This window comes from Prinia subflava, chromosome 5 (assembly GCF_021018805.1).
Source record: "Prinia subflava isolate CZ2003 ecotype Zambia chromosome 5, Cam_Psub_1.2, whole genome shotgun sequence".
NCBI classification, from domain to species: Eukaryota; Metazoa; Chordata; class Aves; order Passeriformes; family Cisticolidae; genus Prinia; species Prinia subflava.
In genome coordinates, this window is record NC_086251.1 from 25,862,645 (window position 1) to 26,135,669 (window position 273,025).

Here is a 273,025-nt window from a genome sequence, read left to right on the forward strand (position 1 = left end):
CTAGTCCAACAGATGAAACTATCTCTGTAAAAACACATATCAGGTATTTTCATTGCTCCTCAGCCTCTTCTTTCATTAATTTATGCTAAAATGAGAAAGGCACCGTAGGTCACTAACAAACCTTCACTGCAGCAGCTTAAGCAACAGTTAAGTATCTGTGTTTGCCTGTCATTCCCTTATCTCCCATACCTGACCCATAAATACACATTGGTTTTACACAGCAAATATGACACTCCCAGCACATTTTGCTCTCAATCCAAACTCCACTTGCAGAGAATTGACATCACTCAGTGGCCCTCTGCCATGCTTCACTGTTTTCACAACTTCAGTTTTACGTCCTCTCCATCAAGATTTTCTGTCCTCCTTGTGCCTCTCCATCCCTAAGCCCTGCTCTCTCTTACTAAGTTTTGCCAGCTCAGCTCCCAGAGCTGGCAGGTTGGCCAGTAACACTCAAAGCAGTGAGATTTCTCCTTGATCACTTTTGCATCTGCTCTAAACCATCCTATTCTGCTCTCAGACCTGCTCTGAAGGGGCAACGGTATGACCCAGCACATAAAGCTACCCTTTCTCTTTCTCCTGCCTCTGCTGGGCATTACCATTGCCATCCTACCTCTTCTTCCCCTGTACAGTTCTGGGGCATATTTCTTCAGCACATTGGTCTATCATGCTGCAGGAGTAGGATGAAACTCTGGTCCATCAGGTAATTGATTGTGTACACAGCACAGATTTCAGATGCCAAAGCAACTGTTCACTCACAGCATTTGATTCCAAGGACCTTTGTACGTGGAATGCACCTTTGTTTCCTCCCCTTTAAATCTTGATGACAGACCATCACCTTCCCAGAGGTGCTCCATTCTCAGATACATCAGCTGTCCCCTCCAAAGCACTTTTCAGCCCTCGGGAGATGCAAAGGGAAAGAGACAGAACATTGATCTGCTTACAAAGCTCACCCGGCAGTCACTGTCACCCAGAGGTGTTCACGGCCTTCCAGCAGCACTCCACACGTGTCCCTGAGGAACTCGGTGGTGACAGGTTCTGTGCAGCTCCCCACACTGCAGGAGTGCTCCCCTGGAGAGGAAGAGTAGGTCAAGTTTAAACGTGCAGGGCATGGAATGGACTGGAAAATAACTCCTGCTGCCCAAGATGCCATCTCACCGTCCTCCCCTCTGCCTGGGTCACTTCTGGCTGACATGTCATGTGAGAGGGGACACCTACAGCTAAGGCACCTAGAGGGGTCTACAGCTGGAGTAACACAGCCCTGGGTGTTGTGTGACCTGTGAACACACATGATCCCATCATTGCTTCATCTCTTCCACAGACTGTGGAATAGTGATGGACTTGCCTCTCACAGAGACAGCAGAATAGTACAAAACCACCATGGAAGGGCTTAATCCCTCTGCATTTCCTCTGCAAGCATTCTGTCTGCCCTCTTGCCAACCAAGCCAGAGACAGTGCTCAGACTCCATTTATCCCTGCAGCCAACCCACCCTGACTGCCGCTCAGCATGAACATCAGGTCATCCCCAGGGAGAGTCCCAAGGTTCAAAAGCAGCACCTTGCTCACAGTCATGTTTTGCAAACACACATTTAATGGAGGAAAACATGCAGTTTGAGGAGAGAATGTTTGGTGATGACATCTTTTAGCTGTACTTTATAGCTTATTTGTTGAATTGTTGCTGGCTTCACAGTGGATTTGGTGATTATATTTTTATCTAACTGCCTAGAAGGTCAGAGAGGCACCACATTTGTTTTTATAAATGAAATTGAAATAAGTTGTATTTAACATCCAAACAGATCTGCTGAGAGTTAAGTTTATAGCTGGAGAGGCCTTCACCAGTCAGAACAGGATCTGGCCATTCCTGGCACCATGCAAGAGCTCTGATGATCCCTCTACTGGGGCACATGCCTCCTCCATGGCGGTTTGTGAGCAGGGTTGAGATTCCTGGTTCAAAATTCCTGATATGAATCACTGTGCATTTGAAATTACTTCTCTATTAACACTATTTAATATTTGCCTTACAATTTCTGCTTTGGCAGCAAATGCCAAAGCATTGCCAAAGCATTTTGTTCTTGATAATAAACTCATTTGTTCTCTGGAAGATTGTCAACAAAGAAACAAAAGACAACCTGAACAAAATGTATCTGGGGGGTAAAAACCCACATGAGATAAAAGCATGGTAATTAAAAAGTAAATGGCCCTGTTCTAATCCTCTCTTTCAATTCAGCCCACCAGGTCCCAGTGTTAGTTTCTTCATCAATAACTTTCCCATCCTCATGTGTCCCCTTATAGCACAGAGGCTCTTTTCTTCCTCCCAACCCTCTCCCTTCATGAAGATTACACTGATTTTCACACTATTAATGGTATTTATGTTTGTCATAAGTTGCTTAGGAGGAGGTTTTTGAAGTTCTTCAAAACTCTAGATACAATTCATAATGCCTGTCCAGGTTTCTGGGGAGAGAGTTCACTTATATCCCAGGAAGAGGTAGAAATGCTTGTATACTTTTAATTCCAAAAATCTCCTTTTTCATGGAGACAGCAATGTTAAGGAACCCTTGCATCAGATACACATTTTTCAACCATGAGGAGGAAGAATTTCCTTGCCTTTTTGGCAGTTGCTGCACAATCTGTTCTCAGTCATCTCCAGCAGATGCAGATTCATCTCACCTCACTGCAGCCATCCAAGCGTGAAGCGTCTTGTTTAAGCCAACCGTGTGACTTATCCAGCGTTCATGGAGAAAGGTGGATCCTTCCAGGTTTGCTCCTGGAGAGGCACCTGAAATAACCGGGGTGACGGATGACGCCTGGAAGGGTCAGCGTCATTACCTGAAACCTGACAACTACTTTTAAGATGGTTTGAGCTATGCAAGAGGCATCCTCAAGCATGAATTTGAGGAGCAGGCAATGCCTCTCTGAAGGGAGTGGGATGCAGACGCTTAACCCCTACATGCCCGTGAGGAGGTCTCCGTTTCTCTCTCCTGACACAGGAGGTGGAATTGTTAATGCCGATGTGACTGAAGGCTGTTGTGAGGGCTCGTTCATATCCTTCAGTCTCCTCATGGCTGCGGAAGTGCAAATAAGCCTTTACCGGTTTGTCTCATTGTTTAAGTGGCTGCTAATGCTAAGCAGCCGATACCGATGAGCCCCTGGGCACAGCAGGCCGTGGTGCAGGCCCTGCTGGCACCGCCTCCCTCCCGGCGCTCTGCTCCAGCCTCAGCCCGAGGGCCGCGCTGTGCTGCCATCCTCGCTTCCTGCGTGTTACCTCAGCGCCATTTCCCGCTTCCTGCCCGGTTGTGACCGTGCCAGCTGCTTCTCCCGGGCCTGAACGAGCTTCCCAGCACACCCGCTTCGACTCACCCGCAAACACCGGCATGGCCCTGTCCTGGTGGCACAGGGTGCTCCTGGCTGCCGGCTGAAGTACAGCCAGCCCCCTCCCCTCCTGCCACCTGCCTCTCCCTGCCCACCGGTGTACTCAGTCCCGAGGTCAAGAAGAGTCTCACACATTCCATAAACTGGGAGAGACCAAAGTGAGGTGCTGATAATTCCCAGGGTTTTATTGCAAACCAGCAGAAGGCAGCACGGTGCCCTGCAGACCACAGAGAAGGCTGAGGGGCTCACGGGGCCCATCTCTACAGAAACCCTCTGTGCCACCGGGCTTCTGCTTACCCAGAGACCTGGCACCGAGCTGCCAAAGCAAACACTCTGGGAAATCGCTGGAAGGCATCAGAGCACAAGGGATTAATGCGCTCTCCAGCAGCTAGTCCCAGCTAGTGTTGTGTCACCACTTTTTAGATGTGAAGAAAAATAAATACCCTTTGCAGATATACACCAGAGTATAGTACTTTTAAGCTGGTACTTTTATTTCCATATATTTCACCTACAGTAGGCAAAACAAAACAAAACAACCAACCAAACAAAAAAACAACCCAAAAAACCAACAACAAAAAATGACAAGCCTGTTCCTTCACCTTTTGCCTGTCCAGTCTGTTTAAACTGTGAAGTATTTGAGGAAGGACGTGTGCTTTGCTGCAGCTTTCATAATATTCAGGTGTTCCACAGATGCAACACAGGAAAGACCCTGGGCATTCTAAACTGCAGAGTGAAGACATGGAAGTGGCAATAACTGATCTATAACATAAAACCCAAAAGCTGATTTCCACAGCTAAATGAATGTGTACCCTGAATGAACACAATGTGCATGTTTGTACTAGGTGTTTTCTTACTAAAACAGCTGGTAATAAGACTGTACCAGTATGAGTGGTCGCCTTGCAGTACAAAGCTTTCTGACCATTCCATTCGAGTGTTCTCATGAGAATCTGAGCAGGGAACGGTAGCAGGGCACTTTCTGTACATTCTGTTTAGTGTACACTCTCCCACAGCAAGTACCTGTGGGGCACACTGCTGGAGAGGGATGGATCATGCCAGCTGAATCCAAACTGGCAGCATATGAGAGTGGAGACAGTGCAGTTTGGAAGGAGTTCTTCACCATGTACGAGCTGCTGCACTCAGATTTTCTGTCTGGAAAGCTGACTGTGTTCATCTGTACCAGAGAGCGGGGACAGCAGCAGGAAAAGGGAGTGTTTGCACCAGCTCCACAAGGCTTGCAGTCCCTCAGGAGGCGGTACAACATCCCTGAGCGGCCCCGTTCAGCCAGCAGAGGTCTGTAGAGACGGCACAGCCTGAGCCTGCAGCTGCGGGCTGAGAGGGCGCAGGGTAGGTGGCAGACTACGCCTTCCTGTCACAAGGCACCTCAGCTGAGCAGAACTGTGGGGCTCCTGGAACTGAGGGCACACCAGAGCTCTGTCCCTGTGCACTGTGGTTAATGGGGAACAGAACAGTGGGGCTAACAGAGGGTAAATATTGCCAGCAAGATTTGAGGCTGTGAGGATCCCTTACTAATATTGGGAGTACAGATACATCACTGCATGGTCACAGTTTGCAGATGCCTGTCCAAAATGGGTCTTTTAACATAGTTAAAAGGCTTTGCACAGCTCTGGAACCCCAATTGCACGGTCACAAGTGACCATGGAAAGTGCACTGAGGCACTGCAAAATCCTGCCTTCAAGGGTCGGGTTGGAGTCATGGGAGGAGGGCGTGTGGCACCTGAGACAACATCACAGTACAAAGTATCAGAACGTTCTGCAACAGCCAAGGGAAGGCAACTCGGCATTTTCAATGAGACTCAATGTTAACACCCTCTCTAAGCTGTAAGAGACAAACCAAGCTCTACCCTTTGAGAAACCCACAGGGACCAGGGAGGTTTTATACCCCGGCCTGCAGTGACTGATTTCTGTGTGGTGTATGATGCAGCACGTCAGGTAACACACATTAATTCAGTGCCAGCATGCAGAGCCACGAAGGGCATCTCTCTGAAAGTCACTGCTCATGTTTCAGCTTCAGCCTGCAGCTCCAAACAAGGACCATTACTGCAGAGCAGCAGGCCAGGAAGAAAACAAACAGCATGCTTTCCCCTCAGTACCAGATCCCACCCCAGGACCCTCCTCTGGTGGGCTCCCTGGCCACGAGCTGGATTGGTGGGCTGCAGCTGTAGCACAGGAGGAGTTCCTGCTGGTGACAAAAGACAGGCTAACACTGTGTGGGAGACAACAAGTTGCATCTCTCCCCAGCCCACTATCACAAAACTGACTGAAAATAGCTGAACCAGAGCGCTGCAGAGCAGCCACCCTCCAGCTGGTTCTTTGAAGGTACAGAAAAGCTTTCTGCTCTTCTCAGTTACCCCTTTGCTTTAGGGGACACCTGTACACCTGCTTCAGCAGCAGGAGGGTCCTTGGCAGCACTGGAGCCAAGGAAGGGAGGGTGGGACACAGCTCCAGACATCCAAACAGCAGGCTGCACATGCAGCATTGTTCCTTGTCAGAGGCTCATTAGTATACAGATATTGAATCAGTGCCTCTAAGGCAAACTGGCAGAGAGGCCATGGAGTATAGACATGTATATAAATATGTATATGGTATAGCCACGGCTTCTGAAGGGCTGCAGGAGAGGCAGCACTCCTGTCAGTGGGACTGCAGGCTCAGAAAGCCTGACCCCCACAGCAGTCTGGAGGCATGTGGGAAGAGCAGACCGTGTGCTTCTTTACCTGTCGTAAAAGATGTCACCAGAACCCCCCAGGGTCCAGCACAGTCAGTCACTTCTGCAGCACTGATGTTTTGGGTGGGGCTGGTTAGCTTTTGTTTTCCTTTTCTCAGGCTCACACACATGCTGGAATTATACTAGTGAAACTAGAACAGTCTAAGGGGTATTTCTAAGCCTACATCAGAATTAGATAACAATACCCGATGAGGAATGTGAGAGAGAGAGAAAGAGGGTGAACTCTGCAATTGGCAGTTGCAGAGCCTGACCAAAAATGGGTGCCCTATCTCTGGAAGCATTCAGGGCCAGGCTGGATGGGGCTTTGGGCTACCTGGTCCAGTGGAAGGTGTCCCTATCCATAGCAGGATAATTGGAACTAGATGGTCTTTAGGGTCCCTTCCAACCCAAATGTTCTAAGATTATATGAAAAGGCACCAGAATGTCATAACAAATAGCTGCACTGTGTACATTTACTTTGAAAAGGATTTCTGTCTACCTCTAGTTCTCTTTCACTTTTGTTTCATTGCTTCAGACCCTGTTCCCTCCTTCTTGAGTAACTAACTGCAGCTCTCCAGCCTTTTTGAGTCATGTTCCGGAGAGGCAGAGGCATTCAAGGCACTGCTAGGCAGCCACAGAGGATGAATGCCTTGGGAGAAGACACCACCTCAGACCTGCAGAGATCAGCCACTTCCCAGAAGGTGGATGCCATTCTCTGTATCTAAGTGCAGTTGTTCACTTCCATAAACACCACCTTTGTTTTAATGCTGTTAGTTCAGCCATCCCTGTGTGTCCTGAGGCAGCTAATGAGGGTTGCAGTTGCCAAATGAATGAGAACCCCTCTTCATGCAGGCACACATCTGCCTTCAGCGTGCTGAGCAGCCTCACCTGTAATTTTGCAGTGCTGAATGATTAGATCCAAAATGCCTTTGCATTAACCTGTGCAATATTTGATGCACACTTCTTGGTTGTCCTTTTGTCCTCCGCTTTAGTTTTATATAAAAAGCATTGCTAAACTGTTGCAGCATGTAATTTCCTGTAAGCTGGATGGAGTGTGTTCTGGAGTGTGAAGAAAGCTTTGCTAGTACAAAGAACAACCGGTGAAGAGACATGGAGGTTTTTTTTTATTTCTCAGCTGGCTTTCTTACTAATGTAATCGCACTGACTCCAACAGTTACATTTGTGTAAATCAGGATGAGAGGGATTCAGGGTTAGGGATCCATCCCTCTCTTCTCTCCCAGCTCCTACTGTGCAGTCTCTGCATCTGCCCTCTGCAGAATCCCCCGTTTCTCCATCAGGTATCGTTTACCCACTGCAGGTTCCAGCAGGTTTGTACGGTGCTTGGGGATGCTCTGTCGATGGAGGCAGTGCTAATATAAGATCATACACCTCCCTGCAGTGCTGCCCTCCACCTCGCTGTCCCTCAGCACCCGAGATGTGCCCGAGACAATGGCACAGCTCCCGCGGTGACACCGGGTGAATCCCGAGGCGGCGCTGCCGAAGAGGCTGCCCTTGGCTGCAAGCCCGGCCTGCCGGGGCTGCTGCTGTCCGGACAGAGGTGCCACAGCAGGGCGCTCTGGGTCCCCGGGCACGCCCGTCCCGCCGCTCTGAGCCGGACAGGCCTTGTACTGAGGAGACTGAGGAATCAGGAGAAAATAACAAGGGTCGGTCCTTACCTGGTCTTCACTGGCTTCAGATGCTTTCGGCATGAGTTCATTCTTTGCCCCTTCTTCCGTGTCTCAACAAAAGGACTGAGGATCCCCACACTGATAGTTTCACATGAAATCTTTATTAAAAAACCCAGAAATCTTTATAAAAAAAAAAAAAGATACCAGCTCTGCCTCTGAGGACTCTCTCAGGGCACAGACTTCTTGTTTGCCTGATGTGAGACACACACATTTCCCACTCTCAACTGTTCCTTTAGGGAACAGTTAAGGGATGCTTTTTCTAATATTTTCCTGTGGGACCACGCAGACTGCTCAGGGGATAGGAGTGTTGTTAACAGTCACATAAGTCTTTTGAATAAGCCCATAAGGGATTTACCCTTTAGGTCATAATTAAGTGTATTATATCTTTATTACTGCTGTACTGTGGGGATTTCAACAGGTCACTGCCACTGCCAGAGGACTTGTTCTCCAAATTGTTAGGAATGCCATAAAGAGAAGATTTTATTGCATGGCTTCTGCTGGAATTCTCTAAGCTCAAGTAACTGCTCAGTATATGATCAGCTATCTAATTCTAATGTTCAGTTAAAAATTCATCCACCATAAAGGATGTTTATAAAGGGGGATATTATCTTTGTCAGCTATGATTTACCATAGATACAGTGCAATAAATAGGTACTTAGCTTCAAGGCTGGACTGAGAAAAGCAGAAGGGGTGGGGTTTTAGTCCTATTTTGGTTGGTTGGTTTGGGGGTTTTCTGGGTTTTGGGGTCTTTGTTTGTGTTTTTTTTGTATTTTTTGGTTTTAATGAATACCTCATTACTTCCACACTTTGTCTTCATATTCCAGGTCAGCAGACGGTGGTGAAGCTTGAGAACAACCTTGAAGGATGAACCTTTATGCTCTTTGGACCACAGAGGAACTCACTTTTGATCTCTCTAAACCTACTTGCTCACAATTTCTTGCAGAAAAATTCCTACTAGTTCCAGGATGACATTCCTGCCAGACTCTGAATGTCATCATATGGAGATCTGCTCCCACACAGAAGGGTGCAGAAAAGATGATGTGCTAATGAGCTACCTTCTTATCCCTGCTGTCAGTTCAGTGACTCTCCCTCCTCCTCTTCCCTTCCCCTGAGCTGCAAATGTAATTGCTTTCCAGCAACACTGCGAACAGCCCAGTCCATCTGCAACCCTGGAATCCCTCCAGAGGGCAAAGTCTTGGCTTTTTACTTCAAATTATCTTGTCTTTTCTTTGGAGGAGAAGGAAGGAAATACCAACCAGGGCACTGATGCAGCCAGACTGAGCAGCTGAAATGAGGCCAGCATCCCTTTTGCCATCAGAGTGCCCAGGCTGTCCTCCTGCCAGTGCTCAGCAGGCCACTGCAAGCCTGTTGCCTGACTACCATGTCAGCAGCACTGTTATTCTGCTTGGCAATGCAGCTTGTGCCCCTGAGCCCCCTCCCCTTGTGCATTTCTCAACACATTACCTAGCACCCAACAAGCAATATAATACCTAACACAGAATGTTAGCCCAAAACTTAACTCCTCTCCCGTGTTCTGCAAGGAACCTCACTGTTTCTGCATGCACAGGGCTCGGCTGCAGGCAAACAGGGTATTTGACATTGCTCACACTGGCTGCCAATTAAACTTGGGTCAAGCCACTTTCCCCTCCCACTCTTCCTAGGTGTAAAGTGGGGTTGGTACTCACTCATCTGCCAAGAGGGATAGTTAGACTCAATTAACTGGTGCAAAAAGAGTTCTGCGCGTTACTAGAGGACACTGATGCAACATCTGAGCCTGCTCAGGCAAGAGGTATGCTCAGGCTACAGCACTGAATAGAGCGAGATCAGCAGAAACTTTGATGATACTTGTGGTCTACTGAAGCCATAAAATAATTTCAGATGTCATGGTCATCAGCATCTTCCTTTCACATCACCTCTCCATATGCAGATTAGAGCTTGCTAAGAGGCACATGATGTGATTTTTGAGGCTGCCCTGTGCAGGGCCAGGAGTTTAACTTGGATGATCCTTTCAAACCAGGATATTCTGTGATTCTGAGTGGTCCTGCATAGGGCCCTTGGAAATGAGGAGAATGAGAGATCAGCAGAGGAAAAAGAGATTCTTCTTGCATGGGAAGAGGAATTTGCCTGCTCAGTTTTCTTAAGAGGATCCATTGGTACAATATTTGTCAAATAACAGTATCTAAGCGGTTGCTTTAATTTGTTTCATACAGAGGCAACATACCAGGAAAAAGATTTGTCAATAAAAAATTGACAAAAAACAATGATGCTTTCAAACTGTGTTGTTCTCCAACTCACTTGTTTATGAAATCTATGCCAGCCTTTTATAGCTTTTTCAATTTAAAGGGTCATATTGAGAGCTCAGCTCTGTTTCCTGCCCTGCCTTTGTTTTTCAGTTTCCCATTTGTAACTGTTTTTTGACTAGCCTGGTCACAAAGCATGAAATCAATTGTTTTCAAATCCAGTGCACTATGTTCCCAACAAACACACAGAAAAACTGGAGGATTCAGCTTGTAACTATTTTGATCTGATATCTTCTGGGAAAAGCCACATGTAGCCACCAGCTGGCCTTCCCACATGGATTTCTCCCACTTAAAGGCTCTTCAGATGCTCTTTAATGCTAATGCTCAGCCTTATGATGCAATCTCTGCTACATATATCATGGATGTTGTAATATGCCACAATGACCCTTCTACTCAGGTACTGAGTCCTCTCACCACCATGAGCAACACCTAAAACGTGAGGCTATTGCACAATCATATCATGACGCCTTCTTTCCATTACCTCCAGCACAGCACCTTGAAATTCCTCTTTAATTGCTCTCATTATCTTCCTCTACCACATACATCTCTAAAGAACAGCCAAAAATAGCTCAAAGAAAATAGGCCAGCTCTGTCACAGGAAAGTGGCTGAAATTTGTCTGAGGGGTTACCTCTCAGGCTCCAGGCTCCACAGAGGATGCTGTGGAGTCTAGCTTTGACTCTTCTTTGGTGCATAACGCAATGTTATGACAGAACTAGAAGACCTCACACCTGCTGATGTTTGAAAGAAGACACATGGCAATGCTGTGTTTATGTTCAACATACATCAAGTCCCCCTGGCTTGAAGGGAGGAAGATAAGAGACAGTTCTTGGCTTAGGTTTGGTCTCCCATATTTGTGTTGCTTGCCTGCAAAGAAGTGCAGCACATGGGCTTTGTTAGATGAATGGAGCCTGCTTCAGCTACACCATCACAGCTTGGTGCCATTCCATCACCTTGCAGTAAAACCTAAATCCTTTCTGCTGCTGCATTTAACCTGCCCATCCATTTGTCCATCAACAACTGCTCTTTCACAGCCAAGCCCCTGACACACAACAGTCATCTGCTCCCCTTCCCTTTGTCTGCTCACCCATGGAAATCCAAGGGCTAGGGAATCCTAAGGCTCTACTGTGATGCTTTGCAGTAGAGGGAAAATTTTGTAAAGTCAGTTAAATGAGGTAGTTAAGGGAAAAGAGGGATGCTTGGAGGTGCACTCCAAGCTACTGTGCCATCAGAGGTAATCTTAAACTGCTGAAGAGCAGATTGCTTGTCCTGCTAATTTAGGATAAAAAATATACACACAGCTCTGCCAGCAGCTCTGGAGAAGCAATAAGAGAAGCTGGAGTTTTCTCACCATCTGGCTCTAGAACAGAACAGCCATCCACAGCCTTCGTTTGAGGAAACTTTGTGCTAGAGGCTCCCATTTCAGCACAGAAGGTAATGGAGTGGGGGACAGGAGAAGAATAGTTGATGATGATTCAGCTGGAGATGCAGCATGAAACAGTCCATGGGCAATAGTGTGATTCCCACAGCCATCTTCAGCACTGGAGAGAAAAGGCACTGGCAGATTTGGATGGATTCTTTCTACCTCTGACTCTGAAGACCTCTCTTGTGCACAGGCACAGACTCAAAGAAATCACTAATTATGTCACTAATTAATCTTAAGCACATTATTAAGTTCAGCATCAAGTGATTTAAACACAGTCTTATCAATATTCAATCAGGAACCTCTGATCCTTCTTTTCTTGTCTAAGCTTTAAGACATAACAGGGTCTGATCATAACATTATACATGCAGCCTGTGAGAGGGCAGCATTTTGACTGCCCATTCCACAGGTTTAGGCAGTGTGACATGGAATGAAGCTGAAGGCTTCGCATTAGCCTGCAGTGACAGACTTTAGGAATAAGCTTCTGCCAACCAAGATCCTAGAGAGGAGAACACTACTGTCCTTCCACCCTGCATCCACCTGTGCATGAAGCCTCTCTCCTCCAGACAGTGCCCAGGTGCTCCAGCTGAAGCTGCAAGCTATCTGCTGCTAGGCTGGGGCCTTGGCAGATAGCCAAGTGCTGTGGGACTGGAGGCTGACATTAGGGGGTGATTTGAAAAAGAGAATATTATTCTGAAGAATCATTAACCTCTTAAAGCCTATAAAGCAACAGCCTTCCTGTCTTAGCTGGCACAGATTTCCTAAAATGGGAACACAGCTAGAACAGATTAAAATATATTGGAAACCACTCACTGTTCCACAACATGACATGTATGTGTAAAATTAAGAATAGGCTGTACATGTCTCAGCACTGCTGATAGCGATGCCACATTCATCAGAAACTGGAACACAAGCAGCTGTACAGCCACTTTGTTACAATGGTCTGGAGGCTCTGGGGTAAGACCTGATTTATTTTCTTACTGAAAAGATGTACTGAAGGAACTGCTTCTATCCAAAACACACAGACAACAGGACAGAATCTTCCTCAACAGTGCAATCTGTACCAAGGTGGGATTCACTCATCTCTGAGGATCTGAAATAAATGTGTTAGCCAAGAGTCCTGAAATCTTATACTGAGGATACCATCAAGGGAACATTTCGAGGCTTTTCCTTGAAATGAGGGGAGGGAAATACCTCTCAAAAAGAGCTGACATTGTCAGCTGTTGTCCTGGCACCAGTCTAGTGTTCCCACCTCACGAGAATCTGTGTGCTCTTTAGCCTGATGTAACCTCAGGCTACGTGCAACATCAGAGTTAGTAAACAGGTGGTGACGGTGCCTCTGCTTGTGTACAACATTCCATCCAACCATTACGTAACATAGCAGCCACTCCAGCTATGGGTTTGATATCCCACTGGCACACCAGTCATCAGCTTCCAGTGCCCATGTGACCAGAGTGTCTGCAGGTTCCGTCTGTCTCAGGGGAAGATTCCCCATGGTCAGCACTGTATCGATCACTGCCAGATTTCACACTGGCCACTGAACAGGGAGGGTGCCCTGGAAAAATCTGGATCCAGATTCAACCAAACGATATCTCCTTTATTTACTGTGTTGTTAAAATTGGCTTTGGAGGATTGAGTGCTACAAATGTTGCTACACAGATGCAGGTAGAATTTAGATTGGATTAATTTAAGTAGAATACTTCTAAAAAAGCACATAAGCCAAGTCAATCTCACTTCTCCCTCTTTTACACATCCTCTCAAAAAAGTCCCATTTTTTAAAAGAGCTAAATGGACCCAGATGCATGTAGTACTGCACCCTACACTATCCTTTACTCCAGACAAGGCAGATAAACTGCACTTACATTCTGCTTTGGTGGCATTGTATTGTCTCCACATACAGACAGACATAACGAGGCAGGGTATTTGGCATTGGGAAGATACCACAGCACCCCAAACTACTGAAGAGCTGCTGAGAGATGACATTAGAATGGGAAGAATGACAAGGAAATCTCTGGCCTTGACATAAAGACATGAATTTACTGAATTCAGCATGGCTCACCTGAGCTTCTGCTCTCACATCAGTTCCAAAAAACCCAGCATGTAGCAAGTTTTCAGATAAGACAAGTTGAGGAACATGAGAAGAATTAAGACCTGCAATGGAGACGTGTCATGGCAGAGCTGGAAAAGGTCAATGCCAGAACAGGATCAATAGCAGAATCAGACCAGACAGAGAAAAGCAATCTCACAGGGAATATTAATAGGTCAGGGTAAGCCAAAAGAGCAGCAACATCAGGACATGATGAGCGCAGGAAAAAGTTCAGACTGACACTGCAGTTACATGCACAGAGATTATGCAAGCAGACAGTAACAGTAAATACCTTGTTCTGTCAACACTGGATGCTGTTTTTGGCCATAGCTGCTGAAACCCTGGCAAAGTATGACAGCTCTGGACGGAGCAGAACTCTATCTGCTGGTGCCCACAGGTCACTGATAGCTGAGGAACTCCTAAGAGGAGCTCAGATGACTTCAGTCGTGATCTTAACCAGCCAAGAGCTTGGTCACTCTCGGCCTGTATCATTTTGCTGTCAATCCCACAGCTTCTGTGCGGTCCAGTGCCTGTTCTTCAAGTCACCATGTTGCCCTCACAGAAGAGGATGGAATGTCTCATGAGTCACTTTCCTGTTGCCTCCCAATTAGGAGCACGGCCCAAGGAACTGCACTGTCAACACTTCCCACACACTGCTTACACGGCGAGAAGGTGCAGCAGAAACATCTCTGCACCTAGGAAAGCTCTTGAGTTACCTTTCCTTGCCACGCATTCCACCAAAAAGCTGGCAGAAACCTTCTCACACATGCACTGGGAGCAGGGAAATTATAATTAGTTCATGGAGAGCTGCTCAGGGCTGCAGGAGCCCTGCTTGCTCAGGCATTCAACACAGGACGGCAACAGAGCTACCATTGCACACAGTGTGCACCCATGACTTATGCCCAGAGAACAAAAGCAAAGGCACGGCTTCTGGGTAGGGACTTCTGGTTTCTGCCCAGAGGAGTCAGTGCCTGCAGGCACAGGCATGTCTAGGTGACACAAAGCTGGGGCAGAAACAGCAGTGGTCACTGTAAGCCTGGCTGTCAGAGCCGTGCAGGCCAGGGCTCTGCACCAACAGTGCCGTGTGTCACCAGCAGCGCAGGTGAATCAGCCCAGCAGCTCCCAGTCTTATACGTGCCTGGAGTCAGCTTCCCCCAAACACACCCCCTTACACACAGTGCAGCCACAGGGAATTCACCTCAATTTATGCTAATGCTCTGACTCACCTTGTTGATCAGCTTCTCTCTTCGCAGCCACTACAGCAGCAGTCTTGGCCGGGCAGTCAAATGCCTGAAGCCTGGACACTGGTCCTCCTCCTACCTACCTTCTGTTACCACCACAGCCTGTGACTTCACAGGAATATGTTCTCAGAAGCCTTCTGTTTCCATCGTAGTGCAGGACAGCACAACCCATCTGCTACATGCCCCCAGTGTTCCATAGGGGGCAGAAAGGAAACCTTCCCTCCCCAAAAGGAGCACAGTAAGACACACATATCACTGGAGGCTTTGTAAAGCCAAATTAGTTTACAAAGAGGCTGTGACCAGAGCCATTGCCTGTCTGGTAACAAGACCACAAAAATAATGACTTTTCTTCAAGACACTATTCATCTTATTTTACTAGAAAAATTCTGTTCCCACAGGGCTACAGCTGCACTTTCTGACCTCTCATTCCAGAGGGCCTGGAAGCATCCTATCTGCTAAAAACTCAACTGAAAGAGGTTTAATGTTGAAATAGTTTTGTCTTCATAATCTGCAATGGTTTTAAAGTATTTGAGGGTCAGGATATCCCCATGATGGAAATGATAACACAGAGCTTTCAAATGCTTCTACAGCAAACTGCCACAAAGGTTACAGAGCATGGAACGCACCAGGACAACCCAGGACTGGCCACAACCAACAGGCACGACAGCTGTGTCCAGGCAGATGCTTTTCCTGTTTTGATCTTGCATGTAGCTGAGTGTTGGAGGACAATGCCCATCATTGGCCATACAGGAAAATCCAACAGCTACTGAGCATTACTGAGCATTACTTTTGAGCATTCTCAGCTGTCCAACCACCCACATTTTTGCTGTTCCCACAGACACTTGACTTCAGAGAGCAGCATGACTGGTTGCAGGCAGGAGCCTATCCAGCTTTGCAGAGATGCTCCAGAACTGACTGCTGGCCCACAGGATGGGGAGGATGGTGTGGGCCAACTGCTGGGCAGCACATGCCACTTATGCATTTGTGCTCCAGGCGGAATGAGAAGTGTTCCTGTGGAACCTGCGTGTCTCCACACAAGTCCTCAAGCCTGTTATCCTGGCACTCATTTTTGTCTTCTGGGGCAGAGACAGCACGAGCTGATACACAGATGCTCTCTCTGAATTAAAGAGCTGGCAGATCCTGCTTATCATATTTGCCAGGGCACCACAAGGAAGACAGGCAACACTTAGCAGGTGTGTGAGTCATTTCTTGGCTTATTAAGTCCTTTTTTTTCATAGCATTTTGTTCTAAATAAATAGCATTGGGCTTTAAGGAAGGTGGTGATCATTGGCATGTTCTGTTCCTCATCTTTGGGAAGAGGACCTGTAATTAGGAAGGACAGGTCTTTGGATCTGCTGGGCTAATCACAGGAAGCTTCACAAAAGGAAACTGCAGACCTAGGTTACCAAATAAAAGTGCAAAGAAAGCAGGGTTTTATTTTGAGACAGCTGAGAACTAAGTGCCCAAAACCTAAGTGGACATGACTTAGGAAATCACAAAAGGAATGGAGCTACTGTTGAGATAGAATCTGTCCTGTTAATTCTGCCACAAAACCAAACATGCTGGATCACATCTACAGCTATTTTTCAAACCACAAACAGTTTTCAATGTATGTGGCAGAAATACTAAAATAGAAAAACAAATATTTTCAGCAGGACTGCAAATTTCCTTCAGACAGAGATGTAGTCTTTATATCAGAACACAAAATTCTGCCCAGCATGGCCACATTTAAAGCAAAATCTTTCAGTACTCATCACTAACAGTAATCTGCTTGCTATGATCCACAATCTCAGGACTATTTGGGGTTTTTGGTCCCAGCAATGAGACTTTTAGTCATTCTAGAAATAAACAAATCTCATTTATTGATACAACAGCATAAAGCATCTGTCTTCCTCTGCATTAAGCATCACATTAGGTAGGTCATTTGCTTGCAAATCAAATGCACAGGAGAGTGAAATACAAAATAAGTGAGTCATACTTACACATTAAAAACTGTAAAGGAGAAGGGATGCAGTGAAGGAGGAAGTTCTTATTGAGATAGCTGCTTATCACTCTTTCTCCACACTGATCCACAAGTCCCACACATTGAGTGGCTGGGTTATTGCTTTGATTGTACAGTCAACTCTCACATCTTCCTGCCCTGGAGCAGTCAAGAGTCTAAACAAATCCTACTCTCCCTTTTGCCTCGATAAGGCCTTGTATGAGTGGGTAGCAGGTGGGTTTTCTTCCTCTCTCAGATGAAGACTGTTAGTGACTCTTCCAGGTGCAAGTCCATCCCTCTGGCCATTGCAAAGAGGGCAGGGCTGCTGGGAGCCGGCTCTCTCCTTACAGTGGGGTATGTCAGCATTACCAGGTGCCGGCAGAGGGAGGACTGAGTTCCTCTTTGTGCTGTTTAGTCTTGTTGCTGACTTTGCTCTTAATCTCTTTATAGGCCTCTCTCTCATCTCTTTAGTGGTGTGTTTTATGGGCTTTGTTGCCAAGAAGAAATCTCTTGTGCCTTTATTACACTTGGCAGCCTGCTGCTTCCTCTATTCGAAAAGCATGCTGGCTACTCGTGGTCCTCTCTTAAAGCTTGGTGGCTGACTTTACAGCTCACTTCTCTGCTGCTAAGCAGAACATGAATTTCAACTTCCTTCTACCCTTCAGAACTCCAGATGGTACTGTAACGTTGCTGTATCTGGAGTTTCTCAGTAGTCAAGGGATGAGACGGTGGTTCAGGGTTTGCATATGTTCTGCAGCCCTTGCTTTGCCATTAGTATATCTGTCAGATATTTCAGAACTCTGTTTGTGCTCGTTTAGGGCTTTGTGGTCATACTCCAGCTAGCTGTGTTGTAGAAAATTAATGCATAGCATGTAAGCCACAGAGAAGCAATGCTTGTTATGAAGACACTGTGACAATCTGGGTGAGAACAGCTGCAAGCGCGTCAGGACAAAACCTTACCACTGCAAACTGAGGAAGCCTCTCCAAGACTACAAATCTGTGCAAATTCTGGTGCTTGGCTACACTCCAGCTACTTCCTGTGATACTCCTGAAATGAAAACTTTCTGCTCATCAAACAAGAGCACTGGATGGGAAGGCAGTAGGTCACAGAGGTAATGACATCACATAATCTCTGTTGCAGTTAAATCTACATAAAGAACTTATTTTTCTGTTACTGGCTCTTCATATGGAAGAGTGGGGGGGTGCAGATTTAAAAACTTGCTGCTCTGCAGGTTAGGGTATTCTTAATCTTCAAGCTAAACAACTCATGTCCAGTTAATGCTCATATCCCTTTGTGTGAATTCAGTTTCAATAACAGGGCTTTAGTTTGCTCAACTGTGATTTGTTTTTCACGTCTGAAATACAGGAACCACTTGCTATTTTCCAGTTGTAGTACCTGCCCCTCTTATATATTTACATTCTCAAAAGCTAATAAACTTTTGATTTGTGTCTCTTTTTTTCACCTCCCTTGACACAAGCAGCAGGAGTTCTAAGAACAGTGCTTTTCCATCAGATGTGGTGATTTTTGTAAAGGACTCACAAATCACCATCCTGCCTTTTAATGGCTTGCATCTAAGGTATCTTTGGTGTTGACAGTCATATCCCTGCCTGTAATTTCAGTTCTATCTTGATCCTTGTTTTATTTGACTAGAAAGCTTCTTACTGGTTTTTAAACTCTTTGCAAATATGCAAATTGGCCCAAACTTCTACAGCTCTTACTTCATTACATAGCTAAGTGCCAAAAGAGAAGTTTCTCTGTTGCATTATTCCTTTTCCATCCTGTATGAGTTTCCTATTATTTGTTAAACTGTTCTTGAAATGAGCTGGTTACTTCCCTAAATAGTTATCCTTCCCTACTTAGGATGCAAATCAGAGATTTGCTTTCTACCTTTGAATTAGAATTTCTTTTGTTCTTCCACACTTCTGTCTTTGGACTCTTCAGTCTACCTGTTTGTATCAACCAGTTCCTTCAGGTTTTTCCTCAGACCTGTTTAAAATTTCAGTTATAAACCCATTTTTCTTCTCTTTATACTGGAACTGAAATGAAATCACTTCCTGAAGAGAAACAAAATGAAATTACCTCAGCCCAGATCAGATGCTGACTTTTACAGCCAGGCCTGGGGTTCCCAACCCTGCCCTTGTGAGCCCATGCCTCCTCCATCTGTGTCTCGCCTTAAAGCTGCCAGTGTGGACATCCACATCCTCCTCAAAATGCCCCTCTAGTGTTTGGGCAGCAGAATGAAGCCATGGGAAGCAAAGAGCAGGGAGTTCTACTGTACAGAAAGATGAGCCAATCTAGTTCATGACTCACAGCCTGGCACCCAGATGGACTCCTAGGTTTGGGATGCTGTGGGCTCAAGCAAAAGGAGTTCCTACAAGTCTGTACTCAGATTTTAAGTTCAGTGTCCAATTTGTTCATCCCTCAAGCTAAGCTATAATCTTGTAGTAAGCTACTTCCTAAGCTAGTAGGAAGTAGTTTTCCTACCCTGAAGGGAGGGAAAACAGTATTCCCTAAGCTTCTGCTACAACTCAACACAGTTTCCTCAGTCTCTGCTCACTGTATCTACCTTTAACCAGTAAAAAACCAAATCTGAAATTGTAGTTCTAATTCTTTAAAGATAATTTTTTTAGGTGCGAGGACTGGGAGGGACTTTGTCAGCAACATGGAGTATAAGACAGGGACAGGATGACCAGAGCAATCAAGTCCAGCTCCTGCCAGAGTAGTCAAAACTGCCCACCAGCTTGAAGTGGGAACAGTGTGGGGGAAATCAGCAAAACCCATTGTGCAGCAGATCACTCTGGTGTACAACACAAAAGCCAAAATTGTAGTGCTGGGTTTTCTCAAAGGACCCCTCAGCCAACCACCAGGCCACTGGCAGGGTATTGATGGCATGTTAAAACACTCATGAGATAGATGGATTTGTTTTTTCCTCTCATAAAACTAATTCAAACACAAATCAAGTTTGTAATGTTACCAAGTTTGTCGTTCTTATCTGTGGGTTGGGCACACTGCAAAATCTCCCAACACAGCTGACAACAGCCAGAGCTGCAGCGGTCCTGGGGTAAACAGACTAAATGAGGAGTAGGTCAGCATCAGCTTAAGTTCTGTCCTGCAGAAGAATTGCCCAAACTACCACCTTGTCCTAGACTTGTTTTTCAGTCTGATGTCCTTATGGGACCTTTTCCCCTGGATTTTACAGTTGCTCTCTTTAACTTAATGGTATGTCCTTTGCCATTTTTAGTTCTCTTTGCTCAGGACTGTATTTAACCCCGAGTTAATGCATTTAACAATGCAAGTGTGTTTCCTTTGGATGCAGCAAACAAATTCAAATACACCTGTTTCCTACTTTCTGTATGTCTTTCCTGATCCCCAAGTTTTAATACAGAAGCTTTGGCCATGTGGCTTCTGCACTTCCATGTTTGAAACAAGGCTGACTGCATGTTTCTGTGGTAAGTGTTCACATCTGGAGGGGATTTGTAAATGCCATAAGAATTGGATTCCTCAAACAGAAGTGAGTAAGGCCCCTGGTGATGCACGTGGATGTGGCTTTGTGAATATCAGGTGAATAGCACTGATTTACACTGCTTTATAAAGTCTGTGGCATTGTTTGAACTTCATCTCCGATTCCAGTATCTTTAATCTTTACTGAAGCCTTCAGGAAAAGAGGACAATTAGTTTTTAGATTCTCCTGTCTGCTCGTTGTAGAGAGGAAAGCAGTGCCATGCTGTTGGAAGATGTGGGGAATTGGGAAATGATCTGGCAAGTCTATCCCCAGCTGATATTTTTTGAACAGAACACCTTTTGGTAAGACCCAGTATGTGCTCTCAGTTTATGGAAGTAAATTAGAGCCTGACACACGAGCCACTGCCATGTGTCATACCAGCCCTGTTGTTGGTTCCTCTGGCTCTCAGGTGATTCACCACTACCCTGAAAAACAGGCAGCCCTGGCACTGCTGGTCACCCCACACTAACATGGGGATGCCTGCTCTGGGGAAGCACAGCACACATTGCTAGAGAAACTAGCTCCTCCTTTTCCTGCAACATCGAAAAACTTGCTTCAGGAGTAACAAATAAAGCTATGATTGCCTTTTTCTCTTTCCCAAAGGTTCCAGGACAAAGCAAACATTCTTACTGCTGTTAAAGGTTTTTCAAATGATTATTATTATATTAACAGAGTATGACCATTGTATTCCATTTCTTTTTCCTTTAAGCACTTCTAAACAGTTGAAATTCTATGGGTTTTTCTCCATCTGCTTTTGTTGTGCTACAAAATCAACATCATATTCCCTAAAAGTTAATGCCACTGCTGCTCCACATCCTCCCTCCCACCTGTTTGAATATTCCCATGGTTCAGTTTGGCAGGCTGCTCCCCTGGCCTTTTGAACACAAGCTCCAACCATACCAAGAGACACTAAGCCCTCTCCTTTATATCCACCAGCTTCGCTTACAGAGCTGCACCTACACTGCCTCAAGACACCTTTTCTGTTCAGGCATTTGCCCCTAGTGATCCTCATGCCCTTAGTTTATTTAACCAAAGTACAGTGAAGGTACAAGCAAGATAAGAAATGAATGAAAGAAAGCTTGAAATAACAACAAGAAATTCTTAACATCCTGCTGCATATGCTACAACTTCAGTTACAGTCTTCCCTCAGGCTGTACTCCTAATGATGGAGCAATATCCCAATTTACACAAGAAAATCAGGGACTTCAAAAGGAGTTCCTAACCTCATACCTCACTGATCTGGTTGTACAGCACTGCAGGGAGCAGAGACCTGTAGTGTTTAACTGGTGTGGGATCTGAAGTTGGTCCCCTGAGGCTTTTTCTGCACACATTGGCTCTCCATTGCAAAGCTGGCTTAGCCATGCAGCAGAGCCTTTTGGCAAAGGCAGACACACAATTGAGACAGATCTGCAAAGGAAAGGAGCAATTTTTCCCCCTCACCAGTAAGCATGCAGTCACTTCCCTGTGGTGTAATTTTGAATTTCTTGGTCCAGTTTTCCTCAGCTTAGTACCAGCAGATAAGATATCTAGAGCTTCGTTTGTCACACGTAATTCAGTGCATATCTCAGATCGCAGAATCACAGAAGATGCTGAGTTCAAAGGGATCCATCAGGATCAGCGAGTGCAACTCCTGGCCCTGACCCCAAGAATTACACCATGTGCCTGAGAGCATTATTCAAACACTTCTTGAACCCAGACAGGTTTGGTGCTGTGACCACTTCCTTGGGAAGCCTGTTTAAGTTCTCAGCCACTTTTGGATGAAAAAGTTTTTCCTGATATCCAACCTAAATCTCCCCTGACTCAGCTTCATGATGTTTCCTCAAGTCCTGTCCCTGGTCATGAAAGTGAAGAAATCGGCACTTGCCCCTTTGCTTCCCCTCATGAGGATGTTGAAGACCACAGTGAGGTCTCCTCTCAGTTTCCCCTTCTCCAAACTGAACAAATCAAGAAAATGGATAAAATTCACATCCTGGAGAAAGCTGAAGAAAGAGGTCAGATTTTTTTTTTACTGTTGTGACTAAGACCAGAACCTAGCAAGGCCTTCTTCATCTTATGTTTAAAACTGATTGTAAACTCTTTCTGTGCTCTTAATAATGAGGATGCACCTACAGACAAGTGTTTCAATGCTTTTGTTAACTACATATTCAGAGTTAGCTCAAATTTCCTTGATTTTAGCAGGAAATAAAAAATAAAGAACTAAATATGAAAAATATACACTTGCTCTACATATACAATGGGACACAGAAGACTGGTTTAATTCCCAGAGGACACTGGTTTAATTTGATTGAAAGGCCACATAATTTTAGCATTGACAAACTCCTCCTAAGGCAGGAGTCTTGAATGTTAGGGGACAGGAACCACAAGACTGAAAAAATATAAGACTAGAGATTCATTTCTTATTTTGCCAAGTGGAGCTTTGATACAGAGAGCTGATAAAAACAGTTTCTGGAGCATTTTGTGGTCTGACTATGGACTCTGAATAGAGTAGCTGTACAAACAGGCAACAGATTCACCTTCTGCCTATGGAAAGGGACCATCAGAAAAGGATTACGAGGCTGCAAGCCTGTGCCAGCTTGGGTGTGTGATGTGAAGGACTGGGAGCATGCCATGCCAGCCCCATACCTTTGAGCCTGAGTAAGACAGAGAAGGTGACTGGGAAAAGCGCAAGTGGAGAGGAAGATGAAGGAGCTTTGGGCTCCGTTACCAGGCTGACCTTGTGCAGGGTCACGCACGGTGACAGGTCAGTCAGTCGTGCAGGGCGGGAGGAAAGGACGTGCTGTGTAAGGCATGGAGCAGCAGGGCAGATGTGAGACTCCTGGCACCCGCGGTGAAGGCACCACAGTGCAGGGAGCACCCACCACAGGCTGTGGGTGTTGTGCTGCAACGCCCTGCCAAGTGGAATGGAAAGGTGGGTGCCACTTGGATGGGGACCAACAGGAAACTAAATAAAGGACTAAACAGGCTGCTTAGATTGATTAAGTGCAAAGGACAAGAACAATAATGAGAAACACTTTGGTGCTTTTTCTTCTTGTTCTTTCTCCTCTCTCACCAAAATGAGTAACTTTATAATGTAAAAGCTCACCTCTTTAGTTGTCACAGCCTGCCTAAAGCTGGTTGACAGCTGGATGTCTATCCCATACACAGACAGCACTTGCACCCCTCCACGTAACAAATGTTATGTATTACAAGTTGACACTCCAGCTTGGATACAGTACTAGGGAAAATGCACTCAAGCAGCTGGATTCAGCACCATGTGCTTGCATTAATGCGGATGTCATTATTCTGTTTTGCCTATGTGCCTTATGCCTTGGTCCTGTTGACGTCAGGAGCTGTCGCTTCACCCTGTTAAATATTAACTGCTTGGTTTTCCAACGCAGCACCTCCGGTTCTGGGACAAAGCCAAAGCCGGGAGCGCGGGGCAGGTTCCCGAGGGCGGGCTGCCCGCTCATTGCACCCCAGCTCCTCCCTTTGGGCACGGAGCTCTTCTCCGGCGCCCTCCGGGTTCTGGCGGCGGCCGCTGTCCCGGCACCCGCAGGCGGGGCTCTGGCACCCCGCGCCGCCGGACAGGCGACCCCGGCCGGGCAGCCCCGCCTGACGCAACCCGGGCCGCGCTTTGCCCCACGCGGGCCCGCGAAACCTCCCGCCCTCGTTGCATCACCCGGGCGGGGCGGGGCGGGCGGCCCGGCCGCCTTTAAAGCGCCGCGGCGGCCGAGCCGCCCCAGCAGCGCCCGAGCCGCAGCCCGGACATGAAGCGCGACCCGCAGTGCCCCGAGGAGCGCCCGGAGCCGCCACGCCCGCCCCTCTCCTCCTCCCCTTCCTCGGGGCAGGCGGAGGGCGCGGAGCTGGCGGCGCCCGTGTGGATCTTCGGGTACGGCTCGCTGGTGTGGAGGCCGGGCTTCGAGTTCACGTCGCGCAAGGTGGGCTTCATCCGCGGCTACAGCCGCCGCTTCTGGCAGGGGGACACCTTCCACCGCGGCAGCGAGAAGATGGTAAGGGGGCGGCGGGGCGGGGGGCGCGGGGCGCCGGGGCTCGGCTCGGCTCGGCTCTAACAGCGCTGCCTCTGCTCTGCCCACAGCCCGGCCGGGTGGTGACGCTGCTGGAGGACTGCGGGGTGAGTACCGGGGCCGCGGGGAGCCGGCCTGGGCGGGGGATGCCCGCGGTACCGCCTGGAAAGGTGTGGCGGCAGCCGAGTGCTCTGAGCCCCGCCGGGGTGGTGGGGCTTGTGCGTTACCCTGCTCTGCCCTCTCAGCAGCTGTGCGGGGAGCCCCGGGACAAGGGAGCCTTGGTTTGAAACACGGGCGGGCGGCTGGATGGGCCCTGCAGCCACAGCATCCCGTAACCACCTCGCTCTTCCGCTCTAGGCGTGCACATGGGGTGTAGCCTATGAAGTCCGGGGGGAACAAATTGCTGCATCGCTCGACTATCTCAACATGCGAGAAGCCGTCCTGGGAGGATATGACACCAAGCTGGTGAAGTTCCACCCTCAGGAGAAGGATGCAGAGGAACCCATCCTGGCTCTTGTCTACATTGCAACACCCCAGAACCCTTCTTACCTTGGCCCAGCATCTGAAGAAGACATTGCAGCTCAAATAATTGTCTCAAGTGGTTGTGCTGGCCACAACATTGAGTACTTGCTGAGACTGGCAGACTTTATGCGTTACTTCTGTCCTCAAGCAGAGGATAAACATCTCTTCTCCATCGAAGAGGCTCTTATTTCCATCCTTCCGTGTCTATACTACACAGAGGAGTCTCTAGAAGAAACTGCAAGTGTTCCTCAGAAGTCTAAGGGTTGAAATAGGAAAATTTTTTTTGCAGGGTTCAATAGAAGGGACATGAGGGAGAAGAAAGCAGTGGGGACAATCATGACTCTCATAAAATATGGACTGAGTGAATAAAGGGAGAATTAGCAAGCTGGGAGGGAGGAAGTGGAGAGGAAAACACTTGCTATAGGACTTGCAGTTAGTACCTGTTACACTCCTTATCTGTAGCATCACGATACCCATCACTGCTTTCCATATGGAGAGCTGGGATCTTCACAGGAACTCTGCTCTGTAAGAGTTGCTTCTGGGAGCCAAACCTGAAGCACTCATTTGCTTTAGAGAAAAAGGCTCATCTATTCTGTGTACTTTTTCTCTTTTTTTTTTTTTTTCTTTTTTTTTTATTTAAGACTAGTTGAGCAGGACTTGACTAGGTTTAAGCAGTACATATGTAATTCTACCTCAGATTAGCAAAAAGCTGCTTGTGTAGTGGTGGAGACTTTGGCAGATTCTGCCAAATAAAACCTTTTTGCCCCCTGCCTTGTCCCACCTCCAGTACAATAACCTGACACTAAATTTTAGAACGTTTGTGCAATATGAAGTGAACAGGCCTCTTTATGCTCTTGTGGATCCTACTTCCTTATGTTGTGAAGGATCATGGTAATGCACTTATTTTCTAAAATGTCATACTGTATTTATTATGTGTTATATTTCATCTTAGGAGGGGTATCTAAACTACTCACATGCCACAGTGGTATGCTGCCCACGTTCAACCTTGCATTTGTGCCTTCTAGTTTTAAATCTGTTTTCTGAGGAGCTAAGCCTGCTTTAATGACAAGCTTTTTTCCAAGCTTCACTGTCCTTGTGCTGCTCCAGATACAACTGACTCTGTAAGGAATGGTCCTGCCTGTGTGGGAAGCCTGTGCTGCCTGCAGGAAAGCTGCAAGGATGCAGGAGAGTTTTAACTAGTCCTGTACTGGATAAATGTCTGGTGCTTCAGGATGACAGGGTTTCTGTAGAAGTATTTGAGGGTTCTAGTTCCATACAGGGGTTTCTGTCTGGCACACTTTCATTTGACTGCAGAGGACCATGACTGAGCATCCTTGTAAGCCTGTGAGCTGCTGAAAAGCCTGCCTTGATCCAGCTAAGCAGAGGCACTGCTGCGAGATCAGACTTTTCAGCTTCACATATTAACAGCATGAAAACCCACAGTATTTTGTGACAAAACTGCTGCTACTGCAACTGCAGCAAAATAGCTCTTGAGAGCTGACCCCTGGGACTATTGGCTCCTTCCAAATACCATGTGTTTTTTTAATTATAAAAAAGGCTAGAGACTGTTTGTATTACTGTGGCTTGTATGCATATGAAGTGGTACGGTGCTGTGCCCAGTAATAAAACAAACTGACAAAGTCAGTCTCATGTACTTTGGTGTTGGTCTTTTTCATTATGGACTTAAGAGTTCAAACTAAGAAGTCCTGGGTGGTTTTTTGGTTTTTTTTTTTGTTTTGGTGTTTGTTTGGGTTTTTTTTGTTGTTTTGATTTTTGTTTTTGCTATGTTTTTAAATTTTGTTTTTGTTTGGTTTTGTGGTTTAATGGTGATGTTTGTTTGTTTTGCGGGTTTTTTTAATGGTGTGGGTTTTTTAAAAACAAAGCTGGAACTGCTGACGTTGCTGAAGTTCCTGTGGCTTTTTTTTGTGGTTTTGTTTTGGCTTTTTTAATCATCTTGCTGCTGAGCAGCATGCCTCTGCCAGATCTAGTGGAAGAACCTGATTGACTCTTTCCCTTTGAGAAAAGGGGATTCAGTGACTTTCTCTTCCCAGCTCTTGTTATAGTGGAGTGCTGGTACTGACAACAGCCATAGGCCAGCCTTCCAAACTCTGCAGGGCAGGCACAGAAATGTAATTCTTCCCTGGCACGTCAGAGGATTTTCATTCTGAGTATGATTTGACATTGCTGTTTCCAAGAAGTAATTGTGGACAGGCAAGAAGCTGCAGCTGCAGCCAGATCTGCTGGCTGCAGTAGGGGAGTCAGATGTTTTTCTTCTGCCTTGTGCCCCACGTGGTGTGTACAGGGGTAATGTGCACATTCCCACTCCTCTGGTTATCAGCACCAGCAGATCACTGTACCTAGCTCTATAACCTGCCTCAAGACTTGAGAGATGGGGTCAAAACTAATTGAAACAACTGAATATACCACTAATTAAAGGCAGTTTAGTTTCAGGAATGACAGACTAGAGAAAAGTACACTTTCACTGTCCTGTGGAGGCTCTCACTTCAGCTAAGCAGCTGCACCATGGGGGCTGGGGTATCCTCCAGCTGGAAAATCAAAGGGTTAAAGAGTGAACTTACCTGCAGAGATACACTCCCTCACTGCTACAAGGCTGGGCTTAGATTCTGGAGTAACCCCAGATAAAACAAAACCATCTTCACAGCCCCAAAGATGCCACTGACAGGAATTAATATCAGATGTGCACTGAGCAACCCACATTGCCATTGCACAGGGAGAGCCCCTTGCCTTGTCCTGCCTAGCCTGGGTTGAGCCCATGATCTCCCACATCTGGTAAAAGACAAGCAGTGAATGCTTGTGAACAATGCAGCTGCACTAGGAATATTCCTTTGGTGGCTGTTTCTTCTTCCCCGAAAAACTTCCATGTTTTAAGCACAGGTGCACTACTCCACTGAATGACCATTTCCTTCCCAAGGAATTCTTTGTAGTGGACTTCCAAAAAAAGGACCCCATTTTCTCATCAGAAGTGGTGAATATGGCAGTTTGCTGCTCTCACCCTGTCACTGCATCTTCAGGTCAGTAAGACACTGAGGGTACGCAGGTAACTTTTTTCTCCCAAAGCTTTTACTGTATCCTGAGTCTGGGAAACTGGTCATGTTTTGGTCAGTTGGTGAATTGAAAAGGTTAACATCCCAGATTTGAACTTTGGCCATGCGAGTGAGGGGAAATGGCAGCCTGCAACATTTGCTGTATGCCCAGACTTTGTACTGCTGCACAAAAGCGGGGGTTGCTCGCCTCTGATGAACCAAGTGGAGGAATATAATTGCTGCCTGGAGGCAGGCAGTCTCACAGCCATGGCACTTGGCAGTGCTGGGTTGCTGGTGACACACCAAGACAGTGTCCTACCCCAGATCTTTTTCACTATTGGTTTCCTCTCCCCATGCCATGACTTGCAAGCGAAGCAGCTGGCTGTGGGTGCAGCTCCAGCTTCTGGCAGCTCTGTCACTGACAACTGGCCTGGGAAAAAACACTCACCATTGTCACAGGGTGGGACAACCAGTGTTGCCAGGCGCTTCTGGAGATGCTTCCCTATCCAGTGGCTCCCTCCTGCATGTGCAGTTTTCTCTGACTTCCCTATGACAAGCTTGTGCCTATCAGGTCACCTCCCATTAGAAACCAATTGCAATGGAAACATTTACAAGCGCTATCAGTTGCATATCTCCCAAGTCTAAAACCAGCACAGTTCATATGATTTCAGTTCCTTCTTCAGCCTTTTCCATTTTCCTGCCCAGCAGTTCTCACACAGTCTTGGAACATGGGCCTGAGTCACCATTTCCTTGAGTACATTAAGACAGGACCTATCCAGCTGCTTTGCAGTGGCACAAGCCAACTAAACAAAATAGATGACAACAGTTAATCCAGTTAATAACTTTGCCTTTGTAAGTTAAAGCACTCCTGAGGGCAAACAGTCCTTAAAAGGCAGGGGAAAGGATAAGCAAACTCAACAATGTTAAAAGGATTCAGAGAAGACCAACCCAAGAGGAAAAATCTCTGGTTTTTAGATGCTAGAGTATCATCACAGTTTCAAGGTGGAGTGTCCAGAACTGAGGCCACACAAGTAAATCTACCAAAGTGATTCCAGCTTTAGTAAAAATTAGTTTAAATATCACATCTCCAAGGTGTGAACTTACCTGTGCTTCATGTACTTCTCCAGGTCAGAAAATGAATGAGACCAAACTTGTATTTGTGGCTGATGACAATAAATGCATGCAACTTGGCAAGGGAAGGAGGTGGCAGGAGAGGGGAGAAAGAGAGGGAACAGACCAGATTTCCTCAAATGAATGTGAAAGCAACCAATGGCTTGGTCAAGTCTACCTGAGGAAAATGTACGTTTGAGCATCCCAAGAGTGGAGCCAGCACAAACTTTGAAGGCTACTGTAGAGCCAGCCCAGGATCTCAGCCCCAGGAGGAGATGAAGGGGGAAGGTGCAGCTCTGCATGGATACCCACAGGCTTTAGAGGCTCCCTGGGGCTCTGCCATATGTGGCAGGGAGAGCCGTGCAGGTGGCCTGCGAGTCACAGGGAATGGCACATGCTGGATTAGCATCTGTTACAGGAACAGCTGGTTGTATGTAGCACAGGTTATTCCATACGTGTCAGCTTGCTGCTCAAGAGGCAGGCTGAAATATGGATTCAATTACCTACAGATGTTTCACAGGCGGAGGAATAGCAAAAGGTAAAAGCCCAAAGAATGTTTTTCACTGCTCCAGGTCAGCCCCTGAAGCCAGAGCTCCTGTGTATGGAACCTGCAGAGGCTGTGCTGGCCAGCACTGCCCTGGAGCAGAGGCGCTTTGGGAGCACTGGACACAGGGTGGATGTGTCCAGAAACCACATCTGGCTGGCTCACAGCCTGCTCTTCTGCTCCTGCCACCAGGGAAGCTTGGAGGGAAAAAAGGCAAGGGAAGGAAGGAGGGTCCGCTGGGTGCACACTGCACCAGGACAAGGGAGATAGACCTGGCAGAGTATCCAGACATTGTCACCTGTGTGCTTTGACTCCTCTCCACGTAACACATTCCAGACAGCTCAGCACCAGAACGGGGCACAGCTGACACGTCCCAAAACCTGGCAGTCAGTCTAGGGCTGAAACTTTAAATCAGGTTTTAATCACATTTAGTGCAGTAATTTCAGCCCAAAGGCAGAAGGGAAAAAAAATGAGCAGAATTTGGATGGGAGATGTTCCCCAGGTCAGACTTCTTTCTCACTTTGATGCTGCTAGTTTTCAGGACAGGGCACAGACTTCAATAGCACCAAATCCAAATGTTTTTTAGAGCTTAAGGACTGATGCAGCATAAAAAAGTGCAGTCCCAGTGCACGATTGAGCAGTGATGTGCCACAAGCACTCAGCCCAGCTCAGTATAGGATCAGTCCCTGTGCATGGGAGGAACAGGAAGGGATTAACAAAATTGATTTACAGTCAGGCTGTGGAAAAACCACACTTGCAGCAAAACTAGCTGCTGCTCAAAGGACATAGGAATTTCCTACTAACTAGTTGCCTTGTCTTAGGTGAAATCCTCCCTTTATATGCTGTATTAAAATTATGAGAGAAGCCCCTTGTGGCTTTGAAGGAGCCTTGAGCCCTGGAGGGGAGGGAGCGCGGAAGGAAGTGGGCATTCTGGGCAGCACTGGGGAAGCTCTACATGCTTTGTTTACAAACCCTGTACACTTTTTGTTTGGCTTTTGGATGTGTTTTATCCTTTCTCAACTCCCTTTTCATCTCATCGTAGTGCCAGCCACTCTGATGAGTGTTTATGCTTGTGAATTCCTGAAGCACAGCCAGTACCTTGAACTCTAGAGAATGAGACTGAAATAATGTAAAAGGTCAGGGAAGTTCAAAGACAGAGGTGCTGTTTTCCTAGCTGAGGACACCACACTGTTCCCAGACCACGCTGGGCTGCTCTGGGAACACAAGAACAAAGACTTCTCTCTTATGTCCTCCTGTTTACGCTGCTTTTTGCCTCCCTCACCTCACTGTTTTAAAAGGACTCATTTCCATGAAGCTTCAATTAAAACCACCAGGGATCAATTTGGCCTAAGCCTGACAGCTGAAGAGATACTTGATAGCTACCAGCACTTAAAACTCCTGTCACCAAAGGAAAGGGGAAGTTTTTATCCCACTACCCAAATCCTGCTGTGGCTCACATAGCAGGAGCAAGCCCCAGAGTGCTCCTTTGTCCAGAAGCAGGTATCAGCTATTGAGGCACCTGGAAATCTGTACGAGTTTCACTCACAGAAAGGCAAGTCAGAGGGTGACTTTTGGAGAGTTTGGAGAGGAGAGGTTTCATGTACCTGTGCTGGTTAGCAAGGCTGACCTTCAGAAACATGATGAACCCACACCTGAGCTGGCTGGGCACCTGCTGGGTACGTGCAGCTCACCTGCAGAGAGCCCTGGCACACCAGGCACCTGCCCACACTCTGCACTTCCAGCATCTCTGCAGATGGGGGCTTCCCTGCCACCTGCACACAGCACCGCACCGTGCGCTCACTGGCACGGCACCAGTGCCCTCATCCACGGGCGAAGGGCGGCTGGGGAATGGTCCAGCATGGCCTGAGCACTGGGTTTCACTACGTTCTGGCCTCAGCTCTCTGCTTTGCATTAAAGTGAGGCTGTGGACTGAGAGACACCACCAGCACAGCCAGTATGGAAGTCATGTCACAGACGCACATCCAGCCCACTTACCGCAACTACAACCTCGTCTACAGACAAACCGCCTGGGGGTCAGCCACAGCCAGCTTGCTGGTATTAAACTCTACACAAAGCATATGTGACATTTGAAAACACTTCGAAAAGAAACTTTTAAAAGCAGCTTCTCATCCCCTCCTTGTCTAGACGGTGTACCAGTCTTTCCAAACTCTGAGTCCGCACCGAGGAAGCGTGTGATGCCATGGGAGGGAGGCAGGGAGGGAGCAGGCGCTGCCCTGGCCCCCGGGGCTGGCCAGGAAAGGCAGGGGCTGCCCACCTCTGCCCAGCCTGCCTGACGAGGGGCAGTGCTGGCACGTGTGCTTCCACGTGTCACAGCACCAGGCGACAGCCAGCGCCGCAAGTGACCTCCCGGGACTGCGGCTGGCACGCTGTTGGAGGTGCTGAAGTGCACAGGAGTGGGAGATCCTGTTACAGTCAGCTGGGGTCAGCAGCTCTCTCCTCAGGGTGCTTCTACTGGCATCACAGGCTGAAATCTCTCTTATTCTTGTTTTCTTCAAGTAAAATTGAGCCACAAGTATGTTTCAAACAGCTAGCAGGTTCTTTGATTGTACATAAAATCATTTTAGATATACACACATTCATTCTTTGCTCTGCTTTATAGGAGTGTGTTTTACTTCAAGTTGTTTCTCGTCACAAACACACAATCCCATTTTTAGAGAGAGAAAAGTGCAGGAGTGCCCAGCTCACCACAGCTATGATAGATGCTGCTTTTCATCTTTCCTTTGACAGCAACTGTTTAGAGACTCAATTACCTCTGGACATGTTAGGCAGGAGCCAGAACAAAGTGTCTCTTGCTGGTGCACAGCACAGTTGATTCTGGCAGCATTTCTGTCTCTAAACTACATATATATTGAATCTATTCCTGGGAATACATCCTATAATTTGAGGGCAGATGAGTTCAGGACCAAGGAAAAATAGTAACTGTGGGACTAGGCTCACTCAGAATAAATATCCACTATTTTTTCCCCAGAGAATTGCTGCCTCATTTCATTTGATGGGAGGATGTTAAAAATGAGCAGCAGTTTGATTTCTTTCTCTCTTGTATGGTCCTGCATTTGTTTATGTCTTTATGCACACAAATGCAGGGGCACTCTTCCCCACTTTGACTTTTCTCTGGCAAATCCCAGTAGAAACATCTGCACATCACTGTGGCACCTTGGCAAGCTTAAATTCCTCTTCATGAGATCTTGGTGAAGAAGTGTAATTTCTATTGTACAGATGGGGAGCTGAGACATCAAGAATATGATTTCAAAAGAGTACTGTGACTTTCAAAGCACATTATGAAATATTAAGGGATGATGTTTTTCAGAGTACTCAGAACTGTACACTGGGTGTTCAGTGATACCACACTGGAAAAGAGACAGTGTGTGCTCCTGTAATCAGCACTATATCCTGATGCAAACATGCAAGAATCATCTCGTATTTTCATGAATACTCTTACATTTGTGGTTTTTTCTGTGAGGAACTGGGTGGTTGCAAGTTTAGTGATTTGCTCTCAGTATTCTTAGATTTTCACATACCAAAGCAACTAAAATTTAACCTTGGAAGAGAAACATTTTTATATAGCTTGGGGTGTTTTTGCTTTAAAGGCATCACTCAAATTTCTTGCAGTATTTCAAGCTCTTTTACCTGCTGATAGTTGCAAACTTCTCACTTGTGTTAATTCCTGTAATATCTCAAGCATGAAATCTGGTCTAAATTAAAAAATTTAAACAACATTACTTTTCCCATATGCTATCAATTATATCACTGTAAGGCAGATCTGGGCTTCTCTTATCTGTCTGTGAATATTCTACCAAACCAGTTCTCACTCTTGGTATTTAGTTACTTGATTCCAGACAGTCACATATCTGTCAATGATAGAAAGAACAGCAAACCGCAGTGAAACCAAATTAAATTAATTATACAATATATACCCCTCATTGCACATGCTAACAGCAAGTTATCAAAGCCAGGGAAGCTGCAAAGATCATGATTGGTTGTTTCTAAATCATATAAAGAACTTCAAAACATTGAAAAAATTCTCAGAACTTTCAATCCTAAGTCAACACTGTTTTAGAAACCTCCTTGTGCAGTACAGATTCAGCATCACAATGTCAGTAAGTGTCCAATTAGTCAACTGGAATTGATCTGAGTGTCAAATTACTAAAATACTAAGAAAAAAAATTGTGCTAACCAGATAAAATAAATATCTCAGTAAAATTATGACTGCAAGTTATTTACAGTAATTTCTTCCAAACTCTGAATATGCAGAGAATGATGAAAGACTGCAGTCATCTGGACAAACAGACATTATGAAGCTGAATTACTGTGTCAGGGGCCCTTGAAATCCAGAGACTGGAATGTCCCATTATGCACCTTTAGGGCTATTTTGAGATCCACTTCAACAAAAACAGTGTCCCTGCCCATGGCAGGGGGTTTGGAACTGGGTGATATTCAAGGTCCCTTCCAATCAAAACCATTCTATAGTTCTACAAAATACCATAGTACTATGATTGTAAATAAGATTAAATCAAAGAAAAATATAGATTAAATAACAAGAAGAGGCAGGTCTGCAGGAATGCAGATACTGTTCAAAAAAGTGTTCACGTCAACTCTATGGAAAAACCAGAGGCAGCAAGAAAAACAAGATTGAGAAGGGCCCTCCCATTAGAACTCACCAGCTGCATGGAGTAACCCCCCAAAACAGGTTTTTGGCTGTTAGTTTTCAAAATTCTCTGAAGGTTCATATGGCCTGAACCTCTCTTCTGTTTCCCCTGCTTGCAAAGGAGAACCTGGGAGCTTTGACAATGAGGTGTCACTCAAGGGTGTGTCGGGCCACGTGCCATTGCATTTACTGTGCAGCAGCACGCTCCGCTGATCAGCACGTAGCTAATTGCAGTCACACGCCAAAAGCTTAATGTAGTTTAAAAAAACCCAAAGCAACATTCAGCCAACAGCGTGTGAAATTTGCTGACTCTCCCATTCTTAAAACAATCCCATCAGCCTTCCGCAGGCCGAGTGAAATACAGACCAGCACTCTGCACCGCCGCTTCCGACTGGCCGCGGGGAGGGCAAGGGCTGCCAAAGGCGACTGCTTGGGAAGCACTTCTGTGAGGAACTCAGATGGGTTTAGACCAATCCTGATACAAGTTGTGACCTGTCTGTGGAGGAAAGCTACTTGAATTACAGAAGGCTGTGAATTAGAGAATAGCTGTTCCCAGCAAACACAAATGTTCTTCCTCAGCAAAGAGCTTACCTGGGAGGGGAGTTCTTCGGGAACATTCTTGAAGAACAAGCATCATAAAACCACTTGTCTATGCAGCAGCTGCTAAACTCTAAAATGTACTCCCTAAACTGAATTAAAATTAGAATTTATGTGTTTGAATGCTACTGTAACATCAAGGGAAACTGTAACACAAGACTTGAAAAGAAACCTGAAGGACAGTCACATCTGCTTACAGAAAAAAGTTGCCGAGCTGCCAAGGGATACTGTAGTGCTTGGATGTTTAGAAGCTCTCATGGTGGCCTGTTAAATACAGCAGACCTTACAGAACCAGCAATACTGACAAAGAAGGAAGAGACAGTCCACGGGAAACTCAAGAAGACAAAGTGGTGTTCCAATGTTTTCATCCCTCATTCTATCAGGGATGCTCATCAGCTGAGGAAGGAAGGAGTCATTGTTTCATACCCGAGTACTGAAACACTTCCTCATGCTTAGGATGCAAAAGAATTCCCTCATATGCCCCTAGAAGAACATTCTATAAATAGAGTACAGTACAAAATGCCTGGAAGGCCCATTAGCTTTGGAGTAGCTTCACTTTTCTGAAGGGGTAGGCAGGAGCGAAGAGGAGGCTGAAGCTGGAGGAAACCCAACTCATCTTATCGTGCATTCCTCCATTTCAAGAGGCATTTGCTGGATGCTTTTCAGAGGAGCACACGCTAATGTGAGTGCTACAAGAACATCTTGTTTACTCTACAATCTGCTGGTTGAATATGAGAGCTGGGCCATCTGTATTGTCCTAATAGATGGTCCTGAGAAAAGGCTGAATCATCCCTTCCCCTCTCATTCACTGCTATGCAATTGGTGCAGGCTGCAAATAAAAAATAAATCCTTCACAATTCTAAGAGCATAAGATATTACCTTTATTTTAGTAGGTATGTCTCAGGTATAGTTCACATGCAAGCAGCATCTCTTTGGGTAGAGAGCTACAAATGGTTTTCCAGCCACTCCAACAGAAATTTCCAGAGGACAGGAGGGTGCACACCACCATCCCTCCTTGAGCAGGAAGGGGAGCACAAGATATGCCTGTAAGGCTCCCTGAGAGTTATCATGTGTGTTTCAGACTGGAGAGTCAACAAAAAAAGAAAGATGGAGGCAGAAGTGAGAAGCTGAGGAGCCTGTAAGTCTATCTGGGAGCAGAAGCAGGCCAGCTTGCTCCACTGAGACCAGGACAGGACACGCAGTGCAGTGGTCACAGGGCAGCACTTCCCAAATTACCCTGCTCCACATCCTGCCCCAGAGTGATTTCATCAATTGTGCTCTTCCTCCTTTCAGCTGCACCTTGGCTGTTCCTGAGCTACAATCAAAGTGCAGATCCCTATTGCCGCTGCATGGAGCTTTTCCCACTGAGCTTTCCGTGCCTCCCCCTCTGGGAAATGCTGCTGACAGAAATACTTTGGGGATATGGAAATAAAGCAAGATACAGCTCTAGGCAGACAGGCAGCTTTCTACAAAGGGGACACAGGACAGCGAAGAGCAGGGACACTGTGGCGGGGGGAAAGCATGCGACAGAGAGGGGAGAAGGCACAGAAATAACACTACATTTGGACAGTGCAGCAGTAATATCCTGAAGTGAAGAATTAAAACAGTTCCCAGTTCAAATCATCCTGCAGTAACCTGTTCATCTCTTTGCAGAATAAGGAAAGGAAATTTAGTGGCTAAATGAAAAGGACAGCAGACTTGAGCCATAACAGAAAAGAGAAAATGCAGGCTAGGGGACAAAGGGTGTTCTGGGGACCCTTTTGAACTAGACAACCCTTGCAGGCTAAACTACAAAAATGTATGCAAGGCTGGGACACTGCAGCACTTTTAATACAGCTCCTAATTTCTCAGGGCCTAAGAAAATGATCACCTTTAAGTGTCTTCAATAGTAGCATTTATCAGTGAACTGTATTTAACAGTCTTGTAGTAATCAGTGAGTAAAATGCTATAATCAACTATCATGATGAATACACAGCACTCCCAACACCCCCCAAAGCATAGTAACAGCTATTTCATCATTCCACTTCAATACACAAACTCAGTTCACTCAACCAGTGTGTCCACCTTTAGCAAATACCTGGATCTCTTGGAGTAAAGTGACTTTCTCTGCCATTAATCCATATGAGTACATAACACACAGTTGGAGTGAAAAGATGCTCAGAAGAAATCATAAAGAACAAAGCTTCAGTGTGCACACCCATTTGCTCACTTCAACTGAAGTGTTCCCCAGGTATTGATTACACAACTACCTCCACCTTCTAAAAAATATTTCCCAGTCTCTGTCTTTACAGCACTACCTGCTTCCCCAAACCAAGAAATCAGACTACGACAGCCATCACATGATTTTCCCCAATTCCTTGATTACTATCACAGAATCTTTTCTCCTATGGTGCATAATACCAAGAATGTTGACATTTAATCTCGTATAGAAACTGAACTGAATATGATCTAGCAGTTCAATTACTTTACAACTATGTTAAATCTTCCCGACTTCTCGGCCTGACACAAACTGTGCAAGCAGATGGGCTACCACGGCTTTTGCCACACCTTGTGATGTCATTTGGTGTTTCTCTTACAGATTAAATTACTTTACATATTTTTATTTCTATTTATTATATTTTTAATATATTTAATAATTTATTTTATAAATATATTCTAAATATATTTATAATCTTAAATACTTATTTTAATTTTTATATTTATCTATGTTTTAAATAGAAATAATTTAATCTTCCAAAAGTAAAGCATGTGACAGTACATATTACATTTTTGCAAGCTTTTCAAATTATAATTTTTTTTTCCTCTTCACTTTGGATTATAAATTAATGCAACTGTCTAGCAGTTTGGAGGTCAAGACTGTGCATAAAAAAGTCCTATAACTCCCACTGGAAAGAAAAAAAAAAGAAAAAAAGAAATAACTATAAGAAAATGATGTATCAACAATCAACTGTATTGAATTCAACCACTGAAGTTCAGGTACTGCGTAATTATGTATATTATAGTTGCTTCTGTTTTCTTGTGACCTGCTGCACACTTACTCCAAAATAGATTCTGAGGTAATCAGTGGATACAAACATGGGATAAGGGTACAGTTGTAACTGAAGGCGTTACAAACATGATACTTGGCAGAGCACAGACACTCTAGAGCTCCACATTGAGCAGCGTTTGTCTCCAGAAGCACTTCCAGATGCACACCCCTCCATGCTCTCTTCCCTAATCTTCTCATTCATACAGCTACATGCATAAAAACCACAAAGACACTGATTTACATAAAATTATCTCACTCCATTTTATTTAAGATTTTCTCCTCCAGTTAGTAAAAGAAAGATGTGTCTCTCTTTATACATATGTACAGGTTCAGTTACAAAAATAGACAGCACATTCAAAGAGAAAAAAAGGCTTGGCATTTGTCTGATTCCCTCTAAATATCATATATACATGTGAATAGAAGGGGAAGGGGGAAGTCTTCATGAGTTAATTAAACATTACCTCCCCCTCAATTATCCCCTGCAAATCTGTTCAAAAATCAATCTAACTAAACTCAGTTCTGCTATTTTCAGGTGTGCAAATTAGAGGCAGAACCAACAGGAAGCACTCGCTCTACACTGTAGGACGCCAGGCAAAGGATTTGGGGTCAGAAAAAAATTATAATAATAATAATAAAAAAAAATCATCTTCCACTGTCACAGCCCAGACCTGCAACTCAACTTGCTTCTCTCAAGGGATGAAAGTGCCCTGGCAGGATAGCCTCTTAATTCCACGTGTGAGACAGAACAACTGTCCCACACCTAAATCTCAGTGCAATGCAGACAACGCTTACAGCAAAGCAAGGGGCTACGGGCAGGGTTTGTGCATCAAGAATGGGGAAGGAGCAACCAGGGAACAAGAACATGGATGGGTGCTGGCAGCACTGCCTTCTATCAGCCTCACAGGACACAGCTACCGCCCGCACACTGCGGTCAACTCAACCACGCCGGTATGTGTGATGAGCACAAGGATGAAGGGAAAACACACCGCAAGAACAGTCAATGGGATGGCTGGGATACGAGACAACTTTTTTCCCAGGATTTGGCTGGAAGAGGGAATGGCACAGTTCTCTCTCTCAGGATTGTTTTTCATTGCTCCTCTCACAGCACTGCAAGCTGCAGATCCATGCTCTGCTACAGCACAGTGAGAGAAGCAGCACAAACTCCTCCTCAGCACTTCGGTTTTCCTCCTTCTCAAGATTTGTACAAATAGGGCATTATTTTGTTTCTAAGCTTTTAAGAGTTCTGTGCACCTCAAAAATGAGAATCATTCTGAACATGGTGAGTTGTGCTGATGAGAACTCTGAAATGCAAACCAATCACTGGCCTGTGGTTTCTTCCACTGTGTGAAGCAGAGGCTGTGCTGCTGCTCTCACGAGGCCTGACAAGCACTCCCTGTATTCTGCAGCTCTAACATCTTCCTGACAAATGGTGAAAAGAGTCTGCACCCTGGAAACCACCTGAGACATCTTCCTCCAAATTTCAAGTCTTTAAAGAACCCAGAGACCCACACCAGAAGAACCTAAGAATTTTTTTGATCACACATCATCTTCAGCATAGCCCCCCATTACTGCTGCATGTTCACTGACCAGCTACCAGGACAGAAACGTCTTGTGACTCTATAGGATTCTCCTGGGGTTCAGATACTGATTTCATAGGACAAAATTAATGCTGGGCTCTGCCTCAGGCTACAAGAGAGGAAGTATATTGGTTTGACTTCAAGCACACACAGCTGCAGGATATTGCATGGAGTAGTTGGATGCTTTCTTACCCCAGACTCCCTTCCCTCCTTCTTGCAATGTCTGCAAAGATAGTTTTTTGGAATACACATAATCAAAGTGCTCACATCAACCACCCACTCCCATTGTGCTTTGATTTTCTTTCCACACATGTGCTGGACAGCAACAAGGCATTTGTTAGCATGCCTTCGACTGGCAGGGTGGTCTGCTCTGAAAGCCAACACAGTTCAGACAAGCTTTGGGGGTTCAAAATTACTACCGACCACCTGAGGTGTGGGCACCTTTGCTTTGCTTCCGAATTGAAGTTTCTGATATGAGACTGCTGGTCAGGTTTAAACTTTTGGGGGTCCCACAAACACTGTTTCCTTTGCTCAAAGGGGAGCTCAAGGGAGAAGAGGCGCTTGAAGGTCCAAAATCTGCAAGTCCGGAAGGCCGAATGATTGCTGTTTGTAGAGGGCTACTTGCAGACATGCCTAGCAACAGAAAAGAGAATCAAATTCTACATGAACATATTATTCCACTTGTGGTTCTTCAACAGCAGACAATGTATTAACAATCAGTCCTAAGACCACTCTGTATTCATGACTTATGACAGTTTAATGAAGAGGGATGTCCTTAAGATACAAAACATCTTACAGTTATACCCTGGGCTATCTTCAGCTGGTGTAAAGCTGCAGCTCAATCACCATCAGTTTAGCAAGTTTTGGAATGCAATATTGTAACTTCAACATGATGCAATGCAGCAAAAGCACAGCCATAGTCATGGCATGAACAACACTATCTGATCTGTCTAAACACCACATTAAAAAAACCCCAAAACCAACATAAAAAAGAGAAAAATATTTGGTATGAGACAATTCAAAGGGCAGATGAAACTCAAGGTCATCTGAGGTAAAACTGGCCATCCTCTCACACCCTTACCACGTCACACTTTGTATTGCCTGGACAAGCAATACCAACCACACAGCACTCTGAACCTCTCTCCTGACGGGCTGTAAGCAGCCGTCACGCAAGCTCACGCTGGCCGCGCCCCGGGCAGCCCGGTGCCCCCGTACCTTTGGAGACGTTGTACCCGTAGGCTGCGTACGCTGCCGCTGAGGCCGCCGCCGCGCCCGCCTTGGCGCCTGCCATGGCCGCTGCGCTCCCCGCTATCGACTTCCGGCTCCTGCCCTTCCCCGTGCCGCCCTTGGCGCCGCCTTTGGGGCGACCCCGGCTTCGGCTGGACTGGCCTCTTGCAGCGAGAGATGCATCTTGCATGGAGACGCCTGAACAAGGATGGAAGGTTAAACAGTGACTCGCATGCCTCACAAGGGAGTGCAGCACCAAAGCTGCCCACCAGTTACTGTAATCCTGTTCCTATGTGACATTTACAGTAACACAAGCAGCGGCCTCATGAAAAGAAATTATGTATACAAAACTCCACTCTTCAGCAACAGTATCTTATAACTGCAACTACTTGTATTATGAATCCAGCTACAAAGAGGTGAAGGATTGGAGTTCTACTTCAGGATGATGCATTTTCTGATTTGAAGATGGAGATGTAGTTATCTTCCATCTGCTGTCTCTGAAGAAACTCGTCAAGAACTATGATTCAACTTATTTCACTGTGGAAAACTACAATAATTAAAACCACTTGACATTATTTAAAATTACACTGCATTTGAAAAAATTTGCTCCAACCAGCCACTGGAGATAGAGAACTCATTATTAGCCCAACAGCAAATTCAAGGAAAAGCTTAGAGATTAATGGTTCTGTGGTTGTCTGTAATTTGGTAAAAAACTAAAGGGAAGGAGAGCCCTCCATAACATAGGAACAAAGGACACAACGTTTTGAAGTAACTAACAGAAAAGAGCTAAGTGTGGTGAATGACAGACTATAAACAGATTTCCTACCAAATCAGAAGTAACTTTGGCAATTATTTTTCCCCCAAATCTTGCCAACCCTTCATATATCCTGGGTAAAACGCAGAAAACCTATCACTTAGCCATGCAAAGTCAAGGTTAAATAAATGTTTGTAATAAATCAAGGCATGAGTACTGACCATTCACGGTGTCTGAAACTGAGCCAGTAATGGAAGCAGGAGAGTTTGTTGCCCTTGACTGAGGTGCTGAAGAAGCTGGATCATCCACAATCACAAGCATATCATTACTGCTCTCATCGGGAGGGATAGAGCCCATATGTAATTCACTGCTGATGGATATCTAAATGTGACAGAGTACAAAGCCATTAACATCTAAGGTTAGGAAAGGGTACAAAAATAGTAAGATCTTCAAAACCTGTACAATCACAAGTAACTGGTACTTGCTCTTTCCCATTTTCTCTACAATAGCAGCATAATCATGATACATCATCTGCCTGATCACACCACACTTCATTTACACACTGAGCAGCAGTAGATCTCCACCCACTATTTAATTCCAACTCATGAAAATACATGTTAAATCACGAAGTAAAAGACTAATGGGCTCAGCAGAGATTTAAGTAAATTGCTGTTCAGCTGTGCATTTTCAACTGCAAAAGAGAAAATAGGATTCTTAACCCACTATTACTGCTAATAAAGATCTTGATCAATAAAGTAACAGTACAATACAGAAATCTTAATCGACATGGCACAGAACAAAATACATTTGTTGCTAAAACCAATTTGCAGTTCTTTACAGATGAAGGAAAATAAGATGTGTGTCACTGAGAACTTTTTTTTAAATTCCAGAGGAGAAAAACCACAATAATTCAGAACCTGATGCAAGTGAGGAAGCAGAGACAGAGACACAGATGAGGATAGTGAGGGGTACTTACCAAGAATGTCAAGGAGCTATTTAAGGGATACTGTTTGGCTCAGGAGCAGTGTTTTTGCTGAGGAGGATATGGTATGGGAGAGGGCACATGGTTATAAATGTGAGCATAAGGCAGGAAAAAGGGACAGGAAAGTAGCAGAAAGTAAGTAGGACTCCAGTTAAGAGTGGAAAAATTTCATGGACTGGAAGGGAGGAAAGTCAGGGCATAAATTCACTGTAAGAAAAGGGAGGTAGAGAGTGAAGGAAGAGGGGAATAATGGTATGTCAAATAACATGAGGAGCTGTAAGGCAGCTTAGTAGCAGCTGTTGCATTTTCAATAAACTATTTTCATTTGCATGGTTCACCTTTAGGGCACATCACTTCCCCACACACTCAATGCTCTACAAGAGCTGAAGTAACAGACAGGAAGAATCTCACAAGATCTAGGGCCACAGCTGAAACAGTATGTGGGTTAAAGCAGCGATGAGTCTTACCTCACTGAAAGGACTGGGCATGGCAGAGTCTACACTAACGAAAGAGTCATCCCCATCAGCAGACAGGTTGGAGTTATCAGCTGAGGGAACAAATGGCATCACAAGGTTCATGTGCTCTTTCTTTCTCTTTCCATCCAATTCATCTTCCTTCTTCTTCTGGAATGAATGAAATAACACCAGGAATGAAAAGGCAATAAAACAGAAGAATGGGAACATGCAACCCAAAATCTCAAAATCTAGTGCTGTATTTTAACTCAAGGAATGCCACATGAAGAATTTTCCAAAACAAATTTCTGAAGGATATGGTAACAGATCCCTTAAATGTTCCTTCTTTACATTTCAGAAGGGTTTTGTTTGTTTTTCTTCATAAAATAACTGGAATGATGGAGTATTACTCTTACAAAATTACTTTTATTTCTAGTACCTTTTGGAGTGAGCTTGAAATTCTTTACCATTACACAAAATTCCTATTAATTAATGCAAGGCCTCCCTGTCTTAAAAACTCAGAATTTTCATAAACTGGTTTTAGGGATACTCTTTCAACGAAGTGATCTTCCAGTTCCACAGAAGGCTCATCGCCATATGGGTTTAATCTTTGTTTGGTGCTTCCTTTACATTCCCCTTTTGTCCTTGCAGAACAAAATCTTGATAAAGTCACCAATTAAATGATCAGTTGATTGTCAGGTTTGCTTGGACAGGCAGTACATCCCTATTTTTGAAGTTGCTAATGACTAAAATACAGGTAACTGTGTTGCTTATTTTGTAATATCCCTCTTCTGTGTAAGGAATTGCCACAGATTGACTTTCAACAGCAAAGGCAAGAAGGTTTAGTCATTAAGACTGCCTTGGCATAAAATGTTTCCACATTCCCTCACAGTGATCCTGAAGCTCTTCTAGCTCTGTTACTGACACAGGCAACCTCTCTGTATCAAAGTACCTTCTCAGCATATTTTTCCCTTTTACGTTTACGTTCCTTCACACGATTTGTTTCTTCCTGCTGTCGCTTCTCTTCTTGACGCTGACGCACTGTTGGAAAAGAAATACAAAGCTGTCACCACTGAAATGATATTTCCTATGCTTTTTTGAATCTTACTAGAAGCTCTAATTTTAACAGAGCTGGGAAGAAAAGTCAGTTGTACTGAAACTAAAACACATTGAAAACATTACTCTATTAAAACTATTGGTTTCCAAGTCACTAAAGAGTCTAATGGAAATTCTTTCAAGCAACATGAAAGACTATGCCTCTAACTTCAAAAATATGATGAAATACAGCACTTTCCCTAATACTTTTCTTGTCATGACCTACATAATTCTTGTCAAAGCTCTGTCATTCAGGAACAATGTAATGATCCTGAATGAGTGCCAATAAAAACTTAATCACATTGCCATGTCTCATTCTGCACAACCTCATTCAGCTCAGCAGTGATATCAAACTAGCTTGTACTAACAAGAGCTGGCACTACAAAAAAAGACAGGAAACAGAAGTTGTTATCAGCAATACATGTGTTTGTAGAGATAAAAACACAGATTTCATAAGGTAATTGCTTATGGGGGAATTGCTGAAACAACAATTTCGCATACATTTCTTTTCTAGTTCCTCATCATCCAGCAGAAGGCTGACCACTTCTTTTGGCTTCAAGGTGTCAGGTTTGAAATTGCCACCTGAAATCACCATTCGTTGAATCTAGAAGGAAAAAATCAAGTGAAGAAAAGGAAAAATTAGTCAAAGTAGCCATGAAACATTTCTCATTGCCCATCACTGAAAACCAGCTGCAAAAATCATGCAAGTACATCTCTCTAAGTCAGACTAGATCCAATTCCCCTATCATACCAAAGTTAGTAGCAAAATTTCAGGGTATAAATCCTGAGATATAAAGCAGAAAATTACCATCCTTAATGGAAAGTTACATTTTTTTTTAAGCATTATGTAATACACTACAAATGATAATAGTATTAATTAATATACTGCTGAACAAAACAAAACAACAACACAGCAACAGCCCTCTCAAGTATAATTCACCCATTCAAATTTTCAAGTAATTGCACAGAGGATTATGAAGATCACATTCTTAAAGGATGCAACATTTGTAGTTTCCTTGACTGAAAATTTCATCTCCATCCTGAGTCAGTGTTGCATTTTAAGCAATTCACTCAGCCTCTATTACTACAAATATATTAAAAAACCCAAAAACTAAGAAGAATTGTAACTTAACAGAAGAGAACAAGCTTTAACGTAAGGCAATGTTTCAATGATTTGGATCACCACCAAAAGACTGCACCTCATTTTCAGGCTGATATCAGGTAACTCTAGTGCAGTATCTCAGAAAAAATGGCTTCAACAAGGGAAATGTGAATATATTCAGTTGCTGCAACATCATGAGCAGCATCTGAGTAAGACAAAAGCTAGAAGAAACTCCAAGTCCACAAAACATCTGAATGTTGTATACAGCATACCTATTGCTACCAAAAACATGAATCTCCTTAGTTATTTTCTTGCCAATAAAGTATCACGAGGTTTAAAGTTCCTAGTACATTTACTGCTTGATGCTGCAGGACACTGAGGTTTTCTGGCAACCCTCACACCTCAAATAATTTCCACTTGATTACCTTCCAAATGTCTTTTTAAAAAAATCAGCTGTTGTGTAACATGAGAGGAATCAGTAACTCTGACACAGCAAAGACAGAAACCCTAAAGAAGCCTGAGTAGTTTCACTGCAACATAAGAACTAGTTTTCATGAAGTCATACTGTAAATAATTAGCTTTGTTCCAGTTCATATAATGTCACTGGACTGCTGCTGTTAGAGACACATATTTGAACAAAGACACTTCCTTTTGCTTTCTGTGCTGTCTCCCTGCAGACATTTTCCTGTCTCTTTACTGACATTGATACCCTTCCTGTAACCCCTTGTCCCAGGTGAGTTCCTCATTCCCACCTCGCTCTTCTCCTTTGCCCGCTGCAGGATGCGCTCCTCAATGGTGCCTTTGCAAATCAAGCGGTACACGGTGACTTGTTTGGTCTGACCCAGCCTGTGGGCCCGGTCCATGGCCTGCTGGTCTACTGTTGGGTTCCAGTCACTGTCATAGAAAATTACCTGCAGGGCAACACCAGAAGGGTTAAATAGGAACATACATTTAGAGCACCTCGTGATTAAACAAACAGAAATCTGTAACAATAAAAATTCAGTCGTGTTTCACAGAATTACAGCCCCTCTGTAGGCTGTGTTAAACTAGCCTTGCCCGGTCCTTCCATTGTATTTCAAGTGAATTCAAACTAACTGACACTATGAATGTTTCAACATCCACAGAAGGTCTTTAATATCTTCTTAAACAGACCTGATTGGGAGGCACAAAATTCCTAAGTTTGTTATCACATTAATTCACTATCAGGCAATTAATTATAGACTAATCACATCATGGACACACTTTAGTGTTACTTGCCATCATATCAGAATTTCATGCAAAAAACTAATACTACAATTTTTATTCAAAACCTAGATAAAGTCTAACATTTCTAGTACTTTAACTATAAAAACCCGAAATGCCACATAAAATTAATATTGCACTATCACTCTAATAGTACTTTATGCACAATAAGCATCAAAACCAAGAGCATTTTAAAAAATTTTAGACAGCAAAATAAAGTATTACACAGAAAAACACAGACGTAAAAGTGCTCGTGCAAGGAGCCTGCCTGAGCTTCCATCTGTTTATTTCTTCTTTTAAACTCTGGAAATCTACAGATACTTGTTTTCTTCTGATTTCTTGTGACTGACAGCAAGACATGATAGGATTTTTTTGATTCAGAGATTTTTGGTTTTGTGTGACTACAGACTTGAGGTCAAATCTGCAAGCACACCAGGTGCAGGTTAGAAGTACAAGAATAGCTGTTAATGAAAAGATGAATGGCTCATCATTATTCCTTCCCTAGTGATTAGTGGCAGCTGCTCCAGAGAGCAAATCCTTGTAATTCACCTAAATCAGTCTGTCTTTACACCTCAGGGGAAGAAATTTATCCTTCCTGAGTAGCTGATCCTCAACTACAAATGGTTTCCTACTTTTGAAGGCATTGTTTCATTCCTCTGGGCACAGAAAAAGGGATAACTGATAACTACTCCACGGGTTCCTTTGCAACTGAACCTTAGGAGCAAAGGGTCATTCACAGAGTGAATGCTGTTTCATCTGAGTGTCATTTGCACCTGTAAACCCCTTCAGTAATCCAGCTCCTTTCTGGACTCTGGTACTGAAGTATGCGTGGAGTGGGAAGGAATTTTGAATGGTAACCAAAACCTGTGTACCAAAATGTCCAATATTCTACAACTCTATCATCAAGATAGTATCACATTGCGAGTAACAAAGTGAACGGGCTACGCAATTTCAAATTGTGAATGGCAGTACTAAAAACATTGATCAGTATGGGCAAGAGAGTGCCAACCTTCACACAGAATGACCGACTTTCCCACGTAAATTGTTACCAAATTTCACCTACCGTATCTGCAGCTGTAAGGTTAATGCCCAAGCCTCCAGCTCTTGTACTTAACAAGAACACAAAAATATCATTCCTGTAGAAGAAAGAGATTAAACCCCCTTATTTTGTGCATGAACAAGGAATAACCACAGAAGCAATTTTTTGACCCATCTGAAGCAATCAGGGCTATTTCTATTACTTGAACAGTCAAAATGCTTTGTGCAGTTCATTCGTGGTCAAAGGAAAAAACCATGAGAGAATGAAAGAAGGTAATCTACAAATGAGGACTATAATATTGAACATGTAACCATGTAAGCATTCAATTTGCAATAGCAGTTTATTAATCTGTATCAAAGCAAACAAGGGCTTCTTTATCTTGCCCACACCGGAAATAAGGTTTCATATAGACAAAGAACAATCTGTTTCACAGAACTGACCCAATGTTAAAGACATCTTACTTTAACGATGTTCAACTGATAAAAAATAAAAATAAAAGTCAAAACTCTGTAGATGCAAGTTTTGTTCTACATTTGGTGCTTTGAACAGAACAAACAAGGAGACAAGTCTATATGTAGCATGACCAAGTACTAATGAAAACTCAAGTGATAACAGCAAAATCAAAGTTTCTGCTGAGGTTGTGAACTGCAGTAGTGTCTCTGTAGGGTCAGCAGTATTTAGAAGTGTTCAACACCTTATGGATCTGTGAAGGCTGACACAAACCAAGCAGACAGTACACTAGTAAGGACTCCAAAGACACCGACACATTGTCCCTCTCGGCTTAAGAGAATATACAGGTTGCAATGCCACATCCTTTTGGTACCACACTGTCTGAACAACTTGGCAAATGTAAAATCAGTAAAGTACCAAAAACTCTTGCTGAATGAATGGGAAAGAACTAAAACCAAGCTGTCAATCTTCAGACTTCATCTGCAGGTAACAAAGCCAAAGGAGTCAACAGGTGCACTGAAGGTAATCCTTGGCCAGGTAACCCCTTCTCTTGTGACAATAGTGGGATGTGTGTACAGACACCTGAACATCCAGCTGTGAAATGCTTCTGCATGTGCCATGTGGGAAAGTGGACAGAGCCACAGACTACGTGAACAAATTATCATCCCACAGCCATATATTTTCAGCACCTTGCAAGGATATCCTGCAGAACAGTTTAGTCTCAGTCATGCTTTTTTTCCTGGAAATATTTCTCATACGTAAATCATATATAGGAGGAACTCAACTAATGTTTTAATAGGAATTCTTGTTTAGACTGGCTGACCTACATTTCAAAGGGATTTCCTGCTGAAATTTTTATTTTTCTTCAGTTGTTTTATTTGTTATTAAAAACAAATTCTGTTCATTAATAAAACCATTTTTTTAACTTCTTTTGGTTAAAGGACCTTACAACGGGAGGAAGCATCAGGATTCCAGGAGGACATCATAACCTGCAAGGAACTTATTTCTGACACCTGGAAAAAGGCAGAAGGAAAGGTACTCCATGGTCCTTCTCACTTACTTCTGTGCATGTTCAAGATCACTGGAAGATTCATCATTCCACACAGTCCTTCAGGACTGTCAGCCTCGTGAACCAGTGACCTGAAAGGCCTTGACTCCTATCTTCAGCTACAATACTTTGGGACCACTAACATAAGGAATTTTCTCAAATTTAGAATGTTGCTTTCCCCCTGCAATAAACAACTATCTATGAGCCTAACTCCACTGAAATAGGAGAGTGACCTTCTTACAAGCTCACATAAACATACAGGAAGGATAACCTTACTGTGAACTACCGTACCAAAATGACATCATATCAACCCATGCCTCATTATTAAAAGGAAACTTAATAACCATAAACTCAATTATTATAAGTAATGCACCCTGATTTGCTTATTAAAATTGTGAGGATCCATTTTGGTTTACTAAATAAGAAGAGTTACCCTACCTTTCTAGCTAATAAAATCCCCATTTTATTTTTTGTTATGTAGTTTAAAGTTTCTTAGTAAAATATGGTTATGTGGTTTGTTTTGCAGAAAACTATGTCACTTTCAATACTCTAGCATATGTAAGATTTTCAGTCTCATCTTTTTAGTGCCAATTGTCAAAACATTTAAGAACCACTGGACATCTGCTGCTTTTCTATTGAGCTCCTTTTTAAGCAACAGCCTATTTCCATTGGCAAGAAAGTACAATAAGTAGCTACACTAGAACTGCTTCCAGTACTCTTTCGCAGATTCATATCAACACCACTGACTACTGGTCAGCAAACCACCAAGAAACTGTTTCAGATAAATGAGGTCAATTTGATACAAGGAATGAAAAGTGCAGATTTCATTTATTTCCATTACATCTTACACCAATTTTCTAGGTACCTGTATTTTAGCACAAATACACCTTGCAAAATACATTACCTGTTCTGAAAATCTGCTACCATATCCCTTCGTTCAGAAATCTTTGAAGAGCCATCCAATCTCATGTAGGTATGCTTCCTATAAACCATGTATTCCTGCAAAGAACATGCACCAAAATAATACAGTTGTTCTTAAAACTGTTCAATCTTGATACTTTCAGAATCCCCCCTACACACAACAAAAGCAGGATTGCTAATTACAACAAGGTTCCATAAACATCATCAACAAATGTTCTGTAAGCAATACTTAGTAATAATACAATCCAGAAATTAAAGCTACTCAATCATGTCAGCTTCTGCATTTTATGTAAGAGATAAATGACAATGTCAGTTCAGAGTTGGGGATACATCTGTTGCACTGCAGATGTGGTATATGTCTTCTCCTATAAATAAAGAGGTAAACAAAAATCTCTAAAATTCGAAGTTTATTTCCACAGAGTCTAAATTTTTACTAAATCCCAAGTTTTTACTGTCCAAGCAAACCTTTCCAAACAAAATAACTGTACTTGCTCCTTGTTGATTTTATACCATTTGACTGGTGGTTTTAAAAACCTGGTGCTGTATAACGTCTGTCCAGGCTTTATCTCAGCAGTGAAGAGCCTGTGAATCTCTAGCATATGAGAACACTGAACATTACACCGGTGTGTCAGCCCACAGCTCCTGCCAAGCAGCGGAACTGAAACCACTGCCTGAGACACAAATCAAATGGCATCAGCTAGAAATGTTGTAAGGAAAGGCTTTTTCCACTGAGACACATTTTTCATGCTCTAAGGTTCTCAGCATTTTTGATACCTGTGCAATTATCAATAAAATCTGAATTACATACAAAGCTCAAATAACCACAGAGTTTCTCTGGAAAGATATCCTCTGGGATGCTTAAACAATGGGATCTTGGCTTGGCTGACAAGATGCAACACCTACTGGCTGCGTGAATTAGGTTTAACCATGCTGGTGCATGAGTCTTTTTGAGTTGCTGTGAGTGCAAATGAAGACAGAAAGGAACAGATAGTGCTTTAGCAGCAAGAAGTGTTGTATTCATCTTGCTCCAAGACACAGTGCTAAGCAGACACAGAACTGATGTGCTGTGAAAAGACATGGCAGTGCTTGCACTCTAATGAACTTTCTGATAGTTATCACATCCTGTTCTCCTTTTCACCTATCCTTCAGGGCTCCTGATCCCTTTGTGTTCTGCAGAAATGGTGAAAGAGCTGCCATATTATAAGGAAACTAAGAAAAAGACTGAATGTCCTAGAGTGACTTTATGATGCTTGTATCCCCAACTGTCTGTTCTGTTTATGCTGGATATTAAGTTCTGCACCTTTAAGACTGGTTCTGAGAGCAAACAGGAAGAAAAATGATGCTTCCTGATGCAGAAGAAGCAAGCTTCAACATGAGGCAGACGAAAGAGAAAATCAGGTAAATGAAACAGTGTGGAAATGGCCAAATCCACACTTGGACTACCCCTATGAAACAGAGCTCATGGCTAGTAGGATTTCTGGAGTACAACAGCAGTTCAAAGTAGAGAACAGCTCCTTCGCCACACAGATGAACAAATCCTAATTAACTATTAATTTATTCAATTTCTATGATGGGTTTCTGTCACCAACTAAAACCAGAGAGATAGAGTTGTCAGTTAGGTACTATACCACCTTTTCTCCAGATTAGATCAATTCTTTTACTATTATCTCAAGAACCTTTTCCTTTCACTTTTTTGTTACTGCCTTTATCTGCCTTTATGATGATTCAACCTTTTGACCTTAATTTAGTCTTCCCTCATCTGTTAACCATCTTTTCATTATCTGTCTTCTAAACAAACTTCAGTACAAAGAGAGAACAACTTCTTTCATTCCATCAGGTGCATTTATCCTTATTCAAGACTTCAGACATTTTCACAAAGGCACAAAGTGCAAAAGAACAAGTTACTGTACTCCTGCAGTACTGGCATTTATTCCCCCAGGTCTGCAAAATAGCTCTGTACATTAGCCCTTAGCTAACCATCTAACATGTTCTGGTCTGCCTCCATCCACCTTCCTCTGATCAAGGTGGATATTCACAGTAGAGTAACAGTGTCCATATGAAACACTCTTTTGCCACAAATTGGTTTTGTGCAGGACTTGCCCAAATATTAACAGTACACTCTCTCAATTCAGAAAAAAAAAGTTTAAAAAAATTCCACATTGCAATTCATACTACACTGCTCAGCAGTTCAGTGTTCTGACCACTCATAGAAATGGCATTTTTAGCTAAAGAGAGAAACCTGATGGAAAAGAAGATATTTAGAAGTAAATATACCTGGCCTCTACTGCAACTGTGGAAGGCACTTGATGCCTGCTCGTTTTTCTAGTTCCCCACAAGGAATGATAGAGTGGAGTGGGGGAAGCCTCACAGGGAGGCTTCAGGTCTCATAGAGAGATCTTTGTATTAGACCAGCTTGAAAAATCTACCTGCCAGTCTTGTTTAGTGTAAGGGGTCACCAAGCCAGCAGAAGGATCAGTCTAAGACAAACAATGAAACTCTTGGAACAGAGCACCTACACAGGAAACAAACAACACACAGTGACCTGAGTACGGTAAGAATGCAGCAGAATGCAGCTGCTAAAGCCAGTGCTCTTCTGGGCTTCCACACTGATACTTTCTCACGAAAATGTTTTCTCTTCATATTATTTCACAGACTAAATTGAGTACTCCTATGTTTTCACACAACTCATTAACTTTTGGTAGAGTGTAAGCAAGATGTTTTACTTCATGCAGAACATAATTCAGCTCCTCATCTCATGAATACAATCTGATCCCCACTGAAACCATAAACAATTACTCTTACAGAAGAAAGAAATCACATGGAGAAAAACAAACAAAATCTTAAAAAGTGTAAGAGACACATCTGCATGAAAAAAAATACTGAAATTATAATTTCTCCTATTCTGTTGAAAGAAAATAATTTTCCTCTTTGTATTTATATCTGCCATTTTATAATGGCTGAACTACGCAGCAGCTCTTCAGCTGAAGCTACATAAAACAAACATGGTTTTACAACTTTGTAAACAATGTGCTTTGTGCTCTCTGCCCTGCACAGATTAAGTTAGCACAATATATTCCAAATACTGCTAAAAAGGACATCCTGTGATTTTTCATATTCAAGCAGGCAGATATATGTTGACAGATAAAAAAAAAAGTATCTACAGATATATAGCTTTTGTAAGCATTTTCTTATTAATTGAGTTCTTGATTTTTAGCTTGCTTAACTTCAGCTTCTGTTATTTGAGTGGGGAGAAAGAAAAACAGATGACTTAGTAGGTGGCTTATTTGGATAATAAAACACAAGTGAAGTTGACCATTCAAGAGATGGAATAGCAAAATGGTGTGCTCACAAGCCTTTCAAATGGAACGCTAAGAGAAAAGACAGAAGCACTAAACAGCTTTATGAGCTTCATGGTGTAATGCAGGGTATCAACAAACCTACACCATGTCCAATGTTTGCCAAAAAAAGAGGCATATAAAGCAATGCTAGGCAAAGTGCCAACACACAGAATTGCAGCCGTGCAAGTTCTGTTTTTCCTCACAGCAGCAAAAACAAAATTCAGCTTGTGATTTGTTATTGAACTATTAACTGCTGACATTAAAATACTCTCCTGTTCATACAGAACTCATGACTTAGGCAGCTATTGATTCAGAATTCTCACTTTTTCTCTTCAGTTTATTGTGGAGAAGACAGTATCCTACCCTTTGATATCATGGCTACTCATCAAAAAAGATTTATTTTTCCTCTTCAGAGGCAGAATGTTTGTTTTTGAATTATAAGTTATGACTTCATTCCTTACTTCTTTCCTATCCCATATGTCAGAGAACCTCTTAATGTTTACAAAACTTCTGCAGAGGAATCAGGTATTAGAGGGAAATGGTAAGAGTCTATGAAATTACAAGCAACATACTGTAAAATCTACCACTGTTCTCATCCTTCCTTCAAATAAAAGGGCATGTTGGCACCAAATGAAAAAAGAAGGAAGAAGTTCAAACCAGAAAAAGAGGATAATTAAGCCACACAACCCCTTGCCACAGAGCAGTGCAAGTGCCAACACCTAACAAGTGTCTTGGGTTATGTAACCAAAAATATGTGTATTCTATTTCATCTGTTGAAACCAGCTGGGGAGATGGTTGTTGGTTTTTTTTCCCTTTATCTCTTGTAACTCCAGGGGGGAGGAGGGCAGATGCCTTCTGATAATAGGCCAGGTGTTAAAACCAGGTGGGGCAGTGTTTCTTATCTCTTCCACCACTGTCCACCCTCTGGGGAGGATATCTTCTGTTAATGGGCCATTAAGGCTCACCACTGACATGACACATTACACCATCCCACTGTAAGATGCTCTACCCCCTTGGGGAAGCCAGCTGTTCCTACCAAGATAAAAACTGAGCTGTAGGAACACCAAGCATCCACTTTCCCACTGTATTCTCAGAGGAAGACTGGACTCACCTCACCGCCACTACAGGACCATCTCTACTCCAACAGAACCACATCTGTCACTCCAGGAGGACTTGACTGGACTGCCTCCAACACCCTGACAACAGGGTGCCAGGCCATATTCCTGACTCCATCAGGGTTTTCTAGGACTCTTGTTGGTTTGCTTGCTTATTTTTTTTTGTATTACTGCATTTGCATTTTTAATATTCCTAGTAAGGAACTGCTACTCCTATTCTTTTTTTTTTTTTTTTGCCTGAAAGCTCCTAATTGCAAAACTATTAATTTGGAGGGAGGGGGCTTTACATTCTCCATTCCAAGGGAAACTCCAGTTTTCCCTGACAGATACCTGTCTTTCCAAACCAAGACACAAGGTGTCAGGATGCAAATGAACAACTTCATGGAAGAAGAATCCACATTGGACTACTGTTTATATAGGAAGCATACTTTGTTCAGAAATCCCTTGAACTGCAAACTGCTGGAAATTAAGGGAGTAAGGGTGAAGTACCACTACTCTTGTGCATTTTCCCCATACCATCTCCTGTTATACACTGCTATCAGTAGAACACTAGGTTGGACCTTTGGTCTAACTTTCTATGGCAGTTCATATAATTCATATTAATGCACTAGCTGGGTATCCTCTGATATAGTAATTTTATGTCAGGTTTCCTGGATCCAAATCATTGTACTTTCTCCAAAACAGTGTTGCTGAATCTCCACCTTCATAATTTGTCAGCTATAGCTCTCCTACCTCCAGTAAGTCAATCATCCGTGTCATCTGCGAGTAAATGAGAACTCTGTGTCCTTGAGATTTCAGCCGTGTCAACAGAAGATCAAGAGCATGAAGTTTTCCACTGTCAGTGATCAGACTCTCTTTATCTAAAAAGAAATGGAAGAAAAGCAGGTAACTAATAAAGCAAACCTGGATACATGCAACAAATTATCTTTTAAGTTTTCCTAGCACTTCACTGCATTACAATAGCTGAAGTAAGGAAGTGTGATGGAATAAACTGTAACATCCCTTCTGGCTGATACTTAAAATCACAATGGTAACAATATCTTTTGTTTGCTGTGATGGGATCATATGTATATGCTCTACCTGGCAAAATCTCATTATAGACTGATCTCAAGTACATGCTCAATCCTTTTTTTGGACAGCCATATCCCTCATCTAAGGTTTTATTCTGAGCAGATCAACAAGCGCTGTATGCCCTGACACTCGAAGAATTATTTTCCAGTTCACACATGAAAATGCTGTCCTTTGCACATTGGCTGCTACCTGCTGCTGAGCTTTAGACTTATCCTCTGCAGATCAAACCCGTCACTGTCCCAGAAAACAACAGTTGTCTAAGTCACTGTAAGCAACAATCTCCTCACAGCACTGCCTTGTTCTTCTCTGCCCTCTCCTTTTTTTTTTTTTTTTTCCTTTGTTTTGTTTAAGAAATGTTTCCAGATGGCAATCTTTTCAGTCACTTCAGATTTTATACTTCATGTCCTCTTTATTTCAGCACTGCTCATGAAGTATTTTTCAGGAAGGAGATCTTCCTGTTTGTACATTCTGTACATAAACTTCAGTAAACAATACTGTTGAAAGAGGATGAAGAGAAATTTTCTTCCAAAAAATTATCTGTTGGAAAGGCCATTGATGATGCTCTATTCCTCTGGATGTCTTAGGTTTACAGCCAAAACGGAAAGCTGACAACTGCAGATGGTGCAGGCTAGTACATAACCCAAACATTTTCAACATGTCTAGCAGGTAATGTTCTCTAATGTCTAGCAGGTAATACTTTTGCACACTTCCTGCTTCATAGAACGAATTAACGCTTGGGCTGAAGAAAATTCAGCTTTCTGTAAGGTAGTTAAATGTCTTGCCCAATATCCCAATTAAAAAAAAAAAAAAGTTATATAGAAAATTAATTCTTTCATCTGAGCACCATGCATTTTAATGCAGGTTCATACTAGTAGAAGAGAGGATCACAGATCATATAACAGCACTCCTAAAAAGATCTTAGAAGCACAGCAGGCAACACAGTCCATGAGTACCAAAGTGATGTGGTACGTGTGCAGTGATGTGGCAGGGCAGTAAGCAATTCCTGCAAGTACAGCTACAGGCTTGCTGAGAAAAGCAGGAATGCAGTTGCTCTCTTTCAAAAACATCTTTAGCTTAAATATAAATAATGGATCTGATGTTGGAATCTACATCAGAACATCAAAAAATGCAACCAACCATCTCCTTTCTGAAATTCAAAAAATTGGGAATTTCCATATGGGTTAAAATAATTAGCTGTTCCACTTTCTCCATAAATCAATGCTGTGAATGCTCTCTCCTATGGTAACTTTAGAGCCATGCACCTGCAATTCACTAGCTGAGAACCCCAAACAAGAAAGGTCTGCTCATTCTTGCATGTCTGCCTATCTAGATAGTGACTGTTTTCCCCCTTTTTGCTCTTCCTTTTGGCAGTGAGGATCTTGCTCTGCCTGGGGCAAGTACCACATCATCGCTTGAACTGTTAGCAACTACCTTAGGGAATCCATAAACTGGAGAGCTGAGCCAAGGAAATACTGTATGGAAAACTCAAGCCAACACATCAGGCTGGCTCTTAAATGTAATATAATGTATAATGATGCACTCATCCCTAGGACAGCATTCAGTCTCAATTACATATAAATCATTAATAGCATCATGCATTCTTCTAAGGAAAAGCAAATTTTCAACTTAGGCAATTAAGCAAAATAAAAATGACTTATAGTTAGTTGATTTTAAGATACACCTATGGAAGCCAAAACCTCTGTACAACAGCAGTGTTTACTCTTTATACAAAATATTATTATCTCCTTTAATTATAAATACAGCCATGACATTCTGCTTTCATTCCAGTTGGTCAGCTTGCTTTTTCAGAACAAGTTCTATTGAGTGAAGCTACATGGAAAGTCTAGATAGACATGACAAACCAACGTGATTATTAACCAAAAATTATCTAAATGGAAGAAAACTCAGAACCAACAGGGTCTGTTCAAAAGTCAGTGGTGACAGGATCAGATTAACATATTAGCAAGTTTACAAAAGCAAAATCCTACTTTTTTTAAATAAAGGCATGAATAGGTAGAATTAAGCTTTGCTAACTGGAAATGATGCATGTCCTTTGCTGCTGGCTCCTGAAGTCTCCATTGTGTAAGTTACTATTTTTAAATTGCAATGAAATGCAAATTACAAGTAAAGAATTTATTTGCAGATGATCTGAAAAGTTAGCAACTTGTTAACAGTTCATAAGTCATCCAATATCTTAGCAGCAGAGCAGACTGCACTGGTGACAAAGTTTTTGAGGGTTTTTTTAGTAGAGCAAAACAGTACTAACAAAAAAGAGATTTATTATCTATGGAAAAGAAAATAATTTGTCCTTAACCTGGCACGTTTAAGCATGATATCCTAATGCCATTGTGTTTTCCAGAATCGAGTATTTTTCCATGCTGAAAGCCTGCCATCTAGTGCTTCAAACAACAAATTTTGGAAAATGGTAACAGCAAATGTACTTTACTCATGCCATCTTCAGAAAACACCAAATTATTCAAAAGAGAAAAAAATTCCGTGTCTTCCACCTCTAGATTATCTCACTTTTATTTCTAATTTTCTCTTACCTAGGAGAAGAAAAATACAAACTATTACTTTTCTAAAGGAGATTTACAAAATTTGCAGTTCTATGTGTTTTTACTTTCAATGATCAGCAGCAACTTCAAATGAAAAATTCTTTGGTATTTTTTGTTGTGGGTTTATTTTGTTTTGTTTTGTTTAAAAGGAACTTTTAAAACTTGAAGTCAGGAGAGAGAGGTCCTGTATCGCATTGTCAAAGAGCTCTCTCTACGACACAATTTTTGGGTTCTCCAGCACGGCATAAAATAAACAAGAAAAATTAACCAGACCAAATGGCTTTCAGTCTGAAAAAAAACCAAACCAAACTGCCTCCAGCCATGCTAGGATATGGACATAAATTATCTACAAGGGGATACAGTGGGCCTGGGAAGAATAGTTACAAATGATTATGACTCAGAATAACCTTTGTCAGGAGCTCTGGCTGATGACTGTAGCTGGGCTCAGTGCTCTCTGGAGAATGAGAAAAAGTGCCTCTGGACATGCAAAAAGCAGAGGAAAGAGAGATAAAGCCTGGGTTCCAGTTGACACCCCTGGTTCCCCTCCTGACTGCACAATGGGGTCAGTGAGGAGCTAGCTGGCTCTCACAGTAAACAGCCAGTGAGGCCGGTGCTTTTTATCGATACTAAAAGGACTCAGACACTTCCTGCCATTTAATCCAGGACCATTTTTCTTTCAAAGAACAGGAAAAACCTCAAGAGATTCCCACAGTGATCACAGCTGAGCCTGCTGCCAGGGTACTGGGAACACCGAGTCTGGGAGAGGAAAGATCAGGGTTTAGGAGAGAGAGAGGTGTCCCCCTTTTCTTCTTGCCACCTATTTTACCACAGACCTTCACAGCAACTGCTTGACATTTGCTAAACTTTAGCCTTGCAAACTGCTCCTTCAGCAGCACATCACTCACTTTCTGTAAGGTACCGTGCCTGTTTCTGCACCTATGAACATGGCTGTCCTGTTGTGGTGTGTGCCCTCTCCTCTTAGAGTATGTTTAGGTTTGAATGCTACTTTCCTCTTTATTAAAACACAGCTGTACAAAACGACTTTTTTACCCCACTTCTAGGTAAAATTTTTTACCCCACCTTCCCCAAAAAATTCTGTTGTGCTTTGACAGCAATTTGCCTAACCTTGCATCTATTCTTTCACTTCTGAAAGCTTCTTGTACCCTACCTTTATTCCTCTAAATTTTTTTTCTGATAACAAAGTCCCCATCTTAAAATGGAAGTCTTTCAAGAGAATGCAGCCTTGTCTCTTTTCTGCATTTCGCTATCCATGTCCTCCATCTTAATTTATCTCTTCAATACTTTCCACTTTTCTACTAGAGATTCACCTTATTTTTCCAAATAACTGGCAAACAATGAAGAGAATTCCAGAAGAGATTATAAAATCATCAGCTATGACTGAGTATTAATCCAGTGCAAGCTCATGAAAAATGGCTTTTCTGTTACTTAGGTACAAATGTGCATGTTCTTCAAATGACTCCAAACACTGAAGAAGGTACCTTCTTAAACTGGACTGTAGCAAGCAAAAGGCCATCTTCCTTTTACTGTACTAACTTCCCCTGCCAAACATCCTTGACCCATAAAGGTCTGGGAATAACTTTGCATCTGGCAGTGTAAGCAGTTTTTCCTCTTGGCTATCTATCAGATCTCTAGTACTTTCTGCAAAATCCTGCTTGCTGCTCAGGACCATCTTCTGACAGCTAGAGTATGTCTGGCCCATGAAAGTCACCACGGCACTGGCAACCAAACCCTATGAGATCTTGGATTACTTTAGTCTTTCTAAGAAAAAACAAAGTACATTTATTTTACTGCTACACTGGTACCTTTTTCCCACTTTACAAGGAAATATGAATAAGTCTTCTTTATCTTAATCAAAATTCAGTAAATCCTTCATGCCTTATTTTCCAAGCCAAGTTCCTCTGAACTTGGTCCTCAAACCCATCTGTCTCATGCTACAAGCAATTTTAACCTTTTCACTAGGTAGACCAATAAAAGATTATTTAGGACAATATGAACCTCATCCAACACCTCAGGAGACAAGATTTGTCTCTAACTTATTGTGCAGTCCTCCTATCTCCAGGCTCAAAACAGTATCTGGTTGTGAGAGCAGCCTCTCGTAAGCAAGTCTGTCTCTTTACAGTCACTTGGAGGATTGACATGCAAAGAAGGGTTTGTAAGCATTAGAAAAACCTGTATTAGATTTTTTTTTGGTATCCACTTCAACCAGAGGATGCAAAATCACAGTGTATTTCACGATACCGGGGTTAACTTTCACTCAGGAGGAAAAAACAAACACACAACCATCCCCAATCCCTGAAAAAGCCCACAACCAAGCATAAATTACCACCAAATAACAGATGCCCTTATTTATCTCATCTCCATTCCACTACAACCTCCAAACTCACCTGGTATCCTGATAAAAGACCAGCCGTTCTGAGGCCTGATCCCTAAAAGCCCTCCTGGATGCTCTGGGAAGAACTGGGAGCTCTGCTTCAGCCAGTCAGCTGCCAGCTCAGGGGATCCATGCACTACACACTGCTTTGCTTCCAGACTTCCTCCTTCCCGGAGTGCCCTGCGCTCGTACTCTGCACTTCGGTCATTGCAGTAGAACTCCAGTGGCACCGCTGTTACCTACAAGTAAAACAATAATAATCAATATTCTTGTTCACATTTCTCCCTGTCCCCAAATCCCCAGCTCAAGTACCCTACCACGGGATCAAATTTTAAAAGTCAAGTCATTATGAAATGTAGAAACAGAAAACAACGTTTGGTTGGGCTTAAACCAAGTAAAGATGAAACATTTCTCCAGACCACAAAAAACACCATATGAATGATCAGGCACAGAAACCTGCCTTTTGATAAACTATGCCTTGTGCCAACTGCTACACAACTGATAGCAAAGCTAGAAGAGTAATATCCTTGCTCTACCTCTTCTTTTGCCAAGATTTATTTACTTATTTTCAGTTCCACTCTTCACAATCAAGTATTTATCTCCTTAGCAGAAATGACACATTGTCCTTAACAGAAATTCATGTGATAATTCAAAATTAGGGAGATCCATAAATTGGAAACGGGGGGAAAAAAGGAATAGCATATTTCTTTGGTTTCACAGCTGCTTTGAACAAAGTGGGCCACAGAAATAGTGCTCTTTTTCTTGTGGCATTCTATAACTCCTATGCCCTACTACCTGTTTCAGTATGTACAACCCAGCTGGACAGAGCAGTGTTGCAAACACGGGAAGTGTGATTTCATGCCATGTGAGCTGCTCTGGAACAGCTCCATCAGTTTAACTCCCCCTTTTTTGCCCCATCCACCCAAATCTGTACAGAGTGGAAGGTGACAAGAGCCAAACAGCTGAATGCCAATGGCTGCAAGGTGCTCAAAAAAAACCCTCTGCTCCAGCAGATAAGGATGGATTTTGTAAAATCTGCAGCTTTCCCTTATCTCTCCCTTACCACGGTAAAGGACATCAACCAAAAGTGAAACTGAGCCATGATACGCAGCAGGACAGACTGCCCTGCTGGATTTAACTTCAGATACTTCACCAGGAGTTAAACACCATGATCCAAAGTAAACACAATGACAACACTTCAACGCAAATATAAATGCAAAATAATTCACTGTCTAGTGCAAGAATTAAAAAAAAAACCAAAAAACCAAAACAAACCAAAAACAACCAACCAAACAAATAAAAAAAAAATTAAACAAACAAACACACACAAAAAAAAAAAAAAAAAAAAAGAAAGAAAGAAACAAAAAACACAAAAACCAAAAAACCCCAAACACCACGACAAAAAAAACCTACAAAAAAACCCCAAGCAGATTACCAACTACTTTCTACCTTTTTGAATGCAAGTATATTTTGGGAAATCGTTCTAGGGTGTTTACAAAAAATATTTATAACCAAGTTTACAAAAGCTAGTAAAAGCTTTTACATACTATCTACAGACTTAACGTGTTATAAACTCACACAGAAATGGAAATAAATTTTACTATGAAGACAACCTTACAGTATGGGCTAGTAACAGAGAAATTTGAAATGCCATGACAATTTCTTCACCAATATAAGAAGCAAATGTATCATTAATTTAGAAGCCATTGCTGCTTTTATTTCAGAAGTACAATGAAAAAATCCCCCATGTACAGTCACGTGAGTTAAAAACATTGTCATGAATCCTAACAGTGTGCAAAATGACATTCCCTCCAGGACTATGGAAAGCAATGTAACAAATGAACAGAGAAAATCAAGCTTGTGAGAGTTTTCACATTTTAAATAGGTAAGCGGGGCTGCACAGGAAGAATCAGTACAGGAGCCTATAGGTTTTCATGGTGAACAGTAAGCAGCAGACTTCCTGCAGAATTGAGATGGGATGGGAATTAGGGTGATAATGAGACAGTTGAAACACTAAACACAATAAAAGAACTATCTTTCCATTGTGGATGGAAAGCTTCTGTATTTGAAGGGGGTTTAAATTTTTGTTCCATCTTACTATGCTGTGATGAAACTGCTACATATTGAGAATAATACATACAATGTACCATGCAGATGAAAATACTTTAACAGCTTATCTAAATGATAAGCAATGGATAGTTTAGTTATCACCAGTTTAAAACACTGCACTTTAGAACTGTAAGGTAAAGAGAGCAACCCATACCTGAAGACTGCCTGGTACCTTAGATGTTGGCTCTACCTCTGTGAACATTTGACAGCTAACTCAAAGTAACAGGTATTAAGCAAGGTTTCCTAGCTGGAACTGTGGCCCATACCAGTTTTATAGGAGCTGTTCTCATAGGAACAAATAAATCTCATAGAGACTTCTCTTTACAAGGGCCAAACAATTGTTTAAACAGATTAATGAGCACAGTTGTAGTACGTAATTAAAAAAAAAAACCCAAACCAAACCAACAAAAAAGCACACACAACCTTTGCAATAATGGTAAAGCCATTGCTTTCCAAGATACCAAGAGCTATTTTAAAACCTGTCTATGGGTCTTACACAGCTGCACAAAACACTGCAAAGTGAAAGGGGCTGTGTTAAGACTTTGAACACATTTCCACTGCCTAAAAGGTACTCTTCGAGTTGCTGTTGTCCTGTACTGCCACCTGCAGTCAAAGCATAAACATATACTTCTTATGACCCTTTGCGAGAAAGGGCAAAACCTCTTTCAAAATACAAAGAATTCAAAATGCAAGCAAGTTCTGCCACCTGAACACTGCTATAAAGCACAAATGACGGTACAGACTTAGACTGTTTAAGAGACACTATTCATCATCACATTTCAGTTCATGTTTCTATACCCAACAGACTGGAACAAATATTCTTCAAGCACAGGCAACTTGCCATACTGATTTCCAGGACCTAGATTTTCCACCCCTAGGACAGGCAGCCACTACACACAAAACAGAGCAGATCAGCTTCTGACACATATGCATATCTTACCTACTGAAAAGAATACACAGATTTGTGCACTAGGATTTTTACAAGACAAAAAAAGTCAGAAGATTCTACAAGCCATGTTACAGTAACATCTCAACCTAAGGAAAAGCTAGTAGGAAACAATCTTGAGACAAACTCTGTGTGCCTCAGTGCTATTTCTACATTAACAAGAACTAATCTTCCTACATATCCTGGGCAAAACTGACTGACCTCAGAGGACCTAAGAATATCTTTACCATCAGTTCCTTTTTTTAGAATGCAGGCACATATTTTTAGGGTAGACTCCTATATCTTTTACATGCCCTTACAAGAGAAAACAACACTTTTCTGAAACAGACAAGAAAATTCTTTCACTGAAGTTTGTTCACTCTCCTCTTCATTTTGTCATGGCACATTTTCTTCAAATTGTTTTTCCCTACAGGTTTGTTTTTGTGGTTTTACTCATAACAAAAGGTAGAGCAGTCCTTAGTACTAAACCCTCTGTCACACATTATTGTCAAACTGATTGATTCTAAGGGTCATGGTTCAGAAGTACATCAAAAATACAGTGATTGGGATGTATAAATGCATTTCCACCCTAAATTAAAAAACTTAGTTTAGCCATGGCAATTGTAAAATGCATCCTGCATTTATCTCCATGCAAAGTTAACCTTTCAGACATTGTGAGATGACCAAAATTGTTTCATACCATATTCCAGTGTGTAAGAAATCTACTGAAATTAAACCAAACAGTATTACTCAAAAATTAATTAATTAGCTTCTTAATGACAGTGCAAGATCCATCCATCCCCCAAGTTATGTTTTTTATGATTGAGACATGTCTGTACTCATGCAAACTGACTGCACTGATAGAAGACTGACCCCCTCCCCCAGCTGCTACACAAACATAGGCTCCTATTTTTATCATTTGCTCCATTAACTTCCCAAAATTCAGCACAGGTCAAACAACAACAGAAGGCTATAGTTTCTGGGAACATATGTGCTCTTTCTGCTCTTTCAGGTCTTCTACACTCCTGCCAAAATTTTCTAACAAGCATAAAATTAAGTCTTTGTACTCCTAGAAACAAAAAGCCACGTGTGCACTTAGTAATTTTTATATATCAGCCAAACCAAAACAGATAACTTTTATTCACTAGAATAAACGTCAGATACGATTTCTTCTTGCATTTCCCTTCATTTGTAGCCTTCTAAGGCCCTCTCCACCTTTTCTGCTGGAGAGGAGCAATTCAGCATATTCTTCATCCATGATGCAAATTTCAGTACAAAGAGGGACAAATCAAAGGAATGTGAAGGCGAAGTGATTTTCACAATTTACTCTCCAGTGAGGCAGTACATTGCAACAGGGAGGTGACGTGACTGAGCAGTTCCCAGCTCCTAGAGCTGCTGACACTGATGAATTCAGCTTGAGCAGCGGCAGGTAGGTAATGAGCTTGTATTTGTGAGGCCTTGCTTGCCATTCACCCTTCTCCAGATGCAAAAGTATAATTGCACATCATTTGATGAGGCCTACAGCAATAATGTCAACAGTGACTAAAGAATATGTATCTGGATGGTGTGATAATAAAATTGTAAGTTGTCCACTATGTCAAGACCCAACAACATGGAATGCAATAGCCATAGAGCTAAGAAGGTCTCTTGTGCCAGCCCAGGACACTTCAACTAAATTAATTTCAAAATTCATTTAATAAATGATGGACAACCTGATGCAGTAGCATTTAACATCCAAAAGACCTAGAAAATGCCAACTTGAGTAATCCTTATATACTGCAATTTGATGTTTTCTCTCTGAAGCATAACAGAGAAAACAAACATCCTTTTCAAAAAAGCATTGCTTCCCACTCTTCTTTTGTCATTAGAGTTGACCAAACAATCACCTCATTCTGTTCATATTATATCTAAATGTCCCCCTTGGATTATCAATTAGTAAGTTACTTTAATATCTCTTCTATAATTGCTTTAGGTATTAGGAGAGAAAGTGAAATCTCAGAACAATTCCTATTGGGTGCATCTTACAACTTTACTTTTCCCCTCAGCACACATTATAGTCACTTCCCCTACGAAAACCCCACTATTGAATACCGTAGAAAAAGGGCATCCTCGTAACAGTTCTACCCAACCAAAAGAGAGTCATATCTCATTGTGTTCCTAAGATACAATTCTACCAAGGCTTAAAGCACGATCAAAAATACATAATATCCAACACAACTTGGACTTACCCGTGGACTGGCTATGCACAGGAAGGACGGCAGCTCAGTCACCTGGCAGCATCGAACACATGAGGTAGCTGATCTCCTTCTGTATATGACATGGTCTGAATAGCCAGTAACTGCTTTACAGTGGCTGCTGAACACAAGGTTCTGAAAACAAAATCAAAACTCACAAGTTACTATGTCTGTGAAGAAATACTCTCAAATCTTGTATCCACCCATGACAAAGACAGATAAAGCACATTCTGTAAGTATTTGTCTTTGAACAGGGAAAACTCTACACATTTTCTGCAGCAAATATGTGAAGAATCTTTGTGTAATTATCAGAACATTCCAATCTGGAAACGTTTGCAATCCAAATAGATCATATCAATACTTGTCTTGATACTCAGCTGGAACCAGAAACAAGTTTTTCCACCTTTGAACCTTTTGACCTTAGCTTTTCTAATGAAGGAAGTCCAGGAATATTCTAGTAGGTCTGACCCCCAAGGTGTTTTCTAGGTACTCATTTATCTATTCTGAATTAAAATGAAATTTTGCAGAGAGAAAAAGTTTAAGAACTGAAATAAGGCTGGATTGGTACCTTTAGATTTGCATTTTTCCAACCTTTTCCTTCTTTTCTGTACAAAAGGGTTCTAAATTTTATCCTGAAGATTTAAAAAGTGCTAGCAGGGTTACACACATGAACAAACCCATGTTTAAAACCTGGAATTTGCCAAAATGTCCTTCTGATACAGAAAAATACACTGACTCAGAAGTGGGGACAGTACAGTTTAAAAGAAGGAAAGCTCTTTGAAGATGCTCAGCTCTACACAGAGAAAACCATAAGAATTAAATTTTCTTTGCTTGCATCAGTTATAGTTCCTTTTTTATTGTAAATATCTGCATCAATGAAATAAATGAAATAAACTGGTTACAGACTAAGCCATTTCTGCCACTTGACTTTTATTCTGACTCTTCTACATTCATAGAGATCTTTAGTTCTGTATTAGATTTGTTTCCTATAGTATGCAGAGCATTATTCTGCACTCAATAGGAAACTAGTAACAATTTTAGAAGCATTAAGAGGTGTACCTCTCACTGCCATAGGACCACAGGATGTAGCAATTCCAGCCCTTAAGTTCACTTAAGTAAAAGGTAAACAGGATCTCAAGTTTTGGTATTTTTCTGCCCCTGGTTCCTAATGCACCAAAAGTAATGGCATGCTACCTTCACTTTACAGAGCCTCCCAATTTTATGAAATCTCAGTGTTTGAAGTTGTAAACATTCAGATACATGACAGAACCAGACACCCTGTATAGTATGTCATACACTGGATATATGCATTTCCTCCTCTATATATAGAAGGTGAGAGCCAAAAGCTGACAACAGTCTTTCACTGTCACTCAGCAGAGCTAAAAAGCACAAGTCAAAGCTTGGCCCACACTGGATAATGTGATCCCAAAAACAGGCTCTTACTCAGCTGACAATTCTAATCAGTAATGCTGGCTTAAGCAACAACTGCTTCACGTGTTCACTCCAGTCTCCACAGAACCCCTTCTTGTTGGCCCAGCTGTCTGTATTCATTAAGATGCTGATCAAGATGAAAATAAACCCTTGCCCCTCCACTTCCAGTGAGTTTTGTGACATGCTTCACCACCAGGTACAACAGGCCATGTGCTGAAACAGGAGTGTGGGAATCACAGGACTGGGAATACATGCCTGTGGACAATGGATATGAATGCTGGTTTACTCATCTGAGAACCAGAAACAGTGGCAACAGAACACCAACACTGCTGCTGAAAATGGCAAGTCCCTTCCCATGAGATATTTGTGTCACTTTCTGTGCTAGTTTTGTGTCCTCTCCAGAAGCCTATCTAGCTACACATCTGATCAAACAAGAAGTTCAACAGTCATGAAAATACAAGGTTTTCTACAGTTGGCTCATCCAAGGATGTGTTGGGGTATGCCTGCATCAGCAGATGCACGGTTCTGCAGCTGAGAGTAAAGAAAGGAGGAGGAAGAGTGAACAACAGCTTTAGCTCAAAGCCCCTCTCTTCCCCAACCCACACTGAGAGTACAGCTGATTTTATGAAGAAGAATCATCATTGCAGGCAGCCACAAGAGCTTTCCAATAAGTCTTATCACAGCAAGCACTGACATACTGAGTGTGGCCCTGGTCAATAGAGAGATTTAGTAATTATTTCCTGGAAAGTCAGAATACAAGAAATGGATAGAGATGAAGTTAACAAACTGTAATTCCAAACCTATGCAAGTTTGTTACTTAATTCTCTTTTGAAAAACAATATCAAAGACCCATTCAAGATGACTTTAGGGCAACTGAAATACCTAAGAGGAAACATAAATAAAGCTTCAAGAAGGTATCCAAATTAAGAGAAAAATATTTGTACCCAAGCAATAATCTGGCTTTGAGTGCTAAATTCCTGTGTACAAACTATGCGCAGGTCACATAAGAAACATCCCTCTGAATTCTGACATATGCAGCTGTTAAGTATTCATGAATGGAGCAGTCACCAGATATAACAGGGACAGTGGAAACCCATCAACCCATCAGCTCCCCATCAACCACACACATGGAAAAGACTGGGTAAAGTTACAGAAATGAACACAGCCACAGCTCTGAAATGGCTCACATACTTCAGTACAACAAAGCCAAAAACCAAAGAGGAAGATTGCTAAAACCCACGAATGTACACATCTACTACAATTATGCAATCCAAAATAAGTCTAGAATTAGACTCTCCTATACTGCAATTTCAACTCCACATAAATATGGGCAATTGCTACCAGCATCTTAAGGTCATTACCACTCCTAAATTTTTTAGTAGAAATAAAGTTAGGAAAGGAAAGGAGAGAAGGGTTCATGTAAACAGAGCAGATTTTACACTAATTTAATGCATACAAATTAATACATATCCTGTGGTGGCACTGAACAGAGGCAATGAAGAGAACTCACATTCTGCAAGCAATTTTTGTATTTACATGATGAAATAAACGATTTTTAGACAAATGTTACTTCAATTTCAAATATATTAGAAATACATAGGTTTCTTTTTCTACTGACGTACTTTCATACTTTGTCTCTTCCATCAGAAATGCTGATCTGAGCAGTTAAGAAAAGCCTTTCCAGATTTTTACCATTTCCTTTTTCCTCTTTTCTCACCCTCCTCATTCCCTACATGTTAGCACCTTGTGAAGCCCAAGAGGAAGCCTTGGGGAATGTTATATTGAAAGCTTCTCCTGTTTGGCCTAAGGAAAAAGTTAGTTAATTTTCACTCACAGTAATGTGCAGTGCTAAAAGACAGGCATGTAAAGGGCAGTTTGTTTTTCAACTCTCCTTTAGGTTTTGCACTCCCTAACCACCCTTTTTTTTTTTTTGAAGGTGTTCTAAACGTAAGCTTTGCAAACAAAATTCGGTAAATAGAGCTTATTTTAAAGTGACTTCAGGTGATAATCTGTCTAACAGGCAGGTTAGAAAACAGCTTTAAAGTATCTGTCATAACTGCAGGGTTAGTCTTCCTTTAGATTTACTGGGGTTATCACAAATGCACTGTATCACACACTGATGAACTCTGCTCCTCAGCTGGCTGTTTTCTATGTTGAATGTAGTATTAGTTGAAACAGTCATTAATTACACCCAGCCAACAGCCCTGGGAACCCCTAGGACACAAAGACATCCTCAAAGAATAGAAATTATTTGGAGAAACCAAATTAATGTTTAAATCTTGGTAGACTGTGGTGTAAGTGGGTCTGTAGCCTATCCAAACGCTTTACATTTAATTGTTAATATTAAACCTACACATGCATATTCCACATCTTATATTTAAAGTAAATAATCTTAATCCATCTTCTATCCTTCAGAAAATGTAATGTTTTTAATTTTGATATTCATACACATCAAACCAAGGGGCTATGTAAGCACTTAGATCATCTTTCTATATACGTAAAAATGAATGCTACCTTCTCTAAATGCACACAATTTCTGATACCATCTTCTTTACTGCTACACTTACAACACCACACAAATTCTCCTTAACCACACCAACAAGAGGACAGAGCTACACTACAGTCTCAGAGATAAGCACTACAGGCACTAGAGAAACAGCTGACTGTAATCTCAAAAAAACTAACTGAAAGCAAATTCATATAGCATAGACATTTTATCAAGCTAGACACAGAAACAGAGACTACTGAAACACCAGCAGTGCCAGAGTTAACAGGCACACATTCACTTGGCTGGCTCTTTGTTTGATAACTAGGAGGACTCATTTTGTTGGCTTTGCTATTAACACTGCAAAACATGACACCAAGTCCAAGGTTGGTTTCCTACTGCTTATGCGTCTTCAATTTCAACTTCCTCTACACAATATTCAATTGAATTCTGGCTATCTCCTTTCCCCTTCCAGACTCATGAGCAGAAGCAATATTCCCTTGAGAAATTTGGCACGATGTCACTGTTTCAGAAAAGATTTTTTTTACTGCATATCTGCTAACTGCCCTAGATGCTTTCCTGACTCCACGCTAGCACTTTTGTGAACTTATTTCCCAGTGAACTGAATCAATGGAGCCTTAATCTAACTCAGGAAATCAACCGCATTTTAGTCACAAAAAGGCAAAATCTTCACACATATGCTAGGCCAAAGATTAACACAAATGATCTTGCGTTACACAGTAATTTGAGTACATCTGGATCTACCAGACAGCAGCAGAAGCAAACTTCAGAGTAGAAATACATCACTGAAAATGCTTGTCCAGCAACTATAAAACACTGTCAGGCTGGTCTCTGTTTTCTCCAGCTGCTGCAACAATGTATTTATTGAATTTGACAAGAAAAGAGTGGTTTCAGCCAGAAAATGAGCATTTTGCACATAAAAAATATTATGAAGCTTTTAAGCTTACATATAGGGTCTATCCCTGACAAATCATGAGTCTAGTTCTGTTGCTCCTGTATCTACTTCTCGTGCTCCAGTAATATTTTGAAGTCTCCCAAGTCAACTGACTTATTCATTATAGCAAGTTTTGAAATGCAATGCCACATGGGAAGGAGATAAGGTTTAAACTATTTTTCTGTTCAGCAGTCTAAAGTCTATTAACCGTATCTAAAAAAGCAGACATTATCATCCCATCATCATTTCCAAGTTTGTTTTCCCTGTTTCTTAAGGACAGAATGGTTTTCACCATTTCTCATTCATGAGGATTTGCTACTGTCTCCAGATTACAGAAACTTTGCTTACCTGCAGCAAAGTGCAGCTGTGCAAGTTAGGGAAAGAGAGTGGGAAATTTACATCAAGTAAGAAATCCCTGTTCCTCAGAAAACATGATCCCTGCTCTTTGTCCTCTTCAGTCTCCATCCAGGAGCGCATGTGATGGAGCCTGTACGATGCTTTCAGAGACAGGAAAAGAGCTAACCATCTGAAACAAAACACAGGAGGTGCATTTATTCACTGCTTTGGGAAAGAAAGGCTTGAATATATTTACAGCGTAACTCTATTTGACAGAAATGTGGGGGTTTTTTCCGAATATCGGGTGTACAGTGTCCTGCCTTAAAGAAAGTAATTTCTGCTAGACATCTTCAAATTATTCTTACTTCAATTTTTTCTAGGGTAGCTTAACTGAATGTAAGTGATTAAATCGGGATATACTTTGAAGCACTCAAACTAAAGTGGTCAGTTAGCCACTACTATTTAAAATTGCCCCAACTTCTCTGTAAATTATTCTCCATAGAAATTATTCATAACAACCTGTGTAACGAATGCAGAATTTATCATAAATACCACTGACACACATCAAGAGAAATATGAATTATGTTACTGAAGTGCAGTCAAGAAACAGTAATTCAAAATAACCAGAACAAAAAACAGTATTACTTACAAAGTCCTAAAGCAGAACATTTCTATTTCTTAATAAAGACTTACTGCTAGTCTCAAATTTCTTACAGCCACTATTAACTTGACTCAGAGTCCTTTACAGAGAACACTACAACTTAAAGGACCACCTCTCCTTACAAGACAATACAGTTGATGCTAAAAATCCACAGTTCTAAGCCTACACCTCAGAATTCCATTCCACATTAAGACAATATGGCTCAGGGCTGAAGAACAACTACCACAGCACAAGCTTATTCCACGTGTGTTTAAAACATATGCTCAAGTGCAACCAGTAAGAACTGCACTGAACTGGCCTTCCAAAGACTGGATTTTGCACTTGATAATGCCAGCAACCTGCAGCGTGACCCTAAGCGAACTCTCCTTCTGCCCTTTGACCATCATGTGTAATTACAATGTCAATTCTTTGTAACACAGAGTTTCTTGTGATAGGGGCATAAAAATTGCATTGCATAATGGTGCTCTATACCTGGAGGAACACTCTAGAAGTTGTTCTTGTATTAGATAATGATAGAGAGATGATAATATTAGGAGGCATAGAAAATGCAGGTTTAGAGAGGAATGACTGACATCATCTGTATTTCTCCTGTAATTACTAAGAGAAAAAAAAAACTTGTCCTCACCTGGCTAAATGTCCCTGATTCATAAGGTTTGCCATTTCTGCTGGAGAGACATCAATAAACCGGAGGAAAGAAAAACAGCTTTCTTCATTGATGCCTAGGTCACAGAAATACTGAAGTTAGGCCAACACATTTCACAGACACTCGTAGCTGAAAACTAAATTTATTTCATCAATTCAGGATACACATTCTATGACACATGCCAAATCTAGGTGAGTAAACAGGAGATCCTAATTTAACCTAGATTTTTTAGAAATACTGAAAATTCAAGTTGAATGTCTGTTGCCTGACTCCACATTGCAGTTCATTTTCCAGTGTGAGCAAGAGAAGGGCACTTGCCAAAAAAGACAAATACTTTCTAGGCCCAAGGGCAGCCAGTAAGAACGTTTGTTTCACTGATTAAGAATCAATAGGCAGTGTGCATATCTGCAAATTTGAACAAATATCTTCCAGACAGCCAACCAGAAAGAACATGCATACCGCATGTCTCACATGCTCCCTCTCACCCAGGAAGGCAAATGGGTTAGAAGGAGAAGCAGGTATTGGTAGGGAAAAGCCTTGCAGACCCACCCATGTGCATTGCACAGCCCCAACACCAACTGAAGAGGTCCACACTAACAGATTTCTGCACAGTAATGCAGCCAGTATCTCTCTTGCTTTATACTTCTCGAGATTTTCCCATCTCAGTAGCTAAGTGATCTAACAAGCTCTTGTAGGAAAAATATTCAATCACCTACAATAACCTGTATCTGTCAAGACTAGCAGGTTTTCTGGGGTTTTTGCTCATTGATGAATTCTGGGTCACCTGCATCTCATCTAGTTTCTAGTTGAAAGTAAGTTGGCAGTTTAAGATATGACACAGAATGAACTGAAATGAATCCAAGATTTCTTAGAATTGAATCTGTGAAAGACTCATATTAGACTAAAAAGGCAGCACTAATTTCTTGAAGCAAGTTAAAACAAGACAGACTGAATTAAGATACTGCACTAGGATTAACCAGTAAGTAAATGACAAGTTATTCACAGATTCCTCCAGCTGCTTTCCATCCTTTCCTCTCTGAGCAAATGAAATGTATGTACAAACACTAAAAAAATCCTAGTAAGTTCTGATCATATTATCTCAGAGAATTAATTAATCTGGTATCTCAGTCCTTCCTTTAAGAAGTCATATTAAAGTCCAAGGGGCTTCCCAAGCCTGTAAACCTACCCTTCCTGTGGAAGAGAGACTGCTGGATGTGGTCTGGTGCAAATGGCGAAAGTAAAACCCGTAACCACCTGAAAATGAAAGGAACAAAACCAAACAACATCACTAAGAAGGTGTTAAGACATAACACCTTCAATCACACAATCGGCAGAAGATACAGTGTAGCCATTCACTTCTTCATTGTAAGTATTTTAGCTCTCTGAATATCTGGAACTGCACAGCAGTGAAGGGAAAGCATCACCAGTCTACAAGCATTGCTTGCTAATTTGACACTGAGACACACACTGTTGTGGAACTGCATTATTTGTTCTAGAAAAGCTGGTCTTGCTCTTCACATGTCTCTCTTGTCTCTTCCCTCAGCACTTCTCATAACCGAATGCAGACAAAATTAATCAAGAATTGCTATGGTTGGAGAAAACAGCAAACTGCACATGGGCAGATTCTCCTCATCCAAGGTGAGCTTTAAAAGCTGTCAAGGCACTAGCAGATGCTCATGTTATACCATGTTGCTGATAGATACTGACTGCTTCCTTGAATGTGAAAACTCACTGAAGGGAAATCAGGTGGGGTTTTTGTTGTTTTCAGAATCTTTTAAAGCTTAATTCTACTATACATCATCAGCAACAACTCTAAATCCTTTTCCTGGCTTTCTTACTCAATCAAATGGATATTCTGTGATTAGGATTCCCCCATGAAAGAGCACCTATATCAGATACTTAACAGCTGAATAACTAAAAGGAAATGGACTGCTCAGCCAACATCATTTAAGTACAACAGGAAAGGGAGCTAATTAGCAAATACAAAAATAAAGTAAGTAATAATACTAAATACGCTAAAGTGGATAGGAAGTGGAATAGGCTTGCCTGTCCCGTGAGTGGTTAAAGACCCTGATCTGTCCGTGACGGTAAAGGAACTTGGAAATCTGGTATGGCTTTAGGGAGATGTGAAACGGAGACCAAGTTTCTTGTCGCTCAAACAGCTCTGGGTGATTGCACACCTGTAAGACACAGAGTATGTGAAAAGCTGGGAGGAATTAACTCAGTCTGATGCAGCATCTACATCCCAAATCAACCACGACCAATGATCACTAAAACTTTACTATTGCTTAGTATTGCATGGCTATTTTAGTGTATCTGCTCAAATTTGAATATGGCATCACACCTTTTGATATTCACATAACAGCTCTTCTTTCCAAATAAACGGCTTCCTTCAACCAAACTTTTGTAACCAAACCAACCTTTGTAACCAAACCAGGCAGCAGATGCATGCATCACATGGCTAAAGCTCTTCTTCAACCAACATCATGCTACACTGCATCCGAAACACAACTTAACTGCATGCAAACTTTCATGTCCATCCCAGATTTTTTTTAATATGGTGTTTTCTAGAAGCCATATTTTAGTTCTGTGCTAATGAATGATCATACGTTTCAAAAATTATTATTTAAAATAGCCTTACCTTCCTAAACTGCATGACTAGATTCATGAGACTACTAGTGGTGGTCTGTGCTTGCTGAGTAGTGCCCATTGATGACTGCAGGAGGTCATCAATGGAGATTTTGTTTTTCAGAGCTTGGTACAAGAGCTTCTGTCGACTTGTCTGCTGGCAGTACATGAGAATTTCAATCTGCAAAATGATAATGAAGATTTACCCATTTCTACTTCTAAAACTAAGCATGATGACATCAGTGTACGTAAAGCTGAAACACACCTTGAGGAAAACAACTTTCTCAAAAAATACATTTATAGGCAATTGCATTCAGATCTGCATTTCAGAATCTAACCTGGAAAGGACTTAACTGATAGGTGTGTTTAGGAAGAAGTAATGATGTAGGAGACAGACCTTTAAGAGTACGTGAGCACAACTAAGTAAACAGATTCTTAAGAAGCTGACATCACACCTGCAGCTGATCAGTTTAAAATCTGACTCCAATTCCACCACCCTACAGTTCCCCACTCAGAGCCACAATAAGGAACATCAGGAGCCCACAACAGTGATGATGCATCACGCAACAACAGTGTCTGTGAGAAGTCCACTGAAATTAATAAGCACATCAGAACAAACCAGATGTCTCTAAGCCAATGGCGCCAAAAGCTGGGGACTGTTGACCACAAAATCTGCTAGTATTGCTAACATCCATGTAAAATTAAGAGACTGGCAAGAGAGAAGACCATGATATTGCCACTTTGTATTTCTCTGCACAGGCAAGCAAAAAAAAAAAAAAAAAAAAAAAAAAAAAAAAAAAAAAAAATCCTGAACCCATGCCAAATTCTTCACAAAGGCAACTGGAAGTGTTTATGACCCAGTCACTGCTGTATCAATCTCCTTGATGCTATTAGGGATACTTCTGTCAACTTAACCAAGACTAAAGATATTTCATTTTTAGCTGGTAACAAAATGCGTTCTCAAGAAAACAAGTTTGTTAATTAGAGGTTTTTCAGTTACATTTACATCTAATGACATTGCTGGTGAAGTGAAGGTCCAATAGAAGTCTACAGTCAAATTTCAGGTATGCAGACTGACAAACAAAAGAGCTTGCAAAAACCAGATCAGAGAACAGAGCTGTGACAATACAGCTGTAATACTTATTCTAGAGAAATACTTCTTCTCACCTTATCTGACAGTTCATTTTCCACATCCTTCTTGATTCTTCTCAACATGAAAGGCTTCAGGATCATGTGCAAGCGGGATAGCTGGTCTGAATAACGGGAAAGAAAGAACTATTACTTCATCAAGGAAGAAAATTATATGGTGTTTTATGACAAATTAAGTCCCTTACAGCTCAGCCATTTCCCCCCATGTGAATTCTTACAGCATAGAGTTGATATTTCTCTGTTGATTTTTGTTTTTTTAAAATGAGTGCTGTGCCACACTGCTTTTCTATTCATTACACATAATATATTACAGTCAAATAGAAACTTTAACATAAACTATCGACAACAATCCAATAATGTTCCAATCCCATTATTCATCCTCTGCTTTAGATGCCACATCTTATGGAAAGTTTAGCCACTATTAGTTCAAAAAGGCAATAGATTCTTAATATAAAAATTATAGTAGTTACACACTGCACTCACTCTCATCAATAGCAGATTTGTTCTCTGCATGGCTCTCTATGTCCTTAGAAAACCACTCATTGAACTCTTCATGGGAATCAAACAGTGTTGGCATGATAAAATGCAGCAGGGCCCACAGCTAAAAGGAGAAAACACTGGATTAGCAAAAGTTATCCTACTGTGAACAAAGAAATTTGGGATCCCAAAATTGTGCAGCTCTTTATAAGCAAAATCACTTTACTAGTTCATGAGACATGGCAAAATTAAACAAAACCCCAGCTGCATTTTCTTCCTGCATCCCCTCAAAATGCCACAGATATCAACTTAACAAAATCCCATTAGAAAGCAGTGAAAACCAGCATTATTACTTCAGTCAACAAAAGGAAAAGTCACTAGAATTAGACTTCATCCTGTAATCCAAGTATTACTTCAAATATCTTTACTTTTACTTGGATGTGTGGCAAGTTTCCATATTTTTCCCTCCCAGGGCTCATCCACATTTGTTTGCCAGTGGTTTGCTACAAGCATGATCTCACAATCACACAAACGCGACAGGTTTCTCAACTGTTCACACATATTTAGCATATATTCTTGTTATAAAGAAAAATCCACTCTTGTGAGCTCCAAATACCTCAGCCATCGTGTTCTGGATTGGGGTCCCAGTCAACAACAATCTGTTTCGACACTGGAACTGTAGCAGGATCTTCCAACGAACACTGGCAAATAAAAGCAAGAAAAATCATCTCTACAGAAAACTGCAGAATGATATGAAACATAAGGTATTTTAAAGCCAATTGCTTCCAGTGAGTTTGCCAAATGATCTTTGGAAGTCACTGGACAAAACTATTACAGCTGTTCCTCAGTCTTTCAAAAGACAATTACAGGAAAAAATAGCCTTTTTCCAATTAAAAAGAAAAAAACGTGAAATTTATTTTATTTTTCTAAGTATTTTTTTTACTCACTCTTAAAACAAATGCTTACTAATAAAATCTCATTATCAGAATAATTAACTTTCCAAACGAAACAGGTACTTTGAATCAGAATGTCAAGTATTTTTCAGACTTTACAAGAGGAAGTGTATAGGCTACTGTGGCAGGAGGCTGAGCTATATATTAAAATGCTCTTAGAGGGGTGGTTTCCCAAGAATGCACTAGAGACAAACTTTGGTCAGAATAAGCCTGCATATAAAGCAGTCCTCAACTTACTGTGTACAGTGGCAAATTGGACAAAGGTTATGGGAAAGCAATTACAGAAATAAAGACAGACAAATCCATTACTCAAAAAAAAAAAAAATCCCAAAAAAAAACAAACCAAAAAAATTTCTGGCACAGAGTTTCACGACACATATTGTGCTTTACTGCAGCCAACAGTACTCATGAGGTTCTGACCTTCATTCTTGTCTGGAAGTGCCAGTGAATAAGGAATCAAAATAATGCATTTAATGGAGCCAATATAAGCAATATAAGCTAAAGACTACAGACCATTCACCAGGCAGAATTTGGTGAACAGTCAGAAACGAAAGTGAACAGCATTTCACACTGTTTTGTTTAACTGTCCTGTGCTCCATACAAGTTTCTGCCCCAGAGCTACCTTTTAATTACATTTTACATATTTGGAAAATCTAAATGTAAAAAACCGTAATGCATCAATCCAGTGTCAGAGAGTTATACAGGCATTTAACTAGGTTAGATACTTAAGGTGTGTTATGTGGGTCAATTTTAACTTCTATCAATTTATATTCTCTTGATGTTCGCTTGATATTCCTCCAAGAGGCTGATCCACAGACAAGATTCTGTTTCCAGTTCATTTATTACCTGGAGCTACTCTTGAGTGCTTGTGCTTCATCCAGCACCATATACTGCCACTTCACTCGCTGGAAATACTTCACATCCTGCACTACCAGCTGGTAACTGGTAATTACCACATGGAAAGGAGCATCCTGAGTATACAACGTCTTCTGTAACCACAAACGGAGAAACAAATGTCCACATAATGTACATACATTGTCACGAATTCACTGTCATTTCAGACTTCTGTTCTACAATCTTCTCATTACTATTGCATTTTGCCCAGCTGACTTTAAAATTAATTATATCACAGTTACCCAACTAGTGGACCTGGACTTCAGCTCTTGAACAATTTCAGACACTTCTTAACCTGCAAGACAAGACCTGGGTACTGAACCCTACAAAATGCTATTGTTAAATAAGGACCATTCTTGACAGAATGGCAGGGATTCAGGATTGGGGCATCCTGAGTTAGGTCACTCAAACAGAATAAAGAGTCCTTGACACTGAAAATTCCTGCTTTCTTCACAGTGCTTTAGTTCCTCATCTGACCTTCATACTGCATTGAATTGCCCTGTATGGTATTGCTCTTCAGCATAAGAGAAGCCTTCCACCTCATTATCTTAATAAAAATGTTACTACAGGAATGAAGAAACTCTGCATCCACACATTAGTTTAGTTTGGTGATGTGTAGCAACAGTTTCTAGTTTACTCTGCACAAAGAAAGTCAAAGCACACATTCATGCTGGTATTACCTGACTCCAGAACTTTCTGATCACTTTTCTATCATGGGGATTTCCCCAGTAAGGTAGCACCTGAAACAGTAAAAGAAAAAAATAGACATTATTTTCAAATAATGATATCAGCTCTGGAATTTTATAGTCTGTAGTCTACAAAATGACATACCTCTTTCTCCAAAACAACAAAAAGGAAAATTATCTTTTTTACCATCAAGAAAAATCAGAAAGCATTTAAAAATACTTTGAAAAAGAGCATTCCAGGAAAAGGTATCAAGCAACTTGGCCTGATCAAACTATGTTAGGAATCTAAAAAAGTCCATTAGCAAATCTTCTAGTCGTGTTTCTCTAAAAATTAAAAATGATACTCTGCTTATGGCAGAAAGAGGTCTGCACTCAACTGCTATAGTTAAATCTAAAGGACTAGAGGGCTTGTTGCCTGTTTAACAACCCCCACAGTCCTATTGCTTTTGTATTTCAGAACTGAGCCCAGAAACCTGACATGAAGTTAAAATGTCTGGCCTGGATATATTTAATACAAGATTTTTAAAAGCAAGCACTACTGCCATAGAAATCTGTTGAACTGTATCTACAGTTCAAAATTGCACGGGTTGAATTACTCAGACCTTTGCAGAGCACTGACTTCTGTCACTGGTTAATAACATTCTACTGCCATCTCCTGCCTGGTGGAAGAACCTACAATCAGCAAAGACTGGGAGGTGTGGGAGAGAGGAAAAATGCTGCTTTCTGAGGTGGTGAAAAGTCTTACAACTTCAACTGACAGACTTCAAAAGCCTTTAACTGAATACTCCTCCTACCGTTCTGAAATAAGGACACTTGTAAAACAACCAGGCTGATCAAAAAGTCATTGGTCTTTTAGTTTACATATTCTGCCATGGACATAAATTCACTGTGATTTACTGCAAGCAGAACTGACTGCACACTTCTGTATGATTAGAGGCAGAAACAAAACCGGTCGAAAAAGATGATTGAAGTTGTAAACATATGAAGTTTTTAAGTTTAGAAAACTTCTTTTTAAAATATATTTTCTTCCATGGATGAGGTAAACATCAGCATGCAATAAGATCAGCATGCCAAAGAATAGCTATACAATGACATAAACAGTTTGGGGTTTAAGTCAAAAAAGAGAAAACTATCTTTTCAAAAGCATCCTGACTGCATTTTTCAAACACTTGCTGTATTTAACTCCTAAGAAGGAGAGATGATACACAGTTGCTTGCTTATTCTATACAATGGACTGATCAAAGGAAGTGAGACAAAGCAGATACAATGGCCAGCAGCTCTCAATTTTTCTAATCAAGAGTCCCTATTATTTTGGGCTATGAAAAGACATGACTAGATTATTTTTAGGTTGTCTTGGCTTTTTTTTTTCTTTTGAGTACCTTTTCAATAACACAAGTGTTTGTATTTCTTCATTAGTTGCTTTAAAGGCTCGGTAATGCAAGTTTATTCCAAAATACAAGTCATTTGAATCATGCAGTATTGAACAATGCTCTAGCACAGCCTCTCCTCATACAGATACCTCAAACTACACATCATCACAACCAACGTACAGTCTCATCAGGGATCTCCAAAGCAAGCTATTTGGTAAAAGCTAAGTCCTTTAATTTTGCCCTGCTCCAGATCAAAAAATCAAGTAGCACTCATAGTAATACATTCAATTTTTTCCCTGCACTTCTTAAAAGTAGCCAAGACATTCAGACAATTAGCCTGATGTTACTGGCATATTGGTTACTCATAACTAGGTGCCTTCTACTGTCTTCTGTAAAAAGGAAAATCTGATGTTTTGAACAACCCAATCAAGACTTCTTTATATCAAAGGTTACTATGTTAACAACTCAAATACTTAAATTATTATCTGTTCCTCCTTGCAGATGTAACTGCAAGCTTCTGACACTGTTGTCTATCCTGAATTCTGAAATCACAGCACTGTTTTAGCAGTACACATTTCTTTTCAAATTTTCCTTTACAACATTTCATTTTTCACTGGGGGACAGGTAAGCAGCTTGTTTTTCAGTAACTGATAGCTCCGTGCTTTCTAATTTACTATTTACTATTTCTATTTACTAGGTTTTCACATTCACAACATACCTGAAAAACTCCATTTGTTTTCCTCCAATCTTATCTATTTGTGCTTCACTTCTCTACTTTTTCTTATTAATTGTATGTCCATGGTTCTTCTATTTTTCTGTAATAACTGCATTTTGCATGCCTCTTATCTATCTAGTACTTATTCACGTGCAATCTTTGTCTGACTCAAATTCATATGAATGACTGAAAACACAGCTCTAACCCTAAGACATTTATATAAAACTTGGTATATAATTCTTGTTCTGCTGCCAGGCCCATTAAAATTATATGTCCACTTGCTGACCTGCTGCAGCTCCTTACTGAGAAGGTATCTTTAAGTCGATGCAAAACGAAAGTCAGGTGATTAAAGTAAGAATATTTTTAAGCCCTAGATAACTAAACACTCCAAAATAAAACAGGGTTATAGAAAAAATACCAGGCTCATTACAGAGTTTCATATTCCAAGCTCAGTAAGCACCCAGATGTTATACAGAACTCAGGAGAACAAAATGGTTTGCTCTTGAGAAAACAGAAAGAACTTCCTTGGACATGCTCATTACCTTAAATTTAGGTACAAATCTGGCAAACTCCTGGTGCCAGTTGTTCAGAGTAGAGGCAGGTGAAATTATTAAAAAAGGTCCCCAGATGTTCTCTCTCTGGAAAATACACATGAAAAATTAAATTAGGAAAAAAAATTGAAGGGAAGTGATACAGAGATGGTTTGAAATGACTTTACATTTACTAAACGACAGCAGCTGCATGAGAGGGAACTATGCAACACAGCAAAACTCTCCCAGCACAGTAGGGTGAAACAAAACCAAACAGAACAGACCTAATGTTTAACCAAGACTTATTGCATAACAGCAAAGTTTTTCCCAGAACAAACTCCTTTGTTTCTGAGAGTTGCCACCTTCATCTTACAAAGAGCCCCTGTCATTTTGATAAGGAAAAGAACTTCAGGTGGCATTGAAAACTTTGCTCTGCCACATCACAAATTACAGGACTCTCTGGTGAATAACTGAGTTGATCCATTAATACATTAGCATTTACAAGCTGACCCTCATAAGGGAGAGGGAGAAGAATAGAGCTCTATTCAACCTTCAAAAAACTTCAAGGTGCAGTGTAACAGGAAAACAAGTTTATCTTGTTATTCCTTCCATAGAGATGAGCTCAAGAACCTTCAGCTCTGCACACCTTTACAGTATTTTGGCCAACAGTACCAGTAACATAAAGAAATGCACACTGTCACTTGGTCACTAGTGCAGCTAATTTTGCTTCTAGTATCACTTTCTGGATATCTCCTATTTAGGGGAAGTGACTGGATTGTAATCAAGACCTTTATTTTTTAAAATAAATGTATCTATTTCCTGTTGTTTATTCTGTTTTGTCTGCCCTGGCACAGAATAATCACTCTGCTTCCTTAAAAACCCCACTAGAATATGGAAATTCATGCTAATTGCAATGAAGCTCAGAATTTGAGCACTTTGATCTGTAAAACTCAGTGAACCATCAAGTGTACAATTTGTTCTCTACTGAGGCTTTTACATGCAGTGCAAGTGAGAAAATACTACTCTTTGAATAAATGGAAACTCTATATAAATAAAAATTGACATACATAACTACTTTGAGCCAAGTGATGGCTCCACATGAAAACAATGTATAAAATACCTTTTAAGACATTTAAGCTTTATAATCCAAAATGCATTTCCAACGTGTGAAAAGCATGCATCTTCTATCAATCATACTACCCAGGAACATGCTCTAATCCACCTACCTCAGCCAGATGTGCAAGAAGAGCAATACTTTGTACTGTTTTACCCAGACCCATTTCATCTGCCAGGATTCCATTGATGCCCTGCAAAAGATCCATAAATGAACACCTTCAGGTTACTCCTTTTTTAACCTACAAAGAACTGCCAGAACAGTTGCTACTGAACTGAGTGGGAAGAGCCCCACTGTAACAACTCTGACACTCTGAAACTTTATCATCTCTTACATCTGCTCCTGAGAAGTAATTGATCTCAACTGTATTTCATTGATGCCTCAGTCTTATTTTTCCTCTAAGCCTCTCTGCACTTCATGATCCCACTGTGACCTGGGCACACTCACAAGGACAAGTCTGCCTGCAGTTTATCAGCTGATCCAAGCCTGAAACAGTATGCAACTCCAAGCAGGAAAGGTCTCCTCCATGTATGATCTAAGTGATGAACAGCTTATAAACCATGCAAAGAATACTGAACTCAATGCCCCATTCAAAGCTGTTACATCCTAAATAACCAAGAACACTAGTACGTGGCCTACTTAATACATTCTTTCTTCTAAACACATTAAAGATCAAATATAGTCTATTTTTAAAAACAGTAGATTCTTTTGGCCAACTTTAATGACTTAAATAATCCCAGAAGTTATAAAAACTTGCAAGATGTACTAATATACCTGCTCATATAGGTTGGCCAGCCAATTCATGCCTTTCAGTTGATAACCTTTCAGTTTTCCATTGAAAATGGTAGGCTGTGGAATATCTTCTCCTGCTCGGATGGATGGGTTTGCCAAACTGTAGCTCTCTCCAAACCCAGTACCGGATTTGTTAGCAGCCCGTAGAGCAGCTGCCCGGCTCTCCTTTGCATCTTCATCAAATGATCTGGTCTGAACAGGAAAAGGAAGGTATGCATAAGATGGTGAATATATTAGCTTATCATGAAACTGTAGTGTAAAAGGCTTTACAATTCACATTAAGACACGATACTCGCCAGAAACTAAGAGAAAATGAGCCTGTCCCTATAGCCCAAATCTTTAGACTCTGGTTTTCTACTTGTTTAGCACAAAATGTGTCAATGGAAATAAATTCAAATCCAGCTCTGGATTAACCTATTTGACTTGGCTGCTATGAAAGATCCTGGTACTGTGGTCTCTGCCAATTACTTTACTTGCTCTTCTACTTCATGGATCCAAAAAATACATACCCGGGCCTGATGAATCTGGTAAGCATCCTCAGCATTCTTCAGAGCTTGTGCCTTGTAATAGTTGCTATCTGAAAATACCATACCCATGTTAGAGCTCTGCACAGTAACCACCAAACATACAGATAAATTCCAGTAATTGCAGTAGTCCTTCTTGCAGAGAAGGATGCAGTGCTTGGAATTGTTACACTTGTATGATAACACACAGTACATTTCAGAAGAGTGCAATGAAAAGACTGTAGATGACCCACTTACCATAATCTTCTTGGGTGATGTTGACCACTACTCCTCCACCAATATCAATCTGCCTTTGGGTAGAGCTGTCTTCCAGTTTACGCAGGATTTCCTCCTGTATCCCATCATGTCCAATATCTCGTTTACGACTCATAAAATGGGCGTACAGTTCAGTTTGTGTGATCAGGAAGTTGAGTTTGCGCTGCTGTCTCTTAGCCTAAGAGAAGAGCATTTACCAAAAACAGAAGAAGGGGAAAAAGAGACAGGAAAAGAATTCAGTGTTAAAAATATAATTAAACAAAAAAAAAAATCATCTAATAATGTATCAACAACAAATCTATCTAGATTATGTTATGCACATCACTTTGCTAAGTGCTACATTATTAGCTGCACATAAGAACACTGACTAACTCCATAAATATCTATATTAAAATATAGATACTGTTGTAAATGAAAAGGTTTTTTTTAATTCAGTAATCAGGACAAAAACCACCATAATCTAATAAAAGGAAGTTTAAAAGCCTTGTTTATACTGAAAAATTAAAATATCAACAAAAAATAGCACGACTTTAGTGGTCTGTAGTAAATGAACTCAGCAATTAAGAGATGCTCTCATGGCAACCTCACTCCCACATTCTGTCACTTACTAGAAGAGGGGATTATGGTAGTACACAAGAAACATATCAATAGGTAATATGGCTGAGATATTATCATTACTCAGCATTCAGCAAGGCCTTGCAGAAGCTCTGTTCACCCTTAGGCTCTGGCAAAAAATGCAACAGTTAAAATCTGCCTATTAACCTAAGTGAGCAGAAAACTTCATAAAATCCTTATGAATTTGCAAGAAAGAGAGGAACACAAAAATGCAAGCGTGATTTAAACATAAAACTAAATATAAGGCATTCTAGAGATTCAACCGTTCCTCATATAAGATATACACACCTTAAGTAACAACCACAGATTCACTAGAGAGCTTTTACAAGGAAACTTTCCCAAATTCAATCCCTTTTACTCTGTCATGGAGCTCAGGAAGTTGCTAGATGGCCAAAAGAAAAGCACAGAAAAAAACCTGTGCCCCTTACATAAATTACAGTATCAGCTTACAGCAGGAGAAAAAAAGGACAGGAAAAAATTCAATGTCAATGAAAGTATTTTCCCTTCTGGACCCAAAAAGATGTACAAAGCATCACAAACCATTGGTCCTTACCAACATTGAGCTGTGTGTGTCTGTGAGACATGTACTCCTTCTCTAATTTCTTCCTCAATTTCACTCAATTATAAAGAATTTATGCAGTTTGAAGGGTTTTTTTTAATCACCTCTTGCAAAAATTAGAATAATTATGTAAACATAAATAAGATAGCAGAAGAAATGTGTGGAATAGTGCTGAAACAGAACAAATAACTGAATTTCATGGCTTGGATTTAGACACTCAAATTATCCAGTCACTTCTGTGTCTCCTCAGCATATTTAGTATCAGCAATCTGTGATTTTGCTGTACCTCTCTCATCTCCTCATCCAGCTTGCGCTGCTCCAGGGCCTCCTTCTCAGCTCGTTTCCGATGCTCTTTTTCCACCTTTTCATACTTTTTCCAATAGAGAAGCATCTCCTTGGTGAGACGACGTGCCCGTGGCAGAGTTTCCTTACAGTTTTTCTGTGCCTGGATAGCAGCTCTGCGTACCTCTCTCATGCACTGGTGGGCAAGCTAGAGGGAAACAAGATTTGGGAACAGGGGTAAAATGGGCAGATTGTAAAGAAAGCCAGCAATGAACAGTATCAGATTTCACTACAACCAAGTCTGTTACTTCAAAAGAGAAAAAACTTTGATACTTCACTCAGCAGCAATGCTTCTGAAATGGCATGAGAATGCAATCTTCCAAAATAATTCTGAGATGGTGGACAAGAAAAAATCTGAAGACAGTTTCAGCATGGCATAATACTTAAAAGACTGATCTGATGGATAGGTCCTTCAAAGAGACTCAGAAGAAAAAAAATTTAAGGCTTGCCTACAGCTCTGACTCACGTATTTCTCAACATTTTTCTGGGGATTTTTCTTACTTTTCAGTAAGAATATACTTCAAAATACTGCAAAAGCAGTATTGGTGGAACACAATCCTGCTCACACTAATACACAGAAAAGTGAGGGAGCATTCTACAGTTTTGCTACTATTTCATGAAGCATAAGAAAATGTAATTTTTTGTTCTAGTAGAAATAATTTGATGTCATTGTAATAAAGATCAAAATTGCTGGGGTTTTTGGTTTGTGACAGTTTTTTCTTCCACTAAAATTTGCATGTCAACAATACTAACATACAGATTTCAAATGATAAAACAAAATAAAGGCGAAAAAAAGTGGAACTTTAAAAAAGGTAAATCCTATTGGCCAAGTTTCTTAAACACACAAGCAAGTCCCATTTTCTGCACCCCTTGCATAGAAAATGCTCCCTTTCTCAATAATGTATATACAGAACAGGAAATTTCCTACCTTGTCTCTAACAATTCTCAGTCAAATACCTGACTACCTTTTCATCATTAGCCATATAAATGAAGCAGACAATTGAGCATAACCCTTGAAAGTCCTCAGAAAGCTGTTACCCAGTGTTTGTAAGTAAAGTTCTCCAGGTAGAAACAACACTGACTCTCAGAGAAGACTCTGAAGAGAAGCTGGACTGCTTTTGCAATCACTTAAGCTGAAAACTGCTCTATTTTTTATCTCAGGTCCTCTACATATTTATCTAAATTAAAGCCCTTCATATTCCAAGAGTCCCTTTGATTTCAACCAGAACACTTAAAACCAGCAAGCTTTAAGTACTGGATAGATGGGCAACTCACAAGTCGAAGTGCATCAAAGCCACCAGATCAATACGTTTAAAATGTACAAACTAAATCGTTCAAAAGCCAGAAAGATCTCACAAAAGGAACTCATGTTGCTTGTTTCATCTGGTGCTTATGAAACAAAACAAAGCAACACAACTAAAAAATGAAAAACCTTACATAATAAATCACCATCACTTGTATACAGTGCTTTGTCCTATACTGCCCTGCTAGTATAGTCAGTATTCTAAGAAACAGAAGAAACAGAGATTACAGTTTGCTTATTACATCCAGTAGGAGGAACAGTATGAAACTAAATACCACTTACCTTTTTGCTGTTGGTTAGAAAGAGGTTACGGGCTGAAGCTTTCTGTTTGTATGCCTGTAAAAGAACACGACCTTTAAATTAGTAAAAGGGTAATGGCTTCATAGTATTTTAAAAAATCACTGTCTAGTCTGCAGCAGGTACATGTGCCAACTTAAGTCATGCATACTACTGTATCACTGAGAATAAGTACTGTAAGTATTCCTCATTTTGACTAAAACAGCTTTTCATCCTTAAACCACTGAAGGCATACATAAATATATTCCAAATCCTGAAGGAAGCATGCAAAACACCTACTTTTTCACAACTGTTTCTTAAATACTACTGTTGCAAAGCAGGGTTCTCCTATTCCATTTTTTATCACTAAAGCAAACAGTATTTTCCACTGTTTCCCAAAGATGTTAAGAATTTATGTAGATCCTATGTTCTTCACATGACCAAAATTAATATTTTGAAAACATATGGTCTCTCTCACTGCACATACCCTTTCTTTGGCTTTTAAGTTCATAAAGGATGATACAGTCATGACTTATTGTAACTTCCTAGAATTCAAAGTCTGTTAACTGGGAACTTCAAAAAGCAGGTTTCTAACGTCCACTCTGACCATCTCTGAAAACTATCAACAGAAAACCCAGTCTTCTGTTTCAACTGTGCTGGAAGCTTGTCCTGTAAATGATATAAACACTTTTCCCTAGTCTGTTTCTGAGGTAAGGCTTGAAAAATACAGGTGCTGTGACTGAAACATCCCTTTTCTGAACTTTATTTTAAATCTGGATACTGGTTGACTCTATACTGCCATCCTGTAAATCAGTGTGAGTACCTGCTAGAGCTTACTGCAGTTTTCATTGCCAAGGGTTGAACAGCCAGGGCAAAGCACTGCATGATCCATTTAGGTACCACTGGTGATATTGCAGCTACACGTTGCTTATGGATTACAGAATTCCAGTTAGGTCAATAATGACCACCAGAAAAATCAGGCCTTACTTTACTCTGTTTTTCTAAGTGTCAAGTCCTCACTAAGTTAATTTTCTATTTCATTTTCTTCTATCATCACTGATCTATTGCCATTAGCCAAGCTCACCTTTGGCAACTCCTTCTTAACAATGCTAAGCCACACTTTCCGCCGACGTGCATTGAGTTGCTCAATAGACAAATGCTTTTTCTTGGACCCAGGTGGTGGTGTGTCGTGGGAAAACTTGGCAAAAACTTTGGTCTGGTGATGGTGACGTCGTGGTGACTCCTCTGAAGAGAGTTCTTCATCCCGTCTCCTCTTTTTCTTTACTTTTTTCAACTTGCCTGCATGGCAACAAGAATCATAAAAACACATTCCTATTTTTGGGGCACATTTAGTCAGGTATCTTTCCTAAGTAAATTCTCCTAGTCAATTTATATGTAGAACGAACAAAAATGCCAAACTTATCCATGTTTGCCAATTTTGGAACAATTAATTTATACTATTAAGTATTTCCTCATTACTTTATAATGGAAAGACTTGTTTAACAGAGAGGCAAAATGCAATTACTTCCACCCAGGGAAACATGCCTCATAAAATGTCTAGGACTTGGTGCAATGTTGCTTGCTTTGCGGCAAAATACTACTTAAAGATAAGTAAAGGTAAGACATTTAAAGGTGACAACATTATCATTTGGTACAATAAGTCTCAAAGCAAACTTCTTAGCAAAGAGAAGATTGCATTGAAAGAGATTGGCATGTTGTCATATCATACCAGCTTTCAGAGGAAACTGATACTGGTATCAGATATTAAAAATGTTCACGGTGTGTATGCAAAATTATAGATGCTGCAAGGTTAGTGGAAAAAAGAAACATCACAGTTAAAGCAACTTGCAAAAAGAAAGGAAGACAGCCTGAAATAACCCCTTTACAACACAGCTCAAACTTAAGTACTTGCACTAAGAGTTCACCTTACACCAACAGTTCATAGCCTTTCCTGCTTCCTAACAGATTTACAACTACTGCCAGCCCAAAGAAGAAAGGAAATATTAGTATTGCTGTACTTTCTAGCAAATGTGCATCTTAGAAACTCCAGCTGTTATATCAGAGATATAACTCTATTCTAACTGACATCAAACATCAACTCTGAGTTCCCCCTATTTTCCAGAAAACACTCTCACTCCCTGTAACTTCCTGATTACTAAAACTATTTATTCAGGAAATCCTGCAGCAGGTACTGGATAAGTTCTTACACTTTTCAAGGACTTACCATGTTTTCAAAATACTCTTGAGTAAATGGACCATGATATGAAACAATGTTTATGGATACCAAACTACTGAATAAGGTCCACAAAGAACATCTTAAGCCATGAACCCCCCAGTCACACACTTCTTTTCCACCCTAGCTTTCTAGAAGCCAGATGATAAGGCACAATATTTTCTGAAGACGTTTTTCTTTGTCAGAACTTGGTACTTCCCTGAAAGACCCACAGGTTTTGAATATTTATGTTTAGTCAAAGGAAACAATGTAGGAAAGAAGTTAAACAACAACAGCCATCTAAAGGCATGAGGTTAGTGACTTTACCTTTTATTTTCTTCTCTTCTTTAAACTTCTTTTTCTTGGGCCCTAGCAGGTGGCGCTGCTGCTCGTAGTAGGGGTCGTAGGTAGAGAGCAGCCCCGCGCTGTAGTACTGGTACTGCTGCAACTGAAGGGTGACAGTGAGCAGCTAACACAGACAGCCCCGAAACAAGCTCAGATCAGAACATAAAGAAGAGATCAGGAAGCATGCACTTCTCCAAACTTTGCACTTGTTATCAAATATCAGAGAGTGTGTGAAAGGAAACCACTGCTCCCAGGGGTGGCCTCCAGGTTCTGCACTGGGAACTGAGCCCAACTGGTTAAGTAAGAGGGAAGAGCAGGCAGTGAAGGTTGCACTTCCAAAACATACTGCTCTGTCTTTTCCATACAGGTGCTGCCCAGCAAGAGAACACATTACATGAAGAGGTCTAATTATGGACCTAATATTTGTTTTGCTTGCATTCCCAAATCACATACATGTTTTACTTTATCATTCCAAAGGATGTAAAAGGACAGGTTTAAAGAAAAGGCATTTAAAAGACTTCCACAAAGACAAATAACTTGAACACTCAGATTGTCAAATAAAAATATAGCTGCCTCAGCATTTTTTCCCCTGAATGATGAAAAATGCCAGTATATTCCCAGCATTATTCAAACAAAGGACTGAAGATGAAATAATTAAGTAATCCACACAGGTTACACATAAACAGACAAATTAAAGGCAGTACCACTCAGAAATTAACTGTTTAAAACCTAAGCATACTTTTAAGTTAGTAGAAGATTTTCGAAAAGTGAGACCATGAGCATGAACAAACTTTTCTGATATATGTTCCCCTCCCCCCATAACTGTGTACTGCTGATCTGACAATACACTCAACTGCTTACTTTGACTGGGTATTATTTCTTACTAGTCTAGAAATAAGTATTTGTGTAAAATCAAACAAAATGATGACCTGTGTAAAAATGTGGTGTATGAATATTTGTGTAGCTATGCAATATTTCAAGAAGCTAACATAATATTGGTTCAGAGCTTCACAAGAAAACAAAGGAAAGAAATAGAGAGAAGCAAAGATCTGCGTGGGAAAATATTTCTTCACTCTTTTGGAGGAATTTGAAAAGAATATGAAACAGGAAGACAAATTTTAACTTCAGACACATTCTCTGATAACAGAATAGGATAACCTCCTTCATCTAAGACTTTCTGCTGCAATTCAAATCAGCAGTGAACATTTCTGCGAAAGCCCTTATAATTTGAAAAAAAATTACTATTAGAATCAAAGCAGAATTTGGCTTAATATTAAGAAAAATGCAAAAATGCAGCAGACTATCTTTTTCTAAGGAGAAGAAAGAGAATATTGAAAGAAAATCCCAAACAAACAAAAAAAAGGGTAAAAAGAAAGAAAAAGAGTCAAGTAAAACCTCAAATCATGACAAAAAATGACAAGGTCGTAAACTAGGCACTCCCTTTCAAGACTTTCAAACATCACCTTACTATTCATCACTTCAGTGATGATACAAATATACTTGAATAGCAGCTACTACCAGTATTAGAATTCAACTCGCAGCATCTCCATTCTCAATATACATTGCACATGTCATCCAAATCTTGCATTCTAACACCCAGTATTTGCTCTAGTGACTTTGACAAACACGTGCCAGTACTACTTACACACATCACTGACAGATTCACAGCATCTTTAATTTTATGCATGTAATAGATTAAATAACTCTTGTCTAGAGTGATGTTAGACAGTTACTGTCTATCAAATTGTGTATTTTCCGGTCCACAAAATTATGAGTTTTGATGAATGCGTAAGAGCAATTAAAATAATGCAGTTAAAGGAAACAATAAAAATCAAGAAAATGTAAAAATTCTGACTTTTTACCTCTTTGTCTTTGCTATATTTACTTTGATGCAATTTTTTATACTTGTGTAATCGCAGCATATCATGAAGTTCCTCCCTTGAAAGAGAAAATTCTTCTTCCTCGTCTCCATCCTCATCACTTGGTGATTCTGTGTCACTGGAATCATCACTCAGAAGGATACTCTAACAAGAATAAATGGTAGCTAATTTAACAACCCCAAGTCCCAATGTTGAACTGTTTGTTTATGCAAAGCATACTCGAGCCTTTACCTAATAAAATGGTGTGGGTCTGGCCCAACAATGATACTTAGTACTTACAAAGTGCCCATCTAAAATAACTCATAGAAAATAGCTTCCTGAGGAGCAGACCTGTGTAGCAGTGAATTCAACACACATTTTCTGATTTGAAGGGAAGTAGTTTGCTGTTAGTTTGCAACAGTTAAATCATTTTAGTCCACTTTGTCTGTTTGTGGTCTCAGAAAAGCCAGGATAAAAGCAGGAGTATTTTTTGTTGTGTGGTTTGCAGGTGCTTTCCTATCCCATTTGGAGTTTGTCCCACTATTCTACCACTCCTACCAGCATCAGTTTCTGCAAGTTTGGCTCTTGTTCAACGTCTTGGCAACATGTTTTTGCTAACCTGAGATGGCTGCAATACAGTGAAAATGCAAAGATGGCATAAAGCCACTATTCCACTCTCTTCTGCCATCCTCACTGAGACCTTGTACTGAGTTCAACTTAAAAACAAATTTTCAGTCGAGTCACAAATCTCCATTTAATACATTTTATAATAGATCCGTTTCATTTGGACCGTGTACTAAAATTAATTCAGATTCTGAATGTAAACTAACTGCCAAGTCCACCACTAAACTGCATTCCCATGTACCATATCCACATGCCTGTTGGACATCTCCAGGGATAGTGATTCCAACACTTCCCTGGGGAGCCTGTTCTAATGCCTGACCATCCTTCCCAGTGAAGAAAATTCTACTAATATACAATCTAAATCTCCCCTGGCAAAATTTGAGGACATTTCTTCTGCCCTATTGTTCATTACTTGGGAGAAAAGACTCATCCTCACCTCACTACAGTCTCTCTTCAGAGAGCTGTAGAGAGCAATAAAGTTCCTCCCAAACCTCCTTTTCTCCAGGCTTAATACCTTCAGCTCCCTCAGCTGCTCCCCCTAAGACCTGTGCTGCAGAGCCTTCCCCAGCTCCACTGCCCTTCTCTGGACACACTCCAGCATATCAGCATATCTTTCTCACAGTGAGAGACTCAAACTGGACACAGGGTTCAAGGCGTGGCCTCACCAGGACACCAAGTACAGGGAGACAATCATTGCCCTGGTCCTGCTGGCCACACCATTGCTGATACAGGCCAGGATGCCATTGGCCTTCTTGGCCACTTGGCCACTGCTAGATCATGTTCAGCTGCTGTTGACCAGCACCCCCACGTCCTTTTCTGCTGGGCAGCTTTACAGCCTCCCTTCCTCCAGCCTGCAGCACTGCACAGGGCAGTTGTGACCCAAGGGCAGGACATTCACTTTTCTGAACCTCATGCAATTGGCTTTGGCCCATGATCCAGCCTGTCCAGATCCCTCTGCAGCACCTTCCTGCCCCCCAGCAGATCAACACTCCCATCTAACTTGTATGCAAGTGACTGAGGGTGCATTTGATCCCTTCATTCAGATCATTCATAAAGACAATAAACAGGACCAGGCCCGATCCTGAGCCCTGGGGATCACCACTGGAGCTGGCCACCAGCTGGATGTAACTCCAGGCACCACCACTGGCTGGGCCCAGCCACCCAGACAGTTTTTCACTTGGTAAATCATGCACCCCTCCATACGTGAGCAGGCATCTCGTCAAGGAAAATGCTGTGGGAGATGATATCAAAGGCTTTACTGATGTCTAGACAGACATCCACGGCCCTTCCTTCATCCATTACTCAGGTCACCTTGTCACAGAATATGATCAGGTTGGTCAAGCAGAACCCGACTTTCATAAACCCATGCTGGCTGGGCCTGATCCCCTGGTTATCCTGCATGTGTGTGATGCTAATCAAGATGATCTGCTCCATAACCCTTCACAGAGCACCAAGGACAGGCTGACAGTTCTGCAGTTCCCTAGGTCCTCTTACCAGGTTTTCTTGTAAATGATTGTCATGTTTGCAAACTCCCAGTGACTTGGGACCTCCCTGGTTAGCCAGGACTGCTGGTAAATGACTGGGAATGGCTAGGTGGGTAACTCTACTCACAGATTCCACAATAGCTGCATTTCTTTCACATATTCTTACCTTCAGCCACTTTCTGCTTTTCTTCAGTTTGGAAAAATTATACAAGCTCCCTTTTTCAGACTTTGGTTCTGTTTAGAGAAAAAATAAAAAAATAAAGTTCTTAAGAAATAATGTTTTTCCAGACTAACCCAAAGAAAGCAGAGATTCAATCTAGTACATGCCTACCTGGCTGGAGTACTCCATTCAGGGAATGTGTGTTCAGCATCCCAGAATTCCCTGATCCAGAAGGCTCTCCAAGCAATGAGTCTGGAGGCTCTTCCTTAACTTGCATCAGGGGATCCCCAGACTGAGGCAGCAAAGGATTGTCATCCAATCCATCTTCACTTTCATCACTGCAAGAAGATCCATAATACAGTGGCAATGACAGGAAAACACTCAAAAGAGAAAATGCCCATCCAACTTTCTTACATATGAGCACTTGTCTAAAGGTTTGAGAACTGAGACAGCTTCAGATGTAATTTTACACATTAGAAATATTTGTGTTGACAATCCCCCATTAACCTCTCACCAATAGTTAATCATCAGACCAGCCTGGCTATGCTATCAACCTGCATCTCCAGTCGTGAACTAGGTATCTAATTTTAGAAGCATGAACTACACAAGTCAAACCAAAGCACAATATTGTCATATTCATTGGGACATGTAAGAAATGTAGATATACCTTTTCTAATCCTTTTGTGGGTCTTATTACATGCTTGTAAATCTATCTGTTACCTGCTGCCCATTCAGTTACCAGTTCTGTGACTCCACAATTCCAAAACACTGATGAGATTAAATATGTAATTGTTTTGGGACAGAAACACACATTGATGATGCCTCTTTGTTACAACTTACACAAATTCTGCATCTGACAATAGTCTTTGCATTTTCTTTATGACTAAAGGCTGTAGTGTCCCTGAAAATCTACTTAGGGCTTTGTCATCCTACTTTTTGCAGACAAAGAAAGCCTTGGCCACTCAGCTACAAAAAAGAGCTTTAAAACATTGTACTAATTCATACATGAGCTGGTAAGACACTGTATTATCACTATGAACTGAGAGCAGCACAGCCCCCAATCTTTCATACAATCATAGAATACCCCGAGTTAGAAGGGAGGCACAAAAAATCTTTAAGTCCAACTGCTAACCCTGCACAGGAGACTCCCCAAGATTCACATCATGGGCCTGAGAGTTTTTTCGAAATGTTTCTTGAATTCTGTCAGGCTGGTGCTGTGACCACTTACCTGAGGAACCTGTTCCAGTGCCTAATCACCCTCTGGACAGAGAAACTTTCCCTAATATCCCACCTGAATCTCCCCTGACAAAAGTTTGTCCCATTCCCTCAGGTCCTGTTAGTGGTCACCAGAGAGAAGAAATCAGAAAGGTTTTATTTCAGAACTCAAAGCTCATGCTAGATTTATTATTAAATTTAATAGTATTTTTTAGATTTCTTCTTCTCTAGGCTGAGCAGTCAAAGTGATCTCTCCTCCTTTAAAGCAGAAGAGTTTCTAATGAACAAGTCACTGATAAATTCTGAATATGGTGTTGGCTGGGAACAATATAATAAAAATGCCTGTACTTCCTTGGCACTCCCAAGGGAAAGTAGAAAAGCTTTTGGTACCTGGATATACTCCTGTTAAAGATGGCAGACGTCTGTCGTAAGAACTGATCCAGTTGCAGAGCCTTTTCCAGGTATTGCAGATAGAGGGGTTTTGCCAGCTCTGAGCAGCTGCCATCCTCCCTGGCACCCAGCTCTGAGGCCATAGAACAAACTTCTCCTCATGCACAGGTGCCTCTGAACACACAGCTGTAAAAGGAAACAGTGGCTATCACACCACAACTCCTCTGAAAGGAGCAGACCTGGGGAGCAGACAGATCTACCAAGGCAATTCTGGGCAAAAGCTTAGGTTGCAGTGAATAGATACAGTAAACCAAAATTGCCATTCAACTTTCCACCACAGCCAAAAACTAGATTCTTAGTTCTCTGGTTTATGATTTTGTGGTTGTTGTTTGATAGGAACAAGCGCTGTTTTAACCTAGTATGATAATCCAAGCGGTGACATAGAAATTCAAAGTATTATAAAGACAGTCCTTAAGAATGTAAAGTAAGCTTTCATCATTATTCAAGATAACATGTATAACCCTGAACAGAGGGCATATATATATATAATAATTAACTCCAAAAAGGAAGAACTACTAAAAATATTGTTCCTCTGATGTTTTTACCCATTCACTTCACAACTGTAGCCTACTGAAGCCTTGTAATATTTCTCCCTTACCTTAAACCAATGCTACTCTTTCAGCACTGAAAATATAGCTGTTACCTGTTGGCAAATACTTGGCCAAACCCCCTTCCATTCTAAAGTGCAATTGTTATTTTATTAAAGAAAAATAATCAATATAAAGCAATTTGCAACATACTTTTTAATATTTACAAATTTAGAATGTATTCCAGCATTATGTTTTTCAACTAGCAAAAACTGTCCATTTGATTTTTTTTTATTTGTTCTCTGGATTTAAGATTCTTAATAAAGCCAAATGCAGTCCCCTGCAATATTTGCATACTATATACTCTAGAAACAAGGTATCAAAACATTTTATTGCTCTGTCAACTGCAGTTTTCTCTTCCTTCAGCTACAAAGGACTTCATAACAACTGTTACAGTAATAGCTCTGTCAACTTAAATTTTACTTTTCTTTGACTACAAAAGATGCCATCACTGTTACACTAGCAAGAAAGGTATATGATTTCCAGAGTCGTTACTGTATAAAGCATGTGCTGAAAGTGCTGCAAAGATATTAAATATCAACAAACAAACAAACAAACATCTTAAGCTTTTGCTTCTGGTGGAGGACAAAAATCATGGGACGGTTTAGGTTGGAAAGGCCCTTAGAGAATATCTAGTTCCAACCCCTGCCATAGGCAGGGATACCTCTCACTAGTACCTCTCACTAGAACAGGTTGCTCAAATTCAAACCAGTAAGACTTAGTTCTTCTAAAGGATTCTTCTGTTTCTATCACTTCTTAAAAATACTACAAAACCTGAAGCAAACTTTGCATTAATTTATTGAAAGACATTTTATATTTGTTCAATTGTTAAATCAGTGACTAAATTATTTTATGCTTATGTAAGTGACCATACAGATTGAGTATCCAATCTTCAAGTTGTTCTCTCTTTGTATATACAGATCCAAAACCCAGCATCAAACCTTCTTTAAGTCTTTCATCCTCCAAAATTACAGAACAGATTCAGAACTTCAAAGTTACAATAAACTATCATAAGTGATTCTCTTAAGACTAATGAGATCTTAAGACTAATGGCTGTGTTTGAACAAAAGCAAATTGTATTATTTCTTAATAAATATTGGGTCTTGAGTTAACAACCTTACCCACAGAGAATAACCAATAACACACCAGAATTTAAGGTAACAGCTCTGTGATAAAAAATATTTTTATACTGAAGCTTTCTACATATTAGGTCTTTGCATACCTGACAGCAATTAAATGACTGACCTCTGTCACCAAATACTCATTTCCAGCAGAACTTAGCAACACCTGAAAGCTTTCCCAATGATAAGGGTAGTAAGATCTACATTTTCCAAGCAACTTTCATCTACGTATGTCGTAATGCTTAACAGGCATTTGAAACCAAACCAACCAACCAGCACAATTAAAATCAAGAACTGTCTTCCAAGAGAGAAGGCTATGAACCACCAAATCATCTAGGCTGGGAAAGACCTCTAGAATCATCAAGTCCAGCTGCTAATCCAGCACTGCCAAATCCACCACTAAACCGTGTCCCCAAGTACCAGATCCACACCTTTTAAATACCTCCAGGGACAGTGACTCAACCTCTTGCCTGGGCAGCCTGTTCCAATGCTTGACAACCCTTTCTGTGAGGAAATTAAGTAAAAGGGTTAAAAAATGAAAGGAAACATGAAACTTGTGCCTCTAATGGAAGAGATCATTCATCAGGTGGTAGAAAAGAACACCTTGAAGGTGAAAGGGTTTTTCCTTTCCTTATGAGCACCAATAAAAATTACATTTATTACAAGAGCAAAAATCCCTCCCTAATATCATAGCAAAAAAAGTATGGTGATTCTTTTTCTCGTTCCATTTCAAAATGTATCCATCAACAAGGGCCTGTATTATATTAACACAGTTAACTCGGAACACGGCATCTTTCACCTGTCTGCTCTTTGCAGAAAACCACATTCCCAAAACTCAACCCTGCATTTCCACATTTAATAAAAGTCCTCCTTGACCTGACATAGTACAACTACTCTGCATTTCACCCATACAAAAAGACACGCTTTTGCTTGTCTTCCAATTTTAATTGCTCCACAAGGCTCCTGCACATACAACATTAATTGCTCCTCAAAACAGTCACTAGTCTGTATCATGCCTACCAAATAAACAAATAAGCACGGGAGAGCTTAACAATACCCTTAAAACATATTTACAATGCCCAAAATAAATATAGTAAGTGTTACACAAGCATACTGAATAGTGAGTAACTCAGACATTTAATTCAGCCTTTCATTTATTTATATGCTGACAGTCACAGAGTGCTTCTCTGCTGATCAAAGTAATAATACACAGGCTAAATGATAGATAATTTACTCTCCATTCTTTCATTTCCACTCTAAGTTTTAACAAAGATTTCCAATGGCAAAAACTGATTGAACACGGAAGTGAGAGAAGCCAGGAATAAACAAATGAGAGGCACACAGCCTGATCTACTACTGTATGTAACTGTAAATGACATCACCAACATACTGCTTCAGTGGATTTACATGGTGATGACATTCATTACACCTTTCTTTGACATTTTTGAAACAAATCTATCCTTTTCACTACCCTGTTTAAGGACAAAACAAAGATTTTCTAAAAGATTTCATTACTGATGGTAACATTTAGGTAAATACTCATATGTTACAGGGGTAAAATGAGAAGGAGCTGCAGAGTAATCCTTGTGCCATCCTGACTTTCTTACTAGTATATACCAATTTGATGTTAAGTTTCAGTATCAAATTCAATAGCTCTTTGCTTTCTACCTTCCTCTCCCCTAGAGTTCTAACAGTTTAGAAAACCAGCACTTGGAAATAAATAGCTTCTGCACTGCCAGGCTGGCATTTTGAATCTTCCAGCATTCTTAACCAGAAGTTCAAATTTAAACTATTTAATTGTATCATATGGACCACTAAATTATTAAAAGTACAGGTAAAATATCAGCAGGATTGTAACAACTTCATGCAAGTTACTTTCATAATAATGGTATTTTTTTTAACATCTAGGTTCAGTTCTGACAGAGCCTTCCTTATCCTGTTTTAAATCACATTGCTTAGTTCAATATTAATGTAGGTGTGGGGTTTCTTCCCTCACTCTTGTTTTTTCAAGTCTGCCCATTTATAGCATCCAGTCAGTAAGTAACACCCTGCACTGGAGTAAGAATCCTCCAAGGACATCTTCTGAGAGCAGTTACGTTTTATAACAAGGTTTCTAAATTTTACACCCCTGACCTGCACCAACCAAACAGCATAACTGCATCTCCTGAAGTAGCTTAGCTTTAAAAGTAGATTCTCCCAATTTAAACCAATATCCACTGCATATTTCTGAATGGAAGTTGAGCAAGCTTTTCTTACTGGTATCAAACAGGAATCCCATAAGTGCTAAGTGTAAATCTGGCTCTTGCACCTAGCTGCAAGTGGATGGGGTTTGCTCTGCAGAGCTGTTTGAAGCAGTACATTCTCATCCACAAGTTTCTTGTGCTTTTTCCCTTCAGCTGCTGCCACCTCTATTCCTCAGATAAAGCCCAGAGGATCAGTTTTTCTGCTCTTTATGACTAACATCAACCATCATAGTAAATAATGATAACTCCACTCCTAGCTGAGGGCATGTACACAAACACAAGCTGCCATGCAAGTAGAAGGTACTGGATTGCAGTTAATGCACAGCACCTCCTCTTAACAAGGCAAATCAGGGAGGTAAAAGTAATCCAGTCTCGCCAGCCACACACGAAGTGCATGGATATGAAGTGTGACCAGCTGGCAGCTGAGCACAAATACTTGTGTAAGTATTTCAGCCCACAGAAGTAGCTTCTTTCCTCTACTCCATCCCATCACTGTAAGCACACTGACAAAACATCCATGTAGACAAAAACCTGAAATCACAGAAAGTGTGTATTCCTCATTTATTTATAGCATTGAAGGTTTTATGCACAGCAGGATTAAAAACTGGGCAAAAAGACAATCTTCTATGCCACCTTAGTTGCCTTGCAATTTCAGCCGTTTTCTGGGTTTTTTGTGCTTTGCAATTTGACACCAACTTATTAAGACTGATTTTCTAAACTTATGCAAACCCCTAAAATACTTTCCTTTTTTGAAGAAATTTAGAATTGTGACATACAGGTCTCATTGGAGCAGCAAAATAGTTAATACTGTGAGATTTTCCAGTAGTAATATCTCCAGAATAAATCCTGACACAAACATACATAAATATATATATCCAAACAGAAGATTCACTCAGTCAAGGTCTGTGTAGAAAACATAGACTAGCACAGTAATAGCAACTAGGCATATTTTTGTCAGTCTTTTTTATATGCATATAATCTCCAAGAGAGAAAATTGTGGGGGTATAAAAGACATGAAGAACTATTTTGCTTGAAGGAGAATTACAAGCTCGCTCTCCTTTCCCCACTCACATTTTAGCTTGCTTTGGTAAATGTATAGTAACACTAATAACGATTTCCCAGAGCTATAGACCACATTTTAAAGCAAAACATAGCACCCATATGGGGTTTTTTAATGGCAGTGTCTTAAATATAACTGGGATATGTAAAACACTATAGCTTTTCAAAAAGCAAATACGACATTTCATATCTGGTCTCTTTCTTCAGGTAGCAGCTAACAGAACAAGAAGATACTGTCTTAAGCTCCCTTATTTTAAGATAATATAGGTTGGATATTAGGAAAAATTTTTTTACAGAAAGAGTAATAAAGTATTGGAATGGTCTACCTGGGTAGGTGGTGGATTCACCATCTCTGGATGTGTTTAAGGAAAGACTAGATGTGGCACTTGGTGCCATGGTTTAGTTGAGCTTAGGGTTGGGTTGGACTTGATCCTGGAGGTCTCCTCCAACCTGGTGATTCTGTGATTCTGTGATATGAACCTAAAGCCCTCCACTAACCTCAAGCTGAACACATAAAATTCATGTATATAGAACTAAACTCTGAGTTCACAACATTTGAGTTTGAAATTAAAAAAAGCCATTTTAATTGCTTTTCTGATTAACAAAATCTAGGTAAACTAGATGCTTTACTTTGCTGTTCTGCTTTTGTGATAAGGTTTCATATTGTTTTCCAAGGAATGAGACAGCATTTCAGTGATCTGTGTTCCATCTTTTAATCACTTTTAAATACAGAGAAGAGCCAGTGGGGCACTGGCCCTGGATTTCCCAGTTCCCAAAAAAACCCAGTTACAGATAGGGCCTGATTTATTATTTAAAAGAAGAACTGTACAGCAGTGTATCAGAAGCATATACATAGTAAACAGCAGAATACCTTCAAACATACTGAACACAAAAGTTGGCATGTCAGAGCTCTGCTTCCAAGTTTAAACCAGCAGAAAAACAAACCTAACTATTTAATTGCTCAATTAGAGTAATTCTTGTCCCAAAAGAGCAATTAATAGTATTCATGCAGGCCTCTGACAATGCATTTATACTCTCTGCTCTACACACCAGCACTAACAATCGCCCTCACACTTTGCCATTCTGTGCACACAAACTAACAACCACGTGGATATTTTCAGGTTTTTTGGGCTCCACCTCAGCCCACGAAAGGGGAACTATGTCCAAAAAAAGCTCTAAGAGGACTTACCATCTAAACCAATCTCTAGCATGTAGTCTAGCCTGTCAAAGAGCATGCTTATTACAGAATTTACACCTTATTACATTATATCCAAAGAGAACAAAACTTGCTCATTTGAACCATCAAGAATTGAGAGGCAGTATTTTCAGCAATTTCAACAATATGCATGTGAAAAGTAAACAAGAGAAGAATTTCAAGCAATATCCTTTAGCCATGGAAAAAGGTTCAAGCTACAGTTCTGCTCCTTGTACTTCTCCCTCACTATCTCACCAACCTCTCAGTGCCACTCTTATACATACACACTAAAGGAGTGACAACACAAATGATTCCTGTAAGCTAAAAACTGTGTTGGGGACATACATACAGGCGTATCAGATGTGCTGTACGAATCCATGCAGTAGATTCGTCTGTAAGAGAGGAAACTAAAATCCGAATTATACACATTTCACTATAAACAACTAACTTGACTTGCCTCATTTTCTTAATGAAAAGGCGAAAATAAACGAAAGGAATTTATTATTATCTGCAACACCGCAGAGGGGGAAATCTTCCACAGAACACCGGCAACAGCGTATAACGCTAAATCATGAAGACAAATCGTATTGAGCCACACAGAGAAACTGCACTAGGCTACCTGTTTGCAGTCAAACAGGAGCAGACTTTACAGCGCAGCTTCAGCGAAGTGCGCATTCACCAGCGCGAACACGGCACTGAGCCGCGCTCATGGGCACCAGGGAGACACTTTCCATCAACAACGCCACGAGTCTGGCAGGCGGCCGCTTCCTGCAGGTGCCGGTGGCTATTCCGGCAGCGCGGGGGCAGCGCCGGCCCCCGCCCCGCGGGGCTCTGCGGGCAGCACCGCGCCACGCGGCCTCACGCACACGGGCGGCCCGGCCCGGCCCGGCCCGGCCCGGCCGGGCCCGGCGCGGCCCCGCCGCGGCTCCCGGGGCGGAGGCCGCGCTCGGACGGCACCGGGGAGGGGGAGGCGGGCGCGTCCCCGCGGGCGCGCCCCCACAAGCGGCGGCGGGCGCGCGCTCCCGCCGGTGACGCGGCGCTCCGGGCCCGGCCGCGCCACCGCCCTCGCCGCGCGCCCCCCCGCACCCCCCCGCCCGCACCGGCGCACGCGCCACCGCCCGCACGTGCGCCCGCAGGTGCGCGGCGGCGCCCCCGCCCCCCCCGCACAGCTCCCCCCGCGCCTGGCGGGGCCCGGCCGCTGCCCTGGACGGGGGCTGGGGGGGATCGGCGGCTCCGTGGGCGCCGGTACCGCGGGGTGCATCCGGCGGGCAGGGCGGGGAAGGGGCCTGTCTCTTTAAGAAGAGGCCCGGCTGCTGCGGCCGCCGGTCGGCGCGGGGGGTGAAGCCGCGGCCTGCCCGGCCGGCGCCCCCACGGCCGCCTCCAGTAGCCCCGGCCCGGCGTGCCCTTGCGCAGTGGTCGCGGTGGCTCACCTGGGTAGCGGGCCCGGCGGCGACGCGGCGGCGGCGGCGGGGGGCTGGGGGTGTCTCCCGGGCTCGTTCCCCCACTTGCTCCACCCGGCCTCTCGCCCCGCTTTGCCGGGGCTGGCGTTGCCTGTCTCCTGCCGCGGGGCGCTCTCGACTCCTGCCTCGCCAAGATGGCGCCCGCGCTGGTGCTGAGGAGGAGGCGGCGGCTGCGGGCGCTGGGACGGCGGCGGCGGCCACTTTCGCTCACTGAGAGGAGAGGAGCAGGGACACGGGGAGCCATGGCGGGGGGGAGGAGAGGCGCCATGCCCAGGCCTGATCAATCGAACTCCGCACGCCTCCCCGCCGCCCCGGCCCCGCGCTTGGGCCCCGCCGCCCCGCCTGCGCTGCGGCGGCCGCCGCACGAACCCCACGCCCGCACTGCGGGGCTCAGCCCCGCAGGGACCCCGCGGGGGGCCCTCGCTTATCGATGCGCTCCTGCCGCCGATTGGTAGGGTCTGGCGGTGACGGAAATTGCCGAAGGGACTCGGCCAAGCAGCCGAGTGAGCCAGCGAGTCTCGCGCGAGGCGGGGCGGGGTCTCGCGATGCTGGCCTGGGGAGGCGGGTGCGTCCCGGAAGTGACGCGCGCTCGCCCTTGAGGCGCCGCGGGGGCGCGGGGTGGGCTCGGGTCCCCGGGGCGCGCTCGCTGTCGCTCCCGGGCCCGGGCCAGGCGGGCAGCCGGTGCCCTGCGTGTGTGGGTGCCGCGGAGGCCGCCCACGGCAGGCAGGCAGCTTGTGCCAGTCTGCAGCCCACTCAGCTGACGAGAGCCGTGAGGGGCTGGCGGCGCTGGAACCGGGGCACCGTCAGGGTTAACACGTGGGGGCATTTGCCGAGGCTACGTGCCTTCTACCGCTTTCGCTTTGTCATGCGCTAGGAGTTGCACAGAGGGGCACTGGACGAAATAGGCCTGAAGGTTACTTGCAAAGATGCTTTGCACTGTAAACACGGTGTGGCCATTAGCTGTTCAGCACCGCTGCCTCCCCAAACCCATTAACTTGCACACTTAGAGCAAATCCTTAAATGGATGATTAATACAGATCACCTAGTGCATAGCGATGAAAATCTGTATTCCCGACTAAGCCGTGTCACTCCAGCGCTCAGCAGGTACCAGTGTCCTGGTTTTGGCTGGGACGGAGTTAATTCCTCAGTAGCTGGGACAGTGCTGAGTTTTGCATTCTGAATAAAAAACTGATGTTTTGAGTTTTGCTAAGTCAGGTTTATTCTAAGTCAAAGACTTTTTTTTTTTTTTTTTTTTTTTTTTTTTTTTTTTTTTTTTTTTTGTCTCATTCTCTGCCATTGAGGAGGAAAAAAAAGTCTTGGGAGGGTGCACAGCCAGGATGGCTGACCTGAACCGAGCAGAGGGATATTCCATACCATAGGACATCATGCCAGTTTAACTGAGAGCAGCTACTTGGAAATGCAGCCGATCTGGATTCTGAAAGGGAATCTGGCCTTGGTCAGTGTGTGGTGAGCAATTGCATTGTGCTTCACTTGTTTCTCTTTCCCTTTTTATCATTCTTATTATCTACTCTTACTGTATTTTACTTTGTTTTCAATTATTAAACTGTTCTTACCTTAAACTACAAGTTTGACTTTTGATTCTCTGCCCCATTCCACTAGGGCAGGGTGGGAGGGAGCAGCTTCATGGTGCTTAGTTACCAGCTGAGCTTAAACCACCACACATAGTTGCTTGGATGTAAAAATAACACCACTGCTACTGCTCCAGTAAAACTTCACTAGAGCTGTCCTTAACTAGTGATGCTAATTGTACCCCTGAGTACAGCCAGGAATTGCATTGTTTAGGAAGTGTGCATGATCTGGTTACATGTTAGTACCATGCTCAGACAAACAGAGCTGGCACTGAGCAGCATCACTAGGGCTGATGGACCATTAAAAAAAAATCCCCTTTTTTCTTCTTTAAGAAAACAGTCATTTTCAATCTTGTGCATCAGTGAGTGATGACTCCATTCAAATGTATTTCTTTTCTTTATGCCAGTCTCAAACAAGAACCAAAAGGAAAATGGTACTTACATTTACCCTAGAAAGTTTTGCTGCTTGCATCATTATAGTGGCACTGATGCAATTACACTGTGAAGACTTTCTGTGGAAATCCTCATTCTGTGATAATGCTGTTCCAGACAGAGATTTAGTCCTTGGAAGAGGCTGAGAAAGCAGCTGGGTCTCTTACCAAGAAGGGTGGCCTCAGCAATTACTTTGTATCCTGCAGAGATATTCTATACCACTCTTCTATATGCCAGCCTTTATGGCTTCATCTCTCAGCTCCTCTTCTCTCCCTCCTTCCCTTATTGATGTATCACCATTTTCTGTCTCATAATAGGACTGGATGGACCCAGATGATTTTGGCTGTGGGAATATAACCTAGGTGCTCTTGATCTCTCTAACAGAAGAGCCTGCATGTTCCCCACTGATCTGTGATAAGCCAGGACTGCTTGGAAAAATCTTCTTTCAGTTACGTGAGTTGGCAGTTTTTCTGTCACTCTGTGAAGTGAGCAAGTCTGACTTACAGTTTCAAATAAAGACCTATTTAAATATTGCTGATCTAGTACTTTGTGGGAGAGGTAAAAAATCCCAACACATCAGAAAACCAACATTTTTCCACCAGAAATATTTTTTAAATGTGCAGGTTCATCATAAAACTGTCCCAACAATTTACATCCAAAGAAAACCAACTCAAACAGGTGGTGGTATGTACTCACATGCAGGTGTCATATCCCTTCCAAGCTGGTGTCATTATTATCCCCACCTTTGCAGCCTGATGCCCAGATTGTTCTTGGACTGCAATCTGGTTGGCACAGTGCCCTTTGACCCTTTCCATTCTTCCCTAGTCTACATTCATCCGTGTTCACCAATAGGTCAGAAAACTTGTTCCGAGACTGAGGCACGGCCTACACTGATTTCATCCTGTGGTAGAGCAGTAGTTTTGCCTTAGTACCTTGTTTTGCTTGAGGAGGGACTGCTCTACACCTAAACTGCTTTCTACACACAGCACAGGGGTGTTACAGCCTTACCTACATTAGCTGGATGTGCAGCACTGGCAAACAATGGTGGCGATGGTCTGCAACTTCCATCAGGAAGCTGCTCTAATGAGAATTTTACATACCTGCACCAGGTAACAAAAGAACCAATACAGTTTAAGAAAGTGGTCTGTTAACAATGCAAAAAAAAATAAAAGTCACTCTTTTAAAATCAAAAATAGCTCTTGGAGTAAATGGAAATCGAAAATAGACCTAGAGAAGGACAGTCAGACACAGCAGGAATTTCCTCCAAAAGACAGACCATCATTATTTCCATTCAACAATGGAATGCTGAATTACCCATCATTGCAAAGTCAGGAGCTTCTGTTTGACACCTCTGCAAGGTGAATAGCCCCTTTTTCACTTGGCTCTCTCCAAACACCCAATCTAAGCTCATCAAATCACCTGTGTCAGAAATTAAATTCATACAGTTCGCCTGACGTCAGTTTAAGGTCCTCCCACAGATTTTACCACATGAATTTGATTTTCAAGCTTTGCTTTTATAAAGTACATCCTTGATTGTTGAAGGATGGGGTTTGAGACCCTGCCTTTTTTTTTTTTTTTTTTGTGGGAAAGCTCATCATCTCTGTAGTTTTTATCCTTCCGTGGATTGTTTCTCTCTATTAAATTCCATGGCTGGTTTGATCAAAAGACCATCCTCTTTCATTCAGTAGTCTTCTATTGCTTTCTCCCTTCTCAGTTTCTGCATGTCTGCCAGCTGACAGCTTCTCTGGCAGCTCCATGTAAGTGGGCTAATAAGGAAAAAGAAACAGAAAAGAAATCAAATAAATACATATGCAAAACCATGTTCTAGTTTTGTTAGAACCGGGGACAAACTCCCTCTGTAATTAGCCAAAGGAAGACCACAATCCTGCTATCACACACAGCACAGCCCCTTACCTACTGCAGCTTTACCGTGAGTGCACTGGGATATCAATTGTGCTGCACATGGGTGTGGTACACGGCTCTGTGGCACCAGAGCTCTGCATGTGGACTGGCACCTCTTAAAACAAGAGCACTCTGTGCCTCTAGGAAAATATTTGCCTCTGTACTCCGATGGGTTCCCAGGCTCTGCTTCTTTGAAGTTAAGTTCTAAACATGAGCATGCATCTGCATTTCCAAGTACCTAACAAATATCAATATCCACAAGGAGGGTTAAAAATGTAGCACATGTAGCTCCTTTACTAGCTCTTCTCTAGTGACAGCACTGCAGAGAAACAGAAACACATTTTCCTCGGTGTCTGCATCCACAAGAAGAACAATTACTGCTGACAGACAGTTACACTGAAAATGCAGGAACTGCCAGGACTTTCAGGGTGGGAAGTTTGTGTTCACTCCTCCCCCTCAGCAGTGAGGAAGTTTATCAGTTTCTGAAAGACACGGAAGAGGGAAGCTGAGAGTTTCGATAATGAAGCACTGAGGATCAGAGGTCACTGCTTTGCATCTGCTTTGTGGGGAAAAAGTCAGGGAGCGTCCTGTTGCTTAGGAGGGAGCATGCACCATTCAGAAGACTCAACTACCACTTGCAATAACACAGGAAACCACAGAAAGTATAACATACCTTTCCAAAAACATCAGGATCAATGAGATGCCTTTCTTTTTACTTCCTTCCATTTTATTATTTTTTTCTCAATTTTCTTCTTCATCCTCTTCTGGCGGTACTACATCAACAAGAATGTTGCATTATCTCTTTTGGCTGCTGTGAACCACTGGCAATACTTCACTGTTGCTAGTAAATCAGACACGGGTACATGCAATCATGCATAAGTCTGAAATCAAGCACTCCTGAATATGTTGAAGACCACAAGGATGATCTGACCCTAGTAGGAGCTGCACATTTAGTCAGAAAGTGATTCCAGTATTTTGCCACTCCACGTTTGGAGTTTACGTATGTATTGCAAGCTGTGATAAACGCCAATCACTCGCTTTTTGAAATTTATGAAAAATTTAATAAAGAATAAAAATTGGTTACAAAAATTAATACAATAATAAAAGTTTAAAAAGGTTTTCAGAGATAGGACAAATAATGAGACAAATAAGAGCAAAGAAGGTAGCCCGGGTCTACCGTCCCCCCTCCCTCTCAGACAAAGGCTGTGAAGGAGAAGGGCCTCCTTCGGGAGGAATGTCCCCCTTTTGAAGACCAAAATTTCAAAATTATGCAATCTTTATCTTAAGACAGACCCGTTTGCCCAGAGTCCCCCTTCTAATCCTGGGCGTCCAGGAGTTGGGCTTGACCAGGTGGTTCGTGTGGATTCAGTCTGGGTTGACCAGGTGGCTTCGGTGGATGCAGGGAGATATGCCTCTTGTCTTCTGAAAGTCCTAAGGGGGGGTTCTCTTCTTCTTGTTGTAACTGTTATCTCTGTTGAGAAACGCCTCTGGGCCTCTCCCTTTTTTTTTTTTTTTCTCTCTTTTCTTTTCTGAGCTAAAGAAAATATCTTACACACAATTCTTTTATTACTAAAACTTAATGCTAAAAACTACATTTACTATATTATTCAAATGTCAATACAGCATAACTTTTCTACCTAGCATTATTGTATATAGTAAATATCTGCATAGAGCCACACACACAACAAGCCTTTTTCACAAAGCAGATTTCAAATGAAGTAGAAGAAACCTTCATATCGTGTGATCTACTCACAAGATACAGAAACAACAGAAAATTATGAACAGTGAAATGACAGTGAAAATGGCTACTTTTACTACCCATACTAGATTTCTAAAGCAGCTGCTTTAGAAGGCAACTGCTTTAGAATGCAGGAAGTATGACGACCAGATGAGATATCAAATTGATCTTCAAAATACCATTTGAAATACCTAGGATCAAATTAATTCCTTGGCTAATCCTATGGAATAGGTGGATTTACAAAAGGATTGTCTTCAGCAAGCTGAGAAACACTTTAAAAATTCTACAAGTAGCCCAATACAAAGCAGAATTTGTACTCTCTTCCCTTTAATGAACTGTTCTTTTCTCTTGTGTCATGCCTACTTTCGCATGCATTTCACATTGCAAATTCACATGTCAAGCTCAGGGTTTTTTCTGTGAACTAGGAACAACCTTATTTTTTTTGGCAGCTTTCCTCCAAGAGAAAAGATTTTCAAATATGACCTCCTCTCTTATATCTGTAAAGCAACTATGACCTCTTGTGGTTATCTAATCTGCTTCCAAATCCTCAATAATGGGATTTACGGGTCTAAGCCGTTAAGTAATTCCCAAAGGATTCAAGTCTGTGCTTCAGTGCTTTGTTAAACTAGGGCAAAAAATTTACTTTTTTTTCATGAAGATAGGGCTGCATTCTCTTTTCCTAATGAACATATCAAGACATTTACAACTGCAAAAATGAGGCACTAAAAGGATTTAATCATGTTAGTTCGATCTCTTTCTGATGAATGAGGATGTTTGACCCTGCACTTTTCACCCAAATTTAATACCAACAATATCTTACACTGTTAGTGCAAGCCCTCACAAGATTATTTCATTGAGCAGACAGAAAAAGACCACACCAATACCACTGCTTGTTTGGTTTGCATGGACCTGTTCTTTCCAGTAGTGCAATAAGTCAAGCTCTTTCACCAAAAATGTAATTTCCTCCACTTTCTGCTTTAAAAATCAACAAGCAATTACAGAAGTGTCCACCATCTGGCCAGTCCAATGTACTTGAGCATACACTGCTACTGGTTCTATGTAACCAAAGATGAAAAATGTTACTTTATTAGATTTTTCACTTTTGTTTCAAGATAACAATTGTGAGAATAAATGAGGATGACCAGATAACTCAGTCATGCTTTTACAGAAATAATAATCTTTGGTCAACAAACATTACTCAGAAACAGACAGTGTAGCAAACCAGCTCAGTAGTAAAGTTGATAGATGAGGAGAAAAATAGAACGAGATGTGGGGACCAAACACTCTTATCAAAACAAAGCAACTCTGCCAGCTCCAGGTACCAGCACCTGCCTGTCGCTCTTCATATCCTCACACACCTACACAGCCCCTGTTGAGCCCCTGTTGAGCTCTCAGTCTCTGAGGAGCATGAACAGAAGGTGCAGGTGACTCTGCTCATGCTTTAAGAGCTGCAACTCCCCATTCACTGGGGAAATGTGGGGTGGGTTCTGCTACTGAACTAACAGGAAATGGAGCTAGGTAAATCAAGACACCAGCACTTCTGCTGCTGCACACAGGAAACACAGTATGTATCATAAAACAGGGTGTACAGCTGCAGAAAAGGAAGCTTCTGTAACTGGCTCCTCCAGAGTTTATCCATTAGAGCCTTAGATCCAATCACTAACCAGAGAAATAATCACAGACATACTTACCTTTGTGCTCACAAGGTGATCTCCAGACTCAGTCCAATAAACATTTAAAAGCTGTTAGGTCAGACATCAAGTTATCCATTAGAGATGAGGGCAGCAGCAGAAGGTACATAGCGTTCAGAACAAATGCTTTAGGCAGAGAAGCCAGGAAGGGTCTCAAGAACCATATATCAGGATTCTCCTGTGTGACTGCAGTGCAGATGAAACCAGTTGTTGTTGTGGTTTAATCCCAGCCACAAATTAAATACCATGCAGCTGTATGGTCACTCCCCTCAACCCCCATCATGGTAGGAAGGAGAACTGGAAAGAAAAGGTAAACCTTGTAGATTGAGATAAGAATAATTTAATAATAATAAAAAAAGCTAATAATATAGTAATGATAAGAGGAGGAAGAGAGAGAAATAAATTCCAGGAGAAAAAGTGATGCACAATGTGCTGTCATTGGGCAGCAATCAGCTCCCTTCCAGGTAACTCCTCAGGTTTAAATACTGAGCATGGCGTTCTATGATATGGAATATCCCTTTGGCCAGTTTGGATCACCTATCCTGGCCATACTCTCACCTTTTTGTGCAGCTCCTCATGGCAGAGCATGGAAAATTGAAAAGCCCTCAGCTTAGGGAAAGCACTACTGATTAATAACCAAATCATCAGTGTATTGTCAACACCATTCTCATACTGAATCCAAAAACCATAGCACTGTACCAGTTACCAAGAAGAAAATGTGCTCTGTCCCAAGACAGTTATTTAAGTCGAAAAAAAAAATTAGGAAAGCTTTTCATCACAGACTTCTGCAGTTTCAACACATTTCCTGATGTTGATCTTTATTTTCAGTGCAACTGAATCATTTCAGTGTCTAAGGCCATCTGTGTCCAAGCCTGTGTTGGTTAGAGAAGCAGAAGTTTGGAAGGAGGGATTGCTTCCTAAAAACAAAACCAAAAAAACCCCACCAACTGACAAAAACATGAACCAAAAACCAACACACACCTATTTCAGCATTTAATGCTAGATTCTCTCACATCTGTCTCTGAAACTAGGATGTATTCCTAAGAGCTGAGATTAAAGACCTAAGGGCAAAAGAAGCGTCTCCCATGAAGCGAGCTGGGGAACAGCCAAGGATAGTAACAGCATCAGCAATCACAATGGAACCCAGAAGAACATGAAATCAAGCCCCAGTTAAACAGCATGACCATGATACCCCGGGCAAAACTGCACCACAGAGTGGTTTACACCGGTATACGTACTGCATGCACAATACATGGGCACTTCCCACTCTTAGTCTTCAGGGTGATAGGATGATTTGGTCTGGTACTAAGGAAGGGATATTGTCATTTGGCTTATGTTTGCCATACAGAATTCTCAAAACAGAAATTTTGGGAGACACTATTGGAATTCTAAAATTTACATAAAAATAAAGCTGTGTTCAAATTACAGGTTTCACTTAGTAGCTTTTATAGCAATATCAAATAACATTTAATCCAGGCTTTTGAAAAAGATTTTAAGTCTATGAACAGGCAGCACAAACCCACTTGTATTTACAGGTTAAAAGACTAGAATGAAAGGAGAAAAAATGCTCTTCTAGGAAAGAGATTGTTCCTATTTGGTAAAAAATCTTGCCTATATAGTGAGGTCTCATTAAGTATCTAACATCCTTATTTAATAGCTTCTTTGGAAGTTTTCTCACCCCACCCCAACCCATCCTCAGCACAAAAAAGCAAGGTCATGTGATTAAAAATCCCAGCAAAATTATAGAATCATAGAATCATTTAGCTTGAAAAAACCCTCAAATATCATCATGTCCAACTGTTAAGCCATCACTGCCAAGTCCACCACTAAAACTGGGTGAAAAACTGGCTGAAGGACAGAGCTCACAGTTCTAGTGAATGGAGCTACATCTATCTTGCTAGCAACTGGCACCAGTTGAGGGATACCACTGGTATTCCTTGCAGTTCAGTTCCAGAGTGTGAAAAACGTGAAATGATTAATTCATGTTCTTATGGTAAATTGGAAAATTATGAAACTGTATAAATTTATATCAGGTAAAAGTTTATGTTTTAGGAGACCTTGCAGCAGGTGGTGAAATTAACAACCCTGAAAGGCAGGCACCTCCATTCAAAAAGGAACAAAAGACTTTTCAGGGAGAGCCTGCAGCCTTCTCAAGCACCGGGAGGAGACCTATCGAGATAAGGAGGGGACCTCCCGAGATAAGCTGACACCAGCAACTCACACCTTGGGTGCCACCTTCACAGACCATCAAGCAACATCATCTTTATCTCGATCATTCATCAACCAGAAGGACCTATAGAAATTGGACATTAACATTTGAACTAAGGAAAGAACTCTTTTCTGCTTGGTTGGGGAAACTCCTGAATTTGTATAGCTGGTCGGGAAACAATGGGAAATACGGGGAAATATTGCCAGGGGCAGAATAAAGTGTATAAAAACCAAGCCCTGAACCGGGCTAATTTGTGAACCATTTGGGGAGATAGCAGGCTGCCAGACCCTGTATCTCACGGTTCATCCTTGGCATTTCCCGGGAAAACTCTGTCAAGTTTCTCCACTGTTGGTGGGTTGTCGAAATTCTGTGATTTGATCTTTATTAATAAACCAAATTATTATTTTAATTGGAATATCGTATTGGCATTTATAACACAGAGCCTGTTCTGTTCAGTATATTTATCAACAATCTGGATGCAGGAGCTGAATGCACCATTAGCAAGTTTGCTGATGGTACCAAACTGGGAGGTGTTGCTGACTCTTGAGGGACAAGAGGCCTTGGAGAGGGATCTACATAGACTGGAGCATTGGGCTACAACTAATGGGATGAAATTTTCCAACTTGAAATGCCAGATTCTGCATCTAGGATGGAATAACTTTGGACACAAGTATATATTGGGAGAGTGGCTGGAAAGCAGCCCTGCAGACAGGGATCTGATTGCCAGCAGGCTCAGTGGGAGTCAGCAGTGTGCCCTGGAATCTTGGAATGCATCAAACACAGCAGCTGGTCAATGGAGAAGAAGGTGCTGAGCTCTTCTCCCTGGTATCCAGTGACAGGACACATGGGAATAGTTCAAAGCTGCACCAGGGAAGGTTTAGTCTGGATATTAGGAAGCATTTCTTGACTGAGAGGGTGGTCAAACACTGGAACAAACTTCCTAAAGAGGTGGTGGATGCCTCAAGCCTAATAGTACTTAAGAGGCATTTGGACAATGTCCTGGTAAGGCTTTAACTTGGTTGGCCATGAATTGGTCAGTTGGATTACATGCTTGTTGTAGGTCGCTTCCATAGGAAATAGTCTATTTTATCAAGCTTATCTTCCCCAAATCTTAGAAGTTCTTAATACATCAAGTTTTCCCTTGCTTTTTCCCATCTGAAACATTAACAAACCCAAGGAAAATAGAGATTGATAATTTGGCTGCTGAACTGCACATTTCATTCTAATAGTGCTGTCAATAAAAGTTCCCCTTTCCCCCATTTGACTCAAGATTAATTTTAAGCAATTTTTTCTGTTGAAACTGGGTTTCAGAATTAGTCAAAAATATTAAGATATCCAGAACATTTTCCCACCCAAGTTATATATAGCCTGTGTTGTACAATCTTTGTTCTTCAAAACCTGAATTTCAAATGAGCTATTAGGAAATACCAGCATAAGCACTGATGCCAACTAATGCTTGCACCTGTCACTCAAAGCAGTGTTACAAAATGTCCTTAGCTACATCAATTTAATCACTGCTGACTGCCTTGCTCTTTAAAAAGAACCTCACAGAAACTTCTAAGATGGGCAAAGGATAGCTCACAACTGAGCTGTAAGAAGGTCTCCATTCAATCACACACTGAAGTCACCTGCTGTCTGCACTTCATGATGGCATCCCACTGGAAGGTCTCTTCGCTTGTAATGTGCAGACATGGTGCAGAAGGAAGCCTCGAGTTGTCATTGAAAACTGCAGAACAGTTGCAGAGCATCAGCAGCCTGTGATGGAAGGGATCAATATGCCATGACCAATGTCCATTAATCCAAGGCAAAGCATGTGGAGATTTGACAGTGGGGTTGCATATTAGAAGTAAAGTATGCTACGTGCAAATTAATCACCATTCTGACTGCATGCAGTTGCAGAGCTAGCAATCTGACTCCTTAAAGCTATTATGTAAAAGGGTGGATTAGGTTTTAAGAATTACTTATGTAAGTTTTATGTTCTATTTGTCTATGGCTCCTTCTAGCCCAGTACTCTAAGTATCAGAAGAGAGCAAGCATACAGTGATACTTTCCCAGGATACTCACAGTTTTACCTTTTATTCAAAACCTAAAATAATGATGTAAGATAAGGAAAACATCATGAAAGAATAGGTAAGTTGTCATAAACCTTTTGCCTATAAACTGATTTTGCTGGTATGACTAATCTTTGACAACACATAGAGCCAAAAGGAAAGCAAGAAACAGCCTCCAGCAGCCAACTGCAGGGCACGGTGTTTGCTTGTTTCTGTTCCTGGTTTCATCCTTTTTACCTGTTTGCATTGATCTGTGGAATCAGATAGCAGCAGTGAGTTCTTCACTTGTACATTTTATGGTTAAACCTTAACTCACAGACTCATGGACTTCTGTCTTATGGAAAGTCTCTTTCAAGCTGTCAAATTTTCTGTATTTTTTTCAGCACTCACCTTTGTGAAGAAATGCAGTATTTATTTAGGTAGTACACAGATATGCAACCCACATTTTATAAGAGGCAGGAGTTTCAGGGTGTGAGGATGCCCAGAAAGCAAGGTTAGGGATGTAAGCAACAACCAGTTGCCTGCTCATTATGCAGCTTTTTAGGCTGCTAGAGCCCAACAGGTACACAACACCTGCCCTCAAGGAAGTCAAATGTAAAATGGCAGTATCAAACTTCCACAAACTTTATTAAAAGTTACTTCAACAGGTGATGTTTTCAGTATTATAAGAACATCACTGGGGAAGACAGTGAACATCAGAACACCACTACACTCTAAATGGTGTGTTAATTATATTAGTTTATTTATTGTAAGGAATAAACTGTTGTAGCCACTGGCCAAAAACAGGGATAATATTTTTCAAATTATGAAGACAGCATTTCATGTAAACGAGAGTTCTTAATTCCTTTGCTGCATTTTTTATGTAGAGTCTTACTTTTGCACCCAGCCTGTTCCCATTTTAACAACACTGAGAAGCTGTCTCCAGGAAGTGCTTCAAAAAAGCATCTGTGAGAAGTTGCTCCCAGTTATTTTTCCAGCAGTACAGAGCAGAAGGCAAGACAGCTTAATTCCACAACATCAGGTACATTACAGGGTACCTGAAATCAAACTACGTCAGTCGCTTACTTCCATTAGAAGTAGGATTCAGGCCAAGGAATCAGAGTAATTGAATCTCCAAGCCTAGAGAACTATCAGTGCAAGGAAAGCAGGCACAGCAGCTCATACCAAGACAACAGAACAATGAGTGCAATTCTGTGTACCTTGGATCCTAGTGTGGGTAGTTCTGGTTAATTATTTCCACTGTTTCTGTTACATGTTCTAGTCAGTACCCTTGAGAGTGCTGGTGGGAATTTTCTTGACTGTAAGAAAAAGCTCTGCCTTTTTATTACAGTCAGGACTTAAGACAGATTGATATTTGATCTGTAATGAAATAATAATGAAATAATTTTTAAGGGCAAAAAGCCAAACTAACATTAAAAAGTGACTGAGAGAAACCTGTGCCATAAAAAGCTTACTACATAGTCCAGGTTAGGGCTTTGAGGAGTTAGTACAGGCAGGCATATCTATGACATGAAAAGTTACTATATATGCAAGCACACGTCATACATAACTATGTATAACATATTTATGCCCATTATGAAGGATCATAGCCATTGTGTTATTTTCCTCTCTTCAAAAGGCTCTTAATTCTCCATTAATCACATATTAACCACCACACCACCAGGGCCAGCACCAGCAAAATCAGATTTTTGTGATAACTTGGCCTGTTCCCTCATTTTCACCTCTGCTTTTATCAGCAGGTTCTTCCCAGTGCTGGATGCTGTATTTGAATCTGTTTCTACACTTGTGCAAGAGGCAGAAAGAAAAAAAAAAAACATAATGCACAAGCTGACCTGGCTCCTGCTTAAGTCACAGTAGCCTCAGGTTGTTCCAAGTTTGATCCAGAACGGCTAATACATCTTTTTTTAAAAAAGCACATTAAACCTGCTGCTGTTATTGGGTAGCAACTACCTTTTAAAATGAGCCTACACAAGATTCTATCAGCCTTGCCTGCAGTTTCTTTCTACTTAGAACAAAGCCACAACATTTACACGGTTCAACAACTGTCACATTCTAGTAATGTTGACCTTCTCTGAGAGAATGCCCTGAAGTTTCCCTTGGTTAAATTTTTGTTCCCAGCCAGAATACCTTTGAAGGTTACCTGTGTCCAAGACACTGAAGGACACTGTACTGCTGGAGAGACAGTCTGAGACACAGCACCAGCCAAGCATGAAGCATGAACTGTCTGATTTAAATGTCTACAGTCTAGATCATGACCCCAGCTCTGTTATTTGACAAAAAACCTGGCTGTTTAAAAGTGAACTGCAGCACTACTTTTTGTCATTATGATGCACAATGAAACAAAAAGTTTTCGGCTTAAAATATTGCATGCATTAAAAACAGAGGGTACTTTAATTTCCAGGCTTGGCTAGTGAAGGGAAAAGATTGTTGCAAAGACAAAACTAACAGACAGATCACATCAACCCTTGCTTATTTTTTTTTTAATCCTGTACTTTGGTATTTGAATTGTTTAATATAAAAGTGAATGGACAGTGAAATAGCTGAGACACTTAGCATCTCAGCTGTGGAGAATATACAAACAGCAGACTATTGTAAAATGACCAAAGTATATATTTTGTATAAAAGGAGATGTGGATGTCCTATCCCTGGAATTGTTCAAAGCTGGGGCTCAGAGCAACCTGGTCTAATGCAAGGTGTCTCTTGAACTAGATGATCTTTAAGGTCCCTTCCAGTGCGAACCATTTGGTGATTCTATTTTCTCTCCCACTACCCAGGTAAATGCAACTAACTTTTCTTTGGCCTATCCAGGCCTTGCACTCTTGTCACCATTCTCTGAGAAGAGAACGAGCTGATTCTGGTCCTGTAGGTATACATGTGTACATGTGTCAGAGCCAGACCACACAGCCAGATCAGCGCCTGACAGCCAGCACAAATCCAAAGGGCAACAGTCTGAGCTTTGAGTTACCTGTCACGCCACGGACATTTCAGGAACAAGTATAAGATTAACACAGCCACCAAGAGAAATGCTCACTGGCTGAAGGACTTTGATTTCTCCAGAAGATCAGTTGTGCTGCTCAGCCACTTTTACAGTTGGTAAGAGCTACAGGATAAACATTTTGGAAAGCAGGCCAGTTTCCTTCCGATGTCTGCAGATAACAAGCTCTGTACCTACCTTTCTGTTACCATTGTTCTCTCAGAATACATCCTGTTCTGATACAGACACACCAAGAGATAATAATCTCTGGGAAAAATATTGTCTGACAAAGACTAAGTACACTGCTTGGCTAATATCCACATTACCTCAGAGGGAATATTTTCAGCTATCTGAGGCCCTGAGATGGCTCTCTAAGGAAATACAGGGAGCAAGAACTCCATGGGCCACAATCTGCTTGGTTCTGTCTGCTTGTTTGTTCACTTCAACAGCCTAAAGTGTGCCTGAGCAAGCAAGACAACCAGACCTAACACAGAAGTCAAAACATTATTAAGATGTCCATGCTGGTAAAATGTGAAAGGGAAATATTTTATGCAATACCCTCTGCCTCTGTTCAGACAATGAACTGCTGCATATGAAGTAACTCCTTAATTCAGCGTACATGGTTCTTACCCAACAATAAGCTTTTTTTCCACAAAAAAGCCCTTATCTCAGATAAAATTTCACATTTATTCTGAAAATATAAGGTGAAAGCAGAACCTGAACAGATATTCACTGCAAAGATCAGCAACAGCCTTAAGGTACACTGGAGTTCAAGGTACACAGAATGAAGTACCTGACCAGAGCCCAAGAACCACTTAAATTAAATATCTGTAAGCCTTTACCCTGAATCAATAATATTTGATTCATTAGTTAGGTACTGTATTTGGAGGGCAATTATACAAGCTTACCAATGGGAGAAAAACCAGTTGCATCACTGAAAATTTACTGTAGTCAAATAGAAGTTACTAAAATCATAAAAAATGGTAACATCACAGGACCACAAGGAAGAATAAACTATTCAAATGTGGTCTGGTGAGAAGACTCAAAGCAAAGCCATCTAGGAGCATGGGACTGCAGGAGTTTGAAATATATTTTTACTAGCTTTCCGAAGGCACATTTATAAATGTTTTGAGAGCATCTAATTTCTCTGTGCAATTGTTCTGGAACTGTTCCGCCACAGGTGAAATGCTCATAGGAAATTCTCTCTGAAACCACAAGCTGACAAGGAAACAAATCAAGGAAATTCTTCTATCTAGGAACACTACTGGGAAACAAGAAACAAAAAACAAAACCAAAACCAACCAACCAGCCAAAAATCAACCAAACCACCAAACAAACAAACAAACAAAGAAGGAAAAAAAGGAGAAAAATGTGAGAAGAATTGTAAACAATACCTTATATCCACCACCTTGTTCTTGTCTTCAGAGCTGAGGAAAACAAACTTGGTTGTTTTGAAAATCAGAATTATACTCAAGGTAAGTTGTGGTTCCCTCAGCAAGTACATCCCATTCCTTCTCCTCCTGTGAAAGGAAGGAAGCATTTCAATATACTCAAAAAGCATTGCTGTTCCCTTCCATGAATCTGGTTAATTCAATGACAGAAGCAATTTATATTCTAGTGCTGAAAAGCAATGTTTGGACACTTGTTAAAGACTAGTTAAGTGTAATGACTTAAGCATCCCATCAGAAACAAAGTCAGTATTGAACTACAAGTAATTAATTTACAGGCTATTACATATAGAACAAAACATGTACATTAAAAAAGGCAGAATAGAGTAAGTTAATCACTTGGTAAGTCCAGCAGATGCCTTCTAGCTAGTTGCCCCTCAGCACTTTGCTCCTATCCCCGAAGTAAAGCAGATGCCAATAGAAATGCACAGGACCTTCATACACTAGAAATGTTTTTCTTAAATAATCCCATATTTATGCCTTTAGAGAAGGAGGCTCAGATAAACAGATCATTTAATAGAGATACTTTTGCCTGTGTGAATAAAAGTAAGACCAAGTTAACATGAACTTTAAGCATTTTAACTTCCCAGCACAGTCCATAAGGGAAAGTCTTGCACATGTACAACAACATATACAATGAACTGACCTTCAGGATGTAAAGAGGGGGCACTCTTATCTCAACTGATTATCTTTGGAGTAGTTACTTTCATTAGCAGTCTCACTGGACATTAACCACTGTTATTTAAGCAGTAAGCTTTAATGTAATGCAATCCCAAGACCTTCCCAAAATGAGTTGTTGTTATTATTATTATTATTATTATTATTATTATTATTATTATTATTATTATTATTATTATTTCACTTACAGGTAATTGGGGAACAAAAGCTGTGCGATTTATACACCGTTCTAATTCCTACTGATTTTAGGAGAAAAAATGAAACTGAATAATTCAGACATGACCCAATAAAGGATTTAAAATGCTGAACTATAGGTGGGCCTCAAAATGCAGTAAACAAAGCCTCACCATTGAACTATTCCATGACCAAAAATTATCCTCAATCCTGGAGTGCTTCTGCCAGATTTCAAGTTCTTCATTAACATGAAGAAGGGGAAAAAATATAGACATACATCAGGTTCCACTCTTTGGGGTAAAAGCTTATCATTACCACTGAGCTGCGGGAGAGCAACTTTTCAGAGAAAGGCCTGGGGATTGTGGTGGATAAAAAGCTGCCCAGCAGTGAGCCAGCAGTGCCCTTGTGGTCGATGTGAAAAATGTAGTATGTTAATTCATGTTCTTATAGTTAATGAAATTTATTGAAAACTGTAAAACTGTATATATGTGTGTGTTGTATGAAAATTTAAGTTTCAGGACACCCTGTAACATTTTGTTAAACCAACATATGAAAAGGCAGGCACCACCCCAGAAGCTCACATTCAGAAATAGACAAAAGGTTTACGGAAAACCGGCAGTCTCCTCGAGCATCGGGAGGAGACCCATGAGCATCGGGAGGAGACCCATCAAGATAAGGCGGCAGGACCATCAACAGCACCAGACAACACCCTCCACCACAGCACCAGACAACACCCTCACCGAGCATCAAGCATCATCATCCATATCTCGACCATTCATCAGCCATAAAGATCTATAGAAACTAGACATTAACATATTAACTGAGAGAAAGAACTCTTTTCAGCCTAGCCGGAGACACCCTTAGATTAGAATAGCTAGCTGGGACACAAAGGGGAAAATGAGGAAATATTGCCAAGGGCAGAATAAAGTGTATAAAAACCAAGCCCCGAACCGGGCAAATTTGTGAACCTAGGGGGAGACAGCAGACGGCCAGGTTCTGTGTCTCAAGGTTCACCCTTGGCATTTTCCCAGGTAAAAACTGTCAAGTATCTCCGCTGTTGGTGGGTTCACCGAAATTCTGTAATTTGATCTTTTGATTAATAAACCAAAATTATTTAATTGGAATATTGTATTGGCATTTATAACAGCCGAGAAGGCCACTGGTGTCCTGGGGTGCACTAGGAAGAGCATTGCCAGCAGATCGAGGGGTTGATTCTGCTCCTCTACTCAGCCCTGGTGAGACTGTGTCAGAAGTGGCGTGTTCAGTTCTCGGTTCCTCAGAACAAGAGAGATGTGGAGCTCCTGGAGCAATCAGTGGCGTGCAGCGAGGATTAATGGGCAAGTGGAGCATCTCGCTGACCAGGAAAGGCTGAGGAAGCTGGGCGTGTTCAGTGTCGAGAAGAGAAGATTGTGTGTGGACTTCTTCAATGTCTGTCAGTGTCTGAAGGGAAGATGTCAGAGGAGGGAGCCAGGCTCTCCTCAGTGGTGCTGAGGAATCTAACAAGAGGCAATGGGCAGAAATGGATACAAGGGAAGTTCCAACTGAACATGAGGCAAAACTTCTTTATTGTGTGGGTGACCATGCACTGGAACACATTGCCCAGAGAGGTTGTGGAGTCTCCCTTATAGGAGATATTCATGAATCACCTGGATGGGATCCTGTGCCCTGTGCTGTAGGATGACCCTGCTTGAGCAGCGAGGTTGGACCAGTTGACCCACTGCAGTCCCTTCCAACCTGACCCATTCTGTGATTCTGCGATTCGCAAAACAAAGCAAGACCGTAGGAGCGGGCCCTGCTATGAACCTGGGAGGGGAACAACAACGCAGCTACTGCAGCTTGCCGGGCGGACAGGCGCTTCCCTCACGCGTGCGCGCGGGGCCGCGGGCGGCCGAGGGGCGGCCGAGGGGCGGGACCGAGGCGGGACCGGGCCCGGGCCCGGGCTCGGGGGCGGGACGGGGCGGGACGGGGCGGGACGGGGCGGGACGGGGCGGGACGGGGCGGGACGGGGCGGGACGGGGCGGGACGGGGCGGGACGGGGCGGGGGAGGCGGGCGGGGCCGCGGCAGTCGGAGCGCGCTCGCCTTCCGCCTCAGAGCAGCGGCGCGGCCGCGGTGGGGCCTGTGCCGGGGCGGCTGTGGCACCGCCGTCGCTGCTGTTCGGCTGCGTAACTCTTCCCCCGGCCCCTCCCTTCCCTTCCCCCGCGGCCCGGCGGCAGCGATGGGTTCCCGGGCGTCAACTCTGCTGCGGGACGAGGAGATCGAGGAGATCAAGAAGGAAACGGGCTGTGAGTGCAGGGGCCTGAGTGCGGCGGGGCGGGGCGGGAAGCGCCGCGGGGTCGGCGGCCGGAGCGGGGCCGCTCGCAGTGCCTCGGGCCGGGGGGCCCTGCCCGGCGCGGCCGCGGCGTTCGTGCCGCCGGCGTGTTGACGGTACTTCAGCTGCCCTGCCCGGTGCCAGCCGCCCGCAGCCCCCGCGGCCGGACGCGTCTGGCAGGCCCGCGGAAAGCTGGGAAGCGCCTCTCGGTCCCCCCCACCGCTGCCGGTAGCGACAGCGAGATCCCAGTGGGATAGAAGGGAAGCAGTGCTCTTGGTATTGTATTCGGTCAGAGGTGACTCCTTGGGTTTTGAACAGTTGTCTGTGTCGATGTCTGGTGCTGGAGTTTCTCTCAGTTTTTAACCAAGAGAAACTGTCCTTGGATAGTAATTTTTTTCCCCAAGTGTTGTTTGTTTCATGGGCTAGTGCTAAAGTTGCCGTAAGGGCATTCAGAATGAATGCTGAGTGGCATTTAAACCATAGAGGAAGTAATGTAACCTGTGAGAGGTAACTAACTCTAACTAAAAAGAAGTGAAAAGTCCTGTACTAGTCAGCAGCTGGGAGAGCACTATGTAAGCTGGACTCTAATACTTAGATACTTTACCCTACAGTATTTGATCGAGTTGTGCTCCATAAACATAAAATGCCTTAGAGAAGGTGAAACTCCAGTGTTGTTGATTTGCCTGAGAGTTCTAGCAAATACTAAATGATAATAAATGGAGGATGCCCTCCTAACTAGCTGGGGAGCAGAGTTCATAACATCATAGGTATCACTTTGCTGTTTGTTTCCCCAGGAAACTTCTCAGGTCAACATGCTGTGCCCAGCTGACAGTTTTTTGGTTTTTTTTCTGAATATGCTTTCTGATCTGTTCTGGCTACTTGAAAATGCTTTCTTCAGTTTTCTTTCCAGTATATATGGTAATCTTATATTCTTAAGTGTTAGCTTATTTGTGTCAGGAAAATGAGTGGCTACAGAAGAGGAATGGAAGAACTAAGATGGCACTGGTGCTAGTGTAGTGGCAGGCTGAGTGAGTTAACATAGTTTCCATGATCCTTTTGCCATCCGTCATGTAAACCTTCTACAGGAAAGCTGTGATAAACAAGTAGGAATGTCAAAGTCTGCTTATCCAGCAGTAACTTTCTGTGGCTTTTTTCTTTTTAATCACAAAGTTCATGGAGTAAAGGTAACCTCCTCTCATTTTTAAAGATGCTTCAAAAACCAAACCCTAAGTCTGGAATATTTTTCCAGAAGGTTTTACATTTTTCCTTGTGCTGCTATGTGATTTATTCTCTGTGGTGTTTTATTCCTAAAAGTTTACTTATGTGATAATTAAATAAATAATATTAAGGTGGCTGTGTAGACATCCTAAAGCAATAAATCCACTTGACTCTGGTTAGCCTTTCAGTGTTTTTCTTGTATCATCAAAGGGTGATCAAAGCTGTGACTGGTGGCCTTCAGCTTGGTGACCTGAGGTCTGTTCATTTTCCCATGTTTTATCTAGTCAATTTTATAAGTAATACCACTTTGTTAATCAACCATTGCTAACCTCTGACTCATGCTTGCTTGGAAGTCATCACAGTGTGTCTCATTGACTTTATCAATTATTTTCGTCTTCTCCCCAGTCTGTAACTGCAGTTTAGGAATGTGATTTTTCTCTGCTTTTTATACTTCTCTACGTAGATGGAAAATTCCACCAAGCTGTTAGTACTGTTATACACTTCATATAGGTGAAAATATTTGTACAAGGTGGGGAGAAAACCCAAACACTGGTTATCTGGATCAAAGTTCACAGGCAGAATGTTAAAGTAGTGTGACTGAATAGACTGCTGTGGTCTGTTGGAAACGTGATGCTGATGGTCCTTTAGCTACTGAAGAGTTTGAGAAAGGGACTTTGTAGACATGAGAAAATCTGTCAGCATTACAATTCCATCTTGAACTGGTGATCTGATAAGTGCTCCCAAGGATTCGTTTTCAGCCTCTCTACTATGAAATGTGTTTTCTACAGTTCATCTGGTGTAGTTGTGAAGCACTGAGTAGAATACTTAACCAATTTGATTGAGTTCAACTGTGGAATTATAGAACTTCTGCTCAATTTCATGTAGCACAAAGGAAGTGCCTAATGATCCTGACATGAGTGAGAAACTATGTTAATATTCTTTAGCAGAACAGATGAAGAACATGTCTTTTAGGGCACTTGAAGCTATACAATGACACAATCTCTTGAATGAGCTATCCTTGCATTATTTTTTTTTTTTTTGTGGTAGTGAAAAGCACTTTGTAGTATAAGTTCAGGGACATCTGCAAAGGTCATGCATCAGGTTCTCAGCAGCAGATGCAAAGCCTGAAGTTGACAGTCCTAAATCTCACATGATGTTGCCTGGAAATTGTTTGCTTTGCATAGAAACATTTTGAAATTTGAGCATGAAAACACCTTGAAGTCATTGTAATTGGTTTGCTATTTCAGTAACAACTGTAAAAAAAACCCATGAGAGGCACAAGATTTGCTTGTCTGCATTCTGTTGCAAGCTCTTGGAAAGCCATTGGAATGTAACAGTAGTCAAACTATTTGGTTCACACCCTTTGTTTCCATGCTTTGGAGCCCTCTACCTAAGGATTAATAATAAACTAATGCTCATACCTAAATATAGGAGAAAAATTGTTTGCATGGTAGCAGATAATAATAGACTTTTCTGATGGATATTTATATATTTTTCTAAGTATAGAAAGATATTTATATGAGGTTATGCTGCTGTTGCAGACAAGAGTGTCTAATTGCTAAAAACTTTGCAGTGATTTAACACAAGTAAAATAGAGGGAGCAACTCCTAATTTAGAGGTCTTGACCGTTAATTTTTAGAAGAATCTTTTTGGGGTAGCAGTATAAATAAAATGGTGTTTCGGCTAGTTTTAAGCCTTAACCTTGGATTGTCAAGAAACAGTCATAAATTGTAAATCTTAATTCTCCTATGGTATTCAGGAGAATCTTTATATTTGCTTGCAAATGCACTGAAAAATGTCCAGTGACACAGCTTTTGTGAGGGATGAGAGCCAAAAGGAAATTACGACAGATCACAGTGGTGAACCTGAATCATCCTCCTTTTTCACAGAGCTATGATAATGCTTTTTGTCTAGTGTGACGTTAATGAAAATATCACTTCTCCTGTCAACAGCTACGTACTATTTCTCACATACGAGCTGTTACAGAGATGTTCCAAAAATGGAGATGCTGACATCAGTTTGGAAATGGTAGCTGAGTAGAATTCTCATCACCTTCTTTGTTTACAGGGAGGAGATCTAACTAATAGGAGATCTAACTCCAGCCTTCTTTTTTTCACCATCAGGTGTTGTTGTGTTATCTAAAACATTAAATCAGAAACGCAGAAATCTGAAGTCTTTAGAGTACTGGTACTTGTTTTGTTGTCTCTGTGTGCGTTGATTAACTTGAAAGTGAGCAAGCTACCCAGTTTTACTGTAGAGAAGTTTCCTTAGGTGAACTGAGCAAATTGCCCAATCCTATGCCAAGAATGAAAGTTGCTGAGGAGACAAGAAGGCTGGGAGGGAGTGGGGGAGTGAAAACCCAGTTGTTGGCAGGTCATGCTAAAGGAGAGAACTGTTGAACCTAAACAAATAGCCTTGAGAAAGAAAGAACAAACCTGAAAAAAGAAATTTTCCTCACTTGTCACAGATCAAACAGCTGCTGTGCAACCTCTTCCCAAATAAGTTTGAGCAAGTAAGAGAAGCATTGTGCATGTCCTGGTGAAGACTTTTTAAATTACTAAATCTGAAAATTACATTAAGTCCTAGTTTAACATTGTAGATAACAACACCTTTACTGAGTAAATATTAACATTCAATTCAGTCTTATTTTATGTATTTATTAACTTCTTCAGAAGAGACTGAAAAGCCAAGATCTCCTGTGGGGCCTTGTTGTGCTTTAACCTCAGCTGACAACTAAGTACCACACGGATGCTTGCTTACTCCCTGTCACGGTGTGGGGAGAAGCTGGGAGAGAGGGGAGGTAAAACCCATGTTTGAGATTAGAACAGTTTAATAATTGAAATAAACTAAATTATAATAACAATAAAAATGTTATTGATAACAGTGATAATTGTTTTCACTGTTAATCACAACTGATAATGGTTTCATTACTAATTGTAATGGAAAGGGGATAGACAGAGAAATAAAACCCCAGAAGGACAAGTGAGCAGTACAGCTGCTCACCCTCTGCTGACCAGTGCCCAGCCTGTCCCCAGACAGCAATTGGCCCCTCCTGGCCAATTCCCTCAGCATACATAGACACGATGTTCTGTGGTACAGACGATCCCTTTGGCCAGTTCAGCTGTTCTGGCTGTGCTCCCTCTCAGCTTTTTGTGCCCCTCCTCACAGGCAGAGCCTGGGAAGCTGAGAAGCCCTTGGCTTAGGGTAAGCACTACTTAGCAACAGCCAAAACAGCAGTGTGTTGTCATCGCTATTCTCCTATGAAATCCTGAAACCACATCACTGTACCAGTTACTAAGAAGAAAATGAACTCTGTCCCAGCTGAAACCAGGACAAGCGTTCTTCAGTGTTAAAGGAATTGCTATTCTATATGGGTTTATCCCTCTCACATCACAGACCAAAGATCTAGTTGTCTAATATCTTGGGTTGTCTACTACCTTGGTAATATTGACACAGTTATGCTGAACTTAATATTGCCTTTGTAATTTGTGTTTCAAACTGCAGATTTAAAGTCTGCAGTAGTTTCTGCTTGCTTTGTATCCCAACTCCTTCTCAAATTTCTTTAGAAATAGGCTTTGTAATTTTTAATTCCATGTCCTAGAAGCCTGGAAATTAATTTTGTGAGCACTTGGCTCCCAGGTTGGGTGCAGAGGGTTACAGTGAATGGGGTAACATCAGGCCGGTCACCAGTCACTAATAGGATTCTGCAGGGCTCCCTTTCAGGGCTGGTTCTCTTAAAATCTTTGTAAACAACTCAGAAGCAGGACTCCAAGGCATTCTAAGTAAGTTTGCCAATGGCACTAAATTGGGAGGAGCCGTTGACTCCCTCGAAGGCAGAGAGATCTTAACAGAGGGCTGGGCACCAAAGTAATGCTGGTTTAATGCAGGATGTAAAAAATACTATTAAATTTAATAATAAATCTATCTTTGGCTCCAAGTTGTGGAACAAAGGCCTCCTCACCTCTGCTTTCTGGTGGCCAGTGTTAGGACTGAGGGAAAAGCATGAAGCTGTGACAGGGGAGGTTTAGGTGGGATATTAGGACAAGGTTCTTCACCCAGCGAGTGAATGGGCACTGGAACAGACACCCCAGGGAAGGGGTCACGGCACCAGCCTGACACAGTTCACAGAATGTTTGGACAATGCTCAGGCACATGGTGTGATTCTTGGGGATTCTTGAGTGCTGTGCAGGGCCAGGAGCTAGGCTCCAATGATTCTTCTGGGTCCCTTCCAAGTCAAGTTATTCTCTTATTTTATGAACCCCGAAATGTTCAGATTTCAGCAATCCTGTAAAGGAAGAAAAGTAAAGTAAAAATTAAAGCCTCTCTGACCACTTTCCAGATGTGGAGAAACTGAGTTCACTTTCCATCTTTAGCTGGAAAAGAGGCAATGGGAGTACAGATAAGCAAAAGAGAAGGAAAGATACTATAGCAGAGGTCTTTAGTGTCATAAGTGATATAGGAGTCATCAGTGTAAGCTGTGTCCAGACTATTTCTAGCCATTAAGGTATTAAAGGAAATAAAGTGGAACAAATATTTTTTCTTTTTAATTGATATTTATTGACCCAGACAACCAAAAACTGTTAAAGATCAAAACCAAAAATGGGTAGAAGACAGAGTTAGATAGATTTTTTGAAGAATGAGCTAATGTGTAGATTCCTGAATATTAAGCTGTGATTTATAGTTCACAAAGTCCCTAAATGCTCATTGTTATGTGCTTTCAATGTAACTGGTTCTGTGTGAACTCTTTTTGAACAAAGCTTCTGGCAACAGCGCAGCTCAGTGTAATGAGGTCTGCTCCTATGAGGAATCATTGACCTGCTGATTTGGCATCTTCTTTCTTTTTTTCTTCAGTCTCCCACAGTCAAATCACCCGCCTGTACAGTCGCTTCACCAGCCTGGACAAAGGAGAAAATGGCACTCTTAGGTGGGTAACCCAGCTGTACTTGCATTGGCATATCTGTATTGGTGGCTTGCTGTTGCAGGATGTCTGCATGTTTTTCTCATTGGTAAATCACTGAGGCTGTTGTAAGAAGTTTTTCATACCTACTGTCTACATGAAAGCTTTAACTGTTGAACTGAAGTGCTCTAAGTACCAATTATCTTTACTGTAGTGTTGAAGGTTTGTAGTAGTTAATAAAAGAAAGAGATTTGGTATTCAAAGTCTTATAAAAATGTTCCAAATGGTGAAACAACACATTTACATTGTTATTTCTTACCTTTCTTTATATGTTGCTTCTACTATTTATTACAAGAATGGTTCTGCTGTGTCATCTTTATCCTGGATTCCATAAGAAGAAAGACCTGTATTTACTTGTTTCTGATATCCAGTGTCTTTAAACACTCCTTGGATCTGCACTCCATGTGCTATACTTAACTTTGCACTTCTTGTTGAACACTCGTGTCTATTAGTATGCACAAAAATAGAAAAGAACTGGAACCAAGTCACTGTGACTAAACAAACATTCTATTCTTTAAAATGGTAGTGCAGGACATCCTAAGATCTTTAGTGTTTGTTTCATATCTACAATTCAAAAGCTACAGAAGTAATCTGGTTTCTTACAGCTTAGTCAATTAAGTAAAGATGAGTGTTTAACTTGATATGCAAAATATTTTTCATTTTGATGGACCAGATCTGCTGGAAAGAGTTTCTCAACAAAAAAGTAAACTCTGGTGAGATGACGGCCTGTTAAAATATATCTCTGCCTGCTGTCATTCTGTAGCCTTGCCTACTCTCATGGATTTTGTTTCACCATATAGCCACAGTGCACAGCAAAGCTGGAGAAGAATGCAAGAGAGACTAGGAAGGGGAAAGGGACATTGTTGTAGCACATAGAGTGATCTGGCTCTCACGGAGTTAATTTCTTTCATAGCAGCTCTATCCCAGTCAAATTCAGTGATTCAGCCATCACCTTAGGTTTTGTTATGTAATCTTATAAAATGTGACTGTAGGATGCACTATAAACCCAGAAAAGCTGTAGGCCTACCTGTAAACCAATGTGACTGTAACACTGGAATCACCTCTTAAAAGATCCAAGTGGCAAGTTGTAAGATATATGGTCTTTGGCAGTACTTTGGGCTTACTGCAGTTTCCTTTCCTGAGGGAAATGCGCAGTTCCTTCTGGTGCCACAAATTGCTGACTCGCACCATTTAAGTAAATGGATGTGGAATTGTATGGTAAACAGGACTACAGAGTGATTATTTTGGGTTAAAAATACTTCCCCTCCCCTTTTGCCTTGTGTAGGTTTTGAAGCTGATAGACTCCAGTGATTTGGACTGTGGCTGTACTGTAAATTTCTAGACCTGCATAGCTGAAGGGATGACTAAATGGATTGTGTGTGTCAAAAACTGGCTCAGGATGGGATATGCAGGGACTTCCAAAAGCCCACTCTGACTTTAAAACCAATGCATTATGTAAATTGTAGCATTGACGATTCTGATTTAGATATCAACTGATGAGATTGTGGATAAGATTAATGTTTAAAATTATTTGAAAGAGATCATTAACAGCATTTTCAAACTTTATATGTGAGTTTAATAATAATTGATGAGTAAAGGTGGTGGCTACTGGATTAGCCTAGCACAATTTGAACCTAGGATGTGTTTTTTCTCAACTCTTCCATGTTCTCCTCCAACACTAAATTCACTTACTGAATCCATAAGGTTTGTATAAACGTCAAAGTGATTGTACTCCATTTATGTAAGAGGAGTAATTGATTAAATATGCTATGAATGTCTGTTGCACAATGCTCAGTTTCACAGTATTATGCATCAGGAGGAGGTAGACTTCCATTGTTGATAATCATGTGGTACTTAGGAAAGGAAGTGGAGGTTGTTTGGAAAATCCCAGCAACTGTTCGTATTAGGATCCCTTAGCTTGCAGTCTGGGCCCCTAAGCACACCCCACTCTCAAACATGTCTGACTTAACAGTGGCATTCAAATTTTTAAACTTGTTCTGGTACCCACGAAATACAGACACTATTAATTTTAAGTAATAGAAAACTACTTCCTGAAAAGTGAAGATTGAGGAGAGATCAAGAACTACAGCTTGGAAGGTCATAGATGTTGGTTTCTGAGATACAAGTTAGACAAGTAAGAAGAAGTTATCACTTGCTTATTACCACCAAACAATTTAGAGGGTATTCCCTCTAAACTCACAGGGTTGTTTCCTGTGAGCAAGATTTATTGTTTCCGTAAGGATGACTTACATCTTTGACTTACATGACATCAAACATGACAAAATCACTCATGTGACCATGATTGGGAAATGTTAAGCTGTTCTTTATGGCATGAAATAAATCTTTAAATGTGTACCACCCTTCTGAAGAAGGGCAAAGTAAAGAGCACTTTGTACAGAAGATCTGGTAGATGATAATTAATCCTGGTAGTTCTGGAACTATAATCAAAAGCAGAAATCTTTCATAGCCAGATGTTTCTATCCAATGTACCTATGTGCCATTTCAAGGCACTTCATTTTTAAAGAGTTACATAAATGAAATATCAGATGGTTATTGATAAAGACAAAACTTGGTCTTCAAAAAGTTTTCGGCTTTTGCTTCCTTTTTTTCCTCTCACATATTTATTCTCTGAGTGACTACAGCCGTTTTTACCTGTAAAGGTAAAAATGTCAGGTTTACCTTCACCTTCCTTTGAAAGTGTAGAAAAATTTTATATATTTACCTTAGCTTCACTTTTTCTAAACAAAATGAGTAAGTTCCCTCAGACTTCCACCATCTGAATAAAACCGTGTTGGAAAAGACAGGACAAAACTGGTTTTGAAAATTCTTTTGTCACCTTTGATTTCAATATTGTGACATGCTGAGTTGCCAGAACAAAAGATTGATACCCTTGTTGTCCATAGCTACATCTAAATTGTGAAATCTGGAGTATACTTGTTCTGTCTACATCTTAGCTATAGCTCAGGATGAAAACAGTGTGTGTGTTTCCTTACATGCTGATTTCCAGTGTGAGGAAATAGTATAGCATGAACAGGATAAGCATGTCATTGCTCAGTGAGTCTCCTGTTGGGCTGGTACTGTAGTGTATACCACACAAGAATACCTTTGTTCCAAAGTTTATCTGCTAGTAAGTAGCTGCAGACAGACATGTAGAGAGCTGTAGAAGGAGGTTCTTATCTAAACTGCTGTCTTTGCATGTAACTTTTGTATGGGACCTCCCACTTAAAAGCAGTTTCTTGGGCACTGGAGAAAAGACAGGATAAGCACATAAAAAGTAGTTTTTACTGTACAGGATAAGCACATAAGTAGTTTTTACTGTACAGTAATTGGTATAGCTTGGCAAGCATGGAAGAAGGAAGGAAGGGGAAATGTTCGGAAGCTGGTAGCTACAGAGAATCGACACACTGAGGTGTTCATGCATGTCTCATATTTATGAAAGCTGTTCACACGTGTTGCTGGAGAACTTCAAAAAGCCTCTGATCCTGAGAAAAGGGTAACATGAGCCAGCCAGCCCATCTGTCAGTCTTTGTCAGCTGATTGAACCATCTGGGTCTGGAAATATGTCAGGCTTATTCTTATTAGCTCACAGGGATACTGCAAGATTGCAAAATGTAAAAGCTAGCTCTCTGAATCTGGAATTCTTTACTTTTTCTCAAGAAAATGCAAAGCATTTTTAGCTTTATCTAAAATAGAAAAGACAGGAAGGATATGGGTTTGGATTGGAAAAGACAGGGTACAAGAATAGTCTATACTTGCATCTTCAACCACACTTTATGCATGCTGCCTTTTTTCTTTCCTCCCTTATTGCTCATCTAATTATCACCTTTATGCGTACTTCTTGGCCTTATGTTTATGAACCAATTAAGGCTGTCATAGTTAACCAACTTTTAACATTTGTGTAGAGCATATGCAAGGATGGACTTAGATGAGATGGATGACACAATCCTGAAAGGGGGAGGGGATATTGGTATTCTTTCCCCATAACTTCTCCAGGCTTCCAGAACCTCATTGTCAGCTGTGGTGTTCTTAGATTTTTTGAAGTTTTTGAACTGTCTCAAGTTGTGAATTCAAGAGAAAGCCAATTGGAGAGGAGGAAGGTGGGGAGTTTTTTATGGGGATACATTAGTCCACCAAAAGGTTAGAAGAACGACAAAGCTGATGTTAGCAAGGGAAGGGAGCAATGGAACCTCTTCAGTAGTAACCTCTTAAATCTTTTTGACCAACTTGCATGATACACCTTACTGCTTTTAATTATTTCCCTTCTTCAAGTAATTTCTTGTTACCTGTATCCTCTGGGCATCTTTCCTTTCCTCTACCACTTCTGATGCACATGTATGTGGGTTTTTTCCTTTCCATTATTTTACTTTTCCTCAGCTCTAGATACTCCTCCTCATCCCTGGTGAGGGAACAGTATTTTGCTGCCATCTAGAAGTAGCAGAAGAATAAAAAACCAGAAATGGAAGGAAAAAAAGGGTCTTTTAGGCTTCTTGCAGCCTTTGGGATAAGGCAGAACCACCTTTACAGTGGGTATCTGTGCCTTGGAGGGAATACTCATGCATAGGAATATTTGTCTTGCTTAGAATCTAGGAATTCTTTGCTGCAAATTACATCTAATTGTGAATACACTGGCATATGTATTAAATGCTTGGCCAGCATAATGTTCACATGCAGGTAAAGGTTGCTTTGTCTGTTTCATTTAAGCAAAGATTTCATAAGAGCCAGGTTCATAGAAAGATACCTTAGAAGAGCCTTATTGCACGTGAGCACATAAAAAGTAGAGGGTATTAAATTTCGTGTAAGCCCAGCTTCAGCCAGGTGAAGTTGGTCCATAATGACTGCAGGAAAGCTTAGCTTTATAAAGTAGAGAATAACTTACCTCACATTCATTTGCTTTTATGGCTGCTGCAGCTATTTCAGTTACAACACTCAATCAGTAATGTGCTCTTAATAAGCAGAAGTGCTCTACTGCAATCCTTATAATGACAGGACAAATAGATTTGAAACCAGTTAGTTATTTGTGGTTAATTGTTAATCCCCTGTTAGAAAACAATCACTGGAGGCTGAAATGCCAAGTGTCTACTGAGGCTGAATACTAAAAAGTTGTGATATGCAGGTAAAAAATTCTGAAGCGTTAGGATTTTGCTCTACATGGAAGAGAGGGCAGCTGCTGCTTTTAGGTTATAAAGTTGGCATTGGCACCAAAGTTCTGCTGTTAAAATATTGTTATTAGGACATAGGCTTTCCACATCACTGCATCTCCTGCTTAAATCACTAATGCATACTTTGCCCTTCAGCAATAGCTTGAAATGCAGCGGTCCTGAAGGGTCTGGTAACAAGTTAATCATGCTAAACAGATGTTAACTTTACCTATTAAAATAACACAAACCTGGTCGGAGCAGAAGTTTGCTGGGATAACTTAAAAATATGGTCAGGTTGCTCTGTCAGAAGGTCAGACAGTTTAACCATGTTGTAACAGATGCACTGTAATTAGGAGTCTGTGCTGTGGTGGTGACTAGGTGCAAAAAGTGCTTTACAATATATTTAAAACTGGAACATCTTTCTTTTCTGCCTTTCCCAATCTAGACTAGTGATAAAGTCAGCCAATTTCTTTTTTATCCTGTCTTTAATGGCACAGCCTTATAAAGGCTTTTCTAGATAAATAATCTCAAAATTTGTTTCTGTTTACTTTCATAAGCCAGTTTTTTGGTTTAGCAATGTCATAGGTCAGACCTTGTTGCCAGTTTAGTTAGTGAGCATAGTTTTGAAAAGTAGGAAACATTCAGTAACTAAGTTTGAGACTTTGACCCCAGCTTCAAAACCAGCAGGACTGCATTTGACTCAAAGGGAACTGCCAGTATTTCTGGAGATGGGTCAGGAAATACCAAGTTATGTATCCAGACAGAATAGGGTGGGGAATTTTTACAGCTTAACCCCCTTGCTGTTTGCAATTTAAAATTTAGATGATTATGAAGTACTTCTTGTACTGTTAAGTTGCTGTGTTCTGTTGTATGAAAAACAAACCAACCAAACCTACTCACTAAGGCATATCTGGTGTGTCTGCCGTGGTCACACCGAGATTACCCACTTTCCTGTCACTGACAGTCTGTTAGGTTGAAAGAAAAGAGAAAATACTAGTGCAAGCCTAATAGGAGAATGAAGCCTGTGTTCATGTCATACTGTTCTAAAATCTGTACACAGTACAACTCATAATGTTTTTCAGATCAGAAGAATAACAATATAAGCATAGCTGTGTTTATACTGTGCTGTGTACATATGATCATGACCAGAAAAGAGAATGGCTGGCAAGAGCAGTGAGTTTTGCCTGTACTGGTGAAATTATATCTGGTGTACTGGTGCCTGTAAAAGTGTAAATTTGCCAGTTTAAGATAGGAGTACTGCTTGGGTGAAGCTAAAATAATCTGAAATTTGGCATTTATTACAAGCTATGGGTTTGTTGCATAAACAAACAAACAAATCTATTAGAACATGCTAATGACTTATAGTATGCATGGAGAAGTATGGTATTCTTCCAGAATCTGAAATAAGGCAGTCTGGAAAAGTCATGACAATTCATATGATTAAGTACCAAAATAATTATTAAAAAACCCTAATCAATGTTTTCATCTTGGAGCCATAATTTCTTTCAAAATAACTTCAGAAGCTCTCCTTTTCTTACACTGCAAACTAGTTGGCATCATTACAGTAAGGTTCCTAGCACAAATGATGTTAATGTCTGAGAAGTGTTGTTAACAAGACAAATGAGCACTGCTAGTTTGTAATGCAGTATAAGTTTGGCATTGTGTTTTGCTTTATTTTGTGCCATTAGTCATAAAGAAAACATGATTTAAAAAGTTGCATTTTCAAAATCACCAAACATCTTGCTGCAGAAATAGAATTCCATGGATGTTTTACTGTGAACTCTTTTCAAGCATCTTCTTCTCTGACTTCAACTTTATGCTGACTTGTGTTCTTGCTTTACTTAGCCGTGAAGACTTCCAGCGGATTCCAGAGCTTGCCATCAATCCACTTGGAGACAGAATTATCAACGCCTTCTTTCCAGAAGGGTGAGTTTCAACAAACTGAATTTGTGAGCAGGCACAACATTTGTAGTTTGTCAGAAGTTTTCATAGGACTGAAATGCTGATAATTGAAGCACAGAATTTTAATTTACTAGTAACTAACCACTTCAAACTTGCCCTGCAGTGTGTGGGTACATAGTTTCCTCAGCATATTTTAATTCTCTAATGAGAAATACTTTATGATTTTACAAGGTTTTTTAGTGCTTTATTTATTGACAAACTCAGGTTTCTGTCACAGTTTTCCACTCTTCTTCCTAAACTACTGAGTACTTTTGAAGAAATCACAGGCCTCGTATGGACTTTGGTTCTTAAAGCAAACTCATATCAACACGATTCTGTGTAAAGGAACATTACAATTAACTAATTTGGTCTTACTGAATCTGATATACTAAGTGTACCACTGTTATTAGATGGGCTTTTTTGGTTGGTTGATTTTAGGTTTTTATTATATTTAAGTCATAGATTATGACACTTCTAACACAAATCCAAAGAGATGATCAAATTTTCAGTATTGTCTCTCTTCATTATACCTCTCTGGTTTGTTCTATGGAATCTGCTTCTGCTCTTGCAGTTGTCATTACTGATTGATGGAGATCAAATTGTCTGATCAAGCCATAATATCAGCTAAAACCAGGCAGGGCTTACTGAGTAGAAAGCAGGCATCCTGGGCACAAAAACTAGAGAAGAGAACTGTGTCAGAGAGCAGTGAGCAATGACAGCCCCACAGGCAGGAGCCAAGGTGACAGCAAAGCTGGAAGGGCTGATGTGCTTGCTGAAGAAGGTTCCTCACCTGAACACAAAAAGCAGAGCACGTCAGTGGCTGTTGTCAGGTCAACCAACAGTCCAGTGCTTGACAGTGCTGAAACTAGCATCAAGTCAGTCCAGGGAATCAGGGTCCAGATCAGCAAGAAAGATCGCTACATTTGGGCACAGCAGCAGCGTAGCTCAGGTATGGGTCAAGGGTGAGGGCATCAGCTTAAGCAGACTTTGCAGGTCAGGAAAGAGGAGCCCTCCATAAGACTTCTCACAGCTTCTTTTTTTTACACATCATACTTACAACAGCACAATCCCAGCTTGCAACAGCATAGGCAGCCAAACCCTGGGGAGGTGGGAACGGAGGAGTTCACATGGTCTTGATACTTCAGATATTAACAGTTTTCTTTACTGAAATGAAGAGCCTGTATAAAGTATGACAAAAACTGACCTGCTGAAATGCTTACACAGAGAGGACCAGGTGAATTTCCGTGGGTTCATGAGGACACTAGCCCACTTCCGACCCATAGAAGATAATGAAAAGAGCAAAGACCAGAATGGACCAGAACCACTGAACAGCAGAAGTAACAAGCTCCACTGTAAGAAAAGTGAACCTTCATATAGAATCAATTATTTTTCTGTCTTCTTTTTGGTTGGGTTGGGGTTGTTTTTCCTCCATAGGAATGAAGGAAAGGGGCTTGGGATCTTCTGCACAGTTATTTCCTGCAGAATGATCTCTTCTAATGCCTGTTTTTGGTTTTTTGTTGTTTTTTTTTTATTTACTTGGAAGTTTATCTGTTCAGAATGTCAACAATTGAGCCATTGTTATATTAGAATTTGGTGGAATTGGTTGACTCTTGAGTATGCAAAATGTCTCATAACAGAAGTGTTTCAAAATGGTTTGTATTCAAAATTATTTCAGTTTCAGAAGCCACATCCCATACATGAATGAGCTTTTCTGCTTATTTCTCCAGTTCTTCCATATAATATAGTGTTTTTCCCCACCTTCAGCTAAGTACTTTCTTAAATATTTGGCTGTCTGCCTACAGTATATGAGCAGAATGCTCTTTCTTGCTAATCAAAGTTAGCAGCAGTCCTCAGAGTCCTTAAAATTTCTGTCATATCTCATCCAGAATTATAGTCGAAGAGAATGAATGGTAGTGTAAAAATGGTTGGCTCTGAAATGAAAGGATTGTATGTATCTTAGTGATGATTATTCTTCCATGACTTGGGGTTTTGAGGAAATATCCTGCAATGTTTGTGAACATAAAATTTTTTCACTATTGGCAATAACGCTGTTCCTGTATGTGGTAATAAGACTTTATGGAACTGAGCATGAGTTTTATGGTGAATTAAATTTCTAAGCTAAGTCTCTTAAAATAATTTACAAGTATTTAGTTTTGTTGTTTTTCTTTTAGATAAATCTATTGTTGTGAAGAAAGATAATGGCACTTGAATTCAGCTTGCTTTCTTTCTTCCCTGTAGTTGCTTTTCGATTATACGATCTAGATAAAGATGACAAGATTTCCAGGGATGAGCTTCTCCAGGTAAATAGCACAGGGCTGCTTTGAATCACTCAATCATGATGTTCTCTGTGACTTCATACCCACTTAGAAGAGGGGAGTTTTCTCAGAAGAACTACTGGAGTAATGTGGTGTCTTTGCTTACCTCTGTCTTAAAGCTTTATATGGTACAGGGCTTTATTCTTATTTGGTAGGCTGGGCAGATCCTGTTGGAAGTGACACCTAAATATTCAACAAATACACTAAGCCCCTTAAGAACTACCTTCCACAACTTTCAAAGGTGCTTCTAAAAGGATTTCAAAAGTACAGTCACTGAGGTGGATTAGGTTGTTTGCCTGATCCTCTGTGCATCCTCTCTAAAGAATAAAACTTCTTGAAAATGCAGCAAAGGTAGTCAAAGTTCATCAGTGCTGCATATGTATGAAACCAGGCTTGTGCTAGGAGTAATTACATGCTGCTAATCCTGGGAAGTACACATGGCAATTTGTGGTTCCTGATGTAAGAAAAAGGTTTGCATTTCACTGGAACTGCCCTCTTCTATCTGCTCAGAAAATGCTTTACTGAATGTGGAGGGTAACAGCAGTTGTCGCTGGACCATGTACTTTCAAGATTCCTGTAGGCAAATTTCTCAAACAGCAGATATTCAATCAGATGCTGGTATATTTTCTAGGGGGAAAAGTAGAAGCATTGGACAAAATTACTCATTCCTAGTTCCAAAAGTTTTCTCTTGCTTCTGCCTTTTCCTGCTGCCTAGTGAAAAAGCAGGATCCTTTGTCAATGGTGGCTGCAAAAGATAGCTGTATTTCCTGAAAGACTTAATGTACAAAGGACAGCAGAAGTCTGGCTAGAAATTAATTCAGTGAAAATCTTGTGTGGTGTTATTTTGACAGTACACACAAAAAGAAAGCACTAAGAATACTTGTGTTCCTGTGTCAGTGATGGTTATTTTGTATGCTACAGGTATTACGGATGATGGTTGGTGTAAATATTTCTGATGAACAGCTGGGCAGCATTGCTGACAGGACAATCCAGGAAGCTGATCAAGATGGAGATAGTGCCATCTCCTTTGCAGAATTTGTGAAGGTTTGTAAACTGTTTTTAATGACTAAGGGAAACTGCTCAGTAATGAGCAAGTCATTCAGACAAATGCAAATGGCAGCAGAGAGGAAGGCATTGAAATAGTTGTGCCTGCATTTTGGCAAAGCCTTCTGCTAGCTTTCTCATCTCTTTATTAGTCCTATGTTTTGGGGTTTTTTTAATACTGTCAGGGTGCTAATAATTACTCCACATATTTCTTTATACTCTTACATAAAGCTACAGTCCTGAATATACTGAAGAATTTTCACTTTTTGTTGTGCACCTGCTTCTTTCTACACAAGTAGCCTGACTAGCACAGTTAGGACGGATGAATTCTTCTGCTGTAACAGCACTGATCAGCTTTCACTTGTAGATTTCATCTGTTAGCAACACAATACTGGTATTCAGGTTTCTAGCTCTGGTACTTGTGAATTACATGTTTTGGAAGTCTAAAATAGGTAATAGTAGGGAGCCATTAGTTACTGGAGACAGTTGTCCTGTAGCAGAACAATTTCAGCTAGCTAATGGGATGCTATCGACAAGATGCTATTGACTAAACTTACCTTGGAGATGACAAAAAGATGGAAGAAAAGTTGCAATATGGGAAATTGTGGTTTGGGTTAAGGAAAACTTTTTACTAAGAGGATGGTCATAACTTCTGAAAGATGTAGAAATTCCTTCCTTGAAGATATTTAAAGCTAAACCAGGACAAGGCCCTGAGCAACCTGATTTAGCAGGTCCTGCTTTAAGTAGGAATTTAGGGATTGAACTAAAAGACTTCCAGAGGTCTCTTCAAACATAAATTACTCTCATTTTGGAGCACTGAAGTCTACTGCCTGAAACAGCCTGGAGCAGATGCCTCTGTGTTAATAGCAATTTAGTGAATGAATACGCCACCTCAGTTTTACAAAGATCTACATTAGTGGTGCTCTGGTCTGGAGTTTTGCTCTTCAGTGATTGCTCACGTCCCTTTCTCTACTCCACTGTCCCTTGTGTTTCCTGGCGGGGCATTACCACACAGTCTAGTTTTGGAAATCCAGGCCTTTCTGTGCTGTTGGCAGACTGAAACCACATTAGTTACATTTTGATCAACAGCCTTCTTGTGGCTTTGATGGCTAAAATTTTTTCCCTTGGACAGACCTTAGCCCACAGTGAGAAACAGCAGTCTCTATCTAGATGGACTGGCATGCTGAATTGAAGACATCCCATATTCCTGCCCATTTCCTCAATTCTAGAATAAGAAACCTTCTAGGAGATATGTACAATAACTTAAGTAGCTGTTTGTCAATTTTATTGCAGGTTTTGGAGAAGGTGGATGTAGAGCAGAAAATGAGCATTCGATTCCTTCACTGATGGATGGAGAGCCTATTCCTTTCTACTACAACTATGTAATGAATAGAACTTCATTTTCTCCTTAGCACCATACCCCAGAGCATTGCTACTGGTGCATATACAGTACATCTCCAACCCCTCCCTGATTTGTTCTACCAATGTGAACATTCCCTGTGCAACTGGAACAAAGGGAAGTGGCTGCCATGCAACTTGGAAAAGGAGCTTTTTTCAATGTTGTCCATCCTGGGGTTTTTGCCCTTTCTCTTGTCTCCTTCTGCACTACTGTTTCAGTAAAAATGTCTCTCCTTTTACACTACTGTTTAATCTACAAACTGATTCTTCTGAGCTCTGAATCTGAGAATGGAAAAACGGGAACATGCCACAGAAGTGCCCTCTGAAACATTTCGGAGACAAGCATCTACTCCAATACTAGGTGCATTGATAATACTCACTTTTGCCACATTACAGCTGCCTTTTTTAAAAAAATATTGTTGCCCCTTTCCTATTTGGCTCTTACATGCAGATTTGTTTCTCCATTGCTTCTAAATCTGCCTTTTACTTGAGAACTTCTCAATTTCTGTGGCTTGATTGTACAACTGGAACAAGTGCATGATGATAGCTAAGAGTACTTTAAAGTTCTGTGAGTAGATTTTGTTCTTTGTGGAATGAATTCACAGGGACAATAGTAGAATCTATGGTGGGGAAAGGCTGTGGTGTTCTCAAAAGGAATAGGAAATCTGCACTATGTCACTTGAATTGTTCTAGTAGCAGAGGCAGAAACTTGTTTCTTTCCTTTGCATAGCCTGCAGGCTTGACAGCCAGTAGACCATGAAGTGTCTTCTCCAGATTGTTTTCATCTAGGATCATCCAAAACCACCTCATCCAGGGTGATTTTGCTTCTGAAACTGTCAAGTTGTTTACCAATGTACAAAATGCAAGAAAACCAGTCATGCCAAAATCTGGATTTGTAGTTCTGTAACTGCCACATGGTCATAGTGTCATGAAACGTGAAATCATGAAACTGATTTCATAGGGTTTTTCCCCCAATTAGCGTGCCCTACATAATGAATAATTATTTATTTTCCAGTATAAAAGTCCTGGTCTGTTATATTTGTGTTGAGGATGGTAGCTGTATTTAAGAAAGCTCTGGCATAAGAATACAATTTGGGAAAGATCATATTATCCCAGATACTTTAGAATTTATTTCTGTACAAATCTCTTTGCAATTGTAAGATGATTAATACTATTAATGTAATGCTGATCATTTCAAGACATCAGAATCCTTGAAGGTTCATTAGTAACAATTTTCTGTGTCTAGATTGACAAATGATCTCATGTAGTTCTGCTGGAGCATTTTACAATCTGGAAGATCCTTCCAATAAAACCAAAAAAACCCTGGGAGCTTCTTTATTGAAGAATCGGTGTTATAACTGCTTCTCTGTCATGTGTTAATGTTTCTATAAATACTTACCAGTCTCAAAACCACTGTCAAAAGTGCATTTCCTTTTTTCTCAGTTCCTTTAATCATCACTTTTGTTGAAGGATAACATGCAAGTCTCTGAAGGATTTTTGATTTGTTTTAAATAAAGGAATTAAAAAATAAAATGTTGCACTTTATAGTTTTGCAGAGTGCAGTGCAGTTCCAGAAAGAAATGTAAATTAAAAACCTCTACTCTGTATGAGAAAGAAATACTATACTTTTATAACCGCCTCATATAAAATAGGAACGTAACAGTGCTAATGAAAAGTAAAAGTGCTTGTAGGCTTTGTGATTTGCTTAGAAGTAGGTGTTGCTGTCCTCTGACACTACAGTTGTAACCTACAGTTGTGCCTTATTGTCCCAGTGAGACTGGATATTGTATTCATCAATCTATAAATGAACCTTCCACTGTATAAACAAAGCCCAAAACCAAACCATCCCCTAGCTCTTCCTGCATGGCAACTAACTATCCTTTAATTACTGGAAAAGCAAAATACCAGTAAGAATGATGCCAGCAGGCCTTACAGATCAGTTTCTTATAACTGAGTTTGTTTTCAGGGTATTGATAATCTTTTATTCTGCTGGCAGAAACCAGTGCAAAACATGAGCTCCAGAAGAGGACACGCAGGGCTTGTTTGTGACATTTGTTCCTACAAGCTCCCACCTCAGATGTCAGATATTTTTGCTAATGTGCTTGAAGGTGAACACAAATGGTTTAACAGATGTACTGCACAAAAAAATGCCAAAACACAATCAATGAAAGAACAACCAACCTTCCTACAATAAAAGATTCTCAACTATCAGAATCTAACTTTGCCATTAGAATAAATCACATGTAATTAACTATCTTACTCAGTATTCTGAAAACTATTTATATAACATCTAGTTTAAAAGGTGGTAAACTCTAATTTTAGAGACCTGAGATGTTAAATTTGTTAAATTTAAAATTGTTCAAAACTAAGCTGTCCAAACAGATTTCCACAGAAGTAATACTTTTAGCATACCTTATAGAAGTATTTTGTCTTGAGAACAGGTCATCTTGAAAGTGTTGGCAGCTCAGAGGCAGAGCTACTTATTATTTCATCTTTGTGAAAGGGATAGGATTTTAAGTACTGGTGAACCATTCTTCAGTCTACTGAGGGATAGTCTATTTTCAGCCTAAATCTGCAGCCGTGACTATGTTGAGACTGGCGCGAGGCTTGACTGCAGAAATACGTGACTGCAACCGGTTACCAGAATATTGTGAAGACTAGAAAGCAGAAATAGGTTTGATACCTAATCAGTATGGAAACCTCTAGGCCCCTTAGCTTGGTAACAACTCTGGGAAAAGAGAAGCATCCAAATACAGGATTTGACGCATGAAGAGCAGGAGTAAAAATTATGTTAGTTTTTGTAACTTTACAATGGGACATAAACCCCTGCTTTTGGTTCTTTGAAACTGCAGCTTTAGTTGTAAATAGAACTGGGTATAATACCGGAGTTAACAAAAGTGTTTCATCCCAGTCTGCTCTAAAACGTGGCACGGCAGAAAAGCGTTGTATTAAATGCTTTAACACACGTGTTAAGATTTCGAGTGAAATCGTGTAGTAATCTGGGATGAATCACGGTAATACGGGGGTGTTTCTCGAGAGCTTTCTGAATGGGTACGTACTCCTCTTCACACTCTTCAATGCAGCCACCCGTCAGCTTGTTGCCGCTGCTAAAAAAAAAAAAAATATTTTTAAGGATGACACAAACCCGGCGGAATGACTGAAGGCGGAACGACTGAAGGCCGCGTTTCGTGGCAGCCGCGGTGTCGGTGAGCTCAGCAGGTGCTGCAGGGCCGCCGGCCCGGGATACCCCGTCCCCGCGCCCCTTCCCTCCCCGGCCGGGTGGTGCGGGGCGGCTGCGCCAGCCCGGCCGCCCTTGCGGAGCGGCCCCTTTAAATCCCGGTGGAGGTCACCGGAGGACTCGCCCCGGGCCGGTCCCGCTCGCGCTGCCCGAGCCAATCCCGTCCCCGTGCCCTCCCTGGGGCCAATCAGAGAGGGCTGCCTTGGAGGCGGGAGGCCAGCCTTGTGATGGACGGCACCGCTGGCCAATCACTGCTCAAATCGGGGGGGCGATGCACAGGCACGGTACCCAATAGGCTCGCGGCCGAGTGGGCGAGCCCGGGTGCAGAGAGCCCCCGCCGGGAGGCCGGGGGAAGGAGGGGAAGATGGCGGAGTGAGGGGCGGAGGAGGCGGAGGGCCCGGGCCGGCCGCGGCCCCGCGGCCTCGGCCGCGCTCAGGTGAGTGCGGCGGGAGCAGCGGCCGCGTCCAGCCCGGAGCCTGCTGCCGGATCCCTGGCTAGGCTGGGGCCGAGCGCCCGCGCACCCGCCTCCCCGTCCCGCCCCGTGATGGGGCTGGGCCCGGGCTCGGGCTCGGGCTCGGGCTCGGGCTCGGGCTCGGGCTCGTTCCCGCGGCGCCGGGCCGGAGCAGCGGGAGCGGCTGGCTGCTCTCGCCGCGCCGGCCCCGAGCCAGGAGCGGGCCGGTGTCCGTGTGGGGACGGACCGGAGCCGGGTCGGGCCGACCCGCCCGCCGCCCTGAAAAGTCCGAACAACTTCGGCGCTGGGGACGAGGGCGTCGTGCAGCTCCGGCGCCGGGCTGCAGCAGATGGCCAAGCGGGAGAGCCTGCTCCGTGCGCGGCGCTGTCCCGCAGGCGGCTGGGGACAGCTGCGGCCGCCAGAGCCGTGGGGAAGGGAAACCAAATCTATCATCTCAAATGAGGCTTCGCATGTCTGACTACAAGCATAGCGCTGAGTACAGCTACGCTGCTGTTATCGTTCTTATTCATGCGATCTGTGGGCTGGATGCGTTCTGCGAATCTGAATGGTTCTATCCTTTTATGATGTCTGTAGTGCAGACACGGGAATGCGCAGAGGGGATGGCTTCCTAGTTGTTCGACAAAACCAGAAGGTACAAAAATCTACCTTGCAAAAGAAGTTCTATGGAAAGGGGGGAGATTATAGTGGAATTTGGTTTAGCTTTACAAATTCATGTGGTCGTTGATAGTAAGGTAAAAAGAATTTAACGCACCATGAGACACGTGAAACTGCTGCTAAACCCACTGTCTCTTCTTTCTAAGTTACTGCCATGCAGGCCGGGTGTGCCCTGAATTCTTAAAAATTGTCCATGGCATTTTGTTCTAGAGATTGGTACTTAGTTTAAATTTGAAGAAGGAAAAAAAAAAATGGGGGGATCAACAGTTCTTAGTGAAAGCAAAAGAATTAGTGCCACTAGATGAGATTCTTTGTGTTCTGTATTCGATAGCAGTTCTTAAAATCTCGAGTTCATCATAGAATTGTGACTGCATTTTCAGTCTGTATGTCAGGTAAAAGAAAAAAGGTGAAGTGGTGAAATGAGAAGCACAGCATTAGATTTTGTGGAGACATGGCATATTAGCACCCATGACCTAATAATGAAGTATCTATTTGTAACTGGTGAAATAACTCAAAAGAAATATAAGCATGTCTTTTATAGTTAGTTCTGAAAGCAGTAGCTGCTTAGGAGAAAAAAATCCTAAGGAACATTTTACTGATTTTTGTGTGCAACATTACTCATGTAGTAACGGTAGCAGCAGCTTAGGAGCAACATGACATTAAGATACCGTATGCTGCTACTGATGAATATTCCTACTTATCCATGTCTGTGCAAAAACTTTTAAAATATGCCAGGGAATTTTCTTTGGCATTCTATCTGTAAAGATCATTCTGTGTTATATTATCATTAGAAGAATAATAAGCAATCAGCTTGCTTTTGTGTGAAGTTGTACATTACTTTTCAGAAATTCATATGGATTAATATTTATTCTTAATTATTTTTAGTGCTCAAGAGCTATGAGAAGTAATGTCTTAAAAATAACATCAGAATTTCCTGTTGCTCTGGTATATGTCAAATCAATATGCATTGCTTTACAGTCTTGCCCATAGTGCTCTGAGTCTGCCGTGTGAAAATTTGCATCAACAGGCAATGCGTCTCATGGTGGTCACCTCTTAGTCTGGGGTGTCAAAAGTCATGGACTAAAAAGTCCTGACCAAGGAGTAGGACTTGAACACCTCCCACATTCATTCTTAAAAACTGAAAAAGGAGCAGTGTTTGAAACCAGTCCTGAAATGCCAGAGGTTATGTGAGTGCAAGATGCAAAACCTGCAGTCTTCAAGGGATTAAAAAAAAGAAGAGGATTTTTCTAAACTAGAATGTTGAAGAAGGGTTGTGTCTTTGGCTGAATAGTATTCCTAGAGGACATTCCTACAGTGTTGTATCATGGAATTGAAAGCTCATCTTTAAGCAGTTTTGCCTGTCTTCTCTGCTGTGGTAGGAAGTACTGTTACAATATTGTACCAACAATGAAGTAGATGTGCATTGGAAACCTGGTGAAAGAAGAAAGGGATTTTACTTAAAAATATAGAGTGAAACAAAAAATTAAGGTGGAGTGTGTGTGGTGCCTGAGATTTCTCTACAGCAGCCAGACAGCACAGCAGCATGCTAGGGATCCAACAGTCAGGCACTGTGCCTTGACAGGGGACCTGAGCTGACAGGTCCTGAGTGTCCCCTGGCCTCTTGCTAGGCTGTCAACCATTCTAGGCTCCAGATGTGCCTTTGTTTGCGCTTTTGGAGGGGACCTTGGCCTGTGTCTCTAGATTGTCCTGGCTCTGTGGTTGTCTGTGTTGCCATCTGAAGTGGCAGGGCGTGTGACCTGCTAACGTGGGTGCTGCTAACATAAGCCCCTTAGAGCCGGGTTCCTGCTCAGTGTTACATTTGGTGCCTCCACACTCAGGCACTCCGGTTCTTTCTCAGGTCACACCAGTCTTAGACTCTCTTCTGTAAGTTCTCACCTTTGCATTGTAGCTTGTATTTGGATGCAGTTACAAAGTTGCCCAGAAAGCAAAAAAGGCATGAAAGCAGCTAAGTGTTTTGCAGGACTGTAAGCTACTTTCCATTGTATTTGTGTTTATAATTTAAGCATTTGTCATTGTCCACTTTCCAGGTTACATTTGGCAGTCTTTAAGCCACAGGAAAAACCTTAGTGGACCTGTGATGTGTAGGACTAATTTTGTTTTCCATATCTCTGTAGGTCTCTGCTGTACTTAACTTCCATTTTTTTTTGTGTTTTGGTCTTTTTATATAAACCTGTTTCTAGATCTTTCCTTCCTCACTTCTTCATATTTCTCAGGCTCTAGACAAGAGGAAAGGAATCATCTTCTGAGTTCTTTTAGTTCTGCTCATCTCCTGGAGCATTTGCATCTCTCTAAGAGGCAGAGATAGTATTTTGGAAAACCAGATCTGATGGATCTCAGTTTTTGAGTGGTACCTTAAAACAGAGCGGGGGGGTAGAGGGAAAGTTGGTTGTTTAGCTGTATACTAATATATCAGTATAGTCTCCAATTCCAGTGTGCTGATTGTGTCAGAACACCAACTTTTGTGGGGTTTTTTTCCCCTACTGATGGATTGGTAATACAGTATGTTAATATATATGAGAAAACCAATATAGCAGATTTGCTGGTAAATTTATTTGTGACATATTTCTTCATCTCAAATTTGCTTTGGAATTCCTGAAGTTAGCAAACTTCTTGTATACAGGCACCTATCTGAATGTGAGATTTAAAGTTCATGGAAACTAATCTTTAGTTATGCTAGAGCAAAAAAAAAAAAAAGAAAAAAAAGAATGGGCAATAGGTCGAGACTTAATGAAAACAATACTTTCTGAATTTTTAACAAAGGAGTCATATAGGCAGTGTTGAGCTTTCACAGTTATTTCTTGCTCCACAGCAGTTTATTATATTTTCAGTATGGTATGAAACAAGAACAATAGCATTTTTTTCTTTGTAATGTCCACTAGCTTTTATCTGAAGTGTTGATAGTGTCACCATCAGTCAGTGCCTGTTAATTTTCAATAACCTTGATGTATATCCAGTTCCATTTGCAAGTCCTGTTGGACTACCATGAACTCTGAGCTCATGTAATTGATGAAAGTCACCTAGAGAGTGTATCAAGCAGAGTAGTTAAAAACTGGGGCATTCAAAGTCAGTGAACTTGTTGAAATTAAAAGAAGTAGGTTAAAGCTAACTGAATTTTAGTGTTGGATGAACTGTTCCTTTGAATAGTTGCTTGAGTTGCATGAAGTGTCACCAGCTGCTTTCTCTTTTAATAAGACTTACTTTAGTTTAGTTAATTCATAGTCTTAGTGAAAGAAGACTCAGATTTTCAAAGATTGGTCTCTATTATGTGGTTTCTTTTCTGACAAGGCAATTTGGGATCATTACCAATTATTACCAATCCTGGTAAGTGTTCCTTTTCAAGTTAACTCTTGTGAAGCATTTGCTGTTGGCTCCCCAGTGTCTCAAACTCATATAGTGCTTGGCTGATTCGTCAGGGAAAATTTGAGTCAGAAGGGTCAGAACTGACAACGAGGGAACTCAGTAACTGGAACAGGGATTGTCTGGTCACTGGGGATTTTCTGAAGGTCCATGTGTGTGCTGCTTGAAGAAGTGCTGCACTGTGCGGGAGTGTGGAAGCTAATAATATTTTGCTGAGGAATTTTGAATGATTTAGGTTTTGTGTAATGAGATGGTTCTGTTATAGCAATCCATTATTCTTCCAGCTAGGTTGTCAGCTCAGCATCCTCTCTACAGTAGTTTGTTATTAATGTGAAAGAGTTTTGTGCTGTACTGGAGACTGAATATGTGTCCATCTCAATTCCCATGAAAATGAAATGTGTGCTCTTATTTAAAGTTTGTGTCTCCTGGCTATTCCACGCTTGGGTCCAATTCTCTTGATTTAAGCTAAAGGAGGGGGTATATCTGATAATTAGCATTAGCATGTTTTATATAGGAAGTCTAAAAATGCTACCTGGTTCATGGAAGGTACAGCTAATCTGTTGTGTCTTGTGCAGGTGGTCATGCATGATCTGAGTTGCTTCCTAAATGCAAATTTAAGTTTGTTTATTCATCTCATTCTTTCTAAGCTCACTGAAGAGGATGTGGAATGATCAAAACCAATGGTGAGTACAATTATAAGGTTATTTAGGTACTAGATAACTAATACTAACTTGTATTTAGATAACTAAATACAAGATACTAAACTTATTAGGTTTGCCAGCTGATTTAGTTCCCTTCTCCCTGACCAAAGAAATCTGTCATTGAGATTTTAATTTTTTGTAGTGTGCTTTCAGAGAACTGGCATGTTGCCACAGTGCCAGCTTTCAGCTTGGGCTTCACCTTAAAGAAACATTGATTTGACTATTAAATACTCTAACAAGAATAAATGCTTTGAAAGTTATAAAATCCTGTCCTGTGATGTCATTTGGTCTGTTAAGACAAATTGTGTCATTGTATTAACTTGGAATAGTTGTCTTAAAAGTGTTACTTGTTAAATGATAGGATTGGAAGAATGATAGAATAATCAAATGTACATTATTGAATAGAAAAAAAGGTACGTTCAGAATTTCTAAGATTACAGTAAACTTCTGTAGTTTTGATTTCTTTTTCCCCAGCGAATGAAATAAAGGTATTCTGGTAGTTTAGGTGTGCAACAAAGGGCCAAATGCTGTTCTCAGCTTTGTCACAAACCTTTGGTGTGTTTTATTGCAGCTCTCCAGGTCTGTTTTTCCACATCTTCATAAGAATAAGACTTTTCCAGCAGTCTAAATTGATGGTCAACCCAGTGATCAGCTGCAATATTTGAGTGACTCAAGAGAGGTATCAATAGTGACATGTGCTATATTTCCATTTTCATGGTCTACTCACTGCTTCCAACATAGGAGCTGGAAATTGTCACTGGAAGACTGTTTCTGTGCTTGAACAACAGAATGGTTAAGGTAATTAAAATAAGAAATACAGACAGGAAAAAGAGAGAAAGAATTAGCTATACTCATGTCCTTGTACATGAGAGAGATTTTTTTTCTTTCTCTATTTTGCAACTCTTATTTTAGCACAAGATAATGGTAATAAACATTTCTGACAATAGCTATGCAGGAGTGCACCCATGTTAGCTTCCAACTTAATGCAAAAATATCATGTCTTAACAGCTGCTGTGAATAGTAATACCAGGTGAGTATCACCAATGGAAGGCCAGGAGACCTGTGAAAAGATGAGTTACTGAAATTTGTCTATGCTATGGATAAGTGGGGAGAAATGAGTAAAAGCAAGAACTAATGTCTGTGATCTTAACACTGTGGTAAGCGCTGTTTTCCTCTCAGCAGTGACAGTGTCACAGTTAGCTGGTGCTGGCTTGTGGCGGCTCTCTGAGCTGTGCCTGCTGGAGCGCAGTGCGTGCGCTCTGCTCTGTGCCCTCTGCTGCTGATTCGGGTTGCGTGCTCTGTATTGGAGACACAGCTGGAGCCCACAGCTAGTTCACAGCCGTGTATTTTTAGCTGCATCTCTTCTGAGGAAGTGTATAGTTCAGCATTTCTGAAGGGTTTCCTTAGCTAGCTTATGGACATCTGGAGTTAGATATAAAATCTTACAGACCAAGGGATTGTTACAGTTTGTGAAACCAGATAATTTTATCCATTAGAGTCAGGCTTTTAAAGTAGTGAACTGGTGGGCATTTTAATGTTGAATGTATTTTATTCTGATTCCTAAACTACCTTCCCTGTTTTTTAATTTGGAATTCCAGATCCTCTCCTGACATTTAAGAAGGTGGTCCTCTTACTTGCTCAAAGGCTATAAAATGTGGATATTTCTCTTCTAGCAAGCAAAATCCGTCCTTCATTTCCATGGAGCTGAACGAACAAAGATCTGTCCAATTCTGTTTGAATCATCTCACCAAACATTTGATTCACCAGATGACTTCTCCCACAGAAGTAGCCCACTGTTTTATCAAAACTCAAAAGCAGAGTAACAGAAATCAGCATTTGTTTTCCTGAAAAAATGTCTTCTGTGCCAGCTCTTCATTCAGCTTTCTGCATTCTGTTTTAAAATGAAAAATACTTTGTAATCAGATGCAAGTGGAAGCTGGTGTTTTTCACTGATATTTCCTTCTTAATTTTAGGAAGGTTAAGTACTTTGCTGTGTCAGATTGGAACTCCTGGCAGATAAAGTGTCTACATGCATTGCTGTGTCAGACTGACCTGACATATATGAAAAGTTGCAGCAGGAAAACCAGAATATTTTCTGCTCTGACATGAAGAAGAAACTTACCAAACAACTAGGGGCATCTCATACAGGTATTTTCTAGTCCAGGTCCCAGCTTGACTTTGTAGATAGGTGTCAACTCACATAAAGCAGCTAATGCACAAGAACAAATACAGAATCACCTTGTCTATACTGTGTATTCCAGTGTGTGATCAAAATGTATATTTGCGTGTGTGAACTTCTGTAAGTGCAGGATATGAAGAGCTTTCACCTGAAGAAGAAATTACTCTGCATAATTTCATTTTTAGCAAAGAAAAAGGAAGCTTTGAAGGCCACTGGGGTAACAGGATAATGACTAGGCTTGCATTAAATCATTCCCTTCCTCAGGCATTTTATGAATCCTTAGCATCAAAAGGAACAAGACCATTCTACAGTAAAAGAGATGGGCGGAACATCTTTCTTTGTTACAGAAATTAACTTTGATGGGATGGAAGAGACCAGAGCTGTAAAGCTGCAGTTTATCCACCTGGCTTCCTCAACACAGTTTCAGCTTTTCCTATTGCTGATGGAATATTGCTTTTTGATTCTTTCATGACTGAGAACTGAGAGGACCTGTATGTTTCCATCATCTAGGTAGAAATAGGCCCAAGAGAATGGAATGTTAGCCACATAAGAGGGGTGAGTTGAGAGCAGAAATACTTGGTACAGTCCTTTTTCTGGCTCTTCTTATTCCTTCCCAAACTAAGGCACAATCTGGTTGTTCTTATGTTTACACAAGGTTCTTTGTCTACATCATTCATGATTATATAGGATGTTTTCTGTCATTCTGAGATGGGAGCGTATATTGTTTATGTGCACCCTGCTATGGGATTATCTATAACAAGTAAGATTTTTGGCAAAAAATCACCAGAACTGGGATATGTATTATATTCCACCTCAAATTGATAACTCTTCTTAGTGCACCTTATTCCAAGCTTGTGATTTAGAAAATGTAACTTGCTAGCTTAAAATGCGGGAGATACTAAAATGGTTGGGGAAGTGTTCTAGATTTCTTGGTTTTTTCTGTTTTTCCTTTTAGAAAACTGCTGGAGAGAGCCAGGCAGTCTGAAAATGGCTGAAAAAGCAAACAATTGAAATCCTTCTTAAATCTTTGTGATTGATTGCCAGGGCAGCATTCTGGTATCAAAAATATGGTGACATTTTATGGGACCAAGTTCCATAGCAGAGTGAGGACAAGCGTTGATGTTGATTCTAATCCTCAAAATAATGTCTGTGTTTAGACTTGTTTGTAACAATTGGATTTAATGACAGCTTTACCCATTTTTTGTTCCCATGTAGCAAAGAGCAGACACATAAGCTTAAAAGTGGTGGGCAGGACACTGCATATCAAAGTAACACCAACTTTAATGAGTGGAGAGGTGCTCTAAAACTGTGTAACATTGTGGTGAGCTGTGTGATAAAAGTTAACATTGAGCTTGATGAGGCAACCGCCAGCTTGGCCTGAGTTAGGATTCCTTTGCTGAATGTCTGGTCTGAACTTTCTGGCATTGGAGGCAACTAGAAAAGCACACTTCCTTTTAGGGCCTCCTCACATTGAAGTCAATAGGATTTAGTAGAGATGTCTGTAGAAGCAGGATCCATCTCTAAGTGATGGAAAATACTGTCAATATCAAATTATTACAGTGGTTGAGAAGTATGTGGTATAAGAAATGTCTGATTTAGATCTGAGAATTTTCTTCCTTCTGCCCATACTTACCCCTCTGATGTTAGAGATAGCAGTTGTTTCTTGCACAGCTTGATGACAAAATACTTAGGGGACAGGAAGGTATTTTTGTTTTCTGTGGACATGTACAAAAATTCCAGTTTGTCTGACTAGAGAGCTGATAATCTAAGCTCCTTAACCTCAATATTTTGTAACCCAGCATTGTAAAAAAAAATTGGAATTACTGATTTTTTTTCTTGACTCCTATTCAGACAGTGTAGAAGTATTAGTTTTCAAGTTTAATTTTAGAACATCAGAATTCTACTATGTTAAGGATCTGTGGCTTTCACAGAAATAATCCTCCAAGAGTGCATGGCCAGAAGACTCCCATTGTTGTACCTTCCTGGCCAGCACCTTTAAAGGACTGCTGTGTTTGGAAATGCTGCTTCATCTGACACACTTTTTCTTGATCCGCTTTTTCTTTATGTTGGTTGGAAATCTTCCCACGTGAAAGATTACAAAAACAAGGGGCATGTGCAATAGCTCATATATATATATACATATATATATTTTAATACTTGTGGACAAAATGATGTTACAAGTTGTTTGAAAACAACAAAATCACCAATGTCTTCCATTTTGAGATGTGTATAGTTCCATAAGCATTAGTGCTTTGTAGCAAACTGTAGTGCCATGTTAGGATCAGTGCATGAGCCTAGTAGTATTTTTACAATTTCCGAGTGACAAATTTATTAGTAAACAGTGATGATAATGTAATTAACACTAGAAAGGATACAATAGAAATGTCACAAACATGGTCTAAACATGCAGTATCCTCCCTTTGACAATGGCAATGCTATCCTTAGAAGTGGAACTCATTCACTTAATGGGCTTCATAGAATCATAGTTGACTTTTTGATATTTGTCTGTCTGTCCAACTGCAGTAGTAAGCTAGAGTATGCAAGCATCCATAATTCTCATCTCTATCAGTGTGATTCTTTTCTTTTTAGTCTTTGTTGGTGTTATCTTCCGTTTTCAATTTTATTGAACCATTTATTACCCATCCTGTGATATCCTCAGAGAAGTATGAATATGCTAAGGAGTTTGTGTGCATTCAGTACACATCTCTAACCTTCAGATAATTTACAAAGTCTGTTAAGTAATCTTTTCTTTTTTTTCAGATCTGACTATATGATTATTATAGCTAGCAAAACATTATCCTCATTGTGTGATAAGTTAATAGTTGCAAAATGTGATGTGCTAATTATGCGTAGAAGACTTTTATCCATTATTGCAGGAATGGGGAACCTTTTTTGGCTGAAGTCCTATTGAATCTTAAAATAACTTTGGTGGATCCTGCATTTACATACATCTTATTAAGAGAGAATTCAATAAGGTCAAAGGCTGTTGGAAAATGTTGCAGGCTGTCTCTGCAGAAGGCTGTCTCTAGCCAATGGATCAGAGATTCCCCACCCCTGTATTATTGCAAATTCAATATCTTGAATTTTGGGTAACTTCCAGTTTTGCTTTCCAGCTCTAAGCTCAGTTTTAATGATTTCTGTCTCTCTGCTTTTTTCAGAAGAAAAGTTTAGACGGGGGAAGTGAAATTGATTTAGCACTCAATGAGCAGCTTGGACTGGTCAAATAGGAGACTGGTATGATTCTTGAGATGTGCATTGCTCTGTGGATGGCATCCTCTGATTTCCTAGGAATTAGTCTTTTATTTGGTGCCAGTGCTGCACTTCACTCATTTCTCTCTTTCAGCTTAGAGAGGATACTGCATCTTTTTTTCCTGAGACCTGCCTGTAAATGGCCATTAGGGGGAGGGAGGGAGAGGGAACGGGTACCTCGGTTTTGTAATTTTGATACGATATATCTTACAAGTAATTAATCAAGAAGCATGTACTTCCGTGCAATGACAGTAATCCAGGCAGAGTTAATGTATGTAACAGGGAAAAAAAACCCCAACAAAACCAACCAAACAACCCTCTGCATCTAATGAATTTCTGAGAAAATTGGATAGGTGGGCCATTTACAGCAGAGCTCTGGGGGACCTGTGCTAAGAGTCAGGTTCACTTCTGAATGGACGTAGCTGTACCATTGAATAAAGTAGTTTAGTGCTTGGGAGAATCAATTGAAAAATACCTCTGAAACTGGAATGCAAAATAGCACAGTACGTAGGGGGAAGAATCCCTGATGCAAACAAAGCCATAAGATGATTTAATAAGAAAATAGAACTTTAGTAGCAATAACTGTTTTGCATGTGATAGTAAATAACTTGCATTAGCAAGACTGTACAGTAGAGTAAGTGGGTAATAACCAAATAAGTTTGTGGCGCTCTGTGCTGCAGGGAGTTGTGTGAAGAGTCTTCCTGAGAAGAAGGGTGAATTCTTCTTATGTTCCTCTCATTGGAGGGAATTTGGCACTTGAATACTAAGTTAATGAACTTGATATATATTTTAAAAAAAGAAAAACTAGCTTTGCCACATGTCTGAAGCACTGTCAGTGAGTGCTGGGGGAAGGGCAGACAGTTCTCTTTGAAACGATAGCTGAAGTTTCCCTGTATTTTTTTTCTTCTTTTGTAGCCTAGCACTTGCTCTATTTCTCTGGGAAGCTAAACTTTTCCAAATACTGTACTCTGAAGAGAACCTTATTCTAAAGTTAGAAGCTTTTGTGGTGGGAGTTACTTTCTATTTTCTTTGTTTATAAAGATCAATCTGAGAAAGTGTTTAAATAAAAAAAAATTAAAACATTAGAAAGCACTTGACACTCAAAACGTTTGTACATGCCAAGCACAACTGTAGAATTCTAAAGATGTTACAGCAGAAAATAATTTCAGCTTTGCTAAATACTGTTTCAGACCATAATTGGTTTCAGTAGATGCCTGAAGTTTTGCAGAGGAAGGTACTGTAAAGCCTGTGGTAACACAAAGGGTTATTGATCTGCACCTATAGATCTGCATCCAGCAAATTACTTGCTATCAAAAGGTTGCATAAAAGAGCCACAGGAGTTCTAAATTGTTCCTAGTTGACAGTTTTCAGTGTAGATACCTTGTCTATAGACACAGTATGGTGCAACAGATAGTAATGTATTCTGAACAGAATTACTTGATCAGAGGTGTAGATCAATCTGGCTGCATTTCTTCTTCTGCATGTCTGGAAAGCTGAAGTAATTTAGACTGTGACTTCCAGCTTAATGGAAGCTTCTTGTGCTTTTAAAGTATGGGGTGAAGCACTTTGGCTTGTCATAAATTGATAATGGAACTGTGAGGGCTGTGAGCATTTTTACAGTATAAAGTAACAGGGTAAGCATGAGAATGTCTAAATTAAGTATTGGCTAATATGTATTATGCTTATGAAAAGCTAATTGATCCGAAAGATTGTAATCAGCTTAAATTCCAACTATTGAATTTTTGATAAAATTGAAAGCTGGCCATGGGGGACCTTCATTTGATTGCTCTCTGATTACATTAGAGAAATTATGAATTTACCATGGTCTGTGGTCAGCAAGTACATTTACATAATAATGAAATTATAATGAAAACAAAGTCACATTCATGCTTCAGAAGTATGAACTTTGTGGCTGCATGGAATTCTTCAAGGGTATATCCACACAGGAGAGGGGGGAGGATATAAAGACTGACCTATCCAGGCAAGCTATCTACATATACTTCCCAGTTCAGGCTTTTAATAATGATCTGAATTCTGTGGGCTGCTAGGCTAGGAATTGCTATTCACAGCAACAAAAGAAATCCCTTTGCCTTTCAGCTCTTGTACTATGGCATGACTTTGCTTCAACCTCCTTGATTTAACAGCCTCTAAACCCAAGTGGAAGTGTTAGGTACTGCCATACTTAGGTGTGGTATATCAAAGGTTTGAGGACCAGTATGGACATGCCTCCTTTAGCAGTACTAAACCCAGATGATACAAATGTATTCTGTTTGTATATCCAGTGGTGCTGCTGCAGAATGTCTAGCCAGTACTTGTGTTGGGAATTGTACCTTCTGAAACTGAGGGTATTTGTCAAATTTAGGAGAAAAAAGAAAGTCTTGCAAAGACTTCGTGATAGTAAGTGAGAAGAAATTGTACTGAGGTTGAGGATATTAACACTTTACATGAGGATTATACTGTCAAGAGCTGGCAGTCTGGTTTTTTGGGGGGCAGGAAAGGAAAACATAATTGAAGATAAAATAATTTTTGATGTATAATGAATCTTAGAAATTACTGCTTCTTGCATCCTTAGGAAACTGGCTGGTCTTCCTCCAGAGCTAATAGTCTTGCTCGCTGGTCAGGTACAGAGCTGCAGAATGACAGTTCAGGTTAGATTCCACTGGATTTCTTTCACGGAACGACCCAGCATTTTGCCCCTGTAGCACTTTGACTGGCACACAAAAGCCAGCAGTTGAACCAGGATGTCTTGTTCAACAGTGCAGAACACTAACCATGGATTCTGATGTCTGTTCCTTTTCAGTCTCTACACTTCCTCCTGCGTTTTAGAGAAAGTGTCAGTGTTCATGATGTCAGCAGAGCGTGTTTCTGTCTCTGAGCCTTTGTACCAGGTTATAATACAGACAGATTCCCAAAACTTTACCCCATCTAATGTTAAAGATAGAAGGTAACTTTCTGTTCAGTGTGTCCTATGTAAATCCTGTCTGCTTCTCTCCACTTCCCCTCCAAATGAGCGTGTTTGCAGGTCAAATAAAAGGCAGGTAGTTTGCAATGCCTTAGGCATGAAGAACTGCGTGGAGAAACTGAAGGAAAGTGGCACAGGCCCACAAACCAAATCTTAGAGCTAGTATTCTAATTATGCATGATTCAAAATGTCTAGTGTAATGTAGTTATTACCAGTAAATTGAGATATGCATTTATACATAATGAAGCAATAGGAATTAATATACCAATAGCTTGAAATTTCCTGCTTTGATTCACAAATTTTGGGTTTTTTTTTTTAGAGAATGTGCTGCCTCTGTAGAGAAGGGGGCAGAATGTATAGATAGGGACAGAAGCATGGCACCAAAACTGTAAATCAGGAACCAGGATCAGCAGAACTCGCCTTTATAACCTCTTGTCTGGTTCATATCACTGTCCTGAGCATGTAAAAAGCAGGGCATGAACTAAGCATGTTTAGAGGCGAGATGAGGTTTCTCACCTGCTGCAGCTGTAGCAAGGAAAAGGGTGCAGAGTTTCTTACATGGTGCAGGGGGAGCGACTGGTGGGAAAGAAAAAAACCAAACCCACAAAAAAATCACCCCAAAACCCCAGCCAACAAACAAGTCATGGAAACCACGGACTCAAATTGAGTGTAGTATTTGCCAGACAGTAGGTAATAAGCTTGAATGTGAGAGAAGTTATTTGGAGAAGACTGAAATTAATAAGCACAGTACATATTTTTTCAGGTGTTGAATAGCTTTTTAATAGACAGTATTTTCAGGTAACTAGCCACATAGGCAGCTGTACTGAAGCATACTGGTACCAGCCAGCAATAATGGCATCCACAGGAAATGAACCTGAAAATACTGATAGTCTTGTATATTTTTTAAGTTCTTTAAAGAGATTTTTAAAAACAGAAAATGAGATTTGATCACTGAAGGTCTTTATCTTCTGCAACAGAGGTTGCAATTGTCTTTTTTCTTTATTTCACTTATTAAATAAAAGGGAATTTGGGTGCCATCTTTCTGTAAACTCTTTAGTGTATTCTCTGTACTTCAAGTCTCTTAGTGGATAATGCAGTCGATTTCTGCTGGCAGTTTGAAAATAAGAGAATGTGGCATAGCCTACATCGCTAATACTTTTCCAAGTTTAAACTTGCAATTAAACGAGTTGAATACTGGCTTGTATTGCAGAATTCCATACTTGTAGCTTAGCTTAATTTTGTAAGTGGGCTTAACTTGTGCAGAACACTTCTCCATGTACAGAGGCTCAGTCCTCTCCCTTAAGTAGAAAGAAGTGTCTTGGAGGAAGAAAAGTTGTGTCAAGTTAACTCTTTTTCGTACTTCATAGCCAAGCATTCATAAAGCACTGTGGTTTGGGTTTAGAATGGGAATTGTGGTTCTACCCATGAATGCTCTTTTTAGGTACGTAAGGATTGCCAAATGAAGATAGGGATATTGTGAGAGAAGGTAACTATTCCATGGTATCACAAGTTAGACTGAATCAAAGTCTTTGAGCCAACTTCTTCAAGAAACAAGAAAATATCCAAGACAAATTTAGCCCAGTGATTAACCATGGTCATTTTTGATTCTTTAGAACACTATGCATGGTTTTAAAGTCTGTTAAATATATATTTTTTTTGTAATAAGTAAGCCATTGTATCCTTTGTATTTCCCTTTAGTATAACCTGGGGAATAAGCTACTTCAGGATGTCAGTGAAGTTATTTTCCTTTTGAAAAATATAACAGCAAAGGAGAAGTATTAGGTATAAATTCCTAAAAATTACCTTAGTACTTAATAGGCTAAAGAGTACTTACACTGAACTTCTGATAGCATTCTTGCATGGATTGGTGGAGGAAATTATTGGTGTGACTACGAACTGTGTACTCCCATTGCACATGTTTTACATGGTAACAGTGAAAGAATGTCTCCCTGCAAATTCTGATTTTTTCCAAAAGGCAGCTTGCTTTTATATCTATGCATCTTTGAGGATTTCAAGATAAGATTTTATTCTTTTGACACTGTAAAGAGGAACTGTTTAAAAATGAACCTGGAAACTCTGCACCTGTATACAAATTTTTTAGCAATAAAGCAGCACAGGCTGAGAATGCACTAAAATTGGATGTGTCATTTGTTCAGAAGACAAATTAGCCAAATTACTGTACATTCCACTCCACTTCTGAGGTGTACTTGCTGTAGCTTTGTCAAAACTTAACAACTCAATCTGAGTTTATATATGCTGGATATCTGCTTTGGGGCCAGCTGTCCCAGCAGACTTCAGGCACAAGAGCTTCTGATTTAGACAACAGCTAAACTAAAATTGTTATTCCACTCATTCTAAGGTGTGTAACTTATCAGTTAAGAGCTTCAAGGGTTGTTTTAGAGGGTAGCAAACCCCTCTGTTTCTTGTACTGATTGCCTAAAAGTAACAAGGCCCCCTCAGAAAATGGTTTTATGTATATATTGTTTATTGTTTTGGTGACTGCACTTCTGAAGAATTTCTTCTGTGGTTGGCAGGGGTCCTCCCAGTTTTAAAGATTACAGAAGTGCAGCTTAAAAATTTACCAGCTAATCTTCAGCATATACTCATTATTTATTTAAGTTCATGCTAAGTAATGTGATTTGAGGAACCATTACTTTAATGCCTCATAAGAAATGAGGACCCAAGCAAGACAATGTTTTTCTTTCTGCAAAATTAATCAAAGGAAAAGAAGTAGGCCTAAGACTCACATAATATTGGTAATGATTTGCACACTATGAATTTCTGAATTCCAGCTTTTATTTAAGAAGTTCCTTCTTCACAACTTAAATATAATACAAAAATGTAACTGACAGCTTTCTTTTAGGGATCAACACTAATCCACAATGTAAAACAATTTAGCATTGTTCATAGTACAGACGTAAAATAGCAAGAAACAGTCTCAGTGCAGAAACTGGAATGAAAGGCCAAAGCAAACAGTCCCATTATCAGTCCCATTTCTTAGACTCTTTCAGTAAGAGAAGCACTAAGGAAGTACTACAAAGGTGGTATTAGAATTTGTGAGAGTCCCTCCTCTCCTTGCAGAATGACTGTTGGTACTCTGTGGTTTTGCCCACCACAGTGAACTGAGACCATAGAGAACTCCCAAACAGAAAGCAGCAGAGTGAGCATTAGCAGTAGCCTAAGTACCAACTGCCCACCTCAAACCTCTGAGGTGCCTTACAGTGACTTTTGTCCCCTCTGCTCCAAGCCCATTAGGAGCTATTTTACAAATAAGACAAAATACAGAACTGGCAGCAGCAGCACTGAGGCCTGCAACCTGCTGGTCATATATATGGAAGGAGGCAATTTGCATCACTGGAATTAGGCTGATAAAGAATCCTGTCTAGACTACTACAGATAACTACTCAACTTTCCATAAAGTTCATTGTCCCTTTAGGGAAAAACATTAGCCCTTTAGGCAGCAAAAGGGGGAGGAAAAGAGCCCTAAATCTTCCAACAAATAAGAATTAGGGGTATTCTGTCCCAGTAACAAAGGGTAAGTAGTGCTTTCTTATCTGTAAACTTATTTTCTAAATGTTTGGAAATAAGCAGAACCCATTTTCAACAGAGAGAAATGCCAGTGAGCCATGAGTAGGTATTTTTAATGAAACATCTTAACTGGCCAATTGAAGGCAACAGGCAAATCATAACTTCAGGAAAGCAGTGCTTCCACAACTGCAGAAGGCTGTTCCTTGGTTTCATCGTCGATGTTCCAGAAAGAAATGCTCAAATCTGTTCAAGATAGTTACTCACAGCCTTAGCTGCAGAATTTGACTCAGTCCCGTTCCTGGGGCTGCACTTCAGCAGACTTGGCAGGCATGTGGGTTGTACTTTACCTAAAATCCAAAACCTTCTCTTCTGCCTCCGTGGTGCCATCCAGACTCATGCGCTAAGAACATTACAGCATCTGTGACGTGCTCATCTGCTGCTTTTGCACGCAACACACACAAGCAAATCCCAAAACTACTCAGGGCTCCATTTAGCAGTGGCTCACAGATCAGATATAGCTAATGAGCCACCTGACCAAAAAGGAGCTGCCATTAAAACCAAGGCTGCCACTAACACTGTGTCTGTATTAAATGGCAGGACAAGAGCTTTAGGTCTCGAAGAATGTTCAGTTTGTAATGGTGGCTCTTGAGTATCCTCACCTTGTTAAGTATTTTTTGCACAGCTTCAGAAACCTGACTTCAGCATTTCAAAGGCTGTTTTCCTCCCTGAAGTCATTAGAAGAACCAAAGCCACAGTTGTACAGCCTCAGAGAGTGATGTGCTGCATGGATGAGCTATTGAGTCCTCTAAGCATAACTTCAATATGTCAGGTTTTCAGGTGTTCCCCTGAAGAGATGCACACTGATCAAGTGACAGATCAACACTCAAACCTGGTGTGGTGCGTTATTTGTTCGTAATGACCAAACTCAGCAGAGATGCAGAAACAACTCCAGCAGTTCTTGAAAATGGGTATTAGTTGGCATTAACTCTTGCATATCCTGATAATCAGTCATCTGGATCTGTTGTAGGGTTTTGCCATTCTGTTACATAATTACTTTGTTCCAGTTTCTCCAGCTTCCTTAGCACTAATTCTATGCGACCATTGAAGTCCACAAGCTTTTCTTTCACCTAGAAAAAAGGAGAAATTAAGAGTGTCAAAAGTAGCAAAAAAGTCCTAACACTTGATCTTTGAATGACCTGTGCCCCACTTTAGGTGGCTAAAGAGCAGCTCACTGTCAAGATGGGAAAGGAGAAATGATTCTATGAAAATACAGAGGACTTGATCTCTATACTGCCTGTTTAGCACTGACAAAACCAGCACCCAGATCAGAGGGCTGCACTGCAAACTGGAGATGGACAAGTGTGTGCTACTATCAGCCCTTCCAGGGACACAATGGAAATAACTCTTTAAGGAGGTGGAGTTGCTGCAGTTTTACTATGATGAATCTGATCTTTCCTACTTAAGTTTTCACACAGCCAGAGACTTGTTTTGACAATATGGGGACAAACTGTTTGATCATTAGCTTAGGAGTACATGTGGAGTATATCATGGATCAAAAAACAGAGGCCAGATGCTTGAGCTTCTAGTCAACAAGCAAACTCTCTACAGTCACGTAATTTGTTTTTCCAATGAAGTGCTATCATATTTTTACTTCAATCATGTATTTTTACTTAATCATGTCTTTACTTCAGAAGATTTACCTGGATAAGATTTTTGCATCTGAGCCTCACATAACCTGTAAAAACACTCTGATCTTACAGAAACTGGAAGAGGACTTGGAAGAGGACAAAACTTAAGAAATGTCAAAGGCCCATTACAAGAGACACTAAAATCTAAACTCAAACCCTCAAAAAGTAAGGAACAAATAATCACATAAATACTGGATATACTGGCTGTCTCCCACACACAATAACTTTATCTGAGCTAAGGCACAGGCAATTAACATAACTAGTCAGGTTACAGGTAAGAATGTCCAATTTGAAGACCAAAACAGGAGGGAGGTCCTAGAGTTGTCTCTGAAACTATAAATACTGCCAGGCTGTTTTGAGCTTACACACACATAAAAATATAACTCTTTAAAAATCCCTTTCAAATAAAAAAACTTCTATTTTTAAATTCTTCAACAATGACAACACAAGTCATAAGTCTTAGGCCAAGTCTGTATAAATTATTTTTGGCCTATTTTTCTTAGCAAGGTATAGATATTAAAGGGGAACAAACTTTTGCCAAACTTCAGCTAGAACTGAGTATGTTCTGCCTTGTAGGAGTCTTAGAAAATGTTCCACGTCTCATGCATTGAGTCAGTTATTGTCATACAAGGCAGCATTTTCTCAATCTTAGGCACTTAAAACCCCACAATTGTACCAATGTTTTTGAATTAATGTCCAAAATTATCAGCATTTAAAAAGTATTTTCCATTAATGTGGAAATCTTACTTTATGCATGCGTTCTTTTAAGGTCACAGCTGGAAAATTCACCTTAGAAGCTTCTATAATAATTTGGTTTTTTAAGAGGTAACTGGAAAACAAAAGGGGAAAGGGAAAAAAAGCACAAGAAAAATGGTTAAAAACCCCATAGTTGTATTATTTAGACAGATGATTTAAGATGATTTTAAAGCAAATACAAGGTTGTTGCCAAAAGTAATAATTATGGAAATATTCAAAACATAACAATGGTTTTACTTTGGAATCAAGATCCTCTCATCACCAGCTGTACGTAATTTACAGCTTTGATACTCAAGTTCTCAACCTATCATGGAATCACTTTGATACCTTACTATTAGCTAAATGAATCTGGAACTGAGGAGATTCTGCACACAACTAAATTTGAAGCCTTACATTACATGAGGAGACTCAAGAGGGGGAAATCAAAGGGAGTCACATCAACACGACTTAGACATCAAGGATATTAAAATCCTACACCATTGTGCTCAGACAAAAGTCAAACCACTTTTCTTAGATGTAGGCTGGCTGTACAGTAATTTACAACTCCCTGTGAAGTCACTGGCCACAAGAATACAGCGTACTGACCAGATGATGCTGTCCTTGAAGAAACAGAACAAGCCTCGGAGATACGCCAGGTCACTGCCAGAAGAGTAAAGAATGAAGCCCACGGCCAAGCCGCATGACTGACAGGACAATAAATAATAAGCACTAAAAGGAAAAAGGGAAAATGTTAAACAGAAGCTTTTGAAACCACAGATGCTGTATTTTGTCAGAGGCCTCAAACCTTCAGTTCTATTGGGGCACAATCCAAGGCATAATAATGCCTCCTCCTCAAAAAATCCAGTATGTACAAAAATAACATGACCATTAAAAATTGGCTATGTTGTGAAAGAAGTAATCTCTGTAGTAAGTGAAGTTGCTGTTAAGGAAGAAAATTAATATCTTATTATCATAGAGTGGTTTAGACTATTCTAGACTATTCTAGACTATTCTACTCAAACATGATATAAATGATAATGCACGTGCCAGGAAAATGTTAATAAAACAGATTATTGCCCCATGCAGAGTGAGGGGCATGGAAAAAGTCAAAAAAAGAGCAAGTCTTATACTAAAAAAGTTCCCAGTCCTGACAGTTTGTAAAGCCTTTAAACATAATTTATAAACAGGTTAATGGTTCTGTAAGCCCCTAGATGACATTTTACATTCTTCCCATGAGACTGAGTTACCAAACCTTGCTAACTGTAGGTCCATTAATAGGGCAGCACCCGTTTTCTATTTTCAGTATTAAGAAAAACCAACTAACCAAAAGCCACCCCTGCCCAAAAAACCAAACCAATCAAACCCCCACCAAACCAAACAAAACCCAGAGATGTTTTAAGTATGAGACCTTTTAGGGGAGAGAAGAAAGGGACCTACAAGTTAAGCTGTCTTCTAGTGCATTGCTCGGATGTTTCTCTCCACCCACGCAGGTTAGAGTAGCGAAACTTTTTACTTCAAGGGAGAACTACATCTGTACAAAAGGTTTCTCCATCCGAAGTGTGGAACAGGTACAGAAGTCACCTGGGAGTTTGCCAAGCCCCTCAGAACCTCCCGCGCACAAGGCAGAGGAGCTCCCGGCCTTGCCCGCACGATTTACCGCCCGCTGCCAGGAGCTGCGGGAGCTACGCACCATTCAAGGAGGGCTCCCTCGAGGCCGATCAGCAGCGAGTCCTCCCAGGTCACGTCGCTGGTGACTTCTAAGGAGAAAGAGAGAGAGACGCGCTGCAGCCGAGAGGCCCCGGACAAGCCCAGCCCAGCCGCCGCCCGCCCCGAGTCCCGCACGGGGCAGCGGCGCGTCCTCAGCACCCGCTGGCCCGACGAGGCACTGACTGAAGCAGATGAGGACGCCGAGCCCCGGCGGCTCCTGCCCGCACAGCTGCAGCGAGTCCCCCAGCACCGTCCAGCAACCACGGCAGTGGAACACGGCGCACTCCTCCGGCGACATAGAAAACGATGACGACGACGACGACGGGGGGGGCGGCGGCGGCGGCAGCGGCGGCGGCGACGGCGGCGGCGACATCCAGGCAGCAGCGGCGGGGGCGGACGCCCGCTCCACCACGATGGCCCCGGTGGGCCGCGGGTCCTGGAACAGCTGTCGCAGCATCCGCCGCACCGCCATCGCCGCCCGCCGAGCGCTCGGGCGCGGGGCACGCCCTCCGAGCCTCGCGATTGGAGCGCGGTTCGCAGGTCTGCGTTGTCATTGGTCAATGGGCGCGTCAATCCTCGCCGCCCGGCTATTGGGTAGCGGGCCGCCCCGCGCGCGCCTTTCTCTACCGGGAACGCCTCGTCCCGCTTGAAAATAATCACGCGCGGCGGGCCGAGCCGCCATTGGTGGCTCCCGCGCCCTGCCTCCGGGGGTCACGCCCCCTGCTCTGGCCAGCCAATGGGCTGGCGCGGCGGGCCAGTTCGAACGGCGGGGGCGGGGCGAGCGGTGGCGGTTGGTGGCTCGGAGCCGCTGTCATGGCGCTCGCTTCCTTGCAGCACCTGGAGGGGCTGAAATACGCCGAGCTCCAGCACATCGCCAAGGCCGCGGGGCTCAGGGCCAACCTTCGGGTGAGGCGGGGGCGGCTGCGAGGGAGCGTTGCCCACGAAGCTGCGGGTTCTGGGATACCCCCGTACCCGGCCGTGAGCCGAGGGAACGCGTCCCCAGCCTCCCGGAGCTCCCTCTCCCGGGTGTGGAGCGGCGCTGACAGCGGCACCGCCCGCGCGGTGCGGCGCTGGCTTCGCCCTGGGGCGCCCCGGGGCTCTGCTGCCGTCCGGGATGCGGGCGATCACTCGGGGAGGGGGAGAGCCGGGCTCCGGTGTCCCCTGGGCTTCGAGAAGGGGAGGCCGTCCCTCCTCTCCCGGCCCTGATGGCCCGGCTGCTCCCCTACGCCGGTGTCCCCGCGCTGTTTGCGCCCAGTGGGGGACGTTGTGGTTGTCTGTTTGGCTCGGTTTTTTTTTGTTTTGGTTTGGTTTATTTACGACTCGGAGTGGGAGGAACAGTGACACCATAGTGCCTTAAGGAATAGGGACGCGTTTGGCGGTGGCGGTTGGGGCGAGAAGTTGAAGGAGGCCGCAGGGGCGTGCCTGGAGCTGCAGGTGCATGAGGGCGCGGGCTGGGCTGCCAGCAGGGGCTGCCAGCAGGGGCAGCAGTCATAGAGCCTGGAAGGAAAGATCCACGGCTGGGGGGCAAGGCAGCTCCCTGTCCTCACATGACTAAGGGTTGCTTTGGGGTATTTTAAGGCTTGTTTTGGGGTACTGTTTTTATGCTGACCTTTCCACTTAGGTGTTTAGGAGCCGTTCATAACCTGAATTATCCATGGCGTGTTTTCATTGTTATTTTATTACTATTACTGCTGAATGTATGTGAGGGACGAAAAGAGTGCTTTGCGTGAAGCATGGGCAAGACAGAAGCAACTGAAGAAATTTGATAAAATTTTAATTTAAGTTCAGCTGCGCTGGGGGGCCTTAAAACAGCCTCACTCCTTGAACAATTAACCTGCTGGAAAATAGATCCGGAGAAACTTCTGCTAACCTAGTTAGCAGCTTTGCCTTTGTGCCTCTGTGGAGAATGTGCTGCATGTTTATCTGTGGCCTTAGGCGCTTTCTCTAATTGTTCGAACAATGTCCTAGGAATTGGGGACTGGATTGGGGAAATGCTCTCCTTGTTTGCTGCATCAGTCTATTGGATGTGGGTTGGGGGTATGCAGTTCTTCAGTGGCTTAGTGGACTGTTTGGCTCATGTGTTGTTTGTATTTCTCTTCAGGCAGACAAATTGTTGGAGTCATTGAAGCAACACTTTGAAGGGACAAAAGAAGAAAGTGAAAATACGGTAACAGATAATAAATGAGCCGTTGCTTTTGAGAAATGTAAACCTTAATTTGTAACCCATAGGGTGGGGCATGTGCTGAAGGGTATTTTTGATCACGATGGGAACTGTAATGGAAATACCTTTTTCTTCTTAGTGCCCTTAGTTGAAAGTACTTATGTACTGACCGAAATAGATATGCTAATGTTAGTTGTGAAGTGGCCTCTATGACTGAAAGCTGATTTCTTTTCAGCTGCCAAGATTAACAATGTTTTTCAGCATCAGTGCAAAACTATTCTCTGTAAACAATAACATTTAATTTCCACTGAACAGATCTTAATTCTTGCTTGTTTGGCTCCAGACACTATTCCGTACCAAGTATAAAAATATTTTATTCATTTTGCATGTCTAAATGAAGGGGACTAGATACTAATTGGAAAGTGTTTTGTGTCTACTACAATTTACTTCCACTATAGTGAAAGCAATACCGTTGTGCTACTTCCTTTGTTTGCCTCTTATTGTTGTTTTCTTAACTTTTTTGGAAGTTTTCTGAATTATTTTGTTGAATGTGACAATGTTTTTGAAATTTTTAATTAAAGTAATTTTTTCTCTTCTTTTTCTAAAGCACATCTTCCTTTAACTGCATCCCTTAAAAAAATCTTTAAAGGTTTGAGAAACTGGTGTAAATCTTGTGAGCTTTTTAAAAATTTTCACTAGCAGGAAAGGAGCCCTGTTTTTATTGGTGAAGAGTATTCCACAAATGTACAAATGCAGGAAAGTCATGGCATCATGCAAGTTAGGTTTCAAATATAAAACGTTAGGCTTTTATAATCTTATTAGAATGAAATATGATAAACCAATCACAGGAATTGTATTTAAAGTCTCCAGACAATGAGCTTTGATGCTTAGGAGATAGTGCTAGATAGTTTCTTGATTACAATGCTGCTACACGGCATGCTACTATTTATCCTCAGTGTAAAATACTTTTTTCAATAATAAAACTGAAACTGTCTCTGGAGTATTTAATTTATATTTGTGTCAGATATCTTCCAGTTATAGTATTTTTCTGCTACAGGGTCCTGTAAAGAGTGCATCTGTTTCCATTAAATCGGATGAACTGAGCAATCAGGAGGAAACTATGTCGGATTCAGTGTGTTTTATTACAAAAAAACGTGGCAAAGATAAGAAAATGACCAGAAAAAAGAGGAACTCCCATGAGGAAACTAATACTGGTGAAGAAAACCCATTGCTTTCTGATGAGAATCAGGTGATTTGCATTGCATGCTTTTGTGTGCTGACTGTCCTCCCTTCCTCTGAGCATAATTTGAGCACACTTGTGTTTTTTTCAATCGCCATTTATAGTTGATATAGATTTATCTATGTGTGTTTGTGTGTGTATAGACACGTATAAAAATTCATATGCAAACATTCTGGTACTGGTCTTTTGTAGCATTGAGTTTTGTCTATGTGCTGTGCCATAATAAACAGACATTACTTGCTAGTCATTGCTTCAAGGAAATAAATTCCTCTAAGAAATATACAATTCCAAACACTTTACCTGAATATAACACTGCTTTCACTAGTTCATTGTAGAATTCTGAATCTTAGCCTAGTTTCAGAATTTATCTAAAATAATGCTGTTCTCGCTTTTTTGATAGAGAAAAAATTATCAGAAATTGCACAATAGCCTAAACCTCATAGTTTTTTTAGTGTGATGGTTGTGTGACTGAGGGAGAGAAAGCTTCAAGGTCAGATGGAGGTAGATTTTTTTTTCTTGAGGTACAAGGGGTAGGTAAACGAAGAACTGTCTGAAAGACTTTTCCTGAGGTAGAGGAGGGAAATGAGAAAATGAGGAAGTGTTAGTCTTTTAGTGTTAGAGAATTGTGCAATATACAAAAATACAACAGTAAAAAGTAACATCCCCTGTGAATCTATTCTTACTTGCCCATAATTAACTTTTATCAATAAAGGCAATTTTATACTAAAATGTGAGAGCTGTGCAGGTCAAATCTTTCTAATATATCTGAGTTTGTGAAGTGAGAGTGTATTTCACAGGTTGTATCAGTTTGGCCTTCAGGAAATCTCTTGCTCCATCTCCCAGTCAAAGCAGACAGTTTGGGTTAGAGCCCAGTGCTTTAGGCTTTATCCAGTGTGGTACTGAAAACCCTTGAGGATGAGGGCTGGGCACCTCTCTGGGCAGTCTGTTCCACTGCCCCGCTGTTCTCAGAGCAGCTGGAACAAACGGGTTAAACAAAGCCTGATTCAGTTGCAGATGCATTCTGAAATGAAGGAAAATGAAGTGCCTCAAGGTGAGCCCAAAAAGAGACAGAAGGTATCACAAAACAAAAACCAAGTAACTGAAGAGAGAACCATTGGGAATCCAGGGATGGGCACTGGACAGCAGAAACAAGCAGAGAAGACTTCTACTAAAGGCAGGGAAGAACAACGTAAGTAAAAAATTGGATAAAAGTAACTTTACTTTATGCTACTTAGAATAACCAAAAGATAATTTTATTGTGTCTTCAAAGATTTTTGTGGCATGTCTGTTATCAGTATCTTGTTTTGGGGATACCAGAAGAAAATTGGTCTGGTTTGAGTTTGTGTTACCTGTTTACTGTATTGTAACACAAATCCACAAATTCTGCAGAGTAGGAATTTTGCTGGTTTTGACTTCAGAACTCTTTTTTTTTTTTTAGTGAAGGAGTTCTCAGAAATCTGAGTGTATTTGAGTTTCACAATTCCAAAAGGTTCGGTGTCTTTGGGAATACCCTTGAGGTGTTATTTGGCCTCTAAGAGGTGGCTAGAAAGGGAGGACTTGTCTCCCCATGCTTCATTTATCTGTTTCTGGTGAACAGCTTTATCTTTTCCTTTCCAGGAGTAAAACTAGCAGAAAAGAACACAGAATCCTTTATGATTTGTTTGAACTACCTAAGATATCTGAATGTATTCCACTGTATCCCTTTTTCATCTGGTGGTATTTTTAGTCCTTCAAACACCACGCCACTGAAAATATGAATTAATTTATCCCCCCACTGCTTTGTATATGCAGCTGATAAGAAGAAATGAGTTTGTCTACCCAATCTGATAATTTCTTGATATTGGGAGTCTGTCAAATAAGATACACACCTGCATTTGCTCTGTTAGGCTCAGTGTGTGTAGTCTGTAAGTTTATTATGGATATTCTTGTTCCATAGAATTTACAAGGACAATCTTATGGGAGACCACCAACAATTTTGAACTAACTCAAAAATGTGGGTTTTTCTGTGAAAGTTGTTTCTAAAAACAAAAGCAATAGGGTATGTGGGGGATGCTTGGGTTGAGGCAGCACTCATCCTGACCATTGGTACAGTGCTCATCTCTTCCTATAGCTGTAGCAACAAGGGTCTGCATTTAATATTGACAAATTGATTTTTCAACAATTACTTTTAACTGCATGCCAGTATTTGTTTCCAATAGGGATTTCTTTCAGTATATTGAGGTCATCTAAGTTTAGTTTTGAGGGGATGTATTGCCATGAGTTTTTCCCGGTTTTGCTGAGTTCATATTAAAGGAGAAGTTCGTACCTTCTCACGCTCTTTTAATGTAAACATCAGCAATGTTCTATAAACATAGCCATTGTTTTTACATTCTCTGCTGGGACAAACAAGACTGTGTGACAGTCCTCTTCACCAATGTGATGTGGAGGTGAGAATTCCTTCCTCCAATCCACAGGCCTCATAGAAAAAGTATAAAAGTAGGTTTTTGTAAATAAACCGGGGCTTCTGCCCTGCTGCTGTTGTTGCACCCAGATCTGTGTCCCCAGTCTGTTTTTCTAGTTAGGCCTCCACAGTGATAGGGATGTGAATGAGCAGAAATGCAAATGTTTGCTGTTGATATGCAAATGTTGAACTGATATAAATACTTTACCTCACTTTTTGCTTAAGAAAATTAATCATTAAAATGTGAACATGAGCTTATTACTATACCTGAGAGCAGAGATGATAAAAATATCTTGGACTCTGTATATAAATAAGGCAGTGGCAAAAAGATTGGTCAAAAAGTATTTCTTCTTTAGTATCAATATTTAAAAAAAACACAGATCAAGGCCTGTCAATTTAAAGTTTTTGTTTACCATAAGCACAGTTCTCTTGTAAACTTTCCCTGAAAAATATTTTGCTATCATAAGATACTAACCTAATAGGACTTTAGTATTCATGCTGGGCTTGTGGTTTTTCAAAATATATTATTACTGACAAACCAATTAAAACTCTTTTGAGAGACTTAGAACATACCTATTCCAGCTGGTTCCATTTCTCAAAACCTAAGCCCACTTTGGCCATAAAGTGTGTTTTAAACCAAACATTGGAACAATATTTTAAACCATTGTGATTACTTTAAATCATCTGCCAGGAGCTGTAATGATTTTGTCTAATCTGATTGTGCCGGGTACTGCCCATCCCACAGGAGGGAAGATCCCTTCCCGTGTAGGCCGTGCATCCAGGGCTGCAAGAACAGGAGTGACAGCGACCACACCAAGTAAGATAACCTGCCCTCTTCAGAAAGACATGTGCTGTAAAGGGAGACTTGACTTCGTTTTTTACAACTCATATTTCTACTCCTGCTCAAATAAAAGAATATCCTCTCTTTAAAAAGCAAGCAAACATTTCCCAAATGTTACATTTCAAGGTACATAGTCCAGCTTGTAAATTCATAGTAGTAAATGCCTGACATGTATGTTACAAAACTGGTTTATTGAACATTTTGGTGACTTTTTGATGCAGTACTTGCATTCATGATTTTCAAAGAACAGGAACACATACATGCTATTACTCCTGCTTGTTTAGTTTTCACTTCATGAATACTGTGGTTGTGCTGTACCACCATACATTAGCTCATGTTCATCACTTCTTAAAATGCACTAAATTATCTCAAATGGAGTGGTATTTATTGTTTTCTTTAACTGCAGAATTTGGGGTTGGGTTAGATGATCTTTAAAGGCCCCTTCCAACCCCAACCATGCTCCTGTGATCCTCCAGATTATCAGGCAATGGGCCATGTAGCTGCTGGAATAGATTCTTCTGGTCCTGTTTGGTAGCTGTGTCTGCAGCCTTTAACTAGAGGGGTGCATTGACTTCTTTGAGGCTGTACCAACAGGTGTCACAAAGTCCCCCTACTAAGTACTAAACCTCCTTAGAACCAGATCAGATCTGTGAATCTTCTTATTTTTTGGAATTTCTTAGACTTTAAAAAGTTGCACGAGGCTCAATTCAAGAAAATGGAATCTATTGCTGACTACATTGAGAGGAAAAAAAAACTGAATGAAAATTGCAGCGCAGTCAAGGTAAGAGATAACACAGGAAGATACCCATTGTTGGCATATTCATTTATTTCCAGGGCCTTTCTGTACAAGCCTTACCAGGTCTCTTTAGATCAGTAAGTGGCTGGTCGTGTGAACATGAAGTGGAATGTTATAACCAATGAAATTTAACTGTAGTCTTACATAATTAGTTATATATAGTTATTTCTATATAACTTATAGAACTGTACAACTTTTTATGTGTTAACAGTGTACAGCTGTAGAAACCAACAACTAACTTAACGTTTTTGAGTAAAAATAATTGTCACATTTTACTTTTGTGAAAGATCTCCTGGAACTTTTGTTCACAACTCTTTGAATTGCTGCAAAATTTAACCAAGAGGATAGGTTATTTTTCGAAGAGCAGGAATTAATGTTAAGTTTCTCTTTGGTGTCTATCATCCCATGGCTGCATATGATTCTCCTTAAAAATACCTGCAATATGTGTTGTTCTCTGTTCTTGTATTTCACCCTCACACGGATGAAAGCTGCTAACAGGCCTCTCACAAAGTGCAGTAGAGCCTAAAAGTGACACTAATATATCAATGAATGTATGAATGAATATGTCAATGGCCATAGAATCACTCAGGTCAGTTAGTCTAGCACTGCCAGGTCCAAATCAAACAGTAACAATGAATGAAACTCCTGAGCATTACATTTATTTTTGATGATCTGTATTGTATCAATGTATACTTCAGACAAATTATTGTTGGCAGGTGCTGACCAGAAAATCAAATCCCTTAAGAGCATCAGAAAAAGACACTCCATGTTCTAAGGTACATGTTGTCAGGTCAATTTAATAATAATAAAAATACTTACATTTAAAATATGCTTTTAAAGGGGGGAAAAAAAAGGGGAGAAAACTGAAGAGGCCATATGCTTCTGATTCACTGTGTATTTTTGCTTCTCTTGACTGCTTTGTAGACAGATTTTCAGCAGAGTCTGGTAACTCAGAATTTGGTTTTCCCTAGAAACGAGGCAGTGGCAAAAGATTTTTATTCAGCCCAAATCCAAAAAGAGGCAGATTCTCCAACACCTGCACTCCCAGTAACCTGCGGCGCTCACCACGCAATTCTCTGAATGCTGCTAATCGGAGTATTTTATCCCAGAAATCTTCATTTCATCCTTCTGTTCTTTCAACATCCAAAATGAATGTCAGGTAAAAATTACAAACCAAAACTACCAGCAAGCCATTTGATAAAATACACATGAAATAATCAACACTGACTATGATTTTACTACATTATTTCTCTTCCAAACATGAACTATGCAAGACTAATTCTGATTACTAACTTTCAGTCTGGCTTTGTGGGTGGCTTAAGCCTCACTGTGCTGTTACTGTCTTCATTCTTCATTTTTATGTTTGTTAGAAGAATCTCAAATCCTGGTTTTCATTTTGCTTAAGCCAAATGATACAAAAACAAGCAAATTATTTTTCTTCGGTTACTCCGTTAGGTTTCCTATTTTGCCGGGCAACATAATAGTTTCTGTTTATCTGAATTAATTTATATGTGATTTTTTTAAACAGAACTCTCTTCAGTATTCCAGGTGAACCTTGCAATAGTTTTTAGGTATTTTCTTCCTGTTGTCCTCTGCTTCCCCTCCCCTTCAGTGTCACAGCAGAGGTCCTCTTGTAATATAAGCAGACTGTTTCTAGCAATGGCAACCAAGCTGACACCAGACCTCATGAGGAATGGCTAAATGAATGAACTCATACTCAGTGCTATTATACCTCATCTCACTTCCTTTTAGAGCACCATGTGTATGCCATCATTTGTCCACAGTAATCTAGTTCTATATTAGTCTTAATACTTCATGAACTTCTGTTATCAGTATGTTTTATTCATTTCTTAATTTTCCTAAAATCTTGAGCAAGAAATATTTTAAAAGAAGGAATTGAAAGGACAGTCCTTACGTTATCCTATTGGTAAATGTCCTTTTGCTTGGATTTCTAGTGAAAGCCTTTATTTCTACTATATCTTTGTTGATTTCTAACTATTATACTAATGTTGACTTTATCAGTTTCCTAAACTCTCCACAGTGACTGAAGTTCTGATTAGACATTCTCCCTTTGCTAGCAGTACATGGTTGTTCTCAGGCCGTGTAACTTTCTCTCATGGCCTTCACTTTTCAGCTTTTGCATGCCGAGATCATGGCTGCTGGGGCTTTTTTTTGTCCCTGACTGAAGTGCGTGTGGGATTTTTGTTTTTAAGTCAGATAATGCAGCTTCTCATGTTGGTGTCTGATAATATATAATTGTGTGACTTTGGAATGCAGGTCTTCTGCTGTTCCTCTTGTAGGTCTTTGAGGTCTAGCACTCTGTTAGTTGTCTTTAAGTTTTTCTTAATTTGAATTTTAAAACTAATGAAGTATGCAGTGCTTTACTACAGAATCCAGATGTAATGTATATCATTTGTGTTGGTGAATAAATCTCCAGCTTATTACATCCAAATATATTTGCTTTTCAAAATAACAAGAAAGTCACTTCTTTGTAATTTCTAATGTTACTTACTACTATTGACACTGGCTTGAAACTTGAAGAGTTATACCAGCAAGGTATTTTAGTACAGTTTTTGTATGAGTTCTGAACATCTTTCATACAGTAAATCCTTCTACCTGTAATAAAAGTAGAATGCAGAACCTTCTCTATTCTGGCACATTGCTTACATTCCTTGTCGGTGACTAAATTTATCTTTGTATTTCTAAAACTTTCCAGGTTCTCAGAGGCCACAAAAGATAATGAGCACAAACGCTCTCTTGCCAAGACTCCATCTAGAATGTCTCCATACATGGAGGAGATCTGCACACCTGAGGCTCAAAAGAGCTGCAAACCCCTAAGTCAGAAGAACAGTAAGGGAAATGCAAGAAATAATGATCTGACTACATCAAAGGGTAAAGTGGATGGTGAATATTTGGCTCTTTCGGATAAAGACTTTTGTCTTACTGAATTGCTATACATGTTTTTAACAATCAACTGTCATATAGACCCAGGTTTTTAATTCTCTGATTTATGACTGTTTCTTCAGAAACTGCAGTAGTTTCTTTATTTCCTTTGTTTTCCTGTGGTTTGACTAAAACGTTTAGGTTCTGTGACTTAAACATATAGTACCCAGCTACCTATAGAAAAGAGGATAGAAGATCTTCTAGACCTCTAGGGACTACATAGCAAAAGATTCATACAGCAGATACAGGGACACTCTGTCTGCACAGAGAGGAATTTCTGACACTTTCTCAGAGGTCTCATTCTCCTTGTGGGGTTAGCATGCATCAGACTTCTAGCTGTGCTTTAGGACAATCTGCTATCAGCCTCAGCACCAACTCAGGACCTAAAATTAAGAAAAATCAGAAGTCTTCTGATTACTAACAATCTCTGCAGGACCACAGCGCTGCTATCCAGCCATTGACACCCTTAGCATCACAGGGGTATTTGCAGAGGTCAAGAACCCAGAGCTTCCTGGTTTGCTGTATAATAATACTGATGTTTTTAAGGGGCAAGCAAAGTTCCATGCTGATCTGAAGCTGGCCTGTTCCAAAAGAATTCTTTATTTAATGTGAAAAACCACTTAGTTCCAAATAGGCAGAGAAGAAACACAATTTGCCTTCAAGGACTAGACAGACACATGGAATTGTATGTGCTCTTCCATAGTATAATCACAGCTAAAGGGCCAAGTACTCTACAACTCTTGCCCTCCCTATTTCAGATGAGCTGTGTTTGTGCAATTCTGTCTGTAGAGGTGGCAGCAGGGGCATTTCATTTAATGGCTCTTTGGTAATTGTAGTGTGGTCTTCACAGGCACTTTCCAACTGTGTGCATTGATGCTCTTGCTACTCTAATTATGGTATCTTGATGCCTTTTGTAGTTCTTACCCCCTTCAAGTTTGGCGCTCAATCTGCAGAACCCACAAGTGCAAAGAAGACATTTGATCTCAAAGCAAGTCTCTCTCGGCCACTTCGCTACCAGCCCCACAAAGGTACCGTGCCCCTGGGCACTGTGTGTTGGTCACACCCCTCACCCTCAGCTGCTCCTGCAGGGGTGCATTGATACTAAGCAGTGAGGGCAAAGTTTACAGTCTCTTTTCCTGCCCTTTTCCTTTCTCTCTGGGTTCCCACGCAGTCTGATGTTAAATTTCTTTATAATCTATGCTTTAAGAGCCTCCCTACTGAAAATTAAGATTTTATGACCAAAAGCCCATAAGTAGAAGAATAAATATCCTTGTATTCCACTGAATAGGTGTATGTACAGGAAATATGCAATATTCCTTACACAATAAGTTTTTTTAATCTCGTGAGAGAAACTGACCTTTGCATGGTGAGTGTTACTTCTAAGTACAGTCACCTGTTACTACTTACAGAAGAATTACTTGTTGGGAATGGGCTGGTAGAAGTGATAGCACAGCTTAAAGAGGCATTTCATCTTCAAGCAAACCAGCAAGAAACAGGCCAGCTAGGATAAATTCACAATAAGAAGTTAAGCACACAATTACTAAACTATTAAACTAGCCTCTCCTTTTGCCCCTGATTTGTAGGACGACTAAAACCATGGGGAGAATTTAAAGAAAATGCTGTTCTCAGTAAGTCTGGTGGCAGCAATATCTGCTCACATAAGAAATATTACAAACAGCCACATCTCCAGACAAGGTTAGTACACCACTCGTCGTTTTATGAATAGTGTTACTTAATATAATATGATTCATTCTTCTTAGGACTTAAATGTGGTTTGGGAAAGAATACTTTTGTATTAAAGCCATTTTTCCTTCCAATAACTGTTCAGTTTCAGGAAGCCAACAAAGAAGGCCCTTCTGAATTTGTTAGGCTTTTTTTCTATGAATGGTAACAGTTCCAGAGTCTGGAGATTTACCTTCATCTTGGAAGAACCTGTCAATATTGACAAGCTGTTACCTTGAGTGTTAGACCTTTACGTCTGAGAGAAGTATTTGCCTGAAGGTTTGGGTTCAGTCCATAATGGTACTGATCTCTCTCCTATGGCAAAGGCAGCACACTGATTAGACCAGGGGTCAGCTTCAGATTCCTTCGGTTTCTTGTGTCTCTACCTCTAATAAAACTTGACAGGGTCTGTTTTTCCCCTCCAGGGAAGAAAGGCGTGAGATACTTGAGCAAGACAGAAAAAAGAAAAAGGATCACACTCTTGGAAGACGTAGAGGCCTCTCTGCGTGTTAGGACAAATAAGTGTCCAAGACATCACTGTAAATATGTTCCTCTCATGTAAAGGCTTGTGCTGTCTGTGTATGGTTCAGGTTGCTATTAGCTAGTGGAATCCAGAGAGCAACTAATGAGACCTTGTAATGGGCCCTGTTTTTGTAATCAGTTTCTCCAGTGAGATGAGATTTCTAAACTTTCAGAGGCTTAGAACTCTTGTTGCTTCATAATATTTTCATTTAACTAACTTACTTGACTAAAAGATGTTAAGAAAATATAAGTGGAAAAAAGATGCTCAAGAAGCCTCCTTGCAACTTAGGATAGACTTGTGCATCAGAATGCACTTGTTGCATGCTAGAATGCAGCTTTGGATAGCAAGCTTCAAAGTTGGAAGTACCTGCTTGCCCTGTTCTCCAGTTCAAGCCTTAAATTCTCTAAGTTACAGCAATTATTCAGCATTTCTAGTTGCATCCTTATGAAGTAGAGTTTCAAGGAGAAGAAAAAATATGCAAGCTCTCTGGAAAACTAATGCATACCATAATTGTAAACTGAACTTTCTAAAGAAACTCTCTTGCTTTTCATCTCTAAGATGTTTAAAAGAGGTTATAATAGTGTTGAGGCACATTCAATACCTTTGTTTTAAAAGCTGTTATTTTTACATTAAAAAATACATAGAAAAGTTGTCTGGATTTGTTAAGGGTAGAAGTAGAAAGGTAATTTAGCAGTTGTAATCTAGATGTAAAAGCAATTTTTTTAATAAATTTAATGGGGAAGTATTTTGTATATGTCCTGTTTATCACTGGCCTTATCATTTAATACAGTGCACAGAACTGCTTCCTCAGTAGCTCTTTTTGTTCACACTTGTATTTACTGCTGTGTTTTGCTGTGCCAAGTTTTCCTCACCAACTCACCTGCCTCCCACTCCATATAAGATGTTTGCTCTGATATCTTTAGAAACAATAACCCTCACCCTTCTTTTACAATTAAGCTGTTGAATTCTGTGCAAAAGGAAAATGATAGTACAAGATCCTGTTTCAGCTTGCTTCACTGTGGTCTCTTCCATATAAAATACAGGTACATTTACTGTTTCTAAAGTATACTTAAACAAGGTCACTGTGGAGGAGGTCAGTGCTTTAATTACTTCAATTTATTGAACTGGATTTCTCTGAAAAAGGGATGTATGAAGGTTCTGTGCCACCAGCTGAGGCTGTGAATTTTTACAACAGAGCCTTGGCTAACTGCACACAGCAAAAGGGGGATCTGCTCTGCCCTGTGAAGGTGCTAAGGAAGCCAAGCTGTGCCTCCTCGGGAAGCAGAGCGAGCTGGGGCTTTCCTCCCACCCCTTCTTTGGAGTGTTACTTCTTTCCAACAGCCTTGGCTCTGTAACACTGTAGGATTATCCTCAACAGCTCTAAAGGAAATGTCAAGCCTGCTGCATTGCTCTTGTTTCCATTCTGGCAGTGTCAACTTTTTCTTTTTTTAGCTATCTAGAGAAGCCAAAGCTAAAGGTTGAAATACTTCTGCCTTTTCCACTTCTGGTGCTGCTCTTTGTGCATTTCAGTAGCTGAGTCACACTAAAGGACCACTCCTCAGAGTAATAATTTGTATCCCTTTTTCAGTTTAAAACAAGCAGATGCAAGTCTTTTACACCTGTCAACAAACTACATAATGTCGAAAATGGAAGTGTTGGACAAGAAAAGAACAACAAACATATTAAATACTTTTATTTCAGTAAAAGTCAGGACAGAAGCCCAAACTTACCCAAGGAAGAGTTACTACTTTGTAAGAACATCACAGCTGCTCTCAGGCTACACTGCAGTCCATCTATGTACAGTCTCTCAGGATTCTGTATTTGGGAGTTTATAGATGCCAGTGGTGTCACACTTCATGCATTTATCTCTTTAATGTTTGCATAGGCTCTTCAAGTTGTTAAAAACCACACATGAAGTATTTTATAAAAATAAACCAAATATCTGAAGAATTTTCCAAAGGACACTAATCCAACTTATACTGGAGTATTCTTGTCATATATTTCATAGGCAAACTCCTCTCTGTGAGCTCTGTCATTTAGCAGACCAATAAAATCGATCTCCAGCTGGAATGGACCATCTACTTTATCTCCAATGGTGAATCCAAGGGTTCTCACCTAATTAAAAGAAAGGTATTTATAACATTACAATCAAACTCACTTATATCTCCCACTTCTATATTTTACACACCATTCAGCCGTCTTCTTTAAACTGGTATTTGTTCAAAATGCAGCAGCATTTTTAAGGCTTGAACTCTTCACTACCCCATTTTCAATAGAGACCCCAGTGGAAATGACTCCACATTTGCCTTTCTACCACTGTGTTAATAAACCCTTGATTTAAAATGGCCTGAGTCTAAAGCAACAGGTACTTTTGTCCTTCATGGTTTGTGTACAGCCAGTTCCATCACAATTGGGTTTCTAAACACATTTTCATAACATCACAATTCTTTCATGAATAGGAAAAACAAAGATGTAATTAAGCATGGAAGGGATCACTCTAGATAAAGTGATATACCATCTACTCTGTGAAAACACCAAACCAGACAGTTTAAAACTTAATTTTAAGCTGGCAAGAAACTTAATTACTGAGTTTAATAGCAAGATAAGGTTCTTAGCCAGTGTTTTCCAATTAGAATGTTGTTCTTAAAGCTAAGAACAAATCTGTGTGGTTCAGGCGTGCTTTCTATTAGCCTGTGGCTTGCCCTGATGCTCCCTCAGCTGTCCCATGTGACAAAACACCTCCACGGTTAAGAGCTCAGTCAAGTCACCAGTGCAGGCCACCCCGAGCTGCCCCAAAGCCCTGCTGAGGGCAGGTCTGAGCAGTGCCCATGATCGTAAGGACTGCTGTAAGTTAAGGAAAACAATGCCTAGGATGTGTCAGGTGAATAAATGTGGACTGAGTCTAAATATATATTGCAAATATATGCTAAATAAACAACAGAACAAAGCTAGATGAATGCACTGACACTCCTCTGCATCATTCTAATGCTTTCAATGCTATTCCTTCCCCAGCAGCAAGCTCTACAAGCAGCCCTTTGGCTTTTGGAGCCCAGAGAGTTTTAAAAGCTCCTTTTTTCCAAATTGCATTGGTACAGATAATCTACGGCAGTCACCTAAACTCTCTGCTCTGCAGAATCTATTCCTTTGCAAGCTTTACATACATGGGCTGTTTCCTGCCTTTTTTATTCCTATTTAACAACTACCTTCTGCCTTTTCAGGTTCCTAGAAAAACATACATTAGTACCATGAGGGCCATTCATTTAAGAGTTGGACCTGATGGTCCCTGTGGGTCCCTTCCAACTCCAAATATTCTGTGTGTGACCAAGACATTTTATTAAGATTTCTTTAACTACCTTCACACTGCTTCCCTGATTTTTGGGTTTCTTTAAAGTATTTTGTAAAATTACACTGCAAGTACATAATTTTTACTGTCAAAATGCTACACATAAAATAACCATCAACAAAACTTCAGTGGAAGATGCTCAGATCAAGTACTGATTCATCCCTTTAACTCCTAGTAAATATTTTTAAATACCCCATATACAACATCATGTTTTCATTTACCATACAGGAGAATAAGTACCTTATAACATGAAGAGGTCCTGCTATTTCAAATTCACAAACATTAGAGAATTTGTAAGTTATGTACATCAGGCCAATATAATCTTGAAGGAAATCCTGAATTTCTTACAGAGCAGTTGTATGTTCCTTATACTGCCTTTTCAAATGAAATTTCAAACAAAGCCCACAGAAAACTTGCCTTGTCTAACCAGACAGGATGCTGGTTATCCTGGACTCTTCCTCTACTGGAGAAAAAGAATTTGGAGAATGGAATCTGACATAAAACAAAACAAAGCAAAACCAGACTTAATGTCATCAGTATATAAAACAGAAACTTAGGAAAAATAAAATAACGTGTTAGTAAAGTAATGCTGCCATATCTGTTACCAGCATTAGCTGGGTACATAGAATGGCACACAGGAATGGGCCACATTAACCCTTTCGACCGGCCGCTCACAGCAGGTCCCGGCCCGCCCTGTCCTGTGGGGGCGCAGCCGTCACACAGGAGCGCTGCCCTGTCACGACACGGCGCAAGGCTGCAGCACAGGGGGCGGCTGTTCACACCGACATTGTCTCCTTCCACTAACACGGAAACAAACCAGGAATTGCTGCAAAGTCCAGCACGGGGGCACACGGACAGCTCGTCTGCACCTGCCTGTGGATTTCACAGAGCAAACCTCGTACTCAGGCATCAGCACCTCTAGCAAAGCATTCAGGATAATGTAAAAATGTCTTTGAAAGTAGCAGGAGCAAGAAAGCAGGGCTGGCTGGTAAGGGGGAGAGGAAAACATCCAAGCCAGCAATGACACTCCAACTTCCATCCTACCAGCTCCTCATCTGTGAAACAGCAGGCACTTCCCACGTGATTGGACAATGTTATCACGGAGCACTTGACACCAATGCGTAAGGATGTGCAAACCTCCCTATCGTTGTCATCAGACAATTACAAAAGGTCCCAAAGTTGCACCAGAAAAGAGCTGCAACTCACACTTCTAAAACATTATTCTGTGTCACAGAGTCAAGAGTCACAAATGACAAACCCCCAACTCTTGAGTCTGACTGACTCCAGAGAGGCTGCGAGCTAAGCAAATCCTGTTGCATGGAACAAATCCTGCATCAGTCTACACCCATTGTATTACAGGTAAAATGGTTATCACAGAATATTCCGGGCAACACCCGTTAAGTTTCAATTGCTGTATCTGTGCTATTACTCCAGCAAGAGCCAACACTTGGTGGATCAATTCTTTAACACAATTGACACAGTGTGCCCTCCCTCAGTCCAGTTTTGGGAACTCCCAAGCCAAAAGCACATGTCTATTGCATAACGAAAACATGGAGTGGACAGCAACAGAAACCAACTGTGAATGTTGAAAGGATTCCCCTTCCCGTATTTTGGCCAGGACCTCAAGACAGTCTCATTAGTTTGAAAGATTCATTAGCTCACCTGTATCTCCTCCCAGTAGGGGCCTCCTCGGGTGAACATGAAGTAGCTGTAGAGGTCATCCTTCTGATGAGAGAAGTAAGGGTCTGTATAAATGTTGACCATCCAAGGTCTGCCATCACCACGGACACGTAAATACAGACTGTTGAAGTTCGACCAGTCATAATACTTCTTCCTGTTAAAAGATCCCTACAAATTATTGATAAATAGAATTATTCCTCCTTAATAGAGGGACACTTTCTTTATGAGAAACAGAACATGGTTGCTTTGATCACTGCCCTTGTTATGTCAGATAGTATTTACTGTAACACAGTGCACACAGCTACTCTGTCCACCCTGGCTTCTGAGCTCACTGAATTTCCTTCAGCACTATTATTAGAGACCACAAATTGCAATATTGCCACTCTGAGGACTCACACTTTCATTATTAGCCACAATCATGTAACTGTCACAAATCCAGACCTCCTTCCTAGGACTGAATTCCTTACCAGGCAAGTACACAAATGCTGCAGTGATAGACCAGCACTTATGTACTTCTCTAAGTTTAATATTCTGTGGTCAGTTCTAGATAATTCAGAAGTGATGACAGGAAATTGAAGAAGTGAAATAATTTACCCCCTTTGATAACTTCTCAACTGAAGACTAATGAACACTGGGAGCATTTAACGTTTTCCACCTCTTTTTTCATTAACTGTGTAAAATAATAAGACTGCAAGCATCTCTAATTCTTTATTGCATTTTTTCCAAGGACCTGTAAAATCCTGATGTTGTCATTTGCATAACAGCATATCCAAGAGTCTTCAGAGTGCTATACTGAGGTCACCTGGGCAATGAGGGGAGGGGCAGGAGCATTATTGGCCAGAATTGCCAAGCAGCCAAAATGAGCACCAAAAATTCAGACGTTTCCCCTTTATTTTACAGCACTATTATGGTTACTGATCAGCTATTGTTCTACCAACAGAATAAGCAGATCATGAATATATAAATAGAAGCCTGTAGCTTCTAAAATTTTATGGTTTTAACAGTTTTGAGCCTTTCTATTTAAATAAACATGGACTGATACACGGCACCAGTTCAGAATTAGGAGGTGAAAGTTTGAGTCATATCTGCACAAGTCAGTAGCAGTTGTGAGAATTTAACTCAGACAAGGCTCCACTTGTCCCACTCATCTGAGCCAATGTTACCAATTTTACCAACCAATCAGCGTTCATTTGTCTCTCATTTACCCACTGATTTTGCTTACTCATATTCTCTGCTCCCCAACATTCTGGCCCAGAAATTATTTTACCTGAGTACTTGTGCCAAGAAACAAACAACAGAACACATAAAATATTTAAGTATTTTATCCAGTACGTGAAAATGTTTCTTTGCTTTTAAAGGTGCTTAGAAATAAGGGATGAAACCAGCAGTATTCATAATAAGCACATGCATTTCTGGTTCTATTTTGCTCAATTCTGAGCTATCAAAGATTTGTGTCTTGCTTTTTCTGATGTACAGTAGGAAGCAGACCTCCAAAAAGCACATTTCAAAGCATTGTTTCTGTCCCCATGAGAAAATTAGTTCATTTACCCTAACCAAGTCTGATGAATAGACCAAGTTAAAGCCCAGAAAATTCTTACTTACAACATATTCAATTAACTTCAAATTTAGAAAGATGTCCATTTTAATCATATCAATTTTGGATATAAAGATTCATTCCAGATCCTTCATTTGTAAGGATGCTGCAAACAGGCCTGTCTGTTGTACATAAGCAAATGATCAAATATGTATTATTCCTTTTCTAAGAAAGGAAAACAAAATCCAAGAAAAAATTTAAGTTTCTTCCAGGTCAAAGCGTGCACAGCAGCAATTCCATCTCTGAGAGAAAATGCAGTACTCCTGAAAGTGATCAGCACTTGCTGTCACTGGGATTCCACAAACACCCTCAGATTGCTCAGAAGCAAGCACAGAGCTGTACTCACCACTGCTGGTCTGGATCTCATACTGCAATATCCACTGTATTTTGTCTCCCCATCCCGAGGTACTTCTGTATTGAGGGTTCCATACAGCAGAGCAGCCTGGTTATTCCTACCCAATTTGATGTAAACTTTACTCTTCCCTCCAATCTCCATATCAGAGGAAATAACCCATTTATCTAAATCTTCTTGGCTCCTAAACTGCCACAACACCCTTGTTTGTTCCAACAAGTGCTGACTTAATTGATGGCCTCCATGTCCTTTTAAGTAATCTTGGGTTTCCTTCTTCAGCAAGCTTAGCTGAGTCTTTAGGCGATCAACGCTCTTCTTAAAGCTCAAATCAGCATTCTGCCAAGAGGGTTTTTTATCAGGCTCTGTCCCTGGCCTCCTGTAGCTGCTGTACAATTTTGAATTGCTGAGGAGAGGTCCGAGTAAGGAGAGCAAACCTTTGTGCCTGCAGCATCCACCGCGGGAGGAAGCACCATCCCGCAGCACCACAGCCAGAGCCATACTGGTAACTTGAAGAGTTCACGTCTAGTAAGGAATTATTGGATTGAAAGTTAATTTAACAACAAAACTAGAATTCAGAGCTCTCTCACTGTAGTTTCTGTAGTTGATCTTCTCCTTTAATGAAAAAGAGAAAAAGTTACAATAAATTACATATGAGATGCTTGTGAAACTAACTTTTATAAGCGGTATTAGCAAGAAATCATTCAAATCATTCATTTCCAAGTCATTGGAAAACAGAATTAAAAAAACCATCAGGAGTGACACTTCCTCGAGTTTACTTACTGACTTCCACCCCACACTTTCCCCTCTTCCCACAGTGTGAAATCCCCATGCAAGTAAGAAAACCTAAGTAAACTACTTCAAATAAAAATGAAAATCAAAAAGAAAATCCGTTTCTCCTCTTCCTTTCCACTGTAAATAACTTTAGGTGTTATGAATAACACCAGCAAATACAACCCATGCAGGTTTCTAGAAGATGACACCTATGTAACTAAAAAGCTTTATTCCCTGTATGAAAATCACAAATTCTCAACAGGTATATGCTAATGCCACACAGACAAAAATGACAATCTCATCTGACACAGACTGACAAGGCTTTTCAAATATGAAGTCCTGCAGCAGCCATACCACATTCTTCTTCCAAGTCATCCTCAATATGCCTGTTTTAGCATTACAGAGACATTTGCAAAGACGAAAAAGTTTAACATGAAAGACTGCAATTCAATAGGGTTTTTTAAAATAAGGCTTCAGGAAAACTCTGCTCAAGGCTCTGTACAGAGGCTATTTTCACTTACTTGTAAAGTTAGGTAGGTGGTTTTTTTTGGGTTTTTTTTTTCGTGTCACAGACTACAAAACCAGAAATGATGTCACATTCTTCAACTTCTCTGAGTTTTAAGAATGGATCCAGGCACCCTACTCAAATTCTCTATATGTCACCCACCTTCCTTTACTCACTGTAAAATTCACTACTGTTATTCTCACACTCTAAGTTATGTCTAAAGCTACACTGAAAAAATTCACACTTTGTTCTATCGTGCCCTTCACAAGACCGGAGGTAAGTTCGCGATCAAGAAACCCTGTCTCCTCATTGCTTCACTCGAGTACAAGAAGAGAACGGAGAATTTGAATACATTCTACCTTAGCCCGGTCGTTGTCCCTTTGCTTTAGCAGCCCGCCGGTGCGGAGCCAGCCCGACTCCCGGCCCGGCAGCTGCGACACCTCGGCCTCCGCCGCGGCCCCGCCTGCGCCGCCCCGCGCCGCGGCCTGGGCAGAGGCGAGGCCAGGACGGGGGAGCGGCGGCCGAACCCCGTCCCCGCAGAGCGGCCGCCTCGCTGCTCCCGCTCTGTGACCCACAGACCCCGGCGCCCACACCTTCCCGGCGCCCACACCTTCCCGGCGCCCACACCTTCCCGGCGCCCACACCTTCCCGGCGCCCACACCTTCCCGGCGCCGGGTCTCTGCGCCCGAGCCGGCCAAGCAACGAGCACCGCGCCGCTCGAGTTCCGGCGCCGGCTCCCCCCGACGTCCCGCCCGCGGCGGGGGCCGAGCGCGGGCCTTGCTCTGCGCGGATCTCCGGACGCCGGAGCGGCGGCCCCGGGGACAGCGCGCGGCTCCGTGAGGGGACAGCGGCGGCGGCCCCGCCCTCGCCCCGCCCCACGCGCCGCGCATGCGCGGTGCCCTTTGTGTCGGGCGGGCGGGCGGGCGGCGCGGGTCAGGCCGGGCCGGGCCGTGCGAGCGCCGCCGCCGCCGCCGGGGCGGGGAGGGGGCTCCGCCGGCTCCGCCATGGTGAAGAAGCGGAAAGGCCGTGTCCTTATCGACTCCGACACCGAGGACAGCGGCAGCGAGGAGAACCTGGACCAGGTGCGCGGGCAGGCCCGGCCCGAACGCGGGGCCTGGGAACGCCGGCCCGCGCGAGGCTCGGCGCCGCCATCCCTCCCTCGCTCCCGCCCGGTGGTCCCGCGCCGCTCTCGCCCTCCTCAGCCCGATGGGGCCCCGCGGCCGCCGTGGGGAGAGCCCGCGCCCCTCCGGCGGGTCCGCGCCCGCCCCTGGCAGGAGGCCCGCGTTGGCGGGGTCCCTTTGCAGCGGCCCGGTGCTGGGCGCCGGCGGGACGAGGGGCGGTGGATGCTCCGGGGCGATGCTCCGGGGCGATCTGGCCTTGAGGAGGGGTTAGCGAGGCCCGCTGCCAGCGGTCTTCTCACCTCGGGTAGCGGGGAAAGAGGCCCAAAGGGCTGGGCAACTTTTCCATGCTACTTTGGCACGCCGGGAGAGCAGCGTGTCAGGTCCTTGCCTCCCGTCGGGGCAGGCGGGCTCCCGGAGTGTTAACACGTGTTTTATGCGACCCCCTCAATCCTGGTCACTGCGCTGGGGGAGCTCAGTTGATGGGAAGCCAACCTGTAGATGTAAGAAGGGGTGATATTTATTTATTTGTCAACAGAGCATGTCCCGGGGTTTTAAGCGCGGTGTCTGGTGTGAGTTCAACCATGTCAAGGTTGCAAAGGGGGTGCAACCCCTCTTCGGAGCGGGCTGCTTTCAAAGAGTCACCTTTCGGTGTAGCACGTATTGATGGTGTGATTCCAATGGTAAATAAAGACATTATAGGTGAAGTGTGTTACTGCTTGTATTGGCAGTGCTTGCTCTGGAGAGAAGTTTATGTTGATCTCTGGATTGAATATGTTGAAACTGACATGTCTGATGTAATTTATGTGTTGGACCTTCAGAGTTTTTAATATAGAAGCAGTTGCTGTGTTGCAATAAAAAGCCTTCTCAAACACTCAAAAATACTTCTGCAAATTGGGGCTTCAGAAAAATCAGATCAGATACTCTGTTAAAACAAATACACTGGAGCTGCTGAGGTTGATCATGCATACCTCCAGAGTCCTTAGGGCTGCCCACATCTCCCTGCTAATGTATCAGTTTGATAGTTTTAGAACTTGAAAGTAGGAGTTGGACTAGCTCTAGCAGCAGTCAGAAAATCGGAGTGATGGTGGTAGGAATCACCACGTGGTTCTGCATCTGCTCCATCCCTCACTGGCAGCAGGCATCTGCAGCTGTACCTGAGCAGGAGGTGCTTCCCCCTGCCCTGAGCTGTTTGTAGCAACTGTGACAGCAGGGAGATGTATGTGCAAAGATGAAGATCAGGTAGCAGGGAAGCAATGTTTTTGAGATGAGAGAACACTGTCTTAAATGTTAAATGCCAAGTCCACCCCTGTAGATTAAGTGTTTGTCAGCTTCCCATGGCAATCTAGGCTTGCTAATCAAAGGGCTAGCAGTTTTTTAATTACAGTATCTTGGAAAACAGAGAACAAGTGAAGGAAGATAGATAGATAGATAGATAGATAGATAGATAGATAGATAGATAGATAGATAGATAGATAGACTGGAAAATTTCTTGACTTAAAAGCATGCTCCTCTTCAGGATGTTCCCAAAGTGAAGCTTCTTCAGGAGCTTCCAGAGGAGATCTGTTGATTGTACAAATGTGTTATGTTGATGTTGCAGGGCTTCTTTAGAGAACAGTTGATAAAATGCCATTACTAATGAAAGGTTTCTTTGTTGGTAGGTAGGCAGACCATCAGTTTCTGCAGTGTTTGTGTTCTCATTTGAGGTATTAAATTGTAATCAGTGTGTTGAGATAATCTCCCAGTTGTGAAATTAATGGAAACCAATCTTGTATCAACTTCCCAAGACTGCAGAAGTTGGAGTGGCTGTACTTCTACACACAGCTAAGATTCATCAGCCCTAGAGCAATGTTTCTGAGAACAGATTCTGTGTTTTGGACTGCAGAGACAGTAACACAGCTTCAAAAACGTTTGGTTTGTACTACTGCTTGTGTCACTGAACAAGCGATGGACAGCAGATGATGGGAGTGTCTGAGAGCCGTGTAGTTCTTCATGTGGATGCGTGTTGCCTGTGAAGGTGCTACCTTTGGAGCAGAACAGCTCTCCTAAGTTTCACAGACTTTGAGCTTCATACCTGCTCTGTGTCTATCCAAAGCTTTAAGTGCTTTCTAGGGTGTGCACCAACAGTGAAAAGGAATTGAACAGGCTGACTAAATATTACCAACCATGATGTAAAAGTGATGCCTAAAGCATTTCCCCTTTAAAGTGTGTGATTGCAAATATCTCTGTTGTTTAGAGGAAGCTGCTATCTACTGGTATTTGACTTTTGCTTCATGGTGTAGTTAGGGTGGTTTTGAATTATTACCCAATCTAAAAAAGACAAATCTGGACATGACTGTGAAAGTGATTTGTCTTATGTTGTCTTTTGTAATTTGTCTTATACCAAGAAAGTAATGCTACTAATAGTTACTTTTTATTGCTTGTTATTGTTAAAATCCTTTTGTAGCATCCAATATTAAAACGGTGTGTGCAAATATATATTTATGAAACATAAGTAGACTTATTCCTTAGTAGGTGGCAATAATCATGCTAGTGAGATCTGCTGAGATATTGCCAAGAACCTGCATGTGCTTTGACCTGGATTATTAAAACTAATTATGACACTCTGAAATAAATGTGTGTGTTTTTACTCCAGGAGCTCCTGTCATTGGCCAAACGGAAACGCAGTGACTCTGAAGAAAAGGAACCACCTGTGAGCAAACCTACGGCATCTTCAGACTCTGAGACATCAGACAGTGACGATGAGGTGAGTTTATCGTTATCACTGAGATTGCTAGGGGTTATTTGTCTGATTGTACCTCAGCAGGGAAATTGTATTTGTCATACAGTATATTTAGCCTGCTGACTTCATAAAGTGGGACTGGCTGTCAATGATGAAGACTGAGGGAGACCCATTAGGGCCAGAGACTGTATTTTTTATTTTTATTTTTTTAATTAATATGTTTTGAATTCCAATCATATACAAAATAGTCTGACTATAGAAAAGATGACTGTCAGTTTAATCCCATGTTCATGTGGTCTGATGAACTGCCTGCTTAAAACTAGAGTTTTTCCTGTGTTGTGCTTGCAGTTGAGGTATCAGTGGCGCTACTAAAGCTGGAATCTGAATTTGGGGAGAGAAGTTTTCATCCTTAGAGTGGAGCTTCTTTCCTAAGAAAAGGGTCAAGGCAGGTGGTACTATTTTACAGGTAGTAAAACTGTTTTATTTAGCTACTTTGATTCTCCAGGAATTGTGCTGTGAATTAGCTGTCTGGCCATTTGGACATGCAGCAGAGTGTGTTTTGATTGATATTATTGAAGAAAGAGGGAAGAAAGAGTTTAGCATTATTTTGTCCTAAGGTTTGTCAATTTCTTGTATAGCAATGCTTATCTGCTGGTTCTGTTTTAGTATTTGTTCTTGGTACTACATTCCAGAGATGGTTAAAAGTCTGTGCATCTAGAAAAGAAAATTCAAAAAGACTTATTAAAACAGGCACTGACAAATGTTATACAGGTATTCAAAGAAAAACAATTTCTTGAAAGCTTAAAAGTATCTTTTGCAAGCTTTCTGCAAATTATATTGAGGTCACTTGTTCTACCTATTCTTAAAAGTTTGATGAGAGATGGGAGATGTTTGGTGTGGGTTTTTGTATTTTTTTTCTTCTGAAATAACAGGAAAGATTATCCAATGTGGCAACTTGCAGACTAACAGGATAGGCCAGTGATAAACTATAAAGCGTTTGTTAGTGTAGCAGAGTTGTTCCAGTAAGTGTGAAGAATATGCAGTTTAATTTTCTCCGAGGCATTTCTGAAATAAATATGCTTGGAACTCTGTTCCAAATCAATAATTTTCTTTTTAAAAACAAATGCTTCTTGTATCTCTAATATACATTTAAGGCATAGACACAGACAGAATTGTGAACAGGCTAGATGTATTAGGTTCCTTATTGGGTAACTGCTCGGTCTGTCACCGTGTGTGTTCAGATCTGCTGGCTCACAGTTTATTTATTCTAAGTTGTGTGGAGACCAGCTTGTCTGGAAAAAGTAGGCTTGGGTATGGAGAGCACGTGGATGAGAAAGCCTTCCATTCTGTGTTTGTCTCTGAAAGCTGTCATAATTTTAACATGTGTAATAAGTAAGGCCTACCTTTCCATTTTGTGCAGAGTGTGACAATAACTCTTCACAAATTCGCACAGACCTTGATCTCAGATCAGTAGTGTCACTGTTGCACCCTGTGGGCTTGATACTCTTTCCAATCTGTGTATCATTTCAAATTGATACTATGTTCTTTCTGACCTCCATGCAGCAAGAGGAAAAAGATTTAGAGAAGAGGTAATTAGGACACTTGCTTCTATTCCTGTGCCTGAAATATGCATTCTGAACTGCTGCTTGTCACAGCAGGATGAGTAGCTGGCTTACAACAGTTCTGCTTCTGCCAGTCATTCCGTTCTGTGCGTCCTGGGCTTGACTGCACTAGTCCTACTGAATAACTCAGGTTTTAATACATGTTCTTGTGGTTGGTTTGAAGTTTGTTCAACCTTAGGGGTTGGGATAGGGGTCTAAGAGTTGAAGTTGTATTATTGGACTTGCAAGGTGAAGACCTTGAGGCAAAAGCATGGAAATTGTTGCCCTGAGCAAATGTGCCTAATCATACCCATGTGCTTCCACAGAGGTTTTTCAGAGTGCATGTCCATTGTGATTCCTGGAAATCACTAAATGTTCCAAGATTGGCACTATGTTGCACATACAGGAAAGAAGCCTAAATCTGTGTTTGAGAGCGAAATGCTGCTTTCTTTTAGAGGGAGGAGAGTTTGTGGGGCGTAGGGGAGAAAAAAACATTTTGGAATTACTGAATAACAGCAGGTACAAATCATGCTGCATCTATACAATAGTGCCCCAGGGATGTCGCTACGTCTTCAATGTTATATTTATGTGTATCAGAGAGAATGCACTTCTTACCCAGATACTGAGTTCTGTAACACTCAAAGGACCTCTGTGGTCTGAATCAAATTTCCTAGCCACTGGACTGAAAGTGAGTTGCAGGCAATGAAATAGGAGGGATGCTCTGAACTGTCTCTTGGTGCGGCTGTGGAACATTCTTGACTGAATTACTATAAACTTTTGTTCAGAGAGCTGATAAATAGCAATGATAAATAGCAACGTGGGCTTTGCAATAGGAAGAGCTACCTTTGCAAAGAGCTGTACTAATCTGGACACAGATGGCTCCTTTATCTGACCATGTCTCCTCAAGAGCTCACCATGTCAAACTGGTAGCTTTCTGCATGGAACCAGTTTGGTGCTAGCCAGGTTACTGCTGGGGCTACCATACTGGAGGTTTGTGTGTCCACAAGGTGTTCTTGTTACTGATTGAGGGCTTAGGTGGATGATAGTCCTCAGTTGCAGTAGGTTAATTCTGGGCTCTTGCTTTTCCTTTTTTTTTCTGGCTTCTTTGCTTAGAGTAAGGTAATTCATTCTATTGTGTGGGAAGAGTGGATGGCTTCTGCAACAACTTCACTGACATTAGTGTTGATTAGACAGAAAGTCACAATGCTACGGGAGCTCCTGAAAAGTACACTCATTCTAATGTCAGGAAGGGTTCAGTTCTGCCTTTTAACATCTACAGGGTAAGGACAGAATATCCTTCCAGGAGTAGAAAACATATATAATGCATGCTTAGTACTATTCTGGAGTTAAGTGAGGATTATCTATTTATACCTTTTTTTACAAATGTGCTAATTTGTTAGGAACTGTATAGCTGAAGATCTTGTCAAGTGCTATGGGACAGAGGAGGAGGTGAGCAGTGAGGAGATTGGTTTCAAGTAACAGCCTAGAGGGTTTTATGCCTCTTTGTATCCCCTTACTGCGCTTCAAGTTAGAGCACTCCAGCAAAGCACAGATAAGCAGAATACTGCATGTGTTTTTCTGTTTTGGGGGTGTCCTTTTGTGGGTTTGTAGAAATCGCAGTACTGAATGTTGTCTTTTCCTGTGTGCTTTTATTTTATAATACTACTTAATTAAACCTTCAAGAATGAGTGGGTACTCCAGTCCTGTGAGGCCTTTGCCTTACATTTTTTTCAAGATTAGGAAATGTGAAACAGGCTGTGCTTTAATCTTCTTATACACAGCTTATAGACTGTGTTCTTTGTAACTTTGACTTTTCCTGCAGCAGAGAGTTTTCTTCAGCTCTTAATGGGTGCAATAGTAAAGCTTTTCCCAAGGAGGAGAGGTGGTGTTACTTCCTCTGCTCCAAATAAAGTTCAAGTGCAAATCTGAATAGCACAAGTTAATTGTGTGAAGGCTGGCGTGTCCAAAGGAGTAATGTGAATAAGCTGTGGACAGAACTGGTATAAAATTTAGTCTGTAACTAACTTCTTTAAATTGCAAACTAGCATGGGTTTAACTTCTTGGGATTTGATTTCTGTGAGCTTCTATGAGCAGTGCATGAATGAAAAGGGCAGATCAGGTGTCTGATGATATTCTGGCCTATGAAGACTTCTCTCAGCTAGTTCCCTGCAAAGCCTCTTCTGTGGCTTCCAAAGGTGTTTTCTTTATTTGCTTATTTCCTTTCCATTTTGGTATTGACACCTGAAGTTTCCTCTTTGTGTCTAAAATAGCTCTTTAAGTTTTCTGATTGCTGGTCTGTTGTCATCGCGAAGGTGTGTGAGGTGTTCAAATGACGGGTGTAGATCCTGAAAGGCAGGATAAATAACAGGGGCTTTTTATTTACTATTTAGTTGTAGAAGTAGTGGTAGAGAGCTTTTTCCTTCTTGAAGCTCTTGGAGTGCTGCCTGTAGCGTTTTCCAAGCTTTGAGAAAGCCTGAAGACAGTGATTACTGCCTTATTTTCATATCTGTGCTTCCTGCTTTTGAGTTCAGACAGGCTGAAACTGTAGTTTCATGACTTGCCTGGTGGACTCCCTTATTTTTTTCCTGTATGAATGCATGAAGGTTTGTGAGCTGAGCTGATGTTGTCTACCTTGGTGCACTTAAATGCAATGACAACAGGACAGCTGAAGTTTATCTGCCCTTGGAAAGGAACACATTGGTAAGGGACCTTTTTTGCTTTGATGTTGTGGCTTGTAGTTTGCATTTTGCTTAAAAAGCCATTGGATATGGCAGGAGGGAAGGATATGGCAAGGATAGGCTGACAACCTTACTTGTGCATCTCTGGCTCGATGGGGGTTAAAAAAAGGCTGGGCAAACACTTATTTGCAAATTAAAATCTCAGTGTGTAATGCATTTAGGTACTGTGTGAATAGAAGGAAACAGCAACTATCAGCAGTAAAACAATTCTGCACTCTTAGCTCACTTCAGGTATGGGTTTGTTTGTTTGTTTTTCTTTTCCTTTTTTTTTTTTTCTCCACAATCTAATTTTATCTCCCTAGTGGAAATATATTCAAAGTTTGCTGAGTTATAAAATATTTTCTTAAATCACTTTATGTAGTTGCTTTTTTAGAAGCCGACTTATAAATCTAGGTAATTTCTGATGTGGTGGAATGGCTTTTTTTCCCCCTAAGTCCATTCTGGTTACTGTGGCTTAATTTGGATTTCTTAGAATCAAAGAATCATTTAGGTTGACAAGGATCTTTAGGATCATCATGTCCAACTGTTTCTTGGAGGAAATTTGCAAGCTATTAGCACTGTGAACCTTGGCAGCAAGAGGAAAATTCAAAAGGCTCTTCTGACTGCTTCTTGTGGGAGAGCCATAGAGCTCTGTTGTTTGGTAGTACTAAACAATAAGCAGAAAGCCCTGTTGCAGTACACTTCTGCACGGGTTTATTGACTTCCTGCGTGTGGAACCACGGAGGGTTCCAGATGGTGGCACAGGAGGCAGCGGTGAATGGAGGGGCTGTTCTGAGGAGGCCTTACCCTCATGGGAACCCTGTGAGAAGCATTGAGTGGTGCTGCCTGACTGCAGCGGGGTGGAAGAGACCTGCAGGAACTGCAGTGGAGCTTAGACTGTGGAAAGTGATTGTTGTTTGAAGTTAAGGGAAACAGAGCAAATAAATGTTTCTGACTATAACTGTGTGCATTTTTACTTGATGTTGTATGTGAACATTTTTGATTTCTGTTGGTATGCTGGAGTGTGAGGAAGGAACTCAAGACTTTGACTTTAAAGTATTGCCTTCCCTTTCCCTCCTAGACCAGCTAATCTGTTGCGTCTTCCTCTGTTGAAAGAAGAAATTCATGTTGGTCGCTCTCTCTGAGCAGTGCAGATAGGTCATTGTGTGTCCAAAAGACAACTGCAATAGTGTCCACATGCAGAACAATTTATGAGCCTGTGAGTCTTGCAGTGTGTCTTGGTTTTGATTAATTAGTGGTCCAAGATTTGCCCGAACTCTTGTCTTGTCCTGTAGTTGTTCTGGGAATGACCAGACATTCTTGAGAGTTTGAAGTAAGTGAGTAAGCCCAGAAGCACCTGAGTTGGATAAGAATTTGGCTTTGTGACAGCACTGAAATTAGGAGATGGACATAGAGGTCACTTGCACAAAAAAAAGTGAGATAAAGTGTTATCTCCAGGGTGAAATAGAAACCAAAGCACACTTTCCTAGGTTAGAGAGCAGATTTTTAAATTACATTGTTGTGTGTTGGTTTGTTTAGGTGGTTTCTTGGTTTTGGTTGTGTGGTTTTGTTTGTGGGGTGGTTTTTGTTTTGAGGTTTTTTGTCTTTATTGTTTGTTTGTGGGTTTGGATTTTTTGTTGTTTGGGTGGGGTTTTTTTTGTTTGGTGGGGTTTTCTTTGCTTACTTTTTTTTGTTGTTTCTTTTTTTCTTGTTCCAAGTGTTTGTCACATCAGTTTCTTTTCAGTCCTATCTTCCTGGTCACAGGTTTTCTCCACAATTCTACTAGTGAGTTAAAAGCTGAAAACAGTGATATGTAACCCATGTAGGTACAGCTATTACACATTTTATTCACTGAAGTCCTGCTGTTCTTTATCTGATCTTAGCTTCTTTCATCTCAGCATGACCTCTCAAGGTCTTGATGTAACTGTGTTGTGTACTGTGGCTTTCGGTGTGCTGCCTCCTTGCTGTGCAGCATGCTGACATGAGGTATAATTCAGCATTAGAACACTGAAAAGAAGTGGCAGAGCTCTGAGAGGGAGGCACCTCTGCATCACTGCTAAACACCGAGTTTCACTTTTCTTGCTGTTGTCTCTTCTCTGGTATGCTGGCAGTAGGTGACCATTTGAGCAAATAGCAAAAATGCACTTTTCTGTTCACCTGGGAGGCGATTCCTTAGTGCCGAGATTTGAGTAGATTTAGACAGAGTGCAAGCTTGTTCTTAACTGATTTATATGAGCATAGTAACCAGAAATAGTATTAAACAGCAATATTGTAACACTGAACAAGTAAAACTTTAATGCTGAGGCCAGTAAAAACGTCAGTACAAGCTCAGGCTGGTATAAAGTCAGAAGCTTTCTGTGCAGTTTCTCACCTGTCCTACGGACCATGTCAGACTTGGGGTACCTGTATAGGGTGTCAATTGCAAGGCTCACCACTGTACTTTTACCTCAGGAAAAAAAACCAAAAGCTTGTGCATTGACAGAGACTTCTGAATACTCTGATGGTGCCTAGAGAACATGATGAAGCACTTGGTAATGTGGAAAGTACAAGGCTGAGTGTGAGAGTAATCAAAACCTGGGAAATTCCAAAGGTCCTAGTTCAGGTATTGTTAGATTAGGTAGTAGCTTATAATTACTTGCTTGAGTTTCATCTAGAGTAACTGAACACCAGGGCTCTCTGAGGATGGTGTCTTGTCAGGCAGAACAATTAATCAAATTTGATGGAATGATTACTGCCTGCAGAGATAGACTTGATTCAGGATAGGGTGACTGGGTAAGAAGCCTGAAGTTTGTGTGCATCTTTTGCTAAAAAGTGGGGTTTTTTACTTAGGATAGTTTTGAGTGCAAGATTTCAGTTATGCACAATTGTATTTGCTCACTTGCATTATGACTGCTTCTTAAGACTGTATGCTCGACCAGGTGATGATGTCCATGAAAGATGAGAATAATATACAGATATTTGGAGGATTTATATCTCTATAAAGCCTGCTATATTCCTGAGGATTTCATGCCCCATGCCATGATCTCATCTGGAGAATTTCTAGGAGAGGCAGTGAAGTGCAAAATATTGTAAAGCTTTTAAGTAACTGTATGAGCAATCCTTATTGCTTGTATTCCCTTCTGGCTTTACCCAGGTAGTTGGAACAAAGTAAAAATTCTATTAAGAAATCACACTGTAAGGTAAATACTGTTCCCATTCTTCTAGGACTTTGTGATTTAAAATGGCTATGTGTATGTCTTTTGGTGTAAGTTCTGTACTTAACAACTGTGGTCTAAATTAACTGAAAATATGATATTAACTGAAAATTAAAATAAGGACTTCTTACTGTAACTTTTTTCTTTTTTTTTTTTACCTAACTTCTGTGATTCTGATTTAATTCCACTTTGTGTACATAGGGGCTAGTGCCACCACCTGCATCTATGAGTGCACTGTTGCCTTGTTGCACAGAAATACAGACACTGTGTACTTTTGGTAAAACCAGGATTTTGAAAAGGCTGTCATATATAATTGATGTCCTTCATGAAATGTAAAATCTGCTCCTGATTAAACTAGGTCTGGAAAAACATCAGTTGCTTCTGTTTAATAGTAACTGAAGCTGTTCTTTACAAACGCATTGAACACGCTGTTTGAAATTATTTTCTTAGGAAAATATTTTAATACCTCCTCCCTTGGCAGATATTGCCAACTTTGAAGTCTTCATTATCTTTTAAAAGAAGTGATCTACCAACTGTTACAACTGGTTTCTTTATTTTTCAAAGAAAAACTTCAACCAACCACACAACACTATTCCCAAAAACCTTGTAAAAGGCTCTCATTTATCTGATAAGTTTCTTATTGGCTTCCCTTTTTTTTTCCCCTTTTCTTTACACTTGTATGATTTTTTGCTGTCAGGTATTGGGCTATTTCTCAGCTGGTTTTACTCCACTATTCTGGAGAAGGGAGAAGAGAGGAATGTTTGTGTCTCACGATCCCTTTCTTGGTTCTTTCCTTGCAGTGGACTGTTGGAGGTTCTAAAAACAAAAAAAAGGGAAAAGCAGGTAAGGCAGAGAAGAAAGGAGCCATGAAGAAACAGATGAACAAAGCTGCCTCTTCCGGCAGCTCAGATAAGGACAGCTCGGCTGAGAGCTCGGCGCCTGAAGAGGGTAAGATAACGCACGTGCATTTATTTAGTGTGATTCCAAGTGAACTCATCTGTTGTGCACCCTGAAGAGTAGTGTTGCATGGTGATGTTGAAGACCATCTTCAAAGACTTTTCACTGTGTGACTTACAGTCAGGGTAACTTTTTAAATTTACTGTGGCTTGAAGTGCATGTAACTCAGTGTAGCATTGCTGTGAGCACTCCATTACAACTGCAAACTAAATGCTATTTCAACTGAAGAATGAATGACGTTTCATTCCCTGACATTCTCCTGGAAAATTCCTTGCTTCCTTCTAGCATGTTCTATCTACCCACGTGGGTAGCATTTTTATTCCCTTTGGTGTGTTTTCCCATCCCAAACTTCTTGTGATAAAGGGAAAGATATATAGTGTTTGTGATGCAAATAGGAGCTTATCTTGTGTGCATTTGCTCTGAACTGGAATTCTTGCACATTTATACTGACACAGAAGAAGAAAAATAATTCTATAACTTTATTAGAATTTTTTACATGAATATTTAATACATTTCAATGCTGGGTAAACTTCCTATCTTCTGTTTTTGTCATGCCCATGAAGGTTTGCAGGTGCTTACTTGTGATTTCCATTGATACTAAAAAGGGAATTTAAGAAAGCATATGAAGGAGCTGACAGTTTTAAGTATATCAAGCACAGCAGATACAGACAAAGGCATGGAGTGACTATGTATATATCAGTGCTTGCAAATCAAGGGTTTTCACATTGTGAGCTTGCAAAGCTGGAAGTTTCCAAGTTACTAATACCAGGATGGAAGTGAAAGAAGGAATCCTAATGGCCTGCTTTTGTAATTCATTGTAATTTAGTCAATTAGTTGAGATAATCAAAGCACTTGGACTTGGATCAAGTTTAAAGGTGATGTTACCCAATGCTACTGGGGAGTCAGCTGTTCCCTAAACCCCTGTGTAGCCGGGAGGGCTTGTTACAGGAACAGGGCTAGAGTCAGGGCCTTGCCAGCCCTGAGGGTATTGGTTTCAACTTTATCTCCTGGTTTCAACTTTATCTCCTGTGTAATTCATAGTGGTTGCAGTCTTTACATGAGGAGTTTTGGTCCTTCAGGTTGCTCTAATGAGGTGGTTAATGTGCAATTCTGTGGTGGTTGATCACAGTGCTTGAGGTGTGTACACACAAATTCATGGCTGTATAAGCAACTTGTCAGGGGCATAAGCATATAGGCATAGAAGTCTAACTTTAGGACTGTAACATTACTAAAGGGCCTTTTAAATTTGTTTGTTCTACTAAGAATTTTTACTTATAACCCAATTTGTGTTCAAATGTAGTACCACTCATTTTATAATTTTTTTAGCATACATATATTGTGGTAGTTTCAACCTTGCCTTAATTTTCATTATATGTATGTTTTTAGTATGGTGGAAGATGAGTGTAAAATTAATTACTGCTATCCCATGCTAATATGCTATAATAAAGTCGTTAGTCTTTGCCCTAGCTGAATCGCACTGCCTTATATTTTTGATTTAGGAGAAGTCTCTGACTCAGAAAGCAACAGCTCCTCATCTAGCTCAGATTCAGATTCTTCATCTGAAGATGAGGAATTCCATGATGGCTATGGAGAAGACCTGATGGGAGATGAAGAAGACCGAGCTCGACTGGAACAAATGACGGAAAAGGAGAGAGAGCAGGAACTGTTTAACCGGATAGAGAAGAGAGAAGTGCTGAAGAGAAGGTGAATTTTATATTTGTTGATATTTGGTAGCAAATTCTTAAAGCCTGCATAGAGAGTATGCTGACTGTGCTCTCTTGTTCAAGGTCTAAGCATTCAGCACTGCTGAGTGAGTTAAGCCTGACTGTATATTTTTTGTATGTAAACTGTCCCTGGAGGAGTTAAGAAGCACACAGCAGGAGTTCTGCATATTCTTGTAGAAGACAGTATCTAAGAGTTTCTCAGCTGTTGAATATGCATAATTCTGTCAGCTACCCTTGTACTTATGTTACTGCTCCGTAGGTTAGATGCCAGACAGTCAGAAGGCCTGCTTTCTCTTGATCTTTTTTGTATTAACTGTCATGTACTGATGCTTTGGAAAAAAAAGCAAACAAAGCATAAGGTGTATATAAGTTTCTGGAATTTTTCAGAAAACAGTGGTGAAGCACAGATCAGAGTTAGGGTTGCCTGTATATGGATGTGAAACTGGCTTGGGCCCTAATAGAAGGTGCTGAAATAATGAGGAGTGGTGTTGGATATGTCATTTTCATGGAGTCTTTTGTGGATTTCTACCTTATGTACTGTGGTTTTGTTGTTTGTCTGTAGCTGTTACACTGTCCAGTCAGGCAGCTTCTTTGTAGTAAAGGTATTTTACTTCCCACGTGTCTTAATCAAAACGATTTGGCATGTATGGGACAAGGTTTCTTGAGTTTCTTTCTACTTTAGTGCCTTCTCTTTTCTCACTTGCTGAAAAATTCCCTAGAGGACTGACATCTGTTGAGTTAATCATGTCAATACAAGCAACTGCCAAACTGTTTTTGTCCAAGCCATAACTAGAGCACTGCCTGCCTGCCTTGATTTTAACACTACATTCAGAATCTTATGTGTTCTGTTGCTCTCCTCAAAGGGGTGAGAATGATTGTAAGTTTGGATTTAGATCACATAGAAGGACATCATATCTTTAAAATTTACTCTCTTTTCCATGGTAATTGAATGTCTCTGGTTTAGAATGAATGCTGGATTGTTCAGCTTGGATACAAACAAGCTGAACAATCAAAGCTGGAGTTACTGATTTAATCTTAAATGAATTTGTGCTGTTCCATGTCTTGGCAGGTAGAACTAAAGGGTGGTGGGGTGGTCATTTGACTTTGTGATAAGCTGAATCTTTCAAAAGCTCTTTCTATGCATATTATGCTGTGACTTCATTGGGATTACAGCTGACATTGCAAGTGATATGATGTGTTATGCTTCATGTTAAAGTCATAAAGGTCAATGAGCTCATCTGACACTTCAGTTTGTTGTCTACAAAATCCAGGTGTAAAGGACTGAAGAAGAATGGACTGCGTAATGTGTATGTGGATAACACATTTTGAATTTCAGTTACTGGAAGTTATTTTTTGCTTGTGTATGTCTATATGCACACTTCACTAAAGCAATGACCAGTCCATGGTGCAGTGGAATCTCAGTCACGGGACTGTTCATTGAAATTACTACTCTCCTGAATACAGTGGCTGAAAATAAGACATCAGGGTGATATATGTCATGAAGGTAGACATGGAAGTGCATAAATTCTTCCGCAGAAACTGAGTCTGATGAGAATTTAGCTGCTGAAGGAGGACTCCCAGAAACATTGCAGTCATTCTAGTAGAAAGGTGAAGTTTAGGCACGAAAAAGTTAGCATGATAGTGACTTTAAAGAAAAAAATCCTTAGCTGTTTAGGTTCAAATGATGTGAAACAGCCATATGGTTTTAGAGTTGGAGGCAGCATGCAGTGATCGCTGCACTGGCAAAGAGGAAGATGGAGTAAGGGCATATTTCTTTGGACTAGTAATCTCTACATGGTCTCATCATCATAACCCTTTAGGTTAGCTCTCTGTAGGACTGCATTTGGTGTACTCAGCGTTTCTTTGCTTTATTGTCATGGGGAAGGGAGGGGATGGGAATAGGGGACAGGATAACATAAAAGGGACAAGCAGTTGAAGTGTTCCTTGCAGCCTAATAGCAATTGTGATAGCATCTGAGCAATCCCTTGCTCTCTCAGGAAGAGCATTCTTTCATACATTCTTTTTCTTCCAATAACTGCTACTAGATTTGAAATCAAGAAAAAACTAAAAACGGCAAAAAAGAAAGAAAAGAAAGAGAAAAAGAAAAAGCAAGAGGAAGAGCAGGAGAAGAAAAAACTCACACAGATCCAGGAATCCCAGGTAGGAAATGAAACTTGGTAATAAACCCTTTTCCCTTGGCGAAAGGAGATAGGATCTCTACCTCTCTACCCCAAATGTTTTCCCTTAATGTCAAACAGTGTAGTAAGCATATCAGAATTTAGTTAATTTATATGTTCAAGCTATCTTCAGTTTTTCCAGTTCATTTAAGGAAGTTAACATCTTTGGCCAATTGAGGTGTGCACTGGTACTCCTTTAATGAAAAACACAAAGTTGCAGTCTTGTCTAGAGTTGCTGTGATAGCCCTCCCACATGAGAAAAGGAAAGCAATCTTTTACAGTTCATTTAGCCAAACTTCTGCTGTTCAGTCTGAAACATTCCATACATGATCTTCTTGAAAAGTTTGAGAGAGCAGACCAAAAACTGCTCAGCTGTTATTCATTATTTTGCATGCACATACGTACAGTGGAAAAAATGCTTAGTTTCTTCTGGCAGGGATGTCAAGGAAAAGCTTAAATACCAGGAGGAGCAGAAGTAGTTCTATAGTTTTTCCACCTCCAGTAAAAAGAGGACAACACGAGTTTTTGAGGCCAGGCCTCTCTAACTGAACTGTGGTTCAAATAGTGGAGATCCTGCTGTTAATCTAGAGTCAGGGCAGGTAGGCTGCCAGAGTGGGATGGGATTCATCTTGCCTAACTTCAGCCATCTCAGAACCAGCTGATTGTTTACACTTTTTGTTGCCTATTGTTTTGTGCAATGGAAGAAGGCATCTTCAGCTGACAATTCATTCCATGTTGTTTTCTAGTGAAACAGATGTTTAACACATAAAATCAAATTAGGTGAGATGAGTTCTCCCTTAGGCACATGTTGAGCAGAATGAACCTCATTTCCCTACTCCCTCAACTCCATATATGTACGTGTGTGTACATTTTAATAGTTCATTTATAATACATAGTGTGTAGTTGCTAATACATATATGCATGTGTCAAAGGATCTTATTTAGAGTTCTTTTACAGTGCCTTGCAGAAATTACTTCAACTTAGCTCAAATGACTGTCTTTTATGCTTATTATGGAGGCTGCTTTCTCTATAGAGATAGACCTGTTAGAAATGGAAAACTCGAGAAGACTTAAAACATTTAAGATTTGGATCCATCTTGCAGATTTTACAAGCAACTTTATATCTGCTTTAAGTATTTTTTAACATAACTTTTTTCTTTGCTACTAAATGAGAACTAGTGCTTTGATTTGGCCTTGCAGAAGCAGCAAATGAGAAGAATATTCATCTAGTTTTTCCTCATTACATGTTATTTGCTGAATTACCTCTGTTTTATTTCTCTAGTCCTTTTTTAACTTCAGGGAGGAATTTTGAGACTAAGACTTGGTGGCAGAAATGTTGAACTATAAATATGTTCATTATTTTTGATATGAAGCAGAATAAAGAAATATGCTCTAGATTGATTTCCCTCTGTAGCCTCTGTAAAAAATGAACTGAAAAAAACTGATTTCAAAAAGGAATATGTTAGTAATTTCTATTTGAAAATTTTTCAAGGAATGCAAATAATCTTTGTTTTCATGCTTTTCAACTTATGGATTTATGGTGTTGAGGGATTTTCTGTACATGTTTTTAGGTCATGTCACATAACAAAGAGCGGAGATCAAAGCGGGATGAAAAGCTAGACAAGAAATCTCAGGCAATGGAGGAGCTAAAAGCAGAAAGAGAGAAAAGGAAGAACAGAACAGGTATGAAAGCATGTTGCTATTGCTACAGTTTTTGAGGCATTATTGCAACTCTCTGAAAGTGATACTTCCTGTTTCAAATTATTACAACATTCCTCCTCCTTGGAGTGAGTGAATTCCAGGTCTGTGTTTTCCTTGGTCTTTGCCCAGCATGACCACCTAGGATGGTATTTGGCAGCCACTGCTGCGGTACTCCTCACCCCTACCCCTCCCTGGAGTGGTCTAAAAACAGAACTTTCATTGCAGTCCACTGTGGCTCTTAGTAAGGTTTAGTTAATGGGTCTGAATTGGTCACTTAGATTCAGGTTATTAATCTCCGAATCATTTAAACTCCTGCTTGCTGTACTTGTGACACCCTGTCTATGTTTGCTTGTTTCTTCACTGGCACATCATCTTGTCCATGTTGCCACTGACTTTTGACACAGCCATTTTTTTTACTCTACTGGATTTTATTGTGATCCTCTCCAAACATGAGTTTTTTCTTTTTCCTTGTAAAATAACAATGAGTTGTCTGATCATATTAGTTTTTTTCTTGTATATCCTTTTGTTACACCCATCTTGAATTACTATGTGCAGTCAAGCTGGGAGACTGAAAATAAGTACAACTGAGGTTTAGGATGTTTTTAAATACTTCGTGTATATGCAAAGAGAGAAGTCAATGAAATGCACAGCTTACTAGAGGATTTGAAGATGTGCCACCTGTATCTAGTGTAAAATTAATACCTATCTGCCTCTTGGACTTTTTTTAAAGCAATTAAGATTCAGCTCTTATAGGGAAGCGTTCATAAAATATTTATAGCTTGCTTTTCCTTGTTCTCTGTCCTTCTCCTCAGCTGAATTGCTTGCAAAAAAACAGCCATTAAAAACTAGTGAAGTATACTCTGATGATGAAGAGGAGGAGGAAGATGATAAGTCTAGTGAGAAAAGTGATCGCTCATCTAGATCCTCATCCTCTGATGAAGAGGAAGAGTAAGTAGTAAAAACTCTGGACTCTGATTACTTGTAAGTATGTTCAAAAATAGAGACCCACTTTAGGTAGACACATGCTGTTTTAGAGGATTGTTTGGGGCGGTTCAGTGTCTCTAAAGTGTTTTTGCCTTCGGGCACAACTGCATTGCTCAGATTTGAGTCCTTGGCACTATATCATGGTTCATATGACTTGTTTACCTTGGGTGGGTTTGCAACTTCAGTTCCCTGCTGTCAGGTTTGGCCCAAATTACACTGTTGTTTACCATTTGTTAGTCCTGCAGTTCAGCAACTGCAGAACTCTGGCACGTATCTGGGCAGATATGTGTGCTGGCTTTGAGTGTTAGTCTATAAGCTGTCTTGGTGTGTGTCTTCCTGCTTTCTCGTAGCAGGGGCAGTGTTTAGTAAGTCTAGAACTTTACATTAAGCCTTTCTCATGAAAACTAAATTCACACATCTACAGTCAACTAGTGCATGATGAATCATTCCTTTTAGTGGTAATTTAAATAGTGCTTACACTACACCTTATTCAGGACCTCCTTTTCCAGTTTTGATTATATCTCTACTTTTTCCTTTATTCCCTCTCACCTTTCCCAAATCAGGAAAGAAGAAATTCCTCCCAAGTCCCAGCCAGTGTCCTTGCCTGAGGAGCTGAACCGAGTCCGGTTGTCGCGGCACAAGCTGGAACGCTGGTGTCACATGCCCTTCTTTGCCAAGACAGTCACTGGCTGCTTTGTCCGTATTGGCATTGGCAATCACAACAGCAAACCTGTTTATCGGGTGAGTTCAGCTCTGAGGGATTTGGTTCTTTCTTTTTGTGCTGTAATAAAATACTTGCAGCTTATCAGTTCTCAGGTACCGGTGACTGATACAAAAAGATTGTTTATAACCAGAAAATGTCATTGCTGCCCAAGAGGTGGACGAGACTGGTTTCTCCCAGCTTTGGTTCATGTTGTCTTACCATTTGTATTGCTAACTAGAGTTCTGTGTAGACCAAGTAAGGATAAGTAAGATTCACTCCTTATTTCTAGGACTCTTCCCAAGTTATTGTGGGGTCTTGTCTCTTTTTTTACAAAGTTTCTAGTGCCTTCAGAAGAGACTGTGATTGAGAACACAGTTTTGTTTTTCTGTTTCATTGCTGTAATCATAGGATACAGTAACAGTCTCTAAAATTACATTACAAAGGCCCCCAGCAGGGCTGTGTTTAGTATGTGAGCAGTAATAGTGTATTGCATTTGGAACATATGTTAACCCAAACCAACATTATTTGAGAAGGAAATAGGAAAGGTAGGGAGTGTACAGTATTTGGTCAGGAAGGCAGAGCTGAGAAGATACAAAAACAGCATCAAGCATTCAGATGGTATAATTTATTAACTCAAAAATTATGTATGAAGAAACTCATTCAGTACCTGATAACATATACTGGAGAGTCTTGCTTTCCTTGATCTGGTTAGAATTGTTAGCTAGATTATGTTTTAATATTTCTAGTGAAAAGGCTTGAATATGCCAGATACATTCCAGGAACCAGATACATTCCAGGGACATGAAAAACACCTCCTTTGTATCCTTCTTCTCATAACTTTTACTCTGTGATACAGGTTGCTGAAATAACTGGTGTGGTAGAGACTGCAAAGGTTTACCAGCTTGGTGGGACACGGACAAACAAAGGACTACAGTTGCGGTAAGATGCTAAAGGAATCCTCTTTAGTTCATAGATCAGTGTCCTTTTCATAGCAAATGATGTTCTGTGTGGGTTTGGAGGTGAGAACTGAGAAATAGACCGAGCCTTGTCATGCTGCTTAATGCTAGAGTGTTTGGGTTGGGTTTGTTTGGGATTTTTTTACTCCTGGTGCTTAATGGAAATTATAAAATACCCCAAAAATTTCATGCAGGGAGTTATGATTGTGTTGATATGTGGTTGTCTGTTTTTATGCTTCTTTAGTCAGTTTACACATATAGATCCAATGTCACCACTTTACACCACCACAAGGGGATGTTTTACATTTTATTGTTGCAGGCACGGCAGTGATTCACGTGTGTTTCGCTTGGAATTTGTCTCAAATCAGGAATTTACTGAAAGTGAATTTATGAAGTGGAAGGAAGCAGTAAGTTTGCCAGACTTTAGTTTCTTCTTAGCAGCCTTTTGCCAAGAATACTTTAGGTGGAAAGTAACTCTGTCTCGTGTTTAGATGTTCTCTGCAGGGATGCAGCTACCCACACTAGATGAGATAAACAAGAAGGAAGTGTCCATCAAAGAAGCCCTCAACTACAAGTTTAATGATCAGGACATTGAAGAGGTAAATGGTGCATCGTAGTGGAGCTGTGTCAGTGCTTAAAAGTGACAGGAACTCATGCAGTAGAACAGTAGATGTTACAAAGCAAAATGATCATGGTATTTGTTTTCCAAGAAGAAAACAAAAGGCTCAAAAGGATGTTTTATAACTGGATAGAGTAGCTTGGTGACCGTGCTGTTGTTTGGTGTTCACTCCTGCTTTTCTTTATCATTTGTGCCCTGTTATCTCCTCTTGAACTCTTGAGTATGGCAACTTAGTTCTCATGTTCTGAAAAACTGACAGCATCATGGTAGTTGCATTTATCACAGTTTTTGCAGTTTTGTACTTGCTTGATACTGACCAAAGGTGATTAGCATCAGGTTTCTGTAGGTAGTGAGGAGAATGGACCTGTAACTCATTACCAAAGATACAAACTAAAAAACAGAATCATCAGAGCATACATCTATTGCTTCTAATGTCCAAGTATTGAAATAATTTCATATTGCATATTCATGTCATTTCCTCTTCATCTTACAGATTGTGAAAGAGAAGGAAAGGTTCAGAAAAGCACCTCCAAATTATGCCATGAAGAAAACTCAGCTATTAAAGGAGAAGGTGAGAGATGAGATGATGCCTGCAAGCTTAATGCAGTCTTTGCTTTTGAAGAACTGGAGCTCATCTGGATTTTGGCAGTAGTCAGCAGTAAGCTCAACTTCAACTGTGCAGCTGGAAGGTGGTTCTCAAGGTTCATTGCTGGGGTCAGAATACTCAGAACCCAGTCAGCTATTGCCCTCGTTGTTTTAGGGGCAATTGCCAACAATTTAAGCTGTCTCTTTTTGTGTCTGTTAAACAAGGTCTTAAACTGGTATACCTCAGTAACTTTTCCTTTTTTCTTAGTTTTTTTCTTTTTGTGTTTTTTTTTTGGGGGGGAGGTGTTGGTTTTGTTGTTGGGTTTTTGTTTTGTTTTGTTTTTATTTTTGTTTGTTTTTGTTTTTAGAGTACCAACCACTACAGTACCTCATAATAATGTTTGAATGTTGATTTCCTCTTCTTATTTTAAGATAGGAAACACAGAAGTTGTGTTACATTATTTTTTATTCAGAGGTAACTGAATTGTCACTTTATATCTGGTAATTTAGATTGAAAAAGAAAGAAGTGCTCGAAAGATTTACTTCCCATGAACTGTTTTACCTGTAGTCTTCCTGGAACAAATAGACCTAACAGTGCATAAAAGCCAAAGCCAAGAAATGAAGAAAAGCAGTCTTAAGTATCTCTGAAGATAGGACTGCATGAATAGAACCAAAATTTGTTTATCTTTCTCGAGACATTAAAGCTTCGTATACATTAAAACCCAATAGTTTATATTAATATACATTCCTTGGTTCCTTGGTATACTGTATTTTTGTGGTCACTATTTTACTAGACACGAACATGTAAATTACTAGGTTCCAGTCACACGGGGTGCAGTTGCTTTTTGTTGTCACCAGGTGGCACAATAAGCTGTTGTCGTGCCTTGGGGATTCCGCTCCCTGAAGTAAATGGTAACTGGCCGTTGCAGAAATAATTCTTTTCCTGATGTGCTAAAAGGGAATGTTAAATTTTAATAAATTTTAAATAAAAGTTGTAACTTAACCAATTGACCTGTCCTCCTCATGCTGGGACTGGTGTTCCTACATCCTCCCTAGTGTAAGAGTTTTCAGATTTCTTCAGAATAAGAAACCCAGTTTTGCCTGGAGCTGTAAGGCAAGTGGAGCTCTTTATTGTACTCTTATGATGCAAGGAAGAACATTCCCTACTGGAGTAGGGTTAGCTGACTGATTCCTGAATATATCCGTTGTCTCTGAGTAACTCTGGCTAGAGAGTAGTGCCTAATGAGTTACTGTTTGGTTGAAGGCTATGGCTGAGGACTTGGGGGACCAAGATAAGGCCAAGCAGATTCAAGATCAGCTTAATGAACTTGAAGAGAGAGCAGAGGCCCTGGATCGTCAACGAACAAAAAATATTTCTGCAATCAGGTAAGAAGATGATGTTGGGAATTTTCTTTCTTAAATAGTATCAAATGATATTTAAAAAAGAAAAACTAGTGCAGTAACAAATGAACTGCAGGTTTTTTTCTTTTTTTCCTGTACAGTGTGTTAGTGTGTATTGTAATTGCTCTGTTAGTGCTTGTCTATCTTCACTTTTTTGTACCTGTCATGCAGTTAAAACTGTCAAAAATGTAAACTCTCTTCTATATACCCCAGGGGGCAGTTGTATTGCAATAAGACTAATTTGTGGTCATGATGAAGCTGCAAGAATGCTTTCAGGTGTTTTGTCGTATAGGGACTGATAAATGACAGTCACTTTCTTTTTCTTTCCCCCACCCTCCTCTTTTTCCATTTTGCAGTTACATCAACCAGAGAAATAGAGAGTGGAATATCGTTGAGTCTGAGAAGGCTCTTGTGGTAAATAGTGCTGAATTAATACTTTTCTTCAAGTAGAGATGAAATCATGCAACGAGCAATAATTGCATGGCAAAGTTATGCTTAAACATTAACTGTCCTGAGAGTTGTGTGCCTGTTTTCTGTATGCGATAAGGACAGTTTTGTCTTGTGAAGTGCAGGACGATGGGTGCGTTAAAAGCTTTCTAATCTGTAATGTTTGTTGCTGGTTTTATTCTGATCTCGGTGTTGTATATAGCAGATGAGTAACTGCATGGATGGGGGGCTGTGGGAGGAATTAAAAGAGTGTAAGTAGCAAACTCAGCAAAACCATGTGCTATTTCTTCTCCAGGCTGAAAGTCACAGCATGAAAAACCAACAAATGGACCCCTTTACTAGGCGGCAGTGCAAGCCCACAATAGTGTCTAATGTGAGTGCAATACTTATCTTCAGTTGAGGCAATTTGCTGAAAAACAGAAACCAATGTAATGCAGAGTGTAGAAACAAAAATACCCGACCATGCCATGTGCTATTAATGCCCTGAATGCCAGTCTAAGATACAGCTGAGTGAGATCCAGATCCCTCTTCTTTTTTAATGCAAAGTGTGAAGGACATACATGATGTGGGTATGTACTGCAAAAGCAACCATGACTGAGACTTCTGTCATGAGTTCATCTATGTTGAATTATTCAGATTTAGTTAGCTCTGGGGAGATAATTTGCTTTAGGTGTGAGTTTCACTTTTAATTAGCTGAAAGTTTCTTAGAGGATTAGTTAAAGGTGAGAGGAGAATAAACATTTTGGACCTGTGATGCATTAAATAGTTCAACACAGACTTCCCATGTGATACTGTGGCAAAACCTTCTACTGCAGTCCCTCCATATATAACTGATGAATAATAAGGTGATCACCTCCTCCTTCTAAGTAATCTAGCCTTGTTGAGATCTGTTCTGGGATAGTATGTGGTTCTGGTGTAGGTATCTAAAAAAACCTGCTCAGGTTTGCTCTCATCAGTCTCCACAAACCAGCAAGGAAATAGAAAAGAAATGCTATTCCAAGGCTTGAATGAAATATTTCTGAAATACTTCTTTATTAGAAAAGAATCATAACAGAATACCTTTATTGTGCTAGAGAACTGTTAGGTAAAGAAAATAATCTTCTAAAGATTTCTTCTCTCTAACAGAGTATTTCAACCAGAACTGTAAGCTGAAAGCAAATACATATTACAGTAGCGTTAAGAGTAGTCACAGAAACAAACCATATAATCAGGAAATGTATTTCTGATTTTTTCACATAAAAGCTTTCTGAAGATGTTTTTTAGTTTTTTACTGTCAGATAATGTCAGGATGGTTTCAGTAGCCTTTTGAAATTCTGGAAATTGGGTGCATGATATACAGAATCTTATGGTTTTAGATTCATGGGTATGAACACTGTTTAAACAAAATGTAGTTCTAGCTTTTGCAAATTTAAATGCAGTATTTTTTTATTTTTATTCTTCCCTAATATTTCACCTTTGCAGTCCAGAGATCCTGCTGTCCAAGCTGCCATCCTTGCCCAGCTAAATGCAAAATATGGATCTGGTGTGTTACCAGATGCTCCAAAGGACATGACTAAGGTAAGTTTCCATTTTGGTCTCTCTTATGTTCCTCATGCTGTCACCCTTTTCCTCTGTGAAACTTGTGAAGGTGAGCATGCTTCAGTTCTAGGAAAGGGTATCCTGTAGAGCTTTATCATAAAAAACCAATAGCTTCCTGGTTCTTGGGAAAGGAAATTTAAGTTGCTCTAGCAATATGAAAGCTACAGTAAGTGGGTTTATGACAGAAGAGGGGGAAAAAGATTATTATCTTTCTTTGTACAGCCAGATAATATTTGGAGACTTACCTGTAGTTTTCATTTCAGGGTCAAGGAAAAGATAAAGATGTGAACTCTAAATCAGCTAGTGACCTCTCAGAAGATCTTTTCAAAGTACATGACTTTGATGTAAAGATTGATCTTCAGGTTCCCAGTTCAGGTAGGTGTTCCATTTGAGTTTGGGGATGTGATTGTCCAGCCCATTTTGGTAGAACTTACTTCTTCCAGAAATTTTTTTTCAAAGTTATTGGTGGCCTTTTGAAAGTAGGAGTAAGGACTCTGTTAACCATCTTGGAAAGTATCTTGAACTGAGGAGTAGGGGATGTGTGATAGTGACATCCACTGAGAAAAGAAGAGCGACCATATTGTTTTAGAATAAAAGCCTGTATATCCCCATATCCCGAATTTGAAGCCTAGGGAGAGAAGGAGATAGTGAGGGGTTTTTGATAGGCTCTTCCAGTCTATATTATCTGTGACTTGGATAATCTTTGGGGAGAAGATGGGTGTTGTATTTAATAAGTCTTGGCAGCTACCTTGATACTTGCTGCGTTAATCTAATAACTTTTGACAACAGATAAGATGTGTGTCTGTGCTGTTCTGTCCTCTGTACACATACTGTGGGGATAATGTATTCTTACTTGATTTTGAACCTGCTGCATTACCAAGTTGCTGTTCCCTAACTTAGGCATTGCAGATGGTACTGAAGTTAAATTTTAGGGGAATGAAAACACTGACCAGTGAGTGAAGATAATAGACACAAACTTGCTGGCTCTTCCTCTTTGTTATCTTGACTTTGGCAGCAGGAGATGTGTTTCAAGAACAGCTGAATATCACAGGATCCTTTTGATTGAAAAAGACCCTTAAGATTATCGAGTCCAACCATTAACTCATCACTTACAAGTCCACCACTAAACCAGGTCGCCACGTGTCTCAGCTACACATCTTTTAAACACCTCCAAGGATGGTGACTCAACCACTTCCCTGAGCAGCCTGTTCCAACCCTCTTGGTGGAGAGGCTTGACAACCAGCTTGACAACCCTCTTGGTGGAGAAATTTCTCCTAATATCATCTAAACCTCCCTAGTGCAACATGAGGCTATTTTCTTATGTCCTATAACATAGTTTTCCAGTGGGAGGGAAGCATGGGAGGAGTATACCACTGCAATTTGACACAGAAGGTTTAGTATTTCTTGCATTACTTGAAGAATTAGATCTGCAGTTTCTTGGAGGACAATAATTTGGGAAGTACTGTAAGAATGCACAAAGACAAACCTTGTCAAGAAGCAAGAGCAGAAGTTCTTTTTCCAACTAGGTCAAGATGGAAACTCTGGATGTAAGACTACAGAATGAGGCAGGAGTTCAAGAACAAGAGATCTCCTGAAACAGCTAGTGAGAGTTATGAACTTGAGAGTTAGCAAGCAGATAAGGGTTAGGCACCGAAGGACACTGAAGAGAGAAGGATGAGAAACAGAGTTTTCCTTAGATAGAACACCATATTGGCATCTTACTGTCTACTGTCTGCTTGCTTAACAGAAGAATCTAGAGACTGATAAAAATGTGTGTTGTAGATATAGATAGAGCATTTGACTTTTTCTGCTTCTGTCTCTGGATTAACAGCCAGTTTAACACACAGTCAAAATTGCATGTGCAGCATCTATGAAGATAAGCTCCCTTATACTGTCTGTATTATTAACTGAAGTTCTAACTGAAGTTCTAACCTGATGTATACTAGAGAAGCCAAACGTGATTTTGTGGTGAAGTTGTCAGCAAAAACAACAAGTGAAAACTTATTGTTTGCCTGTAGTTTGGTCCTTACTCTTTTCTTGTCCCCAACAGAATCTAAGGCACTGGCCATCACCTCCAAGGCTCCTCCAGCAAAGGATGGTGCCCCTCGGCGATCATTGAACTTGGAGGACTACAAAAAGAGACGGGGGCTTATTTGAGCATGCCCACTCTGCTGCTTCTGATCCTGCATGCTCCATGATGATGTCCCACTTTTTCTTCCTCCCTTTTCAGTTCTCCCTTCTGGGTTGGAGCAGCAATGGAGCTGGGAAGAGACTCTTTAAAACTGCCAGTCATCTGTAACATAAACCATTCAACTATTTACTGTATAGACCTCCCTTCTTGCCCTTTCCTCTGCTCCCCTCACAAATGTGGATCTGTGCTATTTGGGGTTTTCCCATTTCTTTTAGTTTGAGTTTTGTTTTTATTTTGTTGATGCAGCTCGTTGGTCCACTCTGTGTTCAGTATTAGCCTGAGGTCTGGATTTCCATAGGAATCTCTTGGCAGTTGCAGAATCAGCACTTGGTGATCTCCCCTTACATACCACCACAGGCACAGTGAATAAACATTGGCGCAAGACCTTTGTGGCTGGAAGGTCATCTGCACTTTCTCCCTCTTCTTCTTCCTCCTTCATCCTAGCTTTGGAGAAGGGAATCTTCAAAAACTGGCCTAGGTTCAAAGTGTAAATTTTTTTGGGAGGGTTGTGTGACTTTTTTTCAGGTGTTTTTTATCATTTTTAAGCTGCAGTACTATTTGTATCTGTCTGTCACAGTTCTTTACGGCTGTTTTGAATTTCTACCAGCTGTACTTGAGCATCTGAAATTGCAAGAAAGAAACTCATTAAATGTGATTCTTCTTACTAAAATGGCTTGGCTGATATAGCTATTTAACTTCATGTTCCCTTTTTAAATTACACCTAACTGATGAGGTACACAGCTCTTAATGTGGGACTTGCATCTATAGCATATCCAGACTCTACAGATGTAACTGGGTGAAGTAGCTTTTTATGGGGTGATCCTGGGGAGCTCATTTGGTTGGGCTTTAATTTCTTCTCCAAGCTTTCAATGTTACACATTTGTTAAGTTATCATGTCTTCCCTGGACTCCAGCTCACTTTGTTTCTTGCTTTCTGAACCATTTAAATGAGGCTTCTATCAATAAACAAAATTTTTAAAAAAAATCTCATTCTATGGAAGGGGAAGGACATAATAGAAAGGTCAGAGGGTAACATGAGAGGTAGGTGATGGACATTTTTCGTATATAAACTGGTACAAGTGGAGTGCAACACAAGCACAAGAATTGTATGGCTTTATGGAATATTTGACTGGACACAAATTAACAGCTAAATTATCACTCAGGTGTAAAAAAGAGAAAAAAAAATCAAGTGTAAATATAAGTGACATTTAATAAAGAACTTTTCCAAACAAGATACAACTGCATATATGAAACTAAGAACTAAATTAAAAGAACTAGAAGTCTAAAAGGTTAGAGGCCCTCGTTCAGGTAAGCATGCAAGCACATGTGTGTTCCTACTCAGGCCAGTACGTATATAATAACTTAAACACTGAATTGGATGGGAATGTTTCTGAGGGACTCTAAAGAGGGAAAATGCAATGCTCTTCTTGTGTCAGAGCATTACTGTTTTTCTGAAATCATACACTGGTTATCTTTTAACCTGTGTTTGATATTTTCTTGTTGGATTCTTAATGAAACTTTAATCTAGTTCTTATTTAACTTTCTCGTCCTTTTTTTAAAGGTAGCTTTAAAGAAACATCATGTAATTGTGTGCAGATTGATTCTACGAACTGTGTATAAAAAGAAAGTCAACGTATGAAGCCTACCATGTAAACAAATAAATAGAAATATTTCAATACTTATTTACTGGATAGTCCATAGTTCTAGGACATGTGGATTATTCTGTAAATATGTAATCATAGACTACTTTATCTGATGGCCTATTTTAGCAGCTTCTCTGGAGTTACAGTAGGCTGTCACATATACATACTTATAACTTTTTAAGATTGGATTTTTGGGATCTACCATCATAACTTCATAGGAAACATTGTGATTCATTGTGTAGATATGCATTTGATATGATTTGGTTTTTTCAACAGCTAAAGTGGATTGTGATTAAAAAAACCCTTAAACTTACTTTGCAATAGACAATTTTAAAAATAATCACTCTAATGGTTTGCAGAAATAATTGCCAAATCAAACAGTTCAGGAACTGATTTTTTCCACAGAAAAGCCTCAGAGCTCTGAGATGCAGTGACAAGTGGTCTCTAAAGGTAAACTTACATACAGTATTTTTAATATGCTTGGCCTTGTACTAGTTTTAGTTAACTTGTACATTTGGTACCATAAGACTATCTGTAATCCAACCAAAATGTGAATGAGACCCATACAGTGTTGCAAATAACTTTTAGCAGAGAAAACTGAAACACAGGAGGTGCAGTGAGTTTAGGATGCCAGTCTGAATGATGGACTCTGTCCTAGTTATCTGCAATGATGAAGCTGCTGGTTACCCTCTCAGAGTCTCTGGGTTTTGCTAAAATACTGTTTTTCAGAGAAGGCAACTGTCAGTAAATTATGCAAACCTCTTCTATTGAGAATAATACATGAAGAAAGTATTCTTGAATAGTTACATAATTGTATGAAAGCTGTAATCTTTTTTCCTTTAAGTGCATGTAAAGGTGAGTGACTACACCTCCCACTTGTTAGAGAGGGAGAGATTTGTTTACTTTGTTTCATTGGTGTCCTAGCATAGTTCATCACAATTGTACAGACTTATATAAATAAACTTGGTTTGTTGGTTTAATAAGGTTGATTGTTTATCCCTTGATCTGAGGTGCTAAAGGGTTTCCTGTTTGGATTTTGTGTTTTCAGAAACTGACACATTTATTAGTCTGGATTATTATATTTATTATATTTAATACTAATATTGTGAAATAATGAAAAGTGAGCCCTCTCTCTTTGCAAGAGCAGCTGTTGACTCCTGGATCACTCTTTAACATCTGGAGTTGGTCCTTATCACTAGACTCAAATGGAGCCTCTTGGAAGGTCAGTTTGCTTGCACCTCTGCTGGACCTCACTTAAAACACAGACTTTGCTTGTCTTGTAGAAATCTAGACTACCTTTGTAATCAAAAATACTGAAGTGTATAGCTGAACTAAAGAAGCTACTGAGTAAGGTGAAGCAAGACTTCTCAGGGATGCTCAGTCTGAGGATGAGACACAACAGGCTTAATTTGAAACAGGGTAAGTTCTGCCAAGATGTAATATTAAAAAGTTACTGTTAGGATAGTTAAACAGTGCAGTAGGTTGTCTGAGAGATTTTTCTGTCTAGGAGGTTTTCAAGAGAATGCTAGATAAAGGCACGAGTAACATGATCCAATCTTTTAGTTTACCCAGCTTTGAGAAGGAGTGTGGATTGGTGATCACCCTGAGCTCCTTTCTGACCTGACTTAACACAGGATTCTATATGCAATTTCATACTTTCTCCAGTTTTGTCTGTCTTCCCTGCAAGTACTGCCTCCTCCCCATCCCCTTTTCAACATGCAGAGTAATGCAGCACCCAGAATTTGTCTCACAGACATGGTGACATAGGATGAGCAGTGAAGGATTTCCCAACACACACATCCTTTCTGAGACTCCCTGCTTGTGGAACACCTGTAGGGTTCTTGCTATGGCTGTCTGTGAAACTAAATTGGCCCTAGAGATTAACCACTGAGCAGGCTGAAAGACTTGGCCTGGAAGAGTCAAGAGCCAAGAGCTGTAACTGATACTTGCTTAGCAAAGTGTTCCTTTGCTGTACTTGTGAGTTGTAAATTAGATACTTAAGCTACTGATACATATGCAATCTTGCTTTCAGCACAGTAGCTTTTAGAGGAAGATGCTTAAGTAGCCAAAAATAGGTGATTTTTTTTTTTAATCTGGAACTCACTGGTTTTGCCTTACCATCCTCATCAATTGCTTCAGATGTTAGATCACCTCTCACGCTCAATAGCTGAAAGAATCTCAAATGAGCAATTTCTTAAGTCTATTGTGTGTGGAATTATCTGGGTAAAAGAACCCAAACAAACAAAACCTAACAGCCAGCTTAGGTTTCTGCTTGGTTAGTTGGACTGGGTCTAGTAAACATGGAGAGTTGTAGTGGTAATATCTTAAAGCTCTTTGGAAAGCCAGCCATTCAATACTGCCATGGGGGTTCTTTATGCCTTGACATCTATCGGGATGTTAAAGGCTCCTGTGGCCCAGCTGTGTCAGGCCATAACAGGTAGGTGTTACCCATGTAACTCCAGCCTTTGGAGGCTTGACTGTTTTTATTTAGCATACTTCTTTCTGCTGAGAAGAAGCAGTATCCAGCTAGGAGTATGAGCAGTTAAAGAAGGTAAATTAAAGTAGGAACTTCTCAGAAATAGCTAATATATTGCAATTACCTATCAGTAACAGAAGGCAGGGTGAGTATTGGTAGTACTTAGGATGATTTATCTGGTATTTTGTATTAGACTGTATGTAGTCTGTGTCTAATTTTTGGGTTCTTCAGTTCAAGGAAGATTTCAGCCACCTGAAACAAACTTAGTGAAAGGCCACCAAGAATGGTCATGGATTAGGGCTTGTTCAGCTTCTTCCAGAAAGGTTGTGAGGAGCACTGTAATAGTCTATTATGGTTGTTAGTAACAGGCCATAAGCTTAGTACTGAGTCTGCAAGGCCTTGGGACTGAGGAGGAATACCATACTTCCTCTTCTGGACTTTATTTGGCCTGCCTGAATCTTTGTTTTACTTAGCTTTTCTATAACAATTTCTATAACTGGCCAGGTGTCTGTGATTAATTTCTTTTACTTCTGTTTACCTTTAGGTGGTGCAACCATAGTTTTATGTATGCAGGAGTATTAAGCAGGTATTTCACGTGCAATGAGATATTTATGACCAAAATAATGATGTGGAGAGAAGTGCAGGCCTGTTATATGATAGCAAACCTTTAGAACTGGAAACAAAGGATGTAGAATAGAGGAGTGCAGATTAATGACGGGGCACACATGTGGAACTTGAAACCCCATAGTCCTGTATTGGTGAGTGGTCACTCAGCAGCTCTCAAATATGGGGGCCAGGGCAGGGCTGGATTTCTTTGTTTGGCTGGGGTTTTTTTTTTTTTGCGGTTTGTTTTTTGGTAGGTTTTTCTGATTTTATGGTTGGTTGGTAGGTTTTTTGTTTGGCTTGGTTTGGCTGTTTAGGGCAAAACAAGAACTGGATAAAATTGTGTGTAGGAAGTAACAGAACAAAGAAATCACATCTAACATATCTGAAGGGCTCATATATCATATATTTGGATCCAAAGGCCAGTAAGGAAAAATAAAGATTGTAAAGAATGTTAGCAAACATAAAAAGAACCCCAAGTAGATCCTAGAGGGAGGAAGAAGAAAGCAGCAGTGTATTCCTGCCAACAAAGGACTTAAGACACAGATAGCTTCAAATTATCCTTTCCAGCAGTCTGGAGATGTTGATTTTGAGATGCAGAGTAATAGTAGAAGGGTGAAAATAACAACTAAAAAGGAGAGAAATGGAGAAATGTGTTCTTTTTTTCCTATAGTAATTACATCTAGACTAATAGACTAAGATTTCCATATGCTAACAATAAATACTTGTATATATGTTATGCTTCCTCCTTGCCCATAAACAAGGTCTTCAGTGTAACAGAAGATGCAACCTCAGGGGGAGCTAATGGCAGCTTCCAATGAATGGGGAGAGGTTGTCAGGAAAGTGGTCTGCTTTTTACAGTTCTGGGTCCTGGGAGGATTAGAGACAATGGTATAATTTGAAACTAGAGGTTTTGCTTAAAGGTGGTGGAACCCCTTTATGGGGACAGTGAACAGGTTGCCCAAAGAGCTTATCTTTGGAGGTTTTCAACTGGATAAAGCTGGAGTAATGTGGCCTTGGATCTGATCCTGCTGGGTGTAGGAGGCTAATCTTTGGAACCTCCTGAGGTCACTTTCAGCCTGGGTTTACTTTGCTGTAGCTTGTGTGTTCCATAATGAAGATGTTGTAATAAAACTCATAGGAGTTACCCAGCTTGGCAAACAGGATTTGGTTATTTGCCAATGATTGATTTCTTTAAGGCCTGGCTTCTCTAAATATGCACTGCATATAAGTTTTTTAAGTTTTGTTTTTTAATTGAATGCAAAATGTAAAGTGTAGTTCTGTTACTGTAGCCCACTGCTGGTGTGGGCAGCAATTCTCTTTGGGAAAACACTGGAATTTAACAACTGTCTTCCTAAATTCTGCATGCTGCATTCCAGTAGTCTGTGGATTGTTAAGAATATTTTCTGTAGAGCAAATAATTTACCTGAGTGTAATTAAGTTGCATAGAACATATTTTGGGTGGAATGTACTCTGTGTCATTAACTTTGCACTCTGTCTTCGATACTGGAATATGAGAGTAATTATTTGAAATGAAAAGGATTGTTTTCTTAAGTGCTGGCACTCAATGTCAAAGCGTGAGCTGGATACTTTAAGAGAGTCAATGCCCTTAAGCAGTATGAAGCAAGGGCGTGTATTGAGAGTGATAGTCATGGAGGGATGTTCTTTGTGGGTTTTTTCTCTTTTCTTCATATCAAGCTTTACAAAAAGATTTGATTTGATTTAATTTCTTTGTATGTTTGATTGTGACAACACCTGATGTCTAATTCCTGAAAGCCAGCTGCAGACTCTGCTCCATTGAAACTCTTTAGATGCCATTTTGAGCTTCTGTCTTTCAACACATTTGTAATCCCCTGCCAACAGAAGAAACACTGAGCCATAAGGAAGGTGGGAAAAGAGTGGTCATAGCCTGAAAACTCTAGGAACCTCTGGTCCATGAGGAGGAATACTGTGCAAACTGAAAGACACAGTATGATGCTTTCTAATGGCTAGCCTTTCACTTCTGCCAGATGTGGCACCAGGTTTGAGTGAACCACATTGTTTTCACCTGTGTTACAGAAAACCGTCATGCAGGAAGTAATTATCTTAAATTATTTTTAAAAAGCGTTAAAGTTTTGAAATAGGTCGATTGGGTGATTTGTGGTTACTCATACAAATACATGCAAGCAATGTCCTTGACTTAATTGAATGTCCCTAAATTATTGTGGATTCTGCACAAGTGTGTTTGGTTTGGTAAATGTATATAATTTTGCAATATGAGAGCTATGGTTTTTAAGTACTATTCTGGAGAAATTAGAGTAGGTCAGTACAGAAACCCATGACCACAAAAAAAAAAAAAAAAAAAGAAAGGGAAGAAATTCATTGCTGAAAAAACATGCTGGAAGTCTCAGGTTCATGTCCTAAATCTCTCATTAACCTTCTAGTAGCAACTTTATATTTCCTCAGTCTTCTTGAGGCAGGTTTTTTTGTTATTAAACCTCTGTCAGCTTGTTCTGCAGAAAATACAAGGGTGGATAGGGTAATAAATCACATGGCAGATGAGCAACTTTGTGAACTTGTTAAAGACCATGTTAGACAAGATTCATAAATACAGCTTAATGCTAAGTGAGCGCTGGAATGGAAGCAAGGAATACAGGCATGAGTATATATGTATGATGACCAGAAGACATCAAGTCTTAGGGGGATGGAGTTTATGGTTCAGTGAGTTGAAGGAAAGGGCAGTAGAGAAGAACATCAGAGGCTGCGAATGATCTGCCATTGTAAATGGCATAAACAAGATCACAATGCCTTGTTTCACTGCCTGCTTCAGGAAAGAAATTCAAAATATCTTCACTTTAGGGCAGGGAGGGGGACAGCTGTAAAATGTGTCCCTGAATCAAACAGATAAAATTTTATGTGAAACTCAAGATGATTTGGACTTTGGTCTAATTTGAAAGACTTCTTGATAATTTGTTGGCTCTCCTCCAAGACTACAGACAAACGCGCAATTGTCAGATACCCCACATGGCATGCAAGAATATTTGCCTAGAGTACAACAGTGTAAGTGGTGTCCACTTCATCCCTTTGTAATTCTTCCTGGTGGTCTATCTGCCAACATGTAACTTGCTTCCATTATTTTTCCAAGTGAAATTGCTGTGTAAAAGCCCAACTCCTGCAAGTAGCCACGTGGCAATCAGTTTTTAGGCCATTTGCTGGAAGCGGTAGCGGAGGAGTTCAAGCTGATATCAGAAGCAATTAGAACACAGGTGGCAGCTGTTGTGGGGCTGTTTTCAGATGGGGCAGTTCTAGCGAAGCCGTTGCTGCCCAACTGTCTGTTTGTACTGATTAACATATGGCAATCAGAGCAAAATCATTGCTCACATCCCACATGTGCTTTAGAAGGTTACTTTGACAAATTATAGCTTCTCCCTAGAATGGTGCTAATGCAATATTTTTTCCGGCTGCAGTTAGCACAAGCACACGCTCAACAGTCAGTTTAATGTAGTCTTCCTTGACTGGGGGACAAATCTGATATGTGACTAGAAAAAGCAGATCATATACACTCTTATGATATATATGTATATATATCATCATATGATATATATACATATATATCATAAGAGTGTATAGTTAAAAGCAAAAAACCAAACCTTTGCTTCATTTTGCCCTTTGCTCTTGAAGACCTTCCAGTTGTCAAAAGTTGAGAGTAGGTATTTTTCCTGTAATCAAGCTCTCCCCTGGAAATATTATAATGGACTATAGAGGCAAACTAGTTTCCCAAAGTAAATTTAAACATTTGAATAAATGCTGTCTTCATCTGAGAAAGATGAATTTTAAACACAGAGCAATTGCATTCAATTTTGAATCAGGGGTAGTTAATGATTAAATTGATATTTGATTTTTATTTCCATTGCAAAATTCCATAATACTTTATCAAATGATCAAAGGTAGGAAGTTAAAGATAGCAAAGTATGATGGCCAAACTTGAGGTTAAATATAAGCTGAGTAGCATTTTAGCATTTTGTAAAATCCTCTTCTAGCTCTAGTCCTGGTAAAGGCTTTGCTGTGAAGAGTTCTGCAATTTAGCTTAACAACCAAAGTCGGGAAGTGGGAATGAACTATTGTAACAGCATGGGGTATATGATCTTTAACAAAAACCTTCACTTTAGGCTAACATCCCTTTACTGCTTAACAATGAAGAGTTTTTAATTTTAGAGCATTAATATACAGAGTGTACTCTTGGGTTTCCCATCACTGTGTTGCCTGTTTCAGCTAGCACAATCTGTTCACAGCAGCTAGTGCTCTTCCAGAGGCAGATAAGAGTACAGAAGGGGGACAATATGTTTATAAACTGTACCTTGAAACACTTTTGGGTTGAATGCCCAGAAACCTGAAGACATATAGTCACAAATATTATATTATAGTCTATTTAGCCAGTGTTACAATGAAAGGGAAGACTGTGGGAGGCGGTGGGGACTGGATAGAGTCCTCATGAGGAATATTTTCACTAAGAGGTGACCCAAATTGCAAAGTCACAGGGCAGGACTGTCCCTGTGGTGATTATTTTGTATTATTTACTAAAAGTGAAGGCAGAGCTTGTTGTGGACTGCCATGCACTAAAGTTTTGACTTCTGGGCAGAGACAGCCTGGGTAGTTCCTCAGGTCCTGCTGTCTTCAAAAAGTGATTCATAAAGATGTCCACTGTAATCTATCATAAAGTGACTCATCACTCATGACAAGTTTGTTGATGCCTGGTTAATAGTAATAATCATTAGTTATTACTATAAAATTAGAAAGCATTTATATTCTGAAGGATTATTGCCCCTCTGCTTTTCCTGCTCATGAACTTCCATCTAGAATAAATTCTTCATTTTATCACACCTTGTATATTTATATGGTATATTAGATCCATTTGCTCCAGTCCCTTGTCAAAGGGAATAATGATGCTAACTTACCTTTGGAGTTAGAAACTAAGTTGCATTCATTCCTATAAGTTTTTAGGATAACCCATTTGCTGGGCTGTCTTAACATAAATATGTCTGAGCTAACACTGTTCTTCAAAGTCCCTGGGTATTTTTGGCCTGGCTTCTTGGGGATGGAAGCAGATGGCCACAGCAGAACAACAGATGTTTTTTCAGATGTTAAAGTAGGGCTGAACTGAAGTGGGAGTTTGACAAAAATACAACAAATGTGATCTGAACCCCAGCCTTGAGAGGAGGGCCTGGCAGAGTGGGCTGTCACAGAGTGAGTGGTCCAGGCTGCATGAAAGTATTTCTAACTCTAATGGCCATTCTCAAACACCAAAGATGTGATGCTGGAGCTGCAGTGCCTGGGAAGCAAAGAGAATGAAAGGCAGTGCCTCAAAGGCTGGCCCATTCTAACCTGAGAACTGTGCTTTTGAAGCAGGGCCTGGCTCCATTTGTGGTCTCTTGGCTTGTCTTCCCAGTCCCCTGAGCTCAGGGGAGCAGGGTGGTAAGGTTGCTCCTGAGCATGGAGAACAAGTGCCACAGCTCAGCAGCATCACCTAAGCACCCTTCTCCAAATGCCTGCGCTGATTTTTGCCACAAGCTTGTGATATAACTGCTGTACCTCATTAGGTTCTGGAAAAAAAGGTGTCTGTAGTTTACTATTGCCTTTGGTTTCTTTATAAAACAATCTACATGTTTATGCATATTTCTATTCTTAACTTATTACCAAGACTGAAAATTAATCAACATGTAGAAAACCCAACATGGTTTTGTAGAAAGGCATTCAGTATTAAAAAGAACTGCTTTGTCAAGTGCAGGGAGACAATTCAGCCATGGCAGTGAGCTATGGTAACAATCCACTTGAGCAAGCACATTCAGAAATTATACTTTTTGCAAGTGACAAGATTTGACCGATTTCCTTTTAATGGGTCAGGAGCCAGACTATTGTTACAATTCTAGGTGTTTTTTTAGCTTTAGCATTGAACAAACACAGCAATAGGTGAAACCCTGAGGGGTTTCTCTTGGTGTGGGAGGATTAAGACTGCAGTCTTTGGATGTGAATAAAATTGTGTGATTTTCTTGCCTGGTTGTGGAAGGAGCTAGTGGCTCACTGGCTGAACAGGCTGAGATGGTGCTCCAGCCTACACCTGTCAAAATGTTTACATGCTCTTTTTAGTCTCATCTATCCCAGACTTTATCTTCAGACATGAACAAAGCTAAGAGAAAATGCAACTTGCTCAAACAGTGGTACTTGCATTATAAAGAAAAAAGAGAAGGAGCATTTCCTTGTCATGATAGAATACTTAAGGTGGAATTTCTTGTTCCTGACAATAGCAGGCCATGAGGCTACAGAGCTAATTTGCATCAGATGTGAACACTGCATTCAGTTTCCAAGAATTAAACAAACACTCCTGAAGCTGGTAATCAGGCTGGAGAGACAAGGGTTTTGCAGAATCTTTGCTAGTCTCTTTGTGGTCTTGAAATTGATTTAGGATTCATTTAAAGCAGCAGCAACAGAATCACAGGATATGCTGAGTTGGAAGGGACCCAAGAGAATCACTGAGTGTGACTCCTGGCCTTGCACTGGACTATCCCTTGCAAGGATCTCTCTGAAAAAGTAAAGACATCCTACATGGGACAAATGTACAACTATAATAAGCTTTACTTTCTTACTTATCTGACCAGGCTGTAGAAGATTGATTTCTCTCTTTTCTGTCAGGGGACTGAAAGCTTCACAGTAAAATTGTGTGGCAAGAGAGAAATATAGTAGGTTTTCTGACAGGTTCCCAACAGGACTGTCTTATAAATGCTGCAAACCTGTCCAGTGGAAAAACAAAGATGTGCTAGGTGGGGAAGAGCTCCCACAAGAAGGCAGTTAGACTCTCAGAAGTTTTTCCAGGGAGTACTCCATTGCTTTACAGGGAGAAGCAGCATTCCTCTTCTAGGCTGGGAAAGGCTTCCATCAGAGCTGCCAATGATCAAATATCCCTTTGAGCCATTATCCTGTCTCAGACAACAGCCAGTGTGGGATGATTAGGACACAAACATAAGAAATAGGCCACAAAGAAACTGTTTTTTGAAAACTGCTTAACATCCACAGTTCAGGGGCATCCTGAGCCAGAGGTGGTTTCAAAACTGTTACACTTGCTTGGTAACCATCAGCAGAACTAGCCTCTTTCTGTTGTTCACAGTCTCTGTTGGAAGCAAGAGAAGACTAAAGTGGCAGAAAGACATTTTTTACAGCCAATAAAAGCTAAGAAACATGGAGAGGAGTCTCTGAGATTCACTAGTCAAGAGATCTCTGGAGGAGGAACAAGAGTCAAGGAGAAATTATGATGGTCTTTGATGGATCCAAAATTTGCAGAGGAGTTGCATACTGTGGGAGTGATTGTAGACTTTAAAGGAGGTGCCTTGTTGCTAAAGATCTTGAGATTTTTTTCTTATTTCAAGCAGTGAATAGGTGAAGAGCAGCTAAAAGAAATTGTGGTGCTGAAGGAAACAGTATTGTGATGAGCAGGTGTCAGTGGCATTTTCCAATGCCTCTGCTTTTTATTTGGATCAAGACAACAAACTGCAACATGAGCAGTGTTAGGAGCAGAATTCCTGCCCAACTATCATGCTTTTTATCTGGCTGGCTTGCTAGCATGCGCTCCTTGCTGAGGTGTAAGCAAAACCAATACAGGAATTTTGCTGGTGTGGGACAAGCATCATTCCTCTGGCAGGTGTGTTCACAATCTCCTCTGCTGTGACAATTCAGCTGTCTGAGCTGTGCTGCCCTGAGAAAAGACTGGGAGAAATTGCTTTAGTGTTTGTCACATGCTGTCCACATGACTTTGCCATCTTCATTTTATGATGAGATCACTCTGCTTGGGCCTTGGCCTAAGGTCTTCTTTGGTTGACAATATGTAATCCACTCTCTCTTTCTCTTTATATCCCATTTCCGGGATATACTTTTCTAATGACATCAGACATTGGCTATATGCCTTAATTTAAAGACTGTCTGCTATTTATCCCCATGCTCCTAATTCTCTTTCATTATTAATGAGGTACTGACTCCTGTCTCTGATCTCTATGGCTGACTTAAATGTCTTTCAGACAAGTTCCTCCGTGCTTCCTTACCATGCTGCCTCTCCAGTTTTGAGGTACTTTATACATATACTCTCAAGAGTATCAATTCATTCTTCTCTTTCCTCTACAGAGCCCCAGTTCCCCACCCTGGCACCTACAGCCACACTACTTTGCTCTTGTGTTCTCTTCCCAGCCTGTCAGGCTCAGCCTTCTCCCCCAGCTCTTTCTTGGTCTGTGTACCACGGCCATCAACAGAAGAGAGCAGCAGAGATTTTTTTTCCCCCATTGTGTTTTTAAGCTCATATTTAGTGGCAGGTGCCAGTGCAGCACCAGCTCTGTAGTCTTATTTTGGGCTGTAAGTAATTGACAGAATTTTCCAACAGGTGGTTGAAAGGGAAATCATGTTCCAGGCTGAGGCCAGGCTACAGACTCACTGCCATTTGGTTTTTCATCCTGCCAGTTGCTGCTGAGCTGCCACGTCTGTTTGTTAATACCTGGTGCAGCTTTCCTTTCCATTACTTTAGTTTTCTGTTTTAAGGTAAGGTCAGAAGAAGAGATTTTGCTAGGTGAATTTTGTGAATTTGTTAGGTGAACATTGCTCAAATGCAGAAGAGAAGGTAACACAGAGCAAATAAACCACAGATGTGTTTTAATAAGGAGCAGAAATGGGAGGAAAAGCAGAAAATTTAATCCTCTGTGACAAACCATGGTGAGTAAGCAGAGAAGAAATTTTTTCAAACTTATCAATATTTTCCGATCCTTTAGAACCTTTGGAGCCACCATCACAACTATATGTAAAGGGCTGGAAGCTGAACGAAAGCAGTTTTGCCATCTCAAGACTTCGACTGTTATCTAGAAGCTCAGGTTCCCCTTCTGTGATCACCGTAACATTCACTACGACGTTAGAGGGCCTTGGGACAAGATGCCAAACAGAACTTAGCCACATGGAGTTTAAGGGGTACATCTCAAAGGAAAGAATATGGGATTACTGTTACCCATAACTGAGAACTTACAGCAGCTAAGTTCTGTGCGAATGCAGCAGGGTAAGAAAATCACAGAATTACTTAGTTTGGAAAAGACGTCTAAGACAGAGTCCAACACTTAACCCAGCACTGATATGCTCACCACTAAACCATGTCCCTAAATGCCACATCCACATGTTTTTGAATGCTTTCAGGGATGGTGATTTCACCACTTCCCTAGGTATGCTGGTCCAGTGCTGACTACCCTTTCAGTGAAAAAATTTCTGCTACTAGCCTGATCTCCCTTGGCACAACTTGAGGTCATTTCCTCAATCTATCACTCTTCTATCACTTTTACCTCTTCTCAGGAAGTTGTAAAGAGTGAAAAGGTCACTCCTGATCCTCCTTTTCTCCAGGCTAAACACTCCCAGCTTCTTCAGCCACTCCTCATAGGACCTACTCTCTAGACCCTTCCCCAGCTCCATGGCCCTTCTTATGGATGTACTCCCGCACCTCAGTGTCCTTCTTGTAGTGAGGGACCCGAAACTGGATAGAGCACTCAAGGTGTGGCCTCACCAGTGCCAAGGACAGGAGGTCAATCACTGCCCTGACCCTGCTGGCCACACTATTGCTGATACAGGCCAGGATACCATTGGCCTTCTTGGCCACTTGGACACTGCTGGATCACGTTCAGCTGCTGTCAGCCAGCACCCCCAGGTCCTTTTCTGCTGGGCAGCTTTACAGCCACTCTTCCTCCAGCCTGTAGTGCTGCCTGGGGTTGTTGTGATCCAAATGCAGGACCCAACACTTCACCTTGTTGAACCTCATGTAATTGGCTTTGGCCCATGATCCAGCCTGTCCAGATCCCTCTGTAGTGCCTTCCTGCCCCCCAGCAGATCAACACTTCCACACAACTTGGTACTGCCTGCGAAGTGACTGAGAGGGCACATGAGCCCCTCATTCAGGTCATTGATAAAGATATTAAACAGGACTGGCCTCTCCAAATGTTCATAAGTGCTATTTTTTAGTTTTACTATTCTTTTAATGTGTTTGAAAAGGAAACTAAACTATAAGTCTTAATTCTACTTAAGCGTACCAGATGAAAAGTTTCTATCCATACATTGGGTTTTCAGAATATTTATTTTCTAATCTACCATAAAGATAGTAATTGTATTACATTTCACATATTTTCTCCTTCCTTTCTTCAAACCTGAGATTTTTGTAAGGATGTCTGAAATTTTAATTTTTTGATGAAAAATGGGATAAATAAATATTTTCCTTTTTTTTTTTTTTTGTTCTCAGCTTTTAAATAATCTTGTCCTCTCCCCTTATCACACATTTTTCCACTTCAAAACTATATTCAGCACACATTTTCTTTTCCTCTTAGGAGTAAATAAGTACCAAGATGAACTGATTAGAATTTTCTCTTTCCCGCCCCCCCACCCCAAATCTCAGGATGTTTTTAAAGGGAATACAAAAAAGTACAATCTCTAGATCTTATAATGAAGAACTGATAGTGTAAATCAGGTGACCTCATTTTTTTAAAAACCACTCCAATAGGTAATGAACACACAAGATCTCTTGTCTGCTAATGACAATCCAGTTTGAAGCAAACAAATATTTCCAGTCTTGCTAACATTTTACCAGTACCACAAAACCCACAGAGGAACTCTTGTAAAAAGTGTAAGATCAGTATCACAGAAAGGGCACAATGACTTGATTCCTTCACTCTGTTCAACACTTAAGAATTTTTACTGAGATATTTATCACCTGTCTAAACAAAGCAAATGTCTTGTATGAACGTATTTTATGTGACTCCAATGTATGAGTTGTTTGCTCTGACTAAAAGTATTCATTCCAATACTTTCTTGCATTAATCATAGGACTTGAACGAAAATTGCTGTCTCAAAATATTGCTTCTTTGGTGTTTGTGCTCATGTCCAGCATCCTGAGTAGGCATCTTTGTGTGGGCAGAGGACATTGTCCAATGCAGTAACTGTTGCGTTCTGTGGCCTTGGAAGAAAGTTCTGTCCCTTCAAACTCCAGGTGCTATTTTTCATTATGAAAGAGTTAAGTCATCATGAAGTTGTTATGGTGAGAGCTCAGGGATTACTCCTATAATGAAGAATGGGTTCATTGCTGATTGGATCTCCAGACTTTCATAGAGTGATGGTTTGAAAGGACTCATACCAACAGAATTTGTAATTTACCTATTTTTGACCGTTTTATTAAGCCAAAGCCAAGACTCCTTTTCCATTAGCAATACCACACTTGTCTTCAGTCTTTGTATGATCACAAAATCATAGAATGGTCAAGGCTAGAAGAAATGTTCAACCCCCCGTGCTTGAGCAATATCACTTGTTGCCCAAGACCACATTCAGGTGGCATTTTAATATATTATTTCTTGATATGGAGATTCTACAACCTCTCTTTGAAAACCTCTTCCAGTGCTCAGTAAAACATTTCATTATGCTTTTTCTCCTGATTCCCTACACAGGACTATGGAGTACACCCTAGGCTTTCAGCTGGCTCATCATCCGTCCCCAGGCACAGCTCCATGCACACAAGCTGTTCTGTCACAAAGGGCAACTTCTTCTCCTTGTCTTCTAATCCTGCCCTTCCTAAGAACTTGCATCCTTCTGTTGGAGCACTCCAGCCATGACAGCCATTCTACCATGTCTCTGTGATCCCAAAAGGATCATGGCCTGCGATGGCAGGCAGTTCTAGCTCCTCATGGTTATTCCCAATGCTGCGTGCATGTGTGCAGGCACTCCCAAGGGACACACTGGTGTCCTGCCGATTTTCCCATCACAGTGTCCTGTAGGTACTCCTTGCTCCCATGCAATTGCTTGTAAGCAATTAAGGTGACTTTGCTTAACCCTATGTTGCTGATTTTGTGTTCTTCTTCATACCCATTGTCCTGGGTCTTTTGCTTGTAATGGTGTCTGCCATGTCCTCACAGGATTACTGTTAACTCTCTTCTTTCTCCGTCATAATGCACGGAACTTTGTTACATCTAGATTAGTTCTGCAGAATTGCTTGTGCCTCCTGGAAAAACATTAACAAAACCAAGTCAGGCTTATTTTAAAAATGTATGATAGGGACAGAAAATTCTAATCTGACCTCAAATATTTAGGATCACTGGAGTTTCTGTTTCTTTTCATGCTCTACAGAAAAAACTTCACAATGTGTGCACTGGAGCTGAGTAAAGGTAGCTAGGAGGGATTGTCCTTTATCTTTGACAAAAACAAATGTTATAGAAGTCTCTTCCAAAAACCTGAACACACAATAAGCTTTCAGAGAAGAGAAATGGCTCACCATGTTCACATGTTTATTCATATTTCTCAATAAACTCAAAGGTCATACAGTTCTCAAGTGACCAAACAATGGGTATACCACAATCGCTGTTTCATCATATATTCTCCTCTCTCTCCAACCCTGAACATGCTTTCAGCTTTACTTCATGGCCTAAATGAAGACATTAAGTGCATTAGTGTTAGGACTGAATAGTTCTGACACACAAAATGTGACTTTCATAGAAACTGAGGAATGAAGAAAACTGTGACTGTCCACAGAAACCCATCCCACCCACAAAAAGTCAATTGTCCAGGCTCATGATAATAGAATTAAACCAGTGCATTTCATGCAGAATGAAGGAAAACTACACTACAAGAAAGATTAAAATTTCATTCAAGAGAAGCTGAAATCTCAGCATTATAATGCTACAACAACCTGATTTGTTAATTTTTTGATCTGCAATACCTTAGCCTTTGTTTACTCCGGACAAACATGGTGCGGGTGAACGGTGGTCATCTTGCAACCCTGCAAAGGAAAGTGCTTTGTCTATTCAGGGAGCACATACTGTGCTCACACAGTTACTTCATCGCCCTGCCACCATTGCGCTACTGCCAGGCCCTCCTGCCTGCCCTGCCAAGAGGAAACCTTGGGAAAAGAGGCACAGAGACACAGGAGTGCCCAGCTAGGGAAGCTGATGGTGTTTTATTAAGGTCTCCTCTGGGTTTTAAGTCACCAACTGGCTTCATTCTAGCTACTGTGAAAGAGTGTTCCTTGGAACCAGGTGCATCATCTTCACTAGCAGCTAAACACAGGGAGTTATGCCAGGAGCAGGGTAGGAAAAACAGTGTGTCAAGAAACTGTATGAGAGCTTGTGTATATTATATGAGGAAACCAAACTCCCCAAGTGCCTGAAACCCTGCAGAAGTGTGGCAGGCAAATTGGAGGTGCACATGCACAAGTAATATTTAACCTTGAGCACCGTGAGGAAGGGAAGCAAAGCAGCTGTTAAAAAAAGTTGCTGATTCAGAGGCTAGATAGCTGTCGAAAATAGAAGGTAAGTTAAGAAAAGTCATTTGTGTGCCAAAGAACACAGGATTTCCAGAAAAAAATAAGTAAAGTCCTTACAATAAAAATAAGTAAAAAAGATGTTGGAGGAAGGCTATCTGGTTCAAGGCCATCTTGCATCAAGATGTCAATATCCACAACTGAGGAAAATATAGTTAGAAGTGCCCAATTTATACTTAGCAAACAACAATCAAATGGACCAGGAAGCAAAATAAAACCAATAAGGCTCCAAGTGCTGGAAAGCAAAAAGCCTTTTCTAGTCTGGATGATATTAAATAAACACCTGAAATAGCAACAATGCAAACAAGCATAGAGGAATGAAGGTTAAAAATCCAAGGAGTCTGCAAAAGGCAGCACACACTGAAGGGAGCAGCATGCAGGACTGCACAAGGAAGCAACAGAGGCTGAAGTGTCTCCCAGCATTTCTAAAGTGACAGTACAACTGTCATAAGCAAAATTATTTCACAAAGCCCAAACACAAGGACTGAAAATTCCTACCAAGAAACTTAGTAAATGGATTTTGTGCAACACAAAATAATTATTTTGAAAACATTAAAGGAAGAGCTGTGTCAAGAGACTGGAACATCTACTTATAGGCTGAAATTTTAATACATATTTATCAGGCAGTGAGGTATTAGTGTACATTAAGAAAAAAATGAGAAAACAGTATTCTTGTTAAACATGACTCAGAATATATTGCACAGAAATAATTTCCCAGGCATAAATAATTTAGGTGTAAAGATAAAATCTTGGAAATAAATAGCTTACAATTGTTTTAGGAAAGAAAATATTTATTCCGTGCTTGCAAACGTTCCAGGGCTTGTTAGGAGATTGTGTACATGGGGTAGACATATATTCACAGACAGGATGGTCAATGTAGAAATGTTTTAAAATGTGTAAGAAGGAAATTGCTGTAATACAAGATGTAGCTGTACTGCCAAAAATCTACAACACACCTACAAATGTTTCTTTAGTGGTCCAGCAGAAATGTAGAGGAATTTGATAAATAGAACAGCAAAGAAATGTTTATCATATTGCTTAATTCTGTAGTAATTATGGAAAATGAAGGTGTAAAAGTTTGCTTAGATATAACTCCGGGGACTAAAACAACCAAAAAATGGCTAAATTTGTATACTGTTAGCCACAAAGGAATGTAGATTTAGAAATATATCAAAGAATGGGAAGTGTGAAAAAACACCAGAAATACCCAAGAAAAGTTTGCAAAGATACTTTTTGAAGCAGAAACTTGAGATCTGGAATTGAAAAATGGTCTTAATTTGCTTACACATGCTTGAAATTCACTTCCAGCTTGCATTACTTTCTCAATTCACAGAAACAGTTCAATTACTAAATAGCTAATGTAATTTTTTGAAAGGCTGTAAGTAATATCTGATATGTATGTGATGCCATGCTAGATGTGATAATTGCTTATAAATAGTGCCCAATGTGATTACAATAAGTTCAAATGTTTTGCAAAAGGATAAATCTGTATCCATTTTCCACTGAGTGTGGAGTATCCATAGGCAAATAGTCCCATGAAAGGAAAATGTACAGACATTTTAAAACTAGAGAGTTAAGCCCAAACTCTTAATTGACATAGCTGAAAGTATTTGAAATCAGGTAGTTTTCAATGAAAATTTGGGAACCGAACTTCCTGGCAATATAATGGGCAATATTCAAAATGTGAATATTGTGATCTGTTACTCTCACAGGCAAAAAAGAAAACTGAAAATGTTCTAGAAAAAAGCCAACTGAGACAATGGGAAACAAGTTGCAAAGACTAAAGGCCTTCTAAACTTTCAGCAGGTAGGTGCAAAATTATTATTGAACAATATTAGGTGTATAAAAGCAACAGTGAACATTTTAATTATTTCATAAAAAGGGGAAGGGGGGAAAAAATAGAAGTAGGAGGTTTTAAGTTAAAATACAGAATGGGCTGTTAAATTTTGACATCTTTTAGGAGAAGAAATGAGCCTATCACTGTAGAGAGAAAATGCTAAGAGCTGTTTTGGAAATCATGAAATGACATTTGAAAATGCCTTGTGTAATCTTTTTTCTTATGGAACAGAGGGTTGTAAAGATAATTGCTCCTTTCTGAAAGTGGCACGATCAACCCAGATCAGCTGTTGATGTATGGAAGTGCTAGATGTACTATATTTCTGTCAATACTTCATTCTGTCCTAAGCTCCATGTTTACACCCTACAGTCTTTTAACTCTGTTAAAAATATACCCCTCTTGTAAGTCTTTGATTCAGAGCAGTTTTGGTGTGATAGATTAAAAAGTGTTTTATATAGAAAATAAATCAGGAAAACTAGAGTTTGAACTTGGACTATATTAGTCTAACTGGTAGATTAATTGTGGCAGCTTGGTGCATGTGTTATTTCTGGCTTAGTTACTCACGCTCGCCCATTTTTCAGCAGAACAGTGGGAGTGAGGCACTGAACAAACAAGACGAGGAACAAAAAATAAAGATTTTAAACTTGAATTGCAAACTGAACATTTCAGAGGGCTGAGGGTCTGTTAGAAGCTGAATGTAAAGAAAATACGCAGTTATGGCACAGCAGTTTGATTATTTCCATTCACTATTTATCTTACTTTCTCCAGCAAATGAGATTAAAGCTCCAACACCAGATATGGAATTTTGTGGGAAGGTTGCTTTTCAAAAATGATTAACTACAGGCACACAAGAGAACAAGGACTCATGGGCATTCCACGGGAAACCAAAGCCCTGTAAGCCTCATCCATGCAATTGTGGCTCCAGCACTGCAGGGACAGGGGAACTGGCATGGAGTCCATTGTGCAGACTGGTGCAGCCCCCAGTGTTCACCAGGGCTTACAGGGGACAAGTGGTTTGTCTCCAACACCAGCGTGGGGACCTAGTGAGAATAGGTGAGAATAGCCCAAGGGTTCTTTTCAGCTGTAGATTTGGGGAAGCCATGGTTCCCACAGGTGAACAAAATCCTCCTGATGCCAATCAGCTCAATCAAAGGAGTGAGTTTAAGGAAATCTATTGAAAAGTGTTTTTCATAAAGTGCAGCAAACAAATGAAAATAATGCATAAAAAGGAACGCAAAAAAGAAATATAGGAGTACAAAAAGCATGAATAGAAGAACCTTAGCACAGGTATTTTGTCAGGCTGTCAGGAGCCCAGGCCCACAGCTTGCTGTAAGCACCAATGTCACCTTTAGGGCCCCTGGAGCAGCAGTGTCAGCTCTGGGGGTACCACCAGGCCCGGACCCGCCTCACCGGAGCCTCCCCACGGCCACAGGCCCAGGGGCTGGCTGTAAGCCCAGGGCCCTCAGCCTCTGCCTGCCCCGGCGGGTGCTGGCCTCCAGCTCGGCCGTGCCTGCGGAACACCTCGGCTCTGGGCCTCTGCCTGTGTTTGGGCCGATGCCCTGGCATGGCCTGTCCCCATGGCTGTGATAGAGATGAGCCTAGCCCTGTGGGTTGCCCTGGCCCAGGAGCACGAGTCTGGTCCTGTCAGTCAGATCCAGCTGTTGTCTCTAGCAGCAGGACAGGCCTGGGGATCCCCTTGGGCCCAGCCCTGCAGGAGCAGCTGCCATCCTTCTCTCCATCTTGGATGCAGGAGCTTCTCCATGCACTCAGCCTCCATTCCAGGAATGCTGCCCTGAGGAAGGGTTGTGGCTTTAGTCTCTAGCCACTAGTGCAAAGCTGTGACCAACGTGCAAGCAGGCGAGCAGTGCATTTAATGTGACTCTGTTTCAGTGCCAGCCGGGTCACACCTTTGCCTCGCAGTTGTGTTTTGTGGCACTTGAACCCCCCCAGCTCCCTCATGCTCTCAGTCCTGCCTGTGGAAGGTCAAATCACAGAATCACAGAATATTCCAAGTTGGAAGGGACCCACAAGGATCATTGAGTCCAACTCCTGGCCTTGAGCAGGGTCATCCCCAAGATCACACCATATGCTCAAGTGTATTGTCTAAACAATACTCTTGAACTCTGTCAGGCTGATGCTATAACCACTTCTCTGGGGTGCCTATTCCAGTGCCTAACCACTCTCTGGGTGAAAAACCTTTTTCCAATATCTAATTTAAACTTCCTGACCAACATCAGGCCATTCCCTTGGAATTCCCTTGACCTGTCACTGATCACCAGAGAGAAGAGATCAGTGTCTGCCCCTCTTCTTCCCCTTGTGAGGAAGTTGCAGGCTGCAATGAGGTCTCCCCTCAGGCTCCTCTTCTCCAGGCTGAAGGAACAAAGTGACCTCAGCCACTCCTCATACAGTTTCCCCTCAAGGCCGTTCATCATTCTCATGGCCCTCCTTTGGACACTCTCTAATAGCTTAATAACTGTCTTATATTGTGGCAGCCAAAGCTGCACACAGGACAGCAGGTGAGGCTGCACCAGTGCAGAGCAGAGCTCAAGCCTGTGCTGGTAGTGGGGCTGTCTCTTAACTCCCTCCCTTCCCTTAGCTCTCTTTTGGCCCAGCCTGGGTAAAAAGCCTTGACTGGTAAAATTAGTACATATACTATATTTTAAAGATGTAGATTTGGTTTTCCTACTTTTTTAACTGATGGGTTACCGGTGGTTCCCAAGACAATACAGATGGATTGCTTACCTGAAATTCTTCTATTCCTTCTGTTAACAAGAAATTTCTCTTTTCTTTCTCAAAAACTAGTCAATATGCCCTAGATTAATCAGGGAAGCTTAAATCTAACACTTTAGTGTCTGCAAAAATCTCAATTATTAGTCAAGTCTTATACCAGAAGATCTAGCTCAGGTTATTTCTAGAAAACCACAGTAAAATGACTGTCTGATAATAGTGTTTAGTAAAATGAAGGCCTATTTGGAGTGTAACAACTTCTTTTCTGATTCACTCTCCTGAAAATACAGTGCTGAACTCTGCACGATCAGAAAAACACATAATAGTCACCATCCATTAGTCAGTTCTTACCCATCTTTGTCCACCAGTTCAAATGTTTTATTTACAGAACAAAACCTTTTTAAATGATGTTATCTGTTTTCTTTATTACACATAATATGGAATTTTATGGAACAGCTAGACCAGAAGAAACCAAAAACCTGCAGTTTCTGAACATGTATTCTGAACATGTATATTCAGAAGAGCAAGATGCCTGAAATTCCAGGCAGATACCAGAGTTAAGAGTCATGTAGGAGGAAGAAAAACTGGCAGGAGATCTAGATATGAAGATTGCCTAGTTCTGCGAGTAAAGACAGAACTTGCATTCCTGAGTACATGAAGACTTTCAAGTAAATTTCCACAGCTAATACTTTCCCAATAGGGCTTTAGTGTTTTACTACTTTAGGATTTTCCCTGGAGTGAGGAGGGCCTATGTTTAGTGCAGTTTTTCCTCTCATTGTTTCTGTATTTTTCATCTGCCTTCCCAAATCAATATTCAGCCAAATCCCTGCAAAGAGAGTCTGAAATCTTAATCAGACTTCCTGTAGTTTTTTTTCTGGTTGGAAACTTTTTAAGTGTCTTCAAGAGGTAATCTTAAAGAGAGGACAGGAACTAAAATCAGGAATGCTTAGCCTGATTTACCTTTATAGTTATTTTTACAACAATGTAAGCAAAAATAGGATACAGGAAGAAAGAACCAGCAGTTCTTGAAGGCAAGTCTCTAATGCTTTCTTGCAAGTTGTGGGCAAAAGCCCAGGCTATTCTGTTTTATTATGAGATACTAAATTATTGGTGTTGGAAGATAACCTTTAAACAAAATCATAAAAAACCCTTCATTTCTCCATCCCCAATTATGTGTTGCTTATGTATTAGACTACACAGTACTTGCACACCTTTTCCAGTCTTCTGCGAAAGCTGGAGTCTTTTGTGTGGCAGAGAAAAAAATACTACTTTTGTGAAACTTTCTCTCATAGGAAGAGCAAGTCTCTGCACTTCTTTGAAGGGATTCTTGCAGTCCTTAATCCCTAAAATATTCTGGCTTCTAGGGAATTTTTGAGATGATAGCCCAAAATATATTAGTCTGCCTTTTCCTTAAGATTGGCCTTCCCAGAGCCCTTCCATTTCTCCTCAAAAATTGTACATTTTCAGTGTTGTTTAAGCACTGCTTAATGTTTATAAAATCGTATCACTCTTGGCAGGATGTAGTTAAGACTAACAACTTCATCCAAATTTCTTTCCAAGTTATCAAAAATCTGAGTAAATGTAAAAATTTGTAAATGTATAGTGGAATCTGAGAATAGGTTGCACAATGGCTATATTGTATGTCATTTTACTGAGATAGCATCAGAAATCTGGTGGTAAATTTACTCTTACTACAAAACAGAAGAAAGAAATCAAGACACACTCTATGAAAGCCAGTCAGCACAGCTGGTTCTAAGTGCTGCCATTGCACAATGTAAATACAACTTTATTCGACCCATCAGTTTGTTCTCAGCTGTACAGCAAGAGGTTATGGGAAGGGTCCTATGAGAGTCAGACATGCAGATACTCTCCTGCCTCTGAAATAGACATAATGACCATGCTGATGCTAAGAAAATTACAGGGACCTTCTGAGGAGGGATCTCTAGAAAAAACCTGTCTGTCCTCTCATATGGGGAGATGTGGTCAGGAGCCAAGGCCTATACAACTGTTATCAGAGATGGTATGGGGTGCACCACTTTCCTTGTGTATTAGGGTTATCAGAAAGACTTCGTTTGATCAGATTCTGACCAGTCTGTTCTTGCCCATGGAATGGCGGATGGACCTGTTGACTTTTAAAGATCACTTCCAACCCAAACTATTTTATGATTCATTAGGCACAATTCCTTCCTGAACTGGCCTGAATTTAGTGGGTGTGCAGTGATCCCTTATCAGTGGGACAACCTATTCTGAGTGCTGAGGGAAAACTTCCTGCTCTAAGTGACAGCCATATCTTTGAATTCACTCCCAACCCCACTGTCCTATTTTCACAGCTAACACTTCTACTAGCAGGGAAATGTCAGCAGTAGCTCTTCGTGAGGCCTTAGCTCTTAATTTGGAGCAATTGTTTGGGTGAAAACTTTACTGTGGAACAGAGAAAAAGAGAGCTATTTTTTAGTGTTGCTTAACTTAATACACCTTGTTGTTCATGTCAGACTTCAGTTAAATGATCCATGTTGCTCTAGGATTTTGTCAAAGCAATCATAAATACACAGGTAATGGAAGCTGTCATTCATTCTGTATTGCAAATGATAAACAAAGATATTATTGACCTTAGATGTCTTCAAACACCCTTATGTTGTATTAAAAGGACTAGAGAATAGAAATGTGTGTGTTCAGAACAGTGTCCAAAGGCCTATGTCTCCTTACCATAGCTACATCTTTGGGAAACATTCTCGGTGAACGAACACCGTCACTGTGCAAGCTGTAATAGTACTCTTCTACAGGACCTTCTACCTTCTTATACCTCAGTTTTCCAAGTCTTGGCAAGTCTGTGGGTGATGTGGTTTGGTACTGGTGATTGTCCCACTTTGAGTGGGGGGTTGGACCAGGTGACTTTCAGGGGACCCTTCTGACATTTTTTTAATTAAGTGGTCTTTGACTTATTACCTATCAGCACAATGGCACCATTTGAGCAGAGAATGTGGTATTCCAAATAAAGCATACAGACTATCAGGAAACTTTGGTCTCTGTTTAGGGGAAAAAGGTGTGGATGGAATTGAGGCAAGGAGGAGACTAGTTTTTAAAAGAATGAACCAATTTGTGGGTAGATAAAGAATTGTGGTCTGAAGGCTAGGTTCCAAGGACTGCTCACCTACACTATATCAGTACTCAATAAGTAAAATGAAGGAACAAAAGATTGCACTAACTTCTGACAGCCCCATTCTTGATTAGTACATTTCTGTTACAGCTAGAGGAGCACTGTCAGAAGCTTTCTAGAATTATTATCTGACTGGTGCCAGCACTATTTTAATTATTGCAGTTGAGTCACAGATGACTGAATTTTAAGAATTGAACTGCATCCATACCTTTCTAAAACAACCCTTCCTTTGATCTGGTGGCTAGGAAATTTCAGAGTGGTCTGATCTCTTAGAACAAGAGAAACCATATTATTTCATTATATAACCTCACTGCAACGGGCTCAGACGTAAGCCTTCTGTGGAGTCTGAAGGCAATGACAGAGTATCTGTCCTTTTTATTCTTGGCATTCATAACCTGCACAACCCAATTTTTCTGCCTAGTTGACAAATGCATTTTCTTCACCTGTTGCATAATACATACCTAAAGGTATATCCACATCTGTAGAGATATGTGACAAGATAATCATCTTACCATGCAAACAGGTGATCTTTGACAAAATCATGACCCTGACTTAACTGAGAAATTCTCATAAAGCTGGCAAAACCGAAACCTTTCTTTTTCTGGGACACTAATGTGTATGCTTTGGGCTTTTGGAAGCACTCTTCTAGCAGTGTTTCCATCAAGGAAGAAAGTAATTGTTCTTGTCTGTCCGTGGCCACTGATGTGCTCATTGTGTGGTACTCACCGTCAAGCATGAAAAGGCAGCACATGTGTGTGGGGTTGTGTACAGACTTTCCACAACAGAACAGGATTTTGATTCCTGCTTTGGGTTACCAGGGCAGAACAAATCTTTGTGAGAGAAGATAATGATGGTGCTCCAGAGGCAGCTCTGCAGCTGCTGTACTGTGTGGCTGCATGGGCTAGGGCTGAGAACAGTGTGAAAACCCCTCTTTCTCCCTCATGGAAGTGAAAACCAGAGCTGACCCTCTCATGCAGAGGGCTGGCTCTCATTAACTCTGATCCTTCATGAGGTGAAGTATTGAGAGCCAATAAAACCACATCATGAGAGTAACAGAGAGGTAGGGAAGGGAGACATGCAGATCAGCCACAAAAGCCCCAGCTGACAGAGAAACTGCAACCTACTTAGTTTCTTGCTGGAGGTTAACATTATCACTAAACATTTATTTCTAATATCCAACTGAAGTTTCTCACTGTAATACACACACATTATTTCTCATTCCATCCAAAGATAAGAGATTATTTCCTTTTCTTTGCAAAGGTATCTTTTACTTGAAGACTGTTATGTTTCATATCAGTCTTCTCTTCTTTAAGCCTAACAACTTCAGCTTTTACATTTCTTCTTCAAGATTAAAGGAAGGAAGTAATTAACAGGAAAATAAAATGGGACATGAATTTTTCCAAAGGTAGATAATGCTGTACTGATCTGATACCTTTGAAAAAGAAATTATCTAGTTAAGAGGGATGCTTTTCATTTAATTTTTTTCACCTCCAGAAGAACCAGTAATACAGTTTGGAAATCTTGCAGCTGAGAGAGCACTTCTGATGAACACAGCAAAGACATACAGGGTCTTCAGAACAAAGACAAGCAATTGATGTGTGCTGTGATCGAAATGAAGGATTGAAAGGAGATGTAGACAGTGGATGTAATGTCAACGTTCTGAATATAGTGATTGCAGCAAGGTAAGGCTGCAGTTATTAAAGTCTGAGAAGAGCACTGTGAATAACTGGTGTGTGAAGGGCAACAGTCTAAAGATGAGTTTTATTTTTCTGAGCCATATTAACTGAGGGACCATGGAGGTTTCTATTCATATTCTGCTTTCCTTTTTATGCACCTTATTGAATATTGCTTTTTTATGTCTAGCAAGTGTATGTTACTTTCCTTCCTTTCTCCCATCAGGAGAGAATATATTTCTCTTCCAAATTCAGATCACAGCATCTACAGTTTTGTTTTGGGGTTGTGTGTGTGTGTTTTGCTACTTTGACTGGTTCAGGTTCTTTTCAAGACTTTTGAAGGAGTTTGATCATAAAATAATGAGAGCAAACCTTATTTTGCATTGGTTATTTAAATAATCAAATTTGAATAGTTTTGAATTATGGAAAACTGAGCCATCCAATGATTCAGAGAGCTTATGCAGAGAATGCAGCCCAGTCGCTGTTCCTGCCATCTGCTTCCAGAGGTCTTGCTGGTCTTTTATTAGGAAACCCTGTCACTTCAACTGTTTGCCTTGACACTCAAACATATCAGTTACATATATGGGTATTATTGTAATTTTATTTTTACATGTAATATCTTATCCCTAGATCAGGTTCTGAAGATCACCCTGTTTGACTGTGACTAAGATTTTTCCCTGCCATATCTTTGTTTGAGACACACCTGCACTTAGAAATTTATCTCCAGGAGATTTAAATATGTATTGCCCATTTTCATCAGTTTACTTGGGACAAATAATACAGTGGTTTGCATGTAACTGATATTATTATGTTTCTGAACAACCATGTAAGTATGTTAATGTTTATCCATGTATGGAGGTAAAGGATATGCAGCTATTCCTACTTTAATCTTGTACAACTTCTTAGTGTTTTAAGAATTTCTTTCTTATAATCTTTCCCAAATTTTGTTGTTCAGATTGAAAATGTTTGATTTTCACTTGTTACTTTTTTTGCAATTAAAACTAAGTTTATTTGATATTTTCAAAACAAGATCAAGTGTACTACATTGCAGGTCACTGTTTTAGAAGATAAAGGATAAAAGAGTGTAATGACTAATGCCTGCTACAAGCCATCATATGAAAAGAGAGCATGAATCCAGCCCTCTAGGCTCCAGGGTGTTATATTCTGGGAAAATACTGCATTTCTAATACCTAATGAAATTGCAACTTTTCTCTGTGATACTGATCTTTGCTCTTTCCTGGCACCAGCTCCAGTACTTCTGTTTGTACTTTATGGATGATATTGAAGATTGGGGAGGGTCATAAGAATAACTGAAATAACTGAAATGTGTTTATGTAAATTTAAAAGTTACCGGCTGTTCTTGGTTTTCTTTTATTCCTGTCTGTGTTCTACTTTGCAGAGCAATACTTGATGGTAGAAGTTGGTTCAATCTGGCTGGAGAAATGTTTAACTAGATTTCGGGGCTGGTGACTGAGTTTTCACAAATTGAAGCTGGGAAAAAGGTGACAGTTTTTATTAGGAAAGATTCATGTGATGGTGAGTTAGGATAGAAGAACAGAGGATTGATTCCTTGTCATTAAAAACATTTTAGTCAGGGTTGGGTGCTTTATGGAGAAGTGTGTTTTAGCCCAAACATATGTATCTAGTTTCAAGTGGTAACTACATTAGATATGAGTTCTGCAAGAGACTAGCCTAGAAAACCAGAGTCCCTTGCCCCATTAGATCTTGGAATGTTTTCCCCAAACTAAAGCTTTCAGTAATTCTGCTAAGAAGCTCTCATGAATTTGTGATGTGAACCAGGTAGGTACAAATATTGTTCTGGACACAGATCTTCCTGATACTACATCTGTATTGGGGTGCTTTATATCTCTCTAAAAAGTCTCTTAAGTCAGTGACAAGTTGGATTTTCCAAATTTGTCAAGTCCTTTTGGATGGCTGGGGCTCCAGGCATCCCCTTGACAAGGAATATTTCATAGTATTGTCAGTGAGCTGTGAGAGAGTTAAGGACAGATATTTAAAAAATATTTCAAAATGCATTCTATTCAAGGATTTAACTCCTTTTTCTATCTTCTTCAATCCTGTTATCAATGTCACTCTCAGGGTGAGTCCAATGCATACACTTTCATGTCGCTGAATACTTTACATATGCACTTTTGTCCATCCTTAGGTCACCAAACAGCTCTTGGCACCCAGACAGGCTAGAAGTGAAATGGTTGCATACCACTCCAGAATAGGTAGAAATCAATGTATTTGACATCAGTGACTGAAATGTCTCAGACAGACTTCTGTGAGCTTTGAGTCAGACATTTTTTAAAGTAGAAATTGAAAGGTTGCATAGTGCAGGGATAGGACATGGATGAAGGAAATTGTTTAAAATCAGGAAGTTTTGAAAATAAAGGTAAAGGTCACTCAGCCTAAATATTTTCTTCCCTTTCTCAGAAGTCGAATATTGGTAAGAAAAAAATTCAAACTTGCTTGCTGAAGAAAGACCACAATGTGCTGTGCTGTATGTGCAGTATTCAAGGATACACCTTCTTTTTTATCTGAGCTAAGGCATTAAGTAAACCGAAAGCAGTAAACTCAGCCAGAGTTGCACAAAGCTGTATCCAGCAGGAAGCTCCGGAGACAGAAACTGTTGTAGAGGTACTGATTTTCTTTTATCTATTTCTTTTAGAAGAGTAGGAGGATTCTTTTTTCTTTTTTTTAATCTTCTAGGTGTTTTGTTAGAAACAAAAGTTTGAATTTACTAACAAATTGAATTTTGTTGTGTTCTGTTTGTGTTTTAAAAGATAATGAGTTCTGATTTTAGATTTAGTGATGTCAAAGGCAATTGGCTTTTCAACTGATCTCTTCACAGACATAGATACAGAAATAATTCAGCAGTTAACAGTTTCATGTGGTTTGTTATTTTTTTGTTACATTGCCTTAATTGTAGGGGGAAAAAAGGGTGCAGAATTTAAGCAAGATACCGAGGATTAATTCTTATTATCTAGGAAATATTATGTATAACTATCCATGTAAAGGAGATACACAAATCACATAAAAAGCTAAATTTTTTTAGATAATAGATTTGAAGTAGTAATTTAAAGAAGAAATGTTGATATTGTTTGTAGACTGATTTGAACTTCATGGTTTATTATAAAATACATTTTCTGTATTTTTGTTCTGCCTGCTTTGATTGAAAACCAGAACACAATCTTATTTAACTTTTTCAGTTTCTTCATTGTTATCTAAAACTCTTGGCCTCAAAACCTTAGAAAAGCCTCTTTTAATGCAAGAGATTTTTTGCCCTTTCCAATTTCTAAATTTTTTTTATCTATCCCTGTGATGTATGAACTTATTTTTTACTAGTGCAAGGACTCTTATTCATGAAAATCTACAGAAAATACAAAAGTGCTCAAGAGTTTCTTTTACTATCATTTTATTTTTGAGAATTTCCTAGAATACTCTTTCCTTTTGGACTCTTACATGCCAAAATCTGAAGCTGCTTGGGAAATCTTTCCACAATAAAAATCCTAAACTTCTGAGCACTTTTACCTGTAGGACGAGTTCTACTACATTGTTTTGGGAGCAGTTAATTGCTTTTTCTTTCAGCTCTTGTAGCATTTGCATGGAAGTTGCCAATTGGCAACACTAATTAATTAATAGCTTCTTTTTCTTCTATTTCACACTTTGCTTAAATATTTTTTAAAATTTTGGCCTTTTGAAAGATACAAATGGTTCCAATTTGAAGCGAAGAAAACTGAAATTAAGGATTTCCTTGTGGGTTTTTTCCGCTTTGGGCTTCACATATACTAGGAGTGCTTCACTAGTTAGACACTAGTGAACAGTATTGGCAGATTCTCTGAGTAAGTAGGTAAATGTGTAACAGACATGCTTTGTACATTTAGTCATGCCTGCATGGACCAAGCAAGAGGTAGCTCTGAAAGTGCTACTGAATTGTGACTGCACAAAGGGCTTCTGCCATCTTCCTCATTCCTGTAGATATTCCTCATTCTGCCCTGAAATGGTGAATGAGCCGTGGCTTACAGCTGGACATAGGCCTGGTTAGCCACATTTGTAGAACCCGTACTATGGTTACACAACATGATAATAGTTTAATAGTTTAAGAAACAAGTCCTGTTTCTTAAACTATTTAAAGGGTCATTAAAAGCCATGTTTTATCTGTAATACTATATTCAAGCTGAAGTAGGATCTGAGGGGGAAGGAAAGGCAGTGGAGAGTCAATAATTTAAAAAGTGATGATCTTTCCAGACAGTTTCATCGCAAGGCTTCATGCAGAACTGCTTTTCCAAGGCTGCATTAGTTATCTGAAATCCAGACTAGTTATCTGAAATCAGTCTGGGGTTTTATAATTTAGCATGAAAACTTTGATAAATGTAGGTTTTGTAGAGAGGTAAGATGGGGCATCAAAATTATCCAACAGGATGAAACACAGACTTAAAGAGAAGGCGACTGGAAAAGATCTCAAGACTTCATCTTGTGCATTCTGAAGCTCATCAGTACCTCAGAATGAGAGAATCAACAGTACCTCAGAAATGACAAAGGATCTAATTGCCTTTATTGTTAATAAGATTTTCTTAATATTTAACATAACCTTCAGTGTCCTAGTTTGAACCCATTACTTTATCCACTACAGATTAAAAAAAAAAATATATAATCCCTCTTTACCTCCCTAGAGGCAACTTATGTAGATTATAATTTTCATGTGTTTAGTTGTCCTTCTGTTCTTTAAACTGCATAACCCACATTGTTTCAATCTATCTCTCTTGTGGCTTTTATTTTTTTCCCAAGACAACTGACCATTTTCTCTGCTTTTCTCTGGACTCTTTCCAGTTGGTCTGCCTTCTCTTGGAACAGCTCTGCTTGAACAGGACACAGTGCTACTGGTTGCTGTGCTAGACAGAAATATAATAGGAGGTATTCCTTAATGTGTCAACCAAATATACAATCAGGCAGTTTCTCTTCCTAATATGCAATTTGCATTCTTGATATGATGAAATGCTACTTATTTGTTAATAACTTGTGAGTGACTGGTACCCCTCTTATCCCTCTTCTTAAGAGGGACTGGTATCTAGATGCCTTATCCCCAACATACTATGGGACATGCTGCTTCTCTATTTGTAAGACTTTTTGCCATGTTACAGAAATAAACAGCCAACATACCAAAAAATACAAAACACTGTAGCTCAATTATCTCCAGCCTTTTATAGATAATCTATATTTTCATTTTTCTAGTATTTTTCCAGACTTGATCTCATCTTCATTTCTTGACCTTATAATGATAAGCATTGTGTTCACCACTTCACACATTTCTCACACAACTTCTGAGAGTTTTCAGACCAAGCTAACAGATCTGACCTTGCTTCTCTCCATTGCCAAAGTATCTTAACATGCACTTCCTCAGGCTCAGGTGCCAGTATGTATAGCGCTCATTTCACCTCTTTAGCAGCCTGTGAAGGAGCCATCTGTATCTGTGCAGAAGTGTAGGTATCAGTCCAGGGACACTTATGGCATTGACAACAACAAGAGAGCTCTCCTGGAGACATGCTGTAGTGGTATCCTTGAGGATGATGTGAACTGCAGTATATTCAAATTATTTCTGGTCTTGTTCTTTTCCTATTTTAGATAGATTCTTTCTTACTGAGTTTACTTATTGGTCATGTAATTACAGGTTGCTCTTTTATGAAGAATGATGGAAAATGTACATCAGCCTTCTGCAAGTGAACTATCACTGTGGTTTTCTTTTCCTTACAGATTTGTTTCTTGCTATCTCTTAATGTCCATTGCTTTTTGCAGTTCAATTTGTGCTTTATCCCTTACGACTTTGTTTCAGCATCTAGTGCTATTCTTTCATACTTGTCCTTAGGAGTTTGACCTGGTTTCCACTTTCTGTATATTTGCTTCTTGCGTTTCAGGTCACTGAGGACTGTGCTGCTTAGCCAAGTAGCCAAGTTGATCTCTGACTATACTTCCTATCCTCCCACTGTGTAGACTTGTTCGTGTTTGTACCCTGAACATAATTTCTTTAAGGAAGTGCCAACTCTACTGAATTCCTTCTGCTTTAGCCATGTTTCCCATGAAAACTTACATTACAGTTCCCAGAGTTTATTGGGGTCTTCTTGTATAGAGTTTATCGGGTTTGAATTGACCTTGCCTCTTGTTCTCCATCTAAAAATAATGCATATTATCACAACACAATTACTCTCAACCAAATTCCTCTGCCCTCATATTGCCGACCATCCCCTTTCTTGGTTGCTTAGCAGGCAGCCTTGGCAGGCTGCTCTTGAAGCACTTGGCAGGCTCCAGCAGCTGCTGTAGACCCGGCACGGGGAGTGGTTAAATGCTGCTCCTACCTAGACACAGACACAGTGGTTTGTAATGTGCAACTGGAGATGCTCACCTAAACATTCTCAGGGAAACACTGGCAACTTTTAGCTGGGCATTTAATCAAAACAGACACAAACACTACGTGTACGGAGTGTTTCAAATGTTTTCCTATGAAAGCACCTGTGTGGATACAGAAGCACTTTGCCCTGCCTTAAAGATCAGGTAAGGAAAACACAAAATCTTTCCCCTATTTCCTTTACATCCCTAGGCATAAAATTAAAATGACATGTCTCTCTGGACTGATCTTTCTTTGTCTGAATCTCTGTTGTTTGTTTGGCATCACTCTGAGGCATGGGAAATCTCCACTGAGGCTGTCTGATTGGTGAGTAAAATCGGATTGTTAGTGGCTTTTTGTGTCACCATGTTTTTGTAAGTGTAGGCAAATCTCTGCAAAGAGAGATTTCTTTTTCAGAGTTGGTTGGGCTTTTTGGTTTATATATTTAGAAATTGGCATCAAATATTTTAAGGCATAAACTGAGACATTGTTTAGCTTTTAAAATCACACTGTGATGAAATGAGTCTACAGAGGATTTTTTGGTAGCCTATTATTCATTGCTGTGGCTTTCCTCATTGAAGAAATTGATGTTACAGGGCTTTTGGTGCCTGAAATGAAATGACAATGGCTTTCATTCACTTTATGACTTTATTAAGGGTGGTATGCATCTTGACTCTTCTAATTTCAATACAGTTTGCATCTACATAGGATTTTGTCAAATTTCAAGCATTTCAGAAGAAGTTTTTCAGGCTAGATATCTGCCTTAGGATATTTTTTAAAACCCTTTGAGCAAAAATAGTTTATTGATTTTTATAGAGGGAATCTGTGCTCTTTTTTCTTCTCTTAAATGATTCCAGCGACCTTTCCTCTAAGAAGTTCAGGTACATTGCAGATTTTGAAATAAGCATTTGAAAAATGAGGTTAAGAGGTTCCTCTTGTACATTCTCAGTGGAAGCTCTTCATTTTAAAGAACAAGGCAAGCATGTGCAAGACTTCTAGGAAGAAATTGTTGGGGATTGCTGGCAAAATAGATTCAAGGAAAAAAATCAGCAGGAAAATGTGCCTTGATGATTAGTGTGAAAATTATGTGGGAGGGAAAGAAAAGGAAAATCTGTCAGTTTGGTTTGAGAGATATTAAAATAACTATAGAAGCTGAAGTGTAGAGCCTGGAACTAGCTGAGAACAGAACAGAGAGTGAGGAGCAGTGAATCTGTGTGGGAATCTTGGAAGCAGAAGGAGAGACAGTTCTGATGAGCTGGTCTTGGAAGTGTGGTTGTTGGAGGGGGGGCTGTGAGGCTGACTGAGGAGACAAAGGGAGGAGTCTGGCAGGGGGAGGCAGCAAAGAGCTGGCTTGTGCATGAGGAAGGCTGAACAGGAGAATCAGGGTGAGATCTAGTGCGTATTTGGGAATCTGGAAAACAGGATTTGCTGGGCGAGCTGCCTGGGGACACTATGAGGAAGGCTTTTAGAGGTGAGAATTTACTGGAGATTGGGTTAAAGTTTTGCCTGAGGAGTAGAAGCAGGGACTGGGAAAGACGGGGTCACACCTGGGATAGGAGCTAAGGGAAAAGATCTGGTGTAAATGCAAATATGTGTTGAGCAGGAGTGTTGGAGTGCTGCTGGACAGTGGAGTACTATCGAGGTCCCAGGCTCCTGGGGTCAATCCTTGGCTAGCTCCAGACCCTGGTGCATTACCCCAAGAGTGGACTGAAGGTAAAAGACAGGCACCCCATGGTCCCACAGCTTTATTGCAGAACTCACTCCAGAGGGAAAGCGAGGAACCCACCTGCCAGGGGAGGTTGTAAGCCCGGGCAAAAGGGCAGGGAGGGAGAGAGGAACTACAACCAGTTGGAAATGATCCAGGAAGGGGAGGGGGTGTGGGGAGGAATTGAATAGGGGATACCAAAACCCAGAAGGGGGTACAGAATATATCATGTGCAAAATATAACAAAACTACTTTTGTGTGCAAATACAACAAATCACCAAGTGCGATATAATGCCAAAAATGAACTAACTATTTAGTGCACTGCAACACCTCACCCTTTTTATATTAAAATAAAGTTAAAAGAAAGATGTTGGGCCTATTCTGATACAGAATAGGAATTTGTCCACCACTTGTGGTTTGCAGGCAAGTCAGGCTGCTTTCGGTCTGCAAACTCTGCCTGGTTGACTTCTGAGGTAGTCGGGATTAAACTGCTGAGGGCTTTTAAAATTAAACAACGTAGAACTCTGAAAGCTAAACAGTTAAAAGCGAAACAACAAAAAACAACAGAATTGTTTTAACTATTGAAGTCCACCACCCCGAGAGTTCCCAGCCTTTGAACATTTCGCTGAACCAGCCCTCGGATGCTTGCTTTACTTGTCCAACTAAGCTGTTTAGTTCTTTAAGGGTGGTGTGGACGTTGGGTGCTTTTGATGTTAAATTCAGGCACCAGAGTCCTTCAAATTCCTAGCACTCGTGTCCATGCAGTAGCAGGAGGAAGTCTATGGCTGCATGATTTTGGAGCATGACCTGCCTGGTAATCTCCTCGTCTTCTAGGAGGGAGCTGATGGCAATGGATGTCAAGTTTGCCTGTTTGACTACCCAGCACTCTAGGTGGCCCAATTCACCTAGAGCTTTGGCTGCTGTGACCCATGGAAGGAAGAGGGATGCAGCAATTCTTTTTGACTTGGCCCAGTGAAAAATTTCTGAAGCACAGTTTGGGTCCAAATTTTCAACGCTCTCTTATGAATTTTGTTGGCCAACTTGTTTTTTTGAGTGCATTCACCAATTAAGGTATGGTTGGGTGCCAACAGGGACAATCGCCCGATGGTACATGGCCCTCCTAAAAGCTGGGATGGGATTCCTGCCCATACCCGATCTCCACAAATTAGGAACAGACCCTTAGGGAGGCTTTTGGGATGTGAATGGTATGGGCTGTCTGCTGTAACATGGCTCAGAATATTACACCACCTTTTGGCAGTGAACTCGACTTGATATTGTAGTATGTTGTGAAAGGCTTTAGTGCTAGACAATGGAGTGAAGATAAAGTGGATGCAGTATGGTGCTGGAGGGGAACTTAACAGCTCTAATTCTTGGGGTTCTTGAGCTGCTCTGGGCAACTTTGGTAGCCACTCTTCTATGGGATTCTTAATCATTACAGCCCACCGACAGCAGATTTCATTTAGTTGTGTGTTGTGTGATTTGGGACTTGGGTTAGGTATATGTGTGTCAAAACTGGCTGAATACTCTCCTGCTTGCAGGGGAATCCCTACCAGGCAGGTAGACATAGGGTCTCCTGCTGCTGCAGTCGACAGGCATATATTTTCTTGTTGGAGTGTCTGTGCCAGGGTCACCCAGATGTTTTGGCGTGCTTGAGGGATGATCCACATAGCTGTCAGACTGCTGAGCACGGACAGGATGACAATTTGGACAGGGCTCATTGCAAGGTTGAGTGGGAGATAGGTATTTCCTAAAAGGAAAAACAAACATGTTTAAAGTATATGAAAAGGTCTGAGATCTGCCGGAATTAACCCAATTGTAAGAAGGTTCTGTCTTCTTTTTCTGGCGGTGTTTTGTCTTTGAAGCAACAGCTGCTTGCTTCTCATTGTCTTCTGCTGATGCTGGATTTCTGGGGACGAAAGGTTTTGCCCACTTTTGGGGTATCCAACGTGGGTCTGGAGGGTGGATACACAGGCATAGCCATGCCCTCAGGTCATGAGCTCATAGGGACCCTTGATTTCCCAGGTTTCTGGGTCCCGAATTAAACTGGTGGATGCTGTGACAACTTAAACCGATTACCGCTGTTAAAGTGACGTACCACCAGAGAACTCCTATTTTTAAATGAACAATTTAGAAAGTCGATTGTGAATGTGGCTTTGCAGAGTTTTCATTGTGGTGACATCCACACTGTGGAACTGTTTTGCCTAGCCAGGACCTGTTTGAGCGTCTGGTGGGTATGATGAACAGATTGACCTATGGGGGAGTGGGGGATGCCTGTTGTATGCTCCACTCCCCACTGCTGGACAAACTCTAGGAATTCCTTTCCTTTGTACGCTCAGCCATTGTCAGTCTTGATTTTCCTAGGGATCCCCAATACTGAAAAAGCCTGCACAAGATGCCATTTGGCTTGTGTGGCTGCTTCTCCTGTGTAAGCAGAGGCATAAAGTGCTTTTGAATAGGAGTCAACACTTACATGTACGTATTTTAGGGGACCAAAATCGGGAATGTGTGTGATGTCTGTCTACCACTCTTCACAGCTCTCAATGCCTCGGGGGTTAACCCTCATACCTAGTGATGTCATGGCTTGGAGCTGGCAGTCAGGGCAGGTGGCTACAATGGCTCGAGCCTGACCCTGTGTTAGCTGGAACTGACACATTAGGCCTGGTGCATTTGGATGGTATTGCTGGTGACTTAGCTTTGCCTGTTGGAAAACATCTGGAAGGTGTGCCATTTCTGCTGGGGCTGCAAGGGAATCTGCCTTGCGATTATCCTCTGCAATCTCACCTGGCAAATCAGTATGCAATCTTACGTGCATCACATAAAATGGGTGCTCTCGATGCGAAACTAAATAAATTAGTTTTGAGAGCAGCCTGAAGAGACGCTTTTTGTTTGAAAAGAGATGCTAATTGTTCTCCTTGAGCACCTTAAGCTTTTCCATACTGAGTAGCCACTGATTTCCCCAGACTGGGGTGTCATCCAGCCACATTAACTTCTGGGTAGGGCGCTCCACAGTGGCCGCTTCTAAAAATCCTGGGGGCTTTCAGGGATAACTAATTTGACCCTCGCACTGGGACATGGTGTCTCTCCCCCACAAGGCAGTCTTGTAGTCGGTGACAAACGGATGACACCGGCCAATTTTCCATCCAGTCCCTCCACTTGCACAATGCTTTTTGAGATTTTCGCCAATTTAAGCCCTCCTATACCTTGAAGTCTGCTAGCCACAGGTTGCCAGTCCCAATGTGAAGGCCACATCTTTTCTGGTATAATCCTAACATCCAATCTTGTGTCTAGAAGGCCTTCCATGTGGAGATGGTCCGTCCCACGGCTTAGGTTGCATCCCATAATGGGTTTATCCTCACCAATCACTTCTGGCCAGTAGATGTCAGATGCTTTATTATCTACTGCAACCCCCACTGGAGTGGGAATGGCCTGGGTGATGATTCACTCCTTGCCCAGGTAGAAGGGTGGCTGAGGGCAACCCACCAAGAAAATGAGTTTGGGCATGATTCCCTCAGTGGTCATGGGAACAATCTCAATCTCCATGGGTTTGTGTGCTGTGTGCCCAATAACAAAATACCCACTGTCTAGTCCTGTGTGATCTACCATCAAGTCTCATGACTTCTCTGGCAAGTCCACTTCAATGACTGTCCAGTGGTTAGACCTGAAAACAAAAGCCTCTGTAGTTAAAAGCTTGAAACTCCCATGAGGCTGCCAAGGTCTGTTGGATAAACATTCCTCCTTTTTATCTTTTTGCTGCCCTGCACCCAGCTCCCTTTCCTCCCTCTTTTTTTGTTAAGAGAGAGTCTTTTCTTACAGTGGAACCTGCTGCATTTGTGTCTTGGCATGACACGGGCTCGCGCTCAAGTCTTGGTTTTTTTGATTGTTGGTTGTCCCATCTTTCTGATTCTTCTGCTGCTGCTGGTTTTGAGGACAGTTTCTGGCAAAGTGTCCAGGCTTTTTACACTGGAAGCAGGTGATCTGTTGAAGCTGTTGTGGTGAAGCTGTCTGTTTTCTCTCCACTTCTGGTGTTAGAGCTGCTACAATTTTTGGGTTGGTTGATCCAGGCTTTCTCTCTGGTGTGCTGAACAGCTCGGCTTTCTTGGTACATGCTTCTATCATTTGTGCCAGTGTAGGTGGAGGGTTGAGAGGCAGTCCTAGGATCACTCTGTGGCAGGCTTCGTTGCCATTCCTCTCAGCCAGCTCCTTCATTAATTCTGCTTGTGCCTCTGGGTCTTGTACTTGTCTTTCTATCTGTATTCAAAGGTGGTCCAGAACCTGTAAGGAATTTTCTGAGCCATACTGTTTAATATCAATATAGCTACCTTGTGTCTCAATTGTTGGTAATTAGTTAAAAACCTTTTCTGCAACATTACAGATTTTATCTAGAATGATACTGGATAACACTCGAGTTTGCTCTTCAGGGTAGCCCACTGTCCCTCACCACACAGATGTTCATAGGTGATATCACTCCCTTCCATATCTTGTGCACCCTGGGTACTTTGTTTAAGTTCTTCTAGAAGTTTTCTCAAATATCTTTTTCAAGTACTTTCCCAAAGATCAAATTCTGAGGGTGTAAGGAGGTACCGGAAAATGTCTTTGAGATATGTTGGCACTAATTCAACAGATGTTAGGGTAGCTTTCATCATACCTTTAGAGATTTCACTGTCTTGGCCAAATTCTTTTTTATTATTGTAAGAGAAGTGCTGGTAATTTCTGTTTGCATTATTTTTCCCAAGTTATGTAACAGGCACGGCTAAATGTATTGTTTGTCTGTCTTGGTTTCAATTTATAGGGCTTTCCCACCCAGTCCCCTTTCCTTGGGAACTGGCATGGGGCCCACCTTTCCCCCCGCCCCCTGCCCCCACCCCATTCCCCCTGAGGGAATTGCCGGGAGGATCACCTTCTCCCGGGGCCCCACCCCTGTGCGAACCACTGGGACTACCACCCCCACCCGGCCCCTGCCCCACCCCATGGGAACCACCAGCACCAGCTCCCCTGGGCACCAGCTCCCCCAAGCCCTGCCCCCCGGGCCCAGCCCCCCTTTCACCCTCCCCGGGTGTGGGAACCAGGAACAGGAAGGGGGTGGACTTGTCCAGAGAGGTGGAGCAACCTGGGGCCTACGATTGCAACATCTGGGGGCGGGGTTGCAGGATGATGTCATGCAGGGAGGGAAAATGGGGAAGGGAGGGGTGGTGTCTGAGGAGAGGAAGGGGTTGTGGGACTGGAAGGGGTTGGGGAAAGGGACAGGTGGGAGAAAGAGGATGTGGGAAGAAGAAGGGTAAGATGGAGGGTCAGCCATATGGCTGCCGCCATTTTGGATCCCAGCCACGTGACTGCCGCCATCTTGGATCCTTGCCATGTGACCAGCGCCATTTTGGGGGTGGGGATTTCACTTTCAGAGCCAGCAAAACATGAAGCTTTAGGTACAGCAGCCGAGAAAGAGGCATACAGGGAGAGTTCTCTGTCAGCCTGTGCACAGCTGCCAGAGCCAGGGTGCTGGAAGGGAAGCAGAGGACTGGGGGACAGTGGCTCTCATGCCAGGCTGCCTGTGTTCTCGGGCTGCCCTGCGCGTCTCTCAGCTCAGGGGCAGAGGGAATGGATGAAGGGGTAGGGAAAATGGTGAGAGGGGTGATGTGCAGTGGCTGTTCTTTCATCTCTTTCTTAATTAAGTCTTTACAAATTAAGAGGAACACTGGGGTAAACTTGGGTGCTGTTTTGTCTCCCTGTTCTACTCTAGAAGTTAACAGGCCTCCAATTTTATCCCAGGAAGACAGAATTTACATTCTGCTGGGTAAACTGAGGCAGATGTAAAGACAACCATCGAGTAAACTGCTTTAATTTCCCCTTAGAGATTTTAATGTTCCCACTGTTTAAGGTATCTCGGGTTTGGGAATAAATGCCTCTTTCCCATGTAGAGAGCTTAGAATCCATTTTTGATGTTAAAATCTAATCTGCACAGTTTCAATCTACCTCTGTTTGCAGCAAATACAAATTAAAACCAAAAGCACTACAACCAGACTTAGGAAAGGGTTCACAGTTTCTCCTCCCCTCAACTCTGAGGTAAGAGAAAGAAACTCATGTGTGAGGAAGCTCGCGGCTTTTACAGACACTGCTACAGCATGTGGCTGTTGGAGCTGGAGAAAATGCAATAACCATGGGGCCATGCTGCCTGCACCGGTAAAAAACCACCTGCCCACATTTGCCCGTGGCCCCTCCAGCACGCCTGGGACCTGCCTCTAGCCCCCACGCCTAGCCCCCCATCTACACAGGGCCACCCCTCCCTATAGCCAGAGTTCTGCCCTCCATTTCTGCCCTCCATCGCCCCCACGCACTTGGGGATCACTTTGGGGTCCCCAGCGAGGAGCACTTGCCCTCTCTCTCAGGACCTCAGCTGGTCAGAACTGCTGCAAAGAAGTCCTTCGTCCTTGGGACCAATTTGTCCTGGGTTTTGGATGAATTTGCCGGCCCTGTCCCTGGCTGTTGTGTTGTGCAAAAGGCGACAGTTGCAACCAGGGCAGTCGACTTTCCAAAAGCTTATAAAATCCACGAGTGGAAATCCAGCTACGGCGTGGGGTCTGAGACCGAACGGGAGGCCCCGTGTTGGGCACCAATGTATGGAGGTCCCAGGCTCCCGAGGTCAATTCTTGGCTAGCTCCAGACCCTGGTGCGTTACCCCAGTAATGGACCGAAGGTAAAAGACAGAGGCGCCCCCCCCTCCTTGTGAACACGGTCCCACAGCTTCCTTGTAGAACTCACTCCAGAGGGAAAGCGAGGAACCCACCTGCCAGGGGAGGTTGTAAGCCTGGGAAAAAGGGGGCAGAGAGGGAGAGAGGAACTACAACCTGTTGGAAACGATCCAGGAAGGGGAGGAGGCATGGGGAGGAATTGAATAGGGAATACCAAAACCCAGAAGGGGGTACAGAATATATCATGTGCAAAATATAACAAAACTACTTTTGTGTGCAAATACAACAAATCACCAAGTGCAATATAATACCAAAAATGAACTAACTATTTAGTGCACTGCAACAGAGGGTAAAGAGGTGGGGGTACCAGGAGAGGATGGAAGACTCTGGGCAGGCCATGCTAATGGTGGGAGCAGGGGAAGCAGGGACTAGCTGTGCTATGGGCCATTTTCCTTCAGTGCCAGGAACAGCATCCCACATGGCCAAGTCTCACTGTTTCATTGCTCCCAGCAGGAAAGACTGATGAGTTTGGGACTTGTCACTCTTCATGCTAGGTTTGTTCAGAACATGGCAATCTGCTGCCACTACTGATTATTCCATTAGAGTGACTATCACAAGACAGGTCAAGGGAGCTGATTCACCACTGACAATGATTTTTGTGCATGTTGTTATGATACATCATGAATACATTTTTCAGTAGCTTTTCAATACCCGTTTTTTAAAGAAACTGGAGACTTGACATAACTTGATATGTTTGGTTCACAGGAAGAACATGTTCTTGAGACACTGAAGGGCTGTCCAGTAGGATCCCCACTATCAATGGCAGATGAAGGAAGGTGTGCAGTGAACCAGGCAAGAGTTTTTAGGGGGAGAGTTTGTGTTCTTTGTCTGCTATCATAATCCCATGTGGTGTGGGGCACCCACCTTTTCAGAGATTCATTGACTGTCCATTCTCCATTTTTCTGGATACTTGAGCAGACTCTGGAGACCAGGTCTACTGATTTTCCAAGCATTTTTATCTGCAACTGAATCCACAACACTATTTTGAACTTAGACTGTACTGTAACGTCAAATGCTCTGAAATGTCAAATCTTTTCATTTCAAGGCTGTTCTGCCAAAAGCCAGCAGACACTTCACTTTATGCTGTCTATGATTTAACTTATCACTTTAATCCTACTGTCTCCAAACTTCTTAATTTTTGATACTGCATGTGTCATAGCATGCTATAAAAACATGTTTCATAGCAAAAGATTTTGAACATAACATTTCTGCAGAACAGCTTGCCCTGCAATACAGAGAGAGCAGAAAGAAAAGAAAGAATAGGCCTAGACTTGTGTAGGAAGAGAAGAAGGTATACACAGATTGTCAGTAAGAGTCAGGATATTTAAGGAAAAGAGGTTTTTTCTGTAAAAGAGCAGACACCAAATCACTGGTGTTAGGACTTGTACATGATTCCTGTAAAGGAGTCTTTGAAGGAGTATAAAAAAGAAAGAGAAAGGAGGGAATGAGAGTAGAGGTATGGTTTCAGACCATAAATTAGTTTTGGATCCTGAAAAAAAGTTCAAAATCTAGACTAGAATGACAGGAAAAGCTGGAGGAATAGGAGCAAAAAGAAAAACCATTTAAGCAGAAATGCTTTGTATTCACTGGAGTGTAAAGAGGGAAAGAGAGGTCATAGCTGTCATCAATTATGGTTAAGGGGTACTAGGGGTAGGGACACAACGGTATAACAAGGTGAACAGCAAACAGTAGTTTGGCTGGGGAAGGTGTGCTAAGTAACCAGGACTTTTACAAACAGCTTTGACTGTGATATTTGGTGTGCAATGGCAGGAATAAATGAATCAAGCTTGCACAGGGAGTTGAAAAGCAGGAGAGGTCAAAGAGGATCTAGGTTTGAGACAAGGTAGGTAGACCTGAATGGCAAGGAAAACATTGCTATTACTGACATTAACTGAGGAGAGAAACTTGGGAGGGGACAGTAAGATATATGCAAAGGCAGAGTGTTAGCTATACACATGACAAAGCAGAGGGATTTTGTGAGGCCCATCCCCTATGAAACAAGCTTGGGAAGAGACCATTCATCGCCATCCTGGCCAGGGTTCATTCTTCTAAACTTTTCTTCCATACTTCCTTTTCTCTACTTTCTCCTCCTTTCCAAGTTTTTTAGTCTTGTCTAGATTCCCTAAAGGAAAGTGGTGAAATTTGTTCTCCTCTGGTTTTGCAGTGATTTAAATGGGAGTTGACAAGAGCATGGAATTTTGAATTAAGTGTTAGATAGAAAGGCCCCACTGCCCGGTACCGGATGTCAGGCACCAAAAGCAGTAACAGGGCACTGCCCAGTCCCCTGGGGCTGCCCCCCACTGCCCACAGCCCAGCACCCCATGTCAGCCTCCTGAGGCCACCAGTCCCTGCCCCAGGGATGCTGCAGCAGGACTGCTCTCCAGCTTCCCAGGCTCCAGCCAAGCTGTGCCCACCACCAAGCTGGGTCTACTCACTGAACCTATCTCTTCTTAGAAAAACAAAAGTCCGTGGCCTTTCTGGCTGCACTTCCAGGAAGGACAAGAGATACAAGTTTGATCACATAGTAGGGGCAAGTGTAACTGCAGTGCATATAGTCTCATTCCTTTTTAAACGTCTGTGGTAGTTTATTAGATAGTTAGCATGCTGCTTTCTATACTAATTTCTTTGAATTTGTTCTTCTTCATCTTCACTGAACTATACTTCATGTCTTTTTCAGTCCAGTTCTTAACCTTCCTTTTCCACAACATTGTTAGAGCAGGCTACAGAAGCTTTCTATTGCCCTTGGCCTCCTGCTCTGCCACTTTTCTTTGGGTTTGTGCTTCCTGCCTCTTTTCTGTCAGACTCACTGCTACCTTTCCCCGTGTACTTTTTTTTCTGTTCACTTTGGGTCCTTTTCATCCCCAAATTGGCTCTTCCTTTCCCTTGTTCTTTTGTGGACTGGTTGGTAACCAGTTTCAGCACACTGGCATCATAGCTGGTGTTGGCATCCGTGAAAGGGAAGACTTTTAGGAGTGATTTTAAATGAAAAATGTAATGGCTCTGTAAGTGCTGCATAAACTTCATCCAAAAGCAGGGGCAGCAGAGGAGAAAGCAGGAACTGTTTGTTTGTTAGAAAGGGCTGATGGTAACAGGGACTGATGGATCAGAAAGTAAAGCTGAGCTCTTAATACTCCATGAGAAATGATAGATAATGAAAAATTTTGGAAGGTAAGTCAAGGAGATGACATAGAATTAAGAGAAGAAGGAAAAGCTAAAAGGCAGGCATAAGAGGTAGTGTAATAAGAATAATAAGCAGATTAATGATGGCAGCAAAGAAGGTATCACTACAGTTGCTGAGACCAGAAAAAAGTCTGATGCAGTAATGGAGGGCTGAAGTGACAACAGAACAAGAGTTTTAGATTGTGCCCATAATGGAAATTGTTGCTTTGCACCCACCTCAGTGCTGTGAAGTGTGTTGTTCTGTAGGACACCCTTGTCAGCCTTTTCCTCAATAGCTCCCAGCCTAGCCCATGTGTTGTCTCCCCACTGAGCTTCCACCCATTCTCACGTAACACAATTCAACCCTTGCTGCAAATGAGAGGATGTCAAATGCTGTCTCTTGTTGGCAGAATGACCCAGATGAGACACCTAGCCCTTGCCTGTCTGTAACTTGTGTGAGTTTCCTAACCCATTATTGATTTTCCACTTCAGGTACTGGCCAGCCTGGCTGCTAAGGCTCCACTTTCTGGGGTCTTTCTCCCTCCTGTCCACCCATCACAAACTGTACAGAAGCAAGGGTGCTGGAGACTTGGTTGAACAAGGGTCTTGCTCTTGCAATTCACTCTGATAGAACAGCACATGCATAACTGCATCTAGAGCTTGGTTTTCCTGTCCAGGCTGTTCTTGGGGGCTTTCTATTCATCATCCCCTCCTCACCTTCTATGTACCCATGCACATATCAGTGTGAATGTATTTGCAGTTGTCTTTTTGAAGGGATTAACAGGGCTTAAATACAGAATGAGGTTCAGCAACTGAGAATGTTATCTCTTTTCGGAGATTTTTCCCTACCTTCCACTGAGCTGTCATACTGGTATTTTCTTTTACTTCTGGCTTCAAATGTATCAAGAACACAAATAGGTATTGTTGTAATTTCATTCTTTTAGTCTGGAAAGTTCCACTTATCAAGTGGGTGCAGAGGATCACCCCACACGCTCAGCTCTGACCAAGGTCTGTCTGAGAAAAACTAGGTTGAGACACACCTTTGTAAGTTTATTATCAGAAGACTTTAAATCATTATCAGCCTACTTAGTGAGTTTACTTGGAGCAAATAATATGCCAGTGTAACTGATATTAATGTGTTTTGGAACTATTTGTGTGTGTATATATATGTACACACGTGTGTGTACACGTGTTTCTGTATTTGGGTAGTAGGTGCCACACAAAAAAACTTAATATTATTCAGTATTTTCTGCTATAGTACTTCTTATTGTTTATGAAAGTATAAAAATATTTTGAAAGCTTTTGTTTTGTTTTGTTTTATTCCTTTAAATACTGAAGATTTTTTAATTGCAGTGGTTCAGAAGTTCCAGGAAAGGATTAGGGAATGCTATATTATGAATCATTGTTTCAGCAGTTCAAGGACAGAACAGTGTACAAATGAGACCTGTGCAAGGCAATGCAACTTATTCCTTCTGTGGCAGGAGGAAGAACTTCAGTCTGAGTGTGATGTGTAAGGTCATGTACTCATGTGACTATGATTAAAACATGTTTGACTGAGTATTTCCTAATTGAAAGAGTACTAAAGATTTTCTATCAGACCTTGTTTTGATTGGGGGAAAGGAACTCATTATAAACCCAAAGCTGGTGGTTGGATAAGTATGAGTGGTTGTGGTGAAGCTACAGGTGGCTCAATTAAAGCCCAGACAGCTATCAGACATAGGAGAAGGTTGCAGAAGGTGTAGTATCACAAAATGTAAAGCAAGCATGAGACAAATGCAGCAAGAGAATGCAATATAACAGAAAAAAATTCAAATGAATCCAGCATATGACAATTTTGTGACACCTCTGTAAAAGTACAAAACAGAGAAAAAGAGCTCTTCTGGGTCAAACAGTCCCACCTGCTATGCAGGGGATGTGCAAGTAGGTTGCCAGCAACCTTCATACCCAGCCTACCATGTGGAAAAGGGAGATGTTGAAAGTAATTAAAAGCAGACAAATGTCAGAAATGCCTTGAAGTAAACAGAAGCATGGGAAGAACATTTTATGGTCAGCAGACTTCATAACAAAGATATGAACAATATGATAAAATGTTTTTGGTTTTGTTATTTCCAGTTTGTTTATCAGGAAGAAAAGAATCTTTAAAATGGAATTGTAGAGTACCATGGCAGAATTATCAGCAGTGCAAAGAAGGCTTAAATTCAGTAAATATTTTTAATTTTATAAGGGCTTCAGGCCTCTTTGCCATTTTGCATGCACATGAGATGATTTACATTGCTTTCTCCAGTAATCTATTCCCCATTTGTTACCATTTGTGACTTGAACAATTATTCTAGCTGTTGTCACAGAGAAACTTTGGATTATGTTATAGGAAACAGATGTCACCAGACTGACAAAGTCTTTTTGCTTAGCTCTGGTTGATTAAGGCAATAGCATTGATTTTGTGGGTTTAGAACTGTATAAAGAATTTGACTTGACATGACAGCATGTTTTGGCAAAGAAACTAGACATCAAATCAGCTGGACACACATTGAAGATATTAAACACTAATTAACTGACAGGCCTCAAAAAATCTCATCACCTGATAGTGATTCTTCTGAAATACTTGTGCAAGAAAGCATTCTACCAGCATAATTCTTGCTGCCTGGTTTACTCTTTAGTAACAACCATAAAAGAGTCAAAAAACAATTTCTGATGTAACCTGCAGAATACAGTAAGACATGCAGAAATTGAAAATATCAAGCCATAGCTATGTGTAGTTGATTGATAATGATGTGATCTAAAGAACAAGGGAAAACCAACTTTGCAATGTAAGGCTGTTACCTGGAAGATTTTGTGCTTCATTAAAAATGAAAAAAAAAATTAAAAATTCACCTCCTCTCCTTCTCCTCCCCCTCCCCACTATATACAACAATAGCAAAGCAGATTAATGCCTTGTATTTAATTTTTAGGATCTTTTCTGCGAATATGTAAGATACAAAGAGACATTTAGGTTGCTGTCTCCCTGTTTCCTGTTTTGTTACTTTTCACTGGAAGAGGTTTCTGCCTTTTTTTTTTTTGAGTCTTACTATCTGTCTTTCCATCCCTCCTGGGAGAGCCCTTAGTGCTGCCCTTTGGCTACAGCAGAAATAGTCTAGTATGGACTTGTTGTGTTAATAGACTCACCACTCCTTTATTGAAGAATGCCTTACCTAAAATCACACTCAATTCAAGTTAAAATGAGGGAAAATGCAAAGAGAAGTATTAATTCATTACATCTTAAATAGCAAACACAATTACAAGTACATGGAAAAGCCATAAAAAAGATAAGAAGTTCTGCTGATTAACTGACACTGACACCTACCGACAAAGGTCCTTTTCATTTTGGATTTTTTTTCTCTTTGACAAAATGGCTCTCAGAATTTTCTTTTCTCCTCTTCCTCAGGTTTCCCTTAGGCGATTTTCATCACTGGAAACGTTGCATTACACAGAACTCTGTACTGGGGTCTCACATCTGAAAACATCTTCCAAAAAGGCTTTGGACTTCACCTTAAGGTAGCTTCACGTCATGTTGACCTCACTTGTTGAGGGCAGTGTTAACTCTTACTGCCAGTCTCCTCTGTGAAGTTTTCTAAGGAGTCCAGAAAGATTTCACCTGTCATCTTGGAGCATGTTCTATCCCTCCTTATGGTCTGATTGTTCTCCTGAATTTAATTAAAGATTCTTTTGGTTCCACAAATATGCATAAGTCTTAGGAGGAGTTCTTTCCTGTGTTTAACTAGCTCCCTAAACAGCTTTGTTCCCCCAAGGAAGCAAGCCCTATTTCCCTGTTGTGACTCATTGACGTGTTTCCACATGAAATATGTCTTACAGCAGACCTTATATTCCCTAGTGGTAGAGTAATTAGTAAATATGCATGATACAAGTATCTAAATAGGGTAAAATTCATCTAGTTAATTTTCTGATTCTTCAGACAGGTATGATAACATTACTTCTCTGAAGTGACAGCATTTAAAATGAATGAAGCCCATTATCTTTCTCGTAAGCATACTTTAACAAGGATTCCTTGTACAGAATTATTTAGAGTTATACTGATTTTATTTGCTACACAGTGTGAAGTTGTGTCTTCAAACTGCTTCTGAAAAAGAATAAAAAGAGAACACTCAATCCTGGCCCTCATGAGATCAGTTCACAACCTGACTGATTTTAGCTGGCCTTGAAAACAGCTTCTGATGCATTAGGATTCAAGGATCACATAATGAAATGAGAATTGATGTACAGTGAAGAAAAGATTAAAGGCAGATATTCCTGTAACCTTTCTTGTAGCCTTTACAACTATCTCATACAACCAAGAAAATGAAAAAGTATAGGCTAAGTGCCATTGTGTCTAAGAATACTGCATTAATTTGAATGAATATTGTAACATTTTATTGTAAATACAAGTAAATCTTTAATACAGAGATAGTCAACAGTGTCCCTCTCCATTCCCCAGGTCAAACCTTCGCTAAGAGAGATTGTTTGTTAGTAATGCTGTAAACTCTATGAGTCTGCAGATATTCTGGTAAAAGTGTGTGATATCAAAATCACCTATCAGCTCTGAGAGGAGGAACCCGTGTGCTCAAGTATGGTTTCAGCAATGTAACTGCTGCTGCTTCTACTGCTATCTCAGAACACACCAGAAACCAGTTTCCCTTACAGCAGTTGGGGTTTATGTACATCCACACAATGGGTAGCAAACAAACAACTCCCAAAGTGGTCCTATTGTATCTTATAAAAAAAAACTAAGTAAGAAAAATTGAAAAAAAATACATCCTCAAGTAATCCAGGCAATAATGTGTTTATTGCCAGCAGGTTCAGGGTGAAGACCTGAGAAGTGGGAAAGGAAGACAGTGCTGATTGACTCTTTTGATTGTGCAGACTTTATAGAACAGAAAGAGAATGTCATGTTTGCCAGTAGTTATCCTTTTGCACTTAATTTTGCAACTTCCAATAAAAGGGTGCTGATGAAGAGCTCCCTGCTGAGGGAAACAGAGTAAGATTGCACAGAGGATTTATAGGTCTCTCTCCATGAAGTGCAAGGAGACAATGAGTGAGCACAAGAGAAAAAATATGTTGTGTTGGACTGCCTTCTTTCCTTTTATCTAGGAACATGGAACAACTCCTTTTCTGTTGTTTCCTCTACCACTTCTATATATTTCCTGTCTTACTGAACCATTCTGGGGCTCTTCTGCTGCAGCAGTAATAGCAGCAAGCATATATACCATGCAGTGTCTTTGGAGTGGGAGAATGGGAGAATTCAAGTTAGTGGTGTGGTTTCTCTGCAGGAATAGGGAAGAGTTTTTCCTGCAGTGATTTAGTTATCCAAAGTGGAAAGCTTCAGGGCAAGAGATGGAAAGAAATTCATCCTGAATGTGTCATGGTCTTTGTGGATACACCTGTTACAGGTTATAGAGATCTTCGTGCTCCCAGATTCTAAAGATTATATAAAAAATAACAACTTGGTAATCCTAAATGAAGTTATTGTTCCCAAGCAGCTTTAAAAGACAAGGGATGAGTATTTGCTCATAAGCAGTTCATTGTTCTGAGAAAATAAGGAATTTTGGAATACTTCTAAATGGACATATTATTTATCTATTTGGTTTAACAATATAATTGTGGTGAGTATTTTCCATAAAAGAATTTTTACTTATTAACAAAGCCAATTTTTATAGGCTTGAAAAGTCTTCCTGTTGTCCTAATTTTGTAGATGTACATGTTATCGTTGTCATTTGAGTCATACAAAATCTGACCTGAATTATCTTTCCTTGTTGACAGACAGATTTCCACTTTAGAGACCACGTCATTTTCCTTCCTGTGAGAATAACATGAACCAGAAGGTGTTAGCTTTCCTTCTCCCAAATTTTTTATTTGGGATGTTTCTTTTTGGGTTTTTCTGTAAGAGACAAAAAAACCTAACAGGTGAGTAAAGAAATTACCAAAAAGATTTAATGTTTTATAGAAAGAGAGACACTTCCCCAAACGTGTTAGAAAGTAACTATGGAAGCCCAAGATATAAACAATACTGTGAAAATATTCAAGGCCTTGTCACTGTGGTAGTTAGCTCAGCAATATATGAGAGGAGAGCACTACAAAAACATGATGTTGGAACATCAAAATTGCTTAGACTAATACTGCTAGCGTATTGAAAGTTTTTATTTTAATTCATGTTTCACTAGGGAGGGTAGTTTATTGCATGTTTGCCATAGTCTAGTCTGGTTACAGTAAAAAAAAATTGATTTTAGCATCTTCATTAGGTTTTGTATGCAGGGTGATAGATCGAGTACTATGATTGTCACAGATAAATAGATTTATACAAGCCTGTTTCAGTGAAATTTCTTTAAATTTAAATTTCTTCCTTGGTTATAGGTGTTTCTCCTGAACCAACTGAAAATTGGCTGGCAATTCAAAGTGGTCGGAAAAACACTCTGGCTTCTGTCTGCCTGAAGAATAACCTTAATAAACCAAGAAGAGAACTGAATTCTGGTGTTGCAAACCAGCTCTTTGTGGAGCACAAGCATAAATTTATCTACTGTGAGGTGCCCAAGGTAGGCTGCTCCAACTGGAAGAGAACTATTTTTCTTCTTCAATCAGACTTGAATTCAGAAGCTTCTGAAATTGAGCACGACATCATCCACCACACCTCACTGATCAAAAGGCTGGCGTCTTACCCTCCTGCCTTACAACAGGAATTTCTAAGCAAGTACACCAAAGTGATGTTCACCAGACATCCCTTGGAACGGCTGGTTTCAGCTTACAGAGACAAACTCCTGCACTCTGAACCATTCTACAGTACCACTGTTGCTAATCAGATTAAGGCAATGTTCAGGAAAAATAAAACTTCTCCTGGAAAAGTGAGTTTCCAGGAGTTTGTCAATTTCATTATAGCAAATCAACCACATGCTCTTGACATTCACTGGAAACCAATGTTTCTGCTCTGTGACCCTTGCAACATTCACTATGATATTATGGGTAAGTATGAAACTCTTGGGTTGGACTCTGGGCAGGTTCTGAAGATCATTGGTGCACCAGAGCAGCTGCAATACCCCAGCTTGAAGAGATATGGGTCAGAAAGTCGAACTAATGGTTATATCACCTTGGAGTACCTCAGACAATTGACCTCAGAACAAATTGAGAAGATAAAAAAATTGTATGAAATGGATTTTTTTTTGTTCAACTATACTATGAAATATGAGGATTATTTTTCCCTGAATAACTAAAATAGGTTAAACAAAGAACAGTTTCCTTTGTACAAAACGGGTGGAACTTGTCCTCGCAGGTGCTTGATAGGTGTGTTGGTGACTGCTGCTGAGATTATCCTGGACTTTGTAAATATGGTTAATCATCCTAAGCACTCTTATAAAAAATCCCTGCCATGACCTCTGGTACCATTAGTACTGACTATTACCTATTAAAATTATTGTCTTCCTATTGATCTTTAACAGCTTACATTTGTTTCATGGAAACAGTTCAGAAATGGTTGTAAATAAATAAACTTACCAATTTTGGTCTACTGGTAAGATAAATGGGAAGGATAAAGAGTGTTGTTTTTCACAATTAATATATTAGAATTCTGTTTTATGTAATTTTTTATTTAGAAAAACACATAAGCAATAAATAATCTGCTTGAGAGTTAAACCATTCTGTCTGCAAGAGCCTTGATCATGAATACTGTAGGAAAGGAGCAAATAACTTCAGATGCTTCAAGTTGCACTACATAGAACCTTATGCCAGAGTATCTTCCTCTCTAGCAGCGCTACCATCACAGCCCATCAACCTCATCCCTCAAGCAGCACAGCTGCCAGCAATTCAGACAAAGTTTACATTATAGCTCTTAAAAATCTTCTGATGAGAACATCTGGTATTCATGGTGACTTTACAAACTCTTTCCACCACTTTTATAAGCATTAGGGTCTGATTTTAGCAGAAGGTCTGAAAAATGTATTGGTTCTTTTTAAAAGAAGTAGTTAGAGGTACCTTCTAAACTATACAACTGGGGTGGTGCATGATCTAAAATCTCTGTGGAAAAGTGACTCTTACTTATTCTCCAAAAGCACTTAACACACAGTCAGTGGACAGGCCAGTCAGGACAGTGGGGACAATGTCTGGGCTTTCCCATTTGCTCTGTTGGAATCCACAATCCCCTGGACTTACCTGAGCATGGCACTTGGGAGGAGCTGGGAAACCTTAGATAATACATTTGTCCTACCTGTTGCTTTCTCACCTTACAGAAGAATGAGTGCAAATAAATTGTGGAGTTATGGTGAGGGAAACAATGAAATATGGGAGAAGCAACTCAAACCATTACCCCCTTGTTATGTTCCTAGGTGGCTTTGGGTTTAGATCACTCAGGGGTCTATAACTGCTATTATATTAAGCATGAATTTTGTCCCCTTCTAAATATATATATATATATAGTCTAGTCACATTCAAATATTAATTTGTGATCATATTAATTGTAACAAGTTCTAGCAACTAATTGTGACTATTGGCACCACCTCTAGGGGGTGTCAGTCTCTCAGCAGCTAACTTGAAAATCTCTCAAGTGCACTTAGTTCCTCTCAGCTAAATCTGCAAATGTATAAAGGCTGGCAAGCTAGTCTTGGACCCAGAATTTGTTCTCAGCTTCTCATCAGACAGAAAAGGACAGATACAAAATAAGTTAATCACAGAGTAGCCACCAATTTGTACAGCCATTTCTGCCAGAAGCATGGCCAAGGGAGAGGGAAAAGAAGACTGTGAAAAATCTTGAGGGTTTGGAGGAGCCCTCCCAGTGCAGGAAGTGGGTTGCAGGAATTATCTGCTCCCGTGGGAAGGTGCAGTGATATATGACATCAGCTGGAGAGAGTGATCAGGCCACAGTGACAGGAGAAGGCCCAGAAAGAAGTGCTCTCTGTCCCCATTGACAGCAGATTGTACACAAGCCAGGACTAGCATTCCGTACATCTGGCAGGTCTTGCCTGGCTGACTATTTCATAAATGGCATTCAGCTTTGGCACAAGGAGAGATACAAAGTGAGAAGACTAAGCAGAAGAATTTGGAAAAAAAAGGTTATGATTTTATGCAGAATGATTCATATTTCTGGATCTTGCCCTCTCCACCAGCATATTTAATGTCCCCATAACCCTACTAGCCCTTGATAGTGGATTGTTCCTGCTGGCTGGAAATTCATGTTGGTTTTTCTTTAGTTGTTAGTTTTCTTTAGTCAGAGGAAGCTGGAAATTACTCCCATCAATGTTAAGGCTATGCAGAAGGATGCAGTGTCTCTCTTTTTCCTGAATCAGAGCTACGTGCTTCTCCTACATTCTTTGACAGATCGTGCAGAGGTAGAGGCGAATAAAATTTGCTTCACAACTCACTTCTACATGAGCAGACCCCTCCGGAGCTATATGTGAAGCTGTAAGTATATCTAAAATTACAAGAGTACTCTGGCACCCTCATCCATCCCAGGAAAGCTCTGAAGAAATGGTACTGACAGAGTTTGGTAGGTGTCTTTGCTATCAGCATGCAGTGTTAACGCCCCCCCCCGTCTCTTGCTGTTAGATGTGACTGGCTTCCTATTCTTATTTCCTCTTTCACAGAGGTTCACATATTGCTCCTACAGTGGTGGCAGAAAACTGATGGCTAATTCATTCATCACAAGCACTAGCCAGTAGCAGAAGGGTATCTATTAAAGCAGAAAAGCTCTGTAACCATTCACAGCAGACTTTGAGTTTTGCTGTTTTCCTATAGGGAACTGTAAGTAGCACGTCACCTCAGATCACTGGCTGCTGTGACACTGTTTAGCTGATGTGGGTCTGGACAAAAAAAAAAGCTGCAGAAGATGTGTGGGCATGTGTGTCCATATAACACCAGGTTTGGACACAACATCATAAAAGAATGGTGTAAATTGTGGATTACCAACAGTAATAAAATGAAATTAATGGGTTGGAAAAGCGAATAACCTGTTGGAAATCAACAACAACAAAAAAATCATTCTTGATATTGTAATATAATAAAGGCTCTGGACATTGTCTTAAACAGCCCACAAGAATTGCAAGTTACCTGTAAACTTTATGATGAAAATTAAGACACAATTGTCTCTTCATGGCCTGGAAGAGAGGTCTCCTGTTCTGTCTTCCCTACAAGTGCAATGTCCAGAACAAGGCTCTAAGCTGAGCTGGGCTCTCTCCTGACTTTTGCTGAGAGAATAACCCTCAGTGCAGCTTCTTTCCTTTGAATGCCAACCCTTGGTGATGTGCTCCTGGGAGGAAAATGGATTCTTGTGGTAGGCAGCAAGGGTGGAAGCAGTGGAAGTGGTGAGGCTCAGGTCCCGGGGAGGATTTGAATGGGGAGGGAGTGCCATAATTCATCTTCTGATTTATTGTTATATTCCTGTGATATGAACATTGAAATGTTCACTTGTGATTACCTTAATAAACTGTAGCACGTTAACACATTAATCTATTTGTTCATCCTTCTCAATAACATCTGTTTAAAAAACAAACCCACCTCAAAATTGTTCTATCAAATCAAAACAAAGGCAACACACTATTAGACAACAATCAATACAAAGCTGCTTGCCTCTGCTTTTCTACCTTAATATAAGACTACCTCACAGAAATTTTAAAGAATTGAAAGAATTAGCAAATACTAATGTGTGTTCTGGTTTGGAGAAAAAATGCAAATAAGTGGAAAAAAAAGGAAGAGAAAGAAAAAATCTTGCAAAATCAAGCTTGCATCTTTCCCACAAATCTATCTATCAGCAGTGGGAAAATAAGAGACTTTTCCCACTCTCATGGAAATCCTCACCCACACTTTCAGAATAGATATCCACAAACCTGACATCATACTTTCTTCATGGAATTATAAGAGATCTAACAGATGATCAGTGTATGTCAGCAATGGAGGCCATGTCACCAGCTGTTCCTTGAAGATGATGTTTTCTCCACTTTAAAAACAATTTCTGCCTGCAAGCAGTACTAATTTTTACGCAGTTTTGAATGTGAATCTTAGCAGATAAACTGTGATTACTGGTTTCTTGCTCAGAGAACTTCAAAGAGCAGGACAGCTGTGAACAGAATAAAAGGTGTGAGCAATGAAACTTCAAGTGTTTGCTGTTCCACAGAAGTGTCTCTAATGGGAAGAGGAGGGAACACCACCCATGCAAGTCATTACACATCAGACAAACTGCAGTGCTTGCTGCTCACAGCCACAAGGTGATTCTATTTCTGTGTTTAGAGTGTTAATAAGTCAAAAGCTTTTAGCTTGATGATAATAAGGGTTTTGGGCTTGTCTGTCATAGAAGTAGAAAAAGAAAAGAAAAACAGGAAGAGAAAAAGGCATCAACACTCAATGATCATGCCTTTGGCCTGACATGATTACTCTCTGTCACAGCAGTTCTTACCTCCCTTCCTTCCAGAATTATAATTTAGGACATGCTTTAGTATAAATGAAGTTATTAAAATAAATCAATGCAAATGTAAACCAAATAAAATCAAAACAGGCAGAGAATTTACCCATACTGTATCAGGACTACCCATGTACACCTCACCTTTGCTCACCACTACATGAACACTTCCTTTACATCTTCAGGACCCTGACTAGGACTTCTTTTGGAGATGTACCAAAACTTAGCAAGATATAAAAGGGTTTTCTCAAAAAGTCCCATTCCGCCCTGTAAAGCCATTGTTAAAAAGATTATGCAGCATTTGTGGAGTCCCACTAAAGGTGCAACAATCCAGCCACAAGTGGGGCTCAGAGCAGAACTGAGCATGAGTACCCAAATCCAGGTAGGCATACTCCAGTTTATATTTCTATAATGTAGCAGAACTAGGGGGAAAGCTTTTTATATACAAATCTGTGACTGATATCCTGACTCTTAGCTTAGTGGATTGCGTTGTCCTCCATTTTTTCCCAGATCCCTTCTTCAGTATTCACCTGAACTGTATGTATGGACTCCTACTGAGTTCCCACAGCTGGGGAACCTCCAAACAGGTGCTGCAGATGCTGACTTAGTCAGGGACAGGTTGTTGCCAGGTGAATGTTGCTGGATGTATTGCAAGTATTTTCAAAAATGTTTTTTGTGTGGGAAAGTTCTTCAGGCACCTGCTCCACCAGTGAATATTACCTACTACAAGCTGAGATGTAAATAGAGAGTGAAGGATGTTTGGAAGGCATTCCTCCCGCTTAAAAATAAACTCATCTTCTATTCAGATAGGTTTACTGCTTTGGGAAGAAAGCTCTTTTTGGGATTTACATCAGGTCTCAGAGGCCTCTGTTAATCATATACCAAAAGAACCAGGAAACCCTCTTTCATGAGGGGCCATCATTCTCTGCAGGGTTAAATTTTGTTTACCCTCAGGAATCTATTAAGATTGGTCCTCAGGGATGCCTGCATGATAGAAGAGCATCTCAAGATTTTTAGCTTGTAATAACCATGGAAAAGTAGAGTGATGAATTTAAGAGACAATTCACCTGACACCTGAACATTAAACAACTGATTTTAGGTCCATCTTATTCCAGAAAGACAGCACAGGTAAGAAACAAACACAGGGAAAAAGCAATCAAATGAATATAAACAGATTATTATCCTGAAGATAACTTCTGGCTAGGAACATTAACTCGGGACCCTGCCCACAATGCCAGCTGCTGCCTGCAACTGGCCAATAAAGCTCTTTGTCAAACAGCTTAGCAAGCCAATTTTTCAGGCTTTGCACGCTGGTAGTGTTTAATTTCTGTTCAGATGTGCTGCTTTCCTTTGAATTCTCTACAGTTCCAGGTAGTTTCCAACTCTCCTGGAGCACTCAAAGCTGGATGCAAACCTGTGATTTTACAAATGCCACATAGGTTGAAAGTATGAACCCACGTATGTCACATATTAGTAAGTTCCCATTTGTACTGTCAGTGTTAATTCAATGCCAACCCTTGTAGGAACAAGTCACTTACTGTGATTGAAAAGCTGAACCATGATACTCCATGAAAAACATCCCAGGACTTGAGACGTGTATTGTAATCCAAGCTCTTAACCTGGACTGTTCAAACTCTCCAGCCTCATGAGACCAGACTTTTTGACGACTGGGTTTGTTTCTATTTCGTTTCCCTGTTGGCAGCTAGGATCCTTGGAATTAGGCATTGAAAAGCCTGAAGTCTTTGGAGCAAGTAACCAATTATCATCCGTGTCCTCATGGGGCCATCTGGTGGCGAAAGGGGCTCGCCAAGGGAGGCTGGCCCGGAGAGAGGTCTTTGATGGGTGCTATGTTTCAATTTTTGGGTATTTTTGTGGGGGGAAGTCTTGAATCTCAGGACTCTCATACCTGTTCTTTCTCTCCCTCTTCTTCTCGCTCCTTCTCCCTCTGATTATCTTCCTCTTTCCCTGGAACAAGAATTCAGCTTCAACTTAGCCACTAGTGGCTTTCTTGTCCCAGTAGGTTTTTTTACAGGTTTACCACAAGCTTTCCTATCTAACTTGCTCGGTGGTGAGGACTGACCAGCTGCTGACACTGGAAGTTACCCTGTGCTGTTCTAGCAAGAACTTCTTGTTTCTGTACTGCACTTATCTTCTTCCATGGTGAAAGCCTACTTTTGTAAAGATTTTTTTTCTGGCCCGCAACAAGGCAGGAAAATATGGCATTATGGATTTGATTTATAATTGAGCTCTAACTGAACTTCATGAACTTCAAAAATTATTTATGAAGACAGCATTCACTTAATTATATTTGGAAAAGCCTTTTCTTTTGTGTGCTGTGATTCATCTCTGTCATTGTTTCAGGAAGTTGTTTATCCATTCAGTCTCTCTGAATATCTTTTTATGAATTTTATCTTCATTTGACAACCTGAAAAACAGGTATGGTGTATGGTTATATATAAATATGTAACCATGTAACTTGTCATTGGGTATTTTCTTTGTAAAGTGCAACTCAATACCTCCATTAAATAATTTCAGACAAAGTTCTGCTGAACATGATGAAAGCTGAAATAACATTGTTTTCCAGGAATCTATATGCATGTGTATCAAAGTGAAAATGTTTTCATGACAATTATAGAAAACTGCCTATGAGAGAAATGCAATTCCTAGAAAGAAAATGAAATCCAGCAAACAAACTGCAGTGTCCCTTTATCATCTCAGCCCAGTCTTTCCATTTCTGAAGGTGCTTATGCTCTCAGAGGCAATTTTTCAAGCTCTTTGGCAAGAACTTTAATAACATTATAAGAGAAACAGGATTAATTATTACTCCAACTGATATACAGAAAAAACCCCTACAAAAATATTAGCTTCCAGTTAGTAAATATCATAACTAACTATTAGCCACACTTATCAGTTAGGTAAATCACCTTTGTAAACCAAAACCAAAAAAAATGTTTCTTTGGGTTAATAACAACCCCATTAGGGAAGCAGAGGCCTTCTCCTTGCTTTTCAAAGAGGATGTGTGGGGTTTTTTACTTCCTG

The 273,025-nt window shown here is 41.0% G+C and overlaps 8 protein-coding genes and 1 long non-coding RNA gene across 32 annotated transcripts; 5 read left to right on the forward strand and 4 right to left on the reverse strand.

Annotated features, from left to right (window-relative positions):
• The first annotated feature begins 23,804 nt into the window (after window positions 1-23,804).
• Window positions 23,805-26,487, forward strand: CHAC1 (ChaC glutathione specific gamma-glutamylcyclotransferase 1). The gene is made up of 3 exons (XM_063398522.1): window positions 23,805-24,296; window positions 24,383-24,418; window positions 24,669-26,487. The coding sequence occupies exons 1-3, from the start codon at window positions 24,054-24,056 to the stop codon at window positions 25,098-25,100; spliced, it is 711 nt and encodes a 236-aa protein (XP_063254592.1). The 5' UTR covers window positions 23,805-24,053; the 3' UTR covers window positions 25,101-26,487.
• An 11,571-nt stretch (window positions 26,488-38,058) lies between these two features.
• INO80 (INO80 complex ATPase subunit) lies at window positions 38,059-103,267 on the reverse strand. 2 transcript variants are annotated; one of them, XM_063398523.1, is made up of 36 exons: window positions 103,128-103,267; window positions 95,433-95,618; window positions 93,999-94,165; window positions 93,834-93,901; window positions 91,563-91,724; window positions 89,683-89,803; window positions 88,228-88,442; window positions 87,150-87,203; window positions 85,509-85,712; window positions 84,031-84,226; window positions 83,779-83,846; window positions 83,252-83,461; window positions 82,590-82,670; window positions 81,376-81,471; window positions 78,743-78,802; window positions 78,015-78,157; window positions 76,832-76,916; window positions 76,222-76,339; window positions 75,757-75,842; window positions 74,603-74,770; window positions 74,008-74,141; window positions 73,148-73,215; window positions 71,944-72,037; window positions 70,670-70,847; window positions 65,445-65,585; window positions 60,196-60,421; window positions 54,897-55,024; window positions 49,695-49,789; window positions 47,317-47,389; window positions 45,764-45,922; window positions 44,411-44,513; window positions 43,767-43,855; window positions 42,830-42,985; window positions 41,602-41,761; window positions 40,615-40,824; window positions 38,059-40,032 (listed from the first exon to the last, which is right to left on the reverse strand). In XM_063398523.1, exons 2-36 carry the CDS (start codon window positions 95,573-95,575, stop codon window positions 39,815-39,817), a joined length of 4,677 nt encoding a protein of 1,558 aa, XP_063254593.1. In that variant the 5' UTR covers window positions 95,576-95,618; window positions 103,128-103,267; the 3' UTR covers window positions 38,059-39,814. The 2 variants fall into 2 exon arrangements, with proteins under 2 accessions (XP_063254593.1, XP_063254594.1); XM_063398524.1 differs by lacking the exon at window positions 103,128-103,267 and adding an exon at window positions 102,317-102,464.
• Window positions 103,268-122,084: 18,817 nt separating this feature from the next.
• CHP1 (calcineurin like EF-hand protein 1) lies at window positions 122,085-141,896 on the forward strand. Its single transcript, XM_063398537.1, has 7 exons — window positions 122,085-122,326; window positions 128,422-128,494; window positions 135,511-135,591; window positions 136,831-136,958; window positions 137,845-137,906; window positions 138,843-138,965; window positions 140,259-141,896. Exons 1-7 carry the CDS (start codon window positions 122,260-122,262, stop codon window positions 140,310-140,312), a joined length of 588 nt encoding a protein of 195 aa, XP_063254607.1. The 5' UTR covers window positions 122,085-122,259; the 3' UTR covers window positions 140,313-141,896.
• A 1,993-nt stretch (window positions 141,897-143,889) lies between these two features.
• Window positions 143,890-178,323, forward strand: NUSAP1 (nucleolar and spindle associated protein 1). 4 transcript variants are annotated; one of them, XM_063398528.1, is made up of 16 exons: window positions 143,890-144,037; window positions 144,647-144,704; window positions 148,753-148,788; window positions 149,378-149,604; window positions 150,405-151,540; window positions 166,956-167,021; window positions 168,073-168,264; window positions 169,264-169,444; window positions 171,423-171,512; window positions 172,217-172,317; window positions 173,049-173,108; window positions 173,304-173,491; window positions 175,049-175,224; window positions 176,193-176,303; window positions 176,859-176,970; window positions 177,423-178,323. In XM_063398528.1, the coding sequence occupies exons 7-16, from the start codon at window positions 168,136-168,138 to the stop codon at window positions 177,508-177,510; spliced, it is 1,236 nt and encodes a 411-aa protein (XP_063254598.1). In that variant the 5' UTR covers window positions 143,890-144,037; window positions 144,647-144,704; window positions 148,753-148,788; window positions 149,378-149,604; window positions 150,405-151,540; window positions 166,956-167,021; window positions 168,073-168,135; the 3' UTR covers window positions 177,511-178,323. The 4 variants fall into 4 exon arrangements, with proteins under 4 accessions (XP_063254598.1, XP_063254597.1, XP_063254596.1 ...); XM_063398527.1 differs by lacking the exon at window positions 144,647-144,704 and having other exon boundaries at window positions 143,892-144,037; XM_063398526.1 differs by lacking the exons at window positions 143,890-144,037; window positions 144,647-144,704; window positions 148,753-148,788; window positions 149,378-149,604; window positions 150,405-151,540 and adding an exon at window positions 165,501-165,760.
• OIP5 (Opa interacting protein 5) lies at window positions 154,235-165,376 on the reverse strand. Its single transcript, XM_063398536.1, has 5 exons — window positions 165,038-165,376; window positions 164,838-164,904; window positions 163,754-163,876; window positions 163,160-163,241; window positions 154,235-161,851 (listed from the first exon to the last, which is right to left on the reverse strand). The coding sequence occupies exons 1-5, from the start codon at window positions 165,324-165,326 to the stop codon at window positions 161,729-161,731; spliced, it is 684 nt and encodes a 227-aa protein (XP_063254606.1). The 5' UTR covers window positions 165,327-165,376; the 3' UTR covers window positions 154,235-161,728.
• An 865-nt stretch (window positions 178,324-179,188) lies between the features above and the next one.
• Window positions 179,189-186,562, reverse strand: NDUFAF1 (NADH:ubiquinone oxidoreductase complex assembly factor 1). 5 transcript variants are annotated; one of them, XM_063398530.1, is made up of 6 exons: window positions 186,393-186,520; window positions 186,125-186,358; window positions 184,484-185,101; window positions 182,526-182,711; window positions 181,281-181,355; window positions 179,189-179,635 (listed from the first exon to the last, which is right to left on the reverse strand). In XM_063398530.1, exons 3-6 carry the CDS (start codon window positions 184,985-184,987, stop codon window positions 179,495-179,497), a joined length of 906 nt encoding a protein of 301 aa, XP_063254600.1. In that variant the 5' UTR covers window positions 184,988-185,101; window positions 186,125-186,358; window positions 186,393-186,520; the 3' UTR covers window positions 179,189-179,494. The 5 variants fall into 5 exon arrangements, with proteins under 5 accessions (XP_063254600.1, XP_063254601.1, XP_063254604.1 ...); XM_063398531.1 differs by having other exon boundaries at window positions 186,410-186,516; XM_063398534.1 differs by lacking the exon at window positions 186,125-186,358 and having other exon boundaries at window positions 186,425-186,562.
• A 100-nt stretch (window positions 186,563-186,662) lies between these two features.
• Window positions 186,663-213,809, forward strand: RTF1 (RTF1 homolog, Paf1/RNA polymerase II complex component). Its single transcript, XM_063398525.1, has 18 exons — window positions 186,663-186,847; window positions 189,519-189,629; window positions 197,918-198,065; window positions 199,574-199,778; window positions 201,844-201,958; window positions 203,546-203,657; window positions 204,488-204,623; window positions 205,223-205,400; window positions 206,219-206,301; window positions 206,638-206,725; window positions 206,810-206,917; window positions 207,431-207,508; window positions 208,787-208,908; window positions 209,280-209,337; window positions 209,666-209,743; window positions 210,832-210,927; window positions 211,212-211,323; window positions 212,999-213,809. The coding sequence occupies exons 1-18, from the start codon at window positions 186,770-186,772 to the stop codon at window positions 213,103-213,105; spliced, it is 2,013 nt and encodes a 670-aa protein (XP_063254595.1). The 5' UTR covers window positions 186,663-186,769; the 3' UTR covers window positions 213,106-213,809.
• A 15,703-nt stretch (window positions 213,810-229,512) lies between these two features.
• Window positions 229,513-230,726, reverse strand: LOC134550602 (uncharacterized). The gene is made up of 3 exons (XR_010080369.1): window positions 230,600-230,726; window positions 230,156-230,305; window positions 229,513-229,885 (listed from the first exon to the last, which is right to left on the reverse strand). It is a non-coding gene; the product is annotated as an uncharacterized LOC134550602 (long non-coding RNA).
• Window positions 230,727-242,935: 12,209 nt separating this feature from the next.
• LOC134551218 (carbohydrate sulfotransferase 8-like) lies at window positions 242,936-266,235 on the forward strand. 16 transcript variants are annotated; one of them, XM_063398550.1, is made up of 5 exons: window positions 246,637-247,145; window positions 247,273-247,305; window positions 262,007-262,116; window positions 264,380-264,519; window positions 264,967-266,235. In XM_063398550.1, exons 4-5 carry the CDS (start codon window positions 264,426-264,428, stop codon window positions 265,815-265,817), a joined length of 945 nt encoding a protein of 314 aa, XP_063254620.1. In that variant the 5' UTR covers window positions 246,637-247,145; window positions 247,273-247,305; window positions 262,007-262,116; window positions 264,380-264,425; the 3' UTR covers window positions 265,818-266,235. The 16 variants fall into 16 exon arrangements, with proteins under 16 accessions (XP_063254616.1, XP_063254617.1, XP_063254610.1 ...); XM_063398542.1 differs by having other exon boundaries at window positions 246,642-247,145; window positions 264,376-264,519; XM_063398546.1 differs by lacking the exons at window positions 246,637-247,145; window positions 247,273-247,305 and adding an exon at window positions 242,936-243,236.
• Window positions 266,236-273,025: the final 6,790 nt, after the last annotated feature.

Bases quoted from the DNA above. Each gene is read 5' to 3' on its own strand.
- CHAC1 (XM_063398522.1), top strand. From the start codon at position 24,054: ATGAAGCGCGACCCGCAGTGCCCCGAGGAGCGCCCGGAGCCGCCACGC. The intron at 24,297-24,382 runs GTAAGGGGGCGG...CTCTGCCCACAG, and splicing joins ACCGCGGCAGCGAGAAGATG to CCCGGCCGGGTGGTGACGCT. The intron at 24,419-24,668 runs GTGAGTACCGGG...CTTCCGCTCTAG, and splicing joins CGCTGCTGGAGGACTGCGGG to GCGTGCACATGGGGTGTAGC.
- INO80 (XM_063398523.1), bottom strand. From the start codon at position 95,575: ATGGCCTCAGAGCTGGGTGCCAGGGAGGATGGCAGCTGCTCAGAGCTG. The intron at 91,725-93,833 runs GTAAGAATATGT...TATTCTTGTTAG, and splicing joins AAAGCAGAAAGTGGCTGAAG to AGTATCCTTCTGAGTGATGA. The intron at 74,771-75,756 runs GTGAGAAGAAGT...ATCATTTTGCAG, and splicing joins AAAATGAACTGTCAGATAAG to ATTGAAATTCTCATGTACTG.
- CHP1 (XM_063398537.1), top strand. From the start codon at position 122,260: ATGGGTTCCCGGGCGTCAACTCTGCTGCGGGACGAGGAGATCGAGGAG. The intron at 128,495-135,510 runs GTGGGTAACCCA...TGCTTTACTTAG, and splicing joins GGAGAAAATGGCACTCTTAG to CCGTGAAGACTTCCAGCGGA. The intron at 138,966-140,258 runs GTTTGTAAACTG...ATTTTATTGCAG, and splicing joins CCTTTGCAGAATTTGTGAAG to GTTTTGGAGAAGGTGGATGT.
- OIP5 (XM_063398536.1), bottom strand. From the start codon at position 165,326: ATGGCGGTGCGGCGGATGCTGCGACAGCTGTTCCAGGACCCGCGGCCC. The intron at 164,905-165,037 runs GTCAGTGCCTCG...CTTTCTCCTTAG, and splicing joins CGGCGTCCTCATCTGCTTCA to AAGTCACCAGCGACGTGACC. The intron at 163,877-164,837 runs GTGCGTAGCTCC...TTTTCCTTTTAG, and splicing joins GAGGGAGCCCTCCTTGAATG to TGCTTATTATTTATTGTCCT.
- NUSAP1 (XM_063398526.1), top strand. From the start codon at position 165,668: ATGGCGCTCGCTTCCTTGCAGCACCTGGAGGGGCTGAAATACGCCGAG. The intron at 167,022-168,072 runs GTAACAGATAAT...TTTCTGCTACAG, and splicing joins AAGAAGAAAGTGAAAATACG to GGTCCTGTAAAGAGTGCATC. The intron at 173,109-173,303 runs GTACATGTTGTC...GGTTTTCCCTAG, and splicing joins AAGACACTCCATGTTCTAAG to AAACGAGGCAGTGGCAAAAG.
- NDUFAF1 (XM_063398534.1), bottom strand. From the start codon at position 184,987: ATGGCTCTGGCTGTGGTGCTGCGGGATGGTGCTTCCTCCCGCGGTGGA. The intron at 182,712-184,483 runs GTGAGTACAGCT...AATAATTTGTAG, and splicing joins TGAGATCCAGACCAGCAGTG to GGATCTTTTAACAGGAAGAA. The intron at 179,636-181,280 runs GCAAGTTTTCTG...TCTTTTAATTAG, and splicing joins ATCCTGTCTGGTTAGACAAG to GTGAGAACCCTTGGATTCAC.
- RTF1 (XM_063398525.1), top strand. From the start codon at position 186,770: ATGGTGAAGAAGCGGAAAGGCCGTGTCCTTATCGACTCCGACACCGAG. The intron at 206,302-206,637 runs GTAAGATGCTAA...TTATTGTTGCAG, and splicing joins AACAAAGGACTACAGTTGCG to GCACGGCAGTGATTCACGTG. The intron at 207,509-208,786 runs GTGAGAGATGAG...GTTTGGTTGAAG, and splicing joins CTCAGCTATTAAAGGAGAAG to GCTATGGCTGAGGACTTGGG.
- LOC134551218 (XM_063398546.1), top strand. From the start codon at position 264,426: ATGAACCAGAAGGTGTTAGCTTTCCTTCTCCCAAATTTTTTATTTGGG. The intron at 264,520-264,966 runs GTGAGTAAAGAA...CCTTGGTTATAG, and splicing joins GAGACAAAAAAACCTAACAG to GTGTTTCTCCTGAACCAACT.